The 221,378-nt window shown below is 32.0% G+C and overlaps 16 protein-coding genes and 3 long non-coding RNA genes across 25 annotated transcripts; 8 read left to right on the top strand and 11 right to left on the bottom strand.

The window, feature by feature from the left end:
* Window positions 1-716: 716 nt before the first annotated feature.
* On the top strand, window positions 717-1,451 carry LOC130443372 (F-box only protein 36-like). The gene is made up of 3 exons (XM_056777945.1): window positions 717-818; window positions 876-1,145; window positions 1,203-1,451. The coding sequence occupies exons 1-3, from the start codon at window positions 717-719 to the stop codon at window positions 1,449-1,451; spliced, it is 621 nt and encodes a 206-aa protein (XP_056633923.1).
* A 5,886-nt stretch (window positions 1,452-7,337) lies between these two features.
* On the bottom strand, window positions 7,338-29,664 carry LOC130443480 (LON peptidase N-terminal domain and RING finger protein 3). Its single transcript, XM_056778141.1, has 7 exons — window positions 28,878-29,664; window positions 13,933-14,033; window positions 13,684-13,855; window positions 12,078-12,385; window positions 11,751-12,017; window positions 9,804-10,067; window positions 7,338-8,198 (listed from the first exon to the last, which is right to left on the bottom strand). The coding sequence occupies exons 1-7, from the start codon at window positions 29,323-29,325 to the stop codon at window positions 8,016-8,018; spliced, it is 1,743 nt and encodes a 580-aa protein (XP_056634119.1). The 5' UTR covers window positions 29,326-29,664; the 3' UTR covers window positions 7,338-8,015.
* Window positions 29,665-33,647: 3,983 nt separating this feature from the next.
* LOC130443481 (uncharacterized) lies at window positions 33,648-40,528 on the bottom strand. Its single transcript, XM_056778142.1, has 9 exons — window positions 37,981-40,528; window positions 37,775-37,924; window positions 37,466-37,717; window positions 37,297-37,405; window positions 37,072-37,242; window positions 35,266-35,780; window positions 34,206-34,430; window positions 33,918-34,140; window positions 33,648-33,859 (listed from the first exon to the last, which is right to left on the bottom strand). The coding sequence occupies exons 1-9, from the start codon at window positions 40,416-40,418 to the stop codon at window positions 33,698-33,700; spliced, it is 4,245 nt and encodes a 1,414-aa protein (XP_056634120.1). The 5' UTR covers window positions 40,419-40,528; the 3' UTR covers window positions 33,648-33,697.
* Window positions 40,529-40,969: 441 nt separating this feature from the next.
* LOC130443482 (uncharacterized) lies at window positions 40,970-58,604 on the top strand. The gene is made up of 6 exons (XM_056778143.1): window positions 40,970-41,227; window positions 55,450-55,602; window positions 55,661-55,800; window positions 55,863-56,102; window positions 56,164-56,359; window positions 57,909-58,604. The coding sequence occupies exons 1-6, from the start codon at window positions 41,087-41,089 to the stop codon at window positions 58,140-58,142; spliced, it is 1,104 nt and encodes a 367-aa protein (XP_056634121.1). The 5' UTR covers window positions 40,970-41,086; the 3' UTR covers window positions 58,143-58,604.
* On the top strand, window positions 50,461-52,693 carry LOC130443484 (10 kDa heat shock protein, mitochondrial-like). The gene has a single exon (XM_056778144.1). The coding sequence runs from the start codon at window positions 52,294-52,296 to the stop codon at window positions 52,624-52,626; it is 333 nt and encodes a 110-aa protein (XP_056634122.1). The 5' UTR covers window positions 50,461-52,293; the 3' UTR covers window positions 52,627-52,693.
* A 353-nt stretch (window positions 58,605-58,957) lies between the features above and the next one.
* On the bottom strand, window positions 58,958-89,574 carry LOC130443485 (echinoderm microtubule-associated protein-like CG42247). Of its 2 annotated transcripts, XM_056778145.1 has the most exons (18): window positions 89,357-89,574; window positions 89,000-89,252; window positions 88,755-88,947; window positions 88,517-88,694; window positions 71,345-71,533; window positions 68,647-69,001; window positions 68,440-68,578; window positions 66,615-66,764; window positions 66,386-66,557; window positions 66,239-66,334; window positions 66,037-66,174; window positions 65,714-65,974; window positions 62,739-62,867; window positions 62,391-62,682; window positions 62,147-62,329; window positions 60,307-60,402; window positions 60,127-60,241; window positions 58,958-60,049 (listed from the first exon to the last, which is right to left on the bottom strand). In XM_056778145.1, the coding sequence occupies exons 1-18, from the start codon at window positions 89,357-89,359 to the stop codon at window positions 59,896-59,898; spliced, it is 3,096 nt and encodes a 1,031-aa protein (XP_056634123.1). In that variant the 5' UTR covers window positions 89,360-89,574; the 3' UTR covers window positions 58,958-59,895. The 2 variants fall into 2 exon arrangements, with proteins under 2 accessions (XP_056634123.1, XP_056634124.1); XM_056778146.1 differs by lacking the exons at window positions 88,517-88,694; window positions 88,755-88,947; window positions 89,000-89,252; window positions 89,357-89,574 and adding an exon at window positions 71,608-71,638.
* Window positions 89,575-97,181: 7,607 nt separating this feature from the next.
* Window positions 97,182-103,303, bottom strand: LOC130442804 (methenyltetrahydrofolate synthase domain-containing protein). The gene is made up of 6 exons (XM_056777159.1): window positions 102,956-103,303; window positions 102,595-102,904; window positions 102,220-102,493; window positions 99,265-99,779; window positions 98,841-99,124; window positions 97,182-97,421 (listed from the first exon to the last, which is right to left on the bottom strand). The coding sequence occupies exons 1-5, from the start codon at window positions 102,972-102,974 to the stop codon at window positions 98,863-98,865; spliced, it is 1,380 nt and encodes a 459-aa protein (XP_056633137.1). The 5' UTR covers window positions 102,975-103,303; the 3' UTR covers window positions 97,182-97,421; window positions 98,841-98,862.
* A 1,127-nt stretch (window positions 103,304-104,430) lies between these two features.
* On the bottom strand, window positions 104,431-128,913 carry LOC130442502 (cyclin-dependent kinase 12). Of its 4 annotated transcripts, none has more exons than XM_056776664.1 (16): window positions 128,560-128,913; window positions 127,118-127,505; window positions 125,021-125,326; window positions 124,646-124,952; window positions 121,315-121,557; window positions 120,892-121,235; window positions 118,456-118,944; window positions 118,171-118,398; window positions 113,943-114,148; window positions 113,664-113,860; window positions 113,373-113,577; window positions 111,932-112,200; window positions 109,660-109,866; window positions 104,899-105,109; window positions 104,735-104,840; window positions 104,431-104,679 (listed from the first exon to the last, which is right to left on the bottom strand). In XM_056776664.1, the coding sequence occupies exons 2-16, from the start codon at window positions 127,431-127,433 to the stop codon at window positions 104,555-104,557; spliced, it is 3,759 nt and encodes a 1,252-aa protein (XP_056632642.1). In that variant the 5' UTR covers window positions 127,434-127,505; window positions 128,560-128,913; the 3' UTR covers window positions 104,431-104,554. The 4 variants fall into 4 exon arrangements, with proteins under 4 accessions (XP_056632642.1, XP_056632640.1, XP_056632641.1 ...); XM_056776662.1 differs by having other exon boundaries at window positions 104,899-105,184; XM_056776663.1 differs by having other exon boundaries at window positions 104,899-105,184; window positions 127,118-127,532.
* A 1,306-nt stretch (window positions 128,914-130,219) lies between these two features.
* On the bottom strand, window positions 130,220-147,581 carry LOC130443117 (phosphatidylinositol 4,5-bisphosphate 3-kinase catalytic subunit beta isoform). The gene is made up of 13 exons (XM_056777591.1): window positions 147,160-147,581; window positions 146,366-147,098; window positions 145,663-145,853; window positions 145,368-145,595; window positions 142,770-142,975; window positions 141,328-141,484; window positions 140,854-141,230; window positions 138,318-138,587; window positions 137,021-137,209; window positions 135,236-135,378; window positions 135,017-135,168; window positions 130,683-130,850; window positions 130,220-130,601 (listed from the first exon to the last, which is right to left on the bottom strand). Exons 1-13 carry the CDS (start codon window positions 147,307-147,309, stop codon window positions 130,353-130,355), a joined length of 3,213 nt encoding a protein of 1,070 aa, XP_056633569.1. The 5' UTR covers window positions 147,310-147,581; the 3' UTR covers window positions 130,220-130,352.
* Window positions 147,582-147,839: 258 nt separating this feature from the next.
* Window positions 147,840-148,934, top strand: LOC130443300 (uncharacterized). The gene is made up of 2 exons (XR_008909837.1): window positions 147,840-148,012; window positions 148,112-148,934. It is a non-coding gene; the product is annotated as an uncharacterized LOC130443300 (long non-coding RNA).
* Window positions 148,935-149,006: 72 nt separating this feature from the next.
* On the bottom strand, window positions 149,007-150,603 carry LOC130443298 (uncharacterized). Its single transcript, XR_008909836.1, has 3 exons — window positions 150,311-150,603; window positions 150,208-150,239; window positions 149,007-150,155 (listed from the first exon to the last, which is right to left on the bottom strand). It is a non-coding gene; the product is annotated as an uncharacterized LOC130443298 (long non-coding RNA).
* Window positions 150,604-150,666: 63 nt separating this feature from the next.
* On the top strand, window positions 150,667-154,127 carry LOC130443301 (28S rRNA (cytosine-C(5))-methyltransferase). Its single transcript, XM_056777866.1, has 5 exons — window positions 150,667-150,858; window positions 150,911-151,169; window positions 152,042-152,307; window positions 152,374-152,662; window positions 153,006-154,127. The coding sequence occupies exons 1-5, from the start codon at window positions 150,736-150,738 to the stop codon at window positions 154,013-154,015; spliced, it is 1,947 nt and encodes a 648-aa protein (XP_056633844.1). The 5' UTR covers window positions 150,667-150,735; the 3' UTR covers window positions 154,016-154,127.
* Window positions 154,128-155,761: 1,634 nt separating this feature from the next.
* Window positions 155,762-201,561, top strand: LOC130443302 (nuclear receptor-binding protein homolog). The gene is made up of 10 exons (XM_056777867.1): window positions 155,762-156,228; window positions 173,443-173,667; window positions 179,214-179,344; window positions 181,977-182,071; window positions 182,963-183,046; window positions 184,685-184,972; window positions 185,786-185,945; window positions 197,005-197,191; window positions 198,381-198,500; window positions 201,319-201,561. The coding sequence occupies exons 1-10, from the start codon at window positions 156,100-156,102 to the stop codon at window positions 201,526-201,528; spliced, it is 1,629 nt and encodes a 542-aa protein (XP_056633845.1). The 5' UTR covers window positions 155,762-156,099; the 3' UTR covers window positions 201,529-201,561.
* Window positions 188,442-192,042, bottom strand: LOC130443303 (lipoamide acyltransferase component of branched-chain alpha-keto acid dehydrogenase complex, mitochondrial). The gene is made up of 2 exons (XM_056777869.1): window positions 191,069-192,042; window positions 188,442-188,881 (listed from the first exon to the last, which is right to left on the bottom strand). The coding sequence occupies exons 1-2, from the start codon at window positions 191,916-191,918 to the stop codon at window positions 188,469-188,471; spliced, it is 1,263 nt and encodes a 420-aa protein (XP_056633847.1). The 5' UTR covers window positions 191,919-192,042; the 3' UTR covers window positions 188,442-188,468.
* A 3,567-nt stretch (window positions 201,562-205,128) lies between the features above and the next one.
* Window positions 205,129-206,487, top strand: LOC130443304 (uncharacterized). 2 transcript variants are annotated; one of them, XR_008909838.1, is made up of 2 exons: window positions 205,129-205,970; window positions 206,032-206,487. It is a non-coding gene; the product is annotated as an uncharacterized LOC130443304 (long non-coding RNA). The 2 variants fall into 2 exon arrangements; XR_008909839.1 differs by having other exon boundaries at window positions 205,129-205,900.
* A 394-nt stretch (window positions 206,488-206,881) lies between these two features.
* LOC130443305 (protein-associating with the carboxyl-terminal domain of ezrin) lies at window positions 206,882-211,879 on the bottom strand. Of its 2 annotated transcripts, XM_056777871.1 has the most exons (5): window positions 211,745-211,879; window positions 209,188-209,427; window positions 208,389-209,133; window positions 207,665-207,846; window positions 206,882-207,593 (listed from the first exon to the last, which is right to left on the bottom strand). In XM_056777871.1, exons 2-5 carry the CDS (start codon window positions 209,356-209,358, stop codon window positions 207,045-207,047), a joined length of 1,647 nt encoding a protein of 548 aa, XP_056633849.1. In that variant the 5' UTR covers window positions 209,359-209,427; window positions 211,745-211,879; the 3' UTR covers window positions 206,882-207,044. The 2 variants fall into 2 exon arrangements, with proteins under 2 accessions (XP_056633849.1, XP_056633848.1); XM_056777870.1 differs by lacking the exon at window positions 211,745-211,879 and having other exon boundaries at window positions 209,188-209,539.
* LOC130443306 (mitochondrial pyruvate carrier 2-like) lies at window positions 209,681-210,976 on the top strand. Its single transcript, XM_056777872.1, has 4 exons — window positions 209,681-209,819; window positions 209,874-209,914; window positions 209,971-210,167; window positions 210,828-210,976. The coding sequence occupies exons 1-4, from the start codon at window positions 209,735-209,737 to the stop codon at window positions 210,868-210,870; spliced, it is 366 nt and encodes a 121-aa protein (XP_056633850.1). The 5' UTR covers window positions 209,681-209,734; the 3' UTR covers window positions 210,871-210,976.
* Window positions 211,880-212,358: 479 nt separating the features above from the next.
* On the bottom strand, window positions 212,359-213,810 carry LOC130443373 (tektin-4-like). The gene has a single exon (XM_056777946.1). It carries the CDS (start codon window positions 213,808-213,810, stop codon window positions 212,359-212,361), a length of 1,452 nt encoding a protein of 483 aa, XP_056633924.1.
* Window positions 213,811-220,213: 6,403 nt separating this feature from the next.
* LOC130443308 (uncharacterized) lies at window positions 220,214-221,067 on the bottom strand. Its single transcript, XM_056777874.1, has 2 exons — window positions 220,882-221,067; window positions 220,214-220,823 (listed from the first exon to the last, which is right to left on the bottom strand). The coding sequence occupies exons 1-2, from the start codon at window positions 220,989-220,991 to the stop codon at window positions 220,256-220,258; spliced, it is 678 nt and encodes a 225-aa protein (XP_056633852.1). The 5' UTR covers window positions 220,992-221,067; the 3' UTR covers window positions 220,214-220,255.
* Between the last annotated feature and the right edge of the window lie 311 nt (window positions 221,068-221,378).

Here is a 221,378-nt window from a genome sequence, read left to right on the forward strand (position 1 = left end):
TTAGACCTCTTAGACATCTTTTTAAATGGTTTAAGAGCAGTTTAAAATCGTTTGAGGACACTTAAGGTCATTTTAGAGCACTTAAAATGGTTCTCAATCGATTTAGAACACTTTTTTACCATTTTAGACCTCTTAGACAAATTTTTATATGGTTTAAGAGCAGTTTCAAATCGTTTAAGGACACTTAAAGTTATTTTAGAGCACTTAAAGTCGTTCTTAATCGATTTAGAACACTTTTTTACCATTTTAGACCTCTTAGACAAATTTTTAAATGGTTTAAGAGCAGTTTAAAATCGTTTGAGGACACTTAAGGTCATTTTAGAGCACTTAAAGTCGTTCTTAATCGATTTAGAACACTTTTATACCATTTTTGACATCTTTTGAAATGGTTTAGGAGCAGTTTCAAATCGTTTTGGAACATTTAAGGTCATCATAGATAGTTTTGGGATACTTAAGGCCATAGTAGATTACTTTTAATACTTTTTAAACGTCTTGAATTACATGAGATCAATTCAGAGTGCTCCGGGAATAATTTAGATGTTTCATAATACGATTAACGTTAAAAACTAGTTCTTGAGACAAATTAAACTATCTGGCAACATTGGTATCATCGAAATTACAGCGACAGACGCGTAAACGGCGGTTGAGATCTATGACTTTTGACAGGTTCCGTCAAATAAACGTCAAATCGTCTAGTAATTGTCGAAATGAATAAAATGGCGGCGAGAGATTTTAAAAAATCGACGTTGCTGCAACTATACGCACGCGCAACGGCGCCGAGCAGGGACTACTACGGTTTAACAATTGGCGAATCGTTTGTAAGTCGTTTTCAGTTAAAAAAAATATAAAATCGAATCGAATTGTATCGTTTTTAGTTATGTTTGAACGTTTGGAAAATCACCCACGGGCCCCATTCGTTTCCCAAGCGAAAAATATGCGAAATCGACGATTTTCTCGACGATAAACATCTGCAAGAAGAAATAAAAAACAATTTCGGTCGAAACGTGTTCGATTATATAAAAAATTTGATCGACAACAAGAGAACATTGGAAAATCTCCCCGCTCGACCTTTTTTACTTATTCTCCGCTATCTGAAAATCAACGACGTCTTAACATTATCCAGAACGAACAAAATTTTTTACGAGGTAACTTTATCACCTTCCCCCGTATAGTATAACTTTCGAACGCCCTCGTATCCGTAGCTATGTAACAAAGAAGAAGTTTGGCAATTGATGTTCGGGAAAATGTTGCGCAGATCGCCTTCGGCGGAGGAAAAACGCATGGCCTTCGAATGCGGTTGGAGAGAGACCTTGAGGAGGCGAATGTCTTACATTAAACAAGCTCTAGTTGCGGCCAAAAACAGAGCGGCGGCTCCAGCACACGTGAAATTGAAAAAACAGGCCTCGAAACCAACGAATCCGCCTAAAAAATCTCTAATAAAAGCGAAATGAATCTGAAAGTTCAAATTTTTTATCGTACCCTGTATATAATTGTGTTGTTTTATGTTCTATAATGAAATTTTACTCGACGAATTGGTTTTGTTTCTTAAATATACAAATTAATACGTGTTTCGGTGGATTCTGGTTATTTTTGGAATATTTGTGATCGTTCTAGATGATTTTGAAACAGTTTAGACCATTCTAGATCATTTTTGTATCATTCCAGATGGCTTTGGAATATTTTAAATCGTTTTTAGAACATTTTCAATCATTCTAGATTATATTAAAACAGTTTACCTCATTTTTGGATTATACTAGATCGTTTTGAAACACTTTCGATAATTCTGGATCGTTTTTGAAACACTTCAGACGATTCTAGCTCGTTTTTGGAACTTTTTCGATTGTTCTAGATCATTTTTAAACAATTTAGACTATTCTAGATCGTTTTTGAAACAATATCAATCATACTAGATCGTTTAAATACATTTTGGGTGATTCTAGATTATTTTGAAACAGTTTAGACCAATCTAGATCGTTTTTGAATCATTCTAGATGGTTGTTGGTATATTTAGAATTATAGTAATCGTTTTTTAGAACATTTTCGATCATTCTAGATCGTATTAAAACAGTTTACCTCATTTTTGGATTATACTAGATCGTTTTGAAACACTTTCGATAATTCTGGATCGTTTTTGAAACACTTCAGACGATTCTAGCTCGTTTTTGGAACTTTTTCGATTGTTCTAGATCATTTTTAAACAATTTAGACTATTCTAGATCGTTTTTGAAACAATTTCAATCATACTAGATCGTTTAAATACATTTTGGGTGATTCTAGATTATTTTGAAACACTTTAGACCAATCTAGATCGTTTTTGAATCATTCTAGATGGTTGTTGGTATATTTAGAATTATAGTAATCGTTTTTTAGAACATTTTCGATCATTCTAGATCGTATTAAAACAGTTTACCTCATTTTTGGATTATACTAGATCGTTTTGAAACACTTTCGATAATTCTGGATCGTTTTTGAAACACTTCAGACGATTCTAGCTCGTTTTTGGAACTTTTTCGATTGTTCTAGATCATTTTTAAACAATTTAGACTATTCTAGATCGTTTTTGAAACAATTTCAATCATACTAGATCGTTTAAATACATTTTGGGTGATTCTAGATTATTTTGAAACACTTTAGACCAATCTAGATCGTTTTTGAATCATTCTAGATGGTTGTTGGTATATTTAGAATTATAGTAATCGTTTTTTAGAACATTTTCGATCATTCTAGATCGTATTAAAACAGTTTACCTCATTTTTGGATTATACTAGATCGTTTTGAAACACTTTCGATAATTCTGGATCGTTTTTGAAACACTTCAGACGATTCTAGCTCGTTTTTGGAACTTTTTCGATTGTTCTAGATCATTTTTAAACAATTTAGACTATTCTAGATCGTTTTTGAAACAATTTCAATCATACTAGATCGTTTAAATACATTTTGGGTGATTCTAGATTATTTTGAAACAGTTTAGACCAATCTAGATCGTTTTTGAATCATTCTAGATGGTTGTTGGTATATTTAGAATTATAGTAATCGTTTTTTAGAACATTTTCGATCATTCTAGATCGTATTAAAACAGTTTACCTCATTTTTGGATTATACTAGATCGTTTTGAAACACTTTCGATAATTCTGGATCGTTTTTGAAACACTTCAGACGATTCTAGCTCGTTTTTGGAACTTTTTCGATTGTTCTAGATCATTTTTAAACAATTTAGACTATTCTAGATCGTTTTTGAAACAATTTCAATCATACTAGATCGTTTAAATACATTTTGGGTGATTCTAGATTATTTTGAAACACTTTAGACCAATCTAGATCGTTTTTGAATCATTCTAGATGGTTGTTGGTATATTTAGAATTATAGTAATCGTTTTTTAGAACATTTTCGATCATTCTAGATCGTATTAAAACAGTTTACCTCATTTTTGGATTATACTAGATCGTTTTGAAACACTTTCGATAATTCTGGATCGTTTTTGAAACACTTCAGACGATTCTAGCTCGTTTTTGGAACTTTTTCGATTGTTCTAGATCATTTTTAAACAATTTAGACTATTCTAGATCGTTTTTGAAACAATTTCAATCATACTAGATCGTTTAAATACATTTTGGGTGATTCTAGATTATTTTGAAACACTTTAGACCAATCTAGATCGTTTTTGAATCATTCTAGATGGTTGTTGGTATATTTAGAATTATAGTAATCGTTTTTTAGAACATTTTCGATCATTCTAGATCGTATTAAAACAGTTTACATCATTTTTGGATTATTCTAGATCGTTTCGAAACACTTTAGATCATTCTGGGTCGTTTTTGGAACACTTCAGACGATTCTAGCTCGTTTTTGGAATATTCTAGATAATTTTTAAGCAATTTATACTATTCTAGATCGTTTTTGGAACAATTTTAATCATACTAGATCGTTTTAATACATTTTGGGTGATTTTAGATTATTTTGAAACACTTTAGACCAATCTAGATCGTTTTTGAATCATTCTAGATGGTTTTTGGTATATTTAGAATTATAGTAATCGTTTTTTAGAACATTTTCGATCATTCTAGATCGTATTAAAACAGTTTACATCATTTTTGGATTATTCTAGATCGTTTCGAAACACTTTAGATCATTCTGGATCGTTTTTGGAACACTTCAGACGATTCTAGCTCGTTTTTGGAATATTCTAGATAATTTTTAAGCAATTTAGACTATTCTAGATCGTTTTTGGAACAATTTTAATCATACTAGATCGTTTTAATACATTTTGGGTGATTTTAGATTATTTTGAAACACTTTAGACCAATCTAGATCGTTTTTGAATCATTCTAGATGGTTGTTGGTATATTTAGAATTATAGTAATCGTTTTTTAGAACATTTTCGATCATTCTAGATCGTATTAAAACAGTTTACATCATTTTTGGATTATTCTAGATCGTTTCGAAACACTTTAGATCATTCTGGATCGTTTTTGGAACACTTCAGACGATTCTAGCTCGTTTTTGGAATATTCTAGATAATTTTTAAGCAATTTAGACTATTCTAGATCGTTTTTGGAACAATTTTAATCATACTAGATCGTTTTAATACATTTTGGGTGATTTTAGATTATTTTGAAACACTTTAGACCAATCTAGATCGTTTTTGAATCATTCTAGATGGTTTTTGGTATATTTAGAATTATAGTAATCGTTTTTTAGAACATTTTCGATCATTCTAGATCGTATTAAAACAGTTTACATCATTTTTGGATTATTCTAGATCGTTTCGAAACACTTTAGATCATTCTGGATCGTTTTTGGAACACTTCAGACGATTCTAGCTCGTTTTTGGAATATTCTAGATAATTTTTAAGCAATTTAGACTATTCTAGATCGTTTTTGGAACAATTTTAATCATACTAGATCGTTTTAATACATTTTGGGTGATTTTAGATTATTTTGAAACACTTTAGACCAATCTAGATCGTTTTTGAATCATTCTAGATGGTTGTTGGTATATTTAGAATTATAGTAATCGTTTTTTAGAACATTTTCGATCATTCTAGATCGTATTAAAACAGTTTACATCATTTTTGGATTATTCTAGATCGTTTCGAAACACTTTAGATCATTCTGGATCGTTTTTGGAACACTTCAGACGATTCTAGCTCGTTTTTGGAATATTCTAGATAATTTTTAAGCAATTTAGACTATTCTAGATCGTTTTTGGAACAATTTTAATCATACTAGATCGTTTTAATACATTTTGGGTGATTTTAGATTATTTTGAAACACTTTAGACCAATCTAGATCGTTTTTGAATCATTCTAGATGGTTTTTGGTATATTTAGAATTATAGTAATCGTTTTTTAGAACATTTTCGATCATTCTAGATCGTATTAAAACAGTTTACATCATTTTTGGATTATTCTAGATCGTTTCGAAACACTTTAGATCATTCTGGATCGTTTTTGGAACACTTCAGACGATTCTAGCTCGTTTTTGGAATATTCTAGATAATTTTTAAGCAATTTAGACTATTCTAGATCGTTTTTGGAACAATTTTAATCATACTAGATCGTTTTAATACATTTTGGGTGATTTTAGATTATTTTGAAACACTTTAGACCAATCTAGATCGTTTTTGAATCATTCTAGATGGTTTTTGGTATATTTAGAATTATAGTAATCGTTTTTTAGAACATTTTCGATCATTCTAGATCGTATTAAAACAGTTTACATCATTTTTGGATTATTCTAGATCGTTTCGAAACACTTTAGATCATTCTGGATCGTTTTTGGAACACTTCAGACGATTCTAGCTCGTTTTTGGAATATTCTAGATAATTTTTAAGCAATTTAGACTATTCTAGATCGTTTTTGGAACAATTTTAATCATACTAGATCGTTTTAATACATTTTGGGTGATTTTAGATTATTTTGAAACACTTTAGACCAATCTAGATCGTTTTTGAATCATTCTAGATGGTTGTTGGTATATTTAGAATTATAGTAATCGTTTTTTAGAACATTTTCGATCATTCTAGATCGTATTAAAACAGTTTACATCATTTTTGGATTATTCTAGATCGTTTCGAAAAACTTGCGATCATTCTTGATCGTTTTTGGACCACTTCAGACGATTCTAGCTCGTTTTTGGAATATTCTAGATCATTTTTAAACAATTTAGACTATTCTTGATCATTTTCTAGCTTTTCAGATGATTCTAAACCATTTTGGTACACTTTGGACCGTTCTAGATTATTCTGAACCCCCTTCTAGATCGTTTCAGTGCATTTTAGAGCATTCTATAGACCATTCTAGGTCGTTTTGACGCTTCTAGTTTGTTTCAGATCACTCAAGATCATTTCAGGATACTCAGGATCATTCTAAAGACAATTCTAGGTCGTGTTCGATTATTCTAGATTGTTTCAGAGCATTCTAAAGACCATTCTAGATCGTTTTCGATTATTTTAAAGCATTTTATACTATTCTAGATCGTTTTAGAAATTCTGTAAACTATTATAGATCGTTTTCGAAACTTCTAGATCGTTTCAGAGCATATACTATTCGGTAGACAATTCTAGGTCGTGTTCGATTATTCTAAATCGTTTCAGAGCATTCTATAGACCATTCTAGATCGTTTTAGACGCTTCTAGATCGTTTCAGAGCATTCTAAAGACCATTCTAGATCGTTTCAGAGCATTCTAAAGACCATTCTAGATCGTTTCAGAGCATTCTAAAGACCATTCTAGATCGTTTTAGATGGTTTTAGATTTTTTTAAAGCATTTTATACTATTCTAGATCGTTTTCGAAGCTTCTAGATCGTTTCAGAGCATATACCATTCTGTAGACAATTCTAGGTCGTGTTCGATTATTCTAGATCGTTTCAGAGCATTCTATAGACCATTCTAGATCGTTTTAGACGCTTCTAGATCGTTTCAGAGCATTCTAAAGACCATTCTAGATCGTTTCAGAGCATTCTAAAGACCATTCTAGATCGTTTCAGAGCATTCTAAAGACCATTCTAGATCGTTTTAGATGGTTTTAGATTTTTTTAAAGCATTTTATACTATTCTAGATCGTTTTCGAAGCTTCTAGATCGTTTCAGAGCATATACCATTCTGTAGACAATTCTAGGTCGTGTTCGATTATTCTAGATCGTTTCAGAGCATTCTATAGACCATTCTAGATCGTTTTAGACGCTTCTAGATCGTTTCAGCGCATTCTTAAGACCATTCTAGATTGTTTTAGATGATTTTATATTTTTTTAAAGCATTTTATACTATTCTAAATCATTTTTCAAATGATTCTAGAAGATTTTTGGGTAAGGTAGAGGTAAAATTGAAGTAGGCGTTCATTTAAAAAGTTTATTTAAGAAAATGTTTTTCATATAATGACCGAACTAATAAATAATTGCTTTAAAATATTATCACATGGAAAAAAAATAAATATGAAATTTATAATATTTAAAACTAATCTTTGAAAGAAATTAAAAGAATACGCAAGCGCACGACGACATATTTCGAGTTTTATCGAATATTGAAAAAAATATATGGAAATAAAAAATTTTTAGAAAAATAAATAGATTTTTGGTCACATTATATATATATAGATATAAATATACAGGTTTTTTTATTATTTATCTATATCTATGGTAGGAAAACTACAGTATAGAGAATCCAAAAATTTGTCTATGTTAAAATGATTGTACGATATAAATATTAATTTTTGGGAAGAGAAAAAAACCATACAATACGAAATTTTCGAAAAAATACGGACGTTCGTAACAATTACTTGCGATCCGTATTAACGAGAAACCCTGTATTAGAAAAAAAAAAATAAAATTAAACGTTAATCCAAAACCGCGATTCGAATGTACGTTCAAGAATAATTAGAATCAAAACGTACACCGTTGGTGTGAAATAAATTTTTTCGCATACAGGGTTTGTCAGCAATAATGATGTTTTTCGAAATTTCGATAAAAAGATGTGTTTCGGTAATAAATAGCGAAAAGTTGTTTTCAATAAATATTTAATTATTATATGGCATATCGAAAGAACCGCCATTATCGCCGCAATAATCTATGGAATCGATTTCCTGCGGGCAGGCAACAGTGTTTCGTTCCAAAGCCTTCATGCGGATTTTCATGTGCTCCAACATCTTGTCGATGGCTCTGAGTCGTTTCTCCAAGCTGGTCGTACTCAGAAACCCCACCTGGAGAAACATAAACATAACCTCAAATCTTTTATACAGTGCGGACCACAATTTTAATTCAATAAATATATATGTATTGCAACAATTAAACTTTTTGTGCAGTATGTCTCATAATTTACGTAAAAAATTACGTTATTTTTTGTAAAAATCTACGTATACAGGACGTCCCGACTTTTGGTGTCATTTAAAATATATTTGGACCCTATGAGGACTTTTAAATTTGGTCACATCGAGATGTGTAGGATTGTAGGAAATTTTCGGAAATCTAGTCGAGTTTGCGTAAAAATCTTGTGATACAGAATGTCCCACAATTTATATCTTACAACTCTTGTTATACAGTATACCCTACAATTCTCGTGATATACAGTAAGTCCCGTAATTTAGATGTCAGATTGTATTAATATTAATCTCATGGAAAGTCATTTAAAACATTGTCCTACAGGATGTCCCATGAAAATTTAAAAATTCGCGTTTGTCTGAAAAACTTTGTAATACGAGTCCCACATTTTCAGTGAAAAATCGATTTATATAGGACGTCCCCCAATTTTAATCTCATAAAAATGAACAATATCGAAATATTCATGAATCTAGTACTTTTGCGTAAAAAATTTTGTAATATAGGATGTCCCAGTATGTATATAAAACATAGCTATACGGAACGTCCCACAATTTTAACGCGAAAAAAAGATGAATTTCAAACTTTAGGTAAATCTAGTTACTTTTGTGCGAAAAATGTTTTAATACAGAATGTCCCACACAAATTATATAAAATTTTGTTATACAGCTTGTCCCACATTTTTGGTTGCAAAAAATAACAAATTTACAAATTTTTGTAAATCTACAATTTTGATATCAAATATTGTAATACAGGATGTCCCACTATTTATAATAAAACATTGTTATACGGGACGTCCCACAATTTTAACGCGAAAAAAAGATGAATTTCAAACTTTAGGTAAATCTAGTTACTTTTGTGCGAAAAATTTTGTAATACAGAATGTCCCACACAAATTATATAAAATTTTGTTATACAGCTTGTCCCACATTTTTGGTTGCAAAAAATAACAAATTTACAATTTCTGTAAATCTACTTCAATTTTGATGTCAAATATTGTAATACGGGATGTCCCACTATTTATAATAAAACATTGTTATACGGGACGTACAACAATTTTAACGCGTAAAAATGATGAATTTGAAACTTAAGGTAAATCTAATTACGTTTGTGCGAAAAATTTTGTGATACAGAATGTCCCACACAAATTATATAAAATTTTGTTATACAGCTTGTCCCACATTTTTGGTTGCAAAAAATAACAAATTTACAATTTTTTGTAAATCTACTTCAATTTTGATGTCAAATATTGTAATACAGGATGTCCCACTATTTATAATAAAACATTGTTATACGGGACGTCCCACAGTTTTAACGCGTAAAAATGATAAATTTGAAACTTCAGGTAAATTTGTAATACAGAATGTCCCACACAATTAATATAAAATCTTGTTATTTTGATGCCATAGGAAATATATTATTAAAAAAATTCGTATTCAAATATGTGTATTAATAAATGTTGTACAGGATGTATCAAAAAATTGACTCACTTGCAATTGAGAGCTGAGTGGTAAAATGGGCATCAACCACCACGTCCACGATGGTCCGTCGGGTAATTGGAACCAATCCCTTTCGACATTCGGCATTTTCCCTATGAGCCTTTCCACTTCGGCCAATACTTTCGGTTTCAATGATTTTATCCATTTGGAAGCTTTATTGTAGACCCTTTCGTGTATAGAAATCAATTCTTGTAATTTTTCCGTAGGAACGTCGTTGTCTTTCATATAATTGATTCGTGCCGTGTCGTAACCGTCCTGAAGGAATAGCATTTCGAAAAACGTTGAAATTTGATATAAAAATGTCAAATTTATATTCAAAAATGTCAAATTTATATTCAAAAATGTCAAAATTTTAACCGAAAACGTCAAATACGCGTATGTAGACGTGAAATGTACATCCAATTGTTGAACTTTATTCGGGAACGAAAAAAGTACGTGTAGAAATAGTCAAAATGTCACAATATGTCAAAATTTGACAGGAGTATACTAAAAGTAGATCCAAAAACTTCAACAGGAATCTGTAAACCACTTTTAGTGATTACCAAAAACGTCAAAGTTTGTCAAACATTTATCCTAAAATTTCAAATTTGTAAAATTTTATCAAAAAATTTCAAAATGTAGTTATACTGTCAAAAAAGTCGGACGTTCATTCTAGAATACATCCGAGAATAACAAAAATGCAACTGAAAACGTCAAACGGGCGTTTAGAACTGTCAAAAACTTCAAAAATTTAAATATGTCAAAAGTTTGGTCAAATACGTGAAAATGACGCTCGAAAATGTCAAATACTCATTTAATAACTTCGAAATAACATCCCAAAACGTCAAACGGTCATTCAGGTAGTCAAAAGTACATTTAGAAATGTCAAACGTTATACAAAAAACGTCAAAACGTTGGAATTTTGTCAAAAAATGTCAAAAATACATCAATCGTGCATTTAGGCATGTCAAATGTATACTAATAAATATCAAACGTCATATAAAATACGTTAAAATTTTAAATATGTAAAAAATGCTAAAATTTTGTGAATAAAAGTCAAACGCAAATTCAAAAACGTCAAAAAGACATGGGAAAATGTCAAAAATATATCTGAAGACGTCAAATATACATTCAAGCACGTCAAAAGTACATTTAGGAATATCAAAAACGTCAAAAATGGTGATATTTTGTGAATAAACGTCAAATGCAAATTCAAAAACGTCAAAAATATATCGAAAAATGTCAAAAATACATTCGAAGGCGTCAAAAGTATATTTAGGAATATCAAAGACGTCAAAAATTTAAATATGTCTATATTTTGTGAATAAAGGTCAAACGCAAATTCAAAAACATCAAAAATATATCGGAAAATGTCAAAAATACATTCGAAGACGTCAAACATACATTAAAGCCCGTCAAAAGTACATTTAGGAATATCAAAAACGTCAAAAATTTAAATATGTCAAAAATGGTGATATTTTGTGAATAAACGTCAAATGCAAATTCAAAAATACATTCGAAGGCGTCAAAAGTATATTTAGAAATATCAAAAACGTCAAAAATTTAAATATGTCAATATTTTGTGAATAAAGGTCAAACGCAAATTCAAAAACATCAAAAATATATCGGAAAATGTCAAAAATACATTCGAAGACGTCAAACATAAATTATAGCCCGTCAAAAGTACATTTAGGAATATCAAAAACGTCAAAAATTTAAGTTTGTCAAAAATGTAAATATTTTGTGAATAAACGTCAAAAGAAAATTTAAAAACGTCACAAATATATCGCAAAACGTCAAAAATACATTCGAAGACGTCAAACGTACATTTAGGAATGTCAAAAGCGACAAAAATGTTGAACTCTTGTCAAAAAACGTCAAATTCAAAATCGAAAACGTCAAAAATGCATACAGGGTCTTCCAAAAGTTTCGTGACGCATTTGAATTAAAGTTTCTCACCTGTTCGCTTCTACTGACGACTTTGAACCTCCGCACACCGACCGTCGTTAAAATGAACCGACCGTCTTCGAGATTCACGGCATCCCTGACTTCCAACAAAGTGCCGTATTGGACGAACTTATCGCCGCCGGCGTCTTTTCCCGCCATGGCGAAACGTTTGGTCGGCGATCGAAGACACCTCCTCGCCAACAAACGATACTTCGGTTCGTAAACGTACAAAGGGCAAGCGACGCCCGGAAAAGCGTTCGTACAAATAAACACCGGTACCTGAAATCGGAAAATCTAACCTCAAAACTGATCGAAACGATCGATTATGGCGGTACTCACATCGGTACCGTTGTCCAGTATCGAACTCTCCTCCAAATTGATCGCCAATCTTTCATTGTAGTCTTGTGGCACTAGGAATTTGATGGCTTCTTGTAGTACTTCCGTGGAGCCCCTCGAATAATCCGAAATGGTGAGGGAGGTCATACATAGGGGGCAGGGGAGACCGTGATCGAGTACTCGGGTTAAACAGCCACGACAGAACGTGTGTCCGCAACCAGTCGTCACAGGATCCAAAATGCATCTGCTGCACAGGATGCATTCTAAGTCGCAGGATAATATGCAGCTCCAACTTGTTTTCAGAGCTTCTTCTGTGGAAATAAGTCAAAATTTCAAAGTTTTGGTAGTACCGGTCGATGGTAGTAATACCAATACTGATAATTGAATGAATTATGGTACCATATCATGTGTAGTACCGTTTTTAGGTTATAATTTCAAATTTTTACCAGACGAAGTAGTACCGAAATTAAAATTTTCGGTACTACACTACAACAATACATTTTAGATTGATATTGTCTATAATAGAACGAAAAAAGTACTACCTGTAGTGATATTTAGATGAATTACGATACCATATCACGTGTAGTACCGTTTTTAGATTATAATGTCAAATTTCTACGAGACGAAGTAGTACCAAAATCAAAATATTCGGTACTACAACACAACAATACATTTTAGATTGATATTGTTTAGAATAGAACTAAAAAAGTACTACCTGTAGTGATATTTAGATGCATTTTAGTACGATATTTGGTAGTACTGTTCGGTTTACCAAAAGAAATAGCGAAGATGAGATTTAGAACATAAAATATGCAGTAGAACTTTTTTATAGAACGTGATAAGCTGTTTTTGTTACGGAAAGTACTGCCGGTACTGAAATTTTAATTAAATTGATACAATATTTTCGGTAGTACCACTACATACTATGAAATATCAAGTTTTTGCTATTTGAAGTACTACCAATTTTGGATCTTGATAGTAATCAGTACTACCAACATTGAAATTTCATCAAATATGGCACGATAGATTCGGTAGTACCACTACAAACTAAGAGATATCAAGTTTTTACGATTTGAACTACTACCAGTACCAAAAATTTAAGAATTAGAGAAAAATTTTGGATTTTGTTTGTAAACAGTACTACCAACATTGAAATTTCATCAAATATGGCACGATATTTTCGGTGGGACCACTACAAACTAAGAGATATCAAGTTTTTACGACTTGAACTACTACCAGTACCAAAAATTTAAGAATTAGAGAAAAATTTTTGATTTTGTTTGTAAACAGTACTACCAACATTGAAATTTCATCAAATATGGCACGATATTTTCGGTGGGACCACTACAAACTAAGAGATATCAAGTTTTTACGACTTGAACTACTACCAGTACCAAAAATTTAAGAATTAGAGAAAAATTTTGGATTTTGTTTGTAAACAGTACTACCAACATTGAAATTCCATCAAATACGACACGATATTTTCGGTGGGACCAATACAAAGAATGAGATATCAAGATTTTGCTATTTGAAGTACTACCAAAAATTCAATAGTTAGAACACATAATTTGGGGTAGTACCACCTCCAGTACCACTCAAAATATTTTACCTTGAATATCATCAACTTCTCTAAAAACGCTATCCAGAGTTTCCTGAACGTGTCCATATCCTTGCTGTCCTTCAAACCAATAAGTCGTACCACAAATACCACCGTTTCTCGTTTTTCGTTTTGCTTTTTTATACGACAACCTCTCTGTGGATTTCTCCAACAAACTCGATATCTGAAACAAGAAAAATCAAACGAAATTAAAACGGGCGAACACGTACGCTCGGTACCACCAAAAATCCTCGTATTTACCTTATTCTGCATGTCCTTTTTAACGTGAAGTCCCGCGTAACCGGACCGAAGGTGGTACCTAGGCGCCACGCCTAATATATCTTCCGTATTCGGTACCACATCTGAAATAAATAAAAAAAATATTTTTGTTTAAAGCCATTGAGAATAAAACCTTTAGAATACGTAGATTCCGAGCTTGAAATTAATATAGTTTTAACATTATAGACGCACCCGGTATAGCAATTTTGTATTCGATTTCATTGAATTAATTTATTTTGTAAAAACAAACGATTCAAATTTTACCTTAGTCCGGTTCTGTTTAAATTATAAATCAATAACATATATTAAGTATTAAGCGCCACCTGTTAGTGATATGACCAATTATGTATGGAAACAATCGGTTTTATGCAATTAACAGCGCCATCTATTTGTAAAAATTTCGTTATCGTCCTGGGGGTTATTACAAACATTAAAATTAGTATTAACGACAGATAATTCGGGTATGTTGCCAAATTTCAAACAAATTGTGGTGAACGACCTCAAAATTAACTGTACACTCATCCAATATGCATCAGTTAGCGACGATATAATATTTTTACGATAACTTCGTTTTATTTATACAAATATAGTCCTTATACAGGATGGCGCGGTTGCCAGATTTCTTTTAATGAAATATAATTTCAACGTAACTTCTAAAGAGCCGATTCGTCGTAATCAATATACTTTATACTACGTCAAGTTTATATAACGCGTTTCCGAGTAATGCATAAGTCGTCAGAATACATAGTAACTACAGTAACTATATAGGATGTCCCAGATTTTCATATGGAGATTTGTTTAAATTAAATTAAAAATAATGTGTGAGTGAACTTTGCGCCCCCGTATAATGCAAACTAGTAGAGTTGAGAATGTGAAATTTTGATGGATTATAGAGTAATTCTTTCTGAATAGATAGAACTATACAATAAAGTTCTATTTTTGATAGCTACTGAAATATTAGTAGAATTAGATATATATGTCATTTTACCGGAGAAATTTTTTATTAATCTTTAGAACCCTGTATATTGAAAATAAATAGGGTTAAAAAGTTGACAATTGGGCGGATTATAGAAGAATTCTTGATGAATCGATGGATCTATAGTATGAGGCTCTATTCTTGACAGTTATGGAACTATTAGTAAAATTAAAAAACTATGTTATTTTGATTAATCAAAATTCAAGTTAACTTTAATCCCCTGTACCTCGGACTAATGGAATTTAAAATTCGAAAATGTCACAGATTATAGAGCAATTCTTTATGAATCGATGGATCTATAGTATGAGGCTCTATTTTTGACAGTTATGGAACTATTAGTAACATTAAAAAACTATGTTATTTTGATTAATCAAAATTCAAGTTAACTTTAATCCCCTGTACCTCGGAAACTAATGGAATTTAAAATTCGAAAATGTCACAGATTATAGAGCAATTCTTTATGAATCGATGGATCTATAGTATGAGGCTCTATTTTTGACAGTTATGGAACTATTAGTAACATTAAAAAACTATGTTATTTTGATTAATCAAAATTCAAGTTAACTTTAATCCCCTGTACCTCGGAAACTAATGGAATTTAAAATTCGAAAATGTCACAGATTATAGAGCAATTCTTTATGAATCGATGGATCTATAGTATGAGGCTCTATTTTTGACAGTTATGGAACTATTAGTAACATTAAAAAACTATGTCATTTTGATTAATCAAAATTCAAGTTAACTTTAATCCCCTGTACCTCGGAAACTAATGGAATTTAAAATTCGAAAATGTCACAGATTATAGAGCAATTCTTTATGAATCGATGGATCTATAGTATGAGACTCTATTTTTGACAGCTATGGAACTATTAGTAAAATTAAAAAACTATGTTATTTTGATTAATCAAAATTCAAGTTAACTTTAATCCCCTGTATCTCGGAAACTAACGGAATTTAAAATTCGAAAATGTCACAGATTATAGAGCAATTCTTTATGAATCGATGGATCTATAGTATGAGGCTCTATTTTTGACAGTTATGGAACTATTAGTAAAATTAAAAAACTATGTTATTTTGATTAATCAAAATTCAAGTTAACTTTAATCCCCTGTACCTCGGAAACTAATGGAATTTAAAATTCGAAAATGTCACAGATTATAGAGCAATTCTTTATGAATCGATGGATCTATAGTATGAGGCTCTATTTTTGACAGCTATGGAACTATTAGTAAAATTAAAAAACTATGTTATTTTGATTAATCAAAATTCAAGTTAACTTTAATCCCCTGTATCTCGGAAACTAACGGAATTTAAAATTCGAAAATGTCACAGATTATAGAGCAATTCTTTATGAATCGATGGATCTATAGTATGAGGCTCTATTTTTGACAGTTATGGAACTATTAGTAAAATTAAAAAACTATGTTATTTTGATTAATCAAAATTCAAGTTAACTTTAATCCCCTGTATCTCGGAAACTAACGGAATTTAAAATTCGAAAATGTCACAGATTATAGAGCAATTCTTTATGAATCGATGGATCTATAGTATGAGGCTCTATTTTTGACAGTTATGGAACTATTAGTAAAATTAAAAAACTATGTTATTTTGATTAATCAAAATTCAAGTTAACTTTAATCCCCTGTACCTCGGAAACTAATGGAATTTAAAATTCGAAAATGTCACAGATTATAGAGCAATTCTTTATGAATCGATGGATCTATAGTATGAGGCTCTATTTTTGACAGTTATGGAACTATTAGTAAAATTAAAAAACTATGTTATTTTGATTAATCAAAATTCAAGTTAACTTTAATCCCCTGTACCTCGGAAACTAATGGAATTTAAAATTCGAAAATGTCACAGATTATAGAGCAATTCTTTATGAATCGATGGATCTATAGTATGAGGCTCTATTTTTGACAGTTATGGAACTATTAGTAAAATTAAAAAACTATGTTATTTTGATTAATCAAAATTCAATATAACTTTAATCCCCTGTATCTCGGAAACTGACGGAATTTAAAATTTGACAGGTCATAGAGGAAATCTTTCCAAATCGAAAGATATTAAATATTCATATCCATATTTATTCAACTACTTCATTTTCAAGTTCAAGAACGCCCATCCGGTTTTTTCCCGCGCAAATAATTATATATCCGAAAAATATAAATTCGAAAAACCATCCATACACTAAGAAAAATGTCTACCAAATAATTAATTAAAAAAAAACAACCTAAACGTCCTTTCAACGGTGATATTCCGATATACAGGGGAGTACGAAAGTTACAGCACTTCTAAATAACGTCACAACATATAGGGTGGCTTATTATCAATGAAAATACAGGGTGGTTAGTAACGAAATCAAATTTTTGTTGTAATAGAAATGAATGGCGAGTTTAAACGGCAAATTTTAACGTTACGAAACGTTTCGTGTTCAATTGTATCGAAATCATAAGACGCAAGAATTATATAACAGTCACAAGACGACATTGAAATTGATTGCTAAATTCAGCGGTGTTGTTGCCACGATATGGGTTAATATCATTGAATAAATTTAATTCTGTGTTCGGATTAAAAATCGACGTCGACATTTAACAGTTTATGAATCAATTTATTCATTTATTCACCAGGTAAAGCCATGATTTTTTTGAGTTTAATGGTTGAAAAGATATTGAGGAAATGAAAAAAATTGAAACTGAACTTTGGCACCCTGTATCTCGGTAAATAATTGGAGAAAATTTATGAAATTTGGACATTTCATAAAACACTCATTTCTAAATCTTATGAGTGTATGTATAAATCTCTAAGTTCAATGGTTTAGAAGATATGGGGGAAATTATGGGATAATGATAATTTCGATAAGTAAAAATTAAAACGAAACTTTGACACCCTGTATATCGGTAAATAATTGGAGAAAATTTATGAAATTTGGACATTTTATAAACCACCCATTTTTACATCTTATGAGTGTATGTATAAATCTCTAAGTTCAATGGTTTAGAAGATATGGGGGAAAATATGGAATAATTATAATTTCGATTAGTAAAAATTGAAACTAAACTTTGGCACCCTGTATATCGGCAAATAATTGGAGAAAATTTATGAAATGTGGACATTATATAAAACAATCATTTCTAAATCTTATGAGTGAATGCATAAATCTCTAAGTTCAATGGTTTAGAAGATATGGGGAAAATTATGGGATAATGTTTGTTAAATTATTTTGATTATTCAAACCATATTAAACCAATAATAGTTGTTTATTTATTTCTATGATATTATCAATAATATTTTTAGTTGTTTTTGATTACAACAATTAATCGAAATAAAGGAAAACTGAGTCGTTGTTTAGAGCGTAAATCGAGAATAAGAGTGTGTAAATTCATTGAATGATATTGTGAAATGAGTACAAGGTTTTCATTTGAAAGTGTGCGGATTGAAATTTTCATAATTCACCGCTATGATTTAATACGATAAATAATTATTATTTATGCAACGTATTTCATTAATCCTTTTTTTTCCTAACTAAAAACTTGATTATTTTTTATTTTGCAAAATTCGTAGATCGCAAAATTGAGGTCGATGACGTACACGTCGAACTTTGAGCCCCTGTATCTCGGAAAATAATCGAAGAAAAAATTTCAAAATTTCGTAGTTTATAGATGAATTATTCCTTAATCGACTGAGCTTATGTAAAAATCTATAAGTTTGATGGTTTGGGATATACAAGGGAAATTATGGGAACATCACATTTTCGATAAGTTCAAATCAACACCAAACTTTGTCAGCCTATATCTCGAAAACAAATTAGGGCAAATACAAAAAAATTTAACAATTTATAGTAAAATTAATCCTGAATCGACTGAGTACATATTAAAATCTATAAGTTTAATGGTTTGGGATATACAAGGGAAATTATGGCATCATTACATTTTCGATAAGTTCAAATCGATACCAAACTTTGTCAGCCTATATCTCGAAAAAAAATTGGAGCAAATAAAAGAAAATTGGATAATATGTAATAAAATTAATCCTGAATTGATTGAGTATATATAAAAAACTATAAGTTTATTGGTTTGGGATATACAAGGGAAATTATGGGATCATGACATTTTCGATAAGTTCAAATCATCACCAAACTTTGTCAGCCTATATCTCGAAAACAAATTAGGGCAAATACAAGAAAATTCAACAATTTATAGTGAAATTAATCCTGAATCGATTGAGTATATGTAAAAAACGATAAGTTTGAGGGTTTGGGATATATAAGGGAAATTATGGGATCATGACATTTTCGATAAGTTCAAATCATCACCAAACTTTGTCAGCCTATATCTCGAAAACAAATTAGGGCAAATACAAGAAAATTCAACAATTTATAGTGAAATTAATCCTGAATCGATTGAGTATATGTAAAAAACGATAAGTTTGAGGGTTTGGGATATATAAGGGAAATTATGGGATCATGACATTTTCGATAAGTTCAAATCATCACCAAACTTTGTCAGCCTATATCTCGAAAACAAATTAGGGCAAATACAAGAAAATTCAACAATTTATAGTGAAATTAATCCTGAATCGATTGAGTATATGTAAAAAACGATAAGTTTGAGGGTTTGGGATATATAAGGGAAATTATGGGATCATGACATTTTCGATAAGTTCAAATCGACACCAAACTCTATCAGTCTGTATCTCGGAAACGAATCGAAGAAAAAACGTGTATATTTCATAGATTCATCCCTGTATCGACTGAGCTCGACTATTCCTAAAAAAATTCAATTATTTTGAATATGTGATCAAAAATTTGGAATCGTGACACAATCGATTTTTTTCGATTAACCTAACCTCAATTAAAAAATCATATAGACCAGAATTTAATAGATAAGTGACACATATTTGGGAAGGTCATTTTCAAAGGATGTTTCTTAAAAATAATTAAGAATGTAATACGAGGGGTGCATTGAAAGATACGACTATATTAAATTAAAGTTATATAAGAAAAATAATATGTTTACGAATAAATGGAAAATTGTTGTTGATACTGTATAAAATCAAAGTGCTTTACATTAATTAATATTCATTAGACAAACGTGGTTATTTACGATAAACACATTATTATATAATGTATAGACACGGTTATTATTATTTTCTAAGGACAAATCAAGAAATTGTAAATAGAGTACGTCATATATACCTTTTAATGACTATATCTCGTAGACTGATGAACGTAGGATTATATATAAAAATTCTATAGATTCAGAATAGATTTATTAATAAACCGTCAAATTTTCATTCGTTTTCCTCGAATGATTTCCGAGATACAGGGGATCAAAGTTAACTTTTCTTAAAAAGATTCATGCTCGTTTAATTTTTATTATATCACACGTACTAATAAACTTAGGATGTCATGTAATAATTCCATAGATTCAGAATAGATTTATTAATAAACCGTCAAATTTTCATTCGTTTTCCTCGAATGATTTCCGAGATACAGGGGATCAAAGTTAACTTTTCTTAAAAAGATTCATGCTCGTTTAATTTTTATTATATCACACGTACTAATAAACTTAGGATGTCATGTAAAAATTCCATAGCTTCAGATTAGATTTATTAATAAACCGTCAAATTTTCATTCGTTTTCCTCGAATGATTTCCGAGATACAGGGGATCAAAGTTAACTTTTCTTAAAAAGATTCATGCTCGTTTAATTTTTATTATATCACACGTACTAATAAACTTAGGATGTCATGTAATAATTCCATAGATTCAGAATAGATTTATTAATAAACCGTCAAATTTTCATTCGTTTTCCTCGAATGATTTCCGAGATACAGGGGATCAAAGTTAACTTTTCTTAAAAAGATTCATGCTCGTTTAATTTTTATTATATCACACGTACTAATAAACTTAGGATGTCATGTAAAAATTCCATAGCTTCAGATTAGATTTATTAATAAACCGTCAAATTTTCATTCGTTTTCCTCGAATGATTTCCGAGATACAGGGGATCAAAGTTAACTTTTCTTAAAAATATTCATACTCGTTTAATTTTTATTATATCACACGTACTAATAAACTTAGGATGTCATGTAAAAATTCCATTGATTCAGATTAGATTTATTAATAAACCGTCAAATTTTCATTCGTTTTCATTGAATGATTTCCGAGATACAGGGGATCAAAGTTAACTTTTCTTAAAAAGATTCATGGTCGTTTAATTTTTATTATATCACACGTACTAATAAACTTAGGATGTCATGTAAAAATTCCATTGATTCAGATTAGATTTATTAATAAACCGTCAAATTTTCATTCGTTTTCCTCGAATGATTTCCGAGATACAGGGGATCAAAGTTAACTTTTCTTAAAAATATTCATACTCGTTTAATTTTTATTATATCACACGTACTAATAAACTTAGGATGTCATGTAAAAATTCCATTGATTCAGATTAGATTTATTAATAAACCGTCAAATTTTCATTCGTTTTCATTGAATGATTTCCGAGATACAGGGGATCAAAGTTAACTTTTCTTAAAAATATTCATACTCATTTAATTTTTATTATATCATACGTACTAATAAACTTAGGATGTCATGTAAAAATTCCATAGATTCAGATTAGATTTATTAATAAACCGTCAAATTTTCATTCGTTTTCCTCGATTGATTTCCGAGATACAGGGGATCAAAGTTAACTTTTCTTAAAAAGATTCATGCTCGTTTAATTTTTATTATATCACACGTACTAATAAACTTAGGATGTCATGTAAAAATTCCATAGATTCAGATTAGATTTATTAATAAACCGTCAAATTTTCATTCGTTTTCCTCGAATGATTTCCGAGATACAGGGGATCAAAGTTAACTTTTCTTAAAAAGATTCATGCTCGTTTAATTTTTATTATATCACACGTACTAATAAACTTAGGATGTCATGTAAAAATTCCATTGATTCAGATTAGATTTATTAATAAACCGTCAAATTTTCATTCGTTTTCCTCGAATGATTTTCGAGATACAGGGGATCAAAGTTAACTTTTCTTAAAAAGATTCATGCTCGTTTAATTTTTATTATATCACACGTACTAATAAACTTAGGATGTCATATAAAAATTCCATAGATTCAGAATTGATCTATTAATAAACTGTCTAATTTTCAATAATTTTACTTCAATAATTTCTGAGATATAGGGGATCAAATATAACTTTTCTTAAAAATCTTCATTTATCTTATATAATTTCTGAGATACAGGTAATCAAAGTTTACTCCTCTCAAAATTATACACCAAAACAGATGTTCGACCGAGAATTCGTATGCCGCTAACGTTTTGTTGCGTCCCATCTCTTTATTCGTTGTATAACAAACATTTTATGTAAAATCCAACCGTGGTTGTAAAATGAACATTCGTTAATCAATTAGGTTATGTAATTGTTCGATCTGTATCTAAGAAAGAAGCACTTTCAATATTCGCATCGAACAGAAAATAAACGAAATCCCCTTCAAAAAATAAACTAACGTACTTCGTAACATCGAAGCCTTCAAAATATTACCGATAAAACTTTAAAAATAAAGTGGACTGCGAAATATGATGAATTACACGTGTCAAATATTTTTTTTTTCAACTTAAGAACATCTTTATACTTTTCTAAATTGACTTTCTTCGAATTATATTTATTAAAATTGTATTTTCCAACCAAATGTTCAATATTGGGCACTATTCGTTTATAAAAATGGAAAAACATCGACAATTGACGCCCAAATATGGGCAGTTTGTAAATTCACTTACTGATTTTCATTCTGTACGATTTTTTTGAGTTTTTATATAAAATTCAACGAAAAATGGCGCCCAAAACTACGTTTCTCAGCGAAATATTCACTATTGGGCACTTTTCGTTTATAAAAATGGAAAAACATCCACAATTGATACCCAAATGTGGGCAGTTTGTGAATTCGTTTACAGATTTTCCTTCTGTACGATTTTTTTGAGTTTTTGTATAAAATAAAACTAAAAATGGCGTCCAAAACTACGTTTCTCGACGAAATATTCACTATTGGGCACTATTCGTTTATAAAAATTGAAAAATATCGATAATTGATGCCCAAATGTGGGCTATTTGTAAATTCATTTACAGATTTTCATTCCGTATGATTTTTTTGAATTTTTGCATAAAATAAAACAAAAAATGGCGCCCAAAACTACGTTTCTCAACGAAATATTCACTATTGGGCACTATTCGTTTGTAAAAATGGAAAAACATCGACAATTGATACCCAAATGTGGGCAGTTTGTGAATTCGTTTACAGATTTTCCTTCTGTACGATTTTTTTGAGTTTTTGTATAAAATAAAACTAAAAATGGCGTCCAAAACTACGTTTCTCGACGAAATATTCACTATTGGGCACTATTCGTTTATAAAAATTGAAAAATATCGATAATTGATGCCCAAATGTGGGCTATTTGTAAATTCATTTACAGATTTTCATTCCGTATGATTTTTTTGAATTTTTGCATAAAATAAAACAAAAAATGGCGCCCAAAACTACGTTTCTCAACGAAATATTCACTATTGGGCACTATTCGTTTGTAAAAATGGAAAAACATCGACAATTGATACCCAAATGTGGGCAGTTTGTGAATTCGTTTACAGATTTTCCTTCTGTACGATTTTTTTGAGTTTTTGTATAAAATAAAACTAAAAATGGCGTCCAAAACTACGTTTCTCGACGAAATATTCACTATTGGGCACTATTCGTTTATAAAAATTGAAAAATATCGATAATTGATGCCCAAATGTGGGCTATTTGTAAATTCATTTACAGATTTTCATTCCGTATGATTTTTTTGAATTTTTGCATAAAATAAAACAAAAAATGGCGCCCAAAACTACGTTTCTCAACGAAATATTCACTATTGGGCACTATTCGTTTGTAAAAATGGAAAAACATCGACAATTGATACCCAAATGTGGGCAGTTTGTGAATTCGTTTACAGATTTTCCTTCTGTACGATTTTTTTGAGTTTTTGTATAAAATAAAACTAAAAATGGCGTCCAAAACTACGTTTCTCGACGAAATATTCACTATTGGGCACTATTCGTTTATAAAAATTGAAAAATATCGATAATTGATGCCCAAATGTGGGCTATTTGTAAATTCATTTACAGATTTTCATTCCGTATGATTTTTTTGAATTTTTGCATAAAATAAAACAAAAAATGGCACCCAAAACTAAGTTTCTCAACGAAATATTCACTATTGGGCACTATTCGTTTATAAAAATGGAAAAACATCGACAATTGATACCCAAATGTGGGCAGTTTGTGAATTCGTTTACAGATTTTCCTTCTGTACGATTTTTTTGAGTTTTTGTATAAAATAAAACTAAAAATGGCGTCCAAAACTACGTTTCTCGACGAAATATTCACTATTGGGCACTATTCGTTTATAAAAATTGAAAAATATCGATAATTGATGCCCAAATGTGGGCTATTTGTAAATTCATTTACAGATTTTCATTCCGTATGATTTTTTTGAGTTTTTGTATAAAATAAAACTAAAAATGGCGTCCAAAACTACGTTTCTCGACGAAATATTCACTATTGGGCACTATTCGTTTATAAAAATGGAAAAATATTGATAATTGATGCCCAAATGTGGGCTATTTGTAAATTCATTTACAGATTTTCATTCCGTATGATTTTTTTGAATTTTTGCATAAAATAAAACAAAAAATGGCGCCCAAAACTACGTTTCTCAACGAAATATTCACTATTGGGCACTATTCGTTTATAAAAATGGAAAAACATCGACAATTGATACCCAAATGTGGGCACTACATAAATTCACTTACTGATTTTCATTCTGTACGATTTTTTTGAGTTTTTGTATAATATAAAATAAAAAATGGCGCCCAAAACTACGTTTTTCAGTACTGGGCACTATTCGTTAATAAAAATGGAAAACGTATCGATTAATGACACCGAAATGTGGGCAGTTCGAAGATTGCTCACAGATTTTCGTTTTTCGCAATTTTTTCGATTTTTTCCACCTATTATCTACGCCACTGCTTCAGATACAACGCAACGAGTATGACCCCATTGAAATTATTAGCGTTGCGACGCGGTTTCTTTTGTTATGTTAGTCGACCAATGGAAAATAATCGATGTCGGACCCATAAACCATGAAATTCGATCGCCAACTATAAGTTACATTATTTTTTCTTTTTTTTTTGGTTAACGAAGACATTATGCTACAAAAAATGACCTGCTATGACGACAATTTCAACGTCGTTGTCTTCTTTTCGATTCAATTGGTAATTTCACGCATTTTCTTCTATGTCTACAGTGAATTTTGTTCGGTTTTTGCTCTCCTTGATTTTTATTTAACTAAATTTATCCGTTTTATGTAATTTTTCACGTTTTATTTGTATAAATTTGCAGTATATGGTGCCCAAAACTCTATTTCTCCATCAAATAATCACTATTGGGCACTATTTATAAGAAAAACTCAAATTCCTCGACAAGCACTTGTTTCATCCGTTTATTATCGTCATATTCGTAAAAATTTGCAGTATATGGTGCCCAAAACTCTATTTTTCCATCAAATAATCACTATTGGACACTATTTATAAGAAAAACTTACATTCCTTACATTCCAGTACTTGTTTTATAACATTTTTCACGTCATGTTTGCAAAAAATTGCTATAAATGGCGCCCAAAACTGTATTTTCTTACGAAATATTCACTATTGGGCATTAATCTTAATAAAATTCAAATTTTCTTTGTAAATTATGAACTTTAACGACTAGTATTTGTTTTATGCCATTTTGGACATCCCATTCACAAAAATTTTCGATAATTGGGCCAACAACTGTAATATTTAACGAAATATTCACTATTGGGCACTATTCATAAGAAAATTCTACTTTTTAATTCAAATTAGCTACTATTATGCATATTTTCATGTACAGGCATTTGTTTAATACCATTTTTCACGTCATGTTTGTAAAAATTTACAATATATGGCTTCCATTGTAAAATTGTGCAATAGATGGCGCCCAAAATTGTATTCTTTAAAGAAATATTCACTATTGGGCACTATTCATGAGAAAAACCCTATTATCCATATGAATTACCCACTTTGTGTATATTTACACTTACAGGTATTTGGTTTATACTATTTTCAACGTCATATTTGTAAAATTGTGCAATAGATGGCGCCCAAAATTGTATTCTTTAAAGAAATATTCACTATTGGGCACTATTCATGAGAAAAACCCTATTATCCATATGAATTACCCACTTTGTGTATATTTACACTTACAGGTATTTGGTTTATACTATTTTCAACGTCATATTTGTAAAATTGTGCAATAGATGGCGCCCAAAATTGTATTCTTTAAAGAAATATTCACTATTGGGCACTATTCATGAGAAAAACCCTATTATCCATATGAATTACCCACTTTGTGTATATTTACACTTACAGGTATTTGGTTTATACTATTTTCAACGTCATATTTGTAAAATTGTGCAATAGATGGCGCCCAAAATTGTCTTTTTTAAAGAAATATTCACTATTGGGCACTATTCATGAGAAAAACCCTATTATCTATATGAATTACCCACTTTATGTATATTTACACTTACAGGTATTTGGTTTATACTATTTTCAACGTCATATTTGTAAAATTGTGCAATAGATGGCGCCCAAAATTGTATTCTTTAAAGAAATATTCACTATTGGGCACTATTCATGAGAAAAACCCTATTATCCATATGAATTACCCACTTTGTGTATATTTACACTTACAGGTATTTGGTTTATACTATTTTCAACGTCATATTTGTAAAATTGTGCAATAGATGGCGCCCAAAATTGTCTTTTTTAAAGAAATATTCACTATTGGGCACTATTCATGAGAAAAACCCTATTATCTATATGAATTACCCACTTTATGTATATTTACACTTACAGGTATTTGGTTTATACTATTTTCAACGTCATATTTGTAAAATTGTGCAATAGATGGCGCCCAAAATTGTATTCTTTAAAGAAATATTCACTATTGGGCACTATTCATGAGAAAAACCCTATTATCCATATGAATTACCCACTTTGTGTATATTTACACTTACAGGTATTTGGTTTATACTATTTTCAACGTCATATTTGTAAAATTGTGCAATAGATGGCGCCCAAAATTGTCTTTTTTAAAGAAATATTCACTATTGGGCACTATTCATGAGAAAAACCCTATTATCCATATGAATTACCCACTTTATGTATATTTTCACTTACAGGTATTTGGTTTATACTATTTTCAACGTCATATTTGTAAAATTGTGCAATAGATGGCGCCCAAAATTGTATTCTTTAAAGAAATATTCACTATTGGGCACTATTCATGAGAAAAACCCTATTATCCATATGAATTACCCACTTTATGTATATTTTCACTTACAGGTATTTGGTTTATACTATTTTCAAAGTCATATTTGTAAAATTGTGCAATAGATGGCGCCCAAAATTGTATTCTTTAAAGAAATATTCACTATTGGGCACTATTCATGAGAAAAACCCACTTTTCCATTTAAATTGTACAATTTAATGCATATATTCACCTATAGGTATTTGTTTTATACAGTACTGCTTGCAAAATGTGCAATGTATGGTGCCCAAAAATGCATTTTTCGATTTAATGTTCACTATTGGGCACTAATCCTGAGAAAAACCAAATTATCCATGTGAATAATCCACTTTACGTATATTATCACCTACAAGTATTTGGTTTTTACTATTTTCCATGTCATATTTGCAAAATGTGCAATATATGATGTCCAAAACTGTGTTTTCAATTAAATATTCACTATTGGGCACTATTCATGAAGGAACCATACTTTTTCATTCAAATTATCTACTCAAACGCATATTCGGACGTTGTATCATTAAAATTTATAATAAATAATGCCCAAATTCGTACCCAATTCTAAAAAGTAAATTCCGTCATCAACCAATCAACAAATTATGATTCTAACTTATCACAATCGCCCCGTACACCATTCAAACCATCCCTCGTATCAAACCACAAGAATATTTTGCAACACAAACGAAAAATCACCTGTCTCGAAATATTCGAACACCTCGTATAATAACAATTAGTCGGTATAGTTATTTCGACTGCCAAAATTCCTGGGTCATCGACCTTTAAACTTGAAATACATCGTCATTAGCACCACAACGAAACGTCCCTACGTATAACAAAAAAAAAATTCACGATTCCATTCGAATTTGTTTAATAATTTCAATAAATATTATACAGAACGTCTCTATTTACCGTTTTCCTTAATATAAATGTTTTTAACTGGATCGTTTGCGTTTGTCTGGAAACAAAAGATTGACCGCAATGACCCCGATTAGTTAAAGAACAGGACCGTAACAAACCCGAAATGAAAATAATTAAAAAAATTGAAATCTCGGATATAAGAGGTTTTTTTATAAAAAAAAAATGAGTAAAACGTATTATTTCGAATATAACAATAATATTTTATAATAATTAATATTATTTTGTAGTAGTAAATAGGCGAATAAAGTATTTTTTAAATAATTCTACGCCTATGGGTTTTAAGGGTTTAAATACGTAATACATGATGTTTGTAATAAACAAAAATATAATTAAATAATTGTTGATGTATTATTGATACATTAAATAATACAGAGTGAGGAAAAAAAATTAGTTATAACGTATTGAAAAAAAGTTATTAAAAAACTGGATTTTTAGATTAAATTACGTAATATACGAAGCGTTTATTAAAAAAATATAAATGCAGACGTTACGTAAGAGGTATAAATGACATTGAAATTCATTTTAAAACTTATAATATCGTTAAAATTCTAAAGATAACAAAACTTACGAATGAATTACATAATAATCGACTTACTTGCATTTCTTTTATCATTTTTATTCCTTTCCCTCCATTTTTCCACCAGATGTTGTACCAAAACATTAACGCGACGTTTCTGAGACGTTAATTTCAACAAACAAACAACACAAGTATCGAAAAAATCGTTTTCCGCCGAATCTATACAGTCCTTACAAAAAGTGTGACCGCACTCGACGGTCATCGGACATTCGAGCACTTTCCTGCATAAAGGACACATAAACAAAAGTCGATTTTGATCCATAGCTCGAAATAAAGCTTTACCGAACTCCTTCAAATAATAATTACGAGGTTTCCGTAATTTTTTGAATTTTCTAATACGTTCAGTATCTTTACGTAAAATTCTACCGTCACACTTTAGTTTAGGTTTCGTATACGTACCGAGGGAGGTTAAAAAATCGGGGTAATTATGCGATAATTCTGTTTTACGAACCTCGTACTCCCGCATCGTTTATTTCATTATAACAATGACGATGCAGTTACGTAATAGGGCCCTTTCGCGATGCAGCACTGAGTTTGTGAGGTTAGGTTGTGGCCCTGCGTGAATGTTATGTAAACTGGTTACGTTGTGCACATGTAATCGTCTTAGAACCACGCGACGAGTGTACGGTTCGCGCCATTCGGTTATACTGGAATTGAAAATGCGCGTCGTGATAGTCGAACGTGTAATTTCGAGCGGCGTTGCCGGATTTAGTAGTTCGGTTGAGAAAACTCGATACTGTGATATAAATATATTGGGAATAATCGTTTGTTATCAAATTTGGGGAAAGCGTGATATATATTTAATTTTGATGGAATTATATCCAAAAAAAAAAAAATATTTTGATCTACTGAGTGAGTGTATCACATTATACGGTTGATTGTTTTGAAAATAAGAGAGAAATTATAATGTTAACACGTTTTTAATGAGTTTAGAATAATACCCAACTTTATCAGCTTGTATCTCGGAAACAAATTGAAGAAAATACATGAAAATTTGAGTATTTATAGAATAATTAATTCTGAATCGACTGAGTATAAGTATAAATCTATAAGTTTGATGGTTTGGGATATACAAGGGAAATTATGGGATCATGACATTTTCGTTAAGTTCAAATCAACACCAAACTTTATCAGCTTGTATCTCGGAAACAAATTGAAGAAAATACATGAAAATTTGAGTATTTATAGAATAATTAATTCTGAATCGACTGAGTATAAGTATAAATCTATAAGTTTGATGGTTTGGGATATATAAGGGAAATTATGGGATCATGACATTTTCGATAAGTTCAAATCAACACCAAACTTTGTCAGCCTATATCTCGAAAACAAATTGGAGCAAATGAAAGAAAATTGGATAATATGTAGTAAAATTAATTCTGAATCGATTGAGTACATATTAAAATCTATAAGTTTAATGGTTTGGGATATACAAGGGAAATTATGGGATCATGACATTTTCGTTAAGTTCAAATCACCACCAAACTTTATCAGCTTGTATCTCGGAAACAAATTGAAGAAAATACATGAAAATTTGAGTATTTATAGAATAATTAATTCTGAATCGACTGAGTATAAGTATAAATCTATAAGTTTGATGGTTTGTGATATATAAGGGAAATTATGGGATCATGACATTTTCGATAAGTTCAAATCAACACCAAACTTTGTCAGCCTATATCTCGAAAACAAATTGGAGCAAATGAAAGAAAATTGGATAATATGTAGTAAAATTAATTCTGAATCGATTGAGTACATATTAAAATCTATAAGTTCAATGGTTTGGGATATACAAGGGAAATTATGGGATCATGACATTTTCGTTAAGTTCAAATCACCACCAAACTTTATCAGCTTGTATCTCGGAAACAAATTGAAGAAAATACATGAAAATTTGAGTATTTATAGAATAATTAATTCTGAATCGACTGAGTATAAGTATAAATCTATAAGTTTGATGGTTTGGGATATACAAGGGAAATTATGGGATCATGACATTTTCGATAAGTTCAAATCAACACCAAACTTTGTCAGCCTATATCTCGAAAACAAATTGAAGAAAATACATGAAAATTTGAGTATTTATAGAATAATTAATTCTGAATCGACTGAGTATAAGTATAAATCTATAAGTTTGATAGTTTGGGAGATATAAAGAAAGTTATGGGATCATGACTTTTTCAATGAGTTTAGAATATCAGCCAACTTTATCAGCCTGTAATCTCGGAAACCTATACATGAAAATTGGACATTTTATAGAAGAATTAATCCTGAAACGATTGAGTATACTTATAAATCTGTAAGTTCAATTTTTCAGAAGATACGAGGGAAATTATTTTTTTTTTTCAATTTATTTTATTTTAAAATTTATCCTGTATACTTAATCCTAGATGTTTGTATGTGTGATATATCAAAAGAGGACTAATTCCCTTGTGAATCCAGAAATTTCCATGATATTCCATCAATATTTTCACGAGATAGAGGCTAATAAACTTGAATATGATTTTCTTAGAGATAATTATTATTTATTTTACACATTTCGTCCCTCCGTACCTCAAAAATATCATATTTTATACTATTACCGAAACTCCACCTCCTAAATTAATCATCCTTACACAGTTTTTTAAATATTTACCCGATATAATATACTTTTTTCGTATAGACCCGGCAACGCCGCATTCGAGGCGATTACAACTACTCGCGAGATGCTATGTTATCGCCCTAATCGTTATTTTGGAACCGTTACCATGACGAATTTACGATAAGATACATAAACTCTAAATACGTTGTAAATAATCATATAAAAATTTAATTTTTTATCCTAAATGTATTTTTATATAATATACTTTTCACCTAACAACCGATACGTAATTTAGAATTGATTTTCCGTACACGTACATAGCGTAGGTGGACATTTCCATTTCGCTTCTCATTATGTGATGGGAACGTTACATAACAACGCTCCTGCGTAACCAACGCTCCATGAGTCATTTCATCTGATCTATTATAATAACCTTCAAATTCTCACTTTCGATTCAACCGAAATACGAAACTAACACGCACTTAGAAAAAAATCACGGCATTGTTCTGTTTTTTTCTCCACTATTAATATTACGTAATTGATTACGAAATTACAATAACGATGTTGAAGTTATTTTTTATTCGATATCAAATGTTCTGCCAACTCTAATCATTTACCTACATCTTCCGGTAATGGCGTCTTTTAACCACGCCTCTTTTTATACGTATTCCTTAATCATTATTTATAATATGCATTTTTTATCAATAATTCCAAAATGAGTAATCCAGTTTTGGAAAAATTGTTCTACAATTTTTTAAAACTTATTATTAGATAATAATTTCGTAAGTATTCGTTGGGTAATAATTGCATTGTGAGTAAGTGTAACTTTTAAGAGATGTAGTATCTCCTTGAATATAAATTGTTAAGTAACAGCGTGCATTAACCAGAGTTTAGTAAGTGTTCTACTACTTATTATTCGCTCGTTATATAACATAATAATAGTTCATGGTCATTCGAAATATCGAAACATTCGATTCAAAACATGGCGTCATATTTAGTATTAATAAACATCGAAGCGTTTATTTTTATTAAAAAAAATGTTATTAATCAATTTTAAATATATTTTAATGTTTATTAGATACGATAATGTCATCTATCGGTTAAATTTTATACTTTCCTTTTTATTTATAATACAATCTTTTTTGTATTATATTCATATGATAATAGAGGGCGTCGTGAACGAATAAACGGAAATGAATAGATGAATCAATACAAGTGATGGGTTTACCAGTGCCGTGGTTAGGAATTTATAAAATTTATTCGTCATTTAAAAATGATAGAAAAATTGTAAATTTTATGCAAGTAAGATAGATTTTTGAATTTATCGTATTATGCCTTTTTATTATTTTTAATGTACCTATTGTATCATAGATGGCGATGTAACAAATAGGAAATGTAGCGTACCGTGAATTTTAAAAAGTTGTATCCGGTTTATCAGTGGCGTACTTAGAAAAATATGCTTTTTGTAGATAATAAAAAAATGACTTATTCTTTTAGGACAAAAAGATGTTTTGTGAAATCCTTGGGGAAATGAAGAAGAATTTGTAAATTTTTATGGGATAATGTCAATTATTTATTAAAAATTCATGTTATTATCTTAAATTTTATTTATATATAAAATTCCCTTCCCGTACCTATATTTTTACAGTTTCCTTCATAATTATCATTTTTAATATACTTACCGTATAATAGATGGCGACGTCTAACATTGACAGGAAATAGAATTCGGCATATTTAAAGATGGTGAATCCAGTGGCGGCGTAAAAATCAAGATTATTTTTTATTTAATTTTTTAAATCAATTTTTTTTATTTTTCAATTTTTTAATAACTCAGTTGCGGGGTATAGTGTAAAAATATTTTGAGCAGAGGCGGCCTTAAACTTAGAAATGATTTCTCTAGTTTAATTTTTCATTGGCGGCGTTAAATTCGAAAGAATTTTTTCATATTCAATGTTTTTAAGAGAAACCAGTGGCGGCGTATGATGTAGGATTTTTTTTAATAATAATCTGTTGAGAAAAAACCAGATTTCGAAAACATTTTTCTTGTTTAATTTTTCAAGTAAAATCCAGTAGCGGCGTTAAATTCTAAAGAATTTTTTTATGTTCAATTTTTTAAGAAAAAATCAGTGGCAGCGGTCAAATAAAAAATTTATTTTTCTAAGGAAGAACCAGTGGCGGCGTAACGGGGTGAATTCAAACAAAAAAAATAATAACGCATGAATATTTATTTTTTTTTCGGAATATGCAAAATAACAAATCAAATAAATTTATCCAGATCTATTAAAGACAGAGCTATATCGGTACTGGTGATTCTAGACGAAATAAAAGTCGAATCTTCGTCGCTATCGTTAACCCCATTCGCTTTAGATTGAAAAAATCCAATTTCTCTATCACAGCCTCTCAACAAACCCTCCAAATCCTAAAATAAACCGAAAACCAACAAAATTTCCAAAAAAAATCGATGTTATTCAAATTACCACCGGCAAATCCTTTCCGAGATCCTCCAAACCCTCCCGAAGGTGCCCCGATTTGGGGTTGGAAGAAAACATCGTAAAATGATTAGCAACCGCTTTGATCAATTCGAATTTTTCCAAAAAACCTTTATAAATCAAATTAGCAACGGAAACGACCTGCCCCCTTTTCAAATTATCCAACAGCAGACACGTTTCCGGTCCCTCCGATACCCTTATCAACAACAACCTGCAAAATTACGAAAAATAATCGAATCACCCTCGTATATACGTATACGTATAAATTAAAATTACCTCCCGGTATAATCGCTCAACCATATTTCTTGTTCGTTACTATCGATTCGTATTCGAACGACTACGCCTACGGTATCGAATTCGTTGAAATAATTCGAGAATTTCGAATCGTTTAAATCGATTATTCGGATTAATTTTCTTTTAAATCTATCGTCTAATCGATTGTACGCGTTCGATTTCGTTTCGAACATCGTTTTAATGCCGGTATGTAAATCGCCGTTCGTTCTGAAATAAAATATATGCAACTCTACGAACAATATGTATATACGAGGGGGTTGCGAAATTTTGACAAACTTTTTTATCGTAATTCGAAGATTTTTGCTGTGAAAAAGTTTTTTTAATGAAAAAAATTTTTGTTTTTGAACAATTGTAGGGTGAAATATATACAGGGACTAACATTTTTCAATAAATTAGGAGAAGGGACAAACTTTTATTGCATTTTATCGTGATTCGAAATTTTTTGCTGTGAAAAACTTTTTTAAAGGAAAAAATTTTTGGTTTCAAATAATTTTAAAGTGAAATACATACAGGGTCTACCATTTATCAATCATTTAGGGAATGGGACAAACTTTTACTGCATTTTATCGTAATACGAAAATTTTTGCGGTGAAAAAGTTTTTCTAATGAAAAAAATTTTTGTTTTTGAACAATTTTAGGGTGAAATATATACAGGGACTATCATTTTTCAATAAATTAGGAGAAGGGACAAACTTTTATTGCATTTTATCGTGATTCGAAATTTTTTGCTGTGAAAAACTTTTTTAAACGAAAAAATTTTTGGTTTCAAATAATTTGAAAGTGAAATACATACAGGGTCTACCATTTATCAATCATTTAGGGAAAGGGACAAACTTTTACTGCATTTTAACGTAATTCGAAAATTTTTTACTGTGGAAAACTTTTTTTAACGAAAAAATTTTTGGTTTTGAACAATTTCAGAATGAAATATATACAGGGTTTCCCATTTTTACACGAGCAACAATATTTTTCCTAATTTTTTCGCAGCAAATCGTGTAAAAACAATCAACAACATACGGGGCGTCCCGAAAAAACTACTTACTTCGGGTAAACGTTGAAAACGCTCGCACAGGAATTTTCCTTCAACGATTGTACGAGATCCTCGTCCGGTTTCCAAACGAACAGATTAAAAGCCTCCATCGGGCTACCGTTCAAATCCACGACGAGCAATTTCTTTACCGGATGCGATTCCCTACGAGAAAATTTCAATTTTTCCATTTCTTCTCTCATTTTTTCGTCGTTTTCTCCTCCCCCCGTATCCAATTTTCGTTCGAATCGTTCAAATTGTTTGTATTTTTCGATATCCAATTGTCGGGCTCGCCTCTCCTCGGCTCTTTCGTTGAGCCACGTCGATTTCGAGCCGGTTTTATCCAAATAACGAAAGGGGTAACATCTGGCTATGCATATATCGATTCTAGCCACCGCACCCCCGGCATGGTGGATGGAACGTATCGATATCGGAATCGGACTCGGATTTTTTTGATAACCCAAACGAGAATGCCAAACGGCTCTCCTCGTATTATTAAAATTTATTTTTAAATACGTCGATTCCGTTACCTGTAAATAGAATCGTTAAAATACCGGAAAATAGATAAAATTCGATTTGAAACAATATTTTTACGAATCACCTCGTATTTATTTAAATTTGAAGTTACCCTCGTAATTATAACAGGAAACGACGTCAATTCGAAGATGGCGGATCAGGTTTGCCAGTGTCGTACTCGAAAGTTTTTTGGTTTTTATATAAATAAATTTTTTCGGGAAAACGAAAATTTTTTGAAAAATCTTTCAAGAAATATGGAAATTCTCGTAGAATTATACTGGTTGTACCAAAAATATTGATCAAAAATACGTTTTTCGAAAAAATTTATATCATATAAAAACTACTGCGATTCCCCTCGTAATAATTGTAAGACTATTAGCTTTAATACATTTTCCGTATAATAGATGGCGTAAAACATCGACAGGAAATATAATTAGAAGTCGATTTGAAGATGGAGGTTTCGGTTGATCAGAGACGTACTCAAAATTTTTTAAAGAAAATTAGTTTTTTTGAGAAAAAGAAATTTTTTTGTAAAATCCTTTAGAAATTACAAGGATCATACAGAAAATGATCAATTTTTTTATTATACGAGTCGTTTATAATAAGAAATGAGTTCTACAATATGTATAAATATAAATTCAACACCCTGTATAGTATCTAGACGAAGTTTTAACACTCTGTATTGGAAAAAAACGAGAAATGACGAGGATCATACAGAAAATAATCAATTTTTTTATTAAACGACTCATTTATAAAGAAAAACGAGTCCTAAAATACGTAAAAATATAAATTCAACACCCTGTATAGTACCTAGACGTAATTTTTTCACCATATATTCAAAAAATATACCGCAACGGTAGAATTCGAGAAAAAAATTTTGAAAAAAAAAATCGATTTTCATGAACCAGACGCTAGTATTTTATCAATAAAAATAAAATTACGAGCAACACCCTGTATAGGGTGTATAAACATTTTTTTGATCATCCTGTAGATAAAAATAATAATTTTATGAATAATTAACGAAAATAGTGACAAAAAAACATTTTATTTGTATAATCAAACGCCATATAAAAAATTTGATTCCAATACCAACGTAAAATTTTTAATTCGACACCCTGTATAGCATATACACACTTTTCGAGAAAATTCCAAAAAAACAAAAAAATTTTTATAACGTAGATAAAAATTTTATCGAAACACCCAGTATGGTACGTAAATTAGTACTAGAAAATATCGATGAAATAATCGATTATTCATCGGAAAAATAGTAAAAAAATAACAATTAGACAATTTGATTGTACTTACCTCCAAAGGATGGCACCCCTCGCAATTAATCAATTCCGCCCCGCAAATTAACAATTTACACCCCACTTTTATATTTTTATTCGAAATCTGGTAACACAACGGTTCGTCTACGACGGTTTTTACACCGTACCAACCGTCCGTTAATTCCAAATCGAATACGTTAAACCCCAACTGAAATGAAAAAAAAAATCAAAACAAACCCACCGACATAACCTCAAATCTTACTCGATTTATACCGGAAACGCACAAAATCATTCGTTTTTGAGGCGCGTCATCCTTCTCCAATATCCGCCTTATAACCGACCTTTCCGCTTTATCGATTTCTCGATCGTACCTAAACAAAAATCAATAAACCAGCAATCGATTACACCCGAATCGATATAATCGACTATACCTGTATTTCAATTGCTGTATAACTTGATCGATTGTTAACGATCTTTCGAAATATCGTGGAAAATTTCGTTCGTAACTAGCCAATTTCCAAATTATCCATTTGTAGTGATTTCGAACCCAATTTTTACGTAATAAACGAGGATCTACACCAGGCATGGCTTTGAAACCGATTTCTATTTCATATAAACCAATCAAATCTTTATTATTAGGTACAATTACAGCCCCATCGCTAGTACGAGCTATAGCTTCGAAACTAAGTGAAAAAAAATAAATAAAAATCGATATTTTTGTAAAAAAAATAAAAACTCACTGTTTGAAATGGATATTTACGGCATTCTGGGGAGTTATACACGATAATCTATCATCGATTTCATCACCCGGTTTTTCGTTATTCACGTACGAGTTTAAACATTTTCTGTTCGCTATTTTTTTAGCTCGATATAATACACCCTCGATCGGTCTACGATAAAAACCCAAATACAATCGTTATATTTACAAATATAACAGCAAACTCACTTTTTATCACAGTCTAGTTTTTCTTTTTTCGAAAAATCCATCGCGTCCTTTCTCGTTTTCGCAATACATAACCTCACTTCTAAACGTCTAACTTCGTCTTCGTAATCAGTCATCGTTTCCATCGAGTCGAATGTTATTTCGTTGGGTAAATCGTTCGAATTGATCGATTTTTCTTTTCGATTACTAATCGGTTCGGTAGTAGTTGTTTCGGGTAAACGTACAGGGGTGGAATGATTTTTAATTATTGGTTTAATCGGGGAAATTCCAACGAGATCTTCGTCGAAAATCAAACTGGCTTTTCTCAATTTGTTATTTTCTATCGGTATTTGTTTTAAACACGATATACCGAGTTTTCTTTTAGTTTTCGTTATACCGGGGCCGTTCGAATAATTCACTAAAGTTTTATAGTCGTTCGAACATTTCCCGGGAGTCGTAAAATCATTATTCCCATTTATATTTATACCGGGGTCGTTCGAATACTTCCTTGGTGTTGTAAAATCCGTTTTTTTTATACCGGTGGCGTTCGAATACTTCCACGGAGTAGTAAAAGCGGTTTTTTCGTTTTTATTTATACCAGGGAGATTCGAAGACTTTCCTCGGGTTGTGAAATCGGTTTTATCGTTATTTTTGATAAAGGGATCGTTCGATAACTTCCCAAAACCGGTTTTTTCTTGAAGAATATCATCGAAAATGCTATTGGCTCTGTTTAAAGCCCAATTTGACGGTTGTAATGATTTTCCGGAAGCGCTAGTGAACGTTCCCAATGAAAAATCGTCTTTTCCGTTGATTTTTATACCGGGGTCGTTCGAAAACTTCTCGGGAGTTGTGAAACCATTTTTTTCGTCGTTCTTCATGCTGGGGTCGTTCGAAAACGTTCCTGGCGTTGTAAAATCGGTGTTTTCCTTATTTTTGATACCGGGGTCGTTCGATAACTTCCCAAAACCGGTTTTTTCTTGAAGAATATCATCGAAAATGCTATTGGCTCTGTTTAAAGCCCAATTTGACAGTTGTAATGATTTTCCGGAAGCGCTGGTGAACGTTCCCAATGAAAAATCGGTTTTTTCGTTGTTATTAATACCGGGGTCGTTCGAAAACTTCCCAGGGGTCGTAAAACCGGTTTTTTCGTCGTTCTTCATAACGGGATCGTTCGAATACGTTCTTGGGGTTGTAATCTCGGTGAATTTGATACCGGGATGGTTCGAAAATTGCCCGTGGGTTGGTAAACCGGTTTTTTCTTCATCGAAAATACTATTGCTTCTATTTAAAGCCAAATTAGACTGTTGTAACGATTTCCCTGAAGCGCTGGCGAACGTTCCCAATGTAAAATCGTTTTTTTTTAATAAATTATCGGAAAAATTTAATTTTTTTCTAAAATTCGAAGCGTTCGAAACCGATTCACGAATAAAATCATCATTATCGCCTATTAAATCGTCGAAATATTTCAATTTTTCCTTAACGCCATTACTTTTCTTCGATACGGGTAACAAATCTTCTTTTTTACGTACGAAATGTCGAGGCGGTTCGATATTTATCGTATTATGTTCGATATTTCGATTTTCAATCGAATAATCCGTTTTTAATGCCATTTTTTCATCGGAAAATTGACTTAAATCCATTTTAATCCTCTTATTAGTACCCGAATCCGAAAAACTCGATTTTTGTTTAACAGAAACACGTTTTGTATCGAATTTATCGATATTTTCAACTGCCCCTCGTAAAAAATTAACGGAATCGTTCATTTTTGTCACCGAATCGATTTTATTTTTTCTAATTAAAACGCTATTACAAAATTTATTTTTTATACGTTCAGATTTATCAAAATCTTGGCAATCAAAACCCTTAAAACCATGGTACTGCGTTTTCTTTAAAAAATTGAACTTATTTTCCCTACTAATCTCATTTTGACTACAATTGAGTATATCATCGAAAAGTTTCGAATGTTTTTCTACCATCTCCAAGTTTATTTCGATATTTTTATCACTTGCAGTACGAAAATTCGTCTTAGAAATTTGTTTTCTTATATTATCAATTTCAAGACTTACCGGTTCTTGTTTTACACCATTTTTCGTTCTCTTGGGCGTTTTAGGAGCAGGAGAATTCGGTTTTTTAAAACACGTATCACTATCACTAGCAACTAAACTTTTATAGACAATTTCCCTATTGAATTCAACTTCTTCTAATCTATTTAAACAAGCTATTAAATCTTCATCTTCAATTGTATCCACACTAAAACTATCCTCCTTTAAATCATTCAACATCTCACTGCGTTTATCTTCTCCAACTGCTTCGTTTTTATTAATATTAAACAATTTATTCGTACGACTTAGTCTTCGACTTTTACCACTAAAACCTTTCCTTTTTTCAACTGAATGTAATATAGGCGATAATGGTCTCTCAATTTCTATCTGATTTATCGATTTATCAACTAAATCTCCCATTTTATTGTGTTTTAAACCGTTTTCCGAACCTCTATTGTCGTTTTAAACCTTTTCTTAAACTTCTATTTCAATATTTATAACAATAACACATAACCAATAAACATTGAAGTAAATTTGACAGCTACGATAACTTACGATTGGTCGGTTAGTACTACACTGGTCAAAATAATAACTAAAACTATAAAACCGGAGATATATATCCAAATAAAACATTTATAAATACTATTATATTCATGAAATTATAAATAATTATTGTTAATAATAAATCAAATTATTATTATGTATATATAAATCTTATAATATACTTTAATTTTATGTAGATCGTATTAGTACTTTACTAGTCAAAATAATAACTAACTAGATAAAATAATTATAATTTCCGTATATAAATATTATTATAATCATAAATTGATAAATAATTATTAATAATATGAAATTAAATTGTTATTATTTATTTAAATTGATTGATATACTTTAATTTTATGTAGACTGTATTAGTTCCAAGCCTGCGCGGTAGGGTGTTCATTGGCGCGTTACAAGATACTTTCAAACATTTCAGTAGCATTTCTGCATCTGTGTGTGTACGACGTTACGTCGTTCATCTTCTCTTTGAAAGTTTTTTTTTCGTATAAATTTATATAAATCGTAATGTTTGTTAAATAAAAATCATGACTGATAATTTTCCATACGATTTACATAGTGCTTTTTTCGAAAATAAAAATTACAAAAGTTGTTTTGCTCGTTCCATAGCGGAAGTGTCCAAAGAACTACCCGTAGTGCACAAAAAGGAAGAAGTTAGGTTAAGGAAGGTTAGTCACAATTTATAATTTCGTATTTTAATAATATTCATATATACAGTATGATTATAATTGTATAAATTTAGTTGTGATTTTAATGAATCATCGTATATATTGTATAAACAAAGTACTTGTAGTTAGGTTCTACCCTAAACCGGAACTATGGTCTGTACACACACATACATCTTCTGTTTCAACTTTTTATATGTTTACATATATACGGTAGATAAAGAGAAAAAATTACGTGATATAATGGTTTCCTGTAAATCAAATGATTGTTTAGAGGGATTTTTTTTAAAAAACAAAGGCGTGCATTATGATTTTTTTTAATTAATTTAACTTCCAAACGAATATCTTGAAAAAAATATACCAATCGTGCTATATTATAACAAATTATCTAAGGTACATAAAACATAAGGTATACAGTGCCGTACTAAGGAGTCGATGTAATAAAAGTTACGCCTTATTAGTATCCAAAAATTTTATTTTCAAAATTTCACGAAAACATCGTGAAAAACTGTTTTCTTTCATTATAACTATAACTAAATATATAAAAAATTACAATACTGAATAGATTTGCATTAATTATTTTATAAATTGTTGAACGTTAATGATGTTTTATTTCTCAACGTTACGTTTAAAATTGGTTGGGAATTAGTATAAACTATTAATTGAGGTGAATGTTTGATCTGTTTTATTTTCCATTACAAAACAAAATCTCACGTTTTATTTTTGCATTATTACGAGATATCGTTTGATGAACTCATTTATATGTTGTAAAGGTTAAGAACAGGGTCGGATTTAATATTTTTATTGAATATTTATAATGAAATTTCTATGATTTTTTTGGTTTATTACGATAAATATATGATACTAAATATTTACCAGGGTATATTTAAAATTTGTTGAAACAAAACGTAATGAAAGGTATATGTTTTTATTATCATATTAAATAATATCCTCACGTTTAACAACATCCTTTTTTTCTGTTAATGCTACATTGTTAGTCAATAGAAAATCTATAGGAAACGGAAAAGGTCTTTCAATGAAAGGAAATATGAACTTAGTGAGAGATGAATATTTTAAAAATATTAAAAAAAGTTTGACGCCATGTATCTCGAAGAAAAAACAGCAGTAAAAAATTGAAATTTTCGTGGTTCATAGAGCAAATCTTCCTAAATCCATAGACATTGAGTATGAAGCTCTATCTTTCACGGTTTTGGAAATATGAGCAAATATAGAAGTGCAATGTCATTAAAAACATTAATAAAACCTAAACGCTCTGTATATCGGAAACAAAAAGGGGTATAAGATTGAAATTTTCGTGGTTTATAGAGCAAATCTTCCTGAATCCATAGACATTGAGTATGAAGCTCTATCTTTCACGGTTTTAGAAATATGAGCAAATATAGAAGTGCAATGTCATTAAAAACATTAATAAAACCTAAACGCTCTGTATATCGGAAACAAAAAGGGGTATAAGATTGAAATTTTCGTGGTTTATAGAGCAAATCTTCCTGAATCCATAGACATTGAGTATGAAGCTCTATCTTTCACGGTTTTAGAAATATGAGCAAATATAGAGGTGCAATGTCATTAAAAACATTAATAACACTTAAACGCTCTGTATATCGGAAACAAAAAGGGGTATAAAGTTGAAATTTTCGTGGTTTATAGAGCAAATCTTCCTGAATCTATAGACATTAAGTATGAAGCTCTATCTTTCACGGTTTTGGAAATATGAGCAAAAATAGAGGTGCAATGTCATTAAAAACAATAAAACTTAAACGCTCTGTATCTCGGAAACAAAAAGTGGTATAAAATTGAAATTTTCGTGGTTTATACAGCAAATCTTCCTGAATCTATAGACATTAAGTATGAAGCTCTATATTTCACGGTTTTGGAAATATGAGCAAATATAGAGGTGCAATGTCATTAAAAACATTAATAACACTTAAACGCTCTGTATATCGGAAACAAAAAGGGGTATAAAGTTGAAATTTTCGTGGTTTATAGAGCAAATATTCCTGAATCTATAGAGATAAATTATGAAGGTCTATCTTTCACGGTTTTGGAAATATGAGCAAAAATAGAGGTGCAATGTCATTAAAAACATTAATAAAATTTTAACGCTCTGTATATCGGAAACAAAAAGTGGCATAAAATTGAAATTTTCGTGGTTTATACAGCAAATCTTCCTTAATCTATAGACATCGAGAATGAAGCTCTATCTTACACGGTTTTGGAAATATGAGCAAATATAGAGGTGCAATGTCATTAAAAACATTAATAACACTTAAACGCTCTGTATATTGTAAACAAGGATCGGTAGAAAATTGAAATTCTCATGGTTTATAGAGCAAATCTTCCTTAATCTATAGACATTAAGTATGAAGCTCTATCTTTAAGGGTTTTGGAAATATGAGCAAAAATAGAGGTGCAATATCATTAAAAACATAAAAAAACTTTAACGCCTTGTATCTCATAAACAAGAATAATTAAAATATTGAAATTCTCACTGTTTATAGAGCAAATCTTTCGGAATCTATAGACATCCAGCTAAATTTCTTACGATGTTGCGTAAAAAAGATAATTATCTATATATACGAGGCGATACCGAAAATTATATTCTGAATTTCATTAATTCGATATTTTCCATTTACCACCATAAAAACGACATCAAAAAATTTCGGTCTTCGATCGAAAAAAGTGGTTTTTGATTATTTTTCTCTCGAAAATAAGAACAAGGACGCGATTCTTTATAAGGTAATCTTTTGATGTGAGGTCGGTTGATATAACCTCGTTAAAAGTAAATAATCACCATTTTCTCATAATAATTATATACCGGTTGTCCCAATTAAGCAAGGGCAATAATTTTGTGAATTTATCTATTTTTCGAATACCCCTCGTATTTTAAAATTATCGTGTATATAAAATACATCGGATCTGATGTATTTTCGAAATTCTTCTGACGGGATATGAGAATGTGATGGAAAAATAACAACTTGGGAATTTACTTTTTTTTTTAGGTTATTTTTAGCTTCTTGGACAGACGAACGTTCAATTTCACGTTTGTCCGGGATTTTGTCGGTCGATTTTATTTAAATATATCGAAAATTCCGAAATACATTCGACGTTTTTTCGAAATTTCATGTAAATTTCCATATTTTTCGTTTAATATACGATGAAAGTGCAATTGTATAATGATGTAGCAAAAATTTCGATTTCTTCTTCTTGTTTACTATTTTTTTTTCCAAAAACGTGAAACGTATCGTGAAAAATAAAACAGTTCATTCACTTCTTGACTAGGTTTTCGAAATATGAATGGAACGGATGTTAGTATGTATTTCGAGCAAAAATAGATGGTAATATGAAAGATAGTAAAATGGTTATAAATTTTTTGGTGATATTCGGGAGTAAAAATAAGAATTTTACTGTATTTTTGATTTACAGGGCGTCGAAGTAATAAAATTAGACGTACAAAAGTTTTGATGAACTTTGAAACCCTGTATATCGGAAACTAAAAATATTTCAAATATGAAAATCGCACAGAATATTAAGTGATTCTTCATAAATTGATAGATTCATAGTTTAAAGCTCAATTTTTTACGGTTTTTGAGATATGAGTAAACTTAGAGGTGCAATATCATTAAAAATATTAATAAAAAATTGACGCCCTGTATCTCCGAAAAAAGAAGCGATAGAAAATTTCAATTCTTTGAATACATGAAGCAAATGTTTGTGAATCTATGGATATTAACCATAAAGCTCTATTTTTTACGGTTTTGAGAATATGAGCAAAGATAGAGGTGTAATATCATAAAAAAGGTTAATAAAACTTTGACGGTCCATATCTCGAAAACAAGAAGCGGTAGAAAATTGATATTTTCCTGGTTTATAGAGCAAATCTTCCCGAATCTATAGATATTCACTATACAGCTCTATCTTTAACGGTTTTGGAAATATGAGCAAAGATAGAGGTGCAATGTCATTAAAAATATTAATAAAATTTAAACGCTCTGTATATCGGAAACAAAAAGCGGTATAAAATTGAAATCTTCGTGGTTTATAGAGCAAATCTTCCTAAATCTATAGACATTGAGTATGAAGCTCTATCTTTCACGGTTTTGGAAATATGAGCAAAGATAGAGGTGCAATGTCATTAAAAACATTAATAAAACTTAAACGCTCTGTATATCGGAAACAAAAAGCGTTATAAAATTGAAATTTTCGTGGTTTATAGAGCAAATCTTCCTGAATCTATAGACATTGAGTATGAAGCTCTATCTTTCACAGTTTTGGAAATATGAGCAAAGATTGAGGTGCATTATCATTAAAAACATTGATGAAATTTAAACGCTCTGTATATCGGAAACAAAAAGTAGTAGAAAATTGAAATTTTCATGGTTTATAGAGGAAATCTTCCTGAATCTATAGAAATTGAGTATGAAGCTCTATCTTTCATGGTTTTGGAAATATGAGCAAAGATAGAGATGCAATGTCATTAAAAACATTAATAAAACTTAAACGCTCTGTATATCGGAAACAAAAAGCGGTATAAAATTGAAATCTTCGTGGTTTATAGAGCAAATCTTCCTAAATCTATAGACATTGAGTATGAAGCTCTATCTTTCACGGTTTTGGAAATATGAGCAAAGATAGAGGTGCAATGTCATTAAAAACATTAATAAAACTTAAACGCTCTGTATGTCGGAAACAAAAAGCGTTATAAAATTGAAATTTTCGTGGTTTATAGAGCAAATCTTCCTGAATCTATAGACATTGAGTATGAAGCTCTATCTTTCACAGTTTTGGAAATATGAGCAAAAATTGAGGTGCATTGTCATTAAAAACATTTATGAAATTTAAACGCTCTGTATATCGGAAACAAAAAGCGATATAAAATTGAAATTTTCATCGTTTTTAGAGGAAATCTTCCTGAATCTGTACAAATTGAGTATGAAGCTCTATCTGTCACGGTTTTGGAAATATGAGCAAAGATAGAGGTGCAATGTCATTAAAAACATTAATAAACTTTAACGCTCTGTATATCGAAAACAAAACGAGGTAGACAATTGAAATTTTTATGGTTTATAGACCAAATCTTCCCGAATCTATAGAAATTTCGTATACTGCTCTATCTTTAACGGTTTTGGAAATATAAGCATAATTCTAGGAACATACATAAAAATCGAATCAAAAGTTTAACGCCCCGTATTTCGCAAGCTCAAACGATTCCAATTACAATAATTATCAATTAAAAATCTAAATAGATATTTTTAAACAACGATCCACCGCCGTACACCGAAGTTACTTCAAAATGGTAATTTAAAACAAAGATAACACACTACGTAAAAGGTAATGACCTCCACCGACAATGGCCCTATTAGATTTATACACTGTTTCATGTATATTTTCGACTTCCCGTTCCGTTTAAGTAATTACAACACTGTATTCTTGTAATTGTTCGATACAAACACCCGTTAAAAAAACAAAGAAGAATACCTGGGAATCTTTTAAACGGACTAGACCGAAAAATTTTTTGTTCATTGTTTATATTCCTTAGAATTCTCCGTTCGACTATAGTTTTTTTATTTATTTGCAGTTGGTAGTAATGTTTAAACGTCATATTTCATATCACTTCCTGTGGCGTTACAACGTGTGTGTCCATACAGGAAATAAGCGCCATTTCCAGTCGAAATAATGGTGCGGGGATGTCGTGTTCGTTTATTATTATCATTTTAAATAATAATTAATTCTTTTTAATGAGGTTTTCCTCAATTTATAAACAGATTTAAAACGAGAATTGTAGACAACGATATTTTAAACTCGCTGTCAAAAATATTGAAAATTATAAGTTTAATGACAAATTTTAGGTTGTGTGGTACAAATGTATGAATAAAAAGACGTGGCAACGTTGTTTTTTCGTTACAATACTGGCGAAAAGTGTGTTTTTGTATTGGAATGTTATTTTTGTCTCGAGCAGACGAAAGTCACATTACTCGTTGAATAAACAAGGGGCTTTATGGCTTTAATTTGTCAAGAATTTGATGTATTCGTGGAAGCAGCTTGTTTGGTATTCACTGGGTGATTCGTGATATGAATATCATCGGTCAAAATCGCCGAAATCGACGTATATGTCTCGATATTAAAATTTTTATTTGAAGTACGGATAAAACTTAATTTTTATAAAAAATCTCTATGTGCAGTGGAAGATTCGCTTTATAAAACGTGAGATTTTAAATTTTCATTTGCTTTTAGTTTTCTATATACAAAGTGTTAAACTTTTAACAAATTGCACCTCTATCTTTACTCATATTTCAAAAACCGTGAAAGATAGAGCTTCATACTCAATCTCTATAGATTAAGAAAGATTTTCTCTATGAAATATGAAAATTACACAGTGTGCTAATGCTTCTTGTTTCCGAGATACAGGGCGTTAAACTTTAATTAACGTTTTTAAAGATATTGCACCTCTATCTTTGCTCATATTTCCAAAACAATGAAAGATAGAGCTTCATACTTAATACCTATAGATTCAGGAAGATTTGCTCTATAAACCACGGAAATTTCAATTTTCTACTGCTTTTTGTTTCCGATATACAGAGAGTTTGAATTTTATTAATGTTTTTAATGATGTTGCAGCTCTATCTTTGCTCATATTTCCAAAACCGTTAAAGATAGAGCTGTATACTAAATTTCTATAGATTCGGGAAGATTTGGTCTATAAACCATAAAAATTTCAATTGTCTACCGCGTTTTTTTTTCGATATACAGAGCGTTAAAGTTTATTAATGTTTTTAATGATAATGCACCTCAATCTTTGCTCATATTTCCAAAATCGTGAAAGATAGAGCTTCATACTAAATCTCTATAGATTCCGGAAGATTTGCTCTATAAACCATAAAAATTTCAATTGTCTACCGCGTTTTGTTTTCGATATACAGAGCGTTAAACTTTATTAATGTTTTTAATGATATTGCACCTCTATCTTTGCTCATATTTCCAAAACCGTGTAAGATAAAGCTTCATTCTCGATCTCTGTAGATTTAGGAATTTTTTTTCTATAAACCATGGAAATTTTAATTTTCTACCGCTTCTTGTTTCCGAGATACAGGGTTTTTTTAAGGTTTTATAAATGTTTTTGATGATAAGCACCTCTAACTTTGCTCTAAGCTTTTGAACTTTCAAAAATAAAGCTTTCTACTATTATTTTCTAGATTTATAAAGAATCGCATCATAATTTGTGAACTTTTCAGATTACTAACTTCATTAGTTTCCAATATACAGGGTATTAAAGTTTTATCAATGTTTTTGATGGTAAGCACTTATAAATTTGCTCTAACCTTCTGAACTTTCAAAAATAGAGCTTCATGTGATAGTTCCGTAGAGTTTTCGAAGTTTACTTTATAATCTGTGAAATTTTCACAAATGTAACTTTATAAGTTTTCAATATACAGGGTATCAAAAATTTTAGTGCTTCGAGAATGATCCTTCCATAACTTGTCTCATATTTTTTGAACCCTCTAAAATAGAGCTGTATTCCAAAATTCCCTAGAATTATAGAGAATCACTTTATAATCTGTTAAATTTTCACAAATGTAACATTATAAGTTTCCAATATACAGGGTCTTAAAAATTTTTATAACTCGAAAATGTAACTCCCATAACTTGTCTCGTATCTTTTGAACTCTCTAAAATAAAGCCTCATACTAAAATTCCATAGAATTATAGAGAATCACTTTATAATCTGTGAAATTTTCACAAATATAACTTTATAAGTTTCCAATATACAGGGTCCTAAAAATTTTTATAACTCGAAAATGTAACTCCCATAACTTGTCTCATATTTTTTGAACCCTCTAAAATAGAGCTGTATTCCAAAATTCCCTAGAATTATAGAGAACACTTTATAATCTGTTAAATTTTCACAAATGTAACATTATAAGTTTCCAATATACAGGGTCTTAAAAATTTTTATAACTCGAAAATGTAACTCCCATAACTTGTCTCGTATTTTTTGAACTCTCTAAAATAAAGCCTCATACTAAAATTCCATAGAATAATAGAGAATCACTTTATAATCTGTGAAATTTTCACGAATTTAACTTGATAAGTTTCCAATATACAGGGTCTTAAAAATTTTAGTACTTCTAAAAAGTAACTACCATAACTTGTCTCGTATCTTTTGAACCCTCTAAAATAGAGCCTCATACTAAAATTCCATAGAATTATAGAGAATCACTTTATAATCTGTGAAATTTTCACGAATGTTACTTTATAAGTTTCCAATATACAGGGTCTTAAAAATTTTAGTACTTCGAAAATGTAACTCCCATAACTTGACTCGTATCTTTTGAACTCTCTAAAATAGAGCCTCATACTAAAATTCCATAGATTTATAGAAGTTTACGTTATAATGTGTGAAATTTTCACAAATATAATTTCATTATATTCCAATATACAGGGCCTCGAAATTTGTAATATATCTTAAATAAAACTTTCGATGTTTTTATATCATTTCATCAGCCCCTCGTATAGAAGCATCTAAGTATTAATAAAAAAAAAACACTTTTTTGTAAAATTTTTTTCTTTCAAATGAAAAAAAAAACGTAAAATTAGTGAACCATATCAGTGTATCGCTTACCTCGAAAGATATAAATATCAAAACCGGCATCCTTGACCTTGATTGTGTCGTGGGAGACTCAAAAACGATTCCTCGCAATTTTATCTCGACGAATTTATTTGTAACAACAAAAATACATATCAAATAACCCGAAAGAAATACGTCTACTTTTTCAATGTAGCCAAAATTTCGTTTTCCCTGTAAAGGTAATACGTTTCGTCGTTTTCCAGCTCGATTTTCACACCCTCGAAACTGGAAAGTACGACCTCGTCGCCTGGTTTCACCTTCACGGGCACCACGGCACCGTTGTCCTTAGTTTCACCAGGTCCTACAGACACCACCGTCGCTTTATGCAGTTTCGGTTTCGTACCTACAACACACAGTCAAAAAAATAAAAATTATTTTTGATTTTCCTACTACCCTCCGGTAACATAATTCCCCCTTCGGTGAAAACTATGGGTTCCGGTTTTTTCACCAACACCCTATTGAATAAGGGGATAACTTGTTTGTATTTCAATGCGTGTTTGGACATTTTTATTAATTATAATGACAGGTGCTGTCAATTTGGAATCAACTAGTCGTTAAATTGTAAATACGTCGAAATAAATCACTCAAATATAGATTATAGAGATTTGTACTAGATTTCCAGTTATTCGGTGAGATTTGTTCTATAAACTATGGAAATTTCAATGTTATCGTGCTTTTTGTTTTAGAGATACAGGGCGTTAAAGTTTTATTGATAATTATCTCTAATTAGGCGCATATTTTTAAAACTGTGAGAGATAGAGCTTCGTACTAAATTTCTATAAAATCGGGAAGAATTGCTTTACAAATTTTCCGAATTTTAATTTTCTAATGCTTTTTGTTTCCGAGATACGGGGCGTTAAACTTTTACAATTTGTTTTATAATATTCACCTCTAACTTGCCTCGTATTTCCAATATAGTAATAAATAGTAGTTTGTATTTAATCTCTGTAGATTAAGGAATATTTGTTCTATAAACAATGAGAATTTCAGTTTGCTACTGCTTCTGGTTTCCGAGATACAGGGCGTCAAACATTTTTTAGTCTGTTTTATGATATGCACCTCTAACTTCGCTCAAACTTTCAAAACCATGAAAGATAGAGTTTTATACCAAATATATATAGATTCAGGATAAAAATGATGACAATCTAATGCATTTTTGTTTCCGAGATACAAGGCGTCAAACTTTTATCAATTCGTTTTATAATATGCACCTCTATTAATGCATATATTCCCAATATCGTATCAAATAGAGCTTTATACTCAATCTCTATAGATTTAGGAAGATTTGTTCTATGAAACATGAAAATTTCAATCTTCTACTGCTTCTTGTTTCCGAGATACAGGGCGTTAAAGTTTTATTAATATTTTTAATGATATTACACCTCTATCTTTGCTCAAATTTTCAAAACCGTGAAAGATAGAGCCTCATACAAAATCTCTATAGATTCCGGAAGATTTAGTCTACGAATGATGATAATCTCAATTTTTTCTCCGTTTTTGTTTCCGAGATACAAGGCGTCAAACTTTTATCAATTCGTTTTATAATATGCACCTCTATTAATGCATATATTCCCAATATCGTTTCAAATAGAGCTTCATACTCAATATCTACAGTTTTGGGAAGATTTTCTTCATAAATAATGAAAATTTCAATTTTCTACTACTTTTCGCTTCCGAGATACGAGGCGTCAAACTTTTTATCACTTTGTTTTATGATATGCGCCTCTATCTTTGCTCAAATTTTCAAAACCGTGAAAGATAGAGCCTCATACAAAATCTCTATAGATTCCGGAAGATTTAGTCTACGAATGATGATAATCTCAATTTTTTCTCCGTTTTTGTTTCCGAGATACAAGGCGTCAAACTTTTATCAATTCGTTTTATAATATGCACCTCTATTAATGCCCATATTCCCAATATCGTTTCAAATAGAGCTTTATAATCAATATCTACAGTTTTGGGAAGATTTTCTTCATAAATAATGAAAATTTCAATTTTCTACTACTTTTCGCTTCCGAGATACGAGGCGTCAAACTTTTTATCACTTTGTTTTATGATATGCGCCTCTATCTTTGCTCAAATTTTCAAAACCATGAAAGATAGAGCCTCATACAAAATCTCTATAGATTAAGGAATATTTGCTTTATGAAACATGAAAATTTCAATCTTTTACTGCTTCTTGTTTCCGAGATACAGAGCGTTAAACTTTTGTTAATGTTACGTATATCTTTTAACCTAAATTTTCGAAAATGCAGTTCTATAGTTTAGCTCCATAGATGGCGATAGATGTAATCTATAACTCAAAATAATTTCATTCTTATTAATTAGACTGACATCAGTTGTCAATTGAGAATCTGATCTAGTCGTTAAATTGTAAAAACGTCAAATCGAATCCGTCAAACATTTCCAAACGTTGTCGTTCGCGATGTCCGCCGCTCCGAAAATAGCCACCGCCGTGAAAATCAAAAAAATAGTACCGTTAATGAACAGGGTACTAATTAAAAAGGCCGAACCCGAAACTCAGACCAAAGGCGGTATAGTCCTACCGGACAAAACGAAAGTTAAGTTACAAAGAGGCACAGTTTTGGCCGTTGGACCCGGTAATAAAACCGAGAACGGGCAGATAGTACCGGTTAACGTGTGTCCAGGTGACGAAGTGATCTTGGCAGATTACGGCGGTACCAAAATCGAATTGGACAAAGACGAAGTTTATTTTTTGTACAGAGAAAATGAAATCCTCGCCAAATTGAAAGAATAAACATTAATACTACTTATTGTATTCCACCTGTAATGTTTCGTTCGTGAAATAAATAGAGAAAAAAAAATTTTCAACTCGTTTTTAATATACAGGGTGGGTTACTTATCGAGGGGTAGTTTAGTACCACTTGGATTTGAGATTAATGGTGGATATGGTGGATTGTCCTGTTTAGCATCCATCCTTGCAAAACCGTGAAAGATAGAGCTTTATACTCAATTTCTATAGATTAAGGAAGATTTGCTCTATGAAACATGAAAATTTCAGTTTGCTAATGCTTCTTGTTTCCGAGATACAGGGCGTTAAACTTTAACGTTTTTTATGATATTACACCTCTATCTTTTCTCATATTTTCAAAACCGTGAAAGATAGAGCTTTGTACTCAATCTCTATAGATTCAGGAATATTTACTGTATAAAACATGAGAATTTTAGTTTGATACGACTTCTTGTTTCTGATATACAAGGTGTTGAAGTTTTATTATTTTATCAATGGCATTGAATCTCTAATTTTGCTCATATTTCCAGAACCGTGAAAGTTAGAGCTTCATACTAAACCTCTATATATCAAGGAAGATTTGCTCTATGAAACATGAAAATTTCAGTTTGCTGATGCTTCTTGTTTCCGAGATACAGGGAGTTAAACTTTAATTAACGTTAATTAACGTTTTTTATGATATTACACCTCTATTTGCTCATATTTTCAAAACCGTGAAAGATAGAGCTTTGTACTCAATCTCTATAGATTAAGGAAGATTTTCTCTATGAAACATGAAAATTACACCGTATGCTAACGCTTTTTGTTTCCGTGATACAGGCCGTTAAACTTTAATTAACGTTTTTAAAGATATTGCACCTCTATCTTTGCTCATATTTTCAAAACCGTGAAAAATAGAGCTTTGTACTCAATCTCTATAGATTCAGAAATATTTACTGTGTAAAACATGAGAATTTCAGTTTGATACTGCTTCTTATTTCTGATATACAGGGTGTTGAAGTTTTATAATTTTTTCAATGGTATTGCACCTATAACTTTGCTCATATTTCCAGATTCGTGAAAGATAGAGCTTCATACTCAATCTCTATAGATTCAGGAAGATTTGTTCTATGAAACATGAAAATTTCAATCTTCTACTGCTTCTTGTTTCCGAGATACAGGGCGTTAAAGTATTATTAATATTTTTAATGATATTACACCTCTATCTTTGCTCATATTTTCAAAACCGTGAAAGATAGAGCTTCATACCCAATCTCTATAGATTCGAGAATATTTGTTTTATAAAACATGAGAATGTGAATTTTCCACGGCTCCCTGTTTTCGAGATATATCCACAAATCTAACTTTGACGAATTTATTTTTATAAGGACAATCTGTATAAAATGTTTCTTATACCCTAATTTTCTTTAAAAAATCAAAAAATCTTGATATAGAGTGTTCATTTTCGAAAAAAATCGTATATATTTGATTCGTTTCACTATTTTTGGGACATCCTGTATAGATGAAAATTAAACTAAATCACAATTTTTTTTCAAATATTTCCATTTAAATTACAAAATATAATATTTGCGAGTATTTTGTTTTATTTATTTTTTTTAAGCAGCTGGGTCGTTCTTTATAAAAATAATTTCGTATAAAACTAGGTTAAGATGACGTACACGTTAATATTATTTTTCATAATAATTACCATATATCTTCATACATCAACTACAACTTTTAGTATTGCCCTCGTAACATATTATATAACAGAACTTTCTCGATTTGTAAAAAATAATTACGTTCATATTTTAATTTCAAGGTGAATTTTTATTGTTCTTAATACAAGAAAACAATTATACTTTTTCATAATTTTTGTACAGATTGTCGTTTAAAAAAAAGAATTAAATATAAACTAGTTGCGTCATCTTTTTATGAAAATTATAAACTATACGTTAAAATCTATTATTTCCAAGTAGTTTTCTGTATAAAGATATATCCGAAAAACGAAAGATGTCGCTAGTGATTCAATGATCGAAATAATTCGTGTTCCGATATTAGAACGAGCTACAAAGAAATTTATACGAGGGGCTGAAGAAATTATATTTAAAAATCAAACTTTAACAACTTATATTTCGGAAATAAACACAAATTAAAACTATAACGATCTATAGATTTAATATTTATGAATCGATAGAGGTATAACACAAAGCCGTATTTTTTATAATTCAAAAGATATGATGCTTATACAAAATTCTAAACTGAATAAGTCATTTCCGGTAGCGAGATTTAAAATGTTGGCCATATTCTCTTCGTGGACAAACCAAAATTTTTATTTGATTACTTCGAGCTCTTTTTACATCGAAATAAAATTTTTTTACGAAAAAAAAAATTAAAGCAAACCTATAAATAATAATATTAATATAAATATTTGTTCCTCAAGACAATATGGCGGATGAATGTGACGTCTGTCATGATTTAATCATAGACAAAGTAATACTACGTCTACGAGATTTAATTCATTAGATCGTTCTATGCTTTTTGTTTGTCTATGTTGAAAAACAATGTAAAAAAAAGAAGAGAATTATTTTTGGTAAATCGATAAATAAGAATTATAATTTTACGTTTAATGAGATATTATATTTCAGTGATGATTAGTAAAAATTTGAAACAACAAAAACGGGTGTTATTAATTACGTAACAACATCATTGCGAAATTTAATTCGGCTGTATAACCTTGTGTGAATAGTATACACAAAAAAAAGAAGAACTATCCCAACGTCAAAGTTAAATAGTTTAGGTTAATACATGTAAACAACGCAAATAATTCCTATAAAACCGTTTCTATTGTAGACAACGAGACATAATTCGGAAGAACCCCAACGATACCCCCAAAATAATTCAAATATATACAGTTCGATACGAAAATGTTCATCTAGAATAACCGAAGTTGAAAATATGATGCATCAAACTAAATTAGAGACGCTACAATGGCAATTAAAAGAAGTAAGTAACTTTTATATTGAAAAATTTCGATGTTTATAATTCGAAAATGACGTTGTAGACGCAAAAAAATAGGGATATGTACAGGGCCGTAATGAAACAAGTCGTAACGTACTTGGAGAAAGTACATCACAGCTTAGAGTTATTAGGCAGTAGGATAAGTAGGAGGAATTCGATACATCGATCGAAATTCGAACAACGGTGAGTTTTTACTACAATTGATAATTATTTTTTCTTCACATTTTCATTTTACGATTATTTAGGAAAGAACCGGAAGACGTGGATGAAATCCCGCCGGAAAAACTGGCTCAAGAAGCTTTCCGTTTACTGCGAACCGCGGAATCGTTGTTGAATACACAAGAGCCCGACCTGGTGCCCGATAAAGACGCCGAATTCATGGAGCAGCTCGCCAGGGAGTTTCCCCCGCAGGAAATCAAACGCGCTACGTCGTTTTCGTTGTCTCCGAAGTTGATTGTGCCCGAAATTAGTACGACTTTCGACAGGTGCGTGATTTTTTTTCATATCTTCGTTTTTTTTATTTCGATTTTTACGTTTTTCTTTCAGGAAATTGTCTTTGCAATTGGATGATGTTCGAAGGTGTGTCAAAAGCGATTCGGGGATCGATAATAATGGGAAAATCGAGTCGATTTCGCCGGCGAACGGGAGTATTAGCTCGGTGGAGGACGAAAGCGGATTTTCATCGATGAATTCGTTTCAGGAAGTGGGGCTGCCGGTGCTGAGTAGCACCGCGTCGGACGAGGTGAGAAATCTCTAATTCTGGTTGGTTTTTAGCGAAGAAACCATTTCTAGTCGATTCAATTAATTTTCTGCTGAAAATTCAAGATACAGGGTGTTTCGTGTTTATTCTAGAAAGTTATATACTTTTTGATCTACAGGGCGTTCAAAAACTTGTGAATTCACTTATCAATGAGAATATTTTGTTTTTTAGTAATTTTTTATTGTTCTTGCGTTTTTTGGATCAATTTCACCATTTTTTGTTCAAGTATTTCATATACAAGGTGTTTCCTACAAGTTCATGGAAATTACAAACTTCTTTACATACAGGATCCCCAAAAAACCTGCGATTTTAGTCAATTACGTGAAAATTTTCATTTTTTTCGAAATTCTTAATTTTTTTGGTAAATTGTCAGCATTTTTTGATTATGTACTTCATTTATAGGGTGTTTCCTAGGAGTTCCTCGAAATTACAAACTTTTAGATATACAGGATGCCCAAAAATATGTGATTTCTAAAAGTTGCGTGATTACTTTTATTTTTTTCGAAATTTTCAATTTTTTTGGTCAATTTTCACCATTTTTTGCTTAGATTCTTCATGTACAGGGTGTTTCATACGAGTTCCTCGAAATTACAAACTTCTTTATATACAGGATATCCAAAAATATGTGATTTTCAAAAGTTGTGTTAATACTTTTATCATTTTTTTCAAAATTTTTTGATCAATTTTCACTATTTTTTGCTTAGGTACTCCATATACACGGTGTTTCCTACGAGCTCCTCGAAATTAAAATTTTTTTGATATATAGGATGTCCAAAAACTTGCGATTTTAATAAATTACCTGAAAATTTTTATTTTTCCAGAATTTGGCCAATTTCAACAAATTCTTGATCATATACGCGATATACAGGATGCTCTCTACGAGTTCTTCGAAATTACAAACTTTTAGATCTACAGGATGTCCTAAAATATGTGATTTTCAAAAGTTCTGTGAATACTTTCATTATTTTTTGACATTTTCACTTATTCTCGTCAATTTTCACAATTTTTTGTCTTGGGTACTTCATATACAGGATGTTTCCTACGAGTTCCTCGAAATCACAAACTTTTTGATATACAAGGTGTCCAAAAATTGCAAATTCAATCAGTTACGTGAAGATTTCGTCTTATTTTCATTAAATTCAATATACAAGGCATTTCTTATGAAATCTTCGAAATTATATACTTCTCGATATACAGGGAGTCACAAAAACTAATTTTTCATTATTAAAATCAATAATATCCGTTTATTTCCAAAATTGTATCGTTTTTTGATTAATTAAACGAATTTTTGCGTCATTTATCCTCGAAGTCCTTCGAACCATTTTCATGTCATACATCCTCCAATCCCAATTATCCTTGATGTCCTTCAACCCTTTTTGACATCATTTATCCTCGAAATTTCATTATCCTCGATGTCCTTCGACCCATTTTCACATCATATATCCTCGAATTTTCATTATCCTCGATGTCCTTCCACTAATTTATCCTCGTTTCTCTCGAAGATCATTAACAAAAATTCTTCTCGTATCAGGTATCGACGAAAAACGCCCTCTTGCGTAGCATGCTCCGCACCAGCTCCCCGACATTTTCGACGAACCCGCAGGAATCTGTTATAACGGAAACCGTCGTAAATTCCGATAAACAACAACCGGCGACGTCGAACGATATAAAATTATGGCGAAAACCGGCGCAACACAAAAGATGGAATTCGACGCCCGCCAAAGAGACTGAAAATAACCGAAATTTCAAAGTTCTGTGGGTTTGAATCGATTTTTTTTTTGTTTTTTTCGGTTCTCGAACAATTTTTTTTGTGATAAAATCCGCGGGGTGTCGGAATCGAAGTTTTGAATTATGGAAAATGACGACAATATTTTTCATCAACTTAAAACGTGCGTTTAACGTGAATATATTGACGTATCACCCTGTATAATATCAGAGAAGAAAATTCTGATCGAAACGTGCGTTTATTTTAACGATATTGACGTATCACTCTGTATAATATACTAGAAGAAATTCATTTTTGGTAAATTTATTTTTTGTACTTTGTACATTTATTTTTTGTTTTTGGATTTTTACTGACTTTTTAAGTCTGAAAGTTACATCGTGTTTTCTATTTTCGAAACTCTCGGTCGACACTGTATTATAAATAATTATAATTTTTTTATACTTATATATATTTATATATCGTAATATGTAATTATTTCAACTTTAAATTCAATAAATTATTTCTAGACATTTCGTTTCATTTTCAATCCTTTATAAATTTTTGTACGACACGCCCTCTATGTTAGAGTGTCCGAAATACTTACAAAAGTCTAATTCCTCACTACACTGGAATGAAGAAAAGTGTGGTTATCATCTAATAGATGGCGCTGCGTGTATTAAAAATGAAACAATGGAGGGCTATTAAAATAAATCGTGTACGCCATCTATGTCAGAGTGTCCTAACTAGATACAAAATTTTAATAATTTCTCACTGTACGTTGAATTAAAAAGTAAAGTGTGGGTATTATCGAGCAGATGGCGCTGCGTGTATTAAAAATATTGCATCAAATTTATAGGAAAAAATGAATAGAAACGTTTTTGTTTGAATTTTTTTATTCGATTTTCCTTATTATAAAATGATTATTCTTTCCAGAATTCCATTATATTTTCTTTAACAAAATCTAACCTATCAATTTAACGTGTTCAAATCATATCGACTAATTACGTCAGCTCTTCTTCTTCCTCTTGCGGTTTATCTAATCGGGCTCCTCCCATTCGATTATCGTGGCGGATACTTGGTTTATTATCCTGTCACATTGACAGGATACTACGCCCGTTTCGGTATACAATCCGTGTAGAAACTATTTTTTCATCAATATTAAATTTTCGTGAATATATACGAGAATGTATTCTTGGTGGAATGAATTCGTTCGAAAAAGCCCTAAATTTATCATATAGAGGTATATCTATAAATATATATAAACGGGGCGATCAAAAATTATTTCAAAAATTTCAAGCGTGTTCGTTGAGGTAACAGGAAATTCAATTGACGGACGTGACAGCTGTCATTTTCAACTTCAAGTAGATTTTCGAATTTTATTAAATTTCATAACATGTCGCCATCTGTTGTTGAATAACCGAGTCTATAACTACTTGGTTTCATCTAAAGGAGATTCCTGTAACGAGTTTCACCTTTCTGATGATTTTGTCCGAAATATTCCACCAAAAATTACCAACTTTTTTCGAATTCTATACGAACAAGAAACGTCATTCGGATGACAATTGTCACGTCAACAATAAAATTATTTAAATTGGTCCTACAATTTTCGCGTTTCTTTCCGTTAACTTCGTTACAAAAAAATACGATCAAAGTGCGAAATTTCCTATGAATAATCGAAATAAAAATGGTTCTTCACTACCGGGGTACCGCGATAAATTTCAAAAGTGGAAATATCCGAATCGGACGCACATTCCGAATCAGATTCGTATCGAAAACCGTCTCTCGATATTCCCGGATAAACGTTGGCTCGGTGCTATTCCTCCACCAATTGCCACAACATCAACGAAGCGTCGGTACCGCCGACGGTGACGACGTTCCTGTCGTTGAATAGGAACCTGGCGCACGCCACGGTACCGCTGTAAACTTTCTCTTCGTTGTATTCGGCCTTCGAACTCAAACATGGATATCTAAAAACACCGGAAATGCAATGTCCGTCGAGGTGTATGGTCAGAGGAGGGAGTCTAGAGGTGGGAGAGGTACGTACCTAAATAACCTTAAATAACCGTCGGTATCGCCGGTTATTAGTAGATCGTGGGCGGCGGAACGACTCGAGGTACTTATAATTGACGTCATAGGGTAGAACCTATTGTTCCAGATACCTTTTTTTTGGAAAAAAAAGAAGAAGAATTATTTTTGGTTCGTTTTTTTTCTGGTGGTTACTTACCTGATATCAAAAAACCGACGGTGGTATTGTGAGTATACCATTTGACGTCTTTTACTGCTATCGGACTTTTTTCGGGTGTTAAAGTTTTGACGTCCCCTGTAAATGTTTAAATCGAGCGAAACTAATAATTTCATTAAATCATGGAACAAAATTTGGATTTCATTCGACTGGACTAAAATTTTCGGGGTATTAATAATGGAGAGTATCACAACTAATTTGACTGGATTATGAAATCAATTTACGAGGGTTGGTGAAAATATCGGTATACATTATATCAAATTCTATGAAAACGTGATTGAACTAATTCGACCGGACTAAAATTTCTCAGAGTAATAATGAATGTACGAGGGGAGATTTAAGATTGACATACATCATATTAAATTCAAGTTTAGGGATAATTTTAAGGGACTATAAAAATGTGATGTAACTAATTCGACTGGACTAAAATTTCTCAGAATAATAATGAATGTACGAGGGGCGATTTAAGATTGACATAATCATATTAAATTCAAGTTTAGGGATAATTTTAAGGGACTATAAAAATGTGATGTAACTAATTCGACTGGACTAAAATTTCTCAGAATAATAATGAATGTACGAGGGGCGATTTAAGATTGACATAATCATATTAAATTCAAGTTTAGGGATAATTTTAAGGGACTATAAAAATGTGATGTAACTAATTCGACTGGACTAAAGTTTCTCAGAGTAATAATAAATGTACGAGGGGCGATTTAAGATTGACATACATCATATTAAATTCAAGTTTAGGGATAATTTTAAGGGACTATAAAAATGTGATGTAACTAATTCGACTGGACTAAAATTTCTCAGAGTAATAATGAATGTACGAGGGGAGATTTAAAATTGACATACATCATATTAAATTCAAATTTAGGGATAATTTTAAGGGACTATAAAAATGTGATGTAACTAATTCGACTGGACTAAAATTTCTCAGAATAATAATGAATGTACGAGGGGCGATTTAAAATTGACATACATCATATTGAATTCAAATTTAGGGATAATTTTAAGGGACTATGAAAATGTGATGTAACTAATTCGACTGGACTAAAGTTTCTCAGAGTAATAATAAATGTACGAGGGGCGATTTAAGATTGACATACATCATATTAAATTCAAGTTTAGGGATAATTTTAAGGGACTATAAAAATGTGATGTAACTAATTCGACTGGACTAAAGTTTCTCAGAGTAATAATAAATGTACGAGGGGCGATTTAAGATTGACATACATCATATTAAATTCAAGTTTAGGGATAATTTTAAGGGACTATAAAAATGTGATGTAACTAATTCGACTGGACTAAAATTTCTAGAAATAGATGTACGAGGAGTGATTATATTGTATTCAATTATAATGATTTAACTGGACTATAATGCATTTTTATGGCCAATTCGATTGGACTAAAATTTGCGAAGTATTTATAAGCAAGATACAAGTATACGGGGGTCGATTGATAATTATTATACATTATATTAACATTTTTTTCCAATAAATCGACTGAACTAAATTTTTCGAAATATTTAAAATGGAAAAATGTGTATACGAGGACTGATAGAAAATTATTTCGAGTGTAGCAATCAATTTTACTAAACTATGAATTATATTTCGAAGTTACTGCGATTTTCGAAGCAGTTTAGTGCAAAAATGAGTATACGAGGGTCGATTAGAAATTATTATACTCACAACATTGTTAGTACAATAAAGTCGAGAGCGACAATTAATTTTACCGGAGTATAAATTATATTTTCGAAGAATTTATAGTGAGTGCAAGTCTTGGTATACGAGGGTAGATTTTAGATAATTATACTTACAAAATGACAAATCGTAATCGGCAGTGACAGTTTGAATGAAATTACTATCGGAGCTCCAATCCAATTGCATTAGGGGTTGCGCCCCCCTTATCTTATTCGATTTTTTATACGAATAACCGTCGCGACTGACTCTGAACAAATATATGCTCCCATTTTGTGACGCTATGGCGATCAAATCCCCCGCTACGAAAAATGTAAATGTTAAACAATTTTTTTTTTAATAAAAAAAAATCATTTCACTCACTCGGATTATACCCGACGCAATTCAAGGGCGATCCGCATACTCTGACGGTATTGACGACCACCCCCGTTTCGGAATTCATTATCATCAGGTGACCTTCGGTGCTTCCGACGGCCAGAGCGACGCCGAAAGGATGAAAACACAACGAAATGCATTCGAAGGAAACTTGCGTCACCCAAATTAGTTTGTTTTTCCTCCACAGGGCGATGTTTTTATCGTGACCAGCCGTCGCGAAGATTTCGTCGTCGGGATGTACGGCCAAGCCCCATAATTGTCTTCCGTGTCCGAACACCACCTAAATACGACATATTTAATATACAAATAAAAACAATATGGCGGATTTTTTGTTACTTGATTGAATCGTCGTTGTAGAGATCCTTCGAGAATGTTATTTTTCGTAGTACCCACGTATATATTTCCGTCGTTTCTACCGGGTCTTTGTGGGTATATCGATCTTACGCCGCCGAACACTTCCGGTAGCTACAAGATTTATGACACATTAATGAATAACTGAATAACTCTTCGTTACGAGGGTTGAAAGAAAATTAGAATATTACGAGGGTTAGAAAAAAAGTTGAAAACGTTTTTTTTTAAATTATGACCCTTGTTGTTGATTTTGAGAATATGTGTACGAGGGTATGTTGATAAAAATTCGTTAAAAACAAATTCCTCAATCAAAAATGGACGAATTGTATTACGAGGGTCAAAATAAAAGTTGCTAACGTTTTTTTTTAAATTATGATCCTTATTGTTGATTTTGAGGTTATGTATACGAAGGTACGCTGGTAAAACTTTGATGAAAACATGAATTTCTTTTAATAAAAAATGTGCAATTTAAATTACGAGGGTGAAAACAATAGTTGTTGACGTTTTTTTTTTCAAATTATAATCCTATAGTTGTCGGTTTTGACATCACTTATACGAGGGTATATTGATAAAAATGCATTAAAAACATAAATAATGGAAGATTAACAATACGAGGGTCGAAATAAAAGTCAAGAACGTTTGCTTTAAATTAAAGTGTTGTTAATTTTTTAAGTTACGTATACGAGGGTATAATGATAAATATCCATGAAAATAATGAATTCCTTGATAGTCATTTGAAGATTTACGTTACGAGGGTGAAAATATAAGTTTGTTTGAAATTACCATCGTTGTTTCTGATTTGATTTGATATATACGAGGGTATGTCGATAAAAATTCATCAATTGCATTGATAATACAACGTCGAATAAAAATTAGAATAATTTTCCTAATATACGAGGGGTATAAAATTAATAATTTTCATTAAAATGTATACGAGGGCGAATAAAAACTAAATCGACTCTGCTAGTATACGAGGGGTAGGAAATTAATAATTTTCATTAAAATATATACGAGGCCAAATAAAAACTAAATCGACTCTGCTGGTATACGAGGGGTAGGAAATTAGTAAATTTCATCAAAATGTATACGAGGGCGAATAAAAACTAAATCGACTCTCCTATTATACGAGGGGTAGAAAATTAATTAATTTTATTGAAATGTATACGAGGTCGAATAAAAACTAAATCGACTCTGCTAGTATACGAGGGGTAGGAAATTAATTAATTTTATTGAAATGTATACGAGGTCGAATAAAAACTAAATCGACTCACCTAGTATACGAGGGGTAGGAAATTAGTAAGTTTCATCAAAATGTATACGATGGCGAATAAAAACTAAATCGACTCTCCTAGTATACGAGGGGTAGGAAATTAGTAAATTTCATCAAAATGTATACGAGGGCGAATAAAAACTAAATCGACTCTCCTAGTATACGAGGGGTAGGAAATTAATAATTTTCATTAAAATATATACGAGGTAGAATGAAAACTAAATCGACTCATCTAATATACGAGGGGTAGGAAATTAGTAAATTTCATCAAAATGTATACGAGGGCAAATAAAAACTAAATCGACTCTCCTATTATACGAGGGGTAGAAAATTAATTAATTTTATTGAAATGTATACGAGGTCGAATAAAAACTAAATCGACTCTGCTAGTATACGAGGGGTAGGAAATTAGTAAGTTTCATCAAAATGTATACGATGGCGAATAAAAACTAAATCGACTCTCCTAGTATACGAGGGGTAGGAAATTAATAATTTTCATTAAAATACATACGAGGGCGAATAAAAACTAAATCGACTCATCTATTATACGAGGGGTAGGAAATTAATAATTTTCATTAAAATATATACGAGGTAGAATAAAAACTAAATCGACTCATCTAGTATACGAGGGGTAGGAAATTAGTAAATTTCATCAAAATGTATACGAGGGCAAATAAAAACTAAATCGACTCTCCTATTATACGAGGGGTAGAAAATTAATTAATTTTATTGAAATGTATACGAGGTCGAATAAAAACTAAATCGACTCTCCTATTATACGAGGGGTAGAAAATTAATTAATTTTATTGAAATGTATACGAGGTCGAATAAAAACTAAATCGACTCTCCTATTATACGAGGGGTAGAAAATTAATTAATTTTATTGAAATGTATACGAGGTAGAATAAAAACTAAATCGACTCATCTAGTATACGAGGGGTAGGAAATTAGTAAATTTCATCAAAATGTATACGAGGGCGAATAAAAACTAAATCGACTCTCCTAGTATACGAGGGGTAGGAAATTAATAATTTTCATTAAAATGTATACGAGGGCGAATAAAAACTAAATCGACTCTCCTATTATACGAGGGGTAGAAAATTAATTAATTTTATTGAAATGTATACGAGGTCGAATAAAAACTAAAGAGGTCGAATAAAAACTAAATCGACTCATCTAGTATACGAGGGGTAGGAAATTAATAATTTTCATTAAAATATATACGAGGTAGAATAAAAACTAAATCGACTCATCTAGTATACGAGGGGTAGAAAATTAATTAATTTTATTGAAATGTATACGAGGTCGAATAAAAACTAAATCGACTCTCCTATTATACGAGGGGTAGAAAATTAATTAATTTTATTGAAATGTATACGAGGTCGAATAAAAACTAAAGATGTCGAATAAAAACTAAATCGACTCTCCTATTATACGAGGGGTAGAAAATTAATTAATTTTATTGAAATGTATACGAGGTAGAATAAAAACTAAATCGACTCATCTAGTATACGAGGGGTAGGAAATTAGTAAATTTCATCAAAATGTATACGAGGGCGAATAAAAACCGACCTAGTTCCGCTAGAATACGAGGGGTGGAGAGTTAATTGATTTTACTGAAATGTATACGAGGTCGAATGAAAACTAAAACGATTTTATGTGTAGAAACAGTCGATTTGCGAATTTTTACCTTGGTTTCGGTGATTTTTTTATAATTTTGTAAACTATCCCACGCCGCTATCCTCCTATCCTTCTCCCCACCCGATAACAAAGTACCTTCCGATAACATAATTAAAGAACTAACGCCCTTATTGTGCGCCTCGTATTCCATACGAACGAAATAAGCGCCGTCGGCGTCGACGCTGTAAATAGTGATGAAACCGTCGCTATCGGCCGTGATGACGTCACCGTCTTGCTCGAATTGCAACGACGTAACGAGAGTCCTCGACGGCTGGAAATACATCGAAAAATAAGAAAAAATAATTCGAATTTTTCAATTTTTTTTCAATATACCGGTTTGATGATGTCGGTTCTTTCGAAAAAACCGTCTTTTCTTCGATTCCAAAAAGTTAAATGACCCTTTCCGTGCGTTATCATCAGATTATCGTCGAGGGGATGAAAAACCGCCCCGGCGATTTCCTCTTGGAGAGTCTACGAAATGAATAATTAAATAATACAAATACCACCACCACCCCCGCCCCCGGTATGGACTTACGGCAACTTTTCCTAAAAGGTGGCCCCACTGCCACTGCCACACCGATAAAATACTCTCCCTACCGCCGTCCACCGCCAAAACGTAACTACCCCCGTTCTAGAAAAAAAAATTCGAAAAAAAATATTTTTTTTTTCGTTTTTTTATTACCAAATTCGAAAAAGCGACCGCAGCCACCCCGATTTCGAACTCCCCCATACCGAAAACGTATAAAGTTTGGAGGCTCTCCGTACTCCATATTCTGATATGAGCTTGAGTTTTCCGGTTCCTACCGCCCCTTTGACCGGAAGCCACCATTTCCCTCGAAGGATGCAGATCCATACTTAAATCACGAAAATTTCGAATAAAAACATCAAAAATTAAAAAAAAAAATACTCACCATTGTATGTCTTCAGTATGGCCGATGTAATGTCTTTGGGTTTCTTCGTCTCTGTCGTACATAACCGCGACGGCCGCTACGAAATATAGTAACTCACCTGTAGGTAGCACCCATAAATTTCTTTTCGAATCGATTCCCCTGTAGCCGTAACTGTTTTTTTCAATTTTTAGTAAAGAAAACTTTTTTGAACCAATTCGAAAAAAAGGAAAATTTAAATTTCGGTGGAATGTATTGGGCTGAATATCGTCGTGTATTCGTATGGGAGCGTCCGCCATTTTTTCAACAACAGCTGTTCAATTAGGCCAACACTCGACGCAATTCCACCAAGATACGAATAAAAATTATAAATTGTATACGACTAAGGGAAAAATAGTCAAGTTTAATATAATCGAGAAATGTCATTTTTTTATACATTTGGAGGGGTTATATTCAATGTTACGAGGGGAGAAATGAAAATTAGAAAAATTTCTCTTTTTGTATTTTTTTGCATCTTATGGTATTATATGTAATTGTATTTTGAAGATAGTTTGTGAAAAGTTACTTATTGTAGTGCTTTTTAATATTCCTGAGCTGAAAATTTGAATTCTTTATTACGAGGGGGAGAAAATAATTAAAAAACATCTTTTTTTATATAATTAATAAACTTTTAGATCTTATGGTATTATAATTGATTTTGCATTCATAAAATTTTTATGAAAACTTTGTTTCGGCAGTAAATTTCCCTAATCTGAAGCTAAAAATTAAAATCTTATATTACGGGGGTGAGAAAAAAAAATTAAAACTCCCATTTTTTATATACCTCATGAACTTTTTCGTCTTATGGTATTTTATGTGGTTATTTTTTGATGAAATTTTGTGAAAAGTTGTCTCCCATGAAGAATTTTGATATTCCGATGCCAAAAGTTGGAATTCATAATTACGAGCGGGAGAAAAAAATTTTCATCTCACATTCTTCATATGTCCCAAAAAATATGGTTGTTTTTTGATGAAATTTTGAGAAAAGTTGATTTCAGTATTGCATTTTAATATTTCGTTGCCAAAAATGGAAATTCATAATTACGAGGGTGAAAAAAAAATTAAAACTGCCATTCTTTATATACCCCATAAACTTTTTCGTCCCATAGTATTTTTATATGGTTGCTTCATGATGAAATTTTGAGAAAAGTTGATTCAAGTAATGCGTTTTGAAATTTCAATGCCAAAAATTGAAATTCATAATTACGAGGGTGGAAAAAAAATTCAAAACTCTTCATTTTTATATATCTCATAGACTTTTTCGTTTTATTGGATTTTATATGGTTGTTTTTTGATAAAAATTTTTCGAAAAGTTGTATTTTCAGTACATTTCAATATTTTGAAGTTAAAAATTGGAATTCTATATTACGAGGGTAATAAAAAAATTAAGCACTTTCATTTTTTGATATTTTAAACTAACTTTTTGTTCTTACTGTATAATTACTGAGTTAATTTTTATGAAAAATTGATAAAATTCACGATTACAAGGATTTTCGATATTCCATAGCAGAAAATCCAAATTTGATACTACGAGGGCGGGAAAAAAATTATACGATCGATTTTTGAAAGTTTCTAAATTTTCTAACGTCAATAGAATTGAATAAATTAGAAAAAAAAAATTGAAAAAATTATTTTTTTCTTATATATATACCATGGTCAACAAAAATTCGATCAATTTTACGAGGGCAAGAAAAAAATTAAGCAACGAAAACGGGAAAAGTGGAATTTTCGCAATTTTTTCGAAAAAAATATCGAAAAAACCAAAAAAATAGTCAAAATTCTCCATTTTTTTTTGAAAATGAAAGGATACACCCAATCGAGCACCATCTTCTTATCGGGCGGTGTATTATCTATGGGAGCGTGATGGAGTGGCGGATAAAAAGTTCTCCTGAGTCCTTTGATGGTCAACCGGATCGGTTCCTCCTTCAACACCTCCAACAGCGTATAATCTACGATTTTCGTTCAAAAAAAATTTTTTTTCACAACCCTTTTAACGACAATTTATCGATTCACCCACCGTTGGTTCGAATGATCTCGCTCTCGGGCGCGTACAACGTCCTCGGTCTGCTCTTGCTCCTCGCCCTTCTCTGTTTACTTATATCCTCGACTATAGCCGTTTGCGGGGCTCTCGATCTCGCCCTACGTACCGGAGACAACATAAGGGCCGGCGTCGAAGCGCCGCCGACGCTACCGCTACCCAAATAGAACGTATCGACGTCGGCGAATTCGTTTCGAAGTTGAGAAAAACTTCGAACTTCTTGACCGGACACCGTATACATGCGTTTGGCGCCGTTCATTTTCAACACCTGACCCAAATCTTCTAAAACTTCTTCGAACGGTTGGGAAGTACGTAGATTGAGCAGAACGCGACACTAAATGAAAACAAGATCTAAAAAGACTACAGAATGTGGAAACTAGGTCTAAAAGGACTCAAAAAGGCGGATACTAGGTCTAAAATAATTCTAAAAGGAGAGAACTTGATTTAAATGAACTCTAAAAGGTGAATACTAGGTCTAAAAGAACTTTAAAAAGTTAGAACTAGATTAAAAAGCACTCAAAAAGACAAATACTAGGTCTAAACGAACTCTAAAATGGTAGAACTAGATTTAAATGGATTCTAAAAGGTGAAAACAAGATCTAAAAGAACTCTAGAATGTGAAAACTACGTCTAAAAGGTCTCTACATGGTGAAAACTAGGTCTAAAACGACTCAAAAAGGTGAAAACTAGATCTAAAAGGGGTATAGAAGGTGAAAACTAGGTCTGAAAGGACTCGAAAAGGTGAAAACTGGGTCTGAAAGGACTCAAAAAGGTGAAAACTAGGCCTGAAAAGACTCAAAAAGGTGAAAACTAGGTCTGAAGGACTCAAAAAGGTGATAACTGGGTCTAAAAGTACACAAAACGACGAATACTGGGACTAAAAAAACTCTAAAATATGAGAACTAGATTTGAATGAACTCTAAAAGGTGAAAACTAGTTTTAAAAAGATTCGAAAAGGAGAATACTAGGTCTAAAAGAACTCTAAAAGGTTAGAACTAGATTTAAATGGACTCTAAAAGGTAAAAACAAGATCTAAAAGGACTCTACATGGGGAAAACTAGGTCTAAAAGGACTTTTGAAGGTAAGAGCTAGCTCTAAAAGGGATCTAGAAGGTGCAAACTAGGTCAAAAATGACTGTAAAAGGTGAAAACTAGATCTAAAAGAAATCTAATAAATGATTAATAAGTATAAAAGTATCTGCGAAGTAACGAACAAATCTAAACAGTGCAAACTAGGTCTAAAAAGAGTCTAGAGGTTGAGAACAGCATAGGAGGTATAAATTAGGTCTACAACGTAAAAACCAGTATTAAAAAGAGTCTAAAAGGTGAGTATTCGGTCTAAAAAGAGTTTAGATATTGAGAAAATAACCTGAAAGTACTTTTAAAGGAGATAACTAGGTCTAACAGTGTTTGGAAAGTAAGAAATACGTATAAATTGGGAGTGCTAGGTCTAAAAAGGATCTAGAAGTTAGGAACTACCTCTATAAGGAGTTTAAAAGATTAGTAATAGGTCTAAAAGTGTCTATAAAATGATAATTAAGTCTAAAAAGAGTCTAAAAGAAAAGTTCTAGGTCTAAAGTATTGTGAAAAGTAAGAACTGTATATAGAAATGTCTACAAAGTAAGTTATAGGTCAATAAAATGTGAATTAAGTTAGAGCTAGGTCTAAGAATTGCCTAGAAGATGATAAATTGTGTAGAAGGTGAAAAAATGGGTTTAAAAAGAGTATAGAAAGGAGAAAATTAGGTCTAAAAGATGATACTAGATAATAGTTTCAAAAAATGCGTAAAAGGTCTACAAATAGTATATAAGTTAATAACTAGGTATAAAAGTGTTCTGGAGGGTAAGTACTAGGTCTGAAACGAGTCAAGAAAGGGGGAACTAGATCTAAAAGTATCTAGAAAATGAGAACAAGGTCTAAAAAGAATGTAGAAGAGTGATACTAGATCAAAAAGTTATCTAAAAAGTATAAACTAGGTCTAAGGGAAGTTTTAAGTGCTTAAACTCATTAACATAATGAATCTAGTAGTCAAACACTAATTTAATGTAAGAAAGGGCTTAAAAACTGATGACCTAGTAAGTAGGTCTAAAAGGGGACGGACTAAAAAGCGGGAACTAGGTCTAAAAGTGCCTAGAAAACGAGAACCAAGTCTAAAAACGGTGTAAAGTTTAGTACTACATCTAAAAGTGGTCTAAAAAGTCTAAACTAGGTCTAAAAATGCCTAGGAAATGAAAAACAAGTCTAAAAACGTTGTTAAGTTTAGTACTAGATCTAAAAAGTCTGAACTAGGTCTAAAAGTGCCTAGAAAACGAGAACCAAGTCTAAAAACGGTGTAAAGTTTAGTACTACATCTAAAAGTGGTCTAAAAAGTCTAAACTAGGTCTAAAAATGCCTAGGAAATGAGAAACAAGTCTAAAAACTGTGTAAAGTTTAGTACTAGATCTAAAAGTGGTCTAAAAAATCTGAATTAGGTCTAAAAGTGCCTAGAAAACGAGAACCAAGTCTAAAAATGATGTAAAGTGTAGTACTAGATCTAAAAGTTGTCTAAAACGTCTAAACTAGGTCGAAAGCCAGTCTAACGACCGAGGACTCAAAGATAGTCTCTAAAAACAAATTTAGAAAATAGAAACTCTGGAAAAACAAATAATTTAGTCATTATTCAGATGATTTCCACTAACCTGTACCGTATGATCCGTATTATTGATAATTCTAATGACTCTTCCAGTGCTCGGTTTGACGGGACCGCCGCCGGGCGGCTGCGAATCCGCCCCTTCGACAATCGAGGCTTTCCTACTCGGCGCCTTACTCCATCCCTGTCCCCCGGGAGCGGCGTACCAAATCCCGTTTTTCTTCCCGTAACTGGCGGCCTACAAAACGTCCAAATTCACGCGCCAACAACGTTATACGAGGGCGATAAAAAATATATATAGAGACTATTTACCATATTTTGAAGTTGGATAACGGCGAATGGGGTGTCGTTATCGAACGTAAAATTCAACATTTGTCGATAGATGATCGAAAAAGAAAAATAAATAATCGACGTCACGTCATATAAAGCATAAAAACAAATCGCGAAACCGCCGCCGGCAGTCGAAATGCAACTATCTCGATACGACGTTCGTAAATTCTTATAGGGGTGTGTGATTTGTGATAATTAAGGGTAGGGGGTGGAAGTGGCATGAGAATATACCCAAGGTCAGCGTGGGGAATAAATCGAGGATCGGTATTAGGGGTGCGGGCGATATTTACGAATGAATGTGAATGAAATTATTGAATTAGATTTTCGTTCAGTTTATGTAGAAGCCGACCCTGTCTAAATTATGCGAGGTTATGAAAGAGGAGGGTCTCGCCCTATTATCGTGCCAACAAATGACCTCCAATTGCGAGACCACGTGAAACATTTTCGATGTTATGAATTTAAAGAAAAAATTAGCTGCCAATCTAACTCAAGGATATCGAATTTCTAGTTGTCCTTTGTTTTTTTTTTTCAAAATACGTATATGTAGTCACATTTCATCGTTTTTTGTAGTAATCTGTCAATTTAAGTCATTATTTCGTAGTATTCTGTCAGTTCTTTTCACTTTTCATTGTAATCTGTCAATTTAAGTCACTATTTCGTAGTATTCTGTCAATTTAAGTCACTATTTCATAGTATTCTGTCAATTTAAGTCACTATTTCATAGTATTCTGTCAATTTAAGTCACTATTTCGTAGTATTCTGTCAGTTCTTATCACATTTCCATTATAATTTGTTAATTTAAGTCACTATTTCGTAGTATTCTGTCAATTTAAGTCACTATTTCATAGTATTCTGTCAGTTCTTGTCACTTTTTCATTATAATATTGATTTAAGTCACTATTTCGCAGTATTCATTCATTTTTATTCATTTTTTCGGATCTGTCAGTTCTAGTCACTTTTGCATTGTAATCTGTCAGTTCTGGTCACTATTTCGTAGTATTCTGTCATTTTTTGTAACTATTTCGTAGTATTCTGTCAGTTCATGTCTCTATTCCATTGTAATCTGTCAATTTAAGTCACTATTTCGTAGTATTCTGTCAATTTAAGTCACTATTTCATAGTATTCTATCAGTTTTTGTCACTTTTCCATTATAATCTGTCAATTTAAGTCACTATTTAATAGTATTCTGTCAGTTTTTGTCACTTTTCCATTATAATCTGTCAATTTAAGTCACTATTTCATACTATTCTGTCAGTTTTTGTCACTTTTCCATTATAATCTGTCAATTTAAGTCATTATTTCGTAGTATTCTGTCAATTTAAGTCACTATTTCGTAGTATTCTGTCATTTTTCTAACTTTTTGGCAGTATTTGGTCAGTTTTTGTCACTTTTCCATTATAATCTGTCAATTTAAGTCATTATTTCGTAGTATTCTGTCAGTTCTTTTCACTTTTCATTGTAATCTGTCAATTTAAGTCACTATTTCGTAGTATTCTGTCAATTTAAGTCACTATTTCATAGTATTCTGTCAATTTAAGTCACTATTTCATAGTATTCTGTCAATTTAAGTCACTATTTCGTAGTATTCTGTCAGTTCTTATCACATTTCCATTATAATTTGTTAATTTAAGTCACTATTTCGTAGTATTCTGTCAATTTAAGTCACTATTTCATAGTATTCTGTCAGTTCTTGTCACTTTTCCATTATAATCTGTCAATTTAAGTCACTATTTCATAGTATTCTGTCAGTTTTTGTCACTTTTCCATTATAATCTGTCAATTTAAGTCACTATTTCATAGTATTCTGTCAGTTTTTGTCACTTTTCCATTATAATCTGTCAATTTAAGTCACTATTTCGTAGTATTCTGTCATTTTTTTAACTTTTTGGCAGTATTTGGTCAGTTTTTGTCACTTTTCCATTATATTCTGTCATTTCTAATCACTATTTCATAGTATTCTGTCATTTTTTATAACTATTTCGTAGTATTCTCTCATTTTTATTCATTTTTTCGGATCTGTCAGTTCTAGTCACTTTTCCATTATAATCTGTCATTACTGGTCACTATTTTGTAGTATTCTGTCATTTTTTATCTATTTCGTCATATTCTGTCATTTTTTGTAACTATTTTGTAATATTCTGTCATTTCATAGTATTCTCTTATTTTTATTCATTTTTTCTTAGTAATCTGTCAGATTTAATCAATTTTTCATTGTAATGTGGCTGTTTTGGTCACTTTTTCGTAGTATTTTGTCATTTAGAGTCACTATTTCGTAGTATTCTATCATTTTTTGTAGCTATTTCGTAGCATCTTCACATTTTTAGTCACATTTTCGTAATGAACTGTCAGCTCTAGTCAATTTTTCATTGTAATTTGTCAGTTCTGGTCATTTTTCGTAATATTTTGTCATTTATAGTCACTATTTCCTAGTGATCTATTATTTTTGTAGCTATTTCATAGCATTTTTCAAGTTTTAGTCACTTTTACGTAGTAATTTGTCAGCACTAGTCAATTTTTCATTGTAATCTGTCAATTGTAATCTGTCAGTTCTGGTCACGTTTCGTAGTATTTTATCATTTATAGTGACTATTTCGTAGTAATCTGTCATTTTCTGTAGCATTTTCTCAGTTTTAGTCACTTTTAAGTAGTAATCTGTCAGCTCTAGTCAATTTTTTATTGTAATCTGTCAGTTCTGGTCACGTTTCGTAGTATTTTATCATTTATAGTGACTATTTGGTAGTAATCTGTCATTTTTTGTAGCATTTTCTCAGTTTTAGTCACTTTTACGCAGTAATCTGTCAGCTCTAGTCAATTTTTCATTGTAATCTGTCAGTTCTGGTCACGTTTCGTAGTATTTTATCATTTATAGTGACTATTTCGTAGTAATATATCATTTTTTGTAGCATTTTCTCAGTTTTAGTCACTTTTACGCAGTAATCTGTCAGCTCTAGTCAATTTTTCATTGTAATCTGTCAGTTCTGGTCACGTTTCGTAGTATTTTATCATTTATAGTGACTATTTGGTAGTAATCTGTCATTTTTTGTAGCATTTTCTCAGTTTTAGTCACTTTTAAGTAGTAATCTGTCAGCTCTAGTCAATTTTTTATTGTAATCTGTCAGTTCTGGTCACGTTTCGTAGTATTTTATCATTTATAGTGACTATTTGGTAGTAATCTGTCATTTTCTGTAGCATTTTCTCAGTTTTAGTCACTTTTACGCAGTAATCTGTCAGCTCTAGTCAATTTTTCATTGTAATCTGTCAGTTCTGGTCACGTTTCGTAGTATTTTATCATTTATAGTGACTATTTCGTAGTAATCTGTCATTTTCTGTAGCATTTTCTCAGTTTTAGTCACTTTTACGCAGTAATCTGTCAGCTCTAGTCAATTTTTCATTGTAATCTGTCAGTTCTGGTCACTTATTTGTAGTATTTTGTCATTTATGGTGACTATTTCGTAGTAATCTGTCATTTTCTCATTTTTAGTCACTTTTTTGTAGTAATCTGTCACTTTCCCATCATAATCTGTCATTTTTTTTGTAGTGTGTAATCTATGATGGAAAATATAATTTCCAAAATTGTGAAACAGTATTTTTCACGTGGAAAAACCGAGGTAAATGTACAGGTATGTTGTCCTGAATGTACGAGGCCGTATGTATAGCAAAAAACAAAAAGGACATCATTATAACGACCTCGATGTGTTCCAATATGGAGTCGTATAATATTGACACGCCATTTAACGTACGTAACCTTGGAAGGATTTTGTCCTTTCTCTATAAATGGAACGCGAAGAAATAAAAAAACGTTTAACCCATATCGGTCATATTAACGGTCCTTTGTCCTTAATATATATTTAAACAAATCGCTATTTTACATGTAACGTGATCGTTTATAGAGGAAAAATAGATTTTTGAATCGGTTGAAAGGACTTTTGAGGACGAGAATTGTGAAAAATGAATGAATTTTTATTAGTATAAACATTCGGGTATCCGCCAGGTGACTTTTTGCGTAAAAAAGTTGAATTTAGTACTGCCATGAAATATTCCGATACCAAAAGTTCGAATTAACAGGTACGAGGGCTAGAAAAAAATTAAAAACCTTCATTTTCTTATTTTTCCAACTTACTTTTTGTTTTCATGGTATAACTATAAAATTTTTTTGTATAAAATTACATTTATGGGTGAGGAATATGATAAATTTCGATGTCCCATAGTCGAAAATTCGAGTATGATAATACGAGGGCTAGAAAAAAATTAAAAACTTTCATTTTCTCATTTTTCCAAGTTACTTCTTGTTTTCATGGTATAATTATAACGGTTTTTTGTCTAAAATTACATTAATGGGTGAGGGATATGATAAATTTCGATGTCCCATAGTCGAAAATTCGAGTATGATAATACGAGGGCTAGAAAAAAATTAAAAACTTTCATTTTCTCATTTTTCCAAGTTACTTCTTGTTTTCATGGTATAATTATAGCGGTTTTTTGTCTAAAATTACATTAATGGGTGAGGGATATGATAAATTTCGATGTCCCATAGTCGAAAATTCGAGTATGATAATACGAGGGCTAGAAAAAAATTAAAAACTTTCATTTTCTCATTTTTCCAAGTTACTTCTTGTTTTCATGGTATAACTATAAAATTTTTTTGTATAAAATTACATTCATGGGTGAGGAATATGATAAATTTCGATGTCCCATAGTCGAAAATTCGAGTATGATAATACGAGGGCTAGAAAAAAATTAAAAACTTTCATTTTCTCATTTTTCCAAGTTACTTCTTGTTTTCATGGTATAATTATAACGGTTTTTTGTCTAAAATTACATTAATGGGTGAGGGATATGATAAATTTCGATGTCCCATAGTCGAAAATTCGAGTATGATAATACGAGGGCTAGAAAAAAATTAAAAACTTTCATTTTCTCATTTTTCCAAATTACTTCTTGTTTTCATGGTATAACTATAAAATTTTTTTGTATAAAATTACATTCATGGGTGAGGAATATGATAAATTTCGATGTCCCATAGTCGAAAATTCGAGTATGATAATACGAGGGCTAGAAAAAAATTAAAAACTTTCATTTTCTCATTTTTCCAAGTTACTTCTTGTTTTCATGGTATAACTATAAAATTTTTTTGTATAAAATTACATTCATGGGTGAGGAATATGATAAATTTCGATGTCCCATAGTCGAAAATTCGAGTATGATAATACGAGGGCTAGAAAAAAATTAAAAACTTTCATTTTCTCATTTTTCCAAGTTACTTCTTGTTTTCATGGTATAATTATAGCGGTTTTTTGTCTAAACTTACATTAATGAGTGAGGGATATGATAAATTTCGATGTCCCATAGTCGAAAATTCGAGTATGATAATACGAGGGCTAGAAAAAAATTAAAAACTTTCATTTTCTCATTTTTCCAAGTTACTTCTTGTTTTCATGGTATAATTATAGCGGTTTTTTGTCTAAAATTACATTAATGGGTGAGGGATATGATAAATTTCGATGTCCCATAGTCGAAAATTCGAGTATGATAATACGAGGGCTAGAAAAAAAAATAAAAACTTTCATTTTCTCATTTTTCCAAGTTACTTCTTGTTTTCATGGTATAATTATAAAATTTTTTTGTCTAAAATTACATGGATGGGTGAGGAATATGATAAATTTCGATATTTCATAGTCGAAAATTCGAGTATTATAATACGAGGGCGAAAAAAAATTTAAATAATTGATTTGAAAATTGTGTGAATAGCTATTATAATTACCAGATTTGATTACATGAGATTTTTCGTAGTAATCTTCTTAGTTGGTCACTTTTTTTGTATTCTGACAAGTTTTTGTGGTATTCTGTCCGTTTTTGATAGTAAACTGTCATTAATCACTTTTTTGTTATATACAATCAGTTTCTGTAGTATCTTGTCAGCTTTAGTCACTTTTTTTAAGCATTCTGTCATTTTTTTGTAAAGTTTCGTCAGTTTCAGTCATTTTTTTCTAGTATTCTGTCCCTTTTATAGTATTCTGTCAGCATTAGCTTTGTTGAGGCGTCCTGTCAGTTTCAATCACTTATTTGTAACATTCTGTCTCTTTTTTGTAGATTTCTGTCAGTTTTAGTCACTTTTCGTAGCATACTGACAGTTTATGTAAATTTCTGTCAATCTAAGACACTGTTTTGTAGCATTCTGCCAGTTTATATATTTTTTTGTCAGCCTAAATCACTTTTTTGTAGTATTCTGTCAGTTTTGTAGATTTCTGTCAGCCGGAGTGACTTTTTCGTAGAATTCTGTCAGTTTTGGCAGATTTCTGTCAGCCGTAGTGACTTTTTTGTAGTATTCTGTCAGTTTTGTAGATTTCTGTCAGCCGGAGTGATTTTTTCGTAGCATTCTGTCAGTTTTGGCAGATTTCTGTCAGCCGTAGTGACTTTTTTGTAGCATTCTGTCAGTATTATAGATTTCTGTCAGCCGGAGTAACTTTTTCGTAGCATTCTGTCAGTTTTGGCAGATTTCTGTCAGCCGGAGTAACTTTTTCGTAGCATTCTGTCAGTTTTGGCAGATTTCTGTCAGCCGTAGTGACTTTTTTGTAGTATTCTGTCAGTTTTGTAGATTTCTGTCAGCCGGAGTGATTTTTTCGTAGCATTCTGTCAGTTTTGGCAGATTTCTGTCAGCCGTAGTGACTTTTTTGTAGCATTCTGTCAGTATTATAGATTTCTGTCAGCCGGAGTAACTTTTTCGTAGCATTCTGTCAGTTTTGGCAGATTTCTGTCAGCCGTAGTGACTTTTTTGTAGCATTCTGTCAGTATTATAGATTTCTGTCAGCCGGAGTAACTTTTTCGTAGCATTCTGTCAGTTTTGGCAGATTTCTGTCAGCCGTAGTGACTTTTTTGTAGTATTCTGTCAGTTTTATAGATTTCTGTCAGCCAGAGTGACTTTTTCGTAGCATTCTGTCAGTTTATGTAGATTTCTGTCAGCCTAAATCACTTTTTTGTACCATTCTGTCAGTTTTTGTAGATTTCTATCAGCCTAAATCACTTTTTTGTAGTATTCTGTCAATTTTTCGTACAATAATTAAACGAAAAATGGATTTTCAACACAGTTTAAAGGACTTTTAATTTAATTCTAAAGTTTCCCACGATTATCATCGACAATTTTATTTATACCGCGAATTATTTGTCGATATTTCGTTCAATACGTTTCTCGTCATTCATTCTTTCAATTTTTCGTGAATTTTTTCATTAAAAAAATGGCCGTTTATAAACGACTTAATAGCGTGACAACATTAATATTTAAATAATGATATCGATTTTCGAAATTAGAATCATAAATGAGTCTTTTTAATATGTGCATTAATTTGTTTGTTTTGACCTGCCGCTGACCGATTTTCCTTAACGAGGCCGTAAATTTAAATAAAAACATTTCACACCACATTCAAACATCACCCTGTATACAGTATGGAAACTATTTTCATCGCGTATACGTTGAAATCCATTTTAAAAGTGTTTGTTGTGGATTGGAGCGAAAAATATCTGCAGTTTGTTTGTTTGTTTTTTTTTTTAATTTTCTTTCGTTGCAGGAAAATGGAAATTATTGCAGGAAAATGAGATATTTCCACGGCAGCGTTTTCCAATAGGCGCGGCATCGATTATTTTAATGGTGTATTATCATGTTTTCCATGATATAATTCATTTAAGTAGGTATGGGATGAAATTTGGAGTTGCGAAGCCCGATTTTGTTCGCTCGAGCAACGTTTCTTGTATTACTGACGATTTTTGGAAGGGGGGTCTCGTTTTAGCGGGAAATTTTGAGATTTTGTGGAATGGAAATGTAAAATTCGAAAAATTTCGATTTTTAATGAATTGTTTTTCTTGATTTTCAACAATTTTTTGGAAAAAAATCGAAATTAAATCGAAAATATGTTGTATTCGCATGTTTTTCAAATTTGGGATTAGGAAGAAGGAGGGGGAGTCTCGATTTAGCGGGAAATTTTGAGATTTTGGGGAGGTGGAAATGTGAAATTCGAAAAATTTCGATTTTGAATGAATTGAGAAGTTTTTTTTTCGAAAAATCTGTTTTTCTTGATTTTCAACAATTTTTTGGAAAAAAATCGAAATTAAATCGAAAATATGTTGTATTGTCATGTTTTTCAAATTTGGGATTAGGAAGAAGGAGGGGGAGTCTCGATTTAGCGGGAAATTTTGAGATTTTGGGGAGGTGGAAATGTGAAATTCGAAAAATTTCGATTTTGAATGAATTGAGAAGTTTTTTTTTCGAAAAATCTGTTTTTCTTGATTTTCAACAATTTTTTGGAAAAAAATCGAAATTAAATCGAAAATATATTGTATTGTCATGTTTTTCAAATTTGGGATTAGGAAGAAGGAGGGGGAGTCTCGATTTAGCGGGAAATTTTGAGATTTTAGGGAGATGGAAATAAAAATATCGAAAAATTTCGATTTTGAATGAATTGAGAAGTTTTTTTTTCGAAAAATCTGTTTTTCTTGATTTTCAACAATTTTTTGGAAAAAAATCGAAATTAAATCGAAAATATGTTGTATTGTCATGTTTTTCAAATTTGGGATTAGGAAGAAGGAGGGGGAGTCTCGATTTAGCGGGAAATTTTGAGATTTTGGGGAGGTGGAAATGTGAAATTCGAAAAATTTCGATTTTGAATGAATTGAGAAGTTTTTTTTTCGAAAAATCTGTTTTTTTTTGATTTTCAACAATTTTTTGGAAAAAAATCGAAATTAAATCGAAAATATGTTGTATTGTCATGTTTTTCAAATTTGGGATTAGGAAGAAGGAGGGGGAGTCTCGATTTAGCGGGAAATTTTGAGATTTTGGGGAGGTGGAAATGTGAAATTCGAAAAATTTCGATTTTGAATGAATTGAGAAGTTTTTTTTTCGAAAAATCTGTTTTTTTTTGATTTTCAACAATTTTTTGGAAAAAAATCGAAATTAAATCGAAAATATGTTGTATTCGCATGTTTTTCAAATTTGGGATTAGGAAGAAGGAGGGGGAGTCTCGATTTAGCGGGAAATTTTGAGATTTTGGGGAGGTGGAAATGTGAAATTCGAAAAATTTCGATTTTGAATGAATTGAGAAGTTTTTTTTTCGAAAAATCTGTTTTTTTTTGATTTTCAACAATTTTTTGGAAAAAAATCGAAATTAAATCGAAAATATATTGTATTGTCATGTTTTTCAAATTTGGGATTAGGAAGAAGGAGGGGGAGTCTCGATTTAGCGGGAAATTTTGAGATTTTAGGGAGATGGAAATAAAAATATCGAAAAATTTCGATTTTGAATGAATTGAGAAGTTTTTTTTTCGAAAAATCTGTTTTTCTTGATTTTCAACAATTTTTTGGAAAAAAATCGAAATTAAATCGAAAATATGTTGTATTGTCATGTTTTTCAAATTTGGGATTAGGAAGAAGGAGGGGGAGTCTCGATTTAGCGGGAAATTTTGAGATTTTGGGGAGGTGGAAATGTGAAATTCGAAAAATTTCGATTTTGAATGAATTGAGAAGTTTTTTTTTCGAAAAATCTGTTTTTTTTTGATTTTCAACAATTTTTTGGAAAAAAATCGAAATTAAATCGAAAATATGTTGTATTGTCATGTTTTTCAAATTTGGGATTAGGAAGAAGGAGGGGGAGTCTCGATTTAGCGGGAAATTTTGAGATTTTGGGGAGGTGGAAATGTGAAATTCGAAAAATTTCGATTTTGAATGAATTGAGAAGTTTTTTTTTCGAAAAATCTGTTTTTTTTTGATTTTCAACAATTTTTTGGAAAAAAATCGAAATTAAATCGAAAATATGTTGTATTCGCATGTTTTTCAAATTTGGGATTAGGAAGAAGGAGGGGGAGTCTCGATTTAGCGGGAAATTTTGAGATTTTGGGGAGGTGGAAATGTGAAATTCGAAAAATTTCGATTTTGAATGAATTGAGAAGTTTTTTTTTCGAAAAATCTGTTTTTTTTTGATTTTCAACAATTTTTTGGAAAAAAATCGAAATTAAATCGAAAATATGTTGTATTCGCATGTTTTTCAAATTTGGGATTAGGAAGAAGGAGGGGGAGTCTCGATTTAGCGGGAAATTTTGAGATTTTGGGGAGGTGGAAATGTGAAATTCGAAAAATTTCGATTTTGAATGAATTGAGAAGTTTTTTTTTCGAAAAATCTGTTTTTTTTTGATTTTCAACAATTTTTTGGAAAAAAATCGAAATTAAATCGAAAATATGTTGTATTCGCATGTTTTTCAAATTTGGGATTAGGAAGAAGGAGGGGGAGTCTCGATTTAGCGGGAAATTTTGAGATTTTGGGGAGGTGGAAATGTGAAATTCGAAAAATTTCGATTTTGAATGAATTGAGAAGTTTTTTTTTCGAAAAATCTGTTTTTTTTTGATTTTCAACAATTTTTTGGAAAAAAATCGAAATTAAATCGAAAATATGTTGTATTGTCATGTTTTTCAAATTTGGGATTAGGAAGAAGGAGGGGGAGTCTCGATTTAGCGGGAAATTTTGAGATTTTGGGGAGGTGGAAATGTGAAATTCGAAAAATTTCGATTTTGAATGAATTGAGAAGTTTTTTTTTCGAAAAATCTGTTTTTTTTGATTTTCAACAATTTTTTGGAAAAAAATCGAAATTAAATCGAAAATATGTTGTATTCGCATGTTTTTCAAATTTGGGATTAGGAAGAAGGAGGGGGAGTCTCGATTTAGCGGGAAATTTTTAGATTTTGGGGAGGTGGAAATGTGAAATTCGAAAAATTTCGATTTTGAATGAATTGAGAAGTTTTTTTTTCGAAAAATCTGTTTTTCTTGATTTTCAACAATTTTTTGGAAAAAAATCGAAATTAAATCGAAAATATGTTGTATTCGCATGTTTTTCAAATTTGGGATTAGGAAGAAGGAGGGTGAGTCTCGATTTTAGCGGAAAATTTTGAGATTTTGGGGAGGTGGAAATGTGAAATTCGAAAAATTTCGATTTTGAATGAATTGAGAAGTTTTTTTTTCGAAAAATCTGTTTTTCTTGATTTTCAACAATTTTTTGGAAAAAAATCGAAAATATGTTGTATTGTCATGTTTTTCAAATTGGGGATTAGGAAGAAGGAGGGGGAGTCTCGATTTTAGCGGAAAATTTTGAGATTTTGGGGAGGTGGAAATGTGAAATTCGAAAAATTTCGATTTTGAATGAATTGAGTAGTTTTTTTTTTTGAAAAATATGTTTTTTTTTGATTTTCAACAATTTTTTGGAAAAAAATCGAAATTAAATCGAAAATATGTTGTATTGTCATGTTTTTCGAATTTGGGATTAGGAAGGAGAGGGAGGAGTCTCGTTTTAGCGGGAAATTTTGAAATTTTGGGGAGGTGGAAATGAAAATTTCGATTCTGAATAAATCGAGAAGAGTTTTTTTTCGAAAATCCTGTTTTTTTTTGATTTTCAATAATTGTTTGGAAGAAATCGAAAAACAAATTTTCACAAAATTTTTAAAGCCGCCCCTGTAACAATTGAGACCCAATTCAATGGCAGATCACTTGTTTTCGTGTTTTTTCTTTCCGATTTTTTTCAAAAACTATTATTTTGTTTCCCCAATCAACTCTACGTACATTAAAAAATGTATTACGATTGGTTCATGGCCAACCACCGGATATTGGATTTTATTGGAAATTGTCATTTGTTGTGACCTCCCCTCGTGACTCGTCAAACAAATATAAACACTTAGCAACCAATAAAGGGTCGTAAACAAGGGCGGGTTTTCAAGTGACATCCCAATAGGGATGAAACGGCATTGAAAATTTCATATTGAAATAATTTCGTCGAAGATGACGAAATTTGTTGGACGAATGTCTTCTATTCGGCTAAATAAATCAAAGTTCGTACACGAATACCTCTTATTCGGCAAAAATAATTAATTGTGGTAATCTAATATATATCCCATTCGTCAAAAACAACGAAATTTTATGAAAGAACGTGTTAAATTCGTCATAAATAACGGTTGTCTCTTATTCGTTAAATATATCAAAAATTTATAAAAGATAGACAACTATTCGTCTAAAATTTCGAAATCGGTTAGATCAGTATCGATATTTCGGCAAAATAATCGAAATTTGGTGGACAAGTGTATTGAATTCGTCAATAACGTCGAAATTTTCTGGACGAATGTCTTCTATTCGTCAAAGATATCGAAATTTGAGCGACTCAAGTCTGCTATTTTGAAATTTTATCAGTTTATGTCTTGTGTTGAGCTGAATAAAGGTGATTTCGTACACGAGTGTCTTCTATTCGTCAAAAATTTCGACATTCAATCCATAACAGTCACATATTCGCCAAAATATCGATGTTTTATGGACGAATGTCGTTTATTCGTCAAAATAATGGAAATTTGATAGAAAAGTATCTGCCATTCGTCAAAAATTTCGAAATTCAATCCATAAGTGTCAACTATTCGTTAAAAATATTAAAATTTGGTAAACAAACAACTCGCATTCGTTAAAAATAAAGAATGTTTTTTATTCGTCGAAACAATAAAAATTTGATAGCAGACAGACGCCAGTTGACAAAATAATAAAAATTAAATGGACAAACGTCTCCCATTCGTCAAAAAAATAGAAATTTGACAGATCAATGTGACTATTGGTCAAAAACATCGAAATTCGATAGATGACAGTCGTTTATTCGTCAAAAATATTATATGTTGATGGAAAAACGTCCCCAGTTCGTCTATTCGTCTAATTTGGATAACGAACGTATCTATTCGTCAAAAATATCGCATTTCAATAGAAGGACGTCTACTATTCGTCAAAAATATTGCATTTTGATGAAAGGACGTCTACTATTCGTCAATCACATCGAATTTTGATAAAAGATAATCGTCTATTTGTCTAAATTCGTCTAAATTCGAAATATGGAGAACGAACGAATCTATTTGTCAAAAATATTGCATTTTAATGGAAGGAATTCGCCTATTCGTCAAAAATATCGAATTTTAGTAGAAGGACGTCGCCTATTCGTCAAAAATATCGTAATTCGATGGATGTCAGTCGCCTATTTGCCAATAATATCGAAATTTGATTAATAACAGTCGCCTATTCGTCAAAAATATCGAATTTTAGTAGAGGAACGTCGCCTATTCGTCAAAAATATCGTAATTCGATGGATGTCAGTCGCCTATTTGCCAATAATATCGAAATTTGATTAATGACAGTCGCCTATTCGTCAAAAATATCGAAATTCGATTAATGACAGTCGCCTATTCGTCAAAAACATCGAAATTTGATTAATGACAGTCGCCTATTCGTCAAAAATATCGAAATTCGATGGATGTCAGTCGCCTATTTGTCAATAATATCGAAATTTGATTAATGACAGTCGCCTATTCGTCAAAAACATCGAAATTCGATTAATGACAGTCGCCTATTTGTCAATAATATCGAAATTTGATTAATGACAGTTGCCTATTCGTCAAAAATATCGAAATTCGATGGATGTCAGTCGCCTATTCGTCAAAAATATCGAAATTCGATGGATGTCAGTCGCCTATTCGTCAAAAACATCGAAATTCGATGGATGTCAGTCGCCTATTTGCCAATAATATCGAAATTTGATTAATGACAGTCGCCTATTCGTCAAAAATATCGAAATTCGATTAATGACAGTCGCCTATTCGTCAAAAACATCGAAATTTGATTAATGACAGTCGCCTATTCGTCAAAAATATCGAAATTCGATGGATGTCAGTCGCCTATTTGTCAATAATATCGAAATTTGATTAATGACAGTCGCCTATTCGTCAAAAACATCGAAATTCGATTAATGACAGTCGCCTATTTGTCAATAATATCGAAATTTGATTAATGACAGTTGCCTATTCGTCAAAAATATCGAAATTCGATGGATGTCAGTCGCCTATTCGTCAAAAATATCGAAATTCGATGGATGTCAGTCGCCTATTCGTCAAAAACATCGAAATTCGATTAATGACAGTCGCCTATTCGTCAAAAACATCGAAATTTGATTAATGACAGTCGCCTATTCGTCAAAAATATCGAAATTCGATGGATGTCAGTCGCCTATTCGTCAAAAATATCGAAATTCGATTAATGACAGTCGCCTATTCGTCAAAAACATCGAAATTTGATTAATGACAGTCGCCTATTCGTCAAAAACATCGAAATTTGATTAATGACAGTCGCCTATTCGTCAAAAATATCGAAAGTCGATGGATGTTAGACGCCTATTCGTCAAAAATATCGAATTTTAGTAGAGGAACGTCGCCTATTCGTCAAAAATATCGTAATTCGATGGATGTCAGTCGCCTATTTGCCAATAATATCGAAATTTGATTAATAACAGTCGCCTATTCGTCAAAAATATCGAAATTCGATGGATGTCAGTCGCCTATTTGTCAATAATATCGAAATTTGATTAATGACAGTCGCCTATTCGTCAAAAATATCGAAATTTGATTAATGACAGTCGCCTATTCGTCAAAAATATCGAAATTCGATGGATATCAGTCGCCTATTCGTCAAAAACATCGAAATTTGATTAATGACAGTCGCCTATTCGTCAAAAATATCGAAAGTCGATGGATGTTAGACGCCTATTCGTCAAAAATATCGAATTTTAGTAGAGGAACGTCGCCTATTCGTCAAAAATATCGTAATTCGATGGATGTCAGTCGCCTATTTGCCAATAATATCGAAATTTGATTAATAACAGTCGCCTATTCGTCAAAAATATCGAAATTCGATGGATGTCAGTCGCCTATTCGTCAAAAATATCGAAAGTCGATGGATGTTAGACGCCTATTCGTCAAAAATATCGAATTTTAGTAGAGGAACGTCGCCTATTCGTCAAAAATATCGTAATTCGATGGATGTCAGTCGCCTATTTGCCAATAATATCGAAATTTGATTAATGACAGTCGCCTATTCGTCAAAAATATCGAAATTCGATGGATATCAGTCGCCTATTCGTCAAAAACATCGAAATTTGATTAATGACAGTCGCCTATTCGTCAAAAATATCGAAAGTCGATGGATGTTAGACGCCTATTCGTCAAAAATATCGAATTTTAGTAGAGGAACGTCGCCTATTCGTCAAAAATATCGTAATTCGATGGATGTCAGTCGCCTATTTGCCAAAAATATCGAAATTTGATTAATGACAGTCGCCTATTCGTCAAAAATATCGAAATTCGATGGATATCAGTCGCCTATTCGTCAAAAATATCGAAAGTCGATGGATGTTAGACGCCTATTCGTCAAAAATATCGAATTTTAGTAGAGGAACGTCGCCTATTCGTCAAAAATATCGTAATTCGATGGATGTCAGTCGCCTATTCGTCAAAAATATCGAAATTCGATGGATGTCAGTCGCCTATTCGTCAAAAACATCGAAATTCGATTAATGACAGTCGCCTATTCGTCAAAAACATCGAAATTTGATTAATGACAGTCGCCTATTCGTCAAAAATATCGAAATTCGATGGATGTCAGTCGCCTATTCGTCAAAAATATCGAAATTCGATTAATGACAGTCGCCTATTCGTCAAAAACATCGAAATTTGATTAATGACAGTCGCCTATTCGTCAAAAACATCGAAATTTGATTAATGACAGTCGCCTATTCGTCAAAAATATCGAAAGTCGATGGATGTTAGACGCCTATTCGTCAAAAATATCGAATTTTAGTAGAGGAACGTCGCCTATTCGTCAAAAATATCGTAATTCGATGGATGTCAGTCGCCTATTTGCCAATAATATCGAAATTTGATTAATAACAGTCGCCTATTCGTCAAAAATATCGAAATTCGATGGATGTCAGTCGCCTATTTGTCAATAATATCGAAATTTGATTAATGACAGTTGCCTATTCGTCAAAAATATCGAAATTCGATGGATGTCAGTCGCCTATTTGTCAATAATATCGAAATTTGATTAATGACAGTCGCCTATTCGTCAAAAACATCGAAATTCGATTAATGACAGTCGCCTATTTGTCAATAATATCGAAATTTGATTAATGACAGTTGCCTATTCGTCAAAAATATCGAAATTCGATGGATGTCAGTCGCCTATTCGTCAAAAATATCGAAATTCGATGGATGTCAGTCGCCTATTTGTCAATAATATCGAAATTTGATTAATGACAGTTGCCTATTCGTCAAAAATATCGAAATTCGATGGATGTCAGTCGCCTATTTGTCAATAATATCGAAATTTGATTAATGACAGTCGCCTATTCGTCAAAAACATCGAAATTCGATTAATGACAGTCGCCTATTCGTCAAAAACATCGAAATTTGATTAATGACAGTCGCCTATTCGTCAAAAATATCGAAATTCGATGGATGTCAGTCGCCTATTCGTCAAAAATATCGAAATTCGATGGATGTCAGTCGCCTATTTGTCAATAATATCGAAATTTGATTAATGACAGTCGCCTATTCGTCAAAAACATCGAAATTCGATTAATGACAGTCGCCTATTTGTCAATAATATCGAAATTTGATTAATGACAGTTGCCTATTCGTCAAAAATATCGAAATTCGATGGATGTCAGTCGCCTATTCGTCAAAAATATCGAAATTCGATGGATGTCAGTCGCCTATTTGTCAATAATATCGAAATTTGATTAATGACAGTCGCCTATTCGTCAAAATGATCGAAATTCGATAGGCGAAAATCTCATAATAAGCAAAAATTCATAGTTAGTGTGACGTGCGTCCGTATTTACCGAATTGTTGTATAAGTGCCACGCATTTGCAAAAATATAGAAAACGAATATAAGCAAATTTTCGTTTGACCCTATAAAATAGTCTGAATATAAGTAATTGCGTGCAATCGAAAAACGAAAAATTCGTCGGAAATTTTCAAAGCACTTTTCAGGCGCGACCCTTACCTTGAAAGCCTTATAAGACGAAACAACGTACGAAGCGCCATCTTCCAATTCGTCCAACCTAAATTTCCTATCCCCGTCCATGGAAAAAATATACCTAGCTCCACGTGGAAGATCCATCCTCAAGGACAATTTATCCAACAAGGATTCCAAGCTCACTATATCCCTACCGGGTTTGAATCTATAACCAAAACATCCGAATTTACGCAACGACGGCGACCTCTACATCCGTTCGCATTACCTAAATTCTATGCCGGGAAAGAAGGGATCGCCGTTTTTATAAAAAATCACCCTTCTGGCCCTCCAATAGGACAAATTGTTGTATCTGCTGGCGGTCATCGTCATTTCGGCGCGACTCTTCGGTCTATTCGGCAAGGGAACCATCGAAGACGCTTCGCTGGCATTGTCGGCCATAGAAGGAGGCCAATATCCACCTACAAACACCCGATAGACGCTTATCCGTAAACGGCGCCATCTATCACTTACCGTTCGTATTACCGACTTCGTTATCTTCCTCGTCGGTATCAGGATCTTTTTCTAATTTCCTTATACCGTTCGACGCGGCGTTTCGATGCGGACTGGCGTCTCCGTTGTTGGACAGTTTGTCGTCTTCGTCCCGGATATCGACGACGCCATCTTTCGTCGATTCGCCGTTACGATCGCTCGTTTCTAAAGCGGCGGTTTCTTCTTCGTTATCGTAGTGCTGCATCCGACTGCCGGATCGAGATGGCGCTACCGACTACCAAATTTTATCTTTAAAAACCTTCTTTTTCAACCAACCCCCCTCCACCCCGCCCCGTGAAATTTCGGTAGGTGCTGTTATTAGAGAATTCTACTACTCACCATCGCTGAACACTAAAAAAATTTTTTGGTCCGCGTCGATTTCACCTCGGATCGATGTTATTTCGACATGAAGGGTCGTCGGCCCTTTGGAAAGGCGCAAGAACTACCGAACCGTTTCGATTTTGAAAAGTTTTCGAAAGAAAAAGGGAAACTTTAACGGAAAGACGTGCGTAGAGAGCGGACGCAACGTCCGGCGTGATTTGGGGTCGTTGAGTAATGGAATCGAAGTGTGGCGAAAGGTTGAAGTGTTTTAGGGAGACTTGTTGCGTTTTTGTATTGACTCCGAATACCTCGGTGGGCATGGGCGTGCGATTTCGTACTAGATTTACGTGGAATTGAAAAAAGAAGTTCGAATTTCGTCGAAATACTCAAAATTTGGGGAAGGCGCCACTCGATTTCGTCGCAATATTCAAAATTTGGTGAAGGCGCTACTCGATTCCATAGAAATACTCAAAGTTTGGTGGACGCACCACTCGATTTAGTCGCAGTACTCAAAATTTGGGGAAGGCGCCATTCGATTTCGCCGAAATTTTCACAATTGGGCGAAGGCGCCATTCGATTTCGCCGAAATTTTCACAATTGGGTGGAGGCGCCATTCGATTTCGTCGAAATTTTCAAAATTGGGTGAAGGCGCGACCCTAATTTGCCAAAAGAATCGACAATTGGTGATTACACGACTGAATTTATTCGAATGATGAAAATTTGATGAAGAAACAACTCGATTTCGTCGAATTATTCAAAATTTGATGGACGCGCTACTCGATTTCATGGAAATTCTCAAAATTTGGTGAAGGCGCTACTCGATTTCGTCGAAATACTCATAGTTTGGTGGATGCGCCAATAGATTTCGTAATAGTTTGGTGGACGCGCCATTCTATTTCGTCGAAATACTCATAGTTTGGTGGATGCGCCACTAGATTTCATAGAAATGTTAATAGTTTGGTGGATGCGCCACCCGATTTCGTCGAAATAATCAAAATTTGATGAAGTAGCCACCCGAATTTGCCTAAAGAATCAACAATTAGTGAATACGCGACTGACTTTAGTCAAATGTTCAAAATTTAGTAACGTTGCAATTCGATTTTTCCATAATTTTCAATAGTTTATGGACGTGTGTCTAGTATTCGGCAAAAGAATGGACAAGTATCTTGTATTTGTCAAAAATATCGTGTTTTGGAAGACGCGGATAATTAATTCGTCGACAACAGACAATATATAAACTTGTTTCTCATACTCGGCAAAAATAGTGTACGAGTGTCTTTTATTCGTCAAAACATCAACCCACAAGTGTCAATAATTTCGAAATTTTGTGGATGAGCATCTTATAATCGTCAAAAATTTCGAAATTCCGAGGACGAGTGTCTTGTATTTGTCAAAAATTTCGTAATTTTGTGGACTAGTGTCTTGTATTCGTCAAAAATTTCAAAATTCTGCGGACGAATGTCTTGGTTTCGTCGAAAATTTTGAAATTCAATCCACAAGTGTCAAAAATTTAGAAATTTTGTGGACTATTGTCTTGTATTTGTCAAAAATTTCAAAATTTTGTGGACTAGTCTTGTATTCGTCAAAAATTTCAAAATTCTGTGGACGAATGTCTTCTTTTTGTCGAAAATTTTGAAATTCAATCCACAAGTCTCAAAAATTTAGAAACTTTGTGGACTAGTGCCTTGTATTCGTCAAAAATTTCAAAATTCTGTGGACGAATGTCTTGTTTTCGTCGAAAATTTTGAAATTCAATCCACAAGTGTCAAAAATTTAGAAATTTTGTGGACTATTGTCTTGTATTCGTCAAAAATTTCAAAATTTTGTGAACTAGTCTTGTATTCGTCAAAAATTTCAAAATTCTGTGGACGAATGTCTTGTATTCGTCGAAAATTTTGAAATTCAATCCACAAGTCTCAAAAATTTAGAAATTTTGTGGACTAGTGTCTTGTATTCGTCAAAAATTTCAAAATTCTGTGGACGAATGTCTTGTTTTCGTCGAAAATTTTGAAATTCAATCCACAAGTGTCAAAAATTTAGACATTTTGTGGACTAGTGTCTTGTATTCGTCAAAAATTTCAAAATTCTGTGGACGAATGTCTTGTATTCGTCAAAAATTTCGAAATTCAATCCACAAGTGTCAAAAATTTCGAAATTCTGTGGACAAGTGTCTTATATTCGTCAAAAATTTAGAAATATTTTGTGGACGAGTGTCTTGGTATTTGTCAAAAATATCGTGGATCCTTGACTCGTCGAAACGAGGGAATTTAAGAACTCGTGTCTCTCATTAAAAGGATAATCGAAAAAATTCGAAATTTCGTGTATACACCTCTCGCATTCGCCGAAAATATCTAGAAAAATTTGCCTCAAAACGAAAAAGCAGTTTTATATACTTTTTTTATAATATTTTCGGTCCCCAACAGCACGCCCATGTGAATTTTGCAACTTTCCACTCGGAAAATGAATGCCCAACATCAACCCCTTTTCACAGAAACATCCACCAAACCAACCCCACTAATAAGGACCAAATTCCTGCGAATCCAACCCGCTAAATATCCTTTTCCACCAAACAACGACGTATTTACCACGATTGGTCATAGTTTGTGGCCAATCCCACGTGACGCGGTTGGCCTCTTTTTACTTCGCCACCCGCCACCCCCATTTCTTCGCCCCTAAGCGGGCCCCCAATGGGTGTTTCCGGTATAGGTACCCGCAATGTGGTTTAGATAAAAATCACGCATGCGGTGGAAATTTTCCCGACAATTATCAGACAATTTTCTCTAGTGAAAACTGATTTGAATATATTTTTCCATTTATACGGGGTGTAGCCGACAAATTCGTCAAACTTTCAACGCCGTTATATCAGAAATTCGTTCAGTTTTCCGGAATTTCCAGGAAAAACGATCTTTTCGGTGGAAGAGTTTGGAAAATTCACAGGCGTTATGACACATGTCGCTCTCGTCTTCGCTCTGGTTTTCCTGCGTTTTCGCGGATCGATTTCATTCGAGGAAAGCCGAAAACTTGGAAAATTGACGGTCTCAAATTGGAAAATCGATGGAAAATTATATTTCTGGAAAAAATTAGTATAGAAACGAGGAGGGGGCGGTTTGGTGCAGTTACCGGGATTATTTTGGCGAATGCGCTTCTAATTAAACGCCGGCGCATCCGCCAATTCCTTTTTTTATGACCTACTTTCGTTTTCACGCGATTTTAGCATGTAAATAAGCAGATAAACGAAGGGGGGACGGTGGAAATTTGTTTATCAAATATATTTACAATGAAATTTTTGCATCAAATGCAAAACTACCCCTACAATTTTCATATTTCGTGAGGGCGTCTAAATTTTCGTATTCTTATTAGATCAGTGGCAGGCTGTATAAGAGAATTCAACGGGGTATTGGAAAAAAATTGAAATTTAGCGAACACGTATTCCGGATTCGTTAAATTTGCTGAAAGCGCGACTCGCATCAGCCAATATATCGAGAAAATTCGAGTTTTAGGCGAAGGCGCAACTAATTTCCGCTGATACATCGAGAAAATTCGAACTTTGGGCAAAGGCGCGACTCGCATCCGCCAATATATCGAGAAAATTCAAATTTTGGGCAAAGGCGCGACTCGTATCCGCCAATATATCGAGAAAATTCGAGTTTTAGGCGAAGGCGCAACTAACTTCCACTGATATATCGAGAAAATTCGAACTTTGGGCAAAGGCGCGACTCGCATCCGCCAATATATCAAGAAAATTCTAGTTTTAGGCGAAGGCGCAACTAATTTCCACTGATATATCGAGAAAATTCGAATTTTGGGCAAAAGCGCGACTCGCATCCGCCAATATATCGAGAAAATTCGAGTTTTAGGCGAAGGCGCAACTAACTTCCACTGATATATCGAGAAAATTCGAATTTTGGGCAAAGGCGCGACTCGTATCCGCCAATATATCGAGAAAATTCAAATTTTGGGCAAAGGCGCGACTCGTATCCGCCAATATATCGAGAAAATTCGAGTTTTAGGCGAAGGCGCAACTAATTTCCACTGATATATCGAGAAAATTCGAATTTTGGGCAAAAGCGCGACTCGCATCCGCCAATATATCGAGAAAATTCGAGTTTTAGGCGAAGGCGCAACTAATTTCCACTGATATATCGAGAAAATTCGAATTTTGGGCAAAAGCGCGACTCGCATCCGCCAATATATCGAGAAAATTCGAGTTTTAGGCGAAGGCGCAACTAACTTCCACTGATATATCGAGAAAATTCGAATTTTGGGCAAAGGCGCGACTCGTATCCGCCAATATATCGAGAAAATTCAAATTTTGGGCAAAGGCGCGACTCGTATCCGCCAATATATCGAGAAAATTCGAGTTTTAGGCGAAGGCGCAACTAACTTCCACTGATATATCGAGAAAATTCGAATTTTGGGCAAAGGCGCGACTCGCATCCGCCAATATATGGAAGAAATTTGAATTTTGGTGGACGTGCGTCTTGAAGTCGCCTAAATATCGGAAAATATTGGCGTTCCTTCTAGTTACGCTAATGATAAACTGTTTGTCGCTTATGAAGTGAATAAAAAGGCGAAGTATGCTGATTGGGGTCAAGCAGAAGGCTTTCAACCCTCAACTAGGGGTAAAAATATGTACCAGTACCGGCTTTAAAATGATTACGACTATTTTATATCATTTATTCATTTTTAAATGCAATTTTTACTTGTTCTAAGTTGTCTTTAAACGTCACTTATACTTTTATATTGCAATGGAACATTTTAGGTTGTTGTTTATTGTCTCAGCACACTGTAGAATGTTCCGGGAACATTCTATGTCAATTTGGGATGTATTCGAAATAAATTTTCAACTTTCTAGAATATTTTAGAACTTTCTAATTCGTTGCAGAACTTTTTTCAACTCTCTTATATAATCTTATGGTCCTAGATTGATTCGGAACATTTTCAATTGTCCGGGAACATCTTCAACCACTTTTCGGTACATTTGAAGTTGTTCCTCGGCATTTTATAATGTTTTGGGACCTTTTACATTATTTTGGAGCATTCTGCAATTTTCTAAAACGATTTATGTTCTTGAAGAACATACCAAATTGTTCCTGTTTGTTTCAGAACATACTAAAATGTTAATGAAGATATTCAACCACTTTTCTGTACATTTGAAGTTGTTATATAAAGATTTATGTTCTTTTAGAACAAACTATAATGTTCCTGATTGATTCAGAACATATTTAAATATCCAGGAACATTTTCAATCACTTTTAGGTACATTCGAAGTTGTTCTTTCAACCCCTTAATGTTGTAGGACCCTTTATATTAGTGTGAAACATTCTGCAAAGTTCTATAATAATTTATGTTCTTGTAGAACATACCAGAATTGGTAGTGATTCATTCAGAACACTTTAAAATGTCTGAAAACATCTTAAACCATGTTTCGGCGCGTTTAAATTTGTTCTTCAGCTTTCTACAGTGCTCAGGGACGTTCGGGAACATTTCAAATGACTGTAGAACATTCTGCAAAGTTCTAGAACATGCCAGCATATTCCTGATTCATTCAGAACACTTTATAATGTCTGAAAACATCTTGAGCCACGTGTTTAAATTTGTTCTTCAAATTTCTACAGTGTTCTGAGGCCTCCATGAACATTTCGCAATGTTCTAGAATAATTTATGTTCTTGTAGAACATACCAAATTGATTTAGAACATTTTAAAATATCTAGAAACATCACTAACCAATTCTGGGTGAATTCGAATTTGTTCTTCAATTTTCTACAGTGTTCTGAGACCTCCGTGAACATATTTCGCAATGTTCTAGAATATGGTATGTTTTAATAGAACATACCAAATTGATTTAGAACATTTTCGAATATCTGGGAACACTTTCAACCCATTCGAATTTGTTCTTCAACTTTCTACAATGTTCTGTGACATTTATGAACGTTTTAATTGATTATAGAACATTTCGCTTTTCCGTCGATTATTCTAGAACATTCTAATCCGTTTGACGACGTTCTATGAAAAAGTATGTTCTTGTGGAACATACTAGAATGTTCCCGATTGATTTGGAGGATTTTGAAATGTCCGTGAACATATTCTGGAGTTTCTATGGACATTAAAAATTGCAGGACGAAATTTTCGAATCAGGCTCTGAAGTTGTGACCGAAACGTCTTTCAATAAATCTCGACACGCGATAATATACGCCCACGGACGAACGTGTCGCAATCCATTTTTTTTTTATTTCAACGATTTTTTATATTTTCGAGTCAAAATTAATAACAATAATAACGGGTGCTCGTTAAAACGAGACCGAAACGTCGTTAATTATACAAAAAATCTAGAAAAAGGTATAATTTCGAAAATTGCGGTCTAAAAACTAAACCGGAATCGCAATTTCTATTTCTGCGAGACATTTTTTGGATCCAAATAGCTTATATCATGTGGAAAATCCAACTTATACCGAGCGAGAGTCTGGCACTTATATTATTCGATAAAAAAACGTCGCTATATATTATTTTAAAACGCGTCACTTATATTTCCGAAAATGTGTCACTTCTATCGAACAGTTTCTAATATTTACAGACTTATCAGTTACGTAATTCATAGTAACGTCACTTATATAATTTCGCAGCGTTACAGAGACATGTTTTTTTTTCGGTGAAATCAGCGTCGTTTATACCACATAAGCGTCATTTCGAATATTTGCGAAGCGTCGCTTACATCACTAAATACCGCTTATATCAAGTGAAGCACCTGTTATCTGTTGCTATACCGCTTATATCATTTAGTTATATAGTTGCGTCGCTTATATGGTTTTTTCAAACGTGTCCCTTATATCATGTTGCTTTTTGCGTCGCTTACATCATTTTTTAAACGTGTCACTTATATCATATTGCTGTTTGTGTCGCTTACATAATTTTTTTAAACGTGTCACTTATCTCACATTTGCTTTTGCGTCGCTTATATCGTTTTTTAAACGTGTCACTTATATCATGTTGCTCTTTGCGTCGCTTACATCGTTTTTTAACGTGTCACTTATCTCACATTTGCTTTTTGTGTCGCTTATATCGTTTTTTAACGTGTCACTTATCTCACATTTGCTTTTGCGTCGCTTACATAGTTTTTTAACGTGTCACTTATATAATGTTGCTTTTTGCGTCGCTTACATCGTTTTTTAACGTGTCACTTATATCACATTTGCTTTTGCGTCGCTTATATCGTTTTTTAAACGTGTCACTTGCCACATGTTGCTGTTTGCGTCGCTTACATAGTTTTTTTAACGTGTCACTCATATCATGTTGCTTTTTGCGTCGCTTACATCGTTTTTTAACGCGTCACTTATCTCACATTTGCTTTTGCGTCGCTTATATCGTTTTTTAAACGTGTCACTTATATCATGTTGCTTTTTGCGTTGCTTATATCGTTTTTTTACGTATCACTTATATCAAGTTGTTCTTTGTGTCGCTTATATCATTGTTGAAATGTGTCACTTATTTCAAGTTGTCTTTTGCGTCGCTTTTATCGTTTTTTAAACGTGTCACTTATTTCACGTTTAAGATTACGTCGCTTATTTGAATTTTATGTGTCGTTTATATCATTTAGCGACATGTAACTATCTTATAAGCTACTGTTTAACGTTGCGTCACTTATATTGTTTGATATAAGTGTTGTAGCGATCCGTATTTATCAACCAAGCTTCGGTTTTGGAGTAGTTTTTTCCCGCGTCACTTATAACTTTGTAAAGTCGATCGTCGTTTTTGTTGTCGCTTATATCATTCGACGGTCTGTCGCTTATATCGGCGAGCGTGGATGCCTGTAGAAGGGTGGGAGGAGGGTTAAAAATACTAACGCTTATAACAAAATATCTATTTATTATATAAAATATCCTTAAATCAATTGGGGTTATTGAGGAATTCAATATTTGGAACGAATTGGAAGAATTTTGTATTTTTTTTTTTTTTTTTAATAACCCTAATCGAGATATTTAGTTAATACTGAACAATATAAATTCTATAAACTCCGAAATAAAAACGAAAACATTCTCAAAATGGCAAGGAAAAATCGTGCAGATCGATGATTTTACCATCAACCTAAAATTAAAATTGGTGGATGTTATTAAGAGTTTGCGCAGTCAGACACAATTGTAGATGATCGAATTTGTGGGAAACGAACAATTTCAGTTTCTTGGAATGAAAAAAAATTTGTGGATTTTCATTCAAATTTGCGCATTAATTGGACAAAAATATATTAATAATCACATAACGATTTTGAAAACTCTGATTTCTTGAACTAAACTCATTTATAGGAGCAAAAAACAGTTTCGATTAAGACTTGCGCATTATTTGAATAAAAAAAATCATTAATTTGCGCAATAATTGGACAAAAAGTTATTAACAAACCGAATTTTGTGGCTTAAAGTTATTTGTAAGAGTAAAAATACGCAATTTCGGGTAAAATTTGCGAATTAACGGATTAAATTTGCGCATTAATTGGACAAAATATCATTAATTTGCAGAATTAATTGGGCAAAAAGTTAATAACAAACCGATTTTTCAACTCATTTCTTTTATACTAGATAAAAACACAGTTTCGGTTAAAACTTGCGCATTAATTGGACGAAATAACATTAATATGCGCATTAATTGGACGAAATAACATTAATATGCGCATTAATTGGACAAAAAGTTATTAACAAACCGAATTTTGTGGCTTAAAGTTATTTGTAAGAGCAAAAATACAGTTTCGAATAAAATTTGCGCATTAATTGGACACAATATCATTAATTTGCGGTTTAATTGGACAAGCAGATATTAACAAACCAAATTTTTCAACACAACTCGTTTATACGAGATAAAAACACAGTTTCGGTTAAAATTTGCGCATTAATTGGACAAAAAGGTATAAACGACCGAATTTTGTGGCTTGAGGTCATTTGTAAGAGCAAAAATACATAGTTTGGGATAAAATTTGAGCATCAATTGGACAAAAAGTTATTAACAAACTGAATTTTTCAACTCAACTCGTTTATAAGAGATAAAACCCCGTTTCGGTTAAAACTTGCGAATTAATTGGACGAAATAACATTAATTTGCGCATTAATTGGACAAAAAGGTATAAACGACCGAATTTTGTGGCTTGAGGTCATTTGTAAGAGCAAAAATACACAGTTTAGGATAAAATTTTCGCATTAATTGGACAAAAAGTTATTAACAAACTGAATTTTTCAACTCAACTCGTTTATAATAGATAATAACATTAATTTGCGTATTAATTGGACAAAAAATTATTGACAACTGGATTTTTTGGCTTAAAATCATCTGTAAGAGCAAAAATACACAGTTTCTTGTGAAATTTGCGCATTAATTGGACAAAATATCATTAATTTGCGCATTAATTGGACAAAAAGTTATCAAAAACCGGATTTTTTGGCTTTGTAAGTCATTTGTAAGTGGAAAAAAACAAAGTTTCGATTATAATTTGCGAATTAATTGTACAACCTAACCACTAACCTTCGGATCATCGATTCCACTATCAAACGGCGGTAACGTCGACAGTTTCAATTCTAGTAATCGGCTCGACGACTTTAACGTTCAAATTTTTATCCGGTTCATCGGGATCCAATTTCAAATCTTGAATAATTTCGATGACGTCGTTAATGGCATCCGAAACGTCCTCGTCCTTTTTGCGATCCTTTTTAACGTAATGCAAATAACAAACGCCCCTCTTGCCCTTCCAAGTTATGCATCTAGGTTTGATGTTTCTCTCTTTTAGAGCCTTCACGAAATCCCTCGTCCTATAAAAAGGGTTTTAATTGAATAAGGGTTGCTGGGGGGAGGGGGAGATGGAGGTTGAGTGGGGGTATATATATATATATATATATATATATATATATATATATATATATATATATATATAATTCCGCCGCCTGTTTACCTCATTTTTTTATTTATATTCGTCACTTTCAACGAATAATCGATACGGAAATTTCTTCTTCTCTTTTCGTTGCGTTTCGAACGATCCGTTTCGTCGGTGCGATAAGATTCTTCGGTACGCGGAGTATCGTCTTCTCCTTTATTCCTTTTCGCGCCGCTTCCCCTCCTCTTCTTCTTTTGGTTTTCCTTGTCGTTTTGGTCGATGCGGTTCGCGTCCGGATCCTCGACGGGGTTTTTCGTTTCTTTTTTCGAGTAACGCCTCCAATAGAAAGGTCGATGACCTTTTCCATTTTCTTTAGACAGCGTCGTATCTCGATTTTGGGATTTTTTGTGTTCGGCGTACAATATTTGTAACAATTTTCGACTTTTCACTTGACCCACATTCAATTCGTTCCAAAAAATACCGGGGGGTTTCGGTAATTTATTTTCGACGATTATTGTACGAGTCGGGGTTATGATGACGTCGACGGGCGTGTCGTATTTTTCGAACAAGTCTCGAGGTAGCGAATCGAACACCTAAATCAAAAGACAAACTTTAGAGGCGCGCTTGTACAAGATCGACATAATTTTACGTAAGGGACACACTGTATAGACTGCCGAGATCGTAATTCGTCGCCAAAGACATTCTGTATAGTACCGAATACGATAATTCGTAAAAAATCGTAATTCACATAATGGGACATACTGTATAATGTCGAATGAAAAATCTTAACTGTCAAGACCGTAACTCGTCATAAAGGACATTCCGTATAATACAAAGTGTACTTTTTAATATAGAATCGTAATTCGACTCGAGGACATACTGTATAGTATCAAATGAAAAATTTCCTGGTCCAAAAGACTGCCGAGATCGTAATTCGTCGCCAAGAACATTCTGTATAGTACCGAATACGTTAATTCGTAAAAAATCGTAATTCAACTAATGGGACATACTGTATAATGTCGAATGGAAAATCTCAACTGTCAAGACCGTAACTCGTCATAAAGGACATTCCGTATAATACAAAGTGTACTTTTTAATATAGAATCGTAATTCGACTCGAGGACATACTGTATAGTATCAAATGAAAAATTTCCTGGTCCAAAAGACTGCCGAGATCGTAATTCGTCGCCAAGGACATTCTGTATAGTACCGAATACGTTAATTCGTAAAAAATCCTAATTCAACTAATGGGACATACTGTATAATGTCGAATGGAAAATCTCAACTGTCAAGACCGTAACTCGTCATAAAGGACATTCCGTATAATACAAAGTGTACTTTTTAATATAGAATCGTAATTCGACTCGAAGACATACTGTATAGTATCAAATGAAAAATTTCCTGGTCCAAAAGACTGCCGAGATCGTAATTCGTCGCCAAGGACATTCTGTATAGTACCGAATACGTTAATTCGTAAAAAATCCTAATTCAACTAATGGGACATACTGTATAATGTCGAATGGAAAATCTCAACTGTCAAGACCGTAACTCGTCATAAAGGACATTCCGTATAATACAAAGTGTACTTTTTAATATAGAATCGTAATTCGACTCGAGGACATACTGTATAGTATCAAATGAAAAATTTCCTGGTCCAAAAGACTGCCGAGATCGTAATTCGTCGCCAAGAACATTCTGTATAGTACCGAATACGTTAATTCGTAAAAAATCGTAATTCAACTAATGGGACATACTGTATAATGTCAAATGAAAAATCTCAACTGTCAAGACCGTAACTTGTCATAAAAGACAATCTATATAGTACAAAGTGTACTTTTTAATATAAGAATCATAATTCGACTCGAGGACATACTGTATAGTGTCAAATGGAAAATTTCCTGGTCCAAAAGACTGCCATGATCGTAATTCGTCGCCAAGGACATTCTGTATAGTACCGAATACGTTAACTCGTAACAAATCGTAATTCAACTATTGAGACATACTGTATAATTTCGAAAGAAAAATCTCAACTGTCAACACTGTAACTCGTCATAAAGGGCATTCCGTATAATACAAAGTGTACTTTTTAATATAGAATAGTAATTCGACTCGAGGACACACTGTATAGTGTCAAATGAAAAATTTCCTGGTCCAAAAGACTGCCGAGATCGTAATTCGTCGCCAAGGACTTTCTGTATAATACCGAATACAATTATTTAAAAGAGAATAGATAATTCATCTTGAGGGACATACTGTATAATGTCAAATAGAAAATTTCAACCAACGAGACCGTAATTAACCGCAAAAAACATCCTATATAATAGAAATAGTGACTTTTAATGCAGAATCATAATTTAACTCGAGGACATACTGTAATGTCAAATTCGAAATTTGATGCTTCAATAATCCGCCAAATTCGAAATTCGATTTGAGAGACATTCTGTATAGTACCAAACACGATTATTTATAGAAGAGGTGTAATTCACCTTGAGGGACGTACTGTATAATGTCAAATGAAAAATCCTAACTATCCAGTCTGTAGTCCATGACAAAGGACATTCTGTATAGTAGAAAGTGTAATTTCAATGTAAAAATTATACTTTAACTAGAGGACACACTATATAGTGTTTAATACAAAATTTAATTCTGTAATCAGCCGCCAACATTGAAGTTCGATTTGAGATACATTCTGTATAGTATTAAACACAATTATTTATAAAAGAGCTATAATTCACTTTGAGGAACATACTGTATAATATCAAATGGAAAATTTTAACTAACCAAACGGTAATTAGTCGCAAAGGACATCCTGTATAAAGTAAAAACAAACAAAATTAAATGATTTCATTCGGATTGTGCTCTAATTCAAAGTAAACACTGTATAGAGTAAAAACAAAATTAAATGTTATAATTAGGATTGAATGGAAAGACATACTCAGTTCAAAAGATACACTATATAGTCATACATACAGTGAGAGCATAAGCTCAGGAAGTAAAGAGAGACACTGTATAATCAAAAATTTGACGTTTTACCTGCAGATCGTGCACGATGGTAACGATGACGGTATCATCATTAACAGCTTTATATTCTTTGAACAACCCGTATTCCAAATCCTCGAAACCTCTTCCTCTACCGATCCGGTAACCTTCTTTAGACACAGCCACGCTACCCACTATCAGCATATCTACAGTCACCCCATCGGAAATACCGACGTTTTCCCCTCGATGAATGTCCCCACGGGATACCAAAGTCTTAAAATCATCAGATTCATTTACCACAATTTTTTTCATTAAACATCTTTGAAATCTGGAAAACGGATAATTAATTTTGGCAAACAATGTATTCTAATTAGTTTTGATTAAGAGGTTAAAAATTGCGGCAAATTTTCGAAATTAAGAAAAAATTACCTCGGAAATGGGACATATAAATCTTTGGAATTTTCAAGTACTAATTCCCTAGCGGACGTCAGGGCTTTGTCTATAAAAACCGCGACTGATTTGGCCCCAATAAACTCTGGTAATTTCGTTAAATTCATGGTAGTATCTTCTATACCAATGAAATTTGGTATCCTACCATGAGGTTTCGGAAAAGTAATCAAACGATGGTTGGAAAAACACTCCCAAACTTTTTTCCTTATAGTGAGTTTAGTTTCCTCGTCGGCAAGAACTGGTGGTATTATTTCTTCATTTCTACTAACCTGCTTGTCCATATTGCTTCCTACAACGAAATAAAGTTAATACGTTATATTAGAAAATTAATTCGACTTACCAGAATTGTTGGGTTTCATTTCGGTAATATGAGATTCACTTATTAATGATAATAAGAATTGAACAAATTGTCGTTTATCAATTTATTATCTATTTTGTACTCCCACCAGTTTTTAATATGTTAATCAAACATTTTTTAATTATTACTCGAAACTAACTTTTTGTTGACGTTTTTATATTTCCGAGGTCGATTCTGTTTTGTTTTTGTTTATAAATTGAAAAAATTGTTGTTAACAAAATGATTTGTTGATACGATCAAATCAGTGTAATTATTTGCCATCTTATCTAGAGATATTTAGAAATCTTAGTTTTGGTTATTTTTAAATGACATTTTTAATTGTCAAATGTCATTTTAACGAACCATAGATCTAATAAAATCACTAAATACTTTATTTACATAGATAGTTTGCAATGTAGTGATAAATCTACATATTTTATATATTTTTTGTTAATATTGATCCATTCAAGAGAAATTTTAGAACTTAAATGCAGTTTTAAATAACTAGCGACAACGTTGGTTGTATATAACTACTATTACAGCTCCGTTATTTTATTTTATAAATTACATATTTTCCTCTTGTTTTTTTTCAATTATGAGAAAATATTCATTCTTAGAAAACGTAACCTAATTTTTGTATATTTAATAGTTCTATAGTAAAAATTATGAAAAAAATAACCATATTTCATAACTCTTATAAAGCAGTGTAAAATGATTCGTGAATTTGTTGATTGTACTACAACATTTTTTTACTTTATGTAAATTCACATTAACGTTCGTAAAATATTTAAATGACGTATTTTTCGTTTTTATTTCAGAATTTGAGAATAAAAGATGTCAATTTTCTACTAATGTGCATTCATTTCTGTATATTGTGATAAAATGATTAGAAATAATAGTTTCATAAAAGCAGTGTAGAACAGCTCGTGAATTTATTCGTCGTACCACACTAATATTCTTACTTGTCAAATTTTAAGACAAATCGATATGATTTCACAGTTACATTTTTAAAACATTAAATTTACGTGTTTTTTTTTGGTTTTGTTACAAAATTTGAGAATGGAAGATGTCAATTTTACACTAATGTACATTAATTTCGGTATATTGACTTATGTGATTAAAAAAATCGTGATAAAATGAGATATTATAGTTCTTAAAAAGCAGTGAAAATAACATGTGAATTTATTGGTCATACTAGCTTTTACACTTGTCAAATGTCAAATCAAAACTTCAAAACTATGCTATTAAATTTCCTATTTTTCTCAATTATTTTGGAATTAAAAGAAATTTTCATAAAAAACTTTTTCATTTTCATTAATTGGTTTAAATTATAAAAAATTGTGTTGAAAATCAATAAAATACTATTAAAAAAAATATTGTAAGATTCTTAAATGTCGTAACTTACCTTGTTATATTTTACTGTATAGGTTGTCCCACGACGTATGCATCAAGGATAAGTAATTAAAACGTCATTTTGATTATTTTTAGGATATAATTCAAACTTTTTTACATTACATATCCGAGTAAATTAACAAATAAACGTAAATTAATCGTCAAATTTACAAAATTTAATATAAAAATCTATACATTTAAGGCCCAATTTCAGCTCGACATGAATATTTTTTTCATAACGTTAGCTCCTTTCGTCAAACCGAACTGTTTGAACAAATCCGACACCGTACGACAAACAATTTCCGTATTCAAAGTCAAATTTTTTGAAGATTCATCTGCAAAAATCGAAATTTTCGAAAAAAAAAACCAAACCCGCCATAATATCCCTACCTTCGTGCTGCAATTGCAAAAGGTGAATAGAACCTGGGTTATTTTTGCAAATTTGTCTCAATTCGTTCAAAAGTGCGTCTAATTGGGCGCCGATTTGCGCGTCGTTCTAAAAAATTTACGGAATTACGGTCATCGGTAGCGCCATCTATTCGAACGTTACTTACCTGAGAATTTTTCGTCGAACACAATTCCATTAAATGGGATAAATGTACGACGCTTCTATTAAGCAACATCTGTTCTAAATTGTAAAGCAATTGATATAAATAATTGCGACCGTCTTCGACGTCGGTTTCACCCTCTCTGGGCGGCGTCAGAGAATCGTCTATTGCTCTATGGGGTAACGAGGACATTCCGACTATACCGGGAACTTTTTCTCTGAAAGACGCAGAAGCTAAAGCGTAGGATAAGACGGCGGCGTCGTAAGCTTCCATTTTTAAATTTTTAGACGATCTACAAACAATATTAGTAACGTTTTCTTCTTGTAGAATCGATTCGTACTTCGAAGACTTACTGGATGAATTGGCCGAATGAAAAGTGAAATTGGCCGAATGAAAGGCGGATTTGGCCGAATGAAAAGTGGACTTGGCCGAATGAAAAGTGGACTTGGCCGAATGAAAAGTGGACTTGGCCGAATGAAAAGTGGACTTGGCCGTATGAAAAGTGGACTTGGCCGAATGAAAAGTGGACTTGGCCGAATGAAAAGCGGACAAGTCGAATTAAGTGGACTTGGACGAATGAAAAGTGAAATTGGTCGATAGAAAAGCGGACTTGGCCGAATGAAAAGTGGACTTGGCCGAATGAAAAGTGGACTTGGCCGAATGAAAAGTGGACTTGGCCGAATGAAAGTGGACTTGGCCGAATGAAAAGTGGACTTGGCCGAATGAAAAGCGGACAAGTCGAATTAAGTGTACTTGGCCGAATGAAAAGTGGACTTGGCCGAATGAAAAGTGGAATTGGTCGAATGAAAAGCGGACAAGTCGAATTAAGTGTACTTGGCCGAATGAAAAGTGAAATTGGTCGATAGAAAAGTGGACTTGGCCGAATAAAAGTGGAATTGGTCGAATGAAGAGAGAAATTTATCGAAAAATGGGGATTTAAATCGACTTAAAGAGGAACTAAGCGAACAAAAAATGAAATTTACCGATTAAAAAGAATAATTTACCGATATAAAAGAAAAACCGGTCGAATAAAAAGAATTCGAAGCGACAAAAAAGGCAATTCGTCCGAATTAAAAGAATTTGAACCGACTTGAAAAACCGAATAGAATAAAAGGAATAATTGGCCGAACGAAAAGAGAAATTTGCCGATTGTAAAGTGGAATTTGCCGAATGAAAAGAGAAATCGGCAAACGAAAAGGAGGATTTGGTCGAAATTTGCCAAATAAAAAGGCAATTCATCCGAATAAAAAAGATTTAAACCGACGGGAAACGATAATAGTGGAATTTACCGAATGAAAAGAGTAATCGATCGATAAAGAAGAGGATTTGGTTCAAATTTGCCGAATAAAAGGGATAATTGGCCGAACGAAAAGTCAAATTTACCGAATGAAAAGAAAAATTGACCGATATAAAAGAATATTCGGTCGAATAAAAAAAATATGAGCCGATAAAAAACAGGAATTCGCCGAATCATTGGCAAAATGAAAAGTGGAACAGGCCGAATACAGAGATTTTTTGAGGATGTGAGGAACTGATCGAATTTTAAATGGTTATAAAAGACGAACAAGCAAAACTTGATTAAATTCGAATCAAATTGGCCGAATAAATAGACGAATATGCCCAATATATGGATAGTTTTGGACGATAGAGGTCACAGGTAGAGAATAGGACCAATTTCAATTGGTTTTAGAAGAGGTTTGAACAATCGACGAACATTTATACTAAATATTCATTAAAACCTAATACAGAGTGCTCGTTTTCAATGCGCCAACAATAATAATGTCCCAAAAGTGCTAAAACTAACAATCCATGCTATCTATCTAACGAATGAACATGCTTTTCGAATTAATTCAATTCGAAGCCGAAATATTTTTCAACTACGAGGTGCTCCGTTTGAAATTGAGAACAACGTATACGACACCCCTCGTATATATTAAAACGATACCATATCGACGGAAATTGTAACAAAAAACAGTTAAAAACGGCCGAAATAAAGAATAACGACAATTATTTGACAGGTTTTCATCAATTTAATATGGTTTGCCGGCGGTTGAAGCAATTTAATATGGTTTGCAGGTGGTTGAGGCAATTTAATATGGTTTTGAGAGGATTTTCGATTATTTAATATTTTTTCTGGGCTTCTGAGGTGTTCATGAGGTTGTTTCAAATTAATATGGTTTCAAAGATGAATGGGGCAATTTAATATGGTTTGAAAGATGGTAGGGACAATTTAATATGGTTTCAAAGATGGTTGGGGCAATTTAATATGGTTTACAGATGATTGAGGTAATTTAATATGGTTTTGAGAGGATTTTCGACCGTTAACATATTTTTTGTGGATTTCCATGAGTTTATTTGAGAGGTTTTCATCAATTTAATATGGTTTGCCGGCAATTGAAGCAATTTAATATGGTTTGCAGGTGGTTGAGGCAATTTAATATGGTTTTGAGAGTATTTTTGGTTATTTAATATTTTTTGTGAATTTCTGAGGTTTCTATGAGGTTCCTATCAATTTAATATGATTTCATAGATGGTTTGAGCAATTTAGTATGGTTTACAGATAGTTGGGGCAATTTAATATGGTTTTGAAAGAATTTTTCATCATTTAATATTTTTTTGAGGGTTTCCAAGGATTTGATGAGTTTATTTGAGAGATTTTCATCAATTTAATATGGTTTTGAGATAGTTTTGATAAAGTAATATCGTTTTTTGTGGGTTTCCATCAACTTAATACGGTTCGCTGACGTTTGGACAAGTTTAATAACGAGCTACGAACATAATTCGTTGCAAGAAAACAAAAAAAAAAACAAATATAACGAAAAATAAGAAACAAAACAAAAAAAAACAAATGAGGGAAATAAAATAAAAACGGAAAAAAAATTAAATCCCATTTATTTTGAATTCAAAATAAAAATTAACATATATACAGGATGCTACCTAAAATAATTTACTTCTATGTACAATAAATATTCAATTACTAATCAAAGAAAAAAAATGTGACACAATTTTATTCTTTAATATATTTATAAATATTATCAATAACTTCAACTTTTTTCTTAATTATTTCAATTTTTTTTTTTTGGTCGAATGAACAAGGCACGAGTTGGAACCACTATTTGCACACCCCTTGAACACATTAAAATTAAATTAATTGCGGTACGCGTGAAAAGTCAAATTTAATGGCGCGGTAAACAAGATCCACGATCATTTTTTTTTTATTTTACGCAGTTTCATACAATTCGAAGTGGTTCCGAGAGTTTAATGTGGTTTTTTCGTGGTTTCATATGGTTTATAACATTTTTGGGATCATTTAATATAGTTTTTTATATTTTGATACGATTTTATCGTACTTTTACGCAATTTGATATGGTTTTAATATGTTTGGGATCATTTAATATGGTTTTTCATACGATCTTATCGTATTTTTTCGAAATTTGATACGGTTTTAATATGTTTGGAATCATTTAACATGGTTTTAATATGTTTCGGATCATTTAATACGGTTTTTTATACGATTTTATCGTATTTTTCCCAATTTAATATGGTTTTAATATGCTTGGGATCGTTTAATGATTTCAAGCTGTTTTTCACGTGTTAGAAGGGCGGTTTCATATGTTTGGGATCATTTAATATGGTTTTCATACGATCTTATCGTATTTTTTCGAAATTTGATACGGTTTTAATATGTTTGGAATCATTTAATATGGTTTTAATATGTTTCGGATCATTTAATATGGTTTTTTATACGATCTGTTACGAGCGTAAAAAGAGATATTTAACTGGCGCAGTCAATAGGACGATCTAATTAAAAAAATTTTGCGAAATAAAAGGCGTTCTGAAACGTACAAGGGGTGTTGCATATGTTTGTTCCTCTTTAAATTTTTTTTTTTTTTTTCGTAATTAGGCACTTACAAAAAAATAGTACAAAAGAAAAACAAACAAAAAAAAGACAACGGTTATATACAGATGATTTTTAGTTTTTAGAGCACCAATTCCACTTTAATCTATACCAGAAAAAAACACCGGCAGTCATTTCGAACCAATTTTATTGATTATTTAATCACCCTGTACAACAAATTTTCGAAAGAAAACAGGATACGGGGTAAATGGGCGAATGGGAAAAATCGATCAAGATTCGATCTTTCAGGAAGAAAATCGAAAAAAAAGACGAAAAACGATAGATGCTTACGGGGTGAAACGAAAAATCGAGAGATACGATCGTATACGGGGAAAATCGATTCGATAATGACAAAAATCGATCAAAATACGATCATTTACGAAGAAAATCGATTTTTTCAAAAAACGTAATTCGATTGATGCATACAGGGTGAAACGAAAAATCGAGAGATACGATCGTGTAGGGGGAAAATCGCAAAAAATCGATTTTTTTTAAAACCTTGATTCGAAAAGTTGAAATTCGATTCGTAACGACTCCGGGTTGGGAAAAAAATGAATTTTACGAAAAAAATAAAAGGAAAACAACAACAACAAATATCATAATTATTTATAGGGGGGGAGGATCGTCTAAAAATTAAAAAATCTTTACAGTAAAATATATCATTTCAATTTTCATGCGGGACATTCAATTTTAGAGAAAACAAAAATATATATTTACAAAAAATTCGAATTTTCTATTTTTTTTTTTTGATAACTGGGGAAAGAGGAAGAAAAAAAATGAAAGTCAGTCACGTGGTCCGGTATATAACGAATAAAATAAAAAACAATAGGGTGGGGATGTATCGATGGATATCGAGGAGACAGACTCACCCTCCGCCGTCCAAATTATCGTCGTTTTTACCGCCTCCCATACCGCCGCCGCCACCGGACATAATCTTTTCCGGCCTCCCCATAAGAGACGGTTTGCCCGGCGGTAGATTTTGCATCGCCTCCGCCTGTTCACGTATTTGACGTTTGCGTTTTTTGCTCCACAATTCGTGGCAATCTTGCCAAGTCGGTAATTCCGGCGCCGATATTCTGAAATTATTAGAGAAAATATCATCAAATTTATTGGGGAATGAGTGATTTCTGATTTTTACGATTTTTTTTCGAAATTCGATTTGATTTTTTTACAATATTTGATGATTTATTGCGAATTTTTGGCACTTTTCATGTTTCATGTGGTTTTGAAAGATTTTCGATGAGTTTAATATGGTTTTCAACGAGTTTAATATGGTTTTGAAATGTTTTTGATGAGTTTAATATGGTTTCCAACGAGTTATTATGGTTTTCAACGAGTTATTATGGTTTTGAAAAATTTTGTTGAGTTTAATATGGTTTTAATGTGGTTTCCGATGATTTTATATTGCTTTCATATGATTTTGAAAGGTTTTTTATGAGTTTAATATGGTTTTCGATGAGTTTAATATGGTTTCAACGAGTTTAATATGGTTTTGAAAGGTTTTTGATGAGTTTAATATGGTTTCAACGAGTTTAATATGGTTTTGAAAGGTTTTTGATGAGTTTAATATGGTTTCCAACGAGTTTAATATGGTTTTGAAATGTTTTTGATGAGTTTAATATGGTTTCAACGAGTTTAATATGGTTTTGAAAGGTTTTTGATGAGTTTAATATGGTTTCAACGAGTTTAATATGGTTTTGAAAGGTTTTTGATGAGTTTAATATGGTTTTCAACGAGTTTAATATGGTTTTGAAATGTTTTTGATGAGTTTAATATGGTTTTCAACAAGTTATTATGGTTTTGAAAGATTTTTGATGAGTTTAATATGGTTTTGAAAGGTTTTTGATGTGTTTAATATGGTTTTCAACGAGTTATTATGGTTTTGAAAGATTTTTGATGAGTTTAATATGGTTTTAAAAGGTTTTCGATGAGTTTAATATGGTTTTGAAAGGTTTTTGATGAGTTTAATATGGTTTCAACGAGTTTAATATGGTTTTGAAAGGTTTTTGATGAGTTTAATATGGTTTCAACGAGTTTAATATGGTTTTGAAAGGTTTTTGATGAGTTTAATATGGTTTCCAACGAGTTTAATATGGTTTTGAAAGGTTTTTGATGAGTTTAATATGGTTTTGAAAGGTTTTTGATGAGTTTAATATGGTTTTGAAAGGTTTTTGATGAGTTTAATATGGTTTTCAACGAGTTTAATATGGTTTTGAAATGTTTCTGATGAGTTTAATATGGTTTTCAACGAGTTATTATGGTTTTGAAAGATTTTTGATGAGTTTAATATGGTTTTGAAAGGTTTTTGATGTGTTTAGTATGGTTTTCAACGAGTTTAATATGGTTTTGAAATGTTTTTGATGAGTTTAATATGGTTTTCAACGAGTTATTATGGTTTTGAAAGATTTTTGATGAGTTTAATATGGTTTTAAAAGGTTTTCGATGAGTTTAATATGGTTTTGAAAGGTTTTTGATGAGTTTAATATGGTTTTCAACGAGTTTAATATGGTTTTGAAAGGTTTTTGATGTGTTTAATATGGTTTTCAACGAGTTTAATATGGTTTTGAAAGATTTTTGATGCGTTTAATATGGTTTTCAACGAGTTTAATATGGTTTTGAAAGATTTTTGATGCGTTTAATATGGTTTTGAAAGGTTTTTGATGTGTTTAATATGGTTTTCAATGAGTTATTATGGTTTTGAAAAATATTTTTGAATTCCAAATGGTTTTAATAGGTTGTGATGAATTTGATATGGTTTTCAAAGGTTTTTGAGATTTTTATATGGTTTTAATGAGTTTAATAAGGTTTTTAAAGATTTTTGATTAGTTCAAATGGTTTTGAAAGGTTTTTGATTAGTTTGAAAGGTTCTTGACAAGTTTCATATGATTTTAATAGGTTTTTGATGAATGTGATATAATTTCAGGTTTTGATAAGTTTAATATGGTTTTCAAGAAGTTTAATATGGTTTTAACGTGGTTTACGATGAATTTATTTTGGTATTTGATGAGTTTCAAGTGGTTTTGGAAAGTTTTTGATGAATTCGAATGGTTTTGAAAGATTAGTGATGAGTTTCATTTTTAATAATAATATTTTAATAAGTATATATAATACAAAAAAAAAAGGATAAAAATCAAGACTCACTGTTCGGGATTGATATTCCTCAGCCACGCCGATTTGAGTGCGTCTTCTGCCGTTATCCTCTTCTCCGGATCCAATTCCAACATCTTATCCAACAGATCCAACGACGACGACGGCATAAACACGAAATCCTCCCTCAATCTCCTCCTGTGCAATTTGTTCGGCTTCAACGTATGGAAAAGGGGTAATTTGATAACGGAGGGCCAGACGGCGGGCGTCGGGGTGCCGCACACTCGAGATATCCTGTCTAATTGCATCATTTCGGCGTTGGCCTGAAAAGAAATTTTATTGATCATCGATCCATTTCCAACAAAAATCGAGATATCAATACGATTTCGATGGTTTTTCGTTTTTCTACGCCATTATTTAATGGTTTGCGGTGGTTTTTAGACGTTTTCAGCGATTTAATATGGTTTTCGGATGTTGAGATTAATACGGTTATCGGATGTTAGGATTAATTGGGTTTAAGTGTATTACTGATAATTTCATTGGTTTTTTTCGTGGTTTTATCAAGTTTAATATGGTTGTTAACACAGGTTTCATTTAATTCATATGAATTAATATGGTTTTCAAAACGGTTTGAGATGGTTTTGACGCATTAAAGTAGTTTTAATACGGTTTTGCGAGATTTCCGATGATTTTGACGTACTCACTTGGTTCAATACTGTTTATTCGAGATTTCGGACGATTTTAATACATTAATATGATTTTTACAAGATTTACTATGGATAGGATACATTATAATGGATTTATCAGAGGTTTCATTCAATTTGTATGAACTAATAGGGTTTTTAAAATGGTTTGGACATGATAATATGGTTTTTTCGAGATTTTTAATGATTTTAATAGATTAATATGGTTTTAATATGATTTTTAACATGGTTTGAGATGGTTTTAATAATGTTTATTCGAGATATCGGAAGATTTTAATACATTAATATGGTTCTTACAAGATTTACTATGGATAGGATACATTATAATAGATTTATCAGAGGTTTCATTCAATTTGTATGAATTAATATGGTTTTTAAAATGGTTTGGACAAGTTAATATGGTTTTTTTCGAGATTTTTAATGATTTTAATAGATCAATATGGTTTTAATATGATTTTTAACATGGTTTGAGATGGTTTTGACGCATTAAAGTAGTTTTAATACGGTTTTTCGAGATTTCGGACGATTTTAATACATTAATATGATTTTTACAAGATTTACTATGGATAGGATACATTATAATGGATTTATCAGAGGTTTCATTCAATTTGTATGAACTAATAGGGTTTTTAAAATGGTTTGGACATGATAATATGGTTTTTTCGAGATTTTAATAGATTAATATGGTTTTAATATGATTTTTAACATGGTTTGAGATGGTTTCGATCCGAATAAAATAGTTACCATAATATTTTCGACGATACGGTCAAATAGGAAATAGGAAAACTGACCTGAAATAGGGGTTTTTTCAAAAACAACTCCCCCAATATACAACCGCAACTCCAAATATCGATCGCCGGTCCGTAACGTTCTTCGCCCAAAAGAAGTTCGGGCGGTCGGTACCACAATGTGATCACCTTGTTAGTGTAAGGTCTCTGTCTGTCTTCGGCGTTGTAGAGTCGAGCCAAACCGAAATCGGCCAATTTCACTTCGCCCCTAAAAAAAGAAAAAAAGTTACGGTACAACACATACGCATATATAATATATAAATATACGAGATCGAGACGAAAATTAAAACTCACTTGTTGTTCATCAAGATGTTGCTGCATTTGATATCGCGATGCAAAAAGTTCTTCTTGTGACAATAATTGAGACCGTCCAACAGTTGTTTCATTATGCAGGCGTTGTTCAATTCGTTGAAATCGACCATGCCGGATTCCAATAGACCCATCAGATCGTGATCCATGTATTCGAAAACCAGATAGAACGATCCCTTTTCCTGTCGATGAAGATTAAAAAATGAAAAAAACAAAAAAATGAAAACGACGAAAGATTATTTTTCGCGTAGCGCCGCAACGTACCTTTCTGAAATCGACGGCGTCCTGTTTGTCGGTGACGATTTCCCTTAAATTGACGATATTTTTGTGATTCAATTGCCGGAGGATTTTTATTTCTCTGACAGCCGTTATGGGGAAACCCTCCTTTTCGTTTTCTAACCTCACTTTTTTCAACGCCACCAGTTCGTTGGCGTGCACGTCTTTGGCTTTGTACACCTGACCGTAAGTACCTAAACAAAGAATATTGAGAATCTCAAGAGCGGCAGGTGTAGTGGAGTGTAGTGTAATCCAGTTGTATAGTGTATAGTGTAGTGTAGTATATAGTTGATATACGTGTAGTGTAGTTTGATTTAGAGTTGGTGTAAATTAGTGTAATGTAGATGTAGTGTAGTGTAATGTACAGTTTATGTAAGTGTAGTGTAGTGTATTGGAAAGTTTTGTTTCGGAATCGTTTCTTTAGGATGATAGTCTACTATCAATAACTCATGGATTTCGAGAGTTTTTGATAGTTTAATGGGTTTATAATGAGGTTATTGATACTTTAATGGGTTCTTAATGAGTTTTTCGAAATAATATGGTTTCAATGGTTCAGAATGAGTTACTCATGGGTTTTTAATAGTTTTTTGATAGTTAATTTCGATTTTAATAAGGTTTTTGATGTGTTAATAAGGTTATTCAAGTTTTTAATAGGATCTTGATACTTTGATAGATCTTTATTAAGGTTTTCGAGACAATGATATGGTTTCGCTAGTTTATTTCGACTTTCCCATGGGTTTCACGAGGTTTTAATAAATTTTTGATAGTTTACTGGATTGTTAATGAGGTAATTGGATATTCAAGACAATTTTTTGGAATAATAAAATGATATCTGCATGATTTGATATGTTACGGTAGTTTAATATGAATTTCTCATGGATTTTAATAGTTTAATGGGTTTTAATGAGGTTTAGTTCTTAGTTCTTAATAGGTCCTTAATAATAAAATGGGTTTTTCCAAATAATAATATGGTTTTGATAGTCTAGATGAGTTTCTCATGGGTACCATGAGTTTTTAATAAGTTTTCAATAGTTGATTTGGATTTTAATAAGGTTTTCGAAATATTAATATGGTTTTGATAGTTTAGATGAGTTTCTCATGGGAATCATGAGTTTATAATAGGTTTTTGATAGTTTGAAAAAGGTTTTTGATAAGATTTTCGAAATATTAATATGGTTTTGATAGTTTAGTTGAGTTTCTCATCATTATCACGAGTTTTTAATAGGTTTTTTGATAATTTAAAGGGGTTTTAATAAGGTTTTCGAAATATTAATGTCGTTTTGATAGTTTTAGATGAGTTTCTCACGATTATCACGAGTTTATAATGGGTTTTTGATAGTTTAAAGGGTTTTTATCAAGGTTTTTGAAATGTTAATATGGTTTTGCGAGTTTATAATAGGTTTTTGATAGTTTATAGGGTTTTTATCAAGGTTTTTGATATGTTAATATGGTTTTGCGAGTTTATAATAGGTTTTTGATAATTTAAAGGGTTTTTGATAAGATTTTCGAAATATTACTATGGTTTTGATAGTTTAGATGAGTTTCTCTTGAATATCACGAGTTTATAATGGGTTTTTGATAGTTTAAAGGGTTTTTATCAAGGTTTTTGAAATGTTAATATGGTTTTGCGAGTTTATAATAGGTTTTTGATAGTTTATAGGGTTTTTATCAAGGTTTTTGATATGTTAATATGGTTTTGCGAGTTTATAATAGGTTTTTGATAATTTAAAGGGTTTTTGATAAGATTTTCGAAATATTACTATGGTTTTGATAGTTTAGATGAGTTTCTCTTGAATATCACGAGTTTATAATGGGTTTTTGTTAGTTTAAAGGGTTTTTATCAAGGTTTTTGAAATGTTAATATGGTTTTGCGAGTTTATAATAGGTTTTTGATAGTTTATAGGGTTTTTATCAAGGTTTTTGAAATGTTAATATGGTTTTGCGAGTTTATAATAGGTTTTTGATAGTTTATAGGGTTTTTATCAAGGTTTTTGATATGTTAATATGGTTTTGCGAGTTTATAATAGGTTTTTGATAATTTAAAGGGTTTTTGATAAGATTTTCGAAATATTACTATGGTTTTGATAGTTTAGATGAGTTTCTCTTGAATATCACGAGTTTATAATGGGTTTTTGTTAGTTTAAAGGGTTTTTATCAAGGTTTTTGAAATGTTAATATGGTTTTGCGAGTTTATAATAGGTTTTTGATAGTTTATAGGGTTTTTATCAAGGTTTTTGAAATGTTAATATGGTTTTGCGAGTTTATAATAGGTTTTTGATAATTTGAAGGGTTTTTTGATAAGATTTTCGAAATATTAATATGGTTTTGATAGTTTAGATGAGTTTCTCATGAATATCACGAGTTTATAATGGGTTTTTGATAGTTTATAGGGTTTTTATCAAGGTTTTTGATATGTTAATATGGTTTTGCGAGTTTATAATAGGTTTTTGATAATTTAAAGGGTTTTTTGATAAGATTTTCGAAATATTAATATGGTTTTGATAGTTTAGATGAGTTTCTCATGGGAATCATGAGTTTATAATAGGTTTTTGATAGTTTATAGGGTTTTTATCAAGGTTTTTGAAATGTTAATATGGTTTTGCGAGTTTATAATAGGTTTTTGATAGTTTATAGGGTTTTTATCAAGGTTTTTGAAATGTTAATATGGTTTTGCGAGTTTATAATAGGTTTTTGATAGTTTATAGGGTTTTTATCAAGGTTTTTGATATGTTAATATGGTTTTGCGAGTTTATAATAGGTTTTTGATAATTTAAAGGGTTTTTGATAAGATTTTCGAAATATTACTATGGTTTTGATAGTTTAGATGAGTTTCTCTTGAATATCACGAGTTTATAATGGGTTTTTGTTAGTTTAAAGGGTTTTTATCAAGGTTTTTGAAATGTTAATATGGTTTTGCGAGTTTATAATAGGTTTTTGATAGTTTATAGGGTTTTTATCAAGGTTTTTGAAATGTTAATATGGTTTTGCGAGTTTATAATAGGTTTTTGATAATTTGAAGGGTTTTTTGATAAGATTTTCGAAATATTAATATGGTTTTGATAGTTTAGATGAGTTTCTCATGAATATCACGAGTTTATAATGGGTTTTTGATAGTTTATAGGGTTTTTATCAAGGTTTTTGATATGTTAATATGGTTTTGCGAGTTTATAATAGGTTTTTGATAGTTTATAGGGTTTTTATCAAGGTTTTTGATATGTTAATATGGTTTTGCGAGTTTATAATAGGTTTTTGATAATTTAAAGGGTTTTTGATAAGATTTTCGAAATATTACTATGGTTTTGATAGTTTAGATGAGTTTCTCTTGAATATCACGAGTTTATAATGGGTTTTTGTTAGTTTAAAGGGTTTTTATCAAGGTTTTTGAAATGTTAATATGGTTTTGCGAGTTTATAATAGGTTTTTGATAGTTTATAGGGTTTTTATCAAGGTTTTTGAAATGTTAATATGGTTTTGCGAGTTTATAATAGGTTTTTGATAATTTGAAGGGTTTTTTGATAAGATTTTCGAAATATTAATATGGTTTTGATAGTTTAGATGAGTTTCTCATGAATATCACGAGTTTATAATGGGTTTTTGATAGTTTATAGGGTTTTTATCAAGGTTTTTGATATGTTAATATGGTTTTGCGAGTTTATAATAGGTTTTTGATAATTTAAAGGGTTTTTTGATAAGATTTTCGAAATATTAATATGGTTTTGATAGTTTAGATGAGTTTCTCATGAATATCACGAGTTTATAATGGGTTTTTAATAGTTTATAGGGTTTTTATCAAGGGTTTTGATATGTTAATATGGTTTTGCGAGTTTATAATAGGTTTTTGATAAGATTTTCGAAATATTAATGTGGTTTTGATAGTTTTATGAGTTTCTCATGAATATCACGAGTTTTTGATAGTTTAAAGTGTTTTTATCAAGGTTTTTTAAATGTCAATATGGTTTTGCGATTTTATAATAGATTTTTGATAGTTTACAGGTTTTTGGTAAGGTTTTCGAAATATTAATATGGTTTTGATAGTTTAGTTGAGTATCTCATGATTATCACGAGTTTTTAATAGGTTTTTGATAGTTTAAAGGGTTTTTAATAAGGTTTTCGAAATATTAATGTGGTTTTGATAGTTTCGAATGAGATATTTACACACCGAAAAGGAACGATTTCGAAGCGGAAGGAAGCTAAATAGCCCCAAAGGGAACGTTACCTTCGCCTATCTGCGCTATAACCTCGAACATATCGACGCACCTCTCGCCCCAATCTTTACCGCACATCTGGAAATTTCTGGATCCTTTTCTTTTCAATATTGTCGGTCGTTTCATCGGCATTTTCGGCTTCGGCGACGATTTCCGTTTCTCCGAGTTTTTCACGTGGTTCCTCGGCGGCGTACTCGGCAATTCTTCATCGCCGCTCAATTCTTCCGTACCGGGAATCACTACATAACGAATCGTTAAAAAAAAAAAGAAAATTCCCTACGAGAAATAATACCTACCGGGGGGCATCGGTAAATCCTTGATGTTTTTCCGAGGCGGTGTTTTGGCTTTGACGTATACGGGAGGCGGCGGCGGCCGATTGACGGTCATATGCGCAGGCGCTACGGGACTCGGGGACCTACTGGGCGGCGAGACGATAGCTTCCAATTGCGTCTGATCTATACCGGGGGGTAACGGTAATTTCGTAACGCTCTTTGGTTTTTTGATTTCCATTTGGGCGGTGGTCGTCGTAGGCGGTTTGGAGTCCGCGTGAGGCGCCGGCGTCGTTACGGCGGACGGACCCGTCGTTATTATGGTGGAGATGGCCGCCGGAGCGGCAGTATTCGGTACCACCACCGGCAGTGGCGGTGTAGGGGGCGTCGTTGGTTTTTCGGTGACGGTTTCTTTGTCCGGTAATCGGATGTCGTTCAAATTGGTCGGTTCCGTTTCCGGTATAGGAATGTCGACTACGTCCATCGGTAGCGGCGTCGTTAAATTTTCTTTGTTTTCTATATGCAAAAAAAAACGAAATTTTTGGCCGAATTTCCCGTCGAAAGTAGAATTGGGAGATAAATTTATGAGAAAAATCAAAATATTGGGCAATAATTATACCCGGGGTCGTTTTGGGCGACAAATTTATAAGGAAAATCGAAATTTTGGGCAATAATTATACCTGGTTTGTTTTGGGAGACAGATTCGTAAGGAAAATCGAAATTTTGGGCAATAATTATACCCGGGGTCGTTTTGGGCGACAAATTTATAAGGAAAATCAAAATATTGGGCAATAATTATACCCGGGGTCGTTTTGGGCGACAAATTTATAAGGAAAATCAAAATATTGGGCAATAATTATACCCGGGGTCGTTTTGGGCGACAAATTTATAAGGAAAATCAAAATATTGGGCAATAATTATACCTGGTTTGTTTTGGGAGACAGATTCGTAAGGAAAATCGAAATTTTGGGCAATAATTATACCCGTGGTCGTTTTGGGCGACAAATTTATAAGGAAAATCAAAATATTGGGCAATAATTATACCCGGGGTCGTTTTGGGCGACAAATTTATAAGGAAAATCAAAATATTGGGCAATAATTATACCCGGGGTCGTTTTGGGCGACAAATTTATAAGGAAAATCAAAATATTGGGCAATAATTATACCCGGGGTCGTTTTGGGCGACAAATTTATAAGTGAAATCGAAATTTTGGGCAATAATTATACCTGGGTTGTTTTGGGCGACAGATTCATAAGGAAAATCGAAATTTTGGGGAATAATTACACTCGGGGTCGTTTTGGGAGACAAATTTATAAGAAAAATCGATAGGTGGGCAATAATGATACTAAGGGTGGTTTTGGGCGACAAATTTCAATCCGAGCTCCTCTTTGGGTATCAAATTTTCAACGAAGAATCGAAATTTTGGGCGACTTTCGAATTAATCGCCATTTTGGCGTCGAATTTTTGCCAAAGCGCTTAAAGAACTCAATTTGAGTGCAAAATATCGCAATTTTGACTAAAATTCATGTCAAGAATCAAGTTGGGAGCCAAATTTTCAACAAAGAATAGAAATTTTGATCAAAATTCTTATAGAGATCAATTAGGCATCAAATTTTCAACAAAATCGACATTTTGGGCAAAATTTATAACCAGAGTCAAATTTGGCGTCAAATGTTCAACAAAAATCGAGACTTTCAGCAAAATTCATATTTCGAATAAAATTGGCGTCAATTTTTCAACAAAAATAAAAATTTTGGGCAACATTCATATCCAGAGTCAAATTGGGCATCAATTTTTCAACAAAAATCGGGACTTTTTGCGACATTCATATCCAGAGTCAAATTGGGTGCCAAATTTTCAACAAAAATCGGGACTTTGTGCGACATTCATATCCAGAGTCAAATTGGGCGTCAAATTTTCAACAAAAATCGAGACTTTGGGCGGCATTTATATCTAGAGTCGAATTGGGCGCCAAAATTTCAACAAAAATCGAGACTTTGGGCGACATTTCTATCTAGAGCCGAATTGGGCGTCAAATTTTCAACAAAAATCGAGACTTTGGGCAACATTTATATCTAGAACAAAATTGGTCGCCAAATTTTCAACTACAATAAAAATTTTGGGCAAAATTCATATCTTGAACCAAAGTGGGCGTCAAATTTTCAACAAAAATCGAGACTTTGGGCAACATTTATATCTAGAACAAAATTGGTCGCCAAATTTTCAACTACAATAAAAATTTTGGGCAAAATTCATATCTTGAACCAAAGTGGGCGTCAAATTTTCAAGAAAAATCGAGTCTTTGGGCAAAATTCATATTTAGAATCAAAGTGGGAGTCAAATTTTCAACTAAAATAGAAACTTTGGGCTCAAATTCCACATTGAACGTCAAATAAATGACGAAAATGCCTGAAAACCTGAAAAAAAAAAAAGAAAAGAGAGTAAAACAAAATTTCACTCACCAATTTTGCCATTCGAATCGACATCCCCCGATTGCTGATCGCCGTTCGACTGTTCCAATTGTTCGGCGAGCCTCTTCAACTCCATCTCCCTCTTCCGGCGATCCTTCACCATTTCGGCGAACAGACTAGCGTCCGTTATCTTATTTTTCAATTGGGAGGATTTCACCGAATGCGGCGAGGGACTCCTGTCGTGCCTATGCCTGGGGCTCTTATCCTTCCTCGGACTCCTCGATCGGTGTCTCTTGGCCCTCCTAGTAGGCGACGGCGTCGCGTAATGCCTCGACCTACCGTAGCTCGACGACCTCGATCTCCTCCGGGACACCGGACTCCTGCTCCTGGAATATCTACAAGACAAAGGAGGGGAGGGGAGAGAGAGTTTAGATTAGCGAAAAATCCATATTTCATGAGACGTCGTTAACCCACCGACTCCTCTCCTTCAATCTGGCCTTTTCCTTTTTGTGTTTCCTGTGGAGCATCTCCCTTTCGATTCTCCGTTTCCGGCTGCTGGGTGTCAAAGAGCGATGCTTGTTGTAGTGCGAATGTATCACGACGTCGGGGGTGGCTCCCCTGTAAGTGGGGGATTTCAAGGGGGGCGACAGACGATCGTCTATTATTATCGGAGAGTCTCTTATCCGGATCGGTTCGTCCGATATGAAGTGATTGTACCTAAACGGAGTAGTGCAGAAAAAAAATTTTGCGTCAATTTTCATTGTGGGTACCGATTTGGGCGCCAAATATGAAATGTTTCGGTCAATATTCGCATCTGGTACCAATTGGGCGCCCAAAAAAGTCGAAAGATTATCAATATGTTGGTCAATAATCACATCTGGTACCACTTGGGCGTCAAATTTTTGAAAAAACATCATAAAATTTGATATAAAGTACAAATACTACCACTTGGGCGCCGAAATACCAAAGGAACATCAATAGTTTGGTCAATAATCGGATCTAGTACCACTTGAGCGTCAAATTTTTGAAAAAACATCATAAAATTTGATATAAAGTACAAATAGTACCCCTTGGGCGTCGAAATACCAAAGGAACATCAATATTTTGGTCAATAATCGGATCTAGTACCACTTGAGCGTCAAATTTTTGAAAAAACATCATAAAATTTGATATAAAGTACAAATACTACCACTTGGGCGCCGAAATACCAAAGGAACATCAATATTTTGGTCAATAATCGGATCTAGTACCTTTTGTGCGTCAAATTTTTGAAAAAACATCATAAAATTTGATATAAAGTACAAATAGTACCCCTTGGGCGTCGAAATACCAAAGGAACATCAATAGTTGGGTCAATAATCGGATCTAGTACCACTTGAGCGTCAAATTTTTGAAAAAACATCATAAAATTTGATATAAAGTACAAATACTACCACTTGGGCGCCGAAATACCAAAGGAACATCAATAGTTTGGTCAATAATCGGATCTAGTACCACTTGAGCGTCAAATTTTTGGAAAAACATCATAAAATTTGATATAAAGTACAAATACTACCACTTGGGCGCCGAAATACCAAAGGAACATCAATAGTTTGGTCAATAATCGGATCTAGTACCACTTGAGCGTCAAATTTTTGAAAAAACATCATAAAATTTGATATAAAGTACAAATAGTACCCCTTGGGCGTCGAAATACCAAAGGAACATCAATATTTTGGTCAATAATCGGATCTAGTACCTTTTGTGCGTCAAATTTTTGAAAAAACATCATAAAATTTGATATAAAGTACAAATAGTACCACTTGGGCGCCGAAATACCAAAGGAACATCAATAGTTGGGTCAATAATCGGATCTAGTACCACTTGAGCGTCAAATTTTTGGAAAAACATCATAAAATTTGATATAAAGTACAAATAGTACCACTTGGGCGTCGAAATACCAAAGGAACATCAATATTTTGGTCAATAATCGGATCTAGTACCACTTGAGCGTCAAATTTTTGAAAAAACATCATAAAATTTGATATAAAGTACAAATAGTACCACTTGGGCGTCGAAATACCAAAGGAACATCAATATTTTGGTCAATAATCGGATCTAGTACCACTTGAGCGTCAAATTTTTGAAAAAACATCATAAAATTTGATATAAAGTACAAATAGTACCACTTGAGCGTCGAAATACCAAAGGAACATCAATATTTTGGTCAATAATCGGATCTAGTACCTTTTGTGCGTCAAATTTTTGAAAAAACATCATAAAATTTGATATAAAGTACAAATAGTACCACTTGGGCGCCGAAATACCAAAGGAACATCAATAGTTGGGTCAATAATCGGATCTAGTACCACTTGAGCGTCAAATTTTTGGAAAAACATCATAAAATTTGATATAAAGTACAAATAGTACCACTTGGGCGTCGAAATACCAAAGGAACATCAATATTTTGGTCAATAATCGGATCTAGTACCACTTGAGCGTCAAATTTTTGAAAAAACATCATAAAATTTGATATAAAGTACAAATAGTACCACTTGGGCGTCGAAATACCAAAGGAACATCAATATTTTGGTCAATAATCGGATCTAGTACCACTTGAGCGTCAAATTTTTGAAAAAACATCATAAAATTTGATATAAAGTACAAATAGTACCCCTTGGGCGTCGAAATACCAAAGGAACATCAATATTTTGGTCAATAATCGGATCTAGTACCTTTTGTGCGTCAAATTTTTGAAAAAACATCATAAAATTTGATATAAAGTACAAATAGTACCACTTGGGCGCCGAAATACCAAAGGAACATCAATAGTTGGGTCAATAATCGGATCTAGTACCACTTGAGCGTCAAATTTTTGGAAAAACATCATAAAATTTGATATAAAGTACAAATAGTACCACTTGGGCGCCGAAAAACCAAAGGAACATCAATAGTTGGGTCAATAATCGGATCTAGTACCTTTTGTGCGTCAAATTTTTGAAAAAACATCATAAAATTTGATATAAAGTACAAATAGTACCACTTGGGCGTCGAAATACCAAAGGAACATCAATAGTTTGGTCAATAATCACATCTAGTACCACTTGAGCGCCAAATTTTTGAAAAAATATCATAAAATTTGATAATAAGTATAGTTAGTACTTGGACGCCAAGAAGAAGAAAGAATGTGGATAGTTCGGACAATTATCACATCTGGTAGTACTTTGGGCGCCAAATTTTAAGTAAAAGTCAATATTTTGGACCATTATTATCTCTTCAGGAGTCAAAAATCTACATTTTGGGCCTTGAATGGAACTCGTATTACTTTGGACACCATTCAGTTACCAAAAAGTTAAAGTATAGTCAAAATTTTGAACGATAATCATATTCAGTACCACTTTTGACGCCGAAATATTGAAAAAAATCTGTATTTGTGGGCATTAAACTGAGCCAGTACCACTTGGGACGCCAAATGTCCCAATAAAAAACTACTTTTTGGACGTTAAACACATTTGGTACCACTTAGGTGCCAAAATATCAAAGTATATTAAAAATTATGGGCGATAATCATATTTAGTACCACTTTAGGCGCCAAATTTGGTAAAAAAAACGTACTTTAGGGCACTAAACACATCTGGTACCACTTTGGGCGCCAAATTTTGAAAAAAAACATACTTTTGAACACCAAACCCAATTAGTACCACTTTGGACGACAAATTTGCTAAAAAACGTACCTTTGGGCACTAAACACATCTGGTACCACTTTGGGCATTAAATTTTCAACCGAAAATCGAAATATTCGCATAAAAAAAATATTTTTCTGTACCTTGCGGGATGATGTAACGGCGGGGTGTGCGGGGATTCCCTAGTGGCGAATTCTCTCGATGAAATATCTCTGGAATATTTCGGCGGCGGCGTTTCCGAAGGCGGCGTCGGACTTTGAACTTCGAACGTTTCCGGTGACGCTATACTATCGTTCGATACCGGCGAACATCCGCCGGTATCGATGACGACCTTGTGGTGACCGGCCTTAATCGACGTCTCCTCCCAATCGCCCAAATCGATTGGCTGCCTGGGCGGCGTCCTCTTCGACGAGCTACAATCGGATATCACCGAACCGCTCGCGGCGCTCTCTATAATCACACACACCAAAAATCATCGTCAACAATCGATTTAATGATCGATTATTTTTTTTTTTTACCTAAACTGGTACTTCTCGATCTGTGTTTCGATTTTCTCTTCTTCTTTTTCGTCTTCTTATCCTTTTTGTGTCTCTTCTCTTTTTTCTTCCTCTTTTTTCTATCGTAGTCTTCGCGGAAGGTGGGGGAAGTCAAGGGGGCCGTTACGTATTCTAGCCCCGTTGGGGATTCCTCCATTTTTCTTTTCGATTTCATGTCGCCGGATCTCGAGGAACGCGACGATATCGATAATTGTCTTTCTCTGACTAAAATCGGGGGCGTCGGCGATCTCGGTATAAGCGGCGTCTGATCCAAACGGTGTCTCCTAACTTTCGGTAGAAAATTTTTTTCAAAGACGGAATTGAATTAAAAATAATTTTTGGTTACGGGGTGACTCAATAATAGTAGTTGTTTTTTTTTTATTAAATCACCTTGTATATTACGGATATGTATCATTTGATTTGACGAATGTCAAGTCAGGAATGGAATAATTGAAAAGGTAAGTCTGCTTTTGGGCGTGGAATTATCGAAAGAACAATAACAAAACGACTTTTGGCGCCAAATTAGCACAAGAAAACTAGAAAAACGATTTTGGGCGCCAAATTATCTAAAAGAAAAGCAGAAAAACTACTTTGGGCGTCAAATTATCAAGAAAAACACTAGAGAAACTACTTTGGGCGCCAAATTATCGAAAGATAAGCAGAAAACCTACTTTGGGCGCCAAATTATCAAAATAAAACTATAAAAAAGACTTGGGGCGCCAAATTATCAAAATAAAACTATAAAAACGACTTTGGGCGCCAAATTATCAAGAAAAAAACTAGAAAACGACTTAGGGCGCCAAATTTTCGTTCAAAAATTTAAAAAACTACACGGATAACCCCTTGCGGACCTTGAAATATAAATTTTCTTTTTCTTTTCACTATAATGGGCTCACATGGACAAAATTTTTATGGAAAACGACTTTAGGCACCAAATAATTCAGAAAAAAAACTAGAAAAATGACTATGGGCGCTAAATTTTCGTTCAAAAATAGTAAAAACGACAAAAACAGCCCTTTGAGGTTATTGAAAGAAGACTTTTCTTCTTTTGCACTAAATATTTCCATGGAATACGATTTTAGGCGCCGTATTTTCGTCAGAAAATAGTAAAAACTATAAGGATAGCCAATTGAATATCTTAAAATATGAATTTTCTGCGATTTTGCACTAAATGGAGGAATATTTCCATGGAAAACGACTATGGGCGCCCAATTTTTGTTAGAAACTAATAAAAACTATAAATACAGCCCCTTGAGCATAAAAATGGGCTACCAAGGGCAATGTTTTCAAGGAAAACGACTTTGGGCGCCAAATTGTCGTTAGAAACTAATAGAAACTACAAAAACACCCACTTCAGCACTAAAATGGGCTACCAAGGGCAATATTCTCATGGAAAACGACTTTGGGCGCCGAATTTTCGTTATAAACTAATAAAAACTACAAAAACAAACCCTTGAGCATAAAAATGGGCTACCAAGGGCAATATTTTCAAGGGAAACGACTTTGGGCGCCAAATTTCCATTAGAAACTAATAAAAACTACAAAAACAGCCCCTTGGGCACTAACATGGGCTACCAATTGCAATATTTCCATGGAAAACGACTTTGGCCGCCAAATTTTCATTAGAAACTAATAAAAACTACAAAAACAGCCCCTTGGGCACTAACATGGTCTACCAATGGCAATATTTTCATGGAAAACGACTTTGGCCGCCAAATTTTCATTAGAAACTAATAGAAACTACAAAAACACCCACTTCAGCACTAAAATGGGCTACCAAGGGCAATATTTTCATGGAAAACCCCTTTAGGCGCCAAATTCTCGTTAATAAACTCTATATGAAGGATCTCGAAGAACAAATACATCACTTATAGGTATTGGGAGAGACTAATTTCCATTTAATGTCATTGTGAGTATCAAATTGACGATTTTCGAGGTTTTTCTACAGGGTGACTTATTAAAATCGGGAAATATGGTTATGTTTTTATTGAATCACCCTATATATATATATATATATATATATATATATATATATATATATATATATATATATATACGGAGAAATATTTATGATCTAACCTGGCGAATGTAAAATAAGTGACGATTCTCTAACGTAAATGTCGTCTTCTAATCTACCGTAACGACTATGTTGATTACTTCTGTGCATATCGGCGTCCAAATCTAATTCGCCATCTTCGCTGACGATTTCTTCTTCTCCGCTTTGAATTTCTCCAGCTTCCGGTCCGGACAGATCCTCCGAACTCACATCCGAATATTCGACTAATTTCGTTTTGGTTTTCGATAAACCTACGTAATTATTCGATGAGGTTTTATCGCCTTTCTGTTTGCGCCTTTTCGATTTCTTGTTATGTTTGCCATGACGGTTTTTTTCCATTTTACGTATTAATTTATATCGGATATCCAGCACATAGTAATTCGTGCTGGTCTGCCTACTGGCAATCGACTCCTAGGGAAAGTCCACATACTCTTAATTCTATTAGAAAAAGAGGTTATGTTGACATTGAGATCGCAGTGTTGCCAGAATTGTTCATTTTTTCAACTACTTAACCGTTTTTTTTTTGTTAATAGTTTGGCTAAATACGAAATAAGTTTTGTTATATACGGATTGAATTTTGGAGTAAACAGATTATTGTAAAGAAATTTAAGTATTACAAAATCATTTTTGGGTGATCAAATAACTTTTAATATCAATTCTATTCGCGTAAATTTGATTTTCATAAATTAAATTACGAAATCGTGTTTAAATTCGAAATTATGTAATAAAAATCAATAAACCTTTAATAAATTACGTTATTATCAATAAAATATTGAAATTAATTGAAAAATAAACAAATTTGATATAGATTTAATCGAATTTTGTCGTATTACATTCAACAATGAACAGAAATTGGGGCAACTACTTTTATTATTATTTAAACTTAATATCATCGTTTTGTATTATTAATTTCGAGTTTTAAATGATTTAACCAAACTATTTTTCAAAAACTACAACGTTATTTTATCCATAATCTTAAAAACTTGACTAAAACCAAGGAGAATCCGTATTTAGAACTAACACTGTATATACGAACAAATATAATATTTTTCCGCTGATTATGTATTGAGGTTATAATAATATTGATATAACTAAAGTCGATATTAAATTTTTCTTAATAAATTAATAATAAAAGACGTTTCAATGAATATTTTGTGATCAATTAGAAATATTGTAACCTGGCAACACCGTGTTGTTGGCATGCACGAATTGAGCCATCACCACGTAAGAGGAAAGAGTTCAATTAATTTTTTTGGAAAAAAAAATAAGAAGATATGGTCATCAAAATGTTTGCCAGTCGTATATAACTTTATATAATATCGTATGAATAAATAAAAAAATTATTAATGACATTGGTGACCTTGAATGAATGAAAATAATGGCGATATTTAGGGTGGGTCTAAATTCGATGTAAAAAAGCGAAATAGTATTAAATGAAGCCGTATAATATTGAAATAACACTTACCCAAATTTAAAATTAACTATTAAGTTCACTATCACACTCACTAACCCACAACACAGCACTTTATTCCATTAGACAAGTTCTTTCGTCATTTATTACTCTCTTAGCAGGTTTTTCAAGCTTTGTCGTTCAATTTATGTGAAAATATCAATTCTATTAGACAATATTAATAAGTTAGATTCTTATTTATTGTTTAATTGTATCGGATGTAGCATAGGTCATAAAATATTTGAAGATTCTGTTATTTTTTTACAGCGAACGATCCTCTCGACAGGACGCCATTTTCATCTGTTTTCCCCTTTATAAATAGCATGCGTCATTCTTCTCCCCTCTTTATTCGAGTAGATCTCTTCTATTATCGTTACAAAATCAAAATTTTCGAAAATTATAAATACACATTTCAAAAAAATACGATATATAAGTATCGCTTCTTTTATTCAAACATAAAAATATGATATTTAGTTTAGAAAATAAATTCGTTTCATACGTGACATCGGTTATAGTAAGACTACTAATAAATAGATGGCGTAGTGTAGTTTTAATTCGTTTTCTATAACGAAAATAATCAGAAAAAAATTATTAACATCAACGTTGTTTTTTATTTAAATATAAAAATATCGATTTTATATATTTTTTTTTTGAAAAATTTGTGTAAATAAGTAATTTTCAAATCATACTATTATGTTATATCCAACATATAGATGGCGTAGATAACGTCATGCTCTATTTTTATATTTTTTCCATAATTATTGATATAATTAGAAACCAATTGTCGTTTTTAATATTTAAATTCGTCTAAATACGATAAACTCGAATTGATATATTTCTTTTTAAAGTTTAAATAACAATTTTTGATAATTAAACTACACTATTACGTCACAAATGACAACAATCTTTGTATTTGTTAATGGATTAATGGGTATTAAGAAAATAATCGAAAATTGATAAGAAAGAAGAATGCCAATTTGCTTAATCAGTGAAGAATTTGTTATAAACTGCCCGTCATAAAATTTATATTCCAAAATTTGGTATGCACTGCCTAATTTTATATTATATTTTTCGAAATGATTAGAAGTAGGATGATAAATTTGAAATTTGTTATATACTGTCAGTCACAAAAATAATTGTATTTAAAAGTGAATATATACTGCCCGTTGTAAAACCCATTATTTTTCAAACTGAATAAGCATAAAATTTGTTATATACTGTCCCTACACAAAGAATTGTATTTAAAAATGAATATACACGGTTATGAGTTGTACACTGCCCGCCGTCGTAAAATCGAACATTTTTCGAATCGAATTTACGGAAAAATGGAAAATTCGTTATACACTGCTCGCCGACTTTAAAACGGTAATTTTTCGAGTTTAATTTTTGGAAAAAAATGAAAATGCGTTTCACACTGCCAGCCTTTGTAAAATCCCTCATTTTAAATCGATTTTTTGAGAAAAAAGATGAAAATGCGTTATACACTGCCCGCCGTAGTAAAATCGAATATTTTTCGAAACGAATTTTCGGAAAAAATGAAAATGCGTTATACACTGCTCGCGGTCGTAAAATCCAACATTTTTCGAATTGATTATTAAAAAAAAAAAGAAAATTCGTTATACACTGCCCGCCGTAGAAACGAATTGTATTTAGGTCGAAAAATAAAACAAAAAAATCGAACATCGACAAAATTTATTTACAAATTTTTCCATAATTATTCGTATCATCGTACTTAGTATAAATAGTCGAACTATTAAAATATTGGCACTTTTTTTCTTTTTTTAATTTTTTAATTTTTTTATTTTGTTTCACGCCCGATTATTTTTGGCGATGTTGTGAGTGGCCCAATTGACGCTGGTCTTCCACGAATTCGACAAGGCCTCGTCGAATTTCGATCTGAAATGTTTAAGGGCCTCGTCGTCGGACATTTTCAATACCAAAGTGTCCCTTAGATAATTGAGATCCTTTTCGGAACTCAATTCCGGTAAACCGGTCGATATCATCATGGCGAATAGGGATATGAAGAGGTTGCCGTGTTTGCGGAGCACCATGAAAGCCTTAAAAAAACAAAAAAAAAAAAATTAAAAAACACAAAATAAATTAGCAGGTTTCGAGGGGGCGTCGATGATAGAACGTACCTTTTCGCAACATTCTTGGAATATTTTAAATTCCAACGATTTAGTGTTTTGTCCTTTGTTGATTACGTAGACGAAATCGTGGGTCAATACGAATGGTACTCGTTCTCTTTTGAAACCGAATTTTTCTTTGAAATGGCCGAGGATGTGTCCGAAATCCACGTGAAAAACCTGCAGATCGAAAAGAATTTTCAAAATTTAGAAATTTCCACAATAAAAACGATAAATAACGACGTAAAACGATCTAGAAGTTTCTACAATGTTCTAGAATGTTCCAGATTGATGAATTAGGTCACTAAAACGACTCAACATGATCCCAAATATTTCAAAAACGAACTAGAATGCTCGGATTTGTTTCAAAAATGAATTATAATGAAGTAAAATGTTTCTAAAACGCTCTAGAATGGTACGAAACAATCTCAAACGACTTAAAAGTATCTAAGATGGTCTAAAACGATCTAGAATAACGTGAAAGAGTACCAGAACGATATAAATTGACGTATATAGTTCAAGAAACGATCTAGATGTTTCTACAATGTTCTAGAATGTTCCAAATTGATAAATTGGGTCACAAAAACGATCAAGAATGATCCCAACCGCCCAGAACCGCTATAGTACGATCCCAATTGCCCTAATCCACACTGGAATTACCCCAAATGTCCCACAAACACTCTAGAATTATCCCAATAGAGCCAGACGCTTCTAGAATGATCCCAAGTACCCTAAAAGCGATCTAGAATGATACCGACTATCCAAAACCGCTATATATTGATCCCAATTGCCTAAACCGCTCTATGATGATCCTCTATCGACCTAAACCGTTCTAGAATGATTACAAACGATCTGAAATCATCTCAAGTGTTCTAAAAACGATCTACAATTATCCCGACTGCCTAAAACCGCTATAGTATGATCCCAATTACCCTAAATGGCTCTGGAATGGTACCCAATATCTCAAAAATGATCTTGAACGATCCCAACCATTCTAAAATTATTTAGACTGATCGAAAATGTTCAGAAGAAGTCCTCATTGATCCAAACTCGATCGGAAAAGATCCCAAATGATGCAAAATCATTATATTAGAATCCCAAATCGCCAAAACGATCCGAAGCGCTCTAAACAATTCAGAATGATGCCAAGTCCTCTAAAACGATCCCAAGTGGTTCCAAAACGAACAATTATCATTCCAAGTGTCCTAAAACGATCTAAAACCCGCTAGAAGGACCCCAATTATATTAAAATACTCTAGAATGATCCAAAATGTTCCGAAGACGTTCAATAAAAATCTAAAGGTATCCCAAGAAGATCAAAACAAGTCCCAATTGATACAAACACGATCGGAAAAGGTCCCAAATAATTCAAACATTGTCGGAAAAGATCCCAAATGATCCAAAAACATTGTAGAAAAATTCCAAATCCCCCAAAACGAGCTATAACGATCCCAAGCATTCTAAAACAATCCAGAACGATCCCAAGCGTCTTAAACGATCCATAATCTTCCCAAGCGCCCTCAAACGATCCCAAGCGTTCCGAAACGATCCAGAGAGATCCTGAGCGTCCCAAATGATCGCGAGCGTCCTAAAACGATTCCATGCACTCCAAAACGATCCCAATCGCCCTAAAACGAAACCCAAACGTTCTAAAACGAAACCCAAGCGCCCCAAAACGATCCCAAGCGTTCTAAAACAATCCAGAATGATACCAAGCGTTCTAAAACGATCCCAAGCGTTCTAAAACGATCCCAAACGCCCTAAAACGATTCCAAGCGTTCCAAAACGATCCTAAGCGTTCTAAAACGAAACCCAAGCGCTCCAAAACGATCCCAAGCGTTCTAAAACGAAACCCAAGCGCTCTAAAACGATCCCAAGCGTTCCAAAACGATCCCTATCGCCCCAAAACGATCCCAAGCTTTCTAAAACGATCCCAAGCTTTCTAAAACGAAACCCAAGCGCTCCAAAATGATCCCAAGCGTTCTAAAACGATCCCAAGCGTTCTAAAACGATCCCAAACGCCCTAAAACGATTCCAAGCGTTCCAAAACGATCCTAAGCGTTCTAAAACGAAACCCAAGCGCTCCAAAACGATCCCAAGCGTTCTAAAACGAAACCCAAGCGCTCTAAAACGATCCCAAGCGTTCCAAAACGATCCCTATCGCCCCAAAACGATCCCAAGCTTTCTAAAACGATCCCAAGCTTTCTAAAACGAAACCCAAGCGCTCCAAAATGATCCCAAGCGTTCTAAAACGATCCCAAACGCCCTAAAACGATTCCAAGCGTTCCAAAACGATCCTAAGCGTTCTAAAACGGAACCCAAGCGCTCCAAAACGATCCCAAGCGTTCTAAAACGTAACCCAAGCGCTCTAAAACGATCCCAAGCATTCCAAAACGATCCCTATCGCCCCAAAACGATCCCAAGCTTTCTAAAACGATCCCAAGCTTTCTAAAACGAAACCCAAGCGCTCCAAAATGATCCCAAGCGTTCTAAAACGATCCCAAACGCCCTAAAACGATTCCAAGCGTTCCAAAACGATCCCAAGCGTTCTAAAACGAAACCCAAGTGCTCCAAAACGATCCCAAGCGTTCTAAAACGAAACCCAAGCGCTCTAAAACGATCCCAAGCGTTCCAAAACGATCCCAATCGCCCCAAAACGATCCCAAGCTTTCTAAAACGATCCCAAGCTTTCTAAAACGAAACCCAAGCGCTCCAAAATGATCCCAAGCGTTCTAAAACGATCCCAAGCGTTCTAAAACGATCCCAAGCGTTCTAAAACGATTCCAAACGCCCTAAAACGATTACAAGCGTTCCAAAACGATCCCAATCGCCCCAAAACGATCCCAAGCTTTCTAAAACGATCCCAAGCTTTCTAAAACGAAACCCAAGCGCTCCAAAACGATCCCAAGCGCTCTAAAACGATCCCAAGCGCTCTAAAACGATCCCAAGCGTTCCAAAACGATCCCTATCGCCCCAAAACGATCCCAAGCTTTCTAAAACGATCCCAAGCTTTCTAAAACGATCCCAAGCTTTCTAAAACGAAACCCAAGCGCTCCAAAATGATCCCAAGCGTTCTAAAACGATCCCAAACGCCCTAAAACGATTCCAAGCGTTCCAAAACGATCCCAAGCGTTCTAAAACGAAACCCAAGTGCTCCAAAACGATCCCAAGCGTTCTAAAACGAAACCCAAGCGCTCTAAAACGATCCCAAGCGTTCCAAAACGATCCCAATCGCCCCAAAACGATCACAAGCTTTCTAAAACGATCCCAAGCTTTCTAAAACGAAACCCAAGCGCTCCAAAATGATCCCAAGCGTTCTAAAACGATCCCAAGCGTTCTAAAACGATTCCAAACGCCCTAAAACGATTCCAAGCGTTCCAAAACGATCCCAATCGCCCCAAAACGATCCCAAGCTTTCTAAAACGAAACCCAAGCGCTCCAAAATGATCCCAAGCGTTCTAAAACGATCCCAAGCGTTCTAAAACGATCCCAAACGCCCTAAAACGATTCCAAGCGTTCCAAAACGATCCCAAGCGTTCTAAAACGAAACCCAAGCGCTCCAAAAGGAACCCAAGCGTTCTAAAACGAAACCCAAGCGCTCTAAAACGATCCCAAGCGTTCTAAAACGATCCCAATCGCCCCAAAATGATCCCAAGCGTTCTAAAACGAAACCCAAGCGCTCCAAAACGATCCCAAGCGTTCTAAAACGATCCCAAACGCCCCAAAACGATCCCAAGTTTTCTAAAACGAAACCCAAGCGCTCCAAAATGATCCCAAGCGTTCTAAAACGATCCCAAGCGTTCTAAAACGATTCCAAACGCCCTAAAACGATTCCAAGCGTTCCAAAACGATCCCAATCGCCCCAAAACGATCCCATGCTTTCTAAAACGATCCCAAGCTTTCTAAAACGAAACCCAAGCGCTCCAAAATGATCCCAAGCGTTCTAAAACGATCCCAAGCGTTCAAAAACGATCCCAAACGCCCTAAAACGATTCCAAGCGTTCCAAAACGATCCCAAGCGTTCTAAAACGAAACCCAAGCGCTCCAAAACGATCCCAAGCGTTCTAAAACGAAACCCAAGCGCTCTAAAACGATCCCAAGCGTTCTAAAACGATCCCAATCGCCCCAAAACGATCCCAAGCGTTCTAAAACGAAACCCAAGCGCTCCAAAACGATCCCAAGCGTTCTAAAACGAAACCCAAGCGCTCTAAAACGATCCCAAGCGTTCTAAAACGATCCCAAACGCCCTAAAACGATCTCAAGCGTTCCGAAACGTTCTAGAATGATCCCAAACGTGCTGAAACAGTAAAAAAAACGTTAATTGATCCATATTTATTTATATTCACCTGTCCGTTCTGTTTGACCATAATATTATCGGAATGTCGATCCGCGATACCCAAAACGTAAGTGGCAACGCAATAACCTGCGCAGGATAAAGTAAATTCGGTAACAGCTTTGTTGAGTGCGTTCTCCGAAGGATTGTGATCTTTCAACCATGCTGGAAAGAAAAGAGAACAAAACAAAAGAAATTGGAAATCGATCGATTCGATAATCGATAGTTTTACCTAAAATCGGTCCTTTCCTGAATGCGGCGGTAGCCGTAAACATTCCCTTTTCTTTTTGTATGTTCGCTATGGTTTCGGCGTTGAGTACAACTTCGATCATACCGACGCGGTTTTCTAAAGATATGCAACCGTAAGGATTCATCCTGAAAACGATCTACGATCATCCGAAATGTTTCAGAAACGATCTAAATGTTCGAAAAATTTATCAAGAATGATCTAAATGTTGGAAAAATGATCCCAAATGTTCCAAAAATTATCAAGAATGATCCCAAATGTTCCAAATTGATCAAGAATGATCTAAATGTTGGAAAAATGATCCCAAATGTTCCAAAAATAATCAAGAATGATCCAAAATGTTCCAAATTGATCAAGAATGATCTAAATGTTGGAAAAATGATCCCAAATGTTCCAAAAATAATCAAGAATGATCCAAAATGTTCCAAATTGATCAAGAATGATCTAAATGTTGGAAAAATGATCCCAAATGTTCCAAAAATAATCAAGAATGATCCAAAATGTTCCAAATTGATCAAGAATGATCTAAATGTTGGAAAAATGATCCCAAATGTTCCAAAAATTATCAAGAATGATCCAAAATGTTCCAAATTGATCAAGAATGATCTAAATGTTGGAAAAATGATCCCAAATGTTCTAAAAATTGTCAAGAATGATCCCAAATGTTCCAAATTGATCAAGAATGATCTAAATGTTGGAAAAATGATCCCAAATGTTCTAAAAATTATCAAGAATGATCCCAAATGTTCCAAATTGATCAAGAATGATCCCAAATGTTCCAAATTGATCAAGAATGATCTGAATGTTGGAAAAATGATCCCAAATGTTCTAAAAATTATCAAGAATGATCCAAAATGTACCGAAAATGATCTAAAATGTTGAAAAAATGATCTGGTGGGTTCCAAAAACTTCTGAAACGTTCCAAAATTTATCTAGAACTTTTGAAAAATGATATAAGGTGTTCCAAAAATGATCAAGAATGATCTAAAATGTTGAAAAAATGATCGCAAATGTTCCAAAAATTATCTAATGTTAACAATGCGATCCCAAATGTTTCAAAAATGATCCCATATATTCCAAGAATTATCTAATTTTGACAATACGATCCCAAATGTTCCAAAAACGATCAAGAAGTATCCCAAATATGATCTAAATGTTGATAAATGACCAAAAGTTAAAAAAACGATCCCAAAGATTTCAAAGATGATTTAAATATGGGAAAATGATACCAAATATTTCAAAAATGATCTAAATGGTGAAAAAATGATCCCAACCATTCCAAAAATTATCTATATACTGGAAAATGATCCCAAATATTCCAAAAGTGATAAAAAATGTGCCTAAAATGTTTCCAAAATGATCTAAAATTATATAGAACGTTCCAAAATTTATCTTGGACGTTTAAAAAATTTAAAAGGTGTTTCACTAATGATCTAAGGGATTTTAAAAATGATTAGATGACTTAGAACGTTCCAAAAAGGTCTAAAATTATGCAAAATGTTCCAAAATAGATCTAAAATGTTTCAAAAATGATCTATAAATTGTCTCAAAATTGATCTGGAACGATCCAAAAATGATGATTATCCCAAATGTTCCAAAAACGATCTAAGGTGTTTCAAAACTGGTGATCTAAAATGTTCCAAAAATGATCTAAGGTGTTCCAAAAAGAATTGTTCTAAAATGTTCCAAAAACGATCTAGAAAGTTTTAAAGAGATCTAGAATTTGTTTTGAACGCCACACCACGATGTAGAACGAACGAATAAACTTACCTCAGATCCAAGTTTTCTTTTTTCCACAATTTGTCCATTAATTTTATCATCTGTAAAGTGAGCATGTCTTGTCGTAGATCATCGCCGTTTTTAAATATGATGTACACGTCTTCGCCGTAAGCGTCAGAATTTTCGAATACTATCCAAAGGGGTCGCATCTTACTATCCATCACCCTGCACTTTTCCAACCTGAAATTACGATCTAGAGCAATCAAAATAAATTCAGTTCCTAAAAAGGATCCCAAGCATCCAAAATGACCTCAAAAAGGAACTAAAGCGTTCCAGAATGGTCCAAATGGGGTCGAAGGCGTTCCAAAATGACCCAAAAATATTCCAAGCGTTGCCAAAACAATACGGAAGGATTTTGAATTTTCCAAAACGATCTAGAAGGACCCCTAAGGGTTCCAAAAAGTCTCAGAAGGACCCAAAGTGTACCAAAACTTCCCAGAAGGGTTCCAACACGATCTGGAATAATGTAGGTTGTTCCAAAACGACTCAGAATAATCCAAGGTGTTCCAAAACAGCCTAGAAGGATCCCAAAATGTTCCAAAACGATCTAGAATGATGTAGAATGTTCAAAAACGACTCAGAAGAATCCAAGGTGTTCCAAAACAGCCTAGAAGGATCCCAAAGTGTTCCAAAACACCCTAGAAGGTTCACCAACGATCCAAAACGATATAGAATAATGTAGAGTATTGCAAAACAATCTAGAATTATGTGGAATGTTCCAAAACGATCCAGAAGAATCCAAGGTGTTCCAAAACACCCAAGAAGGATCATAAAGTGTTCCGAAGCGACCTAGGATGATGTAAATTGCTCCAAAATGATCTAGAATGTTCCAAAACGACTGAGAAGAATCCAAAGTGTTCCAAAACGACTGAGAAGAATCCAAAGTGTTCCAAAGCAGCCTAGGAGGATACCAAAGTGTTCCAAAACATTCTAGAAGGTTCACCAACGATCCGAAACGATTTAGAATAATGTAGAATATTGCAAATGGATCCAGAAGAATGCAAGGTGTTCCAAAACACGCAAGAAGGATCATAAAATGTTCCGAAACGACCTAGGGTGACGTAAATTGCTCCAAAACGACCCAGAAGTATCAGAGGTGTTCCAAAAGACCCAGAAGTATCCGAGATGTTCCAAAACAGCCTAGGAGGATCCCAAAGTGTACCAAAAAGATCTAAAACAGCATAACTTTCTCCAAAACGACCCAGAAGTATCCGAGGTGGTCCGAAACAGCCTAGGAGGATCCCAAAGTGTTCCAAAGCAATCCAAAATGACGTAAAATATTACTCACTTTATCCTCGTGCATCTGTACATCGGATTCAAAGGACTCCTCGTATTGTTTATGGCCATTTCTGCTATAGATTCGCTGAGATATTCCTTAAGGGCAGCCTTCGCCTTTTCCTTATCCTTACTCTGTCTGACTAATTCGCTGCAAATTTTCAATTTGTCGAGGCACTCCAATTGTTTTTGTAATATAACTATATGTTCTTGGGTACCTCTGCAGTAAGCCTCTAATATAAGGCCGAAGCGAACCGATACAGCCGGTACGGACATTTCCGATCTAAAAATTGAAAAAAAAAAAGAAAACATAGAAAAAAAGAAGAAGAAATGAACGTTTATACTATGAAAAAGGAAAAAAAAGAATGAACAGTCAAAAGACGCGATGCCTTAACAATCTGCAAGGTTCTAGAGTGTTCCGAAACTATTTGGAACGAGAAAAATGATTGGAAAACGATGCAGGAGGATCTAAAATAATCCAGAACGATTTGGAAGTGAGTAAAATGCTTGTTAAAAGTTCCAGAAGGATCTAAAATGATCCAGAACTATCTGGAAATGAATAAATTAGTTGTCAATCGACCCAAAACGTTCGAAAGTGTTCCAGCATGATATAGAAAGAAATAAAATGCTCCAGAACAGTTTGAAAGTTAATACAATGCTTGTTAAACGGTTCAGAAGAATGTAAAGTGTTTCTAATTGACTTGGAAGTGAATAAAGTGCTTCTAAAACGAAGCAACACGACGTAAAGTGATCTAGAACGATCTGAAATGGAATAAAATGCTTGGAAAATGATCGAGAAGGACGTAAAGTGTTCCAGAACGATCTGGAACTGGATAAAACGTTTATAAATCGACCCAGATTGTTCAAAGGTATTCCAAATAAAATGGAATGAAATAAAATGCTTGAAAAATGATCCAGAACGATCTGGAAGTGAATGAAATGCTTGTAAAATGATCCAGAAGAAATTAAACTGTTCTAGAACGATCTGAAATGGAATAAAATGCTTGTAAAATGATCCAGAACGATATGAAAGTGAATAAAATGCTTGTAAAATGCTCCATATCGTTTTGGAAGTAAATTAAATGCTTCTAAAACGAAGCAACAGGATGTAAAGTGTTCTAGAGCGATCTGAAATTGAATAAAATGCTTGTAAAATGATCCAGAAGGACGTGAAGTGTTCCAGAACTATTTGGAAGTGAATGAAATGCTTGTAAAATGATCCAGAACGATCTGAAAGTGAATAAAATGCTTGTAAAATGCTCCATAACGATTTGGAAGTAAATAAAATGCTTGGAAAATTATCGAGAAGGACGTAAAGTGTTCCAGAACTATTTGGAAGTGAATAAAATGCTTCTAAAACGATACTGAGACGGATGTAAAGTGTTCTAGAACGATGTGGAAGTGAATGAAATGCTTGTAAAATGATCCAGAAGGACGTAAAATGATCAAGAAGGACGTAAAGTGTTCCAGAAATATTTAGAAGTGAATAAAATACTTCTAAAACGATACTGACGGATGTAAAGTGTTCTAGAACGATCTGGAAGTGAATGAAATGCTTGTAAAATGATCCAGAAGGACGAAAAGTGTTCCAGAACTATTTGGAAGTGAATAAAATGTTTTTAAAACGATGCTGACGGATGTAAAGTGTTCTAGAACGATGTGGAAGTAAATGAAATGCTTGTAAAATGATCCAGAAGAACGTAAAGTGTTCCAGAACGATCTGGAACTGGATAAAACACTTCTAAATCTACCCGGATTGTTCGAAGGTGTTCCAAATAATATGGAATGAAATAAAATGCTTGTAAAATGATCCAGAACGATCTGGAAGTAAATAAAATACTTCTAAATCGAAGCAACCGGATGTAAAATGTTCTATAGCGGTCTGAAATGGAATAAAATGATTGTAAAATGATCGAGACGGACGTAAAATGATCCAGAAGGACGTAAAGTGTTCCAGAACTAGTTGTAAGTGAATAAAATGTTTCTTAAACGATACTGAGACGGATGTAAAGTGTTTTAGAACGATGTGGAAGTGAATGAAATGCTTGTAAAATGATCCAGAAGGACGTAAAATGATCCAGAAGGACGTAAAGTGTTCCAGACCTAGTTGGAAGTGAATAAAATGTTTCTTAAACGATGCTGACGGATGTAAAGTGTTTTAGAACGATGTGGAAGTGAATGAAATGCTTGTAAAATGATCCAGAAGGACGTAAAATGATCCAGAAGGACGTAAAGTTTTCCAGAACTAGTTGGAAGTGAATAAAATGTTTCTTAAACGATGCTGACGGATGTAAAGTGTTCTAGAACGATCTGGAAGTGAATGAAATGCTTGTAAAATGATCCAGAAGAACGTAAAGTGTTCCAGAACGATCTGGAACTGGATAAAACACTTCTAAATCTACCCGGATTGTTCGAAGGTGTTCCAAATAATATGGAATGAAATAAAATGCTTGTAAAATGATCCAGAACGATCTGGAAGTGAATGAAACTATCGAAACGAAACGATTTAAAAAAATAGTCCGAACGAAATTTTTTTATCGCCGACTTACCTGAGATGCCAAAACAAATAGTGACCGATCTGTTGATTGCTCAACGCCCTCCTCAACAAAAAATTAACCAAATCGCAATCCAAATAGAGTTCGTGCTTCAACGCCTGCACCAATTGCAACAGATACAACAGGATCTCCTCGTCGCTGACGTCGTACAGACATTCGACGGCGAATTTCCTCAATTCCTGATCGGCGTAAGCGTAATCCAACAATTCCAAAGCCTTTTCCACCGACAGTTTCGGCCAAACTTTCAACATGGCGAACACCTCGCTGACCTCTTCGCGCTTATCCCAATCGATGCAGTACAACAATTTCGGCAGCACTTCCGGTTCGATGCGACGCCAATGATTCTTCAACGCCCATATTTTCTTGCGATCCTGCCGAAGAAAACACCGAACGAAAGTTAAAAACGTCGATCGATACACGATTTTCATTCATTCATTCATTCGTTCGTTCATTCATTTTTTTTTTCACCTGATCGTGCGCCTCGTACAAATTGTCGGTTTCGTAGAGGAGTTTTTTGAATGCCGCTTCGTCGATTCGTTCGATTTCTTTGTCGGAATCTTTGAGATCCACGTTTTTGATAATCGATTCGACCGAAGGGAAAACGACCGTCTGATCGTTGGCGTAACTGAAATATTGAAAAAACGCAGATGAAATTGTCCGAAGAAAGCATTACATCGACTTGGGTAGCGTAAAACGTCACTTGTCACCTGTCAATTGTCACTATTTTGCGATTTGACAACTGATGCGTGACGTAGAACGCAAAAAATCATGAAACGATCGCGTGTCGATCATCAATTGTCATAATTCTGTGATTTGACACTTGACGCGTGACGTAGAATGGAAATAATGATGAAATAATCACGTGTCGCGTGACGTAGTACGCAAAAAATAATCAAGTAATCACGAGTTGGCCGTCAATTGTCATAATTCTATGATTTGACAGTTGACGTGTAACGGAAATAATCAAGTGTCGCCCGTCAATTGTCATAATTTGACAGTTGACGCGTGACGTAGAACGCAAAAAATGATGAAATAATCACGTGTCGGCCGTCAATGATCATAATTCTGTAATTTTACAGTTGAAAAGTGATGTAGAACGCAAGAAATGATGAAATAATCCAGTGTCAGCTGTCATTTGTCATAATTCTATGATTTGACAGTTGACGCGTGACGTAGAACGGAAATAATGATGAAAGAATCACATTTCGTACGTCAATTGTCATTATTCTCCAATTTGACAGTTGACACGTGACGTATAACGCAAAAAATCATGAAATAATCAAGTGTCAGCCGTCAATGTTTATTGTTCCATGATTTGGCAGTTGACGCGGGACGTAGAAGGGAAATAATGATGAAATAATCACGTGTCGTCCGTCAATTATCATTATTCTCCAATTTGACAGTTGACACGTGACGTATAACGCAAAAAATCATGAAATAATCAAGTGTCAGCCGTCAATGTTTATTGTTCCGTGATTTGACAGTTGACGCGTGACGTAGAACTCAAATATTTTTTCGTGAAACTGGCACCTTTTAAATGACAGCCAATACCGATGAAAAAATCAAGTGTCAGCTGTCAATATTGGGTAGGTATTTGGGTCTTGGACAATATCTGGCGATTCTTGCACAGTAACATAATATAAACGACAGATGACGTGTGACAATGAAAAAATCACGTTAGCTGTCAATAATAGCAGTGCCGTGTATCACAAATCCCGTGTCAGCTGTCAATAGTCATTGTTTTATGACCTTCAGCACTCACTGACAGTTGACGTGTGTCATTAAATAAAATCGCACGTCAACTGTCATTAATTGTAGATTATTGATATCTGACGATGTCTAATCGTTGCTTGTCACACGTCAACCATCAAAAAAATGACAAACGGAATCGATTGCGACGTGAAAATTACCTTTTGATATTGACGGTGAGGGTGGTGGCGTGTTCGATGTACGGATTACTAACGACGGTACCTAAGGGATGTAAAAAATCGTCGGAATTCATATCGTCGGCGAAGGCCCACATATAGAGAGTCATATCGCCACTTTTTAATTGACCTTTGAAATCGTATACAGACGTATTCGCCCAAGCTAGCGGATTATTCGAAAAATTATTATCCTGAAAGGTAAATCGTTAGATTATCGATGGGTAAAAGTTCATACGGACACACTGTATATAGAAAAATCGACGGAAATAATCTATTATCACGGAGAATTGTTTTTGAACGACCTCGTATCCTCCAACGATATAGGATGATCTAATGTGTTCTGAAAAGATCTACAATCATTTAAAATGTTCAAAAAATGATCTGAAATGTTCCAAAAATGATCTATAACGATCAAAAGTGTTCCAAAAATGATCTATAACGATCAAAGGTGTTCCAAAAATGATCTATAACGATCAAAGGTGTTCCAAAAATGATCTATAACGGTAAAAAGTGTTCCAAAAATGATCTATAAAGATCAAAAGTTCCGAAAACGATCGAGAACCATCCAAAGTGTTCCAAAAATAATCTAAACTGATAAAAAGTGTTTCAAAAACGATCTAGAAATATCCAAAACGATCTAAGGTGTTGCACCATGATACAAAATGTTCCAAAAATGATCTAGAATTGTGTAGAGCGATCCATAAACGATCTACAATCATCTAAAGTGTTTCAAAAAGATATACAAATATGAAAAATGTCCTAAAAATGATCTAGACTGATAAAAAGTCTCTCAAAAAAGATCTAGAATGATCCAAATTGATCCAAAAACGATCCAGAATTATTTAACTGTATCAAAACGATCTACAACGATCCAAATTGTTCCTATATGATCTAGAATGGTCCAAAACGGTATAGAATTATACAAATTGTTTCACAATGATCTACAATTATCCAAGGTGTTCCAAAAACGATCTAGATTGATCCAGAGTGATCTCAAGTGTTTTAAAAACAATACAAATTGTTCCAAAACGATCTAGAATTCTGCACAACAAACTAGAACAATATAAAACAATCTAGAATTGTCCAAGGTGATTTGCAACTATCAAGAATGGTCCATAAAGATCTAAAACTGTCCAAAATGATCTAGATTTGTCCAAGGTGTTTCAAAAATGATCTAGAATTGTCCAAAACGACGTAGAATTGTCTAAAACGTTCTAGAATTGCCCAAGATGTTTCACAACGATTTAGAATTGTCCAAAGTGGTTCAAAAACGATCCAGAATGGTCCAAAAGAATCTGGAATTGTCCAAAATGTTTCAAAAACGATCGAGAATTGTCCAAAAGGATCTAGAATTATCTAAAAGCATCTGGAATTGTCCAAAGTGTTTCAAAAACGATCTAGAATTGTCCAAAAGGATCTAGAATTGTCCAAAAGGATCTAGAATTGTCCAAAAGTATCTGGAATTGTCCAAAGTGTTTCAAAAATGATTTAGAATTGTCCAAAAGGATCTAGAATTGTCCAAAGTGTTTCAAAAACGATCTAGATTTGTCCAAAAGGATCTAGAATTGTCCAAAAGAATCTGGAATTGTCCAAAGTGTTTCAAAAATGATTTAGAATTGTCCAAAAGGATCTAGAATTGTCCAAAAGAATCTGGAATTGTCCAAAGTGTTTCAAAAACGATCTAGAATTGTCCAAAAGGATCTAGAATTGTCCAAAGTGTTTCAAAAACGATCTAGATTTGTCCAAAAGGATCTAGAATTGTCCAAAGTGTTTCAAAAATGATTTAGAATTGTGCAAAAGGATCTAGAATTGTCCAAAAGAATCTGGAATTGTCCAAAGTGTTTCAAAAACGATCTAAAATTGTCCAAAAGGATCTGGAATTGTCAAAAGTGTTTTAAAAACGATCTAGAATTGTCCAAAAGGATTTAGAATTGTCCAAAGTGGTTCAAAAACGATCCAGAATGGTCCAAAAGAATCTGGAATTGTCCAAAATGTTTCAAAAACGATCTAGAATTGTCCAAAAGAATCTGGAATTGTCCAAAGTGTTTTAAAAACGATCTATAATTGTCCAAAAGGATCTAGAATTGTCCAAAAGAATCTGGAATTGTCCAAAGTGTTTCAAAAACGATCTAGAATTGTCCAAAGTGTTTCAAAAATGATTTAGAATTGTCCAAAAGGATCTAGAATTGTCCAAAGTGTTTCAAAAACGACCTAGAATTGTCCAAAAGGATCTAGAATTGTCCAAAAGAATCTGGAATTGTCTAAAAGAATCTGAAATTGTCCAAAGTGTTTTAAAAACGATCTAGAATTGTCCAAAAGGATCTAGAATTGTCCAAAAGGATCTAGAATTGTCCAAAAGAATCTGGAATTGTCCAAAGTGTTTCAAAAACGGCCTAGAATTTTCCAAAGTGGTTGACAATGATCCAAAGTGTTTCAAAATGATCTACAATGATCCGGAGCATTCCAAAATGCGTTTTATGAAGATCTGGAAATACAGTAAACCGTAAGGAAAACGAAAAAGATCTAAATTTTCATATTTTTTCGATATTTTTTTTTCGCAAAAATTCGAGCGAGAACGTTTACCTTATTGGAATCCTTCGTCTTTTTGGTTCTGGTTCCTTTGACGTATTTATTAACTTCATAAACGACGAAACACAATTTGGCGCTTCTCGGTACGTCGCGCACTTCGATATCGAAAATCAATTCAGTATCGATGGCGCATTCGTATTTGTCGTTTATGCTACAATCGATAGTCTTTTTCGGTTGACAAAGCGATTTTCCGCCGTGGAAAAGCCCCGCCTGGATACCGATCTAAAAAACGAACCAACAAAATCGATTTAACGTTCAGATTTTTTCGACGATAAATAAAAAAAATTACCTCCGACGTTTTTTTCAAATCGCAGTTCAATTTACTGACCGTACATATTTTAACGACGAAATTATCGTTTATGCTCCAAGAAGAAACGCCGTTCTTCTTTTTCCTCAACGTATTCGTCGAACCGAACGACGTCGAATGGACTTTTCGGTTTTCGAATATGTCCAAACATTCGTAATCGTTGGTTTTGAATACTGAAAGGAATCGAAAATCACATCTATACTTTCGTATCACACTGTATGTTAAGTAATATTCACTTTTAGTTGCCACAATTATTTTTTTTGTACGCGAGAAAGTCGATTTTTTATGAAAAATATCTTTAATAAATCAATTCGAATATTCTAGAATAGTTTCAAAACTATCTAGAACAAATTAATAAGTTTTTTGATGATCTAGAACAAATTAATAAGATTTTTGACAATCTAGAACAAATTAATAAGTTTTTTGACCATATAGAACAGAGCAATAATAATAAGAACATCACAAAATGTTCTAGAACAAAATAGAATAAAGTAAAATGTTCTAAGATGTTTGCAAATGATCTGGAACATTACAAAATGTTCTAGAATAATATAGAATTAATCAAAATGTTCTAAACCTTTCCAGAATATCGAAAAATGCTGTAAAACATTATAGAAAGTTACCAAAACCGGTTTTTTTATTAAAACAACCGAATTAAATAAGGAAATAACTATATTTGACTCACCCGGTACTTTATCGACGTGTAAAGTGATAAGAGTCGGCGTGATACCCCTCGAAATGCAATCCTGAACGTACTGAAATTCGATAATCCTATTATCTCCTATAAGGAACTCGTCCTGGCCGCACACTTTCAAAACGTACTCGCTGACGCGTTCGTTCCTGATATTCAACGTCGTCGCCCTCTTAGCCAGGAACATTTCCAACAGTTTTTTAGGTTTTATTATCGCCGGAACGTTGAAAGTGTAACTGCTTTGCATTATCTCCTTTTCGTTCTTCTTATCGTAGAAATTATATTCGTGATCGAATTTGGTGGCGATTTTTATGTTCCCGTTGACTGTTTGGTCCAAAACGAAACTGTCGGATTGAATCCGCGGCGGGAATTGATATTTCAGACTTTCCACCCATGATTGTTTGGATCTTTGTTGGGCGATTTCGTCGCCCATCCGACGCATTTTGAAACGGAAATCGTTGATTTCCGAGCTATTCAGAGCGTCGAATTCTTGTAGACGTTTCCCTATCAAATGCCCTATAGAAATGTTTAAACTATCGTCGGATTTTTCTCCACGACATTCGGAAATTATTAATATAGCTCCTGTTGGTCGAATATCGCATAATCTCCTCGATTCGTCGTTGATTTTCTCCCGTTCGGCCATAGAATTGATGTAAGTAAAAATATATACGGACATGTCGTGGAGTTTACCGAATAGGGGAAACTTTGCAGCTTCCTCCCATAAATCCTAATATAATTATAACAAATATCGTTTTAAATCAACTATAATATAATAAATTAATAATTACCTCTTTGATTTCGGCGAAAGATGCATTATAACTCACGTTTTCCAACAAAATTATTATACCGTTAGGTAATAAACATGTTAATGTAATTGAGCATTCCGTAGAGGTTTTATCCCAAAAATCGTAACTATATTCAGATGGAATTGGAACCATTTTGAAATAATATCTCCTAATTTCGCATTATCACCAAAATTATTGTTTACGAGAAAAGCTTTTTTCCTCGATGTACTTCAATTCCGTTGAATCAACACGGCGTTGTTAATCACATTTTACACTCTTCTATGAGGATTTTTTATTGAAAAAATTTTTTTTTCACAAATATTTGAATATATACACGTTTGTTTTAATATTTTAATATTTAGGTAATAATAATGTCACTTCATCTGTCCGTTTATAACACCCATAAAAACAACAACGTCTACAATATACTAATAAGAAAAGTTACTAGAAAATTTTGACATATGTCAAAACTAAATTAAATTATTTCTAAAATTATATGATTTAATTTAATATATTTAATAAAAAGTTTGGATAGTAATAAAATTTCGTATTTATAGAAATATGTAATTTATTTAATTTTAATAGTTTGTTATGTCTAAATTTGTTACTGGATATTATATTTTTATAAAGTTGGTTCTTCTTTTTTAGTTTTAAACTTTAATAGACAGCTTAAGTCTGACGTCACAGAGACGGGCGGAGCTTATACCGACTCCAAACAATTTCGTTGAAAATGGTAAATGCCCATAAGCAATTTTTCATTTAGTGTTTTCGTGGTTTATGTGATAAAATAAGACTTTTCAGTTGAATATATTGTTGAAGGAACGTACTATTTAAGAGGTTTTTATTAGTTTTTCACGTAAGTTAATTTAACATATTAATTCTGCTTAAAAAATGTTGAGGTTATATCTGTTTTATTTTTGCAGTACATTTTTGTTTGTTTTTTTTTGTTTTGCAGATCCTTTTGTTGTTAAGAAAATAATGGCTTTTAAACATGTCCTAAAACTTTCCAGCATCAGTACTTTTATAGATGACACAATACTGGAAATACTGTTGGTTTTACCTGGCTATTGAAGGGGGAATCAACAAATTTGCTGGAAAATGGATATTCGGTAATTGAAGAAATAATTTCTTCCAAGGACTTTTTGAAAGATGCTCTAGATCATTTGAAGCAGATATATAATTTAAATGTTCGCCCAACTGGAGTATGGCTAACAAAATCAGGACTTCTTGGTGTTAGCCCTGATGGAATAATTGATGAAGAAGAAGCCATTGCAGAAGTGAAATGCCCATATTCTTTCAGAAACGATAAGTTATCCGAAAAATTGAGGAATTTTAATAAATATATAGTTTTTTATGATGATGAGGGTAACTTGATCTTAAATACAAGTCACAATTATTATCACCAAATTCAAGGAGCTATACATATTTTAAAAAAGAAAAAATGTTACTTATGTATTTATACCTTGAAGGAAACGGTTGTGACATTTGTAGAGTTTGACGATTCATGGAAAGAAAACATTTCACTCTTGGAAAATTTCTATATAGAACAACACTTACCAGAGTTGTTAGACAATTGAATAAAAATTTTTGACATGTTTTTCAATGTGATTTTAGGTTATTTTACAGTGTTAGGAGATAGAGTATACAGTTGGAAAAATCTTTACTATTTATTTTAGACTGTAAAGCCACTCTATGCAAATTTTTGTTTGCTGAGGATATCAGGAAATTATGTTTTTTAATATAAATGTCATTTTGTCAATAAAGATTTTTGAAACAAACTTTAGCTATTTTAAATTGCTGTATTGAATGTACTATAGTTGAGTGATTTTTTTTCTGTACAAAAACACTGCTTGTGGCTTAATAATTTATTTGAAGATTGTAAAGACTGACAAGAAATCAAATTGTATTTGTTTACTTTATGAAAATTGTAGATTGTATCAGATCAAGTCATTTATAAATAAAGTAAAATCTAAATATACATTTTTTAAATAAAAATTTCCAAACTTTTTACAAAAAAAGTCGAATAAGGAAATATATTGCTACAATAAAAAATATTTAAAACTCAAAATTATAATATGTCTATGTACTTTGGCTCAACTCCGTACAGTTAATCAATTCAGTTCACATTAAACGGCATAACCTACAGTATAGATCCTACCAATAATACTCCTCAACTTCTTTAATTGGAGGATATTGCAAGTTTGTGAGGGCTGCACACAGTTGAAAGATAATTGAAATTTGTGATATATAATATGATGGAACAAAATACACTATTCTTGGCCCGTTCTACATGAATTCTAGCCTTTGCAATTTCCTGAGTTTCTTATACTTGGGATTCTGTAAACTGTGGTGTTGTTAATTAAAAATGGAGGCATATTTAATGATACTTCTGTAGGGAGAAGTTCCTTAATCAAGAAACCTTTATCTGCTAATATCAAATCTCCAGCCACAACAAAGGTGATTACACCATTTGGTGCAACATCTACCAACATTTTTCATTTGTTTCAGTGTTTGTATGAATTGTAGGTGAATCTCTGGTTTTCCATGCTTGCTGGAATTGCTGAATAAATTTTGGTGCAATCCAAAATTATCCTACAATTTTTAAAATTCATAAAAGCAGTAGGGAAAGTGAAAGATTAAGTCTTAGCTTCATTAAGGTCATAAACAGTTGATTAAAAAGAACCATGAACAGCTTATTGGTTGGAATACCAGTATACATTAGTACACGAGCACCTTTGTTCTTCACAATTTCATAGCTGAACCTTGTTGATAACTTTTCCAGCTTCTCAGTTGATTCAACCACCTGCTGACGCAAAAAGTAATTCTCAGCATCTTGAAATGCAGATGATGGACTCAGTAGTGAAGCATCAAGTTAAATTTGAGTCACTTCATGATCTCGTTTTGAAGACCCTGGCAGTAGTTTGGTTGAAGGACCTGGTAGTGGTTCGGTTGAAGGTCCTGGTAGTAGCTCGGTCACAAGGTTTTTTACAGTTCACTTCCTAAAAAAAGTGGTTTATTAGACTAATGGACTTTCTGCAACAAAATACATACCTTTTTTCTGGTGATTTTATATTAAACTTCTTCTGAATATTGAAATCAAATAAATAAATTTAAAACATAAATCTTTGAAAAGTTAATGTTATCATTCTTTTACCTTATGAGAGAAATCCATCTATTCCTCTCGGTCTTGTTTTTTGGGAACCGAAAAAACTTACATGGATGCTTTGAACTGTAATGTTTACAGTCTGGAACAAAGCACATACCCATTCTGAAGCAGTCCTAGATCTTACAAACAGAAAAATTAATTTATTTATACTCGAAAACTGAAAGTCTAAAAAGTCTTTTTATCACATAAACCACGAAAACACTAATTATTATTATCATTTGATTGTTATAAGATCTAATTTAAATCAATATAAACGAGTTCGAATCAAATAAATAAACAAAAATAATTGTGGTGGTTGAAAATTGTTATAAACGAGGCTAAAAAAATAAAACGAGGAAAGAAATGTCATAATTGTCATTGTTGTGTCATGTGGTTTTCATTTAAAGTGAAGTTCTCAATTTTAAAAGGTAATTATGAGAAATCATTCAATAAAAGTGCCCAGATTGTATAAAGTATCTGCTCAAGTAGCTAAAGAAGTAAGCGAAGGAATAGGAAGTATTAAAAATATCGTTTACGAAAAACAGAAAAAACATCCCGTGAGTATCAATTTGATAAAAGGTTCCCCGTAAATTCCAGACAACTTTTTAGAATATAAAAGCTATATACGCCCTAGTAACCACCCTCTTTCAAAAATCTGAAGAAATCGAAATTTTATTAAAGCGATCCCAATTATTAATTAAAGAAATTAAATTTGATCCATGGTTGGCAAAAATTTTGATAGTGGAACTTTTATGGGGTAAAAAACACCTTCCAGGGCAAAGTAGACCCGAGAATACAATCCGAGCTTACGAACAAATATTTAAAGCGCATTTAAGCGATTCCGGGAGTAAAGAAAACGATTTTAAAGGTAAATTTTTATTTTCAGAATTATGGCCGACACCAGTGTGGATAATCGACCTCTTTTGACCCCGCAAACGAGGTTGGCGGCCCTAGCTATCGGCAAATTGTTATTTTTCAGTTTTTTAATGTTCACGGTACCGTTTATCACATTTTTTGGTACTAAATACTCTCTGAACTACTATTTCGATATCGTCGGGTTTTCTAATACAGTGTGGTCCGTTTTTACCAGTGTTATCGCAGTTAATTCGATAATTGCCGTTTACGTTTATATCGCTTATTTAGAACCTGATTATGACGAACATGGGAACGTTATTAAAGAAGAAACCGAAGATAAAAAACAAAAAATCAAATAAATTATTCATAATTTGAATTATTTTCGTTTTATTTAAAATAAATAACCAAAAAGAAACTAATTAATTATAATGTTGCGTTTTTATTCATATTGTATTTATATATTTTTTGGTTAGAATTTTGACGTTTCTCTTCTTTCTTATCTCTTATAACCAATTCAAAGTTATAGAACATCTTAATGTACTCTGAAATATTTAACTGTATAATCATATTTACATAGGCCGAGTTACAAATGACCGAACAATCACTTATAGGGAAAGTTTTCTATTTTGAGGTTATATTTTTAATTTTCGAAATAATTCATCATAGTGTTTAATAATCGATTATTTGTTTATTCGATATATCGAGAAATTCATAGATTTTTTTGTTCGATTTAGCTTTAAATTTATATATTTATATATACAGGGTGAGTTAAGAATATTGGGTACGTGTTTTTGGGTGTTTGATCGATTTGAATAATGATAGAGATTTGTAGGGACTAATTTGAGGCTTATTTTAGTTAAATAGTGATACAAAAACCATTTTTAGATAAGACAAAACCGAGGTACGTACGTGTTAATACGTTAAAATGCAGTTTAAACGAAGCAATAGAAGGATTTCGAGACGAAGGATGGATTTTAAGTCAATATTTAGATAAATCTAACTACGAGGGTTATTTAGAAAAAATTAAATCTCTAAATAACGACGAATTCGTTATAGATATACACGTATCTAATTTATTAGTATTTCCATCCGGCACTGAATTCTACAAACATCCCGCTTATAAAAATGGTACAATTATCCTTCAAGATAAAGTAAGTTCCATTCAAATCGACCCTACATTTTATCCCTTCGTCCCTTAATATTAAATTTTTTTCCAGGCGAGTTGTTTACCCGTTCAAATTTTAAATCCGGTTCCTGGTAGTACCGTTCTGGATATGTGCGCGGCTCCTGGGATGAAAACGACGCATCTGGCGGCGGTTATTAACGATAAAGGGGCGGTATACGCTACAGAGATGAATCAAAAACGATTCGAAGTTTTAAAAACCATCGTGTCCAGTTGCGGCGCCACCTGCGTTAAAACTATCAATAAGGACGTTTTGAGTTGTACCAAGGAGGATTTTAATGGCGTCGAATATATTTTGGTGGATCCCAGTTGTTCGGGAACAGGTAAATTCCGTTTCGGTTGTTTTGGATAACCCTGTGTATCATTGACGGAGAAGTTCGACACAATTCATCGATTTTTCATTCGATTAAATCGGGTATTTCAATACCTTTCGATTAATCGGAAAGTTTAACGTAATATATCGATTTTTCATTCGATTTAGCTCCAAATTTAGATTTTTAGATATACAGGGTGAAGTTAAAATTATGGGACTCATTTTTGGGGTATTTAATAACCGATTAATCGATAATTTCATTGAACCGTATCGATTTTTCATTCGAGTGCGATATATTATTTGAATATACAGTGTGAATCGATAATATCCTATCCGGTGTGTTTTTTTTTCAGGTATGTGCGATCGTACTGAGAAAACGGAAATTTGTCCTTCTCGTTTGGCGAGGTTGTCGGGCTTCCAAATAAAAATTCTCAGACACGCTCTGACGAAATTTCCGGATGTCAAAAGGGCGGTGTATTCCACTTGTTCTTTGTTACCGGAAGAAAACGAAGAAGTCGTCCGGCAGGTTTTGGAAACGAATTACAATTTCAAATTGGTGCCGGTCGGCGGATTAATCGGGGAAAATTGGAAAAATTTCGGTTCCGACGATTACGGAGATTTGGGAAGGTTCTGTATGTACGCGAAGCCCGAGGACGATTGCACCAACGGATTCTTCGTGGCGGTCTTCGAGAGGCTCGCCGAAGGCGAAGAAAATCCGTTTTTCAATACGAGGATTTTCAATTTCAAAAAACACGTCGAAGCCAACGATAAATGGAAAATGAAGAAACAGAAGAAGATGGAAAGGGAAATTGACAACGAAAATGGAATAATGGGAAAAAAAGAAGAAGATGAAGAACGTTTTTTGGATAAGAAACAGAACAAGAAGAAGAGAAATTACGGAAAAAGTCCAGAAGACGCGAATGTTGAAAAAGAAGAAGAAAATTTGTACGCGAACGAAGCGAAACGTGGAAAAAATAAGAAGAAAACTCCAAACGTGGCTGTAGAAGATCGACAAGACCTAAATAATGTTTTAGAATATGAAGAAGAGAAAAACGTCGCCTGTCATTCAGATTTATTCGAAAACACAAGAAAAAAGAAGAAGAAAACTCCAAACGTGGCTGTAGACGCTCAACCAGACCTAAATAATGATTTAGAAAAAGAAGAAGGAAAAAATATCGTCGATTCTTCAGATTTATCTAAAAAAAGAAAAAAAACGAAGAAGAAAACTCCAAACGTGACTGTAGACGATCAACAAGACCTAAATAATGATTTAGAAAAAGGAGAAGATGAAAACGTTGCCGGATCTTCCGGTTTGTCAGTGAAACGAAAAAAAAAAGAAGAACGAGAAAAAAGAATTAAATGAGGAAGGGAGCGAGAGAAAGAAGAAGAGGAATGAAGAGAGTAGAGGGCTCGAGGAGGAGGTAGTCGTAGGTGGAAAGAAAAAAAATATTAACAGAATAAATGTATAATTATTTGTTTTTTTTTTATTCCTTCCTATAACCTTCATTATCCTTGTATTGATATCCTTTTTCTATTATTTTAAGTATTTCCTACAGTTTTCCAAATTTTTTTTATACTTTTTGACTTAGTTTTCGAGTTTCCAGCCCTGTAATTTTACATTCTTCGTCGATTTCGTCAAATTTCTTCGATTTTTTTTCCAACTTTGAAGTCTTCTTCTTTATTGCAAAGTTTCGTCAAGTTTTTTTAGAAGTTATCTACCCCTTTCACTTTATATAATTAATTTATCTATGTTTCTTTTGTACATTGTCTATTTTTCAGTATTAGTTCATTTTTTGTTACTATTTTTGTCTACCTTGTTTCTATTCAAAATTTTTTTTTCGATTTCTTCATAAAATGATAAATCCATGTTCTGCTTGTCACTTTTTGAGAATTTGAACCTCTTCATGGTTTATTTTTCTATGCTTTTATTTCTTATGACAGCTGACGTAATTTTTTTAACAAGTTTTTATTCTCAATACCACTATTTTTTTATTTCCTCCTACCGTTTTCTCCTATTTTGCTTCTTTTATATTGAAAATTTCCCATTTCCTTGTATTTTTCCCTAAAATATTCAATGTTCACTCCTATATATTTTTGAATCTCTACATACTTTATTTATCTATGTTTTTCTCTCAAGTTACAATTCACATACAGTTTTCGTCTAATTTTTTTCTATAACCACTTTTTTAATATTTTCTCACTATTATTTTCTTTTTTATCAACAAAACTTCCTCATTTTGCTCAATTTTTTCATATAATAATGAATTAATGTTCTGTATCTCATCTCTGAGAATTTGAACCTCTACATTTACTATTTCTCTATGCTTTAATTTGTAAAGATAGTTGACATAATTTTTTTACCAAATTTTTATTCTCTATAACACTATTTTATTAATTTTTTTCACTATTTCAATTTATTTTGCTTCTTCAATTCTCAAAATTTCCCATTACCTTCAATTTTTCGTTAAAATAATTAGTGATTGCTCTTTATGTCATGTCTTAAAAAATTGAACCTCTATATGTATTATTTATCTATGTTTTTCTTTCAAGCTACAATTCACGTACAGTTTTCATATAATTTTTTCTTATAACTAATTTTTCAATATTTTTCTCACGATTTTATCCTTTTTGATTCGTTTTATTATGAGAAATTTCCATTTTTCTTTAGTCTTTTTGACAGAAATCAGTTTTATCAATACCTCATCTAAAGTTACCTCTAAGATTTTTGTTTATCTATATTTATTTACGAACGCTGAATTTAAATTCAAAGCAATCTTGAATTTCCAACCAATCACGTTATTTATTTATAAAATATTCCAATAGATAAAAATATTATTAATATAAATCATACTTTAATTTATAAAAAAAACGGTGACGACATCTATTGCGAACTAGCATAACTAACAAAATAACGTTTCATTAATGTATATATTTAAAATAATATTAATAATGATGTTGTTTAATAGTATATTTTCTCTATAAATATACGTAACATATAATTATATTACCACAAATAGTAATAAATATAAATAAATATATACATATAATAAAAGGAATAAGGGGGTTGCATAACTTTTTATTTATTATGGCGCATGAGTCAAACGAATAAGTCTGTCAATTGGTAATAAGTCGTGAGCAGTCAGCAGAGGGACAGTTTTTATCAAACAGCAGTTTAGTATTAATTTTATTTGTGCTCCGAAGTAACGTAATTATTCCCTATGCGTTAAATTAATCAACAAACTCACTTTACGTTTTAAACAAACATAAATCAATTTAGTAAAGCGCAAAGTTTGGTTATTACTGAAAAATGTTCAACTGCTACAGTACCCCACGGGATATCAGTTCGAAAGTGTTTAGTGTCTATTTGAAGTGATTACATGTTATGGAATACCACTGTGATATTGACCCGTTTATAAACACACATCGGGATTGTTTATCGAGTTAATAATGTCGGGTAATTTTATGAATACGGATAAGGAACATAAATCGCCGAGGGAGAGTGGCGAGGATTCGGAAGATGAAAGCGAAATTTTAGAGGAAAGTCCTTGCGGTAGATGGTTGAAACGACGCGAAGAGGTAAGTTGGAAATATTTTGTTAACCTCTAACCTAACTAGTTTGATACCGGCGACCATTTTGGTAAAAACATGACTCACTTCGCATGCCCTTAGTAGAACATCGATTTTGACGCCTATTTTCAATAGAGATTTTCTTTACGTCGACTGTTGTCTGGTCAGGGAAAACACTATATCTAAATGTGGTTAAATAGGTTCTTAAAATAAAACTTTACATATTTTCTTCATTCTATATTATTTCAGTAATAATATATAATAAAAACATCGGTATTTTTTCACATTAATACGAAAATCTGATCAAACTACATCAGATTTTTAACAAAAATTCAAAAATTATTTATTTTTGTAATGTTATTAAAACAAAAATGATAAGTTTTAACTGTTACATACCAAATTTTCTTTTTGTGTTAATATTTACCGTGTTGTTTAACCATATGGATGATTTTATTAATTATTTTTTTCGTAATCTAATTAGATTAGTTGCCTTTATAGAAAACTTTTCGTTTCTTGTTTCCAGTTATTTTTAGATATTCTCAAGAACTATGACCTTTTATACCAGTATATATATATTTATACGGCAACCGGTTTTTACTTATAGCGAATTAAATGTCGATAGTTTTTTGTATTGAGTCTCAATGGAGATGATCTATCGTTAATTTACATTATTTAGATGTTAATCGAGTTGAGCGACCCTAAAGAATTCGTTTTACGACGTACGAGAAAATATTTTTAATGGTGATTTAATTAATCGCATTACCCTCGTAGAAATATCTGTTTCGAATTAAAACTATGGATATTATGTTAGATATATTGAAAATTTGATTTTTTAACGTAAATATTGTTTATAAAAAGTAATTGATTGACACGTTTTTGGTTGTGATGTTTTTTAATTTGGAATAATGTCAGAAGGGTTTTCTTATGTGTGACAAGGTCGACGGTTTCGTGATCTAATTTGTGTCGGTTATGGCGGAATTGCTTTTTCTGTTATATTAAAATGTTTTTCTGTAAACTTTCGTAATATTTCATCGATATTTCACTAGATACAAGCTGATAAAGTTCAACATAGTTTTCTTAAGGAAATTTTTTTGTTTTATGCAATTTAGCTCCCTGTATCTCGAAAATACCACACGTTAGAGTATTACTGATTGTTTTCCCTCGTGAACTAATCATTCCAAAACACTTTTTCATAATATCAACTCGATTTAGTCAGTCTTTTATTGCTTATAATTATGAAAATACTGTGATCCTTTTTCTAATAATATATCCTGTATCCTTAATCCTATATATTTGTATATTTGAACTATCGAAAGAAGATTAATTTCTTTTAGAACTGAGAAATTTTGATCATATTCTATCGATTTTTTCACGAGATACAAGCTGATAAAGTTCAACATAGTTTTTTTAAGGAAATTTTTTTGTTTAATGCAATTTGGCTCCCTGTATCTCGATAATACCACACGTTAGAGTATTACTGATTGTTTTCCCTCGTGAACTAATCATTCCAAAACACTTTTTCATAATATCAACTCGATTTAGTCAGTCTTTTATTGCTTATAATTATGAAAATACTGTGATCCTTTTTCTAATAATATATCCTGTATCCTTAATCCTATATATTTGTATATTTGAACTATCGAAAGAAGATTAATTTCTTTGAGAACTGAGAAATTTTGATCATATTCTATCGATTTTTTCACGAGATACAAGCTGATAAAGTTCAACATAGTTTTTTCAAGGAAATTTTTTTGTTTAATGCAATTTGGCTCCCTGTATCTCGATAATACCACACGTTAGACTATTACTGATTGTTTTCCCTCGTGAATTAATCATTCCAAAACACTTTTTCATAATATCAACTCGATTTAGTCAGTTTTTTATTGATTATAATTATGAAAATACTGTGATCCTTTTTCTAATAATATATCCTGTATCCTTAATCCTATATATTTGTATATTTGAACTATCGAAAGAAGATTAATTTCTTTTAGAACTGAGAAATTTTGATCATATTCTATCGATTTTTTCACGAGATACAAGCTGATAAAGTTCAACATAGTTTTTTTAAGGAAATTTTTTTGTTTAATGCAATTTGGCTCCCTGTATCTCGATAATACCACACGTTAGACTATTACTGATTGTTTTCCCTCGTGAATTAATCATTCCAAAACACTTTTTCATAATATCAACTCGATTTAGTCAGTCTTTTATTGCTTATAATTATGAAAATACTGTGATCCTTTTTCTAATTATTTATCCTGTATCCTTAATCGTATACATTTGTATATATGAACTATCGAAAGAAGATTAATTTCTTTTAGAACTGAGAAATTTTGATCATATTCCATCGATTTTTTCACGAGATACAAGCTGATAAAGTTCAACATAGTTTTTTTAAGGAAATTTTTTTGTTTAATTCAATTTGGCTCCCTGTATCTCGATAATACCACACGTTAGACTATTACTGATTGTTTTCCCTCGTGAATTAATCATTCCAAAACACTTTTTCATAATATCAACTCGATTTAGTCAGTCTTTTATTGCTTATAATTATGAAAATACTGTGATCCTTTTTCTAATAATATATCCTGTATCCTTAATCCTATATATTTGTATATTTGAACTATCGAAAGAAGATTAATTTCTTTGAGAACTGAGAAATTTTGATCATATTCTATCGATTTTTTCACGAGATACAAGCTGATAAAGTTCAACATAGTTTTCTTAAGGAAATTTTTTTGTTTTATGCAATTTGGCTCCCTGTATCTCGAAAATACCACACGTTAGAGTATTACTGATTGTTTTCCCTCGTGAACTAATCATTCCAAAACACTTTTTCATAATATCAACTCGATTTAGTCAGTCTTTTATTGCTTATAATTATGAAAATACTGTGATCCTTTTTCTAATAATATATCCTGTATCCTTAATCCTATATATTTGTATATTTGAACTATCGAAAGAAGATTAATTTCTTTTAGAACTGAGAAATTTTGATCATATTCCATCGATTTTTTCACGAGATACAAGCTGATAAAGTTCAACATAGTTTTCTTAAGGAAATTTTTTTGTTTTATGCAATTTAGCTCCCTGTATCTCGAAAATACCACACGTTAGACCACTGCTGATTTTTTACCACGTAAAGCAATCATTATAAAACAACTCTTGTTAATATTAACTGGATATATTCAGTTTTCTAATGTACAGGTTCGTTTAAATTTCACGGTATCGAATTTTGAAGAGTAAACTGTTTTTAAAAATAAATATTACTAATTTTAATACCCATTATTCATTTCCATTAATCACTGCTGCATCACATTTCTAAAAACACATTAAAAAACTTCATAACATCAAAACATTTTTCTCGTTTCGTAGTTTTTGTATCGAAATGATTTTTTTCAAAAAACTCATCGTCATAAGTTTGATTAGATATCTCGAATCCCATCTCTAACATTAAATATTAAACTTGACGCGCATTAAGCCTGTTAAATTTTATTTTTATCCTTCGAGGAGTTGCGTCATGTTTGTTTCAATATATCTACACAATTTTTTTTTGCCAAAATCTTCCGTATCTTCAAAAAAAAATTATTTCGAATTTCGAAAATATCGATTTTTGACCGGAAGTACAATTTGTTATAGTCCATTCGTTAATCGGGCCGCGTTTTATGAACATCAACCTTGTTTTTATTGCTTTCGATCGGGCGAAAGTGCTTCGTATTCTAAACGAATTGATTATGACAAGAATTTGATCGATAAAATCGAGTAGCGATGAGGTTTTGATTGTTTTATTGTTTTCAAGGTTATATTGGCGGTTTCAAGGTCGTTGCACTTGTCGATGATGTTAATGAGGACCACGTTGCCGGTGTTTGCAGATTTGTGTAACGGTCTGGCGTATTTCGATTTATAATAATTGTAACGGTTAGTTTGGAGTGAAAAAAAAAGTGGGTCTCTGTCTATGGCATTGTCTGACGAATTTCGTATACCAAGATGAGTAATAAATCATTTGGAATCGAGTATTTATAGATTTGAATATTTGTTGTTTTAAATATGTGGTCAGTTTATGAAGGTAATAATGAAGAATGCAGTTTATGAGATACAATGTTAACAATGCGTAAAAAATTTTAGAATAAACTTTCTAAAAAAACCTTCTATTGCTTAAAAATTTTTATAGACCACATTTCCAAAAATATCGAGCTCATATTCTAGAATAGTCTTCCTAAAAGATTAATGAATAAAGAAGAAAATCAAGAATATAGAGAATTAAGAGATTTTTGAGATATAGTGTGAACAATATTAAAAAACTTTCCAAAAAAAACCTTCTTTTGTTTAAAAATTCCTACAGACCACATTTCTAAAAATATCGAGCTCATATTCTAGAACAGTCTTCCTAAAAGATCAACGAATAAGGAAAAAAATCAAGAATATCAAGAAGAAAGGGATTTATAAGATATAGTGTGAACAATATTAAGAAACTTTCTAAAAAAACCTTCTATTGTCTAAAAATTCCTACAGACCATATTTCTAAAAATATTAAGCTCATATTCTAGTATAGTCTTTCTAAAAGATCAACGAATAAAGAAAAAAATCAAGAATATCGAGAAGAAAAGGATTTCTGAGATATAATGTGAACAATATTAAGAAACTTTCTAAAAAAACCTTCTATTGTCTAAAAATTCCTACAGACAACATTTCTAAAAATAACGAGCTCATATTCTAGTATAGTCTTTCTAAAAGATTAACGAATAAAGAAAAAAATCAAGAATATCGAGAAGAAAAGGATTTCTGAGATATAATGTGAACAATATTAAGAAACTTTCTAAAAAAACCTTCTATTGTCTAAAAATTCCTACAGACCATATTTCTAAAAATATTAAGCTCATATTCTAGTATAGTCTTTCTAAAAGATCAACGAATAAAGAAAAAAATCAAGAATATCGAGAAGAAAAGGATTTCTGAGATATAATGTGAACAATATTAAGAAACTTTCTAAAAAAACCTTCTATTGTCTAAAAATTCCTACAGACCATATTTCTAAAAATATTAAGCTCATATTCTAGTATAGTCTTTCTAAAAGATCAACGAATAAAGAAAAAAATCAAGAATATCGAGAAGAAAAGGATTTCTGAGATATAATGTGAACAATATTAAGAAACTTTCTAAAAAAACCTTCTATTGTCTAAAAATTCCTACAGACCATATTTCTAAAAATATTAAGCTCATATTCTAGAATAGTCTTCCTAAAAGATCAATGAATAAAGAAAAAAATCAAGAATATCGAGAAGAAAAGGATTTCTGAGATATAGTGTCAACAATGTTAAAAAACTTTCAATTGTTTAAAAATTCCTACAGACCATATTTCTAAAAATATTAAGCTCATATTCTAGAATAGTCTTTCTAAAAGATAAATGAATAAAGAAAAAAAATCAAGAATATAGAGAATTAAGAGATTTTTGAGATATAGTGTGAACAATATTAAAAAACTTTCCAAAAAAACCTTCTTCTGTTTAAAAATTCCTACAGACCACATTTCCAAAAATATCGAGCTCATATTCTAGAATAGTCTTTCTAAAAGATCAACGAATAAAGAAAAAAATCAAGAATATCGAGAAAAAAGGGATATTTGAGATATAGTGTGAACAATATTAAAAAACTTTCTAAAAAAACCTTCTAGTGTCTAAAAATTCCTACAGACCACATTTCTAAAAATATCGAGCTCATATTCTAGAATAGTCTTTCTAAAAGATCAATGAATATAGAAAAAAATCAAGAATATCGAGAAAAAAGGGATATTTGAGATATAGTGTGAACAATATTAAAAAACTTTCTAAAAAAACCTTCTAGTGTTTAAAAATTGCCACAGACCACATTTCTAAAAATATCGAGCTCATATTCTAGAATAGTCTTCCTAAAAGATAAATGAATAAAGAAAAAAATCAAGAATATCGAGAAGAAAGGGATTTCTGGGATATAGTGTGAACAATGTTAAAAAACTTTCTACAAAAACCTTCTATTGTCTAAAAATTCCTACAGACCACATTTCTAAAAATATCGAGCTCATATTCTAGAATAGTCTTCCTAAAAGATAAATGAATAAAGAAAAAAATCAAGAATATCGAGAAGAAAGGGATTTCTGGGATATAGTGTGAACAATGTTAAAAAACTTTCTACAAAAACCTTCTATTGTCTAAAAATTCCTACAGACCACATTTCCAAAAATATCGAGCTCATATTCTAGAATAGTCTTCCTAAAAGATTAATGAATAAAGAAAAAAATCAAGAATATAGAGAGTTGAGAGATTTTTGAGATATAGTGTGAAAAAGGTTAAAAAACTTCCCATAGTGTGAATAAGATGAAAAAAATTCAAAAAAAACCTTCCATTACTTAAAAAATCCTACAGACCACATTTTCGGAAATATCAAGCTCATAATTTAGAATAATATTAACATGAGATCAATTTATACAGGAAAAAATAAAAAGTAGAAAAATTTCGTAGATATACAAGCGATAAAAAAATTTCAAAGTTCGATCTTATAATTTCGAAAAACCAAATATAAACAACATTTTCATCATATCAAAAAAAAAACGTCAATTAAACGATTTTTATAGATTAGACTTAGATATGTTACAACAAAAGTCAACACCCTGTATATAATCAACGACAACAATGTTCTAGATAATTCCAGAAACTTCCGCGCCGTTTTATACCAACTTATTTTCAGTTTATTCGTGAAAAATAATTTGTTTACAAACAAAATCATCGACGCGTTTTTCTTATCGGACTTTTTTATTTTTCGATATCGATAAATCACGTCCGCCCTTTCTAAATTCAGGTTAAAACGATTACAATGTAAATAACATTCTATTCAGTACTGAAGAAGCACGACGAAGCCGAAACTGGGTTCAAAACACAACCACCGGACGACGTTCGGCATCACTAACGTCATAAATGACATGCGTCAACTGTTATTTGTCGTCCGTCATTTGTTCTATGTTTTAATTGACGTTTGTGACGTACGACGCACGAAACGGCTGGTCATATATGATGTACGTGATTTATGAATGACGACAGCTCTTCCGCGCGCCATCTATTACCGTTTTCAGGAATGTAAATTATAAATTTTGTATACGGTTGTATATTTTTCGATTATCCCTCGTATTGTGCTCTATTATATCGTTTCGAAAAGGAAAATTTGAATGTTTTTTATGTATATAAAGAGGACGTGGATTAAATTGAAAAATTGCTCTCAATGATTTATATAATGAAACATTCGTAGTTTCAAATTGGCCAGTAAAATTATTTGCGAAATACCCTGTGGAAATATCAATTTACAGTTTTTTGTTTGTCGTCTTTTTATAAAACATAATATTGTTTTGATATTCGTCGTTTTCGATTCTAAAAAATAGAGTATTAATTTACAAGGCTTTCAAGGTCAATGCTCAAAAAATCGTGGCCTTGTTAACTTTCAAAATCTACTGGGATTCTTATTTAAAAATTGTTTGTTTTGTTTTAAATATATTTATCGACGTACCGATGTTTGTTTTTGATAAAATGAGGTTTGTATTGTATTATTATCGAATTTTTTTGGTAATGAAACAGTTCGAAAGCTGAATATAATATGTATACAGGGAGAGTATTTAATTTGGAATGTATACGAGTACAAAATGTTTTTTGAGAAATTATAGTATGTAATATATATATATGTATGAAATATATATTTTTCTTATTGTTTATATTATATCTCAGAAATTCTTTAACATTTGGAACTTTTCATTTTTTATCCTTGTTGAGTCATCCTTCGGGAATAGTTTTCTAGAATATGAGTTTGATTTTTTCGAAAATATGGTCTGTAGGATTTTTTATATAATAGAAGGTTTTTTTGACATTTTGTTTTACTTGCTAATACTTTATCTCAGAAATTCCTTCGTTTCGATTGATTTCGATTTTTTTTCTTAGTAATTTGATCCTTCAGGAATACTTTTCTAGAATATGAGCTCTATATTTAGGAAAATAAGGTCTGTAGGATTTTTTATATAATAGAAGGTTTTTTTGACATTTTGTTTTACTTGCTCATACTTTATCTCAGAAATTCTTTCGTTTCGATTGATTTCGATTTTTTTTCTTAGTAATTTGTCCTTCAGGAATACTTTCCTAGAATATGAGCTCTATATTTTGGAAAATATGGTCTGTAGGATTTTTTATATAATAGAAGGTTTTTTTGACATTTTGTTTTACTTGCTAATACTTTATCTCAGAAATTCCTTCGTTTCGATTGATTTCGATTTTTTTTCTTAGTAATTTGATCCTTCAGGAATACTTTTCTAGAATATGAGCTCTATATTTTCGAAAATATGGTCTGTAGGATTTTTTATATAATAGAAGGTTTTTTTGACATTTTGTTTTACTTGCTAATACTTTATCTCAGAAATTCTTTCGTTTCGATTGATTTCGATTTTTTTTCTTGGTAATTTGATCCTTCAGGAATACTTTTCTAGAATATGAGCTCTATATTTTGGAAAATATGGTCTGTAGGATTTTTTATATAATAGAAGGTTTTTTTGACATTTTGTTTTACTTGCTAATACTTTATCTCAGAAATTCTTTCGTTTCGATTGATTTCGATTTTTTTTCTTAGTAATTTGATCCTTCAGGAATACTTTTCTAGAATATTAGCTCTATATTTTGGAAAATAAGGTCTGTAGGATTTTTTATATAATAGAAGGTTTTTTCGACATTTTGTTTTACTTACACACACTGTATCTCATAAATTCTTTCGTTCCGAGTATTCTTGGTTTTTTTCTCAGTAAATTGATCCTTCAAGAATACTTTTCTAGAATATGAGCTCTATATTTAGGAAAATAAGGTCTGTAGAATTTTTTATATAATAGAAGGTTTTTTTGACATTTTGTTTTACTTGCTAATACTTTATCTCAGAAATTCTTTCGTTTCGATTGATTTCGATTTTTTTTCTTAGTAATTTGATCCTTCAGGAATACTTTTCTAGAATATGAGCTCTATATTTTGGAAAATAAGGTCTGTAGGATTTTTTATATAATAGAAGGTTTTTTCGACATTTTGTTTTACTTACACACACTGTATCTCATAAATTCTTTCGTTCCGAGTATTCTTGGTTTTTTTCTCAGTAAATTGATCCTTCAAGAATACTTTTCTAGAATATGAGCTCTATATTTAGGAAAATAAGGTCTGTAGGATTTTTTATATAATAGAAGGTTTTTTTGACATTTTGTTTTACTTACACACACTGTATCTCATAAATTCTTTCGTTCCGAGTATTCTTGGTTTTTTTCTCAGTAAATTGATCCTTCAAGAATACTTTTCTAGAATATGAGCTCTATATTTAGGAAAATAAGGTCTGTAGAATTTTTTATATAATAGAAGGTTTTTTTGACATTTTGTTTTACTTGCTAATACTTTATCTCAGAAATTCTTTCGTTTCGATTGATTTCGATTTTTTTTCTTAGTAATTTGATCCTTCAGGAATACTTTTCTAGAATATGAGCTCTATATTTTCGAAAATATGGTCTGTAGGATTTTTTATATAATAGAAGGTTTTTTTGACATTTTGTTTTACTTGCTAATACTTTATCTCAGAAATTCTTTCGTTTCGATTGATTTCGATTTTTTTTCTTGGTAATTTGATCCTTCAGGAATACTTTTCTAGAATATGAGCTCTATATTTTGGAAAATATGGTCTGTAGGATTTTTTATATAATAGAAGGTTTTTTTGACATTTTGTTTTACTTGCTAATACTTTATCTCAGAAATTCTTTCGTTTCGATTGATTTCGATTTTTTTTCTTAGTAATTTGATCCTTCAGGAATACTTTTCTAGAATATTAGCTCTATATTTTGGAAAATAAGGTCTGTAGGATTTTTTATATAATAGAAGGTTTTTTCGACATTTTGTTTTACTTACACACACTGTATCTCATAAATTCTTTCGTTCCGAGTATTCTTGGTTTTTTTCTCAGTAAATTGATCCTTCAAGAATACTTTTCTAGAATATGAGCTCTATATTTAGGAAAATAAGGTCTGTAGAATTTTTTATATAATAGAAGGTTTTTTTGACATTTTGTTTTACTTGCTAATACTTTATCTCAGAAATTCTTTCGTTTCGATTGATTTCGATTTTTTTTCTTAGTAATTTGATCCTTCAGGAATACTTTTCTAGAATATGAGCTCTATATTTTGGAAAATAAGGTCTGTAGGATTTTTTATATAATAGAAGGTTTTTTCGACATTTTGTTTTACTTACACACACTGTATCTCATAAATTCTTTCGTTCCGAGTATTCTTGGTTTTTTTCTCAGTAAATTGATCCTTCAAGAATACTTTTCTAGAATATGAGCTCTATATTTAGGAAAATAAGGTCTGTAGGATTTTTTATATAATAGAAGGTTTTTTTGACATTTTGTTTTACTTACACACACTGTATCTCATAAATTCTTTCGTTCCGAGTATTCTTGGTTTTTTTCTCAGTAAATTGATCCTTCAAGAATACTTTTCTAGAATATGAGCTCTATATTTAGGAAAATAAGGTCTGTAGAATTTTTTATATAATAGAAGGTTTTTTTGACATTTTGTTTTACTTGCTAATACTTTATCTCAGAAATTCTTTCGTTTCGATTGATTTCGATTTTTTTTCTTAGTAATTTGATCCTTCAGGAATACTTTTCTAGAATATTAGCTCTATATTTTGGAAAATAAGGTCTGTAGGATTTTTTATATAATAGAAGGTTTTTTCGACATTTTGTTTTACTTACACACACTGTATCTCATAAATTCTTTCGTTCCGAGTATTCTTGGTTTTTTTCTCAGTAAATTGATCCTTCAAGAATACTTTTCTAGAATATGAGCTCTATATTTAGGAAAATAAGGTCTGTAGAATTTTTTATATAATAGAAGGTTTTTTTGACATTTTGTTTTACTTGCTAATACTTTATCTCAGAAATTCTTTCGTTTCGATTGATTTCGATTTTTTTTCTTAGTAATTTGATCCTTCAGGAATACTTTTCTAGAATATTAGCTCTATATTTTGGAAAATAAGGTCTGTAGGATTTTTTATATAATAGAAGGTTTTTTCGACATTTTGTTTTACTTACACACACTGTATCTCATAAATTCTTTCGTTCCGAGTATTCTTGGTTTTTTTCTCAGTAAATTGATCCTTCAAGAATACTTTTCTAGAATATGAGCTCTATATTTAGGAAAATAAGGTCTGTAGAATTTTTTATATAATAGAAGGTTTTTTTGACATTTTGTTTTACTTGCTAATACTTTATCTCAGAAATTCTTTCGTTTCGATTGATTTCGATTTTTTTTCTTAGTAATTTGATCCTTCAGGAATACTTTTCTAGAATATTAGCTCTATATTTTGGAAAATAAGGTCTGTAGGATTTTTTATATAATAGAAGGTTTTTTCGACATTTTGTTTTACTTACACACACTGTATCTCATAAATTCTTTCGTTCCGAGTATTCTTGGTTTTTTTCTCAGTAAATTGATCCTTCAAGAATACTTTTCTAGAATATGAGCTCTATATTTAGGAAAATAAGGTCTGTAGAATTTTTTATATAATAGAAGGTTTTTTTGACATTTTGTTTTACTTGCTAATACTTTATCTCAGAAATTCTTTCGTTTCGATTGATTTCGATTTTTTTTCTTAGTAATTTGATCCTTCAGGAATACTTTTCTAGAATATTAGCTCTATATTTAGGAAAATAAGGTCTGTAGAATTTTTTATATAATAGAAGGTTTTTTCGACATTTTGTTTTACTTACACACACTGTATCTCATAAATTCTTTCGTTCCGAGTATTCTTGGTTTTTTTCTCAGTAAATTGATCCTTCAAGAATACTTTTCTAGAATATGAGCTCTATATTTAGGAAAATAAGGTCTGTAGGATTTTTTATATAATAGAAGGTTTTTTTGACATTTTGTTTTACTTGCTAATACTTTATCTCAGAAATTCTTTCGTTTCGATTGATTTCGATTTTTTTTCTTAGTAATTTGATCCTTCAGGAATACTTTTCTAGAATATGAGCTCTATATTTTGGAAAATAAGGTCTGTAGGATTTTTTATATAATAGAAGGTTTTTTCGACATTTTGTTTTACTTACACACACTGTATCTCATAAATTCTTTCGTTCCGAGTATTCTTGGTTTTTTTCTCAGTAAATTGATCCTTCAAGAATACTTTTCTAGAATATGAGCTCTATATTTTCGAAAATATGGTCTAGAATTTTTTGTATAATAGAAGGTTTTTTGACATTTTGTTTTACTTACACATACTGTAACTCAGAAATTCTTTCGTTTCGAGTATTCTTGGTTTTTTTTCTCAGTAAATTGATCCTTCGGGAATATTTTTTTAGAATATAAGCTTGATATTTTCGAAAATGTGGTCTATAGGAATTTCCAAATAACATTTAGTTATGACGCCCCATACAGCATAATTTCAAAAAATTCTTTCGAATTAAATTTCTAAAACGCATAGAGAAATATTTCAGTCTGTAATTTATATAAAGTTTCAACAGAGCAACCCGTCTAGATTGCCAACTAACCATTTATATAAATGCATTTAAACGAGGTTTTAGTAAAAGATGGTACAGACATTAACTACCACAGATTAAAACTTTAATTTTTTTAAAAACTCTTCCAGTTTCATCAATATAAACATAAAAATAAAAAATTTACACGAAAAGATCATCAATTTTTGTTGTAGTAATAAAAACATCGTCAAGATAAAAAAATTTATTATGAATTTTACGTAAATATATAAGAAGAAAATCAAAATTTCATACAATTAATTTTTATAAAAATAATTCTAGTACTTTTTCTATGAATTGTTTGTTATGAATAAATTAGTAAATAGTAAAAAATGTATCTACCCAACCGAGTCGTAACCACGCAATCGCATTAACCTCTTTCCAAAAATCTCTATCTCGTGAGTCATATCACTTCAAGTGCATTCACCCCAGCACGACATACCTTCGCTAAAATAGAATAAATTGCGAAATATTTTTCGTTTCTTCTTCTTTTTCTTCTTCTATTTTCCAGTCGAAGTGTGTTTTCGTATAGGGTGAGCGATTTGTGCAGATAAACGAATTTATTTGCGCGTAATAAATTTGGAAAAATATTTGTTAGGCTTTACCTTGAGATGAACGTGCTATCTGGTTGTATAACTATAATTAACTGATAATAGAAAATGAATTTCGTTACGCAGTTAATCAGGCGCGTATTATGTTGTCGCCAACGGAGCGGCGCCGATCGAAAATGGAAATATTTTTAAAATTACGTCGATGAAATTATTGGAAAAATTTTTTTATGGGATTTCTGATAATGAGATACTTTTGTGTGTATAGATGTTGATGTTGACCTCGGTTTTTGAAGCTACGTATTTTAAAAATTCCTCTATTTTCAGTCTTCTTCAATTTTTTTATTCTTCATTTGATACATCTGGATTATTTGTGTCAAAATTTGTTCTCGATATTTTCGAAAATACGTTCTGTACCATTTTTTGTACAATGCAAAGTTTTTTTGAATTTTTTTTAATATTGTTCACACTATATCTCATAAATCCGTTTCTTTGGGATATTCCTGATTTTTTTCTTTATTCGTTGGTCTTTCAGGAAGGCCCTTCTAGAATATGAGCTCGATATTTTCGAAAATATGCTCTTTAGAATTTGTTTGCTGATAGAATGTTTTTTTCAAATTTCCTTTTGTTTTGTTCATACTATATCTCAGAAATCCGTTTCTTTGGGATATTCCTGATTTTTTTCTTTATTCGTTGGTCTTTCAGGAAGGCCCTTCTAGAATATGAGCTCGATATTTTCGAAAATATGCTCTTTAGAATTTTTTTGCTGATAGAATGTTTTTTTTTCAAAATTCCTTTTGTTTTGTTCATACTATATCTCAGAAATCCGTTTCTTTGGGATATTCCTGATTTTTTTCTTTATTCGTTGGTCTTTCAGGAAGACCCTTCTAGAATATGAGCTCGATATTTTCGAAAATATGCTCTTTAGAATTTTTTTGCTGATAGAATGTTTTTTTTTTCAAAATTCCTTTTGTTTTGTTCACACTATATCTCAGAAATCCGTTTCTTTGGGATATTCCTCATTTTTTTCTTTATTCGTTGGTCTTTCAGGAAGACCCTTCTAGAATATGAGCTCGATATTTTCGAAAATATGCTCTTTAGAATTTTTTTGCTGATAGAATGTTTTTTTTTCAAAATTCCTTTTGTTTTGTTCATACTATATCTCAGAAATCCGTTTCTTTGGGATATTCCTCATTTTTTTCTTTATTCGTTGGTCTTTCAGGAAGACCCTTCTAGAATATGAGCTCGATATTTTCGAAAATATGCTCTTTAGAATTTTTTTGCTGATAGAATGTTTTTTTTTTCAAAATTCCTTTTGTTTTGTTCACACTATATCTCAGAAATCCGTTTCTTTGGGATATTCCTCATTTTTTTCTTTATTCGTTGGTCTTTCAGGAAGACCCTTCTAGAATATGAGCTCGATATTTTCGAAAATATGCTCTTTAGAATTTTTTTGCTGATAGAATGTTTTTTTTTCAAAATTCCTTTTGTTTTGTTCACACTATATCTCAGAAATCTGTTTCTTTGGGATATTCCTCATTTTTTTCTTTATTCGTTGGTCTTTCAGGAAGACCCTTCTAGAATATGAGCTCGATATTTTCGAAAATATGCTCTTTAGAATTTGTTTGCTGATAGAATGTTTTTTTCAAATTTCCTTTTGTTTTGTTCATACTATATCTCAGAAATCCGTTTCTTTGGGATATTCCTGATTTTTTTCTTTATTCGTTGGTCTTTCAGGAAGACCCTTCTAGAATATGAGCTCGATATTTTCGAAAATATGCTCTTTAGAATTTGTTTGCTGATAGAATGTTTTTTTTTCAAAATTCCTTTTGTTTTGTTCACACTATATCTCAGAAATCCGTTTCTTTGGGATATTCCTGATTTTTTTCTTTATTCGTTGGTCTTTCAGGAAGACCCTTCTAGAATATGAGCTCGATATTTTCGAAAATATGCTCTTTAGAATTTTTTTTCTGATAGAATGATTTTTTTTTCAAAATTTCTTTTGTTTTGTTCACACTATAATTCATAAATCCGTTTCTTTGGGATATTCTTGATTATTTTCTTATTCCAAGCATCCCGGATTATATTTTCAATATTTTGTAAATACTATACTGGATGTACTTACGCCTCTAACTGATACAGAACGGGACAAATATTTTATTATTTAGCTTCCATTTGAAATCGCTCGATTAATAAATTTATGCAGTCGAAATAAACTAACGAGGCATCGTCGTTCATTGGCCATTATCCAAAAAAATATTTTTCGTTTTCGTGCCGTAACAGACGCCGGGCTGCAATATTTTATATCGGTCATAAGGATCAATTGCGCGAATAACCGGCCGAGCAGGCGAGACCTTGAATTTTTCTAAGCGCGACCTTTACATTGAAGCAAAAATAAATGAAAACGTTCAAAATCTTTTTTTTTTTCATTGCTATAGGTTTGAACGTTTCCAAATTCAGTCGGTTCACTCCAAAATATCCAAGAACATACTCAAAAATTATTTGAAATCTCTCAAAACATTCGTAGATTGTTCTATGAAGCTTTGGAATGTTCTAGAACATCCAGAGTGATTTAGAACGTTCTATAAATTGTCTAGAACAAATTAGAACGTTTTCAATAAATCTAAAACAGTAAAGAACATTTTCGTGATACTCAGCAATGTTTCAAAACGTCGAGGATTGTTCCATGAAGTTTTATAATGTTCTAGAACATCGGGAGTTATTTAGAATGTTTTGAACAACATCTAGAACAAATTAGAGAGTTTTCAATAGATCTAGAACAAATTAGAGAGTTTTCAATAGATCTAGAACAAATTAGAACGTTTTCAATAAATCTAAAACAGTAAAGAACATTTTCGTGATACTCTGCAATGTTTCAAAACGTCGTAGATTGTTCCATGAAGTTTTATAATGTTCTAGAACATCGGGAGTGATTTAGAATGTTTTGAACAACATCTAGAACAAATTAGAGAGTTTTCAATAGATCTAGAACAAATTAGAACGTTTTCAATAGATCTAGAACAGTTAAGAACATTTTCGTGACACCCTGCAATGTTTCAAAACGTCGAGGATTGTTCCATGAAGTTTTATAATGTTCTAGAACATCGGGAGTGATTTAGAATGTTTTGAACAACATCTAGAACAAATTAGAACATTCTCGCGATATTTTAATATGTTCTGAAACATCGTATATTGTTCCGTGATCGTTCTATAATGTTCTTAATCATACTAGAGTCAGTCGAAAAGTTCTACAATGATTCAAAAACTTAGTTTGTTCAAAAATGCAAACAAACACATTCCAAAAGATTTTGAAACATGATAAAACGTTCCGATACATCGTGGAATGTTATGTGACGTATCCTTATGTTCCAAAACATACGGGAGGTGGTCGATAAGCTCTACAATTATTCAAAAAGTTACGTATGTCCAAAAAATGTCAAATCAAAAACTTTTTAGAACGTTTTGGAACATCGTAAAATGTTCTAATACATCTTAGAACGCTGTGTGACGTTTTATTATGCTCTAAAACATACGAGGGTTACTCTAAAAGCTCTACAATGATTCTAAAAACTTGAGTAAATGCAGAAATGTAAACAGGCACATTCCAAAACGTTTCAATACATCGTGAAATATTCCGTGACGTTTCGTTATGTTCCAAAGCATACGGGGGTGGTCGATAAGTTCTGCAATGATTCAAAAAGTTGCGTATGTCCAAAAAATGTTGACAAAAATTGTTTAAAACGTTTGGAAACATCGTAAAATGTTCTAATATATCGTAGAATGTTCTGTGATCGAAACTAAAGTTTTTTTTTCGATTTTAGTATAAAAACACATAGATTTCTTAATATTCTTTGAAATACACGCTATTAACATTGATAATGGATATTGAAAGTCGGGTAAAATCTTTTCGTTGGATGCAGTTTCACTTTGTGAATGTTTCTGTTGTATTTTTGATATTAAAAAGTAAATAGAAAGTCTTCTGCAATCGCTCATTAAGTCGTCTAACTGATTTTATTGAATAGAAAGGATGAATTTAATGACTTGTCGTTTAAAATTATACAGCGCGTTAACAGGTTAATGTTATTTATTTATTTATTTTTCTATAAAGGTCGAGCAAAGAGATGTTCCCGGTATAGATAGCGCCTATTTAGCAATGGATACGGAGGAAGGCGTCGAAGTAGTATGGAACGAAGTGCAATTTTCCGAAAGGAAAAATTTCAAAAATCAAGAGGAAAAGATCCAGTTGATTTTCGAAAATCTCACCCAATTAGAGCATCCTAATATCGTTAAATTCCACAGATATTGGACGGATACGCATAACGATAAACCTCGAGTGAGTTAATTTTTATTTAAATCACTATTTTCACCCGATACAAAAAATATTTTTTTATTTATTCATTAAAAAAAAATAAGTCATTTTTGCGACCCTCTATATTTCAAACCAGTTGCAGTAGAAACTTGAAACTTTGACTCATTTATAAAGCAATCTTTCGAGAATAGATAGAGCCGAAGCAAAAAACTCAATTTTCAAAATTTCGGAAGCTACGAGCTAAATTAGTGGCTCATAATATTTAGAATTGAAAAAGAAATAAGTCATTTTGAGACCCTTTATATTTCAATCCAGTTGCAGTAGAAACTTGAAACTTTGACTCATTTATAAAGCAATCTTTCGAGAATAGATAGAGCCGAAGCAAAAAACTCAATTTTCAAAATTTCGGGAGCTATGAGCTAAATTAGTGGCTCATAATATTTAGAATTGAAAAAGAAATAAGTCATTTTTGAGATCCTGTATATTACAAACCAGTTGCAGTAGAAACTTGAAACTTTGACTCATTTATAGAGCAATATTTCGAGAATAGATATAGCGGAAGCAAAAAAACTCAATTTTCAAAATTTCAGGAGCTATGAGCTAAATTAGTGGCTCCTAATATTTAGAATTGAAAAAAAAATAAGTCATTTTTGAGACCCCGTATATTTCAAACCAGTTGGACTAGAAACTTGAAACTTTGACTCATTTATAGAGAAATCTTTCGAGAACAGATAGAGCCGAAGCAAAAAACTCAATTTTCAAAATTTCAGGAGCTATGAGCTAAATTAGTGGCTCATAATATTTAGAATTGAAAAAGAAATAAGTCATTTTTGAGATCCTGTATATTACAAACCAGTTGCAGTAGAAACTTGAAACTTTGACTCATTTACAGAGCAATCTTTCGAGAATAGATAGAGCCGAAGCAAAAAAACTCAATTTTCAAAATTTCGGGAGCTATGAGTTAAATTAGTGGCTTCTAATATTTAGAATAGAAAAAAAATAAGTCATTTTTGAGACCTTGTATATTTCAAACCAGTTGCAATAGAAACTTGAAACTTTGACACATTTATAAAGCAATCTTTCGAGAATAGATAGAGCCGAAGCAAAAAAACTCAATTTTCAAAATTTCGGGAGCTATGAGTTAAATTAGTGGCTTCTAATATTTAGAATAGAAAAAAAATAAGTCATTTTTGAGACCTTGTATATTTCAAACCAGTTGCAATAGAAACTTGAAACTTTGACACATTTATAAAGCAATCTTTCGAGAATAGATAGAGCCGAAGCAAAAAACTCAATTTTCAAAATTTCGGAAGCTACGAGCTAAATTAGTGGCTCATAATATTTAGAATTGAAAAAGAAATAAGTCATTTTGAGACCCTTTATATTTCAATCCAGTTGCAGTAGAAACTTGAAACTTTGACTCATTTATAAAGCAATCTTTCGAGAATAGATAGAGCCGAAGCAAAAAACTCAATTTTCAAAATTTCGGGAGCTATGAGCTAAATTAGTGGCTCATAATATTTAGAATTGAAAAAGAAATAAGTCATTTTTGAGATCCTGTATATTACAAACCAGTTGCAGTAGAAACTTGAAACTTTGACTCATTTATAGAGCAATATTTCGAGAATAGATATAGCGGAAGCAAAAAAACTCAATTTTCAAAATTTCAGGAGCTATGAGCTAAATTAGTGGCTCCTAATATTTAGAATTGAAAAAAAAATAAGTCATTTTTGAGACCCCGTATATTTCAAACCAGTTGGACTAGAAACTTGAAACTTTGACTCATTTATAGAGAAATCTTTCGAGAACAGATAGAGCCGAAGCAAAAAACTCAATTTTCAAAATTTCAGGAGCTATGAGCTAAATTAGTGGCTCATAATATTTAGAATTGAAAAAGAAATAAGTCATTTTTGAGATCCTGTATATTACAAACCAGTTGCAGTAGAAACTTGAAACTTTGACTCATTTACAGAGCAATCTTTCGAGAATAGATAGAGCCGAAGCAAAAAAACTCAATTTTCAAAATTTCGGGAGCTATGAGTTAAATTAGTGGCTTCTAATATTTAGAATAGAAAAAAAATAAGTCATTTTTGAGACCTTGTATATTTCAAACCAGTTGCAATAGAAACTTGAAACTTTGACACATTTATAAAGCAATCTTTCGAGAATAGATAGAGCCGAAGCAAAAAAACTCAATTTTCAAAATTTCGGAAGCTACGAGCTAAATTAGTGGCTCATAATATTTAGAATTGAAAAAGAAATAAGTCATTTTGAGACCCTCTATATTTCAATCCAGTTGCAGTAGAAACTTGAAACTTTGACTCATTTATAAAGCAATCTTTCGAGAATAGATAGAGCCGAAGCAAAAAAACTCAATTTTCAAAATTTCGGAAGCTACGAGCTAAATTAGTGGCTCATAATATTTAGAATTGAAAAAGAAATAAGTCATTTTGAGACCCTTTATATTTCAATCCAGTTGCAGTAGAAACTTGAAACTTTGACTCATTTATAGAGAAATCTTTCGAGAACAGATAGAGCCGAAGCAAAAAACTCAATTTTCAAAATTTCAGGAGCTATGAGCTAAATTAGTGGCTCATAATATTTAGAATTGAAAAAGAAATGTCATTTTTGAGATCCTGTATATTACAAACCAGTTGCAGTAGAAACTTGAAACTTTGACTCATTTACAGAGCAATCTTTCGAGAATAGATAGAGCCGAAGCAAAAAAACTCAATTTTCAAAATTTCGGGAGCTATGAGTTAAATTAGTGGCTTCTAATATTTAGAATAGAAAAAAAAATAAGTCATTTTTGAGACCTTGTATATTTCAAACCAGTTGCAATAGAAACTTGAAACTTTGACACATTTATAAAGCAATCTTTCGAGAATAGATAGAGCCGAAGCAAAAAACTCAATTTTCAAAATTTCAGGAGCTATGAGCTAAATTAGTGGCTCCTAATATTTAGAATTGAAAAAAAAATAAGTCATTTTTGAGACCCTGTATATTTCAAACCAGTTGGACTAGAAACTTGAAACTTTGACTCATTTATAGAGAAATCTTTCGAGAATAGATAGAGCCGAAGCAAAAAACTCAATTTTCAAAATTTCGGGAGCTATGAGCTAAATTAGTGGCTCATAATATTTAGAATTGAAAAAGAAATAAGTCATTTTTGAGATCCTGTATATTACAAACCAGTTGCAGTAGAAACTTGAAACTTTGACTCATTTATAGAGCAATATTTCGAGAATAGATATAGCGGAAGCAAAAAAACTCAATTTTCAAAATTTCAGGAGCTATGAGCTAAATTAGTGGCTCCTAATATTTAGAATTGAAAAAAAAATAAGTCATTTTTGAGACCCCGTATATTTCAAACCAGTTGGACTAGAAACTTGAAACTTTGACTCATTTATAGAGAAATCTTTCGAGAACAGATAGAGCCGAAGCAAAAAACTCAATTTTCAAAATTTCAGGAGCTATGAGCTAAATTAGTGGCTCATAATATTTAGAATTGAAAAAGAAATAAGTCATTTTTGAGATCCTGTATATTACAAACCAGTTGCAGTAGAAACTTGAAACTTTGACTCATTTACAGAGCAATCTTTCGAGAATAGATAGAGCCGAAGCAAAAAACTCAATTTTCAAAATTTCGGAAGCTACGAGCTAAATTAGTGGCTCATAATATTTAGAATTGAAAAAGAAATAAGTCATTTTGAGACCCTTTATATTTCAATCCAGTTGCAGTAGAAACTTGAAACTTTGACTCATTTATAAAGCAATCTTTCGAGAATAGATAGAGCCGAAGCAAAAAACTCAATTTTCAAAATTTCGGGAGCTATGAGCTAAATTAGTGGCTCATAATATTTAGAATTGAAAAAGAAATAAGTCATTTTTGAGATCCTGTATATTACAAACCAGTTGCAGTAGAAACTTGAAACTTTGACTCATTTATAGAGCAATATTTCGAGAATAGATATAGCGGAAGCAAAAAAACTCAATTTTCAAAATTTCAGGAGCTATGAGCTAAATTAGTGGCTCCTAATATTTAGAATTGAAAAAAAAATAAGTCATTTTTGAGACCCCGTATATTTCAAACCAGTTGGACTAGAAACTTGAAACTTTGACTCATTTATAGAGAAATCTTTCGAGAACAGATAGAGCCGAAGCAAAAAACTCAATTTTCAAAATTTCAGGAGCTATGAGCTAAATTAGTGGCTCATAATATTTAGAATTGAAAAAGAAATAAGTCATTTTTGAGATCCTGTATATTACAAACCAGTTGCAGTAGAAACTTGAAACTTTGACTCATTTACAGAGCAATCTTTCGAGAATAGATAGAGCCGAAGCAAAAAAACTCAATTTTCAAAATTTCGGGAGCTATGAGTTAAATTAGTGGCTTCTAATATTTAGAATAGAAAAAAAATAAGTCATTTTTGAGACCTTGTATATTTCAAACCAGTTGCAATAGAAACTTGAAACTTTGACACATTTATAAAGCAATCTTTCGAGAATAGATAGAGCCGAAGCAAAAAAACTCAATTTTCAAAATTTCGGAAGCTACGAGCTAAATTAGTGGCTCATAATATTTAGAATTGAAAAAGAAATAAGTCATTTTGAGACCCTCTATATTTCAATCCAGTTGCAGTAGAAACTTGAAACTTTGACTCATTTATAAAGCAATCTTTCGAGAATAGATAGAGCCGAAGCAAAAAAACTCAATTTTCAAAATTTCGGAAGCTACGAGCTAAATTAGTGGCTCATAATATTTAGAATTGAAAAAGAAATAAGTCATTTTGAGACCCTTTATATTTCAATCCAGTTGCAGTAGAAACTTGAAACTTTGACTCATTTATAGAGAAATCTTTCGAGAACAGATAGAGCCGAAGCAAAAAACTCAATTTTCAAAATTTCAGGAGCTATGAGCTAAATTAGTGGCTCATAATATTTAGAATTGAAAAAGAAATGTCATTTTTGAGATCCTGTATATTACAAACCAGTTGCAGTAGAAACTTGAAACTTTGACTCATTTACAGAGCAATCTTTCGAGAATAGATAGAGCCGAAGCAAAAAAACTCAATTTTCAAAATTTCGGGAGCTATGAGTTAAATTAGTGGCTTCTAATATTTAGAATAGAAAAAAAAATAAGTCATTTTTGAGACCTTGTATATTTCAAACCAGTTGCAATAGAAACTTGAAACTTTGACACATTTATAAAGCAATCTTTCGAGAATAGATAGAGCCGAAGCAAAAAACTCAATTTTCAAAATTTCAGGAGCTATGAGCTAAATTAGTGGCTCCTAATATTTAGAATTGAAAAAAAAATAAGTCATTTTTGAGACCCTGTATATTTCAAACCAGTTGGACTAGAAACTTGAAACTTTGACTCATTTATAGAGCAATCTTTCGAGAATAGATAGAGCCGAAGCAAAAAACTCAATTTTCAAAATTTCAGGAGCTATGAGCCAAATTATGATCTCATTTTATTAAAAAACAATTTTTTTCTCAATCATCGGCGCTAAAACCGTGTAACGCCAAAATCGAATACCGCCTGGTAATCCCCGGGTTGTTTCCAGGTGATATTCATAACGGAATACATGTCGTCGGGTTCTTTGAAACAATTCCTGAAGAGGACCAAACGAAACGTCAAGAAACTACCCCTGCAAGCCTGGAGGAGATGGTGTACGCAAATCCTCTCGGCTCTCAGGTAAATATCTCGTAGAAAATCGTCGAAAAAACACGTTTTTTTCCTCGAAAAAAAAAAATTAAAAAGAAAATATATTTTCCCCGAATTCTCTTTTAGCTCTTAAGGGTATTTTTCGATGTATCGCAATGTTCTTGAAATGCTTAGTTCGTAAGTTGTTTTATCGATTGAAATTCGCCACAATGTCCAGTCGTTTGTAAGTATGTAAATGGACAAATTGTGGTCGAATTTTTTTTTTATTTATCTTTCTATTTTTTATTATTATTTTTTCCCATTATTTATTTACCGTTCAGTATCGCAAGGTAAGTATCCTTGTAGCGTCCGTCGATAATTTTCGAAACGCCCCTCGTATGTACAATATTTCGGTCGATCTGTTTCGCTTTCGATTTGTCCGGTAGGTGGCGTTCGAAATTGACGCGTTTGGTCGTAAATTGAATCGGATCGCGAGCGTTACAGATCGCCGCCGCGTTTTTTTTTTTATTTTTTTTTTTTTGAAATTTTATTTTTTGGTTTCTTCGTTTTTTCTCGTTCGAAATTTTTTTCGTTGGATTTTTCTTTAGCAGTTTGCAGCGATTTGAGATTGGACGGCGTTCGTGAAGCAGCGTTGCCAGATATTCCCCCCTATCGTTTTTTTTTAACCTCTTTCCTCCCCACTTTACGTAACGATTTATTTTTAAAAAAATGAGACGATTTTTGAGATTGTTGAGTGTAAAAGAAAAATCGAACGTTTTTTATGCGGGGGCGATCCAAATCGCGCGATTTGGTCGCTCGTTTAACGCGCGATAATAGATTTTCTCGTTTTTTTTTTGTGATCATTAGAAATATTTCGTATTCACCTCGTAATTATTAATTTTTTTCACAAATTCGTTCATACATAACTGAAGAATGTAAAAGTTTGAACCATAGAAAAATATTTGTAGACATATATAGGGACTTTAAATACAAAATTTGGAAGTTTACTCGAAATTTCATTTTCGTGTTGATATTTCTAAATTATTATCGCGCGAATTTGACTTTTATCAACGTGCGACATTCATTTTGCATATATTGCGTATTCCCCTCGTAGTTTTTGTAGGTTATTTATCACTTTTTACAATGAATCATCTTAAAAGCGATGTTTTCAAGTCGAACGATAAATATTTGAATTCTTTTGTCGCGCGTTAAAGTTCGCGCGAATTTAACGCATATTTTCGCGCGAAATCTACTTTTGTACTCTATTTTCTCGTATTTTCCATCAAATTTTCTAAATATTTCCTACGCCCCTGGTAAATCTTGAGGATTTTCTGGAAAAACTTGAGTTTCCATAAGGCGCGTTGACAATTTACGTGAAATCTACTGTATAATTAATTTTCTTGTATTTTCGACTGAATTTTCTAAATATTTCTCCCGCCCCTGGTAAATCTTGAGGATTTTCTATAAAAACTGGGGTTTTTATGTCGCGCGTTAAAGTTCGCGCGAATGTAACGCACATTTTTCCGCGAAATCCACTTTATAAACCATTTACTTGAATTTTCCAAACATTTCCTTTTCCCCTGTTATATATATTGAAGTTTTCTGAAAAAAAACTAGGTTTTTTATAAACGATTTTCTTGTATTTTTCACGGAATTTTCCAAATATTCCCCATTCCTCTGGTATACAAGGAAGATTTTCCAAAAAAACTTAGGTTTTTATGTAGCGCGTTAAAGATCGCGCGAATTTAACGCATATTTCCGCGCGATATCCACTAAATAATCAATTTTCATGAATTTCCTGTATATTCCGTACTACCTTCGTATATCATGGAGATTTCGTTGAAAAATGTAGGTTTTCATATCGCGCGTTAAAGTTCGCGCGATTTTAAGGCACATTTTCGCGCGAAATCCACTTTATAGTCGTATTTTCCACGGAATTTTCTAAATATTTCGTACTCCCCTGGTATATATGGAAGGTTTTCCAAACATAACTTGGGTTTTCATATCGCTCGTTAAAGTTCGCGTGAAAGCCACTTTATAAACTATTTTCTTGAATTCTCCTTCGAATTTTCCAAATATTCAGTGCTACACTCGTATATCTTGGCGATTTCGTTGTAAAACTTGGATTTTCATATCGCGCGTTAAAGTTCGCGCGATTATAAAGAACTTTTCCGCGTGAAATACACTTTAAAAACCATTTTCTTGAATTCTCCTTCGAATTTTCCAAATATTCAGTGCTACACTCGTATATCTTGGCGATTTCGTTGTAAAACTTGGATTTTCATATCGCGCGTTAATGTTCGCGCTATTATAAAGAACTTTTCCGCGTGAAATACACTTTATAAACAGTTTTCTTGAATTTTCCCTCGAATTTTCCAAATATTCTGTACTACCCTTGTATATCTTGAAGATTTCGTTGTAAAAATTTGGGTTTTGGACTGATTTCACCATATTTTTCATAATCCCCTTGTATATTTTTTCCACTTTAATATCGTAATCGATTCTCTAATTTTTTTCATCTATTGTTTTAAACAAAAATTTCGTAATCCCCCCGTTTTCGAAAACTACATACAACATTCAACCTCGTATAACCTCACATTCTCCAATTTTCTTTTTTCCGAACCGTCTGGCAACACTGTCGCCGAAGTAATATGAATGCAGTTTGTTTTGTTTTTATTTCCAGTTACTTACATTCCTGTTCTCCGCCCATCGTCCATGGGAATCTCACCTGCGATACCATTTTTATTCAACATAATGGGCTCGTCAAAATTGGCTCAGGTAATTTGAAAAAAAAAACAAAAAAAAACATAATAAATTTTTTTTTTGGTAAATCGATGATCTGTCATAGTAAATGAGGCTGTTTATGTTGGAATTAACGATGGCGGACCCCGTTTTTGGGCGCGTTCCAGATTATCGACGTTCAATTCGTTTATATCGCCCCTCGTATCAACAATTCCGCCATTCAACCGCCTCCCAACAACATTACGTCAGATTTATTTGATATTTCGGCATTTTTTGAAATTTCCCTAGATTTGGGGAAAAAATTAAATTTTACAACGTCGCAATATATACAAATCGTTGTTATCCTTTTATCGCGATACAAAAATTTTTCAAAAATCAACATTTTATTATAAAAAAACCGACGTAATTCATCTCCGGTTCAATTAGGGAGAAATGTGCATCGAAATCGCGACGTTGCCGGATTCAATGTTTCCCTAGATCTAGAGAAATTCGTTTTGTACGGTGATTCGTTACGTTTTTGGGCGTTTAAACTTTTGTGAACGTCGAATACTGCTGAAACGCGCGTCGAGGTTGCGTTCGATTAGGGCGTACGTTAATCCGTGCTAAAGCGTTACGTTAATTGTAAGGTCGATTATTTTGGCGCGGGCGCGACCTTACGTTGGCTACTTCACGCTTGAGAATGGATATTTTGTAAAACGCGCGCCTTTCGTTCGTCTCCCTAACCATTTTCGAAATAAAAAACATTTTTTTATTGTCGCTGCGATCTCCGATTCGCTTTATTCCCGATTTTTCCTTTTGGTTGTAAATTCGTTTTCCGGAATGGTTCGTCGGGGTCCGTCCGCCGTCAATTTTCGCATATCGGCGTTTGGTTGTTTTCGCAGTCAAATACATTCGTTACTAATTTTATGTTTCGTTTACCCCCTGTAGTTGCTCCGGATTCGATAAATCATCACGTCAAAACGTGCCAGGACGATTTCAAAAACATGCATTTCATCGCACCCGAACATCCCAGTAAGTATTTCACTTATATAATTTGTAACGAGACATCCTGTATATAAATTTCATATCGTAACTCGAACTTTTAACCATATTTCAATCAATTTCATCCTGTATATCTCGCGTAATTTACTATTTTGAACATGACAAATAATGTGGGACATGCTGTTTAAATTTTTAAAGATAATCGCCGTTTTTTGAAAGTTTGACGTTATTGTATTTTTTCGATATGAAGCGTACGTTTTTTGTGTAAGAGAATTCACGAAAAACATTTTTATGGGACATCCTGTAGATGTGTATAAAAATTTTCGCCATTTTTGTCTATATTTTGAAAATTTGACGTCATCATTTTCTGTTGTTATTTCAAACTCTTGTTCTTATGATATTGGAGAGAAAATATTATATGGGACATCCTGTAGATATGTATAGCGATTTTCGCCATTTTTGTCCATATTTTGAAGATTTGACGTCATCATTGTTTCTTGTTATTTCAAACTCTTGTTTTTGTGATATTGGAGAGAAAAAATAATATGGGACATCCTGTAAATATGTATAACGATTTTCGCCATTTTTGTCTATAGTTTGAAAATTTGACGTCATCATTTTCTGTTGTTATTTCAAACTTTTGTTTTTGTGATATTGGAGAGAAAATATTATATGGGACATCCTGTAGATATCTATAACGATTTTCGCCATTTTGTCTATATTTTGAAAATTTGACGTCATCATTATCTTTTATTATTTCAAATCTTGTTTTTGTGACATCATAGTAAAAAACCATTATCATGGGACATCCTATAGATATTTATTACGATTTTCGCCATTTTTGTCTATATTTTGAAAATTTGACGTCATCATTATCTTATATTATTTCAAATCTTGTTTTTGTCACATCAGAGTAAAAAACCATTATCATGGGACATCCTGTAGATATGTATAACAATTTTCGCCATTTTGGTCCACATTTTGAGGATTTGACGTCATCATTGTTTTTTGTTATTTCAAACTTTTGTTTTTGTGATATTGGAAAGAAAATATTATATGGGACATCCTGTAGATATCTATAACGATTTTCGCCATTTTTGTCTATATTTTGAAAATTTGACGTCATCATTATCTTTTATTATTTCAAATCTTGTTTTTGCGATATCAAAGTAATAAACCATTATCATGGGACATCCTGTAGATATATTTTTAACTTTTCCGTCATTTTCATCGATATTTTGAAAATTTCACGTCATCATTGTGTTTTGTTGTTTCATATCTTGTTTTTGTGACATCAGATTAAAAACCATTATCATGGGACATCCTGTATATGTTTATAACGGTTTTCGCCATTTTTATCCATATTTTGAAAATTTGACATCACCATTTTCTTTTTTATGTTTTACTAGAGAAAAAACTTCGATAAGGGACATTCTGTACATATCCTACATAAACATTCCATTTTTCCAGCATAATTTTGAGTCTTCGTTTCCGTTACATCCTGTATATTTCGCGTAATTTGTAAATTGTAAATTTTGAACCTAGCATTTATATAGGACATCCGGTACATATTTCTAAGAATCATCGCCATTTTTGTTTCCAAGATACCCTACGAAAAAAATTGGGACAACCGGTACACATCGACTGCAATGTGTGTATAATTTTCAGCTCAGATGGGCCCTCCGATTGACATTTACTCCTTCGGGATGTGCGCCTTAGAAATGGCCGCCCTGGAAATAATCGGCAACGGTGATTCCGGCAACAAAGTGACGGAAGAGAACGTCAAAAAAACAATTGAATCCCTCGAAGACGATCACCAAAAAGATTTCATCATCAAGTGTTTGTCATCGAATCCGGAAGACAGGCCTACATCGAAGGAATTACTATTCCACCCTCTACTTTTCGAAGTCCATAGTTTGAAACTTTTAGCAGCACATTGTTTGGTTAGAAAAAGCGGTAAGTTTTTAAACGACACACTGTATATTCAATTTTTAACTTTAATTACACCGTATCTCAAAAATCGTGTATTTTTCGAGACTTCCTGTATATAGAAAAGAATTTAACAATAATAAATTATATTTAGTGTGAGTCATTTTAATTAACGATGTTTAATGATGTTTAGCCACGATACTTTTTATTTCGACATACTGTATATTTGATTTTTCAACTTGAATTTACCGTATCTCAAAAATTTTCATCCCAATTTCAAAAATCGTGTATTGTTAGAGACGTCCTGTATATACAAGGAAATATGAGAATAAAAAAGTACAACTTATATAGTAACGATATCTACCTGTATATTCGGTAAACAAACTTTACTCTAACGACATCTATCCATTTATCCAATAAACAAAATCAATCGTAGCGACATCTGTTAATATATTTATTAAAAATTCCTAGAAGTATCGATATTGAAAACAGTAGAAATCTAATTTTTTAAACGATGCTTATTGCAGTTATTCAATTATAGATGGCGCGACTGGTATTTAAATCGATTATTTTTCAATTAATTAGTTGTATCTCTCGAGAGATGACGTTGATAGTTAATTAAATGATAATTTAATTTAGGAAATTTTTATTTTCGATTTATCTCGAACGACCCATTTAAACGAGAAGGTTATCTCGAATCGTTTATGCAACAATAACAAATCGTTAAGTACCGATAATCGGTACTAGTTTTCTCATATTTTCGAAAAAAAATTTTTATTGACCAATTAACTCGTTCGTACGTCATTAAATTCGACATTTGACAGTTGACACATTTCTTAGCGTACATTTCCGAAACGATAACCGACGAACTGATGCAAAGATGGTACGGTCCTGACGTCATAGTAGCGGAAATGAAAAGGAAAAGCGGAGAATGCGTCCAAATGAAAATGGCTAATATTACGGTAACGGAAAAATTGGAAAAATTCGTCGAGGACGTCAAGTGAGTATTTTTTTTTTCGAATTTTGAAAAAAGTTTTCTGATATCGAATTCAAATGATAAAAGAGGTAAAATCCGTGCGCTATGGGGTAAAAGAGGTTCGATATGGGGTAATACGAGGTGAATAAATCCGATATGAGGTATCTAAATGTGTTACGACAAACTTAAAAATGTTATCGGGTACAAAAGAGGTCCGATATGGGGTAATAGGAAGTTGATATATCCGATATGAGGTATCTAAATGTGTTAGACACACTTAAAAATGTTATCGGGTACAAAAGAGGTCCGATATGGGGTAATAGGAAGTTGATATATCCGATATGAGGTATCTAAATGTGTTAGACACACTTAAAAATGTTATCGGGTACAAAAGAGGTCCGATATGGGGTAATAGGAAGTTGATATATCCGATATGAGGTATCTAAATGTGTTACGACAAACTTAAATATGTTTTCGGGTACAAACTGGTTGGGTGAACCGTGAATATATAATTTAATGCCCGTACAGGTTAATAGTTCGAGTAGCGGTTGTTTTATTTTTCGAAAAGACGCGATTTGAATCAATGTTTTGTGAATTGATATTTATATCGAAAAAAAAAGTGGTACGCCCATGTACCGGTGAACAAAGTATGATATTATCGAATCTATCTTTCCCCCCCACTCTCGTCTCGCAATATAAGACTCGAGTTTTGATATGAAATCGACGCTATTCGACGCTGAATTGTCTGCCGAATTATCTATAATATTTTGTAAATAATTTTGTTAAATTAAATTATGATGGTGACGTTGGATTTGTTGTTGTGTCAACTCGAAGGTCTCTCATTATCGCCCGTAGGAAATTCGAAATTTCTTAATACGAGGTGAGTTCGAAAACTATTTTTGGTATTTCGTCTCGGAGGTAAAATTTTTTTTTCATTTGAAAACTGTAATATTTTTTTTCGTATAATTCTTTTGTCATTGCTGATCGAGAAATTGTTTTAGAAATTTTATTGTTATATAAAAAAAATTATCACAAACATCGAAATCCGGCGAAAGAGGTGGTCGTTTCGTAACTCATCATCTACCAAGTCGTTTTTTGTGAACCAAGTGAGCCACAGCTCCGTTTTTTTATGAAGTACGTCATAAAAATACAGTTTCTCCCTTTATTTCCCAAGAAAAGTAATCTCGGAGATCTAAATCTGGCGAAAAAGGTGGCAGTTTCGTACTAATTCATCTACCAAGTCGTTTTTTGTGAACCAAGTGAGCTAGAGCTCCGTTTTTTTATGAAGTACGTCATAAAAATACAGTTTCTCCCTTTATTTCCCAAGAAATGTAATCTCGGAGATCTAAATCTGGCGAAAAAGGTGGCAGTTTCGTACTAATTCATCTACCAAGTCGTTTTTTGTGAACCAAGTGAGCCACAGCTCCGTTTTTTTATGAAGTACGTCATAAAAATACAGTTTCTCCCTTTATTTCCCAAGAAAAGTAATCTCGGAGATCTAAATCTGGCGAAAAAGGTGGCAGTTTCGTACTAATTCATCTACCACGTCGTTTTTTGTGAACCAAGTGAGCCACAGCTCCGTTTTTTTATGAAGTACGTCATAAAAATACAGTTTCTCCCTTTATTTCCCAAGAAAAGTAATCTCGGAGATCTAAATCTGGCGAAAAAGGTGGCAGTTTCGTACTAATTCATCTACCACGTCGTTTTTTGTGAACCAAGTGAGCCACAGCTCCGTTTTTTTATGAAGTACGTCATAAAAATACAGTTTCTCCCTTTATTTCCCAAGAAATGTAATCTCGGAGATCTAAATCTGGCGAAAAAGGTGGCAGTTTCGTACTAATTCATCTACCACGTCGTTTTTTGTGAACCAAGTGAGCCACAGCTCCGTTTTTTTATGAAGTACGTCATAAAAATACAGTTTCTCCCTTTATTTCCCAAGAAATGTAATCTCGGAGATCTAAATCTGGCGAAAAAGGTGGCAGTTTCGTACTAATTCATCTACCACGTCGTTTTTTGTGAACCAAGTGAGCCACAGCTCCGTTTTTTTATGAAGTACGTCATAAAAATACAGTTTCTCCCTTTATTTCCCAAGAAATGTAATCTCGGAGATCTAAATCTGGCGAAAAAAGTGGCAGTTTCGTACAACAACTTCAATAAAATCGTTTTTTGTGAACCAAATGAGTTAGAGCTCTGTTTTTTCATGAAATGCGTCATAAAAATACAGTTTATCGCTTGTTTTTACGAAAAAAATAATCTCGGGGATCTAAATCTGGCGAAAAAGGTGGCAGTTTCGTTCTACATCTTCAATAAAATCGTTTTTTGTGAACCAAATGAGCTAGAGCTCTGCTTTCTTTTTCTGGCTTACAAAATGTGTCCAATTTTGATGAAATAGATAAATGTAACATAATGTACAGGGTTTTTCACTTGTAAATTGAAAAAAAAAGAGTCGAAATGCTTCAGCAGAAGAAAGGCGCGTATAAATTCGACTAGAAGTCGATTCCAAATAAAAATCTCAATGTTTTTTCACGAATTTTTATTATTTAACGTTCAAATATGGAAAAATAACAGATATGGATTTTCCAATTGCGTTTTGACGTCTGTAACGAACCGAGCCATGGTGGCGCCGTCTATAATTCGATGATCCGCCGACGCGCTGACCGCTGCCACTTCTCGCGCCACCAAATTCCCCCCTACGTCGTACCTCGGTAGAATTTTGGATCTTCCTATCGCCATTATGGCGACTTGAGGCGGTAAAATGACGGGTTTCAAATGGGTACCGCCTATAGAGCCGATATTCGATATAGTGAAAGTGCCGCCTGTTAAATCTGTCGGGGAAAATTTGGCTTCTTTGCCGTTTTTGAGGAGTCGTTGAATTTCTTGGGAAATTTCGATGATCGATCGATTTTGTACGTCTTTTACGACGGGTACTGCGAGACCGAGCGGCGTGTCCATAGCTATACCTGAAAAAATCGATATTCAATTAAATATTTCAATTTTTCTTATCGAAAATCGAGTTTTCTTTTCGAGAAATTCGCCGCCTTGTATCTCGGAAATCTCATGGTACTATAAGTCGAGCAAACTTTTCGGTCGCCCCTCGTATATTTTCGAACAAGAAGTCGATAAAATTGACGAAAATTTCATTTTTTTTTTTTTGAGAAAATTTCTAAATCAAATTAATTCACGATTACCCCTCGTATCTAATAAAACGAAAATTCCTTTATTTCCATATATTTTCTTGAAAATTCCATCATTTATATCTATTTGACGAAAATTTCGTTATTTTCAAGAAAATTTCATTTAACTAAATTTCCAATTACCCCTCGTATCTAATAAAACGAAAATTCCGGTATTTCCATTCATTTTCTTAAACGTTCCTTCATTTTTATGTTTTTTCCACAAAATTTCATTTTTTCAAGAAAATGTCTTCATCAAATTAATTCACGACTACCCCTCGTATCTAATAAAACGAAAATTCCGGTATATCCATTCATTTTGTTGAAAATTCCATCATTTATATCTATTTGACGAAAATTTCGTTATTTTCAAGAAAATTTCATTAAACTAAATTTCCAATTGCCCCTCGTATCTAATAAAACGAAAATTCCGGTATTTCCATTCATTTTCTTAAACGTTCCTTCATTTTTATGTTTTTTCCACAAAATTTCATTTTTTCAAGAAAATGTCTTCATCAAATTAATTCACGATTACCCCTCGTATCTAATAAAACGAAAATTCCGGTATTTCCATTCATTTTCTTGAAAATTCTATCATTTATATCTATTTGACGAAAATTTCGTTATTTTCAAGAAAATTTCATTAAACTAAATTTCCAATTGCCCCTCGTATCTAATAAAACGAAAATTCCGGTATTTCCATTCATTTTCTTAAACGTTCCTTCATTTTTATATTTTTTCCACAAAATTTCATTTTTTCAAGAAAATGTCTTCATCAAATTAATTCACGATTACCCCTCGTATCTAATAAAACGAAAATTCCGGTATTTCCATTCATTTTCTTGAAAATTCCATCATTTCTATCTATTTGACGAAAATTTCGTTTTTTTCAAGAAAATTTCATTAAATTAAATTTTCAGTTGCCCCTCGTATCTAATAAAACGAAAATTCCATTATTTCCTTATATTTTCTTGAAAATTCCATCATTTTCATGTATATGAGAAAAATTTCATTTTTTTGAGAAAATTTCATTAAATTAAGTTTCCAATTAACCCTCGTATCTGATTAATAAATTTCGATATTTCCATATATTTTCTCAAAAGTTCCATTATTTCGATATATTTGACGAAAATTTCGTTTTTTTCAAGAAAATTTCATTAAATTAAATTTTCAGTTGCCCCTCGTATCTAATAAAACGAAAATTCCATTATTTCCTTATATTTTCTTGAAAATTCCATCATTTTCATGTATATGAGAAAAATTTCATTTTTTTGAGAAAATTTCATTAAATTAAGTTTCCAATTAACCCTCGTATCTGATTAATAAATTTCGATATTTCCATATATTTTCTCAAAAGTTCCATTATTTCGATATATTTTACGAAATTCATGTTTTTCAAGAACATTTCTTTATTAAATTAAATTTCCAATTGCCCCTCGTATATATCAAAATAGAAATTCCATTCTCATATCAATCATATCAATTTCCAAATCACCCCACGTATATATTAAAAAATAATTCGATTACTTCTTTTAATACTTAGTTGTTTTCTAGTCGCCCCTCGTATTTTATCCAAATGAATCTCATTTGTTGCATCAAAAAAATCAACGTCCCGAGTGCCCCTCGTTTTTTATTCAATTACATCTTATTTTTTTTTCATCAAATTTTCCAAATAATTTTCGTTCAAAAGTCAATTTCCCAAGTTCCCCTCGTATTTCATCGAAATTAATTCTATCTTCATAAAACTTTTCCAAATAATATTCTTCGAAAATCAATTTCAGAAGCGCCCCTCGTATTCCATTTAAAAAACTTTTCAAATAATTTTCTTCGAGGATCAATTTTGCAATAGACTCTCGTATTTTAAGAATATCATTTATTATTTTATCAAATTTTGGAAATAAATAATGTTCTGCGCAAATCAATTTCCAAATCATCCCTCGTATTTCTCGAAAATGGAAAAAAAAAATTACTAACCTATATTATGCCCACTATGATAAACAACGTGTTCGACATTCTCGTCGACCGAAGCATTAACGATCGGATATTTCCGTAAAGAATTCGATACGGCCTTGACCAAAAACGGCAACGGAGACATCTTCAAATCACGTTTACCTTTCAATAATTTTCTCAAATCGCTAATTTCCGTAAAATCGATATCGTCCCCGTAAACGAAATGTGGTATTTTAAGAGCTTCAGTCATCGTTTTTATCATCGTCTTCTTAAATCCTTTAATAGATTCGGTTCTATCGTTTCCCCCCGTATTAATATCGCTAGAAGATCGTTCCAGATATTTCTCTTTTTCCCCCGTATTAATATCACTAGTAGATCGTTCGAGGTATTTGAGAACGTCTTCTTTCAAAATCCTCCCGTTTCTACCTGTCGGTTTAATTTTATTCACATCGACGTTATATTCTTTAACCAATCTTCTTACCGAAGGTATACATAAAACAGAAGATTCTTCGGCTTCTCTAATTACTTCTTTCGTCGTTTCTTCTTCCTTTTCGTTAGAATCGGTTTCAATATCGACTAGAGGTCGTCCTACGTAAGCGGTTTCGTCTATGTTGTAATGCAATTTCGATATTACCCCGTCGTATCTACTCGTTATTGTAACTGATGCTTTGTCGCTCTGTACTTCGCAAATATCGTCGAATTGGGACACTTTATCGCCTTCTTTTACGAACCATTCTTTAATTAGTACTTCGCGAATACCTTCACCTATGTCCGATAAATTGAACGACACTTTACCGAATAGTTTATTGTAAATGTGTAAATTTCTACGATGATTTAACGTCGTTTTATTGAAAATTTTGCTGTAAATCAACATGGCGGTCGTCGTGTTGGTCGACACGTTACTAACATATTATTATGGTAAAATATTCTTATCTGTTTACACTTGTAACGAAAGGTTAAACGATTCAAAACTTGATTCGTTCTTATCGTTATTAAAAACTACATGCAAGTTTTTTTCGTTGGATTTTAACGTTCCATGAATTTAATTGAAGCTATTATGTGTTAATTTTTTTTATTAAGGACCATTGGTTTCAAACGAAAATTATTAAGGTTCAATGGAAGATACGACTATTTTTAATAAGGACCATTGGCTTCGAAATTGAAATCATTAAGGCTCAATGGAAGATACGCTTATTTTTATTAAGTACCATTGGCTTCGAATTGAAATCATTAAGGCTCAATGGAAGATACGATTTTTATTAAGGACCATTGGCTTTGAAATTTAAATCATTAAGGCTCAATGGAAGATACGCTTATTTTTATTAAGGACCATTGGCTTCGAATTGAAATCATTAAGGCTCAATGGAAGATACGATTTTTATTAAGGACCATTGGCTTTGAAATTTAAATTATTAAGGCTCAATGGAAGATACGATTATTTTTATTAAGTACCATTGGCTTCGAATTGAAATCATTAAGGCTCAATGGAAGATACGATTTTTATTGAGGACCATTGGCTTTGAAATTATTAAGGCTCAATGGAAGATACGATTATTTTTATTAAGTACCATTGGCTTCGAATTGAAATCATTAAGGCTCAATGGAAGATACGATTTTTATTGAGGACCATTGGCTTTGAAATTATTAAGGCTCAATGGAAGATACGCTTATTTTTATTAAGGACCATTGGCTTCGAATTGAAATCATTAAGGCTCAATGGAAGATACGATTTTTATTGAGGACCATTGGCTTTGAAATTATTAAGGCTCAATGGAAGATACGCTTATTTTTATTAAGGACCATTGGCTTCGAATTGAAAAAATTAAGGCTCAATGGAAGATACGATTATTTTTATTAAGGACCATTGGCTTTGAAATTGAAATTATTAAGGCTCAATGGAAGAAACGATCATTTTCATTAAGGACCAATGGTTTCAAACATGAATTATTAATGCTCAATGGAAGATACGATCATTTTTATTAAGGATCATTGATTTCAAACGAGAATTATTAAGGCCCAATGGTAGATTGAAAATATTTTTTAATGAAGATTAATTTGTTTTAAATCGTTATTTTGAAATGGAAATTATTAAGGCTAAGTAGTAAATTTGAATTTCTGTTTCGTTAAAGCCCATTGGTTTGAAATGTGTAAAATTCTGAGTTAATGGCAGATGAACCTTATTTTATTTAACATATTCACTTCGGGCTGGAGATTATTAAGGGTCAATGGTGGATTTAAAATATTTTCATAAAGCTCCATCGGCTACAAACGTATATCATTAAGGGTCAATGGTGGACTCGAATATTTTATCAATGGATTTCCAGTAATTATGATTGTATATTATTAAGGGTCAATGGGGGATGAAATATAGTTTCGTTAAGTATCATTGATCTTAAACGAGAATTATTAAGGGTCAATGATATATTTTTATTAAGGTCCATTGGTATGAAACGGGAATTATTAAGGGTCAATGGTAAATCGAATCATTTTTTTTTGTTGTTTGTTGAGGATTTTTAATTTTTTTTAGATTTCATTAAGGGTCAATGGTTGATGAAACATTTTTTATTTTTTTTTGAAGAAGCATTATTAAAAGTCAAGGGTGAACATTATTTAGTAAATGAATTATTAAGGGTCAATGGTGGAGAGGACATTCTTTTATTAAAATTAATTTCTTTTAATCGAAAATTATTAAGGGTCAAAGGTAATTTGGGCAAATTTTTCAATAAGGTTCATTGATTCAAAATGAGAATTTTTAAATTTTTTCAGATTTCATTAAGGGTCAATGGTTGATGAGACGTTTGTTATTTTTTTTAAAGAGACTTTATTAAGGGTCAATGGGTATTGAAACAATGTTTTTGCATCACTTTTGGTTATAAAAGGAAATTATTAAGGCTCGATGGTGAAAAGAATGTATCGTCAATAATTTTTCCGTATTCTATGCGTGTTTTTTCTCCGAATTGTGTTTTCTCGGTCTATTTGAGACAAACTGTATAATATCTCGCGTTAACTGAAGAATATTGAGAATTTTTCTCATATTGGGCGATATTTCAACGATGTAACACCGAGATAATGTTATCAGGTGACATTATAGATAACGATAACATGGAAATGATCCTATTTTTTATGGATCGCACTCTATAAATAGATTAATGAATTTGCGTACGAAAAACGAAAAATCGTAGATCAAAAAAAAACTGACCTACGTGTGAAAATGAATAAAAATCGCAGGGAAAGTTATTTTTGGCCGTGACACCTGGGTATTACGTCATCCTTTTATTTTTTTGGACGAGTATTCTCTGTGTGTATCATAGAGACAGTCGGTCTATTAATATTTAGATAAATCTCGAGATAAAACATTGAATTATTTGAATTTATTTTTATTTTTCGATTCGATCGTTATCAGGTGAGATTTTTTTTTTAATCGTTTTATAACATCTAATAATTCCATCTCGCATTATTTATTAGTCACGATTGGATATTTCGTAATTTCGGCCCGTAATCAAATTATAAATTTCAATACCCGTCGTGGTATATAGACCAGATAGCAATTGTTAATGATAATAATACGAAATATTCGATTTAATGAGGATCTTAATTATTAGAAAAATAACATTTATCGCAAATATTCCGCTCGTATTTTGTTAAAAACCAAAATAAGTCAAAACGTCGATTTTCGAAATTCTATCAGCAGAAAAACAAAAAAACTATTTACCGACAAAAAAAACGTATGAAAAGGTCTTACGAAAAAAATATAAATATATAGAAAAAATGCAATGTTCGTCTTGGTATATAGACCTCGTAGCGATGATTATTATCGGACTTATCACCTCGTATTTATTAGGATAAAATATGCGAGCGGAGATTTTTTAAATTTTGTATTTATCGGGTGCTAAACAATCCCGGTCGCCTAAATCGACCCCAGAACCATAGATAAATAATCGTTTTAGGTACATTTAAACTAGCTTTCGATCTTTTTTTGTAAATAAATTATTTTCAATATTTTTCAATCACTTTTCGACCTTTTTCCATAGATAAATATTTGTTTTTGGTTTATTTGAACCACTTTTCTATATTTTTCCATAGATAAATTATTTTTAGTATTTTTAAATCACTTTTCAATCTTTTTACAGAAAAAATTGTTTCCGGTACATTTAAACTACTCTTCGATGTATTTTTTCCATAGATAAATAATCGTTTCCGGTACATTTGAATTAAATTTCGATCGTTTTTACCATAGACAACGTATTTCTGGTAATTTTGAACTACGTTTCGATCATTATCCATGGATAAATTGTTTTCGTTACATTTGAACTACTCTTCGATGTATTTTTCCATACAAAAATTGTTTTAGATTTCCTTGAATTCATCTTGGATCATTTTTCATAGATAAACAATCTATTTTGGTACATTTGAACTAACTTCGATCGTTTTTTACCATAGAAACCGATTTCTGGTACTTTTGAACTACTTTTCGATCTCTTTCCATTGATAAATTATTTTCGGTATTTTTCAATCACTTTTCAACCTTTTTGCATAGATAAATATTTGTTTTCGGTTTATTTGAACTAATTTTTGGATATTTTTCCATAGATAAATTGTTTCAGTTTTCCTTGAATTCATCTTGGATCATTTTTCATAGATAAACAATCTATTCTGGTACATTTGAACTAACTTTCAATCGTTTTTTACCACAGAAACCGATTTCTGGTGCTTTTGAACTACTTTTCGATCTCTTTCCATTGATAAATTATTTTCGGTATTTTTCAATCACTTTTCAACCTTTTTGCATAGATAAATATTTGTTTTCGGTTTATTTGAACTAATTTTTGGATATTTTTCCATAGATAAATTACTTTTAGTATTTTTAAATCACTTTTCAATCTTTTTACAGAAATTGTTTTCGGTACATTTAAACTACTCTTCTATATATTTTTTCCATAGATAAATAATCGTTTCTGGTACATTTGAACTAACTTTCTATCGTTTTTGTTTCCATAGATTTCGATTTCAGATACTTTTGAACTACGTTTCGTTTATTACCTATAGATAAATTATTTTCGGTGTTTTTGATCTATTCCCATAGATAAATTGTTCTCGTTACATTTGAACTACTCTTCGATGTATTTTTTCCATAGAGAAATTATTTCAGATTTCCTTGAATTCATCTTGGATCATTTTTCATAGATAAACAATCTATTTTGGTACATTTGAACTAACTTTCGATCGTTTTTTACCATTGAAACCGATTTCTGGTACTTTTGAACTACTTTTCGATCTCTTTCCATTTATAAATTATTTTCGGTGTTTTAGAATCACTTTTTGTTTTTGGTTTATTTGAACTACTTTTCGATATTTTTTCATAGATAAATTATTTTTAGTATTTTTAAATCACTTTTCAATCTTTTTACAGAAAAAATTGTTTTCGGTATATTTAAACTACTCTTCTATATATTTTTTCCATAGATAAATAATCGTTTCTGGTACATTTGAACTAACTTTCTATCGTTTTTTTTTTTCATAGATTTCGATTTCAGGTACTTTTGAACTACGTTTCGATCATTATCCATAGATAAATTATTTTCGGTGTTTTAAAATCACTTTTTGACCTTTTCCCATAGATAAATTGTTCTCGATACATTTGAACTACTCTTCGATGTATTTTTTCAATAGAGAAATTGTTTCAGATTTCCTTGAATTTATCTTGGATCATTTTTCATAGATAAACAATCTATTCTAGTACATTTGAACTAACTTTCGATCGTTTTTTACCATAGAAACCGATTTCGACCTTTTTTCATAGATAAATTATCGTTTTAGATAAATATAAAAATATGTGAATATATAAAATTCAATGTCCGTTTCTGTATATAGTTAGCGTAGCGATGATTATTATCGGATTTATCACCTAGAATTTATCGAAAAAAAATATGTGAGTAGAGAATTTTTTGATCGTTTTATAGGAATGGTATTTATCCGTTGACTGCTTTCGGTGCTAAACAACCCCCGCCGCCCAGATCTAGGGCGATATCGCCGGAAATGGCGGAATCAGTCAAATCCGTCACCCCCGAACCCACCGACGTAGAAACTAGGAAAATTGTTAATATGATGTGTGATGTCAAATCCAAAGAAGAAAGCTGTGATTTATTGGTAAGTACAATTCGCGTGTCATTTTGACGTGTGGTCACAAGATGTTAGATCAAGTGCCCGGAGGACCATTGGACACAATTGAATCCACCATTGACCCTTAAAAATTCAAGATTAGAACACCAGATTGAAAAAAATTTAATCTACCAATGACCCTTAATAATTGTCTTTGAAGACTAATGGAATTTGATAAAAAAAAATTTATGTACCAATTATCCTTAATAAATTCAAATTAAAACATATAGACTTTATTAAATAATGTTTTAATCCACCATTGACCCTTAATAATTCCACTTGAAAATAAAATATTTCAAAATCTACCAATGACCCTTAATTATTCATGTTTAGAATTACTGTGTACAAACGAACATTGACCCTTAATAATCCAATTTTGACAAGTGTTTTTAAAAAGTTCTAAATTCACCATTGACCCTTAATATTTTTAAATTTAAGCAAATGGACTTTGATAATAAGGCTCAATGATGAATTTAGACATTTTTTTGAAACATTTTTATCAAAATAGGATTATTAAGGGTCATTGATCGATTGTAAATATTAATTTCGAACATGAATAATTAAGGGTAATTAGTAGATTATGAAATATTTTATTTTTTAGTGGGATTATTAAGGGTCAATGGTGAATTAAAACATTATTTAATAAAGTCTATTTGTTTTAATTTGAATTTATTAAGGGTCATTGGTAGATTAAATTTTTTTCAATCTGTTCTAATCTTGAATTTTTAAGGGTCAATGGTAGATTCAATTGTGTCCAATCAACATGAAAAATTAAGGGTAATTGGTAGATTTTGAAATATTTTATTTTCAAGTGGGATTATTAAGGGTCAATGGTGGATTGAAACATTCTCCATTCTTTTTAATTTGAATTTATTAAGGGTTAATGGTACATACATTTTTTTTATCAAATTCCTTCAAAGACAATTATTAAGGGTCGTTGTTAGAGTTGAATTATTTTTTATTTACTGATTTAATCTTGAATTTTTAAAGGTCAACGGTGGATTCAAACATTTTTTATTAAGGTCCATTTGTTTGAATCTAAAAATATTAAGGCTCAATGGTAATTTTTTGACACTATTTCTTTTAAAAAAGGATTCATTGGTTTTGAACGTGAATTATTAAGGGTCAATGATAGATTGGTAGGTGAAAAGTGTTTTTCTTTTTCAATTTTTTGCAGTTGACTATTGTACTACGTATGGATGATAAGATGAATAGGCAGTTAACCAGTTGTATATCGCCAGGAGACAACCCCAAGGTGTTAGCTCAGGAATTGGTCCATTACGGTTTTATAAATGAAGTAAGTAATAATCGCCATACGGTCGATATACACCTACGGGCGTATCTTTTTATATACGAAGGAAGACGTGGAATCGGAACGAATCTTTCGACGTTTCAATAGAGAAACGCCAATGTTTCGGTACACATTTGAACTACTTTTCGATTTTTCCAATGATTTACCCTCGATTTTGGTACATTTGAACTACTATTCGATTTTCCGCCATAGACAAAAGTTTTTTTGTTATCGCATAGTACGTTTTCGGTATTTTATGGTACATTTGAACTACTATTCCACTTTTGCAGAAATTATCGGTCTATTTTGGTACATTTGAACTACTATTCTATTTTTATCGGAAAACAGATTTGTTTTTGCTGCATTCGAACTATTCGATCTACTTCGAAAGACAAATGTTCGTTTTCCTTTATTTTTATGATGAAAATGCGTGATTTCGGTACTTTTGAACTACTTTTGGATCATTTTCCATAGATAAATCATTTCAAATCAATTTTCGATTTTTTTTTCATGGATAAATTGTTTTCGGTACGTTTGAACTACTTTTCGTTATATTTTTCGAAGAAAACGAATTTTCGGTGCATTTGAACTACTTTACGTGATATATTTCGAAGAAAACGAATTTCTGGTACTTATGAACTACTTTTGGATCATTTTCCATAGATAAATCATTTCAAATCAATTTTCGATTTTTTTTTCATGGATAAATTGTTTTCGGTACGTTTGAACTACTTTTCGTTATATTTTTCGAAGAAAACGAATTTTCGGTGCATTTGAACTACTTTACGTGATATATTTCGAAGAAAACGAATTTCTGGTACTTATGAACTACTTTTGGATCATTTTCCATAGATAAATCATTTCAAATCAATTTTCGATTTTTTTTTCATGGATAAATTGTTTTCGGTACGTTTGAACTACTTTTCGTTATATTTTTCGAAGAAAACGAATTTTCGGTGCATTTGAACTACTTTACGTGATATATTTCGAAGAAAACGAATTTCTGGTACTTTTGAACTACTTTTGGATCATTTTCCATAGATAAATTATTTTAAATCAATTTTCGATTTTTTTTCATGGATAAATTGTTTTCGGTACGTTTGAACTACTTTTCGTTATATTTTTCGAAGAAAACGAATTTTCGGTGCATTTGAATTACTTTACGTGATATATTTTGAAAAAAACGAATTTCTGGTACTTTTGAACTACTTTTGGATCATAGTCCACAGATAAATTATTTTAAATCAATTTTCGATTTTTTTTCATGGATAAATTGTTTTCGGTACGTTTGAACTACTTTTCGTTATATTTTTCGAAGAAAACGAATTTTCGGTGCATTTGAACTACTTTACGTGATATATTTCGAAAAAAACGAATTTCTGGTACTTTTGAACTACTTTTGGATCATTTTCCATAGATAAATCATTTCAAATCAATTTTCGATTTTTTTTTCATGGATAAATTGTTTTCGGTACGTTTGAACTACTTTTCGTTATATTTTTCGAAGAAAACGAATTTTCGGTGCATTTGAACTACTTTACGTGATATATTTCGAAGAAAACGAATTTCTGGTACTTATGAACTACTTTTGGATCATTTTCCATAGATAAATCATTTCAAATCAATTTTCGATTTTTTTTTCATGGATAAATTGTTTTCGGTACGTTTGAACTACTTTTCGTTATATTTTTCGAAGAAAACGAATTTTCGGTGCATTTGAACTACTTTACGTGATATATTTCGAAGAAAACGAATTTCTGGTACTTTTGAACTACTTTTGGATCATTTTCCATAGATAAATTATTTTAAATCAATTTTCGATTTTTTTTCATGGATAAATTGTTTTCGGTACGTTTGAACTACTTTTCGTTATATTTTTCGAAGAAAACGAATTTTCGGTGCATTTGAATTACTTTACGTGATATATTTTGAAAAAAACGAATTTCTGGTACTTTTGAACTACTTTTGGATCATAGTCCACAGATAAATTATTTTAAATCAATTTTCGATTTTTTTTCATGGATAAATTGTTTTCGGTACGTTTGAACTACTTTTCGTTATATTTTTCGAAGAAAACGAATTTTCGGTGCATTTGAACTACTTTACGTGATATATTTCGAAAAAAACGAATTTCTGGTACTTTTGAACTACTTTTGGATCATTTTCCATAGATAAATCATTTCAAATCAATTTTCGATTTTTTTTTCATGGATAAATTGTTTTCGGTACGTTTGAACTACTTTTCGTTATATTTTTCGAAGAAAACGAATTTTCGGTGCATTTGAACTACTTTACGTGATATATTTCGAAGAAAACGAATTTCTAGTACTTATGAACTACTTTTGGATCATTTTCCATAGATAAATCATTTCAAATCAATTTTCGATTTTTTTTTCATGGATAAATTGTTTTCGGTACGTTTGAACTACTTTTCGTTATATTTTTCGAAGAAAACGAATTTTCGGTGCATTTGAACTACTTTACGTGATATATTTCGAAGAAAACGAATTTCTAGTACTTATGAACTACTTTTGGATCATTTTCCATAGATAAATCATTTCAAATCAATTTTCGATTTTTTTTCATGGATAAATTGTTTTCGGTACGTTTGAACTACTTTTCGTTTTATTTTCCGAAGAAAACGAATTTCCGGTACATTTGAACTACTTTTCTTATTTTATAAATGATAGTTTTCGGTACATTTGAACTATTCTCACTGTATTTTTTTCGTTTTACATAAACGAATAATGTTTTTCGGCATTTTAATTTTCTTATATTTATTTTGTTATTCATAGACAAATAATCGTATGGTTTTTTCTTTTAGACGGACCGAGATAAGATAGCGAATTTAATAGAAGAGTCAATACAAAATTCGACGACATCCGGTAGCAGCAGTCCGACGCACGCGTTTCCCACTTTTCCCGCTATACCGCTATTGACGACGTTACCGCAACCGGTGCCCGTATTGGCGACGAATTCCTTACCTCCCCCCGTCGTCGTTACGACCCAAGTACCGATGCATTCTACCAGTTAGTGAACCGCCCCCTCGACGAAAAAAGAAGAAAAATTAATAATATAAATAATAATAATAATAATATGAATAATAATAGCCCCGGTTCCCCTTTATCGAAGAGGAGCCCCATTTCGGAGAAGACTGTTTTTTCGAGTAGCGCCGAGTCGCTCGCTAGTCAGGACACACCAACACACACATTCACACACACATACACAAACTCACCAACATACGCACGTGGTGGCCGCGCGTTTTAAATCTGTCTGTGATCGAACTAGAAGAAGAAATTTATATTTTAACAAGGAAAAATTGAAATTTGATCGACACTCGATTTGCGAACGGGACATCGGACTGTTTCTTTTTCTTTTCCTTTTTTTTTTTCGTTCAACAAATACTCGTAAATACATTTTCTATTTTTTTTTTTTTTAGATCCTTGAGACTGATATAAATTATTCGTTAGACAAACAGAAAAAGAAAAACAAGAAAAAGAAGAAAATTTCGTTATTTTTTTGCGAGACGTCCGTATAGCGAAACTGAAGGGACAATGAGCGTCCGGTACTTTCGAACTACTACGCAACCCTTTACCGTAGGTTCGCGCTACGTTCGAACTACTTTTCTATGTAACTGAAAGTTCGCGGTACGTTCGAACTACTTTTCGATGTAATTGTAAATTCGCGGTACGTTCGTACTACTTTCACCGAACAGACCGTGGAAAATGGACTCCACGGCCTGTTCGGTACGTTCGAACTACTTTTGCCCAGATGTACGGGGTCAATAGTAAATACGGAAAAACGAACGAATTGTCCTTATTATCCTTTCCATTTTGCGTGGTTTTCGTCTCGCGGGATTCGGACGGCGGGAGGGGGGGGGGTCGCTAAACGAAATAATCGATTATCGGATTATTATTATTATTTTTTTTTTCGATTTCGTTTTTCGAATTTACCAACGAATCGTTCGAAGACGACGAGTCTCCCTTCGCGGTTAACTTTTTCTCGCCTAAAAAAAAAGTTATTTTTGGCCCGAACGAAAAAAAATTTCGAATTTTTGGGACATAAACGGGATCATTGGAGGCGATTTTTGATCGTTTTTGTCCCAAGTTGTCTAGACGTTCACGTTTCAGGTCATTTCTAGTAAGGTGTTCAATTATTTTACCCGTTGACAGATTTTTCGATCTTATTCTCTGAGATGGACTGTTTTGTTCAAATTTTCGCATTTATTGTCCATTAGGATCACTTTTGTCCTAATCTATTCTCGATCCTTCATTGGATTATTTATTATCCCAAATTTTTTTCTCTCTCGAATCTATATTCGGATCCTTTTTGTCCCAAGTTTGCCCTCATTTTTCATTGGGGTCGTTTTTGTCCTAATTTATTCTCCAATTCCTCATTTGATTTCTTTTCCTCTCCCTCCACTCTATATTTGAATCCTTTTTGATGAAATTTCTATTTAATTTTTCATTGTGGTTGTTTTTATCCCAATTTCCTTTCTTAAATTCCTATTTGGATCCTTTTTATCCCACATTTTATCACTATGTTCTATATTTGTATCCTTTTTGCCCCAAATCTCCCCTCATTTTTCATTAGGCTTATATTTGCCTCTATTTTCTCCCTCAAATCCTCATTTGCATCCCTTTTGTCCCAAATTTTTCCTTATTGATTTTACTTTGGGATCGTTTTCCTCTATTTTTTCCCTCCTGCGGGATTTTCTAACCGCATCTGTTTTTCCTTGGGATCGTTCAGTTCCATTTTCGTTTTTGTAAAAGTTTTCAACCAAATTTCTTTGGGTCCACGATATTTTTCTTCCGATTTGGGGTCATTTCGTCCCAATTTTTTTTGACGGAGTTTTCATAGAATTATTTTGGATCGAGAATATTTAGGGTGATTTTGGGAACGTTTTTTTCCGAATTTCATCACAATTTCTGTTTTGGCGAGGTTTTTGATCAAATTCATAAGGATCGAGGATATTCGGGGTCAATTTATCCAAATGTTAACCTCGGCGGTGTTTTTGCACCGATTTATTAAGTTCCACTAATATAGTGATCGATTTTATTTCGATTTTCGTTTATTTTCGAGATTTTCGAGTTCGTCGGGTATAAAATTACGTCGCACCCTCGTATAAATGGTACGAATGTTTTTTGTTCGTTCGAGCTACGCTCCCCCGTGAATATAAAATAGGTGTACATAGTTTGAAATGAATAAATAAAAAAAATTGATAGCCTTGTACGAAAGTAAACAAAAAAATTGTAGATATCGAATTTTTTTATCGAAAAAAAAACTATATATACACAGTGACATAAAAAAACAACAACAAAATACTTAGAAGTAAGAAAATAATTATTATTTATTATAACGCATTGAATTTAGTGAAAAAAAAACAAATGGAAAAAGAAGAACTCTACCGGTAGAAATTTTTTTTATTCGTCGCCACTCTGTATATTATCGTAATCGAAATAATTTACCGCCGCCTCCCGTAAGTAATATCCCCGTTAAAACTCCTTATAATCTAATCTTGTAATTAATTTTTCGAATTTTGATTTATTTTTTCAATTTTTCACGGAAATATTTTTGTCGGGCAGTATAATTTCGACTCATCGTTTATATATAAAAATTTCTACCGGTTTCCGTAGAGGCCCCATGTGATATTGAGCTCAAAATTAGTTCGGCCCAAGCTGATTAGTTTAATTATTTTTTTTTGCCGAAATTCAAACGAAAAAAATATTTTGAGTTTATACTACAATACAAAAAAAAATTACAACTTACAGGATTTGTTATTTATTACGTTTTTTTATTTAAGTAATAAATGTTATATTTTCCTAATGCTCGATTTGTTTGTTTTAATTCGATTTCTTACTGTCGAACAAACAAGAAGAAAATATGTTGATGCATATCAATTTTCCGGTCGGAGATACAGTTTCCTAGAAAACCCAATTTTCATTACTTTTCCCCACTCCTTAATAAATTTCTAGACCAGAAAATGATGACATTCTCATGTCGAAGGAAACCCCGAGTGAAATTTTACCGAAATCTGAGGAATTTTTTTTTCATCTTATTGAAAATTTGAAAAAATGACATATTTTGAGAGTATTTAGAAAACCACGAGGTATCACGTATATTTTTATCGGGTTTTTCAAAAATCAGCTACACGCAGCGCCATCTGATAGATAATACCAAAACTTTACCCTCCAATCTGCTGTAAAGTAGGAAATTAGAAAATTATATGATGTAGTTTAGACATTCTGTAATAGAGGGCGCATCAGGTATAATTCTAATGATCCTCCATTATTCTTTAATAGAGGCATCGCTACCTGTACGAAAATAACCAAACATTATTCCCCAATCTACTTTAATGTAGGAAATTATTATTATTATTATAGTCCTCCATTTTAATTTCGTTTTTTAATACGCGCACTGCCATCTGTTCGATGATAATAAAACTACACTCTTAAATCTACTGTACAGTGACAAATTGGTAGGATATAAGATGTAGTTCGGATATTCTGCATTAGAGGGCACACTCGATATGATCCGGATACAAGAATAGTTCACCAATAGGATTGATCAATCCCATAAGACGTACATACGCCAATTCTTGAGCCAAGGTCAAGTGATGCTTACGTCACCTGCAGACCTCGACGGCTTGTTTACCATTTACGCTGTGTGGTATTGCTTGTGTTTTTGTTAATTCGAAAAGGTCGTACAAGTGATTGAAGAGTTGGAAATTCGTTTTTTACTTAGTTCTACGTTTTAAAAACTATTATTTGTGTGTATTATATATGTGGAGAATAGTGAACAAAGACAATATTATTGTTTAAGGCAAAATAATCTTGTGAGACTTTCAAGGGTAGGTAAAAATGTTTTGTTATATTAAAGCTGGATTTAAATAGCAAAATAAAAATTAAAATCCAAGTCAGTTACTGGCTGAAAGAAAACCAGCTGAGCAGAAATGACAATTTAATTGGCTTATTTAAATTTCTATTCTTTATACACCACAATAAAAAATTAAAAAAATGGGCGAATCATAACAGCGTTTTTGGTCGGTTGGTTTGCATTTGTCCAGCAACTAATCTAGATTTTTATTTTACTTTTTTTTGCTAAATGAAACTTTGTTTGTTTGATTTTAGTGCATGTAGTATATGTCCAAAAATCAAAATGCCTGGTACACGTTGTGCTGTGTATGGTTGTGGTAATACTTATAAAACAAGGCAGCAAGAACATGAATATTTTATATTTCATCGGTTTCCCTAAGCTAAAGATCTTGTTTCCCAAACTATGAGAAAAGAATGGATATTACGATGCAAACGGGAAGATAAATTTAACCCTGATACTAGCTACATCTGCTCAGTTCATATCACAGAAAAGGATTATGAAAGAGACTTACAGAATGAATTATTAGATTGGTGAATTATTTAATTGTTTAGTGTAATAGTTTATAGCTTTCAAAGTCTATACTGTCCCAAAATGATTTTGGTAATGAAATTTAGTAAGTCAATTTGTTCATAAATATATATAATATGTATATGTATTTTAGGTTTACTACTACGAAAAATATTGAAAAAAACCGCTGTTCCTACTTTGGGATTGTATTCAAAAAAATCAACAAGTGAAGCTAGTAGTTCAAGCATCAGTTCCAGTTCAAAATTACTCATTGACAGATTTCTACCTATCTCTTTATTTTATATATATCTGATATTTTATTATTTTTCTTAAATTTAATAATTTAGATTATTATTAGAAATATTTTTCATAAATCAGTTTAAATCATTTCATTTGTTTTTACTTTTTAATTTTTAGTTTAAAGTTTGTTAATGGCTTCTGTTTTACTAATTATAAAATACAGATCATTTTAAAAAATAATTCATTTTCTTTAATTTCTTTTCTTCATTGTATACCTATTATAAATGGAACTTAAAATTAACTGAATAATTGGAAATTGGATTTTAAATTAATATTAATTCATAATAATGAATAAAACTTAAAAAAATAACTGTATTTTTGTTAAAATTGGCCTTTAAACTCATCAAATAGTCTAGCTCAAAAAAGAGTTAAGACCGGTCGAGGTCTGCAGGTGACGTCACGTATGGCGATTTTTCGCACGCACATGGCAGACACATTCAGTTTATTGAGCAATCCTATTGGTGAACTATTCTTGATCCGGATAGTCCTCCATTACCCCATCTTACTTTTATGTACGTGCAGCGCCATCTGTTTGACAATACCCGAACTTTTGTCGACAATCTACTAAACAGTAGGAAACTAGTAGAATTAAAGATATAGTTGGGCATTTATGACATAGAGGGCGCACCCAGTATTATTGTGATCAGAATATTGAATTACACTCTTAATAATGACGTAAAACTGTGGGAAAAAAGCTAATTATTGAAAAGAAAATTTTTCTAATTTAATAATCGATATATTTACAACGATAAAAACAATAAACAAATTCCTCGTAATATACGGGGCGTGAAAAAATTTCCAATACACCAAAAGAAAAAAACATCGTCTCCATTCATAACCGATAGTATACGAGGGACAATCGATAATTCAATTCCAATCTTCTTCGTCCCAATCCGCGTTCATTTCCGTATCGATAACATCGAGTTTTTTACTGATTTCTTCTTTATCGACAAGGAAAGTATTCGAATTATCGATTATAGGTTCCATGTCTTCGAAAAAATTAATCTCCTCGATTTTTTCCTCTTCGAACGATCGATTCTTTATATCCAATCGCGATATATCCGGTATCGATTTATCAGCTATCGATTTATCTGATATCGATTCGTTCTTATCGATAATTCGATTTTCTTCGTTATCCCAATCCTCCCAATTATTATCGGAATCTTCGGTCGACGTTTCGCCTTCTTCGCCGTCCGGTCTCGGTCTTTCCGGTAACGGGACGACGCGGTGATTCGAAACGTCGACGGTGAGTTCGCGATTTTTCGTATATTCCCGGGCGGGTCTACCGTCGGTGAAAAATTTCGCTCTTTTACCGCCTATCACCGTAGCCGAACCCAAAATCGGTACCAAGATGGCGAGTGTTTTAAGGGTTAGAGATACTAGATGATCGTCGGTGTCTTTGATACCGACCAGGAGCTGAAAAAGAAGAAGACGTTAAGACGAACATGAGCGGGCGAGGATAGAGTGGTGGGAGGCGTAAATATTACCTCTGGTAGGATTTTCTTTTGGAGATCTTCCTTGGTGAACGTGCCCATGTACTTCGGAAAGAATGATAATAGATACGAGCGGATCTCGCGATCTCTAACTTTGAATATTTCTATCAATTTGTGACAGAGATGTTTCTTGAACGTTTCAGTTGAAAATAGGTGGGGGTTTTTGTCTTCCGAGTCTAGAAAAAAAAACAATCAAAAACAACGATTTCCAAGAAATTAACTCTTCTAGACTCTATATTCGCCAGATTTAGTCCCCGCGGAATATTATTTCATTCAAATTACCAAACAATCGATATTTGGGAAAGAAAAAATCGATTTTTTCATAAGAATCGATTGAAAGATGAAATCGAAAAAATTTCTAAGAATATGTAAAAAAAAGAAGAAGAAACAGTTATTGATTTAGAAAAAGAAGAAACTGGAAAAATCATTAACTCAGAAAAAAAAAGAAAACAGAAAACTTCACGTAAAAAAGGAGAAACTCTTGTTAGTAGTTAAAAAAGAAGAAGAAATGAAAACTGATTTAGAAAAAGAAGAAACTGAATAAAGCATTCAATTAGAAAAAAGAGGAAATGATTTGAAAAATAAGAAGAAACTTTTTGTAGTGATTATAAAAAAGAAGAAAAATAAAAAATTGTCATAACTGATTGAAAAACAAAAGAATAGCAAATGCTGTAAATAAATGAAATGAATAAATAAATTTACTAACATAAAAACTCACCGGTCCGAGGAGAGAGCAGAAGCGGCAGCAAAGTAACTTGAGCAGTCTTATCCAAAAACACCATTCTGGATAACAACAATCCACTTAACCTCGACGCCACAACTTCCTCTTCGAAATCAAACAATTTCTCTGCTAAATCTTGAAAAAACCCCGTTTTCTCCGTATCGCTTTTTAAAGGCAATTCCACAAGGAAAGAATGAATCTCGATGAATCTGTGATTGAAAAAATCCTCTTCTAATATCGTTTTAAAAGTCGGTCTTTTCGTAACGTCCGCATTCATTAGATTTGATTTACAGAAATCCATAAAAATCAATACAACATCGTCCGTAATCGATTTCAAAACATCAATAGCTAATGATCCGAAAGCATACAAATCCACACAATCTTTCCTACGTAAATCTCCAACCGGATCTGAATATTCCCTATTATTTTTTATTTTATTCAAATAATCACAATTTAGATCTGTATAATTACAGAGATATTCCATGCCCCCCAATTTCCAATCGCCTTCTTTCGTTACGTAAATAGAAGACATACGAACATTATTATGCGAAACCCCATTCGAATGTAAGAAATCCAAAGCTTTCAAAATCGAATGTAACCCGATCGATATTTGTAAAAAATCTAATTTCGAAAGTACACGAGACAACGGGGTTACTTCTTCGACGGCGAGATGAAATTTCGAATTCAACTGCCATGAAGTTATGTATTTAACGATGCACGGGTGGCGGTAGATCATTAAATGCTGTAAATAAATACGTTAAAATCGACTAACCTGCATAAACGATGTTTATTATACCTTCGCGTTAGCTTCAAGTGGGGCACCATTTCCCATAACCTCACTTATAAATACTGTTAAGTATAACTCTTGATCGAATATTACAGCTGAATGTTGCGTCCAATAATCACATACTTCTACAGCTTTTTCATTTATATCGATATCGGGTATATTTGAATAATTATTACCCATTTTTTAATAATATATTACTATTTACTTTGACATTACGTTATTCTTCCTCTTCTACTAAATTTTAATGACCTCGCCAACAATAAGCAAAAAGCAATAAACTTTTTATTATTTAGATTCTATATATTTTTTATATAAACCAAGTTATTTTAAACTTTTCAATAAATTATTTAATTATTAATAAAACCAGGCAATAAATATAAATAATAACTGAAAATAAATATACACAAGAGTACTGAAGAGTATAAGTTTTTTGCACTACTTGAAGAACGCTCCTCTCTTCTTTTTTAACACGATTGACGTTTTATTAATCAGATGACAGTGCAAACAATATAACCTTTTTTGACATTGATAATTTTGGATAAAAAATTATTCAAGAATGTCTGCAATATATCATAATACAATGGCTGCATTGGACAAAATAGTTCCGCCAAAATTACAACCTCTATGGACCCATCCTGCTGGTAAATATTAAAAAAACAATCATTTTACGATGTTAATTATAATTTGTTTATTAGGACCTAAAACTGTATTTTTTTGGGCCCCGTTGTTCAAATGGGTGAGTTATATTACAATTAACTGTATATCTGCAGCGGAACTATTTCTATTTTTTAGGGTTTAGTTATAGCTGGTATAGCGGATTTACAAAGACCAGCAGATTCCATTAGCCCTTCACAGAGTGGGGCTTTGCTTGCCACTGGTCTTATATGGTCGAGATATTCATTAGTTATAATACCAAAAAATTATTCTTTGTTCAGTGTTAATATGTTTGTGGCTCTAACTCAAAGTTACCAAATGTACAGGGCGTTAAGGTGAGTGGAAACATCTATTTTTAATTTGAACCAATTTACTTAGAAAACATTCTAATTACTACCTATTTGCCTCTAGAAACATTAGACGTTGTTATTTCGGGGATTTTCAATACCTATACGGACGTTTATATTACGGGGGATCGTCTAAAAGTTCTTTTTGACTTGAAAATGCCAAGTCCTCATTTGTTTTCAAAATCTAGTTAAAAACCATTTAAATATTCATTTATTCGCCTTTGGAAACATTAGTCGTTGTTATTGCGAGGATTTTCGATACCTATAGAGACGTTAATGCTATAAGGGGGCGTCGAAATGTATCAATTGACTTGGAAATGTGAATTCTTTGTTTATTATTGGAAGTCTACTTAAAAACCATTCAAATATCCAATCATTTGCTTCTAGAAACATACGTTGTTGCTATGTCAGGAATTTCTGATATCTGTACAGACATTAATGTTACAGGGGGGCGTCTAAAAGTGTGAATTGTATATTTATAGTAAAATAACGATTGAAATGTCTCTTTTTGTCCCTGTAAGTATTTTTCTTCATCGTTTTATGTATATTCGAAGTTTAAACATTTTTTATACTACGGGGGTGCGTCGAAAATTGCCTATCAGTTCTTGATTCTTACGCGCGTAAACGACATTCAATTTTTTGTTGTAGCTACCAAAACCAAATGAAAAATAAAGCTTCCTCAGAAAAATGAAGGAATAGAGATCATATAGATAAAATTTTTATTGTAAATATCTTAATTCTAATAGAAAATTCAATTAAAATGTAATTAAATGCTCAATAAAGGAAATAGTTATGTTTTTCTTTGTTTTTGTATCCTATTTAACACGTTTTTGATGTTTTTTCAACGTTTTTACCATTTTTGGTAGTCGAAAATATAATTTTTTGAATTTTTTATTCACGTTTAAGTTTCTAAGCAAGTACAATTTAAAAACAATGGTTAAAAAGTTGCGTAAAAGATAAAATAATGTTGAAAATAATACAGGATGTTAGTGGGATGTGAAAAAAATACCCAAAACTACTGGTTTTCATATCATCGCTTTCGTTATGCAAAAAACGAGGATGTGGTTCTATGTTATCATACTGATTAAATTTTATGGTTCAAAATGTTTATTATACAGTTAATAACTGTGAAAATGGGTGATAAAGACTTTTTTTTATTAAATTATCAAGAATTAACTGCTTTTTTACTAAAGGTTTGTTTATATAACATTAATATATTATTAGGTCTATTATTACAAATTTTATATTGAAAAGTAGAAGAAAACGTACAGGAAATATACTAAAAATACAATTAAATAAATAAAACACAAAATTTCAGCAATTAAAGAAACATTATGTTGTGAAACGAGCTCTCGAGTTATTGTAAACTATATTAAAACACTATGTATATAGAAACAATACTTATTTTTTCTACTAAAATGAAAAAAATCGACTACTAAATATATTATCATCTAAATCAAACCCGTATTCACTACAAACTTATAAAATAAAATAAAAATTTCCAAATCTTAACCTCACTTTATTGTTTTCTCAACTATATGAATTATAATTAAAATTAGACTTACTTTTATATTTCCACGTATATGTTTCAACTCGTATTTCCGAAAAACACCATAACTTTTTATAATTCAAACATACAATACATTAAAAACACCATATGAACACATATTTATTATTTTATATAAATAATTGTTTTATATACGACGTTAGAAGCGTTCTTCTTCTTTTTTATATTAAATTAATATGAATCATTAACAATATACACGCAGAAAACAAAACGATCAATAGTATAGTCAATTTTCTAATTCGTATTAAAACGTTAATTTTTCACGTGATTAACACGGTCAAAAGTTTTTCCCCACCCTATACGGTCGAAATATAAAAATGAAAATATAGTATATACGAGGGTTGCTTATCGTTTTTCAAAATATTCTCCAAAAAATTTGATTTGAACGCATGGTTAATGGACTAAACTTCAATCACAAACGCCCAAGAAATAATTCAGTCAAACGGATTACGGGGTGGGCAAAAATTTTTGATCGGTAGCGTATATTAATAAAAATCGATTCAATTTTACAGATCGGCCAGTACGAGGCCCTTAAAATTGTAAAAAAATACAAAATGGACGGTAAAAAATTACTGGTAAGTAATTCATAGAGGGTGTGATCGATTAATAAATTTAACGCCCCGATAAAGCGGTCGCGGAAGGTATATACAAACGTAGATTTCTAATTCTTTCAACGTCAATATCGAGTGATTTCTTCTTAACGATTATCTCCCTCTCCAAACTACCCCTAATTTGTATCAACCTCAATTCCGAATGTTCCGCCTGCTTCAATTCCGCTCTTAAAGCCGCTTCTGATTCCCCCGTATATTTAGCTTCGTCCATCAAACCTCGATGTACTTCGTCCCTGCAATTATCCACTCGCGGTCTTGACAATCTATTATCCAACCGAGTCTGAACTAATTTTATCGGTGTATCCAATCTCCGTAAACCGGATTTTAATTTTTCTTTCAATATTTCCGCATCGACAATTTGTCTCAGTGTAACTTTCAATTCGTTCTCCAATCTCCTTATCACGTTTCGAGTGGTTTCTATTCTGTCGGTTAAAGCGTTTTCTACTTTATCGGCTTGCGTTCTTAGATCCCTAGACGCGTTCGTTAGTATATAATCCACGATCGATCTTAATTCTATGGATTTTTTTCGAATCGATTCCGATTTTGAGACGGTTTCTTCGGTGAATTGTTCCCAATATTCCGGAGTGGTTTGATTGCGAGGATAATAAACGGAACCCGGTTTAAATAACGGCGTGTTCGACCTGTTATTTAATGACATATTTACCGTATCTATTTCGTGCGATATTTTTTTATCGGACCAATCGAATTCGAGTTGTTGTTTGGCGTTTCTGTTGTCGATGAGTTGTCGTTGAACGTTTTTCAATATCGATGAAAACGATTCTCGAATTTGCGAACATAGAGAATATTCTTTGGTCAATTCTTCTTCTACTTCGTCTCTTATCAATTCTACATCCATACGATCGTTTCTTCTTTCTATGCATTCGTTTGCTATCGATTCTGGTATAATCAGCACTTTACTAGCTTGTTGTATTCTTCTTTTTTCTTCTTCTAAGTAGTAGATTTCTTCGGTTATATCCGATATGGCCTTTTCTAGTTCGGTTTTACGTTTGTGGAGTTCTAATTCTTTGTGATACAATTTTTTGGTGTTTTCTTGTTGATTTTTATCGATTAACGTGAGGGAATGTTCCAGGCATTGTCTGCCGTTCCAATCTATTAGATTTGCTCGTTTTTGTTCTTTATTTACCATCTCTAATAATTCTTTATTGTGGTACTTCCATTCCGATTCGCTGTATCTGTGTATAGAATATTTATCTACCACTGGTCTGATACCTGTTAGTCCCGATAGAGGGCCCCAATTGACTCTCCCAGTCGCCCACGGTCCTACCGGGCCCATGTGCAATTCCAGCGGGGGCGGTCGAGAATCGCGTTTTTGGGGTAAGTAATCGAAAGGTTCCGATGTTATTGGACGTAATTCGTTGGGAACCGGAACTTCCGTAGCTGGATTTTTAACTTCGGGGTGTGTTCTACCCACTGTAGCGAATTTTTCGTCCATTTTTGAGCACTAAACAATATTTTCGCACTAAAAACTTTCGTTATGACGACCGATTTATCGATCTAACATGTTTTAGTACGTTTGATCGAATTTAGGAACGTGCTGTTTCATTTTTGTGCATACAGTGTCGTTCGAAAGTTTCGAGATTGAATACTTTATAGGGAGATAACATAATGGCTAATTTAAGGTTCAAAAAAGTTGTTTTGGATTAAGAGGGCGTGTTAATTTTCATTTTTTTACGATATCCCGTTTGAAATTTCACATTCGAACCAATAAATTGAGATATATAAGTAAAAAAGAAACTCTAGTGTTGACTCGCACTGTATTACGTATTAAAACGATTAAATATATGTTGGAACGTACAAAATTTCGATTATTTATAGATTTTCATGGTAAACGAGTAAAAAAAGTGAATCAGTAGCTTCATTTTCGAAATATAATTAAAAAATAAAACACGAGTGTTGGCTCGCACTGTATTACGTATTAAAACGATGAAATATATGTTGGAACGTACAAAATTTCGATTATTTATAGATTTTCATGGTAAACGAGTAAAAAAAGTGAATCGGTAGCTTCATTTTCGAAATATAATTAAAAAATAAAACACGAGTGTTGACTCGCACTGTATTACGTATTAAAACGATGAAATATATGTTGGAACGTACAAAATTTCGATTATTTATAGATTTTCATGGTAAACGAGTAAAAAAAGTGAATCGGTAGCTTCATTTTCGAAATATAATTAAAAAATAAAACACGAGTGTTGACTCGCACTGTATTACGTATTAAAACGATGAAATATATGTTGGAACGTACAAAATTTCGATTATTTATAGATTTTCATGGTAAACGAGTAAAAAAAGTGAATCAGTCGCTTCATTTTCGAAATATAATTAAAAAATAAAACACGAGTGTTGGCTCGCACTGTATTACGTATTAAAACGATGAAATATATGTTGGAACGTACGAAATTTCGATTATTTATAGATTTTCATGGTAAACGAGTAAAAAAAGTGAATCGGTAGCTTCATTTTCGAAATATAATTAAAAAATAAAACACGAGTGTTGACTCGCACTGTATTACGTATTAAAACGATGAAATATATGTTGGAACGTACGAAATTTCGATTATTTATAGATTTTCATGGTAAACGAGTAAAAAAAGTGAATCGGTAGCTTCATTTTCGAAATATAATTAAAAAATAAAACACGAGTGTTGACTCGCACTGTATTACGTATTAAAACGATGAAATATATGTTGGAACGTACAAAATTTCGATTATTTATAGATTTTCATGGTAAACGAGTAAAAAAAGTGAATCAGTCGCTTCATTTTCGAAATATAATTAAAAAATAAAACACGAGTGTTGGCTCGCACTGTATTACGTATTAAAACGATGAAATATATGTTGGAACGTACGAAATTTCGATTATTTATAGATTTTCATGGTAAACGAGTAAAAAAAGTGAATCGGTAGCTTCATTTTCGAAATATAATTAAAAAATAAAACACGAGTGTTGACTCGCACTGTATTACGTATTAAAACGATGAAATATATGTTGGAACGTACAAAATTTCGATTATTTATAGATTTTCATGGTAAACGAGTAAAAAAAGTGAATCGGTAGCTTCATTTTCGAAATATAATTAAAAAATAAAACACGAGTGTTGACTCGCACTGTATTACGTATTAAAACGATGAAATATATGTTGGAACGTACAAAATTTCGATTATTTATAGATTTTCATGGTAAACGAGTAAAAAAAGTGAATCGGTAGCTTCATTTTCGAAATATAATTAAAAAATAAAACACGAGTGTTGACTCGCACTGTATTACGTATTAAAACGATGAAATATATGTTGGAACGTACAAAATTTCGATTATTTATAGATTTTCATGGTAAACGAGTAAAAAAAGTGAATCGGTAGCTTCATTTTCGAAATATAATTAAAAAATAAAACACGAGTGTTGACTCGCACTGTATTACGTATTAAAACGATGAAATATATGTTGGAACGTACAAAATTTCGATTATTTATAGATTTTCATGGTAAACGAGTAAAAAAAGTGAATCAGTAGCTTCATTTTCGAAATATAATTAAAAAATAAAACACGAGTGTTGGCTCGCACTGTATTACGTATTAAAACGATGAAATATATGTTGGAACGTACGAAATTTTGATTATTTATAGATTTTCATGGTAAACGAGTAAAAAAAGTGAATCAGTAGCTTCATTTTCGAAATATAATTAAAAAATAAAACACGAGTGTTGGCTCGCACTGTATTACGTATTAAAACGATGAAATATATGTTGGAATGTACGAAATTTTGATTATTTATAGATTTTCATGGTAAACGAGTAAAAAAAGTGAATCAGTAGCTTCATTTTCGAAATATAATTAAAAAATAAAACACGAGTGTTGACTCGCACTGTATTACGTATTAAAACGATGAAATATATGTTGGAACGTACGAAATTTCGATTATTTATAGATTTTCATGGTAAACGAGTAAAAAAAGTGAATCGGTAGCTTCATTTTCGAAATATAATTAAAAAATAAAACACGAGTGTTGGCTCGCACTGTATTACGTATTAAAACGATGAAATATATGTTGGAACGTACAAAATTTCGATTATTTATAGATTTTCATGGTAAACGAGTAAAAAAAGTGAATCAGTAGCTTCATTTTCGAAATATAATTAAAAAATAAAACACGAGTGTTGGCTCGCACTGTATTACGTATTAAAACGATGAAATATATGTTGGAACGTACAAAATTTCGATTATTTATAGATTTTCATGGTAAACGAGTAAAAAAAGTGAATCGGTAGCTTCATTTTCGAAATATAATTAAAAAATAAAACACGAGTGTTGACTCGCACTGTATTACGTATTAAAACGATGAAATATATGTTGGAACGTACAAAATTTCGATTATTTATAGATTTTCATGGTAAACGAGTAAAAAAAGTGAATCGGTAGCTTCATTTTCGAAATATAATTAAAAAATAAAACACGAGTGTTGACTCGCACTGTATTACGTATTAAAACGATGAAATATATGTTGGAACGTACAAAATTTCGATTATTTATAGATTTTCATGGTAAACGAGTAAAAAAAGTGAATCGGTAGCTTCATTTTCGAAATATAATTAAAAAATAAAACACGAGTGTTGACTCGCACTGTATTACGTATTAAAACGATGAAATATATGTTGGAACGTACAAAATTTCGATTATTTATAGATTTTCATGGTAAACGAGTAAAAAAAGTGAATCGGTAGCTTCATTTTCGAAATATAATTAAAAAATAAAACACGAGTGTTGACTCGCACTGTATTACGTATTAAAACGATGAAATATATGTTGGAACGTACAAAATTTCGATTATTTATAGATTTTCATGGTAAACGAGTAAAAAAAGTGAATCGGTAGCTTCATTTTCGAAATATAATTAAAAAATAAAACACGAGTGTTGACTCGCACTGTATTACGTATTAAAACGATTAAATATATGTTGGAACGTACGAAAATTCGATTATTTATAGATTTTCATGGTAAACGAGTAAAAAAAGTGAATCGGTAGCTTCATTTTCGAAATATAATTAAAAAATAAAACACGAGTGTTGACTCGCACTGTATTACGTATTAAAACGATGAAATATATGTTGGAACGTACAAAATTTCGATTATTTATAGATTTTCATGGTAAACGAGTAAAAAAAGTGAATCGGTAGCTTCATTTTCGAAATATAATTAAAAAATAAAACACGAGTGTTGACTCGCACTGTATTACGTATTAAAACGATTAAATATATGTTGGAACGTACGAAAATTCGATTATTTATAGATTTTCATGGTAAACGAGTAAAAAAAGTGAATCGGTAGCTTCATTTTCGAAATATAATTAAAAAATAAAACACGAGTGTTGACTCGCACTGTATTACGTATTAAAACGATTAAATATATGTTGGAACGTACGAAAATTCGATTATTTATAGATTTTCATGGTAAACGAGTAAAAAAAGTGAATCGGTAGCTTCATTTTCGAAATATAATTAAAAAATAAAACACGAGTGTTGACTCGCACTGTATTACGTATTAAAACGATTAAATATATGTTGGAACGTACGAAAATTCGATTATTTATAGATTTTCATGGTAAACGAGTAAAAAAAGTGAATCAGTCGCTTCATTTTCGAAATATAATTAAAAAATAAAACACGAGTGTTGACTCGCACTGTATTACGTATTAAAACGATTAAATATATGTTGGAACGTACGAAAATTCGATTATTTATAGATTTTCATGGTAAACGAGTAAAAAAAGTGAATCAGTCGCTTCATTTTCGAAATATAATTAAAAAATAAAACACGAGTGTTGACTCGCACTGTATTACGTATTAAAACGATTAAATATATGTTGGAACGTACGAAATTTCGATTATTTATAGATTTTCATAAGTAAGTGAAATAAAAACAAATCTGTGTGTTAATCTTTATAATTTATCGTACAGTGTGATCCGAAATTTAATGTTCTTAAATTTTGTTTTAGAAATTTTGCGAGGACGTAGAAACAATTGATTTGACAAATAACGAGAAGATTATTCTGATGGGGTTCATGTCCTGGATGAATTTGAACTCGAGTTTCTCTAATATACCGAGTGATTCGACGTCGAGTGCAAGTGATTCGAAACGCGACGTAAGTGAACCTTCTTATTTAAATATGGAAGAATTTCACCCGAAACATAATTACGCAGAATATAAAAATTATCCACGAATTTCGACGAATTATTTCACGTATTCAAATCCAAATTCATCGAGAGACGATATCGATTCAATTTCTTATATTTCGAATGAATACATACATCCTTTAGCGCCTTCTCAAAATCGATACGATCAAATAACAATCCAACGGATCAAAGAATACGATAAAGAAGATTTGGATAAGGAAAAGAAGATGCAATACAAGGTCTCTTACTTGGAAGTTATTCAGCCACGTACGGAAATCGATGGTCAAATCGAAAGTGATCGAGAAACGTTTCACAATTCGATATGCGGATGCGCATGCTTCTGGGGGTGTCTACAGAAACGTCAAAAGTGATCTTTCTATTTATAAATGTCAATTTTATGAAATTGAATGAAATAATTGTTTTTTGACTGGCCCTGTATTACAATTCGACGAATATCAATAAAATCGATTATTATTATTGAATTTCGCCTATAATCGAAAAAATACAGGGCGATCTATTTAAAACGTACTGAAAAAAAAACATAATTATTACTCACCCTGTATTCGAATTAGAGAATGTCACTGAAATCGATCATTTTCTACAAATTTATATCGAAAGTTGTCGAAAATGTGATAAAAATGAAGGATTTTATTGAAATTCGTGAAAATCGGATACAGGGTGATACATAAATACGATTTTGTTATTAAATGGATCACCCTATATTAAATTTTAATAAATATCAATAAAATCGTACACTTTTATTAAATTTCGACTATAATTAAACGTATGATTACAGAATATTATAACCCTTTTACATATTTTTTAATATACAGAATGTTTTACTTGTTTATCTATAATTATTCATAACTTTTCGATTACCCTGTATAACGTATTGCAAATTACATTTTGATAACATGAAAATCGAGTAGAAGGTTGATTTGGGAAAAAATACGGGGCGATCTATTTAAAAAGTACTGAAAAAAAACATAATTATTACTCACCCTGTATTAGTATTAGAGAATGTCACTGAAATCGATCATTTTCTTTCATTTTAAATTCGAAATTTGTTGAAAATTTGATCAAATTGATTTTCGTTATAATCGAGTACAGGGCGAGACATATTTACGAATTATTTAGTATTTTTTCAAATGAATCGCCCTGTATTCGATTTCAACGAATATCCATTTTAAATTATATGAAAAGATCGATTTCATTGAAATGCGTTAAAAAAGAATATAGGGAGATACATAAATATGATTCTTCAAGTTTTTTTTTAATGGATCACCCTGTAATAAATTTAAATAAATATATAGTCAATAACGATAATTTCCTTCAAATTTACATTCGAAAATCGTCAAAAATTTGATAAAAATGATGGATACTATAGAAATTCGTCGAAATCGAATACAGGGCGAGTCATAATTCAAAAAAAAATTTGAGATCTCGACTTTTGGTGAGACTTGTAACACCCTGTATATTAAAAAAATCGTTCGTTAATATCAATTTCGCAACTATCTAATATATTTTCCAATAAATGTTTCTGATATTTCTCATAACAACCATATTTATCGTTGAAATATAAGACATACACCCTGTATATGATAAGTAACCAAAATATTTCGTCGGAAATGGAAATAAATACAACAAAAATCAATTATTGCGCTTTATTTATGGGAAAAAATAGACAAATAATTTAATAAACAGTCTCAATGCCTCCGTTCGTGTCTCGAACGAACCCTTTGATCCTCCCTGCTCCTTATACGACTTCTCCTCCTCCTACCATCTCGACTCCTGGCGCGCCTATCCCTCTCCCTGGACCGCGATCTTCGATAATTACATTTTTTTTCTGGTTTATTCTCGTCTTCGACGACATTTTTACCCTCCGGACGTTCGTTTTCGATTTTGGGCCCCAAATCCGATCGATAATCGTAATTCACGTTGAAAGCATCCTCGAAATTATCGATTGTTTCGAACGGATCGATCCCGTAATCGTACACGACTCTAGTATCGACGTGAGGGAATTGTTCATAGGATCGAGCCTCCGCTTCCCTTTTTAAAGCCGCTTCCTCTTCCGCTTTACGTTTTTCTGTCAAATAATCCCCGTACATCTCCATTTGATTCTTTATAACCTCCCTCAACACTTCAGTGTGGCTCTTATTCCTCCCTGTATGCACGGATTTGTATTTGACTCGACGCCTTTTTGCATTTCTCTCTCTTATCAATTTTTCTTCTTCAGTTAGTTCATGTTCTTCTTTTTTATTAATATCGATAATCCTGGAACAAATACGCTCAAATAACCGATTTTTTTTTAATCGATTTTTGGTCAACTTACGAAGTGAATTCTTTGGGTATCGGGGGACGTCGGGTGTTCAATCGACAATACTCATATAAAGCGAGTCTTTCGTCGGTGGAAAACGTCGAAAATAATCGATCACTAGTCATCGGATCGCTATCGATTCCATTCCAAGCTGTTGGTACAAAATTTGAAATAAATTTGGATTCAAATTCAAAAATTTATTAACGAAAACGAATTTTTTTAATAAAAGGATATCTAAAAAAGGATATCAACTTAATATCATTTCTGAGTACAATTAATAATTCTGAAAAAAATAATTCGTTATCATTTTGATAAGAATATTTTTTTCGAACAAACCTGATTTGAATTTTGGATTAAGTTGTCTTGCTTCGTTCAAAATTTCGATTTTTTTAGCGTTATCTGTAATAAAAACGAAATTAGATACGGAAAAACGATTCGAAATATACAAATTTACTCAAAGATATCGAATACGCGGTAGGTTCTCGGGGCTCCGATAAAAATTGTTCCTCCAA

The sequence above is a fragment of the Diorhabda sublineata genome, chromosome 4, assembly GCF_026230105.1.
Source record: "Diorhabda sublineata isolate icDioSubl1.1 chromosome 4, icDioSubl1.1, whole genome shotgun sequence".
In the NCBI taxonomy this organism is placed as follows: domain Eukaryota; kingdom Metazoa; phylum Arthropoda; class Insecta; order Coleoptera; family Chrysomelidae; genus Diorhabda; species Diorhabda sublineata.

Bases quoted from the DNA above. Each gene is read 5' to 3' on its own strand.
- LOC130443372 (XM_056777945.1), top strand. From the start codon at position 717: ATGGCGGCGAGAGATTTTAAAAAATCGACGTTGCTGCAACTATACGCA. The intron at 819-875 runs GTAAGTCGTTTT...TATCGTTTTTAG, and splicing joins TAACAATTGGCGAATCGTTT to TTATGTTTGAACGTTTGGAA. The intron at 1,146-1,202 runs GTAACTTTATCA...TCGTATCCGTAG, and splicing joins CGAACAAAATTTTTTACGAG to CTATGTAACAAAGAAGAAGT.
- LOC130443480 (XM_056778141.1), bottom strand. From the start codon at position 29,325: ATGCGGGAGTACGAGGTTCGTAAAACAGAATTATCGCATAATTACCCC. The intron at 12,386-13,683 runs GTAAAATATTTT...TTATTTCCACAG, and splicing joins AGAAGTTGATGATATTCAAG to AAGAAGCTCTGAAAACAAGT. The intron at 12,018-12,077 runs GTGAGTACCGCC...TTCCGATTTCAG, and splicing joins TACTGGACAACGGTACCGAT to GTACCGGTGTTTATTTGTAC.
- LOC130443481 (XM_056778142.1), bottom strand. From the start codon at position 40,418: ATGGGAGATTTAGTTGATAAATCGATAAATCAGATAGAAATTGAGAGA. The intron at 37,925-37,980 runs GTGAGTTTGCTG...TTTTTATCGTAG, and splicing joins AAACTAGACTGTGATAAAAA to ACCGATCGAGGGTGTATTAT. The intron at 35,781-37,071 runs GTAAGTACAATC...TTCTATTTACAG, and splicing joins AGGGGTGCCATCCTTTGGAG to GTAACGGAATCGACGTATTT.
- LOC130443482 (XM_056778143.1), top strand. From the start codon at position 41,087: ATGACTGATAATTTTCCATACGATTTACATAGTGCTTTTTTCGAAAAT. The intron at 55,603-55,660 runs GTAAGTAACTTT...ATGACGTTGTAG, and splicing joins TACAATGGCAATTAAAAGAA to ACGCAAAAAAATAGGGATAT. The intron at 55,801-55,862 runs GTGAGTTTTTAC...ACGATTATTTAG, and splicing joins CGATCGAAATTCGAACAACG to GAAAGAACCGGAAGACGTGG.
- LOC130443484 (XM_056778144.1), top strand. From the start codon at position 52,294: ATGTCCGCCGCTCCGAAAATAGCCACCGCCGTGAAAATCAAAAAAATA.
- LOC130443485 (XM_056778145.1), bottom strand. The intron at 66,765-68,439 runs GTATCCTTTCAT...TGAAAAAAACAG, and splicing joins AAGATGGTGCTCGATTGGGT to TTACGGCTACAGGGGAATCG. The intron at 62,868-65,713 runs GTAAAAATTCGC...TAAATCTTGTAG, and splicing joins AAAAAATCACCGAAACCAAG to CTACCGGAAGTGTTCGGCGG.
- LOC130442804 (XM_056777159.1), bottom strand. The intron at 99,780-102,219 runs GTAAAACGTCAA...CTTTTGATTTAG, and splicing joins CCATCGTGCACGATCTGCAG to GTGTTCGATTCGCTACCTCG. The intron at 99,125-99,264 runs GTAAACAGGCGG...CCCTTTTTATAG, and splicing joins AATATAAATAAAAAAATGAG to GACGAGGGATTTCGTGAAGG.
- LOC130442502 (XM_056776662.1), bottom strand. From the start codon at position 127,433: ATGGAAAAAAACCGTCATGGCAAACATAACAAGAAATCGAAAAGGCGC. The intron at 112,201-113,372 runs GTCAGTTTTCCT...ATTTCTTTTCAG, and splicing joins TGAAAAAACCCCTATTTCAG to GCCAACGCCGAAATGATGCA. The intron at 109,867-111,931 runs GTGAGTCTTGAT...TAATAATTTCAG, and splicing joins AGGAATATCAATCCCGAACA to AATATCGGCGCCGGAATTAC.
- LOC130443117 (XM_056777591.1), bottom strand. From the start codon at position 147,309: ATGGTTCCAATTCCATCTGAATATAGTTACGATTTTTGGGATAAAACC. The intron at 141,485-142,769 runs GTAATTTTCACG...TCAATATTTCAG, and splicing joins CTCACCGTCAATATCAAAAG to TTACGCCAACGATCAGACGG. The intron at 135,169-135,235 runs GTAAAACTATCG...TTTTCTTTCCAG, and splicing joins CAGGAAAGGACCGATTTTAG to CATGGTTGAAAGATCACAAT.
- LOC130443301 (XM_056777866.1), top strand. From the start codon at position 150,736: ATGAGAAATCATTCAATAAAAGTGCCCAGATTGTATAAAGTATCTGCT. The intron at 151,170-152,041 runs GTAAATTTTTAT...AACCATTTTTAG, and splicing joins TAAAGAAAACGATTTTAAAG to ATAAGACAAAACCGAGGTAC. The intron at 152,663-153,005 runs GTAAATTCCGTT...TTTTTTTTTCAG, and splicing joins TCCCAGTTGTTCGGGAACAG to GTATGTGCGATCGTACTGAG.
- LOC130443302 (XM_056777867.1), top strand. From the start codon at position 156,100: ATGTCGGGTAATTTTATGAATACGGATAAGGAACATAAATCGCCGAGG. The intron at 179,345-181,976 runs GTAAATATCTCG...TTTTATTTCCAG, and splicing joins CAAATCCTCTCGGCTCTCAG to TTACTTACATTCCTGTTCTC. The intron at 184,973-185,785 runs GTAAGTTTTTAA...CACATTTCTTAG, and splicing joins TTGTTTGGTTAGAAAAAGCG to CGTACATTTCCGAAACGATA.
- LOC130443303 (XM_056777869.1), bottom strand. From the start codon at position 191,918: ATGTTGATTTACAGCAAAATTTTCAATAAAACGACGTTAAATCATCGT. The intron at 188,882-191,068 runs GTTAGTAATTTT...CGATTTTTTCAG, and splicing joins TCATAGTGGGCATAATATAG to GTATAGCTATGGACACGCCG.
- LOC130443305 (XM_056777871.1), bottom strand. From the start codon at position 209,358: ATGGGTAATAATTATTCAAATATACCCGATATCGATATAAATGAAAAA. The intron at 207,847-208,388 runs GTGAGTTTTTAT...TTTTTTTTCTAG, and splicing joins TCTGCTCTCTCCTCGGACCG to ACTCGGAAGACAAAAACCCC. The intron at 207,594-207,664 runs GTAATATTTACG...CTTCTTTTTCAG, and splicing joins AAAAGAAAATCCTACCAGAG to CTCCTGGTCGGTATCAAAGA.
- LOC130443306 (XM_056777872.1), top strand. From the start codon at position 209,735: ATGTCTGCAATATATCATAATACAATGGCTGCATTGGACAAAATAGTT. The intron at 209,915-209,970 runs GTGAGTTATATT...TCTATTTTTTAG, and splicing joins GGGCCCCGTTGTTCAAATGG to GGTTTAGTTATAGCTGGTAT. The intron at 210,168-210,827 runs GTGAGTGGAAAC...TTTTTGTTGTAG, and splicing joins CAAATGTACAGGGCGTTAAG to CTACCAAAACCAAATGAAAA.
- LOC130443373 (XM_056777946.1), bottom strand. From the start codon at position 213,810: ATGGACGAAAAATTCGCTACAGTGGGTAGAACACACCCCGAAGTTAAA.
- LOC130443308 (XM_056777874.1), bottom strand. From the start codon at position 220,991: ATGACTAGTGATCGATTATTTTCGACGTTTTCCACCGACGAAAGACTC. The intron at 220,824-220,881 runs GTAAGTTGACCA...TATTTGTTCCAG, and splicing joins ATACCCAAAGAATTCACTTC to GATTATCGATATTAATAAAA.